The sequence below is a fragment of the Salvelinus fontinalis genome, chromosome 5, assembly GCF_029448725.1.
Source record: "Salvelinus fontinalis isolate EN_2023a chromosome 5, ASM2944872v1, whole genome shotgun sequence".
Classification (NCBI taxonomy): domain Eukaryota; kingdom Metazoa; phylum Chordata; class Actinopteri; order Salmoniformes; family Salmonidae; genus Salvelinus; species Salvelinus fontinalis.
Genome location: NC_074669.1, coordinates 36037389 through 36305866, shown reverse-complemented (window position 1 = coordinate 36305866; position 268478 = coordinate 36037389). Strand labels below are relative to the sequence as shown.

The window sequence follows — 268478 nt, the reverse complement described above, 5'->3', positions numbered from 1 at the left end:
GCGAGTATGCCGTGGTGAAAGTAGGTCTACAAGATGTTGTCATTCGCCCTGGTCAGGTTGCCTGTAGCAAGTGTAAGGTGCCAGCTATAGCTTTGACACCTCCAATCCGGTGGTGTTATGCGAACCCAGTGAAGAGAACTTGAAATTGGAGATGTTTGACATTGGCGAGGGACGAATGGAGATCTGCCAGACAGAATGACCTTACGTTGAAGTGCCAATAGGGAATCATACCAAACATGACGTGACTCTACCTACTGTAGAAGAACAGCTCTAGGCAGTATCCAGCCAGTAGCAACAATTGTGCAGACAGACCAACTGGACTGCCACGAGCAAACTGCCATTGAAGTTAACAGCCTTGGCTCATCATCCAACCCCAAAGGTGACAGAGATGAGACAGCAACATTCTGGCACCCACCAGTTTTTTAAAAATTTATTTATTTTACCCTTATTTTACCAGGTAAATTGACTGAGAACACATTCTCATTTAATGTTAGTCATCTTGAGATGAGAGTAACAAAAGATTGTCAAGCAGATGCCATGTTAAGAATCATGTGCATTCTCCCGCGACAATACTGATACAGGATGCATCCCCAGCCTCCAGATGGCATTCAACTTATAGGATGATATCCCAGTTATAAGCCCTCTTACAAGGAGGTTAAAGACTATGTATAAGACCTGCTAGCTAATGTCACGACTTCTGCCGAAGTTCCTCTCCTTGTTCGGGCGGTGTTCGGCGGTCGATGTCACCGGCTTTCTAGCCATCGCCGCTCCATTTTTCATTGATCCATTTGTTCCCCCTCATGTCTTTGTGTGATATTGTTTGTGTTACTTGTCAATTTTGACGCGCCAGACTGGTGTTCGTATTATTCTGTGTTTTGTCACAAGGTACGTTTATTTGTTTGAACATAATTATTGTGACTGTTTGCGCTATTTGCACTTTTGCCAATTGGATGGAGGTTTTGACGCAATGGCGTCCGTCCGTCTGTTGGTTTTTCCTGCCTCAATAAAGTGTGCGCCTGTTCACAACTCTCTGCTCTCCTGCACCTGACTCCGCTACCAGTACGCACACCCTTGACACTTTTATATTTTTGTTCAGTATATTTGTAATTATGTTCCGTCCCCCCGACCATCCGCTCAAGAATAAATCGTACTGCGGTGGAATTTAGGTGATGATACCTGGGATAGAGGATGTGAAGAATCAGGGAAAGACACGTACATCTCTATCTATAGCTAAGTGGGGAAGAAGAAGGGCTATAGTTGTCAGGTTTTGGCCAGGACTGTTCAGGTTTTGGTCACTAGATGTCCCCATTGCACCTTTTTTGTACCTTTTGTTTTTCCTTGCTCTAATTATTGTTTGCACCTGTGTGTCGTTCCCTTGTTAGTATTTAAACCCTGTGTGTTCCTCAGTTCCTTGCTCAGTGTTTGTATGTTAGCACCCAGCCCCAGCATAGTTCTGAACATATGATTCTCTTATTGGATTTTCCAGAGGTTCTCTGGTTTAGTTCTTGTGTATTTTTGAGTAGTCTTTTGAGGTTTGTTTTTTCCCTGCTGTTTTTACCACTTTGTGGAGTTTCTTTGTATTTTGGAGGATATCCATTTTGTGCTTCTTGGCTTTATGTTTGGACATTGTGGATTTAGATTCTTTGCCTGAATATTTTGTTCTTTAATTAAACCACCATCTCTAGTACTGCTGTGTCTGCCTCATCTTCTGGGTTCTGACGATTATTAGTGACTGTTTCTCGCACCGGGTCCTGACAATAGTATGCCCCATTTTTACAAAAAAGTGAAAGACAGAGGTTCCATTTCCTCAGGCATAGCCTACAGTACATTGTAGTCAAATAGAAAGGAAACAGGTTTTGTCATTGTTAGTTGTAAGTTGACCATGTTAATATACTATAGTTGGCTCCTAAACAAAGTGTTTTTTTTCTGTTCTTTTGGAGTCTGACCTCTTAAGACCCACACAATGATGAATATGAACCTCGTTTTATTTTTATGAAGCCATTTAGAAAACAATATTTGAGCCTAAACTTGTTCTTCCACTGATTCTGAAATATGTCATTAAAAAAATCTTTCTTTCTAGCTATAAAATGACTAATGGCCACTTAAAGATATTTATTGATCAATTTCCCTTTCATTCACTCTGCAAGGTCATTATGTTAATGCCTCATGCCCTAGTCCGGCTCCTTTTATGGCCTTGGCCACTCCCACCCTCGCCACCCCACGTGTCCACCCTGTTTGTAGGGCTAAAACGCTGTAAAAGTGAAATACAGGACATACTGAGAAGCTATAATTGGACTATTATACCATAGGGTTTCCTCATTCTCTTATTTAAAGTCAAACTGGACTGTGTCTGTTATAGCAGAAGATTTAAGGCAAATCTTTATTTAATGACTTCTGAAAGATTCTTTGTTCTAAGAGTCTTGGGTCTGGAGAATGTGGTTCAATGTCACATTTAAGCTGACAGCCAGAACACTGGTACCATTTGCTGTAACTTTAGTCCTTCTTGTACTGAATGTAGCCTACATTTAGTTTTCTGATGATTTTGGTAAATTTGCGTAACATACTTTAACAAGGCACATTAAATAAATGATCTGATCATTAAAAGTTTCCTTTAATAGCAGTGTTCAACTAACAAATTGGAAAATATATATTAGGTGTTAAAAAACTTGATCGTCCTTTGTCTGTGTTCCTTAGACTGGTTGGAGGCGTTGACCCTCCAGCCTCTAAACACAGAGACCTGAACTACCAGTGCAGCCAAGCGTCTGGTGGCTAGCCTGGAGGCCTCGTTGCAGTGGGAGAGGCCCTTGGACGCAGGGCTGATGCTCCATTCTCTGGGGGCTCCTGGAGTAGTGGAGGAGGATGACACCCACCTGAGGGAGGTCTACCACCGCACCCTGGTGTCCTGGCTGGGGGACTTAAGTTACAAAAATTAAATTGATTCTGCAATGTTAAAAATCGAGTGCTACTACACCGGTAGGCCATGGAGCAAGGAGGGAGAGGGGGGGGGGGGGGGGGGGGATACTGCCCCCGGGCACTTCAATCCGGCTTGTGAGACATAAAAAAGAAAATACATATATTTTTCTTCCTCCGCTCCCCCTGGAGCCCCCCAAAATACAAATGGCATGGACAAAATTATTGGCACCCCGGAGCTAGTATTTGGTTGAATACAGTGCTTGACTTGGGCCCAAGCTGTCCAGAGCGCTGTACAGGTGTTGTACCGCAAATCTCCCCCCTGCCAGAATTACCCCCCCCTCTCATTCTTCATTGCTGTGACTTGCTTGCTAGTCTAGATTTCTGCTCTTCACTCGGTTGTCAGTTTAGCCTACATTTCACTGATCTTAGTAGCAGAAAGCATTTTTGTCTGCAGTTTTCGGTTTGGCTATTTGTTTCAACCCTGGGTCCGCTACTGATTTGCATTAGTATATAAATAAATCTCTTTGCCAAAATTTGTCTTCTCTCCCATGTCTTATTCGACAAGTATTTTTGAAAGCGTATGGTTAATTCAGCCATAATTGTTCTGAAACGTTTATTGCTTGCCAACATTTTACTCCCTCTATGTTTAATACACTGCTCAAAAAAATAAAGGGAACACTTAAACAACACAATGTAACTCCAAGTCAATCACACTTCTGTGAAATCAAACTGTCCACTTAGGAAGCAACACTGATTGACAATAAATTTCACATGCTGTTGTGCAAATGGAATAGACAAAAGGTGGAAATTATAGGCAATTAGCAAGACACCCCCAATAAAGGAATGGTTCTGCAGGTGGTGACCACAGACCACTTCTCAGGTCCTATGCTTCCTGGCTGATGTTTTGGTCACTTTTGAATGCTGGCGGTGCTTTCACTGTAGTGGTAGCATGAGACGGAGTCTACAACCCACACAAGTGGCTCAGGTAGTGCAGCTCATCCAGGATGGCACATCAATGCGAGCTGTGGCAAGAAGGTTTGCTGTGTCTGTCAGCGAAGTGTCCAGAGCATGGAGGCGCTACCAGGAGACAGGCCAGTACATCAGTAGACGTGGAGGAGGCCGTAGGAGGGCAACAACCCAGCAGCAGGACCGCTACCTCCGCCTTTGTGCAAGGAGGTGCACTGCCAGCGCCCTTCAAAATGACCTCCAGCAGGCCACAAATGTGCATGTGTCTGCTCAAACGGTCAGAAACAGACTCCATGAGGGTGGAATGAGGGTCCGACGTCCACAGGTGGGGGAATTATTAATTTCGGTTGAATATCCTGACGTGAAGTTTGTTCTCTAGAAAGTATTTGACTCTGATGTGTGCCACAGAAAGTATTTGACAAAACTAAGGAAATTAGAATGGGGGGGGATTCTGTACCAGCTTCTCTATAAAACAAAGTAGCCTATTGCTGGCCCAGATTCACACACTGAGGCCAAAACGTTTGATCAAAGGGGGATGAAGGGGGGATCTGCATTGAATAGCAGTGTAGAGAGGGCATTCATTTCCTGATTTTGGTTTGTTCAAGTGTATTTGCCGCAAGTCTGTGAATCTGTGTGTGACAGCATGCTGTTCGAGATTTCGCAGATTGAAAATGCGCCAGCCTGAATGCTCACGATGTGCTTTTCCAAGTTGTCAAATTAGAGTTTGTAAGGTCATGAAATGTAAAGGAAATTAGTTTTATAATTTCAATGTATTTCATGAAGGCGCACTTTTAAATATCATCAATTACTTAATAATCTACATATCAGCCATTATCGGAATGACTCAGTGCGTGTCTGTGTGTGCTGAGTTTGTGCCAGTGTAAGTGGGCTGTTGCCACAGGGGAGAGAGTGTGACATTTCAGCAGCAGGTATAAAATAATGACAGACAACAGGCTAGCTAGATAGCCAATTCAAAACATAACTAACGAAATAACTGCTATAAGTTAACTATAGCTAAGTAGACATTAATGTCATTGTCGCTTTCCACGGGTACTGTAGATAGCCTAAATAAATCTGGACCGTTGGAAAACTGGGATTCCCCTCTATTAAACAGTAGCCATGTAGGCTAATTGCAACAATGTTAGAAATATTCTAATAGACTAATTGACAAAACTTTGTGCATAGATCTCCCCTGAAACATGAATATTTAAGCCTTTTTTGTCACGTTCCTGACCTGTTTTCCTTTATCATGTATTTGTTTTAGTTGGTCAGGGTGTGAGTTGGGTGGGTTTGTCTAGCTTTGATTTTCTATGTTGGGATTTTGTGTTCGGCCTGGTATGATTCTCAATCAGACAGCTGTGAATCGTTGTCCCTGATTGAGAGTCATACTAAGGCAGCCAGGGTTTCACTTGTGTTTTGTGGGTGTTTGTTCCTGTGTCAGTGTTTGGGCCACACAGGACTGTTTCAGGTTAGTCACGATTGTTGGTTGTTGTGTTTGTTGTTTTCTTATTAAAACATGAATACTTACCAATCCGCATCTTGGTCCGATCCATGCTCCTCCTCGTCTGAGGAGGAGAACGACTACGACAGCCGTTACATTATACAGTGGGGCAAAAAAGTACAATATTGTTTCTGGTGTCCTTTGACAGCTCTTTGGTCTTGGCCATAGTGGAGTTTGGAGTGTGACTGTTTGAGGTTGTGGACAGGTGTCTTTTATACTGATAACAAGTTCAAACAGGTGCCATTAATACAGGTCACGAGGAGCCTCTTACAGGTCTGTGAGAGCAAGAAATCTTGCTTGTTTGTAGGTGACCAAATACTTATTTTTACCATCATTTGTAAAGAATTCATAAAAAATCCTACAATGTGATTTTCTGGATTTTTCTGGATGAGGCCTCTCATCTTTTTAAGTGGGAGAACTTGCACAATTGGTGGCTGACTAAATACTTTTTTGCCCCACTGTATAAACATGTCTAGTTAGATACCTTGCTTTGAAGTAGTAGTACCTTCCCCATTTGATCCCTGATTAATTGAATGAGGGAATTATTTTCTAAAGACAAAGGTATTTGGTTGAAGGCCTAATGTTGCAATATTTTCTATCCAGGATATCTACTGGATGTGCAGGCTTTTGTTCAAGCCCTGGTCGAACCACATTGTTGTCAAGGCTGTGGGTAACTGGTGAAAGGAGTCAGGTGCAAGAGAGCTGAGATGCGTGGACAAGGTATTTAATTCAAGAAAACACCATTAAAACCCAATACTATGGTGCTGGAAAAATACCGGAACCACGAAATAAACGGGCGTAAATAGCTAAACCCGGCAACAATATACCAGCTGTCAGATACAGCCTTTACAATAAAACAAACACGCACACAAACATGGGGGAAGCCAGAGGGTTAAATAATGAACATGTAATGGGGGAATTGAAACCAGGTGTGTAAAAAAACAAAGACAAAACAATTGGAAAATGAAAAGTGGATCGGTGATGGCTAGAAGGCCGGTGACGTCGATCGCCAAACGCCGCTCGAACAAGAAGAGGAACCGACTCCGGCGGAAGTCATGGCAATTTTAGTCTAAACAGCTGCTCAACAGGACCTTGATAAGTAGACCTGGGTGTTTCAGGGCTGGATCAAAAGCCAATCCCGCACACCCTGGAGGGAGGGTTGACCACATGTTGATAACATGTGACTAACAGTGCAGTTCTACTTTGTAGGGGGTTAACGGCAGGAGACGGTAGGCCTACATGGGATGAGACATAGCAGTCTTCCAGTGTCAATCATGCTTATGTAGGCTATAATAATAGTCATGAAAATGTTGTTAAAAGTCATGGAGAAATCATGGAAAATGTGTACAAACCCTTAATAACAGTGAATAATCAGGAGATCTCTATAGACGGGTTGGTTATTTTAGCAACAACACTGATGCGTGGGCAACTGTGGAACAAAACAGACAGGGTTGGCTTAGATTGTTTACAACATGTAAACTATATTTTGTCTCCGATGTTTATTGAAAAGAAATACATTTGCACAATGAGTACTTGTTGTCTCTCTGTCACGACTTCGACTGTCGGGTCCTCTCCTTGTTCGGGCGGCGTTCGGCGGTCGGCATAACCGGTCTTCTAGCCATCGTCGATCCACTTTTCATTTTCCATTTGTTTTGTCTTGTTTTCCTACACACCTGGTTGTCATTTACCTCATTAATTGTTATATATTTAACCCTCTGTTCCCCCCATGTCTTTGTGGGTGATTGTTTGTTGTAAGTGCTTGTGTACATGTTTACTGGTGCGCGTCGGGTTTTGGACCCATGTTGATTATTTCTTTATGCCGTTGATTTTGTAGTTAACCTGTCTAGGACTTGGTATAGAATCAATCTTTAGGATGTTTTTAACATAAATCTTCAATAATGTTCCAACCTGAAAATTCCTTTGTCTTCAGAAAAGCAAATGGAACAGAGCTCGCTCTCACGTGAACGAGTGTCACGAGCTCAAAGCATTCTGCCAGACCTCTGACTCATTCCCCTCTCATTCGGCCCCACTTCACATTAGAAGCATCAAACAAGGTTCTATAGACTGTTGACATTTGGTGGAAGCCTTAGGAAGTGCAACATGACCCATATCCCGCTGTATCTTCGATAGGGAATGAGTTGAAAAATGACCAACCTCAGATTTCCCACTACCTGGTTGGATTTTTTCTCAGGTTTTTGCCAGCTATATGAGTTATGTTATACTCACGGACATCACTCAAACAGTTTTAGAAATTTCAGAGTGTTTTCTATCCAAATCTACTAATAATATGCACATATTAGCAACTGGGGCTGAGTAGCAGGCAGTTTACTCTGGGCAGCTTATTCATCCAAGCTACTCAAGAAGTTGGTGACAGGACACTAACAGCTTACAGACGGTAGGCAATTAAGGTCAAAGTTATGAAAACTTAGGAACTTTCAGAGTCTACTGACTCTGGCTAACCGGCTCAGCCCGGTTAGACAATGTGCGGGAGCACTGGTTGGTCGGCCCAATTGAGGTAGTATGTACATGAATGTATAGTTAAAGTGACTACGCATATATGATAAACAGAGAGTAGCAACAATGCAAATAGTCTGGGTAGCCAAATAGTCCGGGTAGCCATAATCATCAGATGGAGGTGGGGGAGAGGAGGAAAAGGGCCCATGTGGGTAACCGGGGGCCCTGCCTTGATTGGGTAACTGATTAATAAAATAAATAGCATAATAAATAAATGTGACTGGTCAATTGTGTGATTCAGGGGCTGGACCCAAGACTATGAATTGCGTTACTTTTTAAATTATAATTTCACATCCAACCACAGGAGCCGACTCTCAATGTTAAAAATACACCAGAGAGCATAATTTAGCCACAGAGGATCAATAGTTTATTAAAAAAAATACTGGATTAAGTTATCACAAGTACAAACAGGTATCTGCCAAAATAAAGGAAACACCAGCAAAAAGTCTATTAAAAGGGTGTTGGGCTATCACGAGCTGCCAGAACCGCTTCAATGCGCCTCGGCATAGATTCTACAAGTGGACCTAAACGATGCCAGCAAAATGCACACCATACTGTAACATGTACTTTGTATTGATAAGCTCCTTTCCTGAGGACGGCTCACCTCTCACAGTTCTGGGTGACTTTAACCTCCCCACGTCTACCTTTGACTCATTCCTCTCTGCCTCCTTCTTTCCACTCCTCTCCTCTTTTGACCTCACCCTCTCACCTTCCCCCCCTACTCACAAGGCAGGCAATACGCTTGACCTCATCTTTACTAGATGCTGTTCTTCCACTAACCTCATTGCAACTCCCCTCCAAGTCTCCGACCACTACCTTGTATCCTTTTCCCTCTCGCTCTCATCCAACACTTCCCACACTGCCCCTACTCGGATGGTATCGCGCCGTCCCAACCTTCGCTCTCTCTCCCCCGCTACTCTCTCCTCTTCCATCCTATCATCTCTTCCCTCTGCTCAAACCTTCTCCAACCTATCTCCTGATTCTGCCTCCTCAACCCTCCTCTCCTCCCTTTCTGCATCCTTTGACTCTCTATGTCCCCTATCCTCCAGGCCGGCTCGGTCCTCCCCTCCCGCTCCGTGGCTCGACGACTCATTGCGAGCTCACAGAACAGGGCTCCGGGCAGCCGAGCGGAAATGGAGGAAAACTCGCCTCCCTGCGGACCTGGCATCCTTTCACTCCCTCCTCTCTACATTTTCCTCTTCTGTCTCTGCTGCTAAAGCCACTTTCTACCACTCTAAATTCCAAGCATCTGCCTCTAACCCTAGGAAGCTCTTTGCCACCTTCTCCTCCCTCCTGAATCCTCCTCCCCCTCCCCCCCCCCCTCCTCCCTCTCTGCAGACGACTTCGTCAACCATTTCGAAAAGAAGGTCGACGACATCCGATCCTCGTTTGCTATGTCTAACGACACCGCTGGTTCTGCTCACACTGCCCTACCCTGTGCTCTGACCTCTTTCTCCCCTCTCTCTCCAGATGAAATCTCGCGTCTTGTGACGGCCGGCCGCCCAACAACCTGCCCGCTTGACCCTATCCCCTCCTCTCTTCTCCAGACCATTTCCGGAGACCTTCTCCCTTACCTCACCTCGCTCATCAACTCATCCTTGACCGCTGGCTACGTCCCTTCCGTCTTCAAGAGAGCGAGAGTTGCACCCCTTCTGAAAAAACCTACACTCGATCCCTCCGATGTCAACAACTACAGACCAGTATCCCTTCTTTCTTTTCTCTCCAAAACTCTTGAACGTGCCGTCCTTGGCCAGCTCTCCTGCTATCTCTCTCAGAATGACCTTCTTGATCCAAATCAGTCAGGTTTCAAGACTAGTCACTCAACTGAGACTGCTCTTCTCTGTATCACGGAGGCGCTCCGCACTGCTAAAGCTAACTCTCTCTCCTCTGCTCTCATCCTTCTAGACCTATCGGCTGCCTTCGATACTGTGAACCATCAGATCCTCCTCTCCACCCTCTCCGAGCTGGGCATCTCCGGCGCGGCCCACGCTTGGATTGCGTCCTACCTGACAGGTCGCTCCTACCAGGTGGCGTGGCGAGAATCTGTCTCCTCACCACGCGCTCTCACCACTGGTGTCCCCCAGGGCTCTGTTCTAGGCCCTCTCCTATTCTCGCTATACACCAAGTCACTTGGCTCTGTCATAACCTCACATGGTCTCTCCTATCATTGCTATGCAGACGACACACAATTAATCTTCTCCTTTCCCCCTTCTGATGACCAGGTGGCGAATCGCATCTCTGCATGTCTGGCAGACATATCAGTGTGGATGACGGATCACCACCTCAAGCTGAACCTCGGCAAGACGGAGCTGCTCTTCCTCCCGGGGAAGGACTGCCCGTTCCATGATCTCGCCATCACGGTTGACAACTCCATTGTGTCCTCCTCCCAGAGCGCTAAGAACCTTGGCGTGATCCTGGACAACACCCTGTCGTTCTCAACTAACATCAAGGCGGTGGCCCGTTCCTGTAGGTTCATGCTCTACAACATCCGCAGTGTACGACCCTGCCTCACACAGGAAGCGGCGCAGGTCCTAATCCAGGCACTTGTCATCTCCCGTCTGGATTACTGCAACTCGCTGTTGGCTGGGCTCCCTGCCTGTGCCATTAAACCCCTACAACTCATCCAGAACGCCGCAGCCCGTCTGGTGTTCAACCTTCCCAAGTTCTCTCACGTCACCCCGCTCCTCCGCTCTCTCCACTGGCTTCCAGTTGAAGCTCGCATCCGCTACAAGACCATGGTGCTTGCCTACGGAGCTGTGAGGGGAACGGCACCTCAGTACCTTCAGGCTCTGATCAGGCCCTACACCCAAACAAGGGCACTGCGTTCATCCACCTCTGGCCTGCTCGCCTCCCTACCACTGAGGAAGTACAGTTCCCGCTCAGCCCAGTCAAAACTGTTCGCTGCTCTGGCACCCCAATGGTGGAACAAACTCCCTCACGACGCCAGGACAGCGGAGTCAATCACCACCTTCCGGAGACACCTGAAACCCCACCTCTTAAAGGAATACCTAGGATAGGATAAAGCAATCCTTCTGACCCCCCCCCCCCCCTTAAAAGATTTAGATGCACTATTGTAAAGTGGCTGTTCCACTGGATGTCATAAGGTGAATGCACCAATTTGTAAGTCGCTCTGGATAAGAGCGTCTGCTAAATGACTTAAATGTAATGTAACTGTATTCCTCATTTACTCAAGTTTCCTTTATTTGTTGCATTGTGAACATAGATATATAATCCATAGAAGGGTTTTGTAACATCTTACCCTGGCAATATGACAATTAAATTCGTTGGTACACTAGCAGTGGATGCCATTCCAGACTTGAATGGGAATAGCCATCTATGGATTATATTTCTATGGTTTGTTGCGGCTGTTGGCCTGACTTTTGCAGATTTCGAAATGCAATCACGTGAAAAACATACAATTTGGAAAGCAAATGCTTACTGCTGAAAAGAGAACACTAATCTGTCTGTAGAGCCAATATATTTGTTTTTCCTCAACAACTCTTAGCTTACTGCAGCAGCACTGTTTCTCTAAGTAGCTCATCTTGAGGTAGGCTAATGCCATGACGAGCGCATAGGCCATCACGTGAGTAGCCATTGGCTCCATCTTCATTATTAGGTGACTCGTAGTGCTACTGGAAATTATATTTAGTAGCCTACTGTAGCCCATGATATACAGTGCCTTCAGAAAGTATTCATACCCCTTGACTTCTTTCACATTTTGTTGTGTTGCGGTCTGATTTCAAAATTGATTTTTCTCTCGCCCATCTACACACAACATAATGACAAAGTGAAAACATGTTTTTAGATTTTTTTTTGCACATTTATTGAAGTTTCTCATTTACAAATGTATTCACACCCATGTGTCAATACTTTGTAGAAGCACCTTTGGCAGCCTTTTAGCTGTGAGTCTTTTTTCTTATCAAAATTCCTCAAGCTCTGTCAAAGAGTCCTCAATGATTACAAGCATAACCATAACATGATGTAGCCACCACTATGCTTGAAAATATGAAGAGTTGTTGTAATGGAATATGTTGTATTGGATTTGCCCCAAACATAACACGTTCTACATTTTTGCGTTATTAATTTAGTGCCTTATTGCAACAGGATGCATGTTTTGGAATATTTGTATTCTGTTACAGGATTCCTTCTTTACACTTTGTCATTTAGGTTAGTATTGTGGAGTACCTACAATGTTGTTGATCTATCCTCAGTGTTCTACTATTACAGCCATCAAACTGTAACTGTTTTGAAGTCACCATTGGCCTCATGTTGAAATCCCTGAGCGGTTTAATTTCTCTCTGGCAGCTGAGTTAGTAGGAAGGAAGTATGTATTTTTGTAGTGACCGGATGTATTGATACACCATCCAAAGTGTAATGAATAACTTCATGCTCAAATGGATATTCAATGTCTGCGTTTTTATTTTTACCCAAAATAACTTCATGCTCAAATGAATATTCAATGTCTGCTTTTTTATTTTTCCCAACTACCAACTGGTTCTTTGCAAGGCTTTGGAAAACTTCCCTGGTCTTGAGGAGTATTTCTGAGAAGTATTTATTTCTGTCTGTAGTAAAGCCCTTTCGTGAGGAAAAACGAATTCTGATTGGCTGGACCTGGCTCCCCAGTGGGTGGGCCTGGCTCACAAGTGGATGGGCCTATGCCCACCCATGGCTGCGCCCCTGCCCATTCATGTGAAATCCATAGATTAGGGCCTAATGAATTTATTTCAATTGACTGATTTCCTTACATGAACTGTAAAATGGTTGAAATTGTTGCATGTTGTGTTTATATTTTTGTTCAGTATATATATATTTCCTCCTAATATTGTACATTCTGGCCTGGTCTGTTGTTTGTTTGAATTCAAGACCAGATTGACTTGTCAGTCAGAGTAGACACTCATTTTGGTCATTTATGTGTTATTAAAAAAGATTCAGCTAATGTCTTATTACTTTTCTTTTTACCACTTTTTCTCCCCCATTTCGTGGTATCCACTCCCTGACCTTAGAGAGCCTTTTTATTCTCTATTTTGGTTAGGTCAGGGTGTGACTAGGGTGGGTACTCTAGTTTTGTATTTCTATGTTGGCCTGGTATGGTTCCCAATCAGAGGCAGCTGTCTATCGTTGTCTCTGATTGGGGATCATTATTTAGGCAGCCTTTTCCTACTTGGGAGGCCCAGCTAATGTCTTCTGTCATGTAAATTATGTAGAATTGCATTAAATGTGCTTTTAAAAGGCTATGATTTCTTAATCCGGCCCTTGGGACAGATTATAGATGACGGGGTTATAGAACTGTTGTGGGATCTGCTCCCATGCTGGCACATCCCTATCCCTCACTCCCCTTCATTGTCGAGGTGGATACCTCCGAAGTAGAAGTCGGGGCAGTGCTGTCCCAGCGCACCGGAACCCCTCCAAAGCTGCGGCCCTGCACCTTCTATTGCAAGCAGCTGAGCCCCGCCCAGAGAAACTACGACGTAGGGGACCGGGAACTCTTGGCGGTCAAAAAGGAGGGGTCCAAACACCCTTTCCTGGTGTGGACGGACCACCTCAACCTGGAGTACATCAGGACAGCGAAGAAACTAAACCCTAGACAGGCCAGGTGGGCTCTATTCTTCGCCAGGTTTCAATTCACGCTTTCCTATAGGCCAGACTCGAAGAACGTGAAGGCGGACACCCTGTCTCGCCTCTATGACGTAGAGGAGAGGCAGGGAGAGAAGACACCTATCATCCCTCCGTTCCGCATCGTCGCGCCAGTGGTGTGGGACGTGGACACCGACATATGACAGGCCCTGCATATGGAACCTGCACAGTGCCCAGAGAACCGCGCCTATGTGCCCACAGGTGTGCGGGACCGCTGCGCCTGTGTCAGGTCATCCTGGGATAGTCCGTACCATCACCTGCCTGACTGAGATGTACTGGTGGCCCACCTTGGCTAGGGATGTCCGGGTTTACATCTCTTCCTGCTCCATCTGTGCCCAATCTAAGACACCCAGACACAACCCTTATGGAAAGCTCCTTCCCCTGCTGGTTCCACCACGACCCTGGTCTCACCTCTCGGTGGGCTTTCTCACTGAACTTCCCCCCTCCCAGGGGAACACCACCGTTCTCTTCGTTAATGGACCGGTTTTCCAAAGTTTGTCATCTCCTTCCTCTGCCTGGACTCCCATCGGCCATGCAAACCGCCGATTCTCTTTTTACGCACGGCTTCCGGCACTACGGATCCCGGAGGACATTGTGTTAGATCGTGGCCCTCAGTTCACCTCACGCGTATGGAAGGCGCTCATGGAACGCCTGGGGGTCACGGTCAGTCTCACCTCCTGGTACCGTTCTCAAGCTAATGGGCAGGTGGAGACTGTCAATCAGGAAGTAGGCAGGTTCATGAGGTGTTACTGTCAGAGTGGACGGATTTTCTACCTTGGGCTGAGTACGTGCAGAATTCCCTTCACCACTCCTCTACTAACCTCGCTCCTTTCCAGTGTGTTGGGGTATCAGCCGGCCCTGGCACCTTGGCATCTGAGCCAGACCGAGCACATACTCATCTCCAGCGGGCCGTGCGTCGTCACAAAGGAACAGACCGACCGCCACCGTAGTGAGGTGCCTGTTTTCTTTCCAGGCGACCGGGTCTGGCTCTCCACCCGGAACCTGCCCCTCCACCTGCCTTGCTGGAAGCTGAGCCCGCGGTTTGTGGGGCCGTTTTAAAGAGGGTTAATGTGGTAATGTACAGTTTGCAACTCCCTGCTGATTACCGCATTAACCCAACTTTTCATGTCCGTTGGTCTTGTTCTGTGCTGTGTTGTATCGGCTTTCGTGTTACTTTAGTGTGGACTTGTTATTACGGGAGTCGTCCCGTGTATTTATTAGAGATTTACGCCTTGCGCTTTGTTTGGATTACTGCCCTGTGATATAGATGCGTATATTTGTTTTGGGCTTCATCCCCATCATGTTCATGACATACTCTATTTTGAAAAAAAAAAAAAAATCCTGTTTCGTATTGTTGCGCCTGTCTCCTATTCAACGTGACACTTGTCACAGTCAACCCTGTTATAGTCAATCCTGTTACTTTATTGGACACTTACTGTAGTACTTTATTTTGTGAGATGGGAAAACTTTTTGGGGGGACAAAATTGTAAAATTAGGTGAAGTCAAACATTTTTATCTAAAAAAAACAAAAATTAAGTCACACTTCTCAGAAGGCACCCAGGTGGTGGAACGACCCATTTGACTGTTTGTCCCCTGGTCTCCATCCTCTTCAGTGCATATTGAGTTTGGAGCACTGTATCGGGCATCATCAAGGGGAAGTCCAAACACGCCTGCTACTTTGTGGGCTTTCAAGGTTAGTGTTTCACCCAGCAACCAAGCAAAGGACTAGAGAGAGGGAAGTGGAGATAATTTAGCATAATGTCCTTTCTCCTCTCTGTATAAAGAGGCATAGTAAGTTCATGCATTTGTGTACGTGAGGAGAAGACCGTAGAGGACTGGATATGAGAGGAGTGAGTGTGAAACGGCGCTTATTTTCTTTTTCTCTGACCATCAAAGTCTGGCTCATTTATCATGAGGGGTTAACCTCCCAAGTTGTGTTCGTAATTGATTTCCATAGGAGGCATTATGCATATCATCTCATCCTCATCTATCCAGTGGGGCCCAAAGTGAGCGACTCTCCATCACCTTCAGCAGCCAGGAGGAACCTTCAGTTGTACATTTTGGCAGTCAATATTTATGCATTTACATTTTACCAATTTGAAATACAGTGCCCGGATTATGTCTAAATGACAAGCAATACATTCTCGCTGCCAAAACGCAACTCCAGCCCACATACATCATATGCAAATACCTGAATATAATTGTGTGTTTGTAAAAGTAATTGCCCTACACAAAAATTCAATGACAGCCTCCTTTCCGTGGCCGGGGGTAAAAAATGTGCTTGCACAACGACATTTGATTATGCAGAGTTTAATCCACCCTGGTCGATATTAAAAAACAAGAGGCGTATTTGACTGTAAGAAGGCTAACAGTAGCCTAGCGGAATGACTTTGAGCTACTCTGCATAGAAAGTGGAGGGAAGTAATGTGTCGTTGGCGTGGTAGTGTTTGTAATAATCAGATGTTTTTTTGAATAACTTGTCTTTTGTTTTGTCCTTGTAGATGACAGCTTGATTTACATGGACCCTCATTACTGTCAGTCTTTTGTGGATGTCAGCACGAGCCATTTCCCTCTGCAGGTAATGGGAAATTACACTGAGCTGACTGGGACTCAGTAATGTGAAGTTAATAGTTTCTGTTAGTACTTAAGGATATGAATCCTAAAGCAGCCTATGCGCAATTACTGAGTCTGGTTGCTGATTTATTTGCTGTTCAGACATGTGAGGCTGCTGCTGTGGAGAAATACAGCATGTGGAATATAAGGAGCTCAGCTACTATGATCCTGAATATTTCAGCACTGGTACACATAAAACCTGCATTTATCATAGTGTATTAGACTACTGCATTGGAACTTCTACTGATGCTTGGTCAAAGGGTGCAGCACACAATGTGACAAGAGATCAGACACAGCTAGACTTTTATTTTAACCAGTCTGTGAGTTTGACAAGATTAATTAGAACTGCATTGCATTCATAAAACATAACATTTTATCTTCATAATATGTCCTTTTAGTTTCGCACTTATATCTTTGATACTTTACTGTACTAACAAGCAATTCAATCATTTATTTTTAATATTACTGGCAATTTGACACAGGATTTTTTTGGTCATTTTGTGTTTCTAGTCGTATCATCGCCCGTCGCCAAAGAAGATGCCTTTCAGTAAGTGCCCAGGACTATGAGAGAATCAGCCAAGAACTGTCCAAGGTGGGTTAACTAAAGGCTTTACTATTTGGTCAAAATCCTATTCGTTTTGAATAAAATCAAATAAAATGGATATCCCATTGAAAGCATAGTTAGGGAGTGAGATGAGAGAATGGCTGTAAGTGTGACAGAACTTTTATCATAGAGTCAAGACAGTAAATAGCGCAATTGGATTTTTGGCATACCGCCATGATTTTTGGCATGTCTGCACAGGGTCACACATGGTGAGTACAGGTGTTAACTGTTGATAAAATCTGCTCTGTGACCACATTGCTTCTGTACATAAAATTAACTCGACACCAGGTGGCACCATTTAGCTGTGAATCTGAGGCAGGTTTCCGTTTCCTCTCCCTGCTCTCCTGCTCTCAGGTGGGCTTCTTTGGATACTTCATGAAACTTTCCTGACTTTCGTGTGCCATTATCGTATGCTGTGTTTTTGTTTATGAATCAGGTGTTTCAGCCATCGGTGAAGGACAAATACCCAGCATTCACTTCCATGCAAGGTCACGGAAGAGATTACGATCTTTCGGCAGCATTAACCCCGGAGAAAAGGGAATGGCCCTTCATCCCACAACCCACGGACAGCGGCTGCCACTGCTGGAGACTTTGTGCTGTTCTGAAGGCCGACGCCCAGGGCAAAGGTCATGATCAGAGACTTTCAATGGCCGGCGAAGTGACTTTACCAGACAGACTGAAACAGGCTTATCCAAGGCCAGGACTCGTCAAACTGGACCTCTCAAGCGCCCATCTCAGACACTCCCTATACCCTATGGATCTGCTTGGCTATTCCACACTTATTTCAGACACTTAAATGTATTTATTTATTTTCTCACACCAGCATTCATGGCTTAATTAGCTAAACATAAAAACATTCAAAGTGTTATCCTGTACCTGTAGATAGTTGCTGTTAGTTTTGACTGCTCAAATGTAATCAGTAACATTAGAAAAATAATCAAACATACCAGTAGTCTGTATTATGGATATGAAATTGTACTGGGGGTTATGCGCTGTACTGAATCTTATACATTGTACATTATTGATACTGATGGAGAATCGGGTGCCTTGTCTTATTGGAAGAGTGACTCTCAGCCAAATATAACACACATTTACCTTTTAAGGAAATCAGCGTTGCACTACAGAAGCTGCCAACGGGGATCATCAGAGGACGTGTATGAGGAAAGATATCTCTGTGGTTCTGTAGCTGGGTCTTATAACCCGGTGAAGTGCTTGTATAGGAGAGTGCCATTCATATACTATAGTTCGGTTTTTAGCAATACTTCGAAAGTACTGAGAGGTTTGGATTGGTAAAATATGTTCTAGGTTGTTATCACATTTACCTTAAGAGATGTTTTTGCATTTTCTGATGGAGGTTATTTGAGCATTTCTGATTATTGTCCTTGAAAAGGTACTTTGGTTCATGACTTTTCAAAAAATAAAATAATTTCAAAGCAAATTAAATTAGTCTAAATGGAAGGTTTGTCAATGTCACAGTCAAACACATCTATAGAGGTGACGGGTACAATGCCTTGCTTCTCCTTGCACTTTCATTACAATCGCACTAGTCACAAACTTCAAATAGACTATTAACTGCATGGTAATAATTGAATCATCTTGTTTAAATGGTGACAGACGTTTGTAGAACACACCATTTTTTTGATGTGGGTTGAAGATAAGGTTGAATATAATTGAAATGTTGTACGATAATGTTTGGCTGTTTCAAGATCAGCCCCTCAACTGTAAATCTATAAAGACAGCTACATTCTACCAGTGTTGCCAAACGTTTACAAAATGTGTCTCTTTATCACGATATTGATTCTCACACTGCTGTGCAGCAAAGTAGAATAAAATCATACAATCTTTTTAGAATTTCTCATCTGATCGCTGCACCTCTTTACAGGTTTTAAAAGCATTAAAGAGAGATTTTTGGGGGTTTTGTCTCATCTTTGCAATGAAAAATACAAAACTTGACATGTGTTGAAATGTATTCAACCCTGTTTGTTACCCAGTCAAATGTACTAGATTAAAACTAATCGTACGTGTTAACCATCTCTACAGCCCATTAACCAGCCGGCGGGAAATTGTGACCCTGTGACACAGGCTGGGATTGTGTCCGCCTGTAGAGGAAAATAAAATATTGCTGTGTGCAACGACGCACTGTTGCCATGGGTAATATTTCTGTTGCCCCCATCGTTTGAGCTATGCTCTACATATTGTCACGCACAATACAAACTCTTGTATTATGAGGAGCTTGGCATTGGGCTCGGGGGTCCCAGTTCAGGGATCTGTTCACATGTCCATTCACTGAGAAACCAGAGAGCCCCAGCACATCCACCCGGTACTGGTACCCCGTGTGTATATAGCCAAGTTATCGTTACTTATTGCGTATTTATTCATTGTGTTATTATTTTTCTATTATTTCGATTGTTTTCCCTCTGCATTGTTGGGAAGGGTCCATAAGTAAGCACTTCACTGTTAGTCTACACCTGTTGTTTGCGAAGCATGTGACAAATACATGTGATTGGATTTGTATTATTTAAAACATTTTAATTGAACTAGGCAAGTCAGTTAAGAACAAATTATTTTTTACAATGACGGCCTACCCCGGCCAAACCCGGACGACGCTGGGCCAATTTTGCGCCGCCCTATGGGACTCCGAATCACGGCCGGATGTGATACAGCCTTATTTGAGCTGGTAGAGGACATAATGGCATCATTCACAGGAAGTGTCAGATCAGTACATTCATACATAACAAGGCTGTTTTTAAGGCCAACCGGCCGACTCTGTGGACAGAGAACTGTATATCAAGCCATTAAATATGCAGCAATGTTTCTGTATTTTGGTGCGGTGGATAGTCTGTGGATGGGGGGGTTGCTGTGGAGAGGAATGTGATGGGAGGGGGAATGTTATGGGGGATCAGGATTTGGGGATTTTTGTCAGGCCCCAAGTGAACATGAAAGAGTGTGTTGTGCGAGGAGGCACAGGGATGGCTGCTGTGTGCTGTAAGGGTCTACTATGTTCACCTTGTACTTACAGGGATGTAGGAATATTTGATTAGTGAGTCATGGATGGGCTCAGGGGAAATGCTCTGTACAAAGCCGCACACATAAGCACACGCTAACCCCCCCCCCCCCCCCCCCAACCACACTAACACATATCACACACACACACACACTCTAACTATCCTAACCATGCCCTCCTGTTTAATTAACACAGACACAGCTGCCAATAGTGTCATTGACATTGTGGATTCTTGAAAATCTAATTTGCCCAGCCGAGCACATTCCTCACATGAAAGGGAAGGGAATCCATGAGGCCTCCTTCTGTCCCAGAGTTTGGAGCTCACAGATGGACACTCAATAAAGATTTTATTTTGGTGTCATTCATGGGAGGAAATGGCTTGTGTTGCTGGTCACACAGCCCTTGGGTGACGCATCTTCCAGTGCCCAGGATTACAATGAAGCAGGATTTTGGCGGAATCGGCAGTACCCAAATTCTTGGGACTACAGCTGTGATGGTGTCTCTGTAAGCTAGAGCTAGACCTTTCATAGTGAAGGGTGAAGATGTGTTTTAAAAAAAAACATGAAAAAATTGAAGCCAAAACATAATTGAAAATCCAACCATGTTACATTCCACTGTACTGTAGATGTTTGAGACTAGCCTTCTTCAACCCCCAGATCCTTACAGTGCAGCCTAGCAATTGATCTTACAGTGCAATTAAACATTGCATTTATAATGTGGAGATGTTTAATTACGGTATTGTACTTTTTACTCCATACATTTTCCTTGACACTCAAAAGTACTCGTTACATTTTGAATGCTTAGCATGACTGGAAAGTTGTCTAATTCACACACTTATCAAGAGAACGTCCCTGGTCACCCCTACTGCCTCTGATCTGGCAGACTCACTAAACACAAATGCTTCGTTTGTAAAGTGTTGGAGCATGCCCCTGGCTATCCGTACATTTTGAAAACAAGAAAATGATGTCGTCTGGTTTGCTTAATACATGGAATACATGGAGTACTTTTAATACTTAAGTATATTTAAAACCAAATACTTTTAGAATTTTACTCAGGCAGTATTTTACTGGGTGACTTTCACTTTTACTTTAGTCATTTTATATTAAGGTATCTTTACTTTTACCAAAGTATGACAACAGGGTACTTTTTTCACCACTGCATATATGTATGACCAACACACTAACATGTAGTGTAAGTGTGAAGTCCTGTCCTCTTCTAAGGTGTCGGACCTATCCCCTCCCAAACCGTCCCTGTCCCCACGCCAGGTGCAGCAGTGCTAGATTTACGCCCGGTCCTTCCTCACCCCTCTGTCGCCCACCGCTGTGGAATGGTATGCAGTGCATCGTCAAACAAGCACCTCCACCACTTTGAAATCTCAACACTTTGTGATAGGTCTAAAAGAGTAAATATGTGTCCTAGCAGTCGTCAGAACATAAATACTGCCTGACGCACTGACGCTTACGTTTCAAGTCTGTCCATACATCTGTCCCTTCCTCTCACCCCTGTCTTGTCTTGTCCTGCTTTACCCTGTCCTATCCTGCCCTGTCCTGTTCTACCCATCCTGTCCTGTCCTATCCTGCCCTGTCCTATCCTACCCTGTCCTATCCTGCCCTGTCCTGCCCAGTCCTGTCCTTCCCTGACCTGCCCTGTCTTGTCCTCCTATCCTGTCCTGTCCTGGTCCTGGCCCTGCCCCATTCTGCCCTGTCCAGCCCTCTTCATCCTGTCCTATCCACTTTCCTCCTGTCCTGTCTCGTCTTATCCTCTTTCGCCCTGTCCCATTGAGTCCTGTCCCATCCTTTCCGGTCCCGGACCTATCCTGCCCTGTCCTATTCTGTCCCATCCTGTCCTATCCTGTCCAGCCCTGTCCCATCCTGTCCTCTCCCATCCTGTCCTGTCTTGTCTAGTCCCATCCTATCCCCTTCCAGCCTGTCATGTTCCGTCTTATCCTCTCCCGTCCTGTCCATTCCGTCCCATCCTGTCCTGTTCCTGTCCCTTCCTTGCCCTGCCTCGGTTCTTTGGGCTCCTGAGGAGTGCTGAGACGTTGCATGCCTCACGTGTCTCAGAATGTCTCCAGTGGCCCACTGCCAGACAGCTGTCATGATGCAGCAATATTTTTTATTCTGTACGGGCTTCCTTCTTCTCCATCTGTCATTTAGGATGGTATAGTGGAGTAACTACAATGTTGTTGATCCATCTTCAGTTTTCTGCTAACACAGCCATTAAACTCTGTAACTGTTTTAAAGTCACCATTGGCCTCATGGTGATATCCCTGAGCGGTTTCCTTCCTCTCCGGCAACTGAGTTAGGAAGGACACCTGTATCTTTGTAGTGACTGGATGTTTTGATACACCTCCCAAAGTGTAATGAATAACTTTACCAGGCTCAAAGGGATAATCAATTTCCACTTTTTTTTTTTTTTACCCATCTACCAACAGTTGCCCTTCTTTGCGAGGCATTGGAAAACCTTCCTGGCTATTGTGGTTGAATCTGTGTTTGAAATTCACTGCTCGACTGAGGGACCTTACAGATAATTATATGTGTAGGGTACATAGATGAGGTAGTCATAAAAAAATCATGTTAAACACAATTATTGCAAACAGAGTGAGTCCATGCAACTTATTATGTGACTTGTTAAGCACATTTTTACTCCTGAACTTATTTAGGCTTGCCATAACAACGCGGTTGAAGACTCAAGGCATTTCAGCTTTTAATCATAAAATCATAAAATCATAAAATCTAAAATCATAATTCCACTTTGACAATATGGGGCATTCTATGTAGGCCAGTGACACAAAATCTCAATTGAATCCATTTTAAATTCAGGCTGTAACACAACAACATGTGGAAAAAGTCAAGGTGTGTGAATACTTTCTGAAGGCACTGTATCTAGATCAAATACCTCATACCCCTGATCATTATTCTGGCACTGGTACTTCCTGTATATAGCATGTGACAAATACATTTGATTTGATTTGCTCCTCTCTCTGTTAAACGTTGCCATGGCAGGTGCCCAAAGAAAAGCCTCCTAGCCGGTGTTGGCTAACCTTGCCTGGCTGTGACAACATGGAGGGCACTGCAGTTAACATTTAGACAACAGATGTGTGTGCTGGTTTTGATTTCTATTCCCGGTGACAGGGAATCTCAGGCAAATGGTCTCCGGGGTGATGTGGAGGAACACCGAAATTCCTCATTCCCCTCTCCTCTCAGGCATGGCCGGCCCTCTGTCAGCTTTTACTAACCAGATGCATCCGCAGCCTGAGAAGGAAGGATCCTGCGCCTCAACGGGGCTGAAGGCACAGGATATTGCCTGCTGTGTAGCTGTCGACTCAGTTCTCCTCCTACTCCTGTGTCGAGAGGGGTGGCAAGTGTGTGTGTGTGTGTGTGTGTGTGTGTGTGTGTGTGTGTGTGTGTGTGTGTGTGTGTGTGTGTGTGTGTGTGTGTGTGTGTGTGTGTGTGTGTGTGTGTGTGTGTGTGTGTGTGTGTGTGTGTGTGTGTGTGATAACATACTTTGTGCACCTGTGCATTGTGCTTGAAAGAGAGTATATTGCACACTAACACAATTCCCTCTACCACTAGCCTTACCTCCCCCTGTCATTGCTGTGCATGAGTCTCTGCCACACTGAGGTTTCATAGCCCTGCTCACTCCACACCTAAGTCCGTTAGCATTCTACCGCGTCTCCTTATAGCCAGCGCACTGTATGAGTGTGTACCTGTTTGTTTGTTTGAGAGTATATTTGTGTAAATCTATTCTGTCGAGCATGTCTATGGCATGTGTATGTTTGAGAATGTGTGTCCGTGTGCACATTTGTGTGTGCGTGTTTGTGCATACGAGAGTGCGTGATTGCATGCTTAAGTACTTGCTGTGTGTGGTTGCCTATGCGCTTGCGGATCTGCAACACACACACACACACACTACTATTCTCCTGCGGCTGCAGGGCCCTAGCTAGCTTCTCCGTGATCCTAGTGCTGCAGAGAGACACCATAAAGCCAGAGTAATTAAAGGGGATCCGGATGTAATTGCCTCAGTGAATCAAATTAATCAGCACCTGCACCTGTTAAAGACTCAACATGATGGTGCAATCTAACCTTTTTTAATCCCCTAGAAATTAGAATTATCAAAAATGACATGCCTAGTAATCATTTGGTTTTCAAACACTTCTACCAATGAGTGGACCATTGTCCAAGGCAAATATTAAAAGATGAGGTTGGAGAAGTGGAGTGAGTTAGACTGGAGGTCAGGGGAGAAAATGTCAGGACAGTGAAACGTCTCCGGTGGCTATTGGTGTGCATCCGCCCGTGGAGTTAGGGCCAAAGAGCTAGTTATTTACACAGCGTAGTGATACGATCTCTGCAGCCTGGCTGACACATAAAACCACTCTGATGTAGAGGTGAGAGAACTGTCACAACAACTCTCTCTGTCTGTCTGTGTGTGTGTGTGTGTGTGTGTGTGTGTGTGTGTGTGTGTGTGCGTGCGTGCGTGCGTGCGTGCGTGCGTGCGTGCGTGCGTGCGTACGTACGATCTCTAAAATAATACCAGAACAACTGCAAAACACAAACACCACAGAGGATAAAATCATGAATGTATTAATGTGCCCATTATTATAATACTAGGTCTCCACACTCCGTTGAAATATAGGTCTTCTCAACACATATACCTAATATACTAAAAAATAACATTTAAAATGATTCAGTGGAACGTGTGAACACATACATTTTCACTACAAAAAAAAAAATCTATTTTTAAGCAGGTCTCAGGCCATACTTTTTCTTTCGCTGAAATGCATAATGGATTCCCATCTAATCCATTACAGCAGGAGAGGGAGGTAGAGCCTTCATCCCTCCTCCACCCGGGGTTGTTCTTCTTTAAATGAAGTTTTAATATATCACGACAGAGGGTGTCCAAGGTCAATTACAAGACTCTGTCCATCCCACCGTCCAAACCCTACATGGTGCTTAGTTAACCATAATATATGTCAGTCATACACCACTGGTCCACTCGCAACATGTATAAATGTCAGCTATGCAGACTACACACACGAAGGCTGAACCTATCCAACAACTCGGTGTACGTTTACTGTTGACTATTTGTCCACCTGATTGGCAGCTAAGGTCGCCACCGTCAGTGACAAGCGAATCAGAGAGCTCACTGTCGCCAACGTTCATTTGTCATGGCTCGAGGTGGAGGGATATCTCTTTATGCATCAAGAATACGGTAAAAGTCACTAGGTTTAGATATTAATTTAATCTGTCCATGGTGTTTGGCAGGCCGGATAGGCGCGAGGGGGGGGGGGGGGTGAAAACCATGGTCCACCCTATTTTAAAGAGTAAGGAGGATTTAATGTAAAGGTGCTTATGAACACACTTATGTATTCATTTGAGCAATAAACGACAGGCCGAGTCAGCACAGAAAAACAAACTGCCTCTCTTCCGGGGGCCATTTTAATTAAATGCCATAGATTGTCAAATTTATCGAACCTTCAGCCTGAAAGATGTCTTGAACCATTTCCATATTTTTACTGAGGTGAGGGAGATGGAGGAAGGCTCTGCTGGCTGAATAGGCCCGGCTGTTATGGGCATGGGAGGAGGAAGGGGGGGTATGTCCTGAAGCAATAGGCCCAGTGTTATGGGGTTAGGCCCGCTCCCCTCTCTCTCTTCTCTCTCCCCTCTACCCTTTTGCTCCACTCTCTCCCTCTCTCTCCCCCGTCTCTGTCCCCTCGCCCCCTCTCCTCTCTCCCTCTCTCTACCCGCTCTCTATCCACCCCCATCTTTTTCTCCCCCTCTCTCCCTTCTCTCTCTGAGCTGTATACAGATGGGCCTCTGACAGCCCTACAGCTGTTCCGCTAATTGTTCATTAAGTGTTCTATTGATTCCCTGATTCTGAGTACATGTGTTTTTCAGACGCCGCTCTCGTGTGATGTATCAGGTGCTAACACACACACACACACGCACGCACGTGCGCACGCACGCACGCACACGCACACACACACACACACACACACACACACACACACACACACACACACACACACACACACACACACACACACACACACACACACACACACCCACACACACACACACACACACACACACACACACACACACACACACACACACACACACACACACACACACATCCCAGGCCAGATGACAGTGCCGGCTGATGCAGAGAACGCGAGCTGCCACTTCCAATCGAGGGCCCCTCTGTCTGAGGGAAGCAGCTCTACCGTGCTAGCCGAGCAGGCAGGGTTTTATTTTCTAAACTTTTAGCATCAATCTATTAAAGTGCCAGCGGCAGCATGGATTTTTTTTCAATTTTATTCTTTGTTAAGCGGGCAGCCCCAGATTGCACCTGGCTGATAAGAGAAGCTGTTGTGTGAGTCTATTAGAGCTCTGATACCCTCACTGATTACCAAGTTAGTCCTATCTACGAAGAGCACAGCTTGACCGGAAAATAATACGTAGGGAGATGAAAGAGGGAGGGATAACAGGAGGGATGGTAAGAGAGGGAGGAGGAGAAGAGGAGAGGGAGGTGGAGAAGGGGAGAGAGAGAGAAAGGAGGGAGGGAGAGATAAAGTAGCAGAAAAAAAGGACGCTTTCATTCAGGCCTTCAACGGGATCACTGGGATCTACTGGCAGACGGGTCCATGTTTAATCTACAGACAGAGCTGATAAAACCATGCAGAAGCATAAATCTACCTTTCAAAACAAATAGACTGGGGTAAAACTGTAAAAGTTATTTAAATGGCCATAACGGACAAATGTGTCCATCTGCTGGTTTACTGTAAGTGAAGCAGAGACGCTGACTTGGATTGTTATCTGAAGGCTCAATACAATCCCTTTGACAGAATTGTCCTTAACCATTCTATCCACTGTCGTGATAAAATAGATTAAAACACTGGACGTAGGAATAAGATTAAAACTGATGTCACATAGTAGCCTAGTATTTATTTCGGTGTTTTTTTCCCCCGATTATGAAATGCAGAACACGTTCAGTACAGTGTAATTTGATTCAGTACTGTTATGAATTTATAGAAGAAAATGCAATGGATAGAAATAGTAATAGTATTGTAAATCTGTCCAAGACCAGACCAAAGAGAGAAAAATCACCCGACAATCTGTAACCGTCTCTTTTTGTTCTAAAGCACCACAATTTGGCTTTCAAATTGGACTGAGTGCTTCACTGAGTCAAGTCATATACTCCCTCCCGCCGTGGCTGGTGGTCTCTCCATTTCCTGGCCGGGCCTCTCTCTCTTTCGCCACTCTCTCATTCGGTGGAGTGATAATGTTCTCTGTAAAACACAATCACTCAGCTCCCTGCTATCCTTTGTATAAGGCTCCCAGAGCCCAATCAATATGGCCAGGCTAGGTGACTTATCATCTAGTGTTGCGAGGGCAGGCGGGCGGTGTTGGGACAGAGCGGACAGGGGACTGCATTCTGATGCATACCTGAGGCCTGTCGCCTGCCCAGCCTTTCTCGGCTCTCTATGGCAGGACTCTGCTGAATGGGAAAGGAAACAGAATTTTCCTGAATACATTTTTGACAGCACTTTAAGTTGCTCTTATGACTGTGTAGTAACACCGTAGTTACACGAGTGAAAACATTGTTATGACGTGTTGTTACATAGTACTTTTTAAATGTCGTAATAATGGCGTTCTGCGTGCTTTGCGACACTGTACTGTCACGCTCTTCGAATGGAGTGGACCAAGATGCAACGTGGTATGTTTCCATCCTTTTATTAGGAAGAGAAAACTTCAAAGAAAAAAACAACAAAACGAACAAACGAAACGTGAAGCTAAATACTCCTCACAGGCAACTATACATAGACAAGATCTCACGAAGCACAAAGGGGAAATGGCTGCCTAAATATGATCCCCAATCAGAGACAACGATAAACAGCTGCCTCTGATTGGGAACCATAACAGGCCAACATAGACATATAAACCCCTGTAGCCCTGTTCAGAATGAGGGTCGAGTGAAGTGTACTGTTGTGGTTGGGTCGCGTGACCTGAAAGCTCGCTCCACTTTGTTTTTCTCCGGTATTGAACACATTTTATTCCATCTTACATTTTATTGATTATTTACGTTTAAAAATACCTCAAGTTGGATTAGGAAAGTTGTTTGAAATGTTTGGATCAAGTTTACAGGTAACTAATTTGATAATGTGTAGTCATGTTGCGCGAGTTGGAACCGGTGTATTTTCTGAATCATACGTGCCAAATAAATGAACATTTTGGATATATAACGACAGAATTTATCGATCAAAAGGACCCTTTGTGATGTTTAGTGGACATATTGGAGTGCCAACAGAAGAAGATCTTCAAAGGTAAGGCATGCATTATATGTTATTTCTGACTTTTGTGTTGTGCCTGGCGGGTTGAATTCTGATTTTCATGTGCATGTATGCTGGGGTGCTGTCCTCAGATAATAGCATGGATTGCTTTCGCGGGTAAAGCCTTTTTGAAATCTGACACTGTGGCTGGATTAATAAGAAGTTCATCTTTAAACCCATGTATAACACTTGTGTGATTAATTAATTATTATTATGAGTATTTCTGTTTTTGAATTTGGCACACTGCTATTTCACTGGGTGTTGTCAAATCCATCCCGTTAACGGGATTGGCGCGCAAAGGGATCACTAAGAAGTTAAATGACTACCCACCCGTAGCACTCACGTCTGTAGCCATGAAGTGCCTTGAAAGGCTGGTCAAGGCTCACATCAACACCATCATCCCAGAAACCCTAGACCCCCTCCAATTTGCATACCGCCCCAACAGATCCAGAGATGATGCAGTCTCTATTGCACTCCACACTGTCCTTTCCCACCTGGACAAAAGTAAAACCTATGTGAGAATGCTATTCATTGACTACAGCTCAGTGTTCAACATCATAGTTCCCTCAAAGCTCATCAATAAGCTAAGGACCCTGGGACTACACACCTCCCTCTGCAACTGGATCCTGGACTTCCTGACGTGCCGCCCCCAGCTGGTAAGGGTAGGTAACAACACATCTGACACGCTGATCCTCAACACAGGGGCCCCTCAGGGGTGCGTGCTCAGTCCCCTCCTGTTCTCCCTGTTCACTCATGACTGCATGAACAGGCACGACTCCAACACCATCATTACATTCGCTGATGACAAAGCAGTGGTTGGCCTGATCACCAACAACGACGAGACAGCCTATAGGGAGGAGGTCAGAGACCTGGCTCTGTGGTGCCAGGACAACAAGCTCTCCCTCAACGTGACAAAGGAGATGGTTGTGGACTACAGGAAAAAGAGGCCTGAGCACGCCCCCATTCTCATCGACAGGGCTTCAGTGGAACAGGTTGAGAGTTTCAAGTTCCTTGGTATCCACATCACCAACAAACTAACATGGTCGAAGCACACCAAGACAGTCGTGAAGAGAGCATGACAAAACCTATTCCCCCTCAGGAGACTGAAAAGATTTGGCATGGGTCCTCAGATCCTCAAAATGTTCTACAGCTGCACTATCGAGAGCATCCTGACTGTTTGCATCACTGCCTGGTATGGCAACTGCTTGGCCTCCGACCGCAAGGCACTACAGAGGGTAGTGCGTACGGCTCAGTACATCACTGGGGCCAAGCTTCCTGCCACCCAGGACCTCTATACCAGGCGGTGTCAGAGGAAGAACCTAAAAATTGTCAAAGACTCCAGCCACCCTAGTCATAGACTGTTCTCTCTGCTACCGCACGGCAAGCAGTACCGGAGCGCCAAGTCTAGGTAAAAGAGGCTTCTAAACAGCGTCTACCCCCAAGCCATAAGACTCCTGAACATTTAGTCAAATGGCTACCCAGACTATTTGCAGTGACTCCCCCCACCCCCTCTTTACACCACTGCTACTCTCTGTTGTCATCTATATATAGTCACTTTAATAACTCTCTCTACATACTACCTCAAATAACCGGTGTCCCCACACATTGACTCTGCATCGGTACCCCCCCTGTATATAGTCTCGCTGTCCTTATTTCACTGCTGCTCTTAAATTACTTGTTACTTTTATCTCTTATTTTTATCTGTAATTTTTGAAACTGCCTTGTTGGTTAGAGGCTCAAAAGTAAGCATTTCACTGTAAGGTCTACTAAGGTTGTTGTATTCGGTGCATGTGACTAATACAATTTGATTTGATTTGAACATCTATGTGGTCCATGTGGTAACCAGTGGTGTGGAAGTGTTGTCTGGCTTGTCCTTTTGTTTAAATGGTTTACTCTGCATCTGAAATGGCACCGTATCTCCTATACTCCACTACCAGAGCCCTACCCCCTATTAGAGCCTATAGGGCTAGTCAAAAGTAGTAAACTACATAGGGGTGCCATTTTGGACGCCCCCTTAGTCTAAACGTTCTGTATTTGACCAGCTCACTGAGCATCCGTCTGGCCAGTTAAAACCACAGTAGTAGAAATAGACCTGGTCATTTACCATGGAGCGCTGAAAAAGGCGGGCTGATTTTGCGTTGAACCTGGAAGAAACCCTGCGAATGTTTCTGTTTACAAACATGTCCATGGGCCCATCTATTAGAGACAAGGGGTAAACAAAAAACAGCAATTGGAGGGATCTTGTGGATCTTGACTTTAACCTATTTAACCTGTTGGGGATGGGGGCGCTGTTTAGACTATTTATGCTAATTTGGCTAATTTTTGAAACGGCTTCCCACAAAATCCTTGATCGTACAATATGCATATTATTATTATTATTGGATAGAAAACAGTCTATAGTTTCTATAGGAGTTGAAATTTTGTCTCTAAGTGGAACAGAGCCCATTCTACAGCAATTTCCCTGACATGGATTCAGATTTCAGAAATGTTGGCCACTGTTCTGAAGTCAGTTAAAACGGCACTGATATTGCTATGACTATACGGACACTTCTTACGTCTTCCCCTGGATGCCTTTACGTGATGACGATTCCAATGGGGTCGATTGCGCGTTCACAGGCCCTATAAATCAAAAAACCCTGTAGCTAGCAAGTCTTTCCTTGCTGCGTAACGCGCGTGCTGGACACCGACCCGCTCCTGTTCCAAGCGTTAGTTTAGCCTGTTATATTTCTCCGGTCATCTTTTCACTCGTTATAGGAGTTAAAAACATCATAAGGTAGTTAATTTAAAGCGTTTTATAGCAATTTATATCCGTTTAGTGCGATTTTGGGACATTTATTTCTTTAACGCTGTGAATAGGTGGGCACGCTTTCAGTTCATCCCGAACGCAGTTGGCATTTTCACATGGCAAGAGGACAGCTTTCCACCAAAAGACGATTCCTCCCAAGAAAGGATCCTTTGCCCAAGATACTGATGGAAGAACAGCTCAAGGTAGGACATTTTTATTATGATAAATCGTGTTTCTGTCGAAACATTTTAGTGGCTTAGGACGCCATGTTTTTTGACGTAGCTTCGCTTGGCGCAAACTGTATTGAAAAGTAAGGATAAATTAAAAAATGTAATAACGCAATTGTATTAAGAATTAAATTGTCTATCAATCCCTGTCCACCCTATATTTTTTAGTCACGTTTATGAGTATTTATGTATAAGAGTAGATCACTGTCTAAGTGGCGCAAGGACTTTTTCTTTACCAGCTTGTCTACATTTCACATTGTCTAACCATGATTTTGGTGGCTAAATATAAACATTTTCGATCAAACTGTATATGCATGTTGTAATGTGATGTTACAGGAGTGTCATCGGAAGAATTCTGAGAAGGTTAGTGAAAAAATTAATATCTTTTGGCGATGTTGACTTTTATCGCTCACTTTGGCTAGAATCAATGCTGGGCTGCTAATTGCTATGTGCTAAGCTAATATAACGATTTATTGTGTTTTCGCTGTAAGACACTTAGAAAATCTGAAATATTGTCTGTATTCACAGGATCTGTGTCTTTCGATTCGTGTATGCTGTGTATTTTTACGAAATGTTTGATGATTAGTAAGTAGGTAAACACGTTGCTCTAAGTAGTTTTTCTATTCCATTTGTGACGGTGGGTGCAATTGTAACCTATGCCATCTACCTGAAATATGCACATTTTTCTAACAAAACCTATCCCATACCATAAATATGTTATCAGACTGTCATCTGATGAGTTTTTTTCTTGGTTAGGGGCTATAAATATCTTAGTTTAGCCGAATTGGTGATAGCTACTGGTGTTGGTGGACAAATAAAAGATGGTGGATTATGCTAATGTGTTTTTAGGTAATAGATGTACATCTTTACATATTGTGTCTTCCCTGTAAAACATTTTAAAAATCGGACAAGTTGACTGGATTCACAAGATCTGTGTCTTTCATTAGCTGTATTAGACTTTAACCTGTCTAGGATCAGCGTGCCGCTAGCGGCACTCCCCCCCCCCCCCCCACTGAAAAACCAGTGCCGCGAAATTCAAAAAAAATATTTTTTTAAAATATTTAACTTTCACACATTAAAGTCCAATACAGCTAATGAAAGACACAGATCTTATGAATCCAGTCAACATTTCCGATTTTTAAAATGTTTTACAGGGAAGACACAATATGTAAAGATGTACATCTATTACCTAAAAACACATTAGCATATTCCACCATCTTTTATTTGTCCACCAACACCAGTAGCCATCACCAATTCGGCTAAACTAAGATATTTATAGCCCCTAACCAACAAAAAAACTCATTAGATGACAGTCTGATAACATATTTATGGTATGGGATAGGTTTTGTTAGAAAAAAGTGCATATTTCAGGTAGATGGCATAGTTTACAATTGCACCCACCATCACAAATGGACTAGAATAATTACAATGAGCAACGTGTTTACCTAACTACTAATCATCAAACATTTCGTAAAAATACACAGCATACACGAATCGAAAGACACAGATCCTGTGAATACAGACAATATTTCAGATTTTCTAAGTGTCTTACAGCGAAAACACAATAAATCGTTATATTAGCTTAGCACATAGCAATTAGCAGCCCAGCATTGATTCTAGCCAAAGTGAGCGATAAAAGTCAACATCGCCAAAAGATATTAATTTTTTCACTAACCTTCTCAGAATTCTTCCGATGACACTCCTGTAACATCACATTACAACATGCATATACAGTTTGATCGAAAATGTTTATATTTAGCCACCAAAATCATGGTTAGACAATGTGAAATGTAGACAAGCTGGTAAAGAAAACGTCCTTGCGCCACTTAGACAGTGATCTACTCTTATACATAAATACTCATAAACGTGACTAAAAAATATAGGGTGGACAGGGATTGATAGACAATTTAATTCTTAATACAATTGCGTTATTACATTTTTTAATTTATCCTTACTTTTCAATACAGTTTGCGCCAAGCGAAGCTACGTCAAAAAACATGGCGTCCTAAGCCACTAAAATGTTTCGACAGAAACACGATTTATCATAATAAAAATGTCCTACCTTGAGCTGTTCTTCCATCAGTATCTTGGGCAAAGGATCCTTTCTTGGGAGAAATCGTCTTTTGGTGGAAAGCTGTCCTCTTGCCATGTGGAAATGTCAACTACGTTCGGGATGAACTGAAAAGCGTGACCAACTTTTCACATCGTTGCAAAAATAAATGTCCCAAAATCGCACTAAACGGATATAAATTGCTATAAAACGCTTTAAATTAACTACTTTGTGATGTTTGTAACTCCTATAACGAGTGAAAAGATGACCGGAGAAATATAACAGGCTAAACTAATGCTTGGAACAGGAGAGGGTCGGTGTCTTCCACGCGCGTTACGCAGCAAGAAAAGACTTGCTAGCTAAAGGTTTTTTTCATTTGTAGGGCCTGTGAACGAGCAATCGAGCCCGTTGGAATCGTCATCACGTAAAGGCATCCAGGGGAAGACGTAAGAAGTGTCCGTATAGTCATAGCAACGACAGTGCCCGTTTAAATGACTTCAGAAAAGTGGCCAACGTTTCTCAAATCTGACTCCATGTCAGGGAAATTGCTGTAGAATGGGCTCTGTTCCACTTAGAGACAAAATTTCAACTCCTATAGAAACTATAGACTGTTTTCTATCCAATAATAATAATAATATGCATATTGTACGATCAAGGATTTTGTGGGAAGCCGTTTAAAAAATTAGCCACATTAGCATAAATAGTCTAAACAGCGCCCCCATCCCCAACAGGTTAATGTGTGAAAGTTAAATATTTAAAAAAAATATTTTTTTTTGAATTTCGCGGCACTGGTTTTTCAGTGGGGGGGGGGGGGGGGGGGGTGCCGCTAGCGCCACGCTGATCCTAGACAGGTTAATCCCATCGGTCACAATAGTGACCGTAACAAACGTTTTCAGTTATAAGGCTCTAAACACGTTACTGAATGATGTATCAATGCATTTCCAGCAAATATTGAAATAATAAAGGGTCTCAATGAAAGATGTACAGTGTCACATGTTTAGTGTAAATTGTCACATGACCAGAGCTGTTTACTTCCTGGTTGCTCCATGAGAAGAGGATGGCTGCATCAAATCTCCCAAACAAAAGGTTAGTAAAGTATGTTAACATAAAGTTAGGACAAAGATTTTTGGTACACATAATCTTTAAGGTGTCTAGTATTGATATATGCATTTGCAATTACTCAACTTTGTTCAGTGTGGTCATAGAATGAGTAAACATGTTGACGGCAACAATAGTGACCGGCGGGATAACACAGTGCATCTAGGTATACACATAGTTATACACATACATAGTTCTGGTTTTACCTAACTTTATACTCTGTTCTTTCTTTAAGTTTCACTTTGAGTCAAGTTCTGGATATGTTGGATCTAGGTGACCACCCAGACAAGCCATGCAACATTGTAGTTATCCCTCAAAATGAGAAAGATGCTGTCCTCAGTGATTGTGATAGTGATGGGTCAGATATGGACTATGAGGGGGAGACAGGCCATTGCCAGCCAGGCTGTTGAATGCATATGCTGAACCTATGCAAACAGATCATGACAGGAACAACGTTATCAGTGATGATGACCTACCCCTCACAACCCCCACTCACCACAATCCCCCCTCCCCCACCACCCTCCACCGTTGATAATGAAGAGCCAACGGCCTCTACTCGCCAGAGGGTCCAGTCAGAAGAGCCAAGGGCAAAGCTGCAGGTCGTCAAAATTAAGGATCGAGTGTTCAAACGATCGAAGAGGCCTGCCACCGCTGTGATTCCAAAACACATTGTATACAGCCCAAATGCTGCAGAATGTGTCAAACAAAGCTGTCCCAACCCAATGGATGTTTTCCTACTAATGTATCCACCCACCCTAAGAGAGATCACCATTGAAATGTCCAACCTCTACTCCACCCAGACCAAGGACGAGCAACTGTATCTGAGTATGGATGAGCTCCTTACATTCTATGGGATCCTTATCACATCTGGGTACAGCTCTGTTCCAAGAAGACACATGTACTGGTCACTTGACAGTGATGTACACAATGAAAGCATTTCAGATTCAATGCGGAGAAATCGCTTTGATGAAATAATGGCCTCAGTTCATGTGGTTGACAACACAAAGATCACTGACGACCCATTTTTTAAGGTTAGGCCCATCTTCTCTGAGCTCAATCAGTCATACAAAGTCATGCCATTTCAGGAATGGCTGTCAGTGGATGAGAGCATGATCCGATACTATGGCCGACATGGATGTAAGCAATTCATTAGAGGTAAACCAATCCGTTTTGGTCACAAGCTATGGAGCCTTGCCTCACCCAGTGGTTACATGTATCACATGGAGCCATATGGTGGATCCCACACACTCCTCCCTGAGACTGGGCTGGGTCAGGGACCCAGTGTCGTTCTCGGTCTTGCAGAGCAATCTCAGGTGCCTCAAGGTTGCAAGTTCCTTCATGACAACCTCTTCACTTCGCTTGCACTCCTCGATGAAATGACAAAAAGAGGATATGGGAGCTCTGGAACGATGAGGCAGAATCGTCTGTTTGATGTCCCATTCAAGCCTCAGAAGGACTTCATGAAGTTACCCCGGGGAACCTCTGAGGTTCTGACCCAAGGAGACAAGTTGCTGGTCCGTTGGAAAGACAATAACATTGTCACAGTGGCAACAAACATGGAGGAGAAATACAGTGAGACCTCTGTCAAAAGATGTAACAAGGAGCGACGTGCCTTTGACAAAGTCCCACAACCAAAATGCATCAACCAATACAATGAGCACATGGGTGGTGTTGACCTTCATGACCTACAGGTTTCAAGATACCATATCTCCATCAGGTCTAAGAAGTGGTGGTGGCCCATCTTTGCATGGTCTCTCAACAGTGCACTCGTAAACAGCCATTTCTTTTACAGAGACGTTATGGGAGGGACCATCGACCTGCTCACCTTCTCACGGATAGTGGCACAGTCTCTTATGCAAAAGTTTGGCATGAAACCACTGAGCCAAGGAAGGAGATCTTTACTGGCTGCTACTGTTGAAGATCAGGCAAGATATGACAAAGCTTCTCACTGGCCAATCAACACGATGCACCGGTTCCAGAGATGTCGTCATTGTGACAAACGCACTACCTATGCATGTGAGAAATGCAAAGTGCCACTGCACATTGAGTGCTTCAAGATATACCATGGACAGTAGAAAAGGAGATAAGAGTGAATGAAAAAGCCAATAAAAGAAAAATAGAAAAGTCGATAAAGGGTGAGGTGAAGCAGTACAACGGACTCTAGGAAGAAAAGAAAAGTAGACGAAAAAGACAACCAAAATGACTGAAATGTTTTTGGAAAAAAAGGTCAATTAGGTCTGACTGATCACAGTTCAAAATAGTGATGCACAAACTAATCGTGCACTTGGTTCTGAAGCCTACCTCTATGATATATATTATTTTGTCCAGTGTAGGCTTCTACTTGAATGCATATTCTACAGGTTACCTCTATCCTAAATGTTACCTTTATGTTCAGTGTAGGCCTCTACTTGAATGCATATTCTACAGGTTACCTCTATTCTAAATGTTACCTTTATGTTCAGTGTAGACCTCTACTTGAATGCATATTCTACAGGCTACCTCTATCCTAAATGTTACCTTTATGTTCAGTGTAGGCCTCTACTTGAATGCATATTCTACAGGTTACCTCTATTCTAAATGTTACCTTTATGTTCAGTGTAGGCCTCTACCTGAATGCATATTCTACAGGCTACCTCTATCCTAAATGTTACCTTTATGTTCAGTGTAGGCCTCTACCTGAATGCATATTCTACAGGCTACCTCTATCCTAAATGTTACCTTTATGTTCAGTGTAGACCTCTACTTGAATGCATATTCTACAGGCTGCCTCTATCCTAAATGTTACCTTTATGTTCAGTGTAGACCTCTACTTGAATGCATATTCTACAGGCTACCTCTATTCTAAATGTTACCTTTATGTTCAGTGTAGGCCTCTACCTGAATGCATATTCTACAGGCTACCTCTATCCTAAATGTTACCTTTATGTTCAGTGTAGGCCTCTACCTGAATGCATATTCTACAGGCTGCCTCTATCCTAAATGTTACCTTTATGTTCAATGTGAATGAATAACAACTGCTATACAGTTGTTAGTGAATGTTGCACTAAAATGTCACAATGACAATGTTACAATGAGTATTGCACTAAAGTACAAGTTCAAATGTTACAATAAAGTTAATGTTAATGTTTCAATACATGTTACAATAAAGTAACAATGTTACAATGTATGTTACGATAAAGTAACAATGTTGAAATACGTCGATGGTTGTTGATTTTTGTCTTTGCTCTCAGTATTCGTATCGGTGTTGCATAAGGGTTTTTCTTATGTAAAATAGTCACACTAGAATGTGATGGGGCATTTTAGTAGCAATGCTGGGGACTGGCAGTGACAGTTTTACATGTGTTAATAACTGGGCTGGGTTATAAAGAATTTTGATGACTGCATAGAAGAAATATGTTAATTCAGTATATACATCACATTTTCCCACCGGTCACAATTGTGACCGACCATAAAACACACTTTTTCACCTGCTTTTCCATGAAAATTAAAAAAAATGATGATCGATTATTTCAAAAGGTTACTAATGACACATGATTTAGATATTTTCATGTATGGGAAAAATTCGGGATTAAATGGGTTAACCTTGATGATGTTTCCAGCCAAGCCTGCCGTAGTAGTGGTCTCTAATTACCTTCGTGAAGAGAACATGTTGACATTTCTTTTTTGCTTGTAGCCAAAGCCTTGTTTGAACCATTATACTAATCCAACCATTATATATCTGTGGGTATTTATGGGACTGACACCAGTGATGTTACAGGTAAAGGCCTGTGAAATGGTCTATAAACACACAGAATTGATTCCAGGCGGCTGAGGGAGGAGGCGGCGGCAGGATGGGAAAGTCAGTGGTGCTGAGCTGTGCTGAGCTGCACACACACACACACACACACACACACACACACACACACACACACACACACACACACACACACACACACACACACACACACACACACACACACACACACACACACACACACACACACACACACACACACACACACACACACACACACACAACCTGCTCCCCTTCCCTTCCCCCTTGCTCCCCTCGTTCATTCCCCCCAGCCTCGTCCAGCCTCGTCCAGCCTGTCAAATTGTCACAGACAGCATCAACAGCCCTGTCAGGGGCCATCAAAAAAGGTGACCAAACAAAGTGTGAAACGCTGGCCGCTTACAAAAATGAAACAGGATCAGAATCAATACAGTTTGGTGTGTTTCTCCCAACACCAGAGGTGCAGGGCACATCCTCCACCACCCCTCACCTCATCATTGTTCCCTGCCTTAGTATCAGCCACACTGGGCTCCTCGAACCTCTGTCTCTCAAATCTGAACAATGGAGAAATCCCAACATAGTAGCTATATAAGGTGCAGGGAAATACAGAGTTTCCTTTTCCTAAGACACGTCTGAACTGTACCATTAAACACAAGTATTTTTGTGGTACTACTGCTGAAGAAGTTTTAAACGTTTTACTTAAGTGAAGCAGTGAACTAAAGTCAATGTTAAATACATAAAAATATCTGATCAGATTACTTTGATACAGTACTATAACACTACTATATCAACCTTATTACTTTGGAGTGTAGGGCAGTTAGATCACATATTCCATCACAAATAACTACACTCAGACTACTCCACTTTTACTCATAAGGAATTAGAAACGTTCTTGGCTAAAAGCCACATTGTACCAACAGGAGCAGAGTAGCAAACTCAGTCATGTTAATTTAGCCTGGTTTCGCTCTCTTCACGGCTCTGGGAGGAGACTATAAAACCAGGGCCTGTGCTGGCAGCCTGGAATTGAATCACTCTAGCGTCCACCCCTGTATTAATTTCCTGTTCGTCAATCTCCTAATAACTGGCAAATGGGATGTGTTTGATTTCGGCCCCTCATCCTACAATAAAATTCTACACCTGAAAATGAGCTAGTCTCTTCTAACAACAGTTTGGCGAGAGAGACTGTTATTAGGCCTTTTTGCTTGTATTGTCTTGGAATGGTTTTGCATTGGCAATCTACATAGAGCATTCCAATCGTTAGGATATGTTGAACACAGTGGCTGTGTGAGTTTACATCCTGTCAATCTATAGGACTCACTACTAACTTAAATGGCTAATATCGTATACCCGTACGTAATACCCTACTCAACACAACTGTCAAGCCACACAGGGCTAATAATAATTACCTGGCTATAGCTATACGTCTGGCTGCATAATAAATCAGCTGTATTCATCCAGAGAAAATTCACTTTTTTTTCATCCCCCAACGAGATGGAATTTAAATACGAAGCACGGGCTAATAAAAGATAGGCCTGTCATAATGAATCAGCTGGACCTGTGTCAGGCTTTGAATGTGAGTCTATCCTCTCACATATCCATCTCTAGTACCATATTATGAGCCACGGTGTGTTGGAACAGGGGATAGAGGACAGAGAGGCCTAGCCTGAACCTTATTTTCTACTTCCCTCTCTGAAATTAACTTTGGTCCCAGAGAGAGAGGAGACACAGTGTTTGGTGCAGCACAGTTTCATTTTCTCTCCCTGTGCTCTCCTCTGCCTTGGCCCCAGAGGGACACCAAGATAGATTTGCATGCTGCTCGCTATCCTCTGCTACCTGCTGCAATGTATTATTGTGGCATGCCAGATTCCCAAACAGCAACTGGGAGGACTCTTAAAACTAAATGGTATCTGTGGGCGGTCTGGATTCACAACAGACACGCACATGAACACACGTCCACACGCAAGGATGCAGACACACACACACACACACACACACACACACACACACACACACACACACACACACACACACACACACACACACACACACACACACACACACACACACACACACACACACACACAGACGCACGCACGCATGCACACACACACACACACACAGACGCACGCACGCACGCACACACACACACACACACGCACGCACGCATGCACACACAGACGCACGCATGCATGCACACACATACACAGATGTACGCACGCAAACACACACACAAATGTGAAAACTGCACCAAAAGTGTAGTCTTTGAAGTGAAGTTCTCAGGTTAAATACAATATGGCTGTCGATACTTGCAAATAAAGTGTTATGATTCACCTAAGGTGTGAAAAGTCCAAATATAGGTATCTGTTTTTCAAAGTTTGTTGTGCCCAGTTTTCTTCATTGACTCACCTGTAAACTGCTGGCGATAGTGTGTACAAAAGGTAATGTGCATCGGCATATAATGTGTTTTCCTACCTTTGACAATAAGGTATGGTCTACTACTCTTTATTAAAACTGTATATTTTGATATACACTGAGTTCACCAAACATTAGTAACACCTTCCTAATTTTGAGTTGTACACCCCCCCCCCTCCCATTTGATCCCTGAACAGCCTCAATTCTCTACAAGGTGTCAAAAGTGTTCCACAGTAATGCTGGCCCTTGTTGATTCCAATGCTTCCCACAGTTGTGTCAAGTTGGCTTGACGTCCTTTGGGTGGTGGACCATTTTTGATACACACGGGAAACTGTTGAGCATGAAAATCCGGCAGCGTTGCAGTTCTTGACACAAATCGGTGCGCCTGGCATCTACTACCATACCCCGTTCAATGGCACTTAAATGTTTTGTCTCGCCCATTCACCCTCTGAATGACACACACACACACAATCCATGTCTCAATTGTTTCAAGGTTTAAAAATCCTTCTTTAACAGGTCTCCCGTTCATCTACACTGATTGAAGTGGATTTAACAGTTTACATCAATACGGGATCATATCTTTCACCTGGATTCACCTGGTCAGTTTATGTCATGGAAAGAGCAGGTGTTCCTAATGTCAAAGCTCATAATTCTGAATGAATCATTAAACTGTATGGAATGTTGATTGCAATTGGTATAAATGTATTATCAATGTTATAGGGGTGTAGTGTAGTGAACAAGTTTGAATGATACCCTGAGACATAGCTGTCTATCAGGCCACATACGTTTATCCGGCAATAGGACGAGACATTCTCTACAGGCTTGATGTGGCAATAGGACAGGCCGTTCTACTCTACACAAGCCTGGTGTATTAGAGAGGTGATTACTGAGCTATAGATGTATCTAGACCGACACTAAGTTGAATTCAATGTTTATTTACTGTGTGTAGGTTAGTCTCATTATTGGCCCATTTGACCTCTCTTCCTCTCCTCTACCTCTGCTCCCAAGGTAATTGTTGTGTTGTTGTCATAGTTGTGTTACGTACTGTTCTTCACTGAATGTAATGCACGTACTATTCTTAATATTTTGTATACTCAGTGTACATGTGATGTATTTGTAATATCACAGTGTCATCAACACCAGTTTTAATCTGATATCCATTTGAACATGTGAAGTAGCATTCCATGGGAATATAATAGTAATAGTAATATAATAGTAATAGTAATATAATAGTAATAGTAATATAAGTAATAGTAATATAATAGTAATAGTAATATAATAGTAATAGTTATATGGTATGATACTGAAAACTGACAGAGGGCAGACAGGTATTTTGTCCATGTTGAACATGTTGTCCATCCCTTTCTGGGGTGATGGGAACAGCCAAGGTCATGAACCTGTTGAGATAGAGGTCATCAGTCGGGGTTTGGAGGGGTGTGAAGGGGAGTTAGGATGAGGTCACCGCAGGTAACACTCATTAACCTTTGTCCCCTACTTTGACAGGCAGAATTATGCTGATTATCTATTATCATGTTATTGAACATCAATTTAAAAAGCTGTTATGAGCTGCTGGGAAATCAATACCTTTTAAATGCTGTTTATATGTGATTAACGGTTAATATCCTCACAAATGATTTAATATAATAAGGTCATTTGTCTTTCACAGGAGCCCGGTACCCTGCAAAGAATAATAGAATAATAAATGAGGACACTAGTAAAGAGGAGATTTCTGATGCTTTCCCCGGCTCTAGTTTTATCACCCACGTCCTCTTTACAGCCACAAAGCTGCACTATGGTTATTTTATGCAAGTCGTAAAATTAGCCTGAGATGGAATTAGCAGACTCGCGGCTCTTTATAGGTCAAGCCGGTAGTTTATGAGCCCGCGACTCCCTAGCACTATTGTCAGGAGCCTAGTTAGAGGGGTCTTTAAGCATGATTTAATATGTCCATGCCTCGGAAAATAGTTAAATAGCTAATTAAATGGAGGAGTTAATTTACATATTAATTGACCTTCCAGTAATATTTATATTGATACCTACATGAGGATCCCTTGTCTTCATTGCCTTTCATCATAGTTAGTCTGAGCAAATATGGTGTAACTTTTTTTGTTTAATCTCAAGTTTCTTTTTATTGTCAGTGGAGAGCACCAGTGTAGGGCAATGGTGGTAGCTAGGCAGGCAGCCAGGCATGCAGGCAGGCAGGCAGGCAGCTGGCTGGGGTTTGTGTGGCGAAGCTCCCTTTTGTTGTGGGATAATAGGGTGAAGAGCCATAAACACAGATGAGAAGTGGCCTTGAGGGCTCTTAGGGGAGGTGGGGGACACGGGGGAGACTGGGGGAGGATGAGGGGGGAGGAAGGGGGGAGGGGCCATGTCAAAGCTGCTCTTAATTATATCTCTAATCACCAATCAGCTCCTCTCTGTCCCCCAGGGCCCAACATTATCCCAACCTGTACAGAATAATCACAACAGTGTACCTGCAAGGTTACCCAGACACCACCACCATCTCCCTCATCACCAACACTCAGTGCCATTTTCCACAAACGCCATTTTTGTTCTAGCCCTCCAGATGACATGAGGATGATGACACAATCCGTTTATTATTTTGTGTCCATTACCATTTAGAAATTGAAATATGCTCTAGTCTATCTCTCAGTGGATTTGCGATGCACCATGTTGAATTGTCATGTTGGTGTCCGCCGGGAGGTCTGGGTAGCCATTCATTGAGGGATAATGATGACACGTATCAACGATGATTAATAGGAAGCACATTGTTTGTTTTCAACGGGGGTTGGGGTCCATTTTGCCCACCATGTTGTTAGCATGGTAAGCGTGTCTTATGGGCTACCATGGGCTGGATCATTTGTCACTAGCTGTCTTCCTTTTGTCTCTGACGTTCTCCTTGGATAATGGCCCTTCAAATTGATCTGCATTGAGGGCCACGTTCAACAATGGCCGCGCTAAATGAGCTCTTTTAGCCCGTGTAAACAGAAAACGTGGCAACAACTAGCATAGCAGAGGGTGGTCGCTTAGTGTCCCTTGTTAGAGTCTATAGTGCTGGGTTCATCCCAAAAGGGATGATTCATAGGCTTTATTGTGGCTTATTTCCCTCTTTCTGGATATCTGCATTGTCTTTTCCCTGTACTCATAAACCAAAATGTTCAAGCGAACTAATAATCATAGGTGAAATACTGTTAAGGACGCAGTGATTGATTTGTGGGAAAACTATCCGGTGCGCCACACCATCGTCCATCTCTCAGTGGTCGTCTCTCCCGCTGGTCCTCACAACACTCAGCCAGTCCTGATCCCCTATTTCACCACCAAGCGACCAGCTGCCCGGCACTCCATCTCCTACCCCAGCCTATCAGCCCATCAGCCCATAAGCTACACCATAGGCCATGGCCAGCCAGCCATCATCACTCACTATGGTTAAGTAGGTGACAATAAGCGTGTGATAAACGAGTGTTGGAGCAAATTTCATATTGTTATGTCCCATTGTTTTTCACATGATCATGTGTGATCCCGCTTTAGCGAGGATGTTCAGAACGTAGAAATAGATCATCTAAATCAGTGATTCTCAATTTGGTTTGGGTCTCGGGAGATTTTGAATGGGTTGAGTATCTGAGTAAAGAAAAATTAAATCAAATAAAAAATGTCCGAACTTAACCGAATAAAACCAGATAGAAAGTGTGTAAAAATGACAACTAATCTATATATTTTTTAAATAATTTTACCTCTTCAAAAATGTTCTTCAATCACAGTTTTTCCCATAGGAGTTATTAGCAGTGCAGCTATTTAGTGGATTTGATTGATTTTGTGGTCTTCATCAAGAATATAGGCAAATGGAATTATTGACAATGGGAAAGATGGGACTGCTTTCCCTTCTCATATAATTGGTACATTTACTATCAATCTAAGATGAAACATTTTTCCAGATTGCAATTTGGCAAAAATAATATTGTGATGCGGATATTGCATCGCGACAGACAACCTGGTTTCATTTGCGTCCCGAGGCAAAACCACTTGACAACCACTGATCTAAATAATCTAGTATCTCTGTGGTTCAGACTTTGTCATCATTGGTAATTTAACCAGGTGTATCAGGACACTGCTAGATGATGTGGTCAGCAAATTGATTCAGGGGAAAACATCATATGTTTTTTACATGAGGCTTGTCTAAAATGGGCAGCCCTGTAGACACAGACCAGACCGGGACACAGTGACCAAAAGCTGAAGCCCCTGTTATTTTTCTCTGGGTGTCGTTTAACCAACCAAAGTGCTCCAGCCCAGCCTAGGATGCTAGTCAGGCCAGGCTCCCCTGTCCACAGCTGGTTCGTTATCACCTCAGACACTATAAGTCTGCTAGCGCACTTGGCTAGCTGCATCTCAGAGACTAGCCGTTATCATGTTAGCGTGTCAGGTTGGTTATCACCTCAGAGACTATCCGTTAGCCTGTTAGCGTTTGGTGTACTAGACTACTGCACTGCAGTGGTGCTGAGTTGGCCAGAGGTCCAGCGGGGCAGGTGTGGAACAGGGCCAGGGTCTGGGAGATATCAGCTGTGCAATAACAATAATGTAACCAGGCTCCCTCCACCCTCCATGGCCCAGCCAACGTCCAGTGTCCACTCCAGCAGCATTTCCGAGTGAATAACTCTATAAAATGGACACCTGCCACCTTGCCGCATGTATCACCGCGGCCCACGCCTCCGTGGCAAGCAGCACAATCGCCCGGCAGTCACGGTCAGTTGCCCACTAATATATCAGATGCGATCCTGAAGCAAGGGTTTAGCGCCCCAGCCAAATGTTCACGTTATTTGTGCTTGTCATTAAACTGAACTTTATTGTGACTCTCTGGCTGTTATTGCACCGGTAGCGCTTCTCCTGGACCGGACTTTATCATTTCAACTGTCTATGAATCTCCCGGGCTTTGCCACCGCACTTCACTGAGCTATAATTCCTGCTGTGTGCCCTCATGCTAGGGGAGGCCAGGGGATAGATGGGGGAAGAGGGGGTGAAGGGTGGGATTGATGGGGGAAAATCTATATGACAAGAGCAAGGGCTTTTCAATTTGCCGCCCTGATTTGCAATTTAATAAACACTCTCACAGCATGCCCACACTCACATGATGTCAGCCATTTTTGTGGCTCAGTGTGTGAGTGTGTTATGTGTGTTTCTATATAACCAGCTGTAGAATGGTCAATAACGTGGGTACGGTTCAAATGACCAACATGTTGAGCATACTGTTTGTGCAGTTATTGCATGGCATACACTACCGGTGTTGCTATCCAGCGGTATCCTTTTTTATAATAACATACAATTCTAAATATTTCTTCTGAGGCCTACAGACAAGCCTAATCTGAACCCACCTTTACAGGACCACCAGGTCATTGGCTGCTGCTGCCTCCACTCTCATCCATCCAGTCCCATCTAAGATCCGAACCATTAACCTGTGGCCATGGTGAAAACCATTATTATTCTTTTTATTATGGAACTTTACATCAAAGATTTTGTTGAGGTGAAAAATAGAATGTGCGGTGCCTGTTAAACTGTAATGAAAAGGGTTGTGATCCATGGGTGTTGATTTGCCTCGATGTGCTTTACGGCGGACGAAGAGAGGGCATCCCTCGATCCGTTTTTGTCATTCACCCCGCGTCCTTCCATCTTTTCTATATGCTCCTATCTTTCCACGTGGATTCCACTCTCTCTGAGTGTTGTCTGTGTTATTAAATAAATATTTATTTAAATAGGAATAAAAAAATGAAGTGTGTCTGAGATGTGTGTGTGGATCATTATGACGCCGTGACTGTTTGAAAAACATGAGCATTTCCTAGTTACGCCACGGGACAAGAGGTGGCTGCTTGTACAGCGTGTATGTTTTCCAAAGGTTCTTGAAAGAGACAATGCGGTCATAGAAAATATAAACTGCAGAGAAATGACATGACATAAAACTGCAGTCCGTGTCCTGACAAGCTTGGGTGGCTTCCAGGCGGAAACTGCCTTAATTTTCACCTCCTGTGAATAGATAGTGCTAACATTCTTTTCTCCTCTGGGTGGAATGAAAAAAATATATATTTTGATGTGCTTTAATAAGATGGTTGGATGGCTGGATTATGCCATTTTACATCTTTATACTTATGTGTGCGTATCCGATGACACACTCCGACAGCAAAGCAATGGAATTAATTTCAGTGGCAATGGGAAGCCTGTGCCTGTGCCTGTATGGGCATCCGTGTTTGACTCGTATTGTCACAGGGTCGATGAAATGATCGTAGCATTATCTATGAGTCTACAATATGTACGCAGCTACAATATTGACATTTTCTATCATAGATTCATGTCTGATCTCACATAATCAACACACCAGAGGATCATTTTGTCTAACATTTAAAGACTGAAAATCGTTCTAGTTTGCGAGAGATACATCCAAGTCACGTCCATTGTTGGTCAAGCATAAGATCTGGTGCTGGTCTAGGAACCCTCAAAAACCACCATAACATGTCCAGCATCTCTTCTTCCCAATGAGGTAAAAAGGGCAAGTTTTTGTTCTTTAAGATGGCGGGACATAACCCGTCCATGGAACATAAACGTGTCTGCTAGTTGGTGGAAGATGGATAGAGGCCCACATGCCTGCCTTCATAAAAAGGTCTTTAAACCCTCGTCCAGATCTCCTTCGCATTCCCAAGGAAGCATGAGATTAAAGGAAGAAGCAAGGGGAGCCGTGCACACGCCTGGGAAGGCTGCTTGGTAAATGTAATAGATCGCCAGGAACATTTAAAAGCACTGAGGGGGAGGCAGTTATGCAGAACAGGGTTGGCCGATAGTAATCTGCACCCTGTCTCTCAGCCGCCAAAGACAAAGAACACACTCCGAGGCCCTGATTGCTTCTTAAGGAGCCTTTCCTCGTACGCCGCCATGATGGATTCCCGTATTTTGACTGTTAATATGTTTGAATTCAAATTATTTATACATTTTGGTGAGGTTGAGCGCCTCTCGCTGTGATTACTGCCACGGAGAACGAGAAAGGAAGCAGGAAATGTCCATGTCAGAGCCTGATGTATACCCAGATTATAAGCTGATTGCAGCTCAGATGAGCGCCGGTGGAGAATCATTTGCCTGCGCCTGTGACAACTCCCCGTCCCTGACAAGGCCTTTTAGTTTTTCCGGTTATTGATGCATTCTGCATAAATGCAATCCGTCGGTGGCATTGGTTGGGGGGATGGTTGGTGAGATGGAGGGATGGGGCGATCAGAGGTGTGAGGGAGAGTATTTAATACACTCTTAGGCAGGGAGGCGAGCGGCAGAGAGGGAGAGAATCCGGAGGGTTTTCTATCCGCCGCTGCGCCCTGGCGCGCTGGCCGGGGAGCTGATCAAATGTGAACCACATGTGCAGGGAAATCTGCATATGTGATGATGCGATTTACTTTTGATCAGTTCCCTGGTCGACGCGCCACGGCGCAGCAGCGGACGAGGAACACTCGAGATTCTCTCGCTCTCTGCCGCTCACCTCCCTGCCTCAGAGTGTATTAAATTCCTGCACACCTCTGTATCCCTCCATCGCCCCATCTCTCCATCTCGCTAAACATCCCGCCAACCAACGCCACCGACGGATTGCATTTATGCAGAATGCATCAATAACTGGAAAAGCTAAATGTCAGCCTATGTTGCTCTTCAGTTACTACACATTTTGGCCTTTACGGAGACATGGATTAACCCAGAAAACACTGCTACTCCAGCTGCTCTCTCATCCTCTGACTACGTATTTTCTCATAGTCCGAGAGCATCTGGTCATCGCAGTGGTGGCACAGGGCTAGGGATGTGACAAATGGACAATTTTTCTTAATGTTTAAAGAGCCATTTCTTTATCGATTTTACTTTAAAACAATAATAAAAATTAAGAAAATGTCATGGTATTTCACAGTGCTGCTGCCAGTAACGGTTTGGGTCTCATGGTGTGTCCTTTTCAGATGGTTAAGCATTGCACCTATAATACCTTTACTGTACCTCAATTACACCTCTGAGTGTCAAGATTCGATTCTACTAAGAATACACTCAGTCTTTTTTTGCAATTCTTCCAAGAACACAAACACTTGCATCTTTCATAGCTAGCTAGCAAGGGAGGGAGAGAGAGGAGAGGGGCACAGTATAGCCAGGTTGGCCACCGGGCAGACAGTCAGAACTGTGCACCAGTCCTATCTACAACTAAAACACGAGTGTCTATTGGACAAATTCAGGTAGGTCCCTCCCCGTTTTGTTCCATTTGCTTCCATTTATGAAAAGTTTAGCAACAGAATCAGTGTAATGAATATGACAGAGGCGAGCCAACGTGAGGGAAGGAGAGGAGGGGACAGGAAGAAAAAATGTGGTGCGCATATGTTTTAGTAATCTATTTTGCATGCTTCGCAAATTCACCAAAGTGGCCTAAAGTTTACCTCTTATAGCCTATAATCTAGTTATGCTATAACATTGAAAATAATATATTTGTGGTAACTGCACTGCGATTAGAATTTTGTCGGGGGAAAAAAACAAAAAACATTGTTTTTCAGTTTGGGATTATTCTTATTTTGTTTAAATGTTCACACTACTAATTTCTCCTAAATGGAGATTTTCTATTTTCCCCCTCTCTCACCTATCCAACTTCTAATTTCAATTCCATGCTGTCACTGTCACTTGTCCACTCAAGCTTTACATTGTTGTCATATATCGCCCACCAGGTGCCCTTGGAAAATTCTGCAATGAGCTTGACACCTTGATAAGCTAATTTACTGACGATGGATCACCTCTCATCGTACTGGGTGACTTCAACCTCCCGACGCCTGACTTTGATTAATTTCTTTCCACCTCTTTCTTCCCACTCCTTTCCTCTTTTGACCTCACTCTTTCCCAGTCCTGTTCACCTACTAATCTGGCTGCAACCTCCTCAATGTCTCTAATCACCACGTTATTTCCTTTTCTCTCTCTCTCGCATTCAACCCTACCCACTCAGCTCCTACTAAGCCCCTACGCACTACTTTCTCCTATTATAATTTCTACCTTCTGCTAAATCGTTCTCTCTCCTGTCTCTTGATTCTGCCTCTTCGACCCTACTCTCCTCCCATTCCACATCCTATGACTCTCACTGTCCCCTTTCCTCCCGGCTGGCTCGGCCCTACCTTTCTGCTACTGGCTGTGTCCACTCTGACTTCAAAATAGACAGTCGCTCCCCTCCTCAAGAAACCAACAATCGACCCCGCTGACGTCAACAAATACAGACGGCTATCCCCTCTTTCTTTTCTTTCCAAAACACTTGATCTTCTTAACCCTAAACTGTTAGGCTTCAAAACAGCTCACTCAACTGAGACCGGCTCTCCTCTGTATCACCGAGGCTCTCCGCACTGCCAAAGCTGACTCTCTCTCTCCTCTGTTCTCATCCTCCTAGATCTATCCGCTGCCTCGAAGGCACCGTGAACCATCAGATCCTCCTCGCCACCCTCTCAGGGCTGGGCGTCTCAGGCTCTACACACTCTTGGATTGCATCCTACCTGGCAGGACGCTCCTACCAGGTGACGTGGATAGAATCTGAGTCTGCACCACATGCTCTCACTACCGGCCACAGTGTCCCCCTCCCAGAGTGCAAAGAACCTTGATGTGACCATGGACAACACCCTCGCATTCTCTGCAAACATCAAATCAGTGACTCACTCCTGCAGGTTCATGCTCTACAACATCTGTTAGAGAATGATACTTCCTCACACAGGAAGTGGAGCAGGTCCTAATCCAGGCTCTTGTCACCTCTCGTCTCTCGACTACTGCAACTCTCTGTTGGGTGGGCTTCGTGTTTGTGCCATCAAACCCCTGCAACTTATCCAGAACGCCGCAGCCCGCCTGGTGGTTCTCCCATGTCAAGTTCTCCCGTTACCACACTCCTCCGCCCACTCCATTGGCTTCCTTTCGAAGCTCACATCCACTACAAGACCATGGTGCTTGGCTACGGAGCAACACGGGGAACTGCCCCTCCCTACCTTCAGGCTATGCTCAAACCCTAGAACCCAACCCGAACACTCTGTTCTGCCACCTCTGGTCTCTTGGCCGTCCCACCTCTATAGGTCAGCTCCCGCTCAGCCCACTCAAAGCTCTTCTCTGTCCTGGCACCGCAATGGGGGAATCAGCTTCCCCTTGACTCTAGGACATCTTCCGACAACGTCTGGACCCCTACCTCTTCAAAGAGTATGTTAAATTAATCCCAAGTTGTATTTTCCTACTAACACTGACTTTGCTGATAACTACTTTATTGAGGGAAAATGTACTTGCTATGACTGTGATATGTGGTTGTCTCACCCAGCTATCTTAAGAAGAATGCATTAATTGTAAGTCGCTCTGGATAAGAGTGTCTGCTAAATGACTAAAATGTAATGTAAATGTAAAACCACCTCCAAGACCTCCTCCAAGCCTCCAAAGTCTTATTCATAATTAAATAATTTCTCCTCTCTCTAGTTTTATATCTTTGCAATATGATGATTTCTCTTCATACCTAAAGGTGACCTCTGGCACAGAAAAGGCAAATTTACACCATGTGCTATGGGACCAACTGAAATATTTGGAACTCAGCAACCTGCACCCAAGCCACTTTACAATAAAATGGAATAAGCAATAAACAAGAAACAAATCTTCACACCTCCCAACCCTACCCTCCACCCCTCCCTCTCCTGTATCCCCAACTCCACCTTCAGACCCCTTTGTGTCACCCACATGAGTAACAGTACCCGGACAGGCAAGCAGACGGTATCTCGGTCTCTGTTTTGGGGCCTGATTTGAATTCAAGCCTTGTTTTATGGAGCTGTGTAATTGGAAGGCAGTGATTTACTGCAGTGTATACAGGGACTGCATCCAACAAAATATCTGGAAGCAGGGAATAATCACTTCCCGGCCAGTCAACGCATCTATCTGGACACAGGTATATTTTAACCACCCTGTGTTGACAGTGTTGGCTATTAGCCGGCAAATAAATTATTCAGTACTTACAAGGAAGGAAAACATTTGAAAAATCTCCTTTCCCCCCCCAACTAGCCTATAACAGGACAAAGCCAAGTTGGCGAGGATAGGAGGGTAGACAAAAGAGGCAGTCGTTTTTTTGCTCAATTACAAAATATGTATTATTTATAAGTACATTCCTTGTATGGGCTTAAATGTTATTTATGGACCTGTTGCATAGTGATATACCATGTAACTCATTATTTTTAGCCAGAGAGTGTTGTAAAGGAGCAAGGATATACTTAATGACACTCTGCTAGTTGGCACAATTACAGTGTAATCATTATGTAAAATGTACTATTAATTAAAGACATTTCTAGGTAAGGGAACATCATTTTCTTCAGTGCTCTTCTCTGCTCTTCGTCCTTTCGAAATCATCCAGCCAGCCATCTGTTTTTCACTAAAAACCTCTATTATGTTGTGACTTGGCTGCATACATATTTATAAAAGAGATTTTCATTATGCACAGATTTCAACCACGGGTAGATTATTAATGTGGGGGACGTCCCACCGAAGGTTTGAAAGGAAATTAGGTTTCTTTCCAATCTTATCTTTGTTTCACCTTTCGGTGGTGATAACTATATTACAAAGCTCAATGCATTTAGAAACCTTAATTTTGCTACATATTTTTTATTTAGAATGTAGTCATTTGGTTTTGAAATGTAAAGAGCTTATACCTATTCCCACTTTATTCTGCATCTACAATATGAAGTTCAGTAACATACAAAGTTGTATCTCAATGGTATATTGTCTATATTTAGTTTTAAACAATGAGATTACAGAACGTAGGCATATCTGAGGTGAAGATTCACTCCACTGGACATTATCAAGTATTTCTTTCAAATTCCAGAATCCAATTGTCTTGCTCATCAGAAAGCAAATGTTGATGTTAGCAAGCACCTAGAGATAATGTGATTGACCCTGTGTTTGCTATGCTGCCAGGCGCTAATGTTGCTGCTGAGCCAAGGGGTCATTAACACTTCCAATGCTCTTTAGACAGAATCTGTTTTCTTTACTTCATGGCACAAAGGAAATGATTAAGAAAACAATTCAATATAGAGAAGAATACACCCATTTACATTGCAAATGCACCTCTTTGCTATTCAGAGAGCATAGGGCGGTAGACGTAAATGTGTTAAGCGAGTCAGTCCACCAGAGGACTGCATAATGTCTATAAGTTTATTCCTCCCCCTGTTAGAGAGACACACGATCTTGTGATCAGCAATATACTGCTACAAGCTTCCCTTGTTTTTGAGATACATGTAGGCCTAAGTTAAGACAATTTGGGCAGATATGTGGTACAGTGGAACAGAGTACACGAAGGCACTGCTACAGTGCAGCACATACTGTGTTTGGCTTCATATCATTTATGTCATTATTTCACTTAGAACATAAATATAGGGTAGGAAGCATGCTTCATTTCAGGAAAAGGTCATAGATTTATGATAGCCAATGTGTTCTGATTTATGTGGAGCAGGACAAGAAAAGTGCCACGTTCGCTACAATGTCATCGGGAAACTCAACCCCAGCTGACCCATAGACCATATTGCGTGGTCAGACATTGGATTAGACATTGCACGGATCCTCCCTGAGCCCTCCCAGAATCCTCCTTCTCCATGAAGTGTGTCCATTCATTCATAAACCTGTAGATCAATATCTCTGGCTCTAAACCATCTCTGGTGACAACATCAGCTGGCTCCGACCACAAGGCTTTGCTCTTATCAGGAGTTAAGCTGCTTGGCACGTGGCACTGTGGCTAATCTAGTGAACGTCTGACTGGGACTGTCACTGTAACTGTGACACCTGCTCCTGGAAAGAGTGTCACTGTCATCTCACTAACCTCATGCTGAATAGGTGTGTGTGTGTGTGTGTGTGTGGGGGGGGGGGGTGATGATGATGACCACGTGATCATCTTACATGTACACACATGCAAGCACACCATGACATTTGCATACACACACCTGGGGCTGGATTCACAAACCACTACTTACGAAAAAAAATTACGTAAGACGTTTCTTATTAAGGAAGAAAAAGTTTGTAAGTGCAATTCCTCAACATGTTCTCAGGAATTCATAGTTTTCTTAGGAACTTTGTAAATATATTTCCGAAGAACGTAAATATCTTCTCGTGTGGTATTGACATTAGGGACGTTATTGCAACCAATAAATAAGCCTATGTGACAGGGATTATAGGATTTGGCCCACTATAGTAACGTGTTCATATTTCCATTTTATTCCATTTATTTATCTACTTTATGTCTCGAGAATATTTTTTCTGTGAACCCTTTATACACAAAAGGATACGTTATTTTTCACACATTATAGCCATCAGACGAGCTATATCAAAAACAAAAATGGATAACCAAGGAAAGCGCAATAAAAATTTCAGCCAAACTGTGCAATTGGGGGAGAAGGGCATTGGTCAGGGAGGTGCCCAAAAAAACTGATGGTCACTCTGACAGAGCTCCAGAGTTTCTCTGTGGAGATGGGAGAACCTTCCAGAAAGGCAACCATCTCTGCAGCACTCCAATCAGGCCTTTATGGTAGAGTGGCCAGACGGAAGCCACTCCTCAGTAAAAGGCACATGGCAGCTCACTTGGAGTTTGCCAAAAGGCACCTAAAGGACTCTCGGACCATGAGAAATAAGATTCTCTGGTCTGATGAAACCAAGATTGAATGCCAAGTGTAACGTCTGGAAGAAACCTGGCACCATCCCTACAGTGAAGCAAGTGGTGGCAGCATCATGCTGTGGGATGTTTTTCAGCGGCAGGGACTGGGAGACTAGTAAGGATCGAGGGAAAGATGAACGGAGCAAAGAACAGTGAGATCCTTGAGAAAACCTGTTCCAGAGCGCTCAGGATCTCAGACTGGGGCAAAGGTTCACCTTCCAACAGGACAACAACACTAAGCACACAGCCATGACAACCCAGGAGTGGCTTCGGGACAAGTCTCTGAATATCCTTGAGTGGCCCAGCCAGAGCCCTGACTTGAACCCAAACATCTCTGGAGAGACCAGATAATAGCTGTCCAGTGACGCTCCCCATCCAACCTGACAGAGCTTGAGAGAATCTGAAGAGAAGAATGGGGGAATCTCCCCAAATACAGGTGTGCCAAGCTTGTAGCATCATAAAAAGACTTGAGGCTGTAATCATTGCCAAAGGTGCTTCAACAATGTACTGAGTAAAGGGTCTGAATACTGAATCATTTTTAATAAATTTGCCAAACAATCTAACAACCTGTTTTTGCGTTGTGATTATGGGGTATTGTGTGTAGATTGATGAGGGGAGGGGGGGGGGTTATTTAATCCATTTAGAATAAGGCTGTAACGTAACAAAATGTGGAAAATGTCAACGGGTGTAAATACTTTCCAAATGCACTGTAGATCCTTAGTTATGTGGACATCTAGGAACTTGAAGCTCTTGACCCACTCCACCACAGTCCTGTCGATGTGCTCGTCCCTCCGTTTCCTGTAGTCCACGATCAGCTCCTATCTCTTGCTGATGTTTAGGGAGAGGTTGTTGTCCTGGCCCCACACTGCCTGGTCTCTGACCTCCTCCCTATAGGTTGTCTCATCGTCATCGGTGATCAGGCCTACCGCCGTCGTGTCGTCAACAAAATGAATGATGGTGTTGGAGTCGTGCGCGGCCACGCAGTCATGAGTGAACAGGGAGTAGAGGAGGGGACTAAGCATGCGCCCCTGAGGGGCCCCCGTGTGGTGTCAGTCTGGCATGCACCCCTGAGTGTCAGACTGGTGGATGTGTTGTTGCCTACCTTCACCACCTGGAGGCGTTCCGTCAAGAAGTCCAGGATCCAGTTGCAGAGGGAGGTGTTCAGTCCCAGGGTCCTTAGTTTAGTGATGAGCTCGGAGGGCACTATGGTGTCAAAGGCCGAGCTCTAGTCAATAAACAGAATTCTCACATATAGGTGTTGCTTTTGTCCAAGTGGGAAAGGGCAGTGTAGAGTGCAATAGAGATTGTGTCAACTGCGGATCTGCTGGGGCGGTAAGCGAATCCTTCCTCCCCCTTCCCCTCTTTGCTCATCGTCAGATTTTTTTAATCTGCGAGGCATCAACAGGCTAAGATTATTATCATCTGAGCGAGAGGCGGTATGAATTACAATATTTACACCGAACGGTTTATTTGTGCCGGCCAGACGGATGGCGGCACGGCTTTTTAATCCATTACACCACGCTGAGGTGTCAAATTAGGCTGCTTCATTAATACACTATCCACAAGCACATTATGACTGGAGAGGAGACAGAGGGGGATGGGGGGGGGGGGGGTGGCACACAGAGAGAATTTAAGTGAGTAAGCTCCCAATGAGAGAGCAACGTGGAGAGAGAGAATGAGAGAGAGAGAAACAGAGAGAAACAGAGAGAAACAGAGCGATAGAGAGTAGGAGGAGGGAGCCACTGACTGTACATCAAGTAGAGATTATTATTATTCCTTCTCCTAGAGATGAGCAAATTATAAGAGCATACACCTTCTTTATCTGTTTGGATAAGAGGGGGGCTGCCATGTGGGCCGGGTGATGGATGACTGTGTTTACAGATGAGGGTGATAATGTTAAGCAGAGCAGCATTGAGCAGCAATGAGCCACAGAGCCAAGCCTGGGCTCCAGGCCGGGTCGGTCAGACACTCAATGTGGCCCGAGAGTGATGAGGCTTCCCTGGGCACCAAATCAGGCAATCTTACCCTACTCCTCCAGATTGATAGAGTCACTGCTCAGGACAGAGATTGCAATGGGAGGACTAAAGTTGACTCTCTCTGTGTTATCTGGGGTTATTGTAGAGCAGGGTAAGGCCAGGGTAGTGGTCATCTAGGTGGAAGAATAACCTCACCTGAGGGAATCTGTAGAATAGAGGTCCCAAAGTGAAATAATAATGACATGAAAATGATGATTTCTAGGATTTTTGGTGAGTTCCTAAAAATACATTTTTTTCCCAGTTCTGCCCCTCTGTAGGACGTGTACGTTGCTGTTTTTACTTGTTGACAATGTCTGCTGTGTGTGCGTACGTGGCATGGTGTTATTGTGAAGATTGGCAGCGTATTGTCTGTTATCATTGAATTCTGTCCGAGAAGGTCAACCAGGGATATCTGCGTTGTCTGGTCTCATTGTCGTGATACTGTACCTCCAGAGAAATGTTAGGGTGAAATATAGGCCTCATTTTTTCCCCTTTATCATTATCCAAGATAATGAGAAAATGTATAGGTTGCTGTGTGTGATTTTGTGTTTTAAATCAAGCTTCTATAAACCTTTGTTGTCTTAATACTAATACAAAGTCCCATGCATAATACTTTGTTTTTTGTATTGGGCACTCTCATATTGATTTTACAGTACGAATGATTACTCAGTTACGTTTAAGTGCAACTGTTACAGGTAGTATCCTTGGTCACAGTTTGAGGTCAACTTTGCTATCTCTTTGCTATAACTTTGCTACATCTGTAAGGTAGGCACCATTGTTTTAGGCGTTTTGTACCCCTTTCAAACAAAAGGCTTTCCCTCTAAAGCACCTTCATTACGCAGGTTCAGATTGTCTGTATGAAAGGGGTAGGGGGTGAAAAAAACTTGACCATCAATTTATTATATCGCCAAGCATTAACCAAAGATGTGCCTTGGCCTTCACTGGAGTAAACAACACAGGGAACACCCATTCAAGCACTGTGCACCCAATGTGAGTTTAATCAACAGCAGAAGCTTCTGTTTATTCCAAGTCAAAATACATCAATCTACCCTGTCTCAAAGAACAGAAAGAAAAATGGTTGAAGGTAGGAAGGTTAAATGTCTGCATTAGAATGTGTGTCCCCGAGCATGTTAAAGAGCTTGGTATCGGAGGGGGCCCCAGTCCCTCATGATTCCACTACGCCTTGTTATCCTTCTCCACGTGTCACAGGTAATAGAGTGATGGATCACTTCCTGGTGTCACGGCTGTGGACTGGTGACAATCAGCCAAATGATAGTGTCTGCCTGCCTACACATACTGTATCTGTAATTGATAGCCTAAACCCCAAACACTATCTCTTCCGGTTGCTATGATGAAACATTGCATTGAAATCACTCCCGATGAGGTGGAGCCCAGAACATTTGTTATTTACTTCCCTCCCTACCTGCGCTCCGCACCGCACCCCCCCATCCGTGTCCCCCTGCTGACCGCCCCTCTCCCTCACTTCACCCCGATCCCGGCTCCCTCCACCCCCAAGTCCGTTCCCCCGCCCCTGCCAGAATTTTTGCCACAAGAACACATTATGGTAATCCAACAGTGTGTGTATAAGAATCAATCAAGGGAAAAGCCATCGTAGAGTTACGACACGGCAAAGTCTCTTTGTAACTTTTGATTCATGAGGGATTTTTGGTTTTCTAAATTGAGAACGAGGCAAACTGTGGAATGGGGGGGGGGGGGGGGGGGTGCGGGATGGATTTGAACCCGCCCGGCATTTCCATTTAGATGCGGGAGAAGTGGGGGGGACACGCACAATGATCGCGGGGCCCTCCGGGCCACCCGAGACAAGCCCATTTCCCTGACGACGTATGGATGGCGTCGCTGTAACGATGGATGCCCACTTCCTTCAGCCTCTCATCAGCACCAGCACCTTGTAGCCGCGGCAACGAGAGCCTGGGACGACTGATTTATAAAGTTGTTTTGGCAATTTGCTGTTATGTTATTTCCCTGCCACATGAATACATATATCTATCTCAGTATGCAGGTATCATCAGGGCTATAATATAGGAGCATCAGAAGGGTTGTTACGGGAATACTTTGGGTTATTTGTGGATATGCACAGGTGCTTTAACAATAGCTAACATGAACATTAATCCTGGTGGTATGAGTGGGAAAGTCAGAGGAAGGGTTTTGCACTGACCATTAGATGTTCCTGTATGTATGATCTGTACACAACGAGTTTGATTCCAAAAATGTGATATACGCCAATTTTTACATTTGCATTTTTTTCCATCTAAAATGCTCATAGGTCCCTTTATATGTGTATGAATTATGGCTGTTCTCATACTTTAAATGTACATTCTCATTGGTTAATCAATATGGGCGGGGTTTAAGTGATGAGGTGTAACTGCTGTCCTTTTCTCTCAGCTGGGGATTGTACACTATTTTACAACTGTCTCCAAAGTAGTTTGTTTGTTGCTTCCTGTATGAACAACAGATGATGCTGGTGGGAGGAGCTATAGGAGGACGGGCTCATTGTAATGGCTGGAATGGAATTAATGGAACGGAGTCAAACGTGGTTTCCATTCAGTGGGGCAAAAAAAGTATTTAGTCAGCCACCAATTGTGCAAGTTCTCACACTTAAAAAGATGAGAGAGGCCTGGAATTTTCATCATAGGTACACTTCAGCTATGACAGACAAAATTAGAAAAAAAATCCAGAAAATCACATTGTAGGATTTTTAATGAATTTATTTGCAAATTATGGTGGAAAATAAGTATAGCTCCTCCCACCAGCCTCCTCTGACGTATAGTTAGTTTATATTAGCTGTCCTCGTTGATGCTCCTTAAAGCCAATTTCTGCTTGATCCGAAAATGTGGTCATAGGCTTCGTATGGAGGGTGTGATGCAATCGAGGAGCCTCCGGAGGCATGCAGAGGCCAAATCAAGCTCTGTACCGCATCGCAGTGTGCACCGCAAATGTTGTAACAATGCTTAGGGCTCGTTATAGCTCCTCATTGACATAAAAAAATGAATTAAACAATCAAATACTTGATTAACTTCAAGTGCTAAAGGTAGTAGCCTGCAATTAGGGGGGGAAAAATGAACACAAACACATGAAGGTAAAAACAATATCTAGACCTAGGCCTATATTATACGATCCTTTGAGTAACTTTGGTTCGGGGCCATGTTATAATATGAACGAAGGCATCTAGCCTGAGAGCATATTTCTGTCTTGTCCTTTGGAGCGGGAAATGTAATGTCCATGGCAGTAAGCTCAAAGTACAAAGACAAAATACCTCAAGTGTTGCTTGTTCACCCTTGGTCATCTCCTTGTACTGGTGGCGGAGAACAGGTTTATGCTGAAAGACACATTTTGAAAATTTGGTTAAAACATGAATTCATGAATGTCCTATACTGTACAGTAGCTTGTTATTGCCTGTTGACTGCTACAGCTGTGCTAAAACGGCCTGAACACACTTCACCTGCTTCCAGCCCAACAATGGCAATGCGGACACAAGATAACTAGCTAGATTTAGCAAACATTTAGCCTTATAATTACCAGCTGGCTAGATGTAAATGGTATTCATCTAACTAGCCAGCTAGTTGAACACGCAAAAAAAAAAAACCTTGAAATCTATAATCCAATAGCTAGCTAGCTATTTAGCTATCATTTTATTGTGGCTAGCTAGCTAGGCAACTTAGCATGTGTCCCTATATTATTTGTACAATATTGTTGAAACAAATTGCTTAGTTTAATATTCATGTATTGATACTTTATTACATGTAACTGTTAAGAACCCAATTGGGATACTTTTCTATTGGAGTTACGTTGGTTGAAGTGGAGTGTACAAAACATTAGGAACACCTTCCTAATATTGAGTTGGCACCCCCTTTTGCCCTCAAAACAGCCTCAATTCCGCAGGGCATGGACTCCACAAGGTGTTGAATGCGTTCCACAGGGATGCTGGCCCATGTTCATTCCAATGCTTTCCACAGCTGTGTCAAGTTGGCTGGCAGTGGATCTATACTCCGAATAGGTCATTCCATCTCATTTCAATTGAGATCCAAAGACAGTGCAGGCCACCGCAGTAAGCTAAATTCACTGTCATGTTCGTGGAACCATTCCTGGACAATCCTAGCCTTTATGACATGAGGCATTTTCCTGCTGGAAAAAAATATATTCACAGATGCACACACTGCTGCTATGAAAGGATCCAGCTGATCGGCGATGACGTTCAGATATCCTGCGACATTCAAACGATTGCTCCATTTGTATCAATGTGCCCAACGTGTGCCATGAAATACACCCCGCACCATCCCACCACCACAGCCTGCAGTTTTGACATGTGTCATGACGGATGCATGTACTCACATGGCTTTCTCCAATCCCTATCAGACCAGGCAATGTTTTTCCAACTCTCCAGTGTCCAGTGTTTTCCTTCCTTAGCCCACCGCAATAGCAGTTTCTTGTTGTTTTGCTGAAAGAAGTGGAACTCCGTAAGGTCGTCGGCTGCCATACCCCATTCGGGTCAAGGTACGGCGAGTTGTGCATTCTTTTATAGGTCTTCGGGCACCAATGTTGCACTGGACTGTCAGTTGACTAACTGGAGCCCGTCTGTTATGCTGCACAATTTGCATCAGCCTCCTTTGTCTCCTTTCATCAATGACCCGTTTTCGACCACTGGCCTGCCGTTGGCTGGATGTTCTTTGGGTGGTGGACCATTCTTTATACAAACGGGAAACTGTTGTGCATAAAAAACCCAGTAGCGTTGCGGTTCTTGACACACTCAAACCGGTGCGCCTGGCACCTACTACCATACCCTGTTCAAAGGCACTTCAACTTTTTGTCTTGCCCACTTACCCCCTGAATGGCACACAATCCGTCTCTATTATCTCAAGGCTTAAAAATCCTTCTTTTACCTGTCTCCTCCCCTTCATCTACACTGGTTGAAGTGGATTTAACAGGTGACATCAATAAGGGATCATAGCTTTCATGCTTTCACTTGGATTCGCCTGGTCAGTCTGTCATGGAAAGAGCAGTTGTTCTTAATGTTTTGTACACTCAGTGTATATCGTTTTACCACAAAACGTGAATGTCTCAAATGTTGTCTGAAATAAAATGACCTTGAAATATATTTCAAACAAAATCATGTCTGTCTTTTCACTAGCCCATGTCATGGTAAGATAAAAAAATTATAGCTCTATCTCTTTCATAAGATGTTTATTTTATTCGTGTATTGTGTATATATTGTGTTTTGTAATGAAACTCGTCACATGCTTCATTATCAAAGAGAACTCATCAAAGATAATTTCTGTTGATACAAAATCTTTTATGTATCTGTATGACTCTCATTACAGATAAAAAACGGTTTGCTCCTTCTTTAATAATTCAATTATTATGTTTCCAAGTAAAAACTGCTTCAAGTCTCAAGGCCTATAGAGGGACATTTTAGGTCTGCGAATTGTGTTGGTTTAACGACATCATTACTTTCCATGCCGCTTAAACATAACAACACACACAGATCCCAGAGTCATCACCCGCCTTGGAACCTCTGCAGATATTTAGGTTGGCAAATTCGAGGCGCACATTGTTTGTGGAATCTCCATTATGCCCTTTCTAATGTTGTCATTAGTAATCAGCTCACTGTGAAAACAGGGCGGCGGGAGGGGAGGAAAATCATTTGAACCCGTGGCTCTCACATAGATTGGCCGATGCTGTGGGGGGTCAGGGGCTGGCAGGGGTGACAGCTAGGGTCAATACCGCGAACCAGGAGGGCACGTAGCAGGACCCACGGGGGTTTGGGGTGGGGTTGCCAAGGATCAGCCATCATTACCATGGAGTCAGCAGAATTCTGAAGTTCGGGTGGGGGGGCAAGGGGGCTGAGGTAAGGTGGTGGGTTGGGATAGTAGATAGTTGCTGACAGTGCCGGCCCCAGCTCCTGGGCCATACAGTATATGGTCATTGTTGTCATCTTCTCCCACTCCCCATCGCTCCTCCACTGCCTGTCTGTCCCCTCAGAGAAGGACGATGTGACAGGGGGGCTGAGGTACATCGCTGTCCTCCTGTCCTTTCCTGCCAGCCTGCACCCTCCGTCTACGCCGCTCACTCAGAGGGCACGGCACAACACTGCGTCGTGGGCCTGATGCAAGGGATATCGAGTTATTGATTCGGTGTCTCTGTCTGAGAAGTGTGTTGTGTCTTCGTATGTGTGAGTGAGTTATCGATACAGTGGACTTAGAGTCCAACAGCCCACCATTGATCCCCAAACAACACCACGCATACAAGTCGGGTAAAAAGACACACTTCAAAACATAACACAGGTAGAGGTTTGTTCCCAGGAAGTTTTCTCAAGTTTCCTACAGCATACGGACTACTCCATCAGCCGATGTGTTGACATTATGAGCACATTAACACGTGCAAACGAGCGAGGTGATTTGATGATAATGTTATGGTTCTCTGTCCAGACAAAAATAAAAAGATCTAGCGAGTAATGAAAAATATAGATGGATTTAAAAGACTGTTATAGATGTGAAGGCATTTCATATCAAGACATTTCTGCCAGGCACATTCGATACAGGCAGGGGCCATTTGGAATGGAAAAGAGGTAATAACCTCCATTTTTTTTCACCCCCGTGTCCCCATCTCTTGACAAACAGCTTTTACAACTTGCTTTGCCTTAACTGGTTTCCAGAGGGATTTAGAAGTTTCGCAACTTGTCAATCAGATGGAATAGGCAGAGATATGAAGTTCAGGTCATCGTTCTCTCTCATAGTTCAATATGTTGCTAGTGATTCAGACATGGCTGATGGAGGGGATTTGGGCTATTACACCTCTGGCTGAGACCCTAGGTGTTCTTATAGGTCTGGGGCTGAAAGTGGATAACTGGTGATAGGATAGTGTGTGTGTGTGTGTGTGTGTGTGTGTGTGTGTGTGTGTGTGTGTGTGTGTGTGTGTGTGTGTGTGTGTGTGTGTGTGTGTGTGTGTGTGTGTGTGTGTGTGTGTGCGTGTGTGCGTGTGCGTGTGCGTGTGCGTGCGCGTGCGTGTGCGTGTGCGTGTGTGTGCGTGTGCGTGTGCGTGTGCGTGTGTTCTTTGTGTGTTATTCCACATTCTGTCCGTTGCTCGGGGGGGGCTGAGAGAGCATCAGGTCTCAGCTCCCTGAGAGCCTCGCTCACCCTGACTCCATCGCTATCAATTGTCTTTGAACAGCTCCGATCATCACCTCAATTATCTGCTGTCCAGCCCACATGATAGGTTTCCAGCCAAATATAACTTCTCTGTTGATGAACATGAAATAATGACAGCTGAGGCTGGACGGCTCAGACAGATGGAATACAAAGAGAGAAGGAATGGCAGTGGACATGCCTATATGCCAAACACACACAAGCACATGCACACGCACGCACAAAATCACATGCATTAACACGCATTCACACGCAGGCACACACACACACACACACCCTCCACTGTGGAAAAGCCATTTACGGACCGCCAAGATGTCAAGTTCTCAAGAGCAGCAGATCGAGAGAGAGAGAGAGAGACAGAGAGAGAGACAGAGAGAGCGAGAGAGAGTGAGAGAGAGAGAGAGAGGGAGAGAGAGAGAGAGGGAGAGAGAGAGAGAGAGAGAGAGAGAGAGAGAGAGAGAGAGAGAGAGAGAGAGAGAGAGAGAGAAGATGTGACGTGATGTGGAGAAACGAATTCACTCTGCAAACCCAAATTCATAGGCAGAGTAGGAAAACATATTTATACTACAGGTGATCTTATTACTGGTCCGGTAAACCGAACCACGAGAACGTCATCCTCTGCAAATGCCACTCAGAAACACAGTCAAAAAGACTGGAGAAACGGGCATAGGTGAACCATCCTACGGAAAATAAAACAAATAGAAATATTCAATCGATATGCAATCTACGTATGTGTGGTTAAACAATTCCAGTTTAAGGGATTGAGAACAAGTCCTACTGTGCAACTGCGGGTGGGCGCGTAAGGCCGTTGAGAAGCCAGGGTCTTCATACGTTTAGAATGCCATTCTGTGTAGTGACACTCTTCTATCTGACGAACCAGCTGAGATATTCTAGAATCATAGTTCATATTCAACTCGTCCACAAGGATCCCTACTCAGTGCTATACTCATCCACCCAGATGACCGTCCGGCCTCCACCTGCACCGTCAGATCGTTTGTATTAGGTCAAGGATAAGATCTCTTCCACACGGAATTCTTCTCTGTGTTAGATATCTTCCGACAGCCCTATTAGCATTTCCCTCTCTGTTCCCATCTATAAACATTTTGGTTTGCTGAAGGGTCATCTCTGTATCGCATTGTCTCTGGCCTTGGTAATGAATGAGTGTAATTACCAGGCTTGATTGGTTGGAAGGTCATTGGGAATCCTGTAATTTTTCACTTATGTTAAGCTGCTGTTTGTGATGAATGTAGCCAACCTTTCTGCATCGCTCCTTAGATTACTCTGGGCATAAAAATGCAACGGCAAATTAAGCTGTTCATTGAACACTGTGAGGCCAGACCTGTGGGCTCGTTTATACAGATTAGCAAATGGAAAGATGCGTTGTGGTAAAAAAAAAATACTCCTTTTCCTACCAATTTTCTGGTAGAATATTAATAGTTTTATATGCGTTAATAGGTAACTTCCATTATTTTATGCTTTTCAATATTTACTCAATTAAATCATAGATACTTTGAATAGATGAAGTCTATTTCAAAATGCCATCAGTTACAACTTGTGAATTTCATCTCAGAAATTTCTTCTTCAGCTGAAATAGGGCGATTCCACTCAAGTTGGAGCAGAACATATTTTTGGTCTCTCAGATTGTTCTGGCAATTTTCAATAGAAACTTAATGTTTGACATGTTTTATTAATTTGTATCACAAACCTTTTTCTGGAAAATCAGGATGAAAGTGGACATTTCAGTCCCTTTGTAGACATATACAGTACATGTCTCCTGTAAGACCTTGTGAACTGTGAACCGTACATGATACAGACACCATATTGGTGTCATTATACTCCTAATCTACATTCAGAAATGCAGATTTTCACATGAATTATTCAGCATATTAATATGAATATCTCATATCCTTTTTGATTTTGGTTCATTTTAAGACATTGTTTGTAACAATATACTCTACAAGTGTAACGTTCGTCGTATGGAGGAAGAGAGGAGGACCAAGGCGCAGCGTGAAAAGTATCCATTTGAATAGAACACGTAAAACAAACAAACAAAATAACGATAAACGAGAATAACACGAAACGAAACAGTTCTGTCTGTTGCAGACACACAAAGACTGAAAATAACCACCCACAAAACCCAACACAAAACAGGCTACCTAAATATGGTTCCCAATCTGAGACAATGACTAACACCTGCCTCTGATTGAGAACCATATCAGGTCAAACACAGAAATAGAAAAACATAGATAAACAAACATAGACTGCCCACCCCAACTCACGCCCTGACCATACTAAATAAAGACAAAAACAAAGGAAATAAAGGTCAGAACGTGACAACAAGTACATCACAAATCGAGAGTGGGTTCTTTTAGGACGCATGTCTCAGTCTAAAAAGGGCCTAAAATGGTCACTTTCATTGTGATACATTTTTTTTTTTAAATGGTGAATCAAATGTAAAAAGCATTTGAAACATTCTTCCTCCCAATTAAGTTTCTATGTGAGAACTGCTAGAACAATCTGAGATACCAAAAATATTTTCCACTCCCACTGGCGTGGAATCGCCCAAAACAGCTGGGTCGTTCCACCAGTTCGGCGCATTTTGAGAAGTGTAACTTCGTAAAAAAAAAAGTTTGATTTCACCTAATTTTTTACATTCTGTCATAAAGAGCACATCCTCAACTTCATAAAAACATATTTTCCCATTTCAAGAAGTAAAATTTTTAAAAAGGAAGTAAGTGCCTATTAAGTGCTAAATAAAGTGACAGGGTTGACCGTTACAGGGTTAAAAATGTCATCTTAAATCAGCCAAAAATCCCCTGGTGAGGGAATGGAATCTTGGATGTAGCAGGAAGTGGCAATTGAATATAAGCTTCACAAAAAAAGTAATTGCTACAACATTTTTAGCCTGTCTAGCTAAGGGTATGCTCGACTCGCTCAGTTTTCCACAACAGAACACCATCAAATTGCCAAAAAGAGTCGAATCTGCCCACCTGCATTTACATTATGATTTGACTAGTAGATATTTTAAAAGGAACAGTTTCATCATATTAATATGAGAGGTCAGTTCACGTAACAGAGTTGACCTTAACATGAGGGACAGACGTAAATTAACCACTAACCACATGAAATAAATAATAATCCTCAGACGTGACTTTGTCAAAGCAACAAAATAACTAGGGCTTTACAATGATGGTGAAACTTGGACACATTTTTGTGTTAAACAGGTTGACTTTTTCCCAGAAGTGACATATGGTTGATGGAGAGACATGTCAAAATGTAGAATTTAGGCACTTTATCAAGCTTTTATTCATATTAAAAAAACTGATTGATTTATTTCTCCATGTGGTCTTCACTTAATATAAGATGCTTTTAAAATGCAACATTGGTGCACAATTTCTACTTAAAATAGGAATATCAAAAGGCCCTCTTTTTTGGAACAACCCAGCTATACTAAATCCTATTTGCAGAGGTCTCACCCTGTAAAAACTTTACACATCACCTTGATTTAAACATGCTCTGCTTTGAGCATTGTCTTCCTCTAATCATCAGACCCATGAACTGATAACAGCTTATTAAAAAGAACTTGACTGTTCCCCCTCTACCTCATTTAAAAAATATTGTTTATTTTTATTTATTTCACCTTTATTTAACCAGGTAAGCTAGTTGAGAACAAGTTCTTATTTACAACTGCAACCTGGCCAAGATAAAGCAAAGCAACAACAACACAGAGTTACACATGGAATAAACAAGCTTACAGTCAATAACCCAATAGAAAAAAAAGAATGTCTATATCAAGTGTGTGCAAATGGCGTGAGGAGGTATGGCAAAAAATAGGCCATAGTAGCAAGTAATTACAATTTAGCAGATTAACACTGGAGTGATAGATGAGCAGATGATGATGAGCAGATGATGGTGTGTAAGTAGTGATACTGGTGTGCAAACGAGCAGCAAAGTAAATAAAAACAATATGGGGATGAGGTAGGTAGATTGGGTGGGCTATTTACAGATGGACTATGTACAGCTGCAGCGATCGGTTAGCTGCTCAGATAGCTGAGGTTTAAAGTTAGTGAGGGAAATGTAAGTCTCTATTTCACTCTCTCTCACCCTGTTCTTCTCTTTCTATTTGTCTGTCTCTCTTTCTCTCTGAACCTCTCTTCTTCTCACTCTGCTCTAAAGAGTTGCTTTTTCTAAACCCAAACTTTCTCTCTGTCTGTCTGTCTGTCTGTCTGTCTGTCTGTCGCGCTCTCGCTCTCTCTCTCGCTTGCTCTCTCTCGCTCTCTCTCTCGCACTCTCTCGCTCTCTCTCTCGCGCTCTCTCTCTCGCTCTCTCTCTCTCAGTCTCGCTTTCACTCTCTCACACTCTCTCTTTCTCTCTCTCTCTCTCTCGCTCAACTTCTCTCTCTTCTCTCTTGGACACACTGTCTCCTGTGTGGTTCATAGGGTTGGTGTTCTGTAGGTTGAATTAGGGTTCTGTCAGGGTTGTTACACTGCAGGGGATTGGCAGGTGCCCCCCTCCAACTCCACCGCCTATCAGCTACACGTCCATCTGGCCAGTGTGGAGGGATGGAAGGGTGGATGGATGGGGTGCAGGAGTGGAGGGGTGGAGAGCTGGAGGGATAGAGGAGGATATAAGGGTGGAGGGATGGAGGGGCGCAGGGTTTGAGGAGATGGACGAAGGAGAGATAGGGAGATTTGGGTTGGGGGGCTGAAAGGGTGGTGGGTGGAGGATGAAGGGGCAGAGAGGTGGAGTGGAGAGGTGAAGGGGTGTGTGGTCAGCGACTCTGTGGTCGGTAGTAAGTCAGGTGGTCAGTGAGTGGATGGATGCCAAGAAGCCTCTGCCTCACTCTATCACTCCCTCGCTCTCTTCCGCTCTCTTTCTCTCTCTCCCTTCCTCTCCTTCCCTCTCTCCCTCTCACTATCGTTCTCTGACAGGTGGAGTGGGGCTGTGATGGATGATGCCCTCTCGAAGTCGGACAACATTTTCTCTCAGTCCCAGTGCAGGCTCCAGCAGCATCAGACCTGGCCTCTTCAGTGTTAGCAAGGTCCTCTAGCTGGAGGAGCTGTGTTCAGTCACCCCTCTCACCACCCCGAGTGCATCCCAAACGGCACCACACTCCCTGTATAGTGCACTACTTCAGCACTACTTTTTTACCAGGCCCTATGGACCCTGGTAAAAAAGTAATGCACTTGGTAGGGAATAGGGTGCCATTTGGGACATAACCCTTCACATAACCACCACTAGGCTACGCAAACTGGAGATTACCACAAGGCCTCAGACTATATAGTAACTCTGGCTATGCTGGTAAAGTACAGGAGTTCTGTCAGGGTTGTTCCGCTTGGCAGGGGCCCCACTCTAACTCCCCGGCATTTAACTATGTCAGAGGTCCATGTTTAACTCAGCAACGCCGTGTGCCACTGTCTACAAGTCAAAAGGAATTAAGACTTTGCAATGGATTTCCAAACAACTTGTTCTACATTTCAAATCGGTGTATTATTTGATTATGATATATTTACAATAGGTTCGTTATTACGCATGCCAATGGGCACATGCGTTATGCCTCAGACATATAATGCAATTAAAATGTCGATCCTCTTTGCTTCTGAAACATACAAAGTGTCTATCCTCTCTATTTGTAAAACAACGAAAAATGTGGACAACTAAACTGGTTGTTGCAGGCGTTGGAAAACTAGAGCCACCGCTTGCTTAATTCAATCTCATTTATTTGATCGTGCCTAATCAATTGCCACGCTGAAAGGTCTAGTTCAATCATTGATTACCATGTTTCAATTCTTCCCCAACAACAAGAGCTTCATCACCAGCCTTTTGGTTCTTTAATCGGTTTCCTCAGGTTGCAATGTCTCTGGTATATTGGGTGGAATACTGTCGTTTTACTGTGGTGTACAGGGGTGGCCCACATATAGCCTTGGGACCACCCTTCCCACCACCACTACCCTGCCCTCCCCCAGCCCGCTGGCCCCTGTCCCCTGTCTTCACCCTGCACAAAATTAAAGCCACGCTCCCACAAAAACACCCCACATTTCCAAGGTATTGACTGCTCTGCTAGACTAGAAACTTCATTTATTCTGGCTAACTTCTCAATTATCTAGCCAGTAGTGGAGACGTGTAAAAAGTACAAAAATCAATACCATTCCATTTCCCCCGTATTGGAAAGGGGAAAATTAATGAGATAGGACACTCTTAATCAGAAATAAATGTTTTAATTTGGATAATGACATAGTTTTCCCTTGCAGAAGGATGACAAGTGCTGTGTGCTGCAGCCCCTCACAAGAAGCCGTTCCAATTTTATTGTAAATATAAAAGGTATTGATCTGGGAGATGTACAAACCCTATTGCTTACAAAAGCCATTCAGGGAGGGCTGGGAAAACTATTAAGAGCCGGGTCAGAAATCAATAAACCACACTGAGATGTGGCCGCGCTTGGCCTTTCTGGCACCTTGGAAAGCAGAACGGCAGAGTTAGTGACAGACGCGTCTCTGGTGAAGCAATGTTAGGAATGAAAGGGTCAGGTGGTTCATCTCTCCTGGGGGCCCTGACAGGTCTGAGGTGGCTGCAGACCCAGGCCTGACAGCCTGCCATTTAAACAGACACTGACTCATCAGCCTGCCACTACAGTTATTGTTCCTCTGTGGAGGTCCTCTGCTGACAGATTCCGCATTCCCCTTTCTCATTCTATCTCTCCTCCTATCTCTGCTCTCTCTCTCTCGGTCGCCTGTCTCTCTCCTCACGGTTCTCAACCTACTTAATACAGGCTGTCCGAGGTTGTTTTGCATCCGACTTGGTATTACGTAGTAGCCAGCAAGTCACATATGCGTGGGCCCTGTGTGTTTAGCAGTCGGAATAAACCTTTCAGAGTAGACAAGGTGTTTGTGTTTAAATCCCTCTAGTTTGAATGCAAATAACAAAAAGGCCTGCACGTGTTCACTTGTTAGAGCCTGTGTCGTATATATCAGCATCCTCTTGAGTCTGATGGGAGCCCGTTTCTTCTCATCATACACCGCTGGGTGTTTAAACATGCAGTAGACACTACGCAACCGTAACAGATGCCCAGGTTCCTATTATTAACAGTAACCTGCTTCTCACAATACCTACACAATCATTTAATATGCTCATGTATGACAGAGTCCCGTCAATATAATCGCTTCGGTGACTCATCGGCTCATGGGTCTATGAGCAGAGGTTGTGCGAGAACCTGAGGGCAGCAAGGGAACGTCATCCCGGATGGATTTACGTTGATCTGTGAGGAAGAGAGAAAGTAAAGTTGAGGCTGTCTGTCCAGTAATTATGGTGTGGAGGAGAGCGAGCAGGCTGGGCCAGGCCAGATGACTTAACCCCAGATCTATGGACTCCATTGGCCAGCCTGGAGGTCAGGACCCCCTGGCCGCTCCATAGTCCATATCCCTGAGCTCCACTGATGAGGCCTGGGGATCCAACATGATCCGATGCCTCTGTGGAACAGGTATAGCAGAGCAGGCAGGGGTAGACATCGCTAGCCGAATTAGAGAGCAAAGCCATCTTAACAAACATGGCAAATTGATAAATCATTGGGATGCGCAGAGGGACTGTGTCGGCTGGGGATCCAAGGGGCTTAGGAGGGATCAAGCAGTGAGTATTGCCATCTTCAGCGACATCCCATCCGATCCGGGCCGGTAGATAGATAAATAAATAAATGGATAGTCATATGCGTCTGTATACAAATGAGAGAATGAACACGTCTTGGTGGAGAAAAGGGACTGAGAGGCCGGAGGGGACATGGCCGTTACAGAAAATCCCACGCCGTCTCCCCCGCCGTCGATCCGCGATGATGAGATTTAGGAAGGGTCAACGGCACCTATCAGCAGGTGAAGTGTTTAAGCAGGGGTGAAAGAAGGGGGGGTCCCGAGGATCCTGAGGATTTGGATCCCTACTACTCTTCTACCCCCGCCCCCCCCTTTAGGTGTCTTCCTGTGTCACTCTCATCTCCCAGGATGATGATGAGAGGGCCAGGTCCCAAGGTGGCGGTGCCCCCCCCCCCCCCCCCCCCCCCTCCACCCCCCTTCTCGGTCACTTGACCCCACTGTGTAATTCCTGCCTAATGCCCTCGTTGCGAACAAAGCCCCCGTATCCGTGGCATATCCATTGCGTTTCCGTGGTACCCTTCGACCCCACTTGACCCTCGGAGGTCCAACACAATGCAATTGGCCGTGTCATTATATCTGGCTGGCCCTCCGTCCCATCTCCAACCCCGTCTCGCTCCCGAACGTCCCTACATGCACAGGGAGGACTGTATAAATTGATTTCCAGGCAGCTGTCTGTGTGGTGAGGCACCTCGGCCCTGGATGCAGCCTAGCGCCATGAAAATGAGAAAAAAAGGGCTGCCAGAAAGGTCATCTGATATTGTAGATGATATCCAGGGGGAAAATGGGCCTAAACAGACAGGGAAAAAATATTTATCTACACGAACGTCTGAATTTCCATTTACCACCGGGGCCGAACAGGGGAGCAGGGTTTTTTACTCTACAGTCAGAGTGAGATGGTATTTATCTACAAAGGCTTTGGCCGTCTGATGTGATGCAAAGTGGGAATTGTAAACTGCAAATAGGTTCATAAGCTGTTTTGAATTCATTTGAATAAATTGTTTACATAACCACTTTTAAAATATTCCTTCTTTACTATAAGTTGCGAAGTTACTACTTATTGTTGTTTTTTGTGAGATAAATTGAGTAGAATTGTACTCATGGTCAAAAAGAGAATATACAAATACGTACTAATCTAAACATGTGATCTAAATTGTAAATAAATAAAAAAAACAGAATAAATACTAGCGATGAATTTAAAAATATCAAATTATGGAATCTCCAACACAAAGTGTCGAGTCTTGTTAGGCTCTCCACATAAAGTGTGACATTCATATCTACCGTATCTAATATTTATTTAATACGACATGGTCCTCCCTCACCATACAAACGTTTTACCCTGGGACCTGTGCAGGCGCTTGCTTCACCTTTAGTTTTACAGCAGAACAAACTGTCAATTTCTCACAGGCTGGTGTATATGGTAACTGTGACTCGTCCATAATTCAGCCTAAAGAATACAGCCACTTTTCCCCACTTTCTTGTCTCACCACAGAGCAGACCTTGCGCTGTAAGGCGGTGGTGAGCAGCGGTTGGTGCTGTGCGGCGAGGAGCAGAGCGGCGAGCGAGAAGCACAGGGAGAGAGAGACAATTTATGATCCAGTGACACCGGCAGAGAGGGTGATTTATAGTTTAATTTGCTGTCGTAATGGACAGAGGATAATAACATGTAAAATATTAATCAATGTGTAGCAACAGCAGACATCATTTGCTAAGCTTGTTATCCGCTGCTCTGGCCCCTGACAGTGAACAATTAAATTGACACGGGGAAAACAAGGATCCGTATACACGGGGGGGCCAGGGGGTACAAGCACAGGAACCCCCTATTCACCCCTCCTCTTGGCCCCTTTTAGCCCCCCATTTGGGTTAGGGCGCACGGAGGGCCAAATAAGGGGGGCATGTATCGCGCCTAGAGGAGCCAACTGTCTGTGACATAATTTCCTCCCATTAGCCCTTGTTTTTTGTAAGCCACGCATAACAGAAAACAGATAAATTAGCCTCCTAGAAGCCAATCAGTGAGGGATAAGCAGATTGTTGTGATGTGAGGGATGTGTAGGCGTACACACTGTAATGAATGTGTGAACAATGTGTGAACAATGTGTATGATTAGGCCTGTTACAAGTGGGATTTAATGACTTTAATCCTGTAAAATTAAACAGTGATAGTGTGAGTTCAATAATCTCACTTAGCACGGTCATTATTTTGAGTAAACATGAAAACACACAAAATCAGGAATGTTAATAATTATTATAATTGACATAATCAATGTAAATTGAGATACTTTACATACAAAATATTGTTTATATTTTTTCTAGTTATTTTACTTTCATTAGAACTCGAGATGTGAATTGATATAAATGATTATTGTTGTAACTGTGTTACGGAACCTTATAACTGTTGAGAGATTCCATATCACTACTTTAAAGGAAACCCTCTTTTTTTTTTATCTCAACCCCATTTTGTCATTTAATAATTGTTATATAATTCATAAAATCATACTGTCATTTAAATCAATAATTAATTAGATATATAATCAATACTATGTGTTTGCAAATATGTCATCAAATAGTTATTACAATACAAATATGTTATTGATTTGAATACAGTAATTATAGTGGAGACTGTGCTGTAGGGAAAATAGACAATATTATTTTGGGCTAACAAAAAAAAGCGGGATGCATTTTCATCACTGGCTCCAATGGCTTTTGAAATGGAGTTGTTGTCCTAGTTTTGAATAGAGGACCAGCTATAGGAACTCTTCCATTCTATGTCAAGGCTAGGTTCACATCCTGCTATGGGCAACACAGATGGCTTTTTAACCTCCTGTCTGAATTTCTCTTTCACCTTGCTTTTACTGTAGACATGTTTTGTCCCCACCCCATCACACCCCATCACCCCCTCCTTAGTGGAGCCGATCTGTGTGTCGGTTGGGTGGGGATCGAAGGGAGTCGGAGGGGGTACCTCTGGCGGTAGAATTATGGAAGGTCATCCTCAAAGATGAGCCCCTACGATGAGCTTTTAACGAGAAACCCTTTCAAAAATTCAATTATAGCCGCAGAAATGAATAAATCCTTTCTGTTGGTAAGGGGGGGGAGAAATGTGTCAACCTGTCCATTTTCCCGCATCTCCCCCTGACCCCGGTCAATTACATTGCTTGTAAATAGTTTTTATACATGTTCAAATAATTGCTCATCCTAATGTGCAGTGATCTGTATTCGTCATGCTCCAGTAGTACAGACCCCATCACTACCACACCAGCCCGCTACGAGCCACCAGGAGCCATTTGCTGTGGAGGGCGGGCGGGCGGGCGGGCGGCTGTAAGTGAAATTGAAATTGAAGTTATAATTGATATCGGGACCCATCACCATAATGGGTTCATCATAGCGCCATCTAAAATATTAATTTTCTAATTATGGATAAATGATCAGACAAGCTGAGCCAGCGCTGGCTGTGGAGCCCCTGGGAGCCCGAGCGATGCGGATGGGAGGACAGGGCCTTGTAAAGCCCACAAATCTTCTCTAATCCTCTACTCTCTATCTGCCGCTCTGCTCCGCTCCTCGCCGCCCAGCGCCCCGGCTCCCTCCATTCCCCACTAGAACGGATAAATAATAGTTAAGAATCAGCCTGTTAAGCTCAATTGTCTCTCCTTCAGCCTCTTCCTTCGTCTCTTTTTTATGTTTAGGTTGGGGTGTATTGTTAAGAGGATTGTGTGACTTTCTTGTCTTCTGTCATCTCTCTCTTTTTCTCTCTCTTTAACCAAATGCTACCACAGCCACGGTTAGTGTGTCTGAGGGGGGGGGGGGGGGGGGGGGCTACAACACTATATAATTGCTATCACTTACGGAGCTGACGAGGCTACTTAGCAATACATCTATTTGCACAGTGTAGACCCAGGATTGCCCTGCATAAAGACCGACTTTATTATACACACAGACATACAGTATTGTGTGTAATGGATTCAGAACAGAAATACACAATCATTTTCACAGTATCATTTTAACATTTCTAATTCCTCATTCATATTCAGTTTGTATAGCCGGCCCATTAAAATGAACTTTTTCACTCAGGAGGTAAAAGGCAAGGGAAATGTCATTTTTTATGTGGTTATTTAGGAAGGACAGCAGATCACACACGACGTCCAGGAATTAAACATGCTGTGGCAGAACGTAAATTTCCGTTTTATGTGGCAATACTTTCTGCTAATTGTTTCCCTGCACCTTGATCCCATAATTAGGACTTTACTAATTACCTAATTACCACCGAGCAGAAGGGCAGGTTGTCGGCAACATTTCAGCCATCGTTCAAACGCTCATTATCCTGCTGAAAGTCACTCTCTACCCCTCTCCTCTTCTCTTCTCTCCTCTCCTCTCCCTCTCTCTTTTCTCTCCTCTCATCTCCGTGGGCTGGAGGGCGGTAGGTAGTGAGGTAGTCAGCACCACGAAGTTCTGCCACCCTCCTGCATTTGTCAAGCTATCCGTTACAATGGCAAGTTAGCCACATTGCAACTGCCCTTCTGACAGGCTAGTTTAAATTGCAATGGGAACCCACAGGTTGAGGGGAAGTATAGGGAGGGGAAGGAAAGAGTGGAGGAAGGTTATAGAACGAGGGGAGGGTGGATGGAGAAAGGGACGAGAGAGAGAGTTTAAAGAGGGAATGAAAGTGATAATTTATAGGTGGAGGGTTTGATTCGCACTGGCGCTCTTGTCTCCCAGCGAGATATATGTTAGAGGAGCATGGAGGATGGGGTAGCCGGGGGAGAGATGGAGGACAGCAGGGGAGCCAGGCTCCTCTCGTACCCACACTCCCCCACCGCCCCAGGCTTCTCCTAGGCTTAGCTCAGGTGCATGGAACCCTTCTCATTTCACTGCACAGTGGGGCCTCCAGACGTGACAACTGCTAGGAGCCCTGGGGACACCCCTCTAACCCTCCTCCCTCCTCTCCCCTCCTCCCCTCTCCCACCTCCTCCTAGGGAATCCTCCACCAGCAGGGATCTCAACCTGCAGGCTGGGATTGGACAGGGACAGTGCAGCTTTGTGACTCCAGTCTCCACGGCCATTTGACTCAATCTGGGACAACAGGGTGGTTAATCACTAATCCAATTCTGGGCTCTATGTGTCGGTCTGTGTTGGCGGGGAATGCTCTGTATTGCTGTCACAGATCATTAGTGTCATGACCAGACATTACCTTTTGTTTCCGGGTTAATGTTCTCACTGACACCACCGCGGGCAGGGAGAGGGGTAGTGGAGTGGAGAGGAGGGCAGGTAGGACTGGCCAGTAGGGGAGTCTGCTGAGGAGGAAGGGGTAAAAATCTACCTTCATGATAGAGAACATAAAGGTCACAGAAATGCATACTGTATACATAACATGACATCAGTTGTTTAACAGTAAGTAAATATATTTTCAATAGTATCTATATATCTATACATATATATCTATACATGTACAGTTGAAGTCAGAAGTTTACATACACTTAGGTTGGAGTCATTAAAAGTCGTTTTTCAACCACTCCTTAAATTTCTTGTTAACAAACTATATTTTTTCCAAGTCGGTTAGGACATCTACTTTGTGCATGACACAAGTAATTTTTACAACTATTGTTTAATGACAGATTATTTCACTTATCACTTTCACTGTCTCACAATTCCAGTGGGTCAGAAGTTTACATACACTAAGTTGACTGTGCCTTTAAACAGCTTGGGAAATTCCAGAAAATTATGTCATGGCTTTAGAAGCTTCTGATAGGCTAATTGACATCATTTGAGACAATTTAATGTGTACCTGTGGATGTATTTCAAGGCTTATTTCAAGGCTTACCTCTTTGCTTGACATCATGGGAAAATCAAAAGAAATCAGCCAAGACCTCAGAAAAAAAATTGTAGACCTGCACAAGTCTAGTTCATCCTTGGTAGCAATTTCCAAACGCCTGAAGGTACCACGTGCATCTGTACAAACAATAGTACGCAAGTATAAACCCCATGGCACCACGCAGCCGTCATACCGCCTATAGATGAACGTACGTTGGTGCGAAAAGTGCAAATCAATCCCAGAACAACAGCAAAGGACCTTTTAAAGATGCTGGAGGAAACAGGCATAAAAGTATCTATATCCACAATAAAACTAATCCTGTATCGACATAACCTGAAAGGCCACTCAGCAAGGAAGAAGCCACTGCTCCAAAACCGCCATAAAAAAAGCCAGACTACGGATTGCAACTGCACATGGGGACAAAGATCATACTTTTTGGAGAAATGTCTTCTGGTCTGATGAAACAAAAATAGAACTGTTTGAACCAGTTCTAATAGAACCATAATGACCATCGTTATGTTTGGAGGAAAAAAGGGGTCGCTTGCAAGCCGAAGAACACCATCCCAACCGTGAAGCACAGGGGTGGCAGCATCATGTTGTGGGGGTTCTTTGCTACAGGAGGGACTGGTGCACTTCACAAAATAGTAGGCATCATGAGGGTGGTAAATTATGTGGATAAATTGAAGCAACATCTCAAGACATCAGTCAGGAAGTTAAAGCTTGGTTGCAAATGGGTCTTCCAAATGGACAATGACCCCAAGCATACTTACAAAGTTGTGGCAAAATGCCTTAAGGACAACAAAGTCAAGTTATTGGGGTGGCCATCACAAAGCCCTGACCTCAATCCTATAGAAAATTTGTGGGCAGAACTGAAAAAGCGTGTGCGAGCATGGGGGCCTACAAACCTGACTCGGTTACACCAGCTCTGTCAGGAGGAACGGGCCAAAATTCAACCAACTTATTGTGGGAAGCCTGTGGAAAGCTACCCGAACTGTTTGACCCAAATTAAACAATTTAAAGGCAATGCTACCAAATACTAATTGAGTGTATGTAAACTTCTGACCCACTGGGAATGTGATGAAAGAAATAAAAGCTGAAATAAATCATTCTCTCTACTATTATTCTGACATTTCACATTCTTAAAAGAAAGTGGTGATCCTAACTGACCTAAGACAGGGAATTTATACTTAGGTTAATGTCAGGAATTGTGAAAAATTTAGTTTAACTGTATTTGGCTGAGGTGTACGTAAACTTCTGACTTCGTATATAATGTATTATTATTCCTTTTTTTATATATATATATATATATATATATATATATATATATATATATATATATATACAGCTCTGGAAGAAATTAAGAGACCACTGCAAAATTATCAGTTTCTCTGTTTCTACTATTTATAGGTGTGTGTTTGGGTAAAATGAAAATTGTTGTTTTATTCTATAAACTACTGACAACATGCCTCCCAAATTCCAAATAAACATATTGTCATTTAGAGCATTTCTTTGTTGAAAATGACAACTGGTCAAATAACAACAAAAAAATGCAGTGCTGTCAGACCTCGAATAATGCAAAGAAAATAAGCTAATTTTCATTTTTAAACAACACAAAACTAATGTTTTAACTTAGGAAGAGTTCAGAAATCAATATTTGGAGGAATATCCCTGCTTTCAATCACAGCTTTAATGCGTCTTGGCATGCTCTCCACCCGTCATTCACACTGATGTTGGGTGACTTTATGCCACTCCTGGCGCAAGAATTCAAGCATCTCGGCTTTGTTTGATGGCTTGTGACCATCCATCTTCCTCTTGTGGCATGGAGCATTGTCCTGCTGGAAAAAAACAATCCTCAGAGTTGGGGAACATTGCCAGAACAGAAGGAAGCAAGTTTTCTTCCAGGACACCCTTGTACGTGGCTTGATTCATGCGTCCTTCACAAAGACAAATCTGCCCGATTCCATCCTTGCTGAAGCACCCCCAGATCATCACCAATTATCCACCAAATTTCACAATGGGTGCGAGACACTGTGGCTTGTAGGCCTCTCCAGGTCTCGCACCCACTGTGAAATTTGGACCCAGAGTTACCTCTGTGGCAGAGGATAAGTTCATAAGAGTTACCAGCTTCAGAAATTGCAACCCAAATAAATGCTTTACGGAGTTCAAGTAACAGACACATCTCAACATCAACTGTTCAGAGGAGACTGCGTGAATCAGGTCTTCATGGTCGAATTGCTGCAAAGAAACCATTACTAAAGGACACCAATAAGAAGAAGAGACTTGCTTTGGCCAAGAAACATGAGCAATGGACATTAGACCGGTGGAAATGTGTTCTTTGGTCTGAGTCCAAATTTGCGATTTTTGGTTCCAACCTCCGTGTCTTTGTGAGGCGTAGGAACTGAGAAGTGGTCTGTGGTCATTGATTTCACAGAAGTGTGATTGACTTGGAGTTACATTGTGTTGTTTAAGTGTTCCCTTTATTTTTTTGAGCAGTGTACTTTGATTTGCTTAACACTTTTTTGGTTACTGCATGATTCCATATTTCATAGTTTTGATGATTATTCTACCATGTTGAAAATAGTAAAAATAAAGAAAAACCATTGAATGAGTAGGTATGTCCAAACGTATGACTGATACAGATCTGTATATATAGATATATATTTTTTTTAAATCAAATTATTTGTTTCTCAGTCTTATAAATCTTGATACTTTTAATATTTTTTTTGCTCTATAAACCTTTTTTACCTCTCCTGCTCACAATATTTTTGTTTGCCTTTCAAACTATTATCATATTGCTTTGTGTTTCTTGTGTGAAAATAAATACATGTAGATATTTATGTTTAGATCATAGAATGTGGGCTAGTAAGTAGTTGTTTTTGTTAGCGACAACTAAATGGCATATTTTGTAACTATAGAAGCCTTCGTGGTCATAATTCAAAAACAAATACAGGTACACTCTATATCCACTGTGTGAGTAAGACCTAACTCCCCATGTATCCATCCCCATTCCCCCTGTCTGACCCAACCTTCATGTTGAGAGGCTGGGGCCAGGGTCCTGATCAGACGGGGATGTATCCTGAAGGCAGCTAGTCTAGCCCAGCCGAGCTAGCCTTGGTGCATCTGCTGCTGTGACTATATCGCAGAGTCTAATTGGCATGAAAAGAGCCACACAGCGTGCCAGAGGAGCACCAGACGAGAGCCAGTGGGGCTTCCTATTATCCCCATGGACATCTCATTTAGCTGGGCTCATAGAGGGAGACTGAGCTGGGGATGGGATGGGATGCATGGTTTAACAGCTATGACAGGAACATGGAGACATGTCTCACACCAAAGCTGCTTTAGTGACACTGATTCAAAGGGGGCGCTCAACCCCATCGTGGATTATTTAGATGGACAGACAGTAGTGGTGAGTGTGTGTGTTTGTTTAGAGATTCAATTCATAGTGTGCATGTCGTATACTGCACAGTATGTACGAGTATATGCATAAAATAATGACACCTCGTATCTACACCGACGCCTACTAACGTCAAGCGAAAAGCCTTCAAGTAATATTCTCAATAGTATTTTCCTTTTCTCCTTAGTCGTAAAACCCAGCCCTCCTCTTGTTGTAATTGAGTTTTGGGAGTATCAGGAGTGTGAGTTGTGAAAATCATCCATCTAACTCAGTGAGATCAATAGGAGCCAGTGGGGTATCTATCTGAACCATTGATCTGTACCTATCCCTGCAGCCTGGTAGTTTAAAGCAGAGCTGTTTGTGTGTGTGTGTGTGTGTGTGTGTGTGTGTGTGTGTGTGTGTGCGTGCGTGCGTGCGTGCGTGCGCGCGTGCGCGCGTGCGTGTGTGTGTGTGTGTAGGCAGCCTAGCGCCCGCCTATAAGCCTGCCGCTAGGCTGGAACTAGGCCTCCCACTCTAACCACAGCATCAGATGAACACGAGCCCTCATTACCGCATGTGTAAATAAAGACGGATGGCCGGCGATATTCCCACAGATTTGTTTCACATTACGGGCCTGCGGGGGTGGCGTGCAGCGGTGGGTAATTGCGGCCTGTGCCCAACTCCCCTGAGTGTGCGTACAGTTACATTCATATTACTGTTAATCAGCCCTCTAACAAATTGGCCTGTATCCCCCTGTTGGGAGTTGACATTCATCCTTGGCGGTCAGCGGTTCTCTCTTGGCACTGAATCACTCAGCTGAGCGAGAGGGGCGCAGGGCCTAGTTATATACCACCTCACTGCCTGGGAGCCTAAGAGGGAAGGGAGGGTTGGGGTGCATATGTGAGTGAGGGAGAGGGGGGCATATGTGTACATAAATTGTGTTGTACATGTGAGCGGACTTGAGTGTGTTTTTGTGTTTTCACGGATGAACGTGTGTGTGCATGCGCTTGCATGTGTATTGTGTGTGTGTGTGTGTGTGTGTGTGTGTGTGTGTGTGTGTGTGTGTGTGTGTGTGTGTGTGTGTGTGTGTGTGTGTGTGTGTGTGTGTGTGTGTGTGTGTGTGTGTGTGTGTGTGTGTGTGTGTGTGTGTGTGTGTGTGTGTGTGACAGGCAGATGGTCTTAAGGATCTTTAAGCACCTCTTAAGTACAGCCATATCATGAGTATTTTGAGTGGTGAGATATGTCACACTGGTACACCCATTGTCACACCTGCTGAAGGGAATTGTGACGCCTGGTTTTTGTACATTACACTGTTGTCTATAACGTTGCAGAAAATCAAAACTGTAAAACACTACTGATGAAATTAAGCCATCATAGTAAATAGGACTTCGTTCTTAATTGACCTGCCTGGTAAAATAAAGTTGAGTGAAAAAAAATGATACCAAAAAAAGACAGTTACAGTATAAAGAGTCTAGAGTCATAAGCAGAACAATTGGCAAACGTGAGACTGAAAATGTAGGCATATTGCAAACAAATTTAGTTAGCCATGAATTGATATATCCTTAAGATCACCTTCATTTAAATAAGTATAACTCTACTACATGGTGAAATTAAAACACTGCATACAAAACTGTCAACAATCAAAACATCAAACCTTAAATTAAATCACAAACATTATGAGACATGATTCAAATAAACCCTCGCGCTCTAGTTTTTCTTATCTGTCAGAAATTCAACCTGACAATTACAAAGCTGCAGTTGGACTCCCCTTTTCTTCGTTATCATAACGAGGCATTTCATTTTGAATCCTCCATTATATTTCATTGTTACATATTATACCATACATTACCATACATACACTTTTTCATATTTTTGATTGAGAGAACGTTTCGCATCCTTGCTCAAAAAAATCCCAATTGAAATGCCTTTTTTTTTGGTTTGCTGCCAAGGAAAAGCAGTAAGAAAAGGTCAAATAAAACATATTGAAATACCTGATCACAGCCCGATGCTTCAACAATAGATTGGAGAGTTGTCTCTCTCTCTGTATCTGTATGCTCCCTCTCTCCTCCTGGGATACATGAAGAGAAGAAGAAAGGAGGAAAATGAATGGAGTGTTGCGCCCTGAGAAAGAGAGAGAGAGAGAGAGAGAGAGAGCAGCAATAGCTTCTTCAGTTCCCACCTTATCGATTTCTCCAGGAAATATGGAACTGTGGACTGCCGTGGTGGAGAGGGAGGGCCGCACAGCTATTGAGTCGTTTTCCCATCTTTTCCAAAAAATCTTTAATCAGAGTTAAAGTGAAATACTAACATGCCACCTGACGTGACCTTTCAGCCTGTTACAAATGACCTGTTTCTGAAATGTGCCGGTGTCGCGGCGTGTTATCGCTCTCCTGTCCAGTAATAGATGTTTCCTAATCATGGGGTTGGGAAGGAGAAAAGAACAAGTTCAATGGCCGAGTCTTAAATGACCACCAAAGGGCCTGTTCACTGTTGACCTTTGACAAATGCTGGACAACAAATCTATGTTTAAGCACTGCCCTACCGGATTCCTCTATGCTACTGCTATATCTACTATACACCACAGGCGCTGGACAACAAAAGGCATGAAAAGTGACTAACTCAAAGCCACAAAATGTTGCCACCCCCGAAGACACACGAGAAAGATACAACGCAGTACCTGCACAACTATGGCTTTATAAAAGACTGATATACAGCGAGACAGATGATACATATCTCCAGGGTCATAGCTGAACAGAGCAGGAGGACTTGTGAGCGTACGATCTAAAGGCTTCTAATGACAGATATGAAATCAATAGGCTGACTTTCATTTGCCCAAAGCATAACTGTGATGTAGTACGTGCAAGTACGCAGTGTTTTCGATTAAGCAGGGGAATAAAAGACTGTGTCTCCGTGTCGAGAGGGCGTGCCCTTTTGATCCCTGGCGCTCTGAGAGATTGTGTCGAGGCCATAAAGGAACAAAGGGGACGTTTGGTCATTGAATAGGCTCCTTATGGCTCATTGGTAATAATGTCACACGCTGAGGCGTGTTTTAAGAAAGAGCAGATGATGGCATAATAGCTAGCAATGTGTTCCACTACACTGACAACATTATGGCAGTAAAAGGGAGAAAATAGAGCAGCTGGATGATATGCGATGAATAACAAAACCTGTCACTATTCACCTCTAGGAAAGAAATGCTGATATAATGCATCTTTTCATGTAACTAGGCAAGTCAGTTAAAAACACATTTTTATTTACAATGACGGCCTAACCCAGCCAAACCCTAACCTGGACGACACTGGGACAATTGTGCACCACCCTATGGGACTCCCATGTCAGCCTGTTGTGATACAGCCTTGAATCGAACTAGGGTCTGTAGTGACACCTCCAGCACTCAGATGTAGTGCACTTAGACCACTGCGCCACTCAGGCCACTGTGTGTCTGTGTGAATGAGAGAATGAACAAGTTAAGTTAGGGATCGGAGTTCCGTCAATGGGACAGTTGTGTCATGATCGAAGATTTTAGAGAAACAACAAATGTCGGTACATATATGTGTCTTATATCGGCTGAAAGCTTAAACTCTTGTTAATATAACAGCACTGTCCAATTTACAGTAGCTATTACTGAGAAAAAATTCCATGCTATTGTTTGAGGAGAGCTCCTAACAACAAAACACTTTTTTCACCGCGATAGGTTTGATAAATTCATCTCTGAAGGTGAAATGTGTACTTACATTCTGAAATCTTGCTCTGATTTATCATCCAAAGGGTCCCAGAGCTAACATGAAATGTCGTTTTGTTAGATAAAATCCTTTTTCATATCCTAAAAAGGTCCATATAGCATGCACGATCGATTTATTTCCACTCGTTCAATTTGCAAAGAAAGGAATCGGTGAAAATCTAACCCTAAACGTTGTTTCAACCAGTCAAATCAAGTTTGTATGTATTCCTCAGAGATCCTAGAATGTAACCAGACTTCACTATATCATTAGGGGTGTAGTATATCATATAGGACACCATATTTGGTCAGAGAGCTACGTCTTCATGGCACGCCAATGACGCGGGCGGTCTTCACTTGAATGACTCTAACTTTGTCAAATAAGCACCAATCGGGGTCAAACAAGCTAGCTAGATAGCCAATGAGCTGGGCTTTACGGGAGTATCCGGAAACCCTCATAAAATGTAGCTACTAACCTTGTGCGACAGCATGCCTTTTCCTTTTGGACAAAAATTATAAGAATATTCACAGCTATGAAGTTATGAAAACTAGTTGTTTTGCAAATGTTGAACTTATAATATGGCTACTAATACTGGAAAAGCGAAATCAAAGTCCAAGTATACAGATTTGACGATATTCTTGCAGAAAAATGTAATATGAATACAAATGTCTCCTTCACGATTTGCCCAAATGTACCTGGGTGACTTCACACTAAATGTCATGTAGTTCGCTCATACTTCAAGGTATCCATCTGAAACGTTGCAAATACACTGCTGCCATCTGGTTGACACCATCGGAATAACAACCAGAGTGATGGCTAGAACTCAGACCTTTCTCTTGCATTTCAAAGGTGTTGGTAAAAAAAACGTTGTTTTTTTCTTTGTATTTTCTTCGACCAAATCTATTGTGTTATATTCTCCTACATTCACATTTCCACAAACGTAAAAGTGTTTTCTTTCAAGTGGTACCAAGAATATGCATATCCTTGCTTCAGGCCTGAGCTACAGGCAGTTAGATTTGGAATGCCATTTTAGGCGAGAATTGAAAAAATGGGCCTCTCCCTAAGAAGTTTTTTAAAGACTACAAGGTCCATATAACCAATACATCCTCTAAATGAGTCCAGGAGCCCTGGGCTGCTAGCAGCTGAGGGCAGTATGGCCCAGACAATGGGCTCATTGACCCAGGCTTAGCCTTAAAACAACATGCAGCTCAGTGATCTCCTCAGAGACAATGCTGCTCACATGACCCAGCATGGTGTGGGACGGACAGGTAGGGGGGGGGGGCACAATGAGGGACAGTGATTTCCCCACCATGCTGTCCCATTGGGAGGACATTTGTCCTGACTGTTCTTTTCTATGCCTGGCTCTGGGAGCAAGCAGCAGGGTGACGGTGGATGAGAGGAAGAGGGGCGAGGGGGTGGGTGACCCCAGCTAACCAGGGTCTAAGACCTCCAGCACTCCAGCAGGGTTAGAATGAGCGAAGCCTCCAGGCAGCACATCTCCCAGTGCCAGACCAATCTCCACTCATTACTGCTCCACGCTACTCCACACTTCATAATGAACTCACATTCCACACGTTAAACCCACACACCCACACCCAGACACTGACGGCACGGGGAGACAGACAGCTCCACTTAGCCCCTCTCTTTCTCCTCCTCCACCTCCTCCTCCTCCTCCTCCTCCTTCATATCTCTTTTCTCCACCATCTTCACTCTTAATCTCGCCATTCATTCCCCTCTTTCTCTCGGCCTCCCTCCCTCCCTCCCTCCCTCTCTATTCGTTTAACCCTTGGTCAACCCTCATATTTGTCCAAAAAGTGAGTGTGTGACACCTATCAAAAACACTATAAATACCTCTCCTCCCCTCTCCTTAGTTTCCAAATGTAGACCTGGAAAACAGTTAGCTTCTCCAGCTCTAGGCTTTGGTCTGTCTGCTGACATGTAATAGAGTGGTAAAACATGGCTGCCACAGATCCCGAGGAAACAGTTTGTCCAACGAATTGGATGTAGTAAATGTTGTTCATATTTCACCCGCCAATTAAACTGGATTGAATTAGCATTATGAAATGAAACACTACATTACAATACTGTTAGATAAGCACCCAGGGAGTTTTTCTAGATGGAAACCATGATACACGGTGACCTAAGAGATAAATACACAGGACGAGGAAATGAAATTATAATAATACAATTAATAATGTCCTCGGCATCTCTATCTATCAGTCTCTAAGTGCCCATCCATCTAATAACCTGCAGGCTCACTAAATATTGGCATCCCAAATAGCATTGTATTACCCAAAGGGCTCTGGTCAAAAGTAGTGCACTATGTAGGGAATAGGGTGCATTGGGGAGACAGCCATTGTATACCGTTACAGAGGGAGCTGTGCAGCTAAAGTAAATGATTCCCAGTTATATGAAAGCCACTTATGTGGATCAGATGACTCAGGTTTTGATAGGGTTGTAATGGACTTTTCCCGTTCATTAACTGAGTTATAGCGCCTGGATTTTATGCTTTGCCGTTATAAATTGAATTATGAAGTTAAAGTAATATTAATATTTTCAAAATCAATGTTGGTAAAATTTTATGTACACAGTAGTATGTGTTGATGGCTGGTATCTGCAAATAAAGGGAAAGATTTATGGATGCTCTGCCCTGTTTTTCCTTACTATTATCACAAGTGAAACGCAGACCATAAAAAACTTTAATTAAAATTTTAATTAACACCGGTAATCAATAGGGTGTAACATAACATCTCACATATTTTCAATGACACGGAGGGAAATGCAATCAAACAAATACAGAGGGCCCAAATATGATGATTTTATTGGGTAATAAGCGTAAGGTAAATGTGGCAGGACGAGAGGTAATGCTCAGTGCTCTCTCTCTCTCTCTCTCTCTCTCTCTCTCTCTCTCTCTCTCTCTCTCTCTCTCTCTCTCTCTCTCTCTCTCTCTCTCTCTCTCTCTCTCTCTCTCTCTCTCTCTCTCTCTCTCTCTCTCTCTCTCTCTCTCTCTCTCTGCTGCTCTGTCTATTTTGTTCTCTCCACTGTTAGTCTGCAAATGTCCTTCTTGCTTCTCTGAGCTGAGCTTGTTTCTTTTCAAAGTGACCACTGATGCACTGTGAGTTGGCAGGAAGTTAATGACTGAACCATTTAGGCCAGGGATGGGCAACTTTGATGGGGGTGGGCCGCAGTGGCTCATGGGTCTGCGTTCCCATCCCTGATCTAGGCCTATATTTAAGTAATTAAGCTGCAGCTAAATTGAGTGTAATAAAATATTACTGCTTCAGCATGAACGTGTAACAACAGTGCTATTGCGGTTTAATAACATGATCCTCTTTTTTAGTCGTCTACAGAGCACATAAATAAATCGATCCGCCAAAATTCAGTCGTATGTATATATGCTCTAGTTTAGCTTTCTCTGTACCGTTGCTTTCCTAGAATGCTTTAGGCCTGAAGGTGTGGGGTCAGCCTCCACCCGGTGAGGTGAAACGGGAGCTGCATTTTCCTGCGAAGCAGCATTACCAACTAGAGCCCTCCTCCTCTCCCTCCTCCTCCTCTCCCTCCCCTCCCCTCCTTATTCCGGCATTCCATTCACATTCCTGCCAAAATGCAACCCCCCCCCCCACCCGCCAGTCCCCGCTCGTCCCTGTCCCCCCTCCATCTCCCCCGTTTCACTCTCTCCCCTCTCCTACCTCAACTCCTCAGTCACAGTATTCAAAGTGCACCTTGAGAAAGAGGGCTTTCAATTAATGCTCAGTGATGAAGAAGAATGTCACATAAAAATGACCTCCTGGCCCCTAAGTGGTAGAGAGTAAAGCAATATTAGTACAGCGTATTAGTACAGCGAGAGGGGGGGGGGGCGGAGAGGAAGAGAGTCTCTTGAAGGGGAGAGTGAGAAAGAGAGAGGGAGAAAGTGAGAGAGCGAGAGAGAGAGAGAGAGAGATAGAGAGAGAGAGAGGAAGGAAGAGAAGAGAAGAGAGAGAGAGAGAGGGAGGGAGGGAGAAAGAGAGAGGGAGAAGGCGAGAGAGAGAGAGAGAGAGAGGAAGAGCGAGAGAGAGGAAGAGGGAGAGAGAGGAAGAGGGAGAGAAGAGAGAGAGGAAGAGGGAGAGAGAGGAAGAGGGAGAGAAGAGAGAGACTATCAGGGTAATAGTCCCCAGAGATTGTCTTTATTTCTACTTCTCTCTCCTTCTTTCTTTTTTTCAAAAGTAATCTCCACCCGCTCTAAGCAGGTGCACCACAGAACTGCCACACGATAAATGAATTGGATTGGCAACAAAATAGGAGTCGCATATAAAGCAATAAAGCAATTTTCAATCATGCTCACTCTGGGGCCGCACCTCGCACTGGCAGGGCAGGTACACTTGTCTGTCCCAAGGTTATGGAAACAGTTGGTGGGGAAGGGGGGGGCAGTGTTCCCCCCCCTCCCTAAAGCAGTCTTCTGGAGCTCTGCCACCAGGCTGCCAGCTCACACCCAGGAGAGAGCACCGCCAGCCAGGCTATCACTTCCAACTAATGCCCACCCCCCCCCGCTCTGGAATGGATTGGACGGGCTTTACCTTGAGATAGGATTTTAACTCTCCTAATCATAACCTCTAGATTTCAATTATACAGTAATAAATCATTTGTAAATAATACATGAATTAGTTTTTCATGGACTCTTAAGTGATGCCAGTTAATGCATACTCAGCCCATCTCCATTCTATAAACTGTATTTCTATGTTAACTCCAGCCTCTGGTCCAGCTGTGTCGATTCAGTATGTGTAAGTAGATACACAGTACGTGTGTAGGGTAGCTGTTTAAAGGTACGTGTCTAGGTATGAGTGTGTGTAGACAGTACAGGCATGGATATGTGGTGTGTGTGTGTGTGCGCGCGTGCATGCGTGTGTGTGTGCGTGCGTGTGTGTGTGTGTCTGTAAGACTCACCCAGACAGTGATGAAAGGCCTTGCTCCCAGGACCCCTGAGTAAACCAGTGATGACGAATAGTTTCCTTCTCACTCCTCTTGTCATTGGACTTGACCCTGCCTGTGAATTTCTTCTGCAAACAGCTCGATTGGATGGGCAAACGTTTGCCCAGCTTCGAAAAGGGTGTTCAGCCTGAATATTTGAAAGTATGTTCGAGCATTTGTCACTACGTCTCAGTTGTAGTCTCCCCCTCACATCATCCTGTACTATTTCTTGAAGGGAAAAGTCTCACCTGGCAGCAGGGTTCGAGGAGATGTGCACACAGAATATAACCTCTAGCCGTTTACAGTTTCTAGCACGTTTTTAGCCATTCTATTTTTCTGCAGTTTTTGCTGGTGCCTTAGCTTCCTGTGCTGTTGTCAGAGCACAGACGGCCATATCCCGCTGTCGGCAAACAGGACTATTCATGACACATCTCCTGTGTCGAATCCACCAGCACGCATTCAGCTGAACAGATTTTTTACTGCTCTCAGCTAATACATATTTAGGGTTAACTCAATGAAATGATGCAAACACAAATGGAATGCATTTAATGGGCATCCAATCATACGCATGAACTCACACACATGCACACACCCACTCCCTCACAGACACACAAACAGTGACACTCAGAAAAAGCACTTCGCATATATTCTGTCAACAAGGTTGTTTGTTCAACAACCTTCAAATAATTTACAACCAGTGGAACATGGACTGTTAGGAGCGAGACTGTCTTTAAATCTTGGCCCTCAAAGTCAAACGTCAGATAAACCGGAGCGAAATAATGTTTATTTTCTCTCTCAGGTCTGAGTCTATTTTTAACCACCACAACACAACCTCCAATATCCCATAAGTCACCTGTTCGCTTGACATATTCATGATTTCTGGGGTTTAAAAATGACAAAGATAGAGATATTACAAACATACATTTAGCTCAACATATATATAAAAAAATTGTTAAACACATTTTACTACTACTGTAATTACTATGTTCCTACTGTTTATAGGACAGCATTTGGTCTGTATTTCAACTCATTCCAGTTTGTAGAATAGTCCAATACCAATACCAAGTTCTGATCTTCTTCCATCTTGATTTGATTGGTTGCCGTGCTTCCCTCCCACAGTGTCCTGCGTATAGCTCTCTGTCACCATGACAGCACCTCAGTGTGTGTGAGGCACATTGAAGAGAACGCCTCTCTCTCCATCATCACACCTCCCTTTCTTTCACTCCGTCTCCATCATAGTTCCCTTTAATCTCCCTCGGTCTGCTCTTACCCTCTCCAACCCCTTTGAACTTTCACTGCAGCGGGCTAAATCAGGGTCACAACACAGAGTGTTTCTTGGTAGTCGTCAACAAAAGTATACACCTCACCACACATGGTTATGGGCTTTAAAAAAAGAAGACACCTGTACCATGTCAGGTATAGAGTTGAAATGCATATTCAAATGTTGAGTTTGCATCCCAACAGTACACTGTATATACATCACAGAAGACTGAAATTAAACAAAACTGAGAGAGAGAGAGAGGTCAGAGAGAGAGAGAGAGAGAGAGAGAGAGAGAGAGAGAGGTCAGAGAGAGAGAGAGAGAGAGAGAGAGAGAGAGAGAGAGAGAGAGGTCAGAGAGAGAGAGAGAGAGAGGTCAGAGAGAGAGAGAGGTCAGAGAAAGAGAGAGAGAGAGAGAGCGAGAGAGAGAGAGAGAGAGAGAGAGAGGTCAGAGAGAGAGAGAGAGAGGTCAGAGAGAGAGAGAGAGAGAGAGAGAGAGAGAGAGAGGTCAGAGAGAGAGAGAGGTCAGAGAGAGAGAGAGAGAGAGAGAGGTCAGAGAGAGGTCAGAGAGAGAGAGAGAGAGAGAGAGACACGCGCCCGAGCCTCCTCTTCTTCTTCTTCTTCTTCTTCCTCATACATATTTGTTTCAAAAGATTCACAATGGGTGTTTTCTAATAGCAAATCATTTATTTTTGTCTGGGCTTTAATCTGGCTGTGTCTGACAAGGCCCATCCTTTCCGCTGAAGGGTAAGACCACTTAGAGAGAGGCCAATAAAGCCCTGCACACTATGCCGGCCTGACTGGGGTAATTTGTCAGTGTGCTGCGCCGGTGGTCACACCAATGGATTTATCCCAAGGTAAATGGAGATACGGCTCCCTCCTCCACGCGGAGCCCAGGACTCTGATTACGGCCCTCTTTCTATCTGTGTTGATAGATGTTGCTTGTGTTTATCTATTTGAAATGCCACTAAATCTGTGAATACAATGTAGGGGAAAAGGGGACTGGGGAGAGCCGGCAGAAGAAAAACCTAGTTTGATTTATGTCACGCTATGCAGAGCAATAGAGAGACAGGGACCAGGGACAGGGGTCCAGCAATGCCTTTTGAAACAGAGGGGGGTGCGGAGGGGATAGAGGGTATTGGGGGGCAATCTCATGCACTTCTCACCTGGTCCAGCCTTGATGCCATAAGAAAGACAAACATGGGGGAAAGCGGGTGAGAATGTTCCCAAGCACTCCGACGGAAGACAGAATCCTCTTCCGAGGGGAGGTCAGAGGTCAGAGATGGGATGCACGGTGAACATTGTGACTCGCGCTCCCACATCGAGGGCGGAGAGCAATTCCACACATGGACTGGGACAGCTATGGCTGGGACAACCTCCTCCATCTCTCTCTCTTCTTCCTCCTCCGCTATCTCCTCCTCCATGTCACAGTCTCGGAGTAGGGGGGGGGGGGGGGGCTGTTCTAGAATCAGTTTGGCCTTTTAGATCCCAATGAATACGATTTACGATTATGGATAGGGAGAACCTGATTCTAGATCGACACGTTTTTTTTGTAGATGGGCCCAGGGCACCCTCTCTGAGCTCTGCTCCACAACCGCCTAAAGAGGCCCTTACGTCAGGTACAATCCCCTGAGTTAACCCCCATCCATCTCCATCACATTCCGAATCAGATATATATATACCCCGTTGGAGTTTGAAGCGAATAGTCTAATCTTCCAGGAACCGTTCATTCATGTGACGTTATATCTAGATCTGATTTGCATAAGGTTAAATCAAGCCAATTACTAGAAATACTAGAATAACTAGATAAAACTAAATGTAGATTGTTTATTGAAACATTCAATTAGCTCATAGGTCAATGGTAATGCTCTGTCCCTGGGAAATTCCCTGGGAAGAATTACGTATGTTTACAGCAGTATACTTCTTTCCCGTTACCGGGTAAGCTGAACCAAATTGTAATTAATACATGTGGTTATTGGTCTCCCCGTGGGGTAATTCTGTCTTGTATCTCAACACAAACAAGTACGTGCATTACATTCAGTGAAGAACAGTACGTAACACAACTATGACAACAACACAACAATTACCTTGGGAGCGGAGGTAGAGGAGAGGAAGAGAGGTCAAATGGGCCAATAATGAGACTAACCTACACACAGTAAATAAACATTGAATTCAACTTAGTGTCGGTCTAGATACATCTATAGCTCAGTAATCACCTCTCTAATACACCAGGCCTGTGTAGAGTAGAATGGCCTGTCCTATTGCCACATCAAGCCTGTAGAGAATGTCTCGTCCTATTGCCGGATAAACGTATGTGGCCTGATAGACAGCTATGTCACAGGGTATCATTCAAACTTGTTTACTACACTACACCCCTATAACATTGATAATACATTTATACCAATTGCAATCAACATTCCATATAGTTTAATGATTCATTCAGTATTCTGAGCTTCGATATGGCACTGAGTGTGTACAAAACATTAGGAACACCTGCTCTTTCCATGACATAGACCGACCAGGTGAATCCAGGTAAAAAGCTATGATCCCTAATTGATGTAAATTGTTAAATCCACTTCAATCAGTGTAAATGAAGGGGAGAAAACAGGTTAAAGACGGATTTAAAATCCTTGAAACAATTGAGAAATGGATTGTGTGTGTGTGCCATTCAGAGAGTAGATGGGCAAGACAAAATATTGAAGTGCCTTTGAACGGGGTATGGTAGTAGGTGTCGGGCGCACCGGCTGAAGAGTGTCAAGAACGGCAACGCTTCTGGGTTTTTCACGCTCAACAGTTTCCCTTGTGTATCAAGAATGGTCGGTCCACCACCCAAAGAACATCCAGCCAACTTGACACAACTGTGGGAAGCATTGAAGTCAACATGGACCAGCATCCCTGTTGCAACGCTTTTGACACCTTGAGTCTGTTCTGAGGGCAAAAGAGGGTGCAACTGAATATTAGGAACGTGTTCCTAATGTTTTGTACACCAGTAGAGGCTCCTCAGAGGAGGAAGGGGAGGACCATCCTTCTCAGTGAATTTCATGAAAATAAAAATGGTAAAACATTTGAAAAATCATCCTTTTTAGATAAAACTATACCAAATATAATCACGTCACCAAATATCTGATTAAAACACACTATTTTGCAAAGAAGGTCTACAGTAGCCTCAAAGCACTCTGTAGGGTAGAACCATGATGTAGCCGGAGGACAGCTAGCTTCTGTCCTCCTCTGGGTACATTGACTTCAATACAAAACCTAGGAGGCTCCTGGTTCTCACCCCTTTCCATAGACTGACACATTAATTATGACAACTTTCGGAGGACGTCCTCCAGCCTATCAGAGCTCTTGCAGCATGAACTGACATGTTGTCCACCTAATCAAAGGATCAGCTACAGCTAGCTAGAACTGCAGTATATACAATGTGGTGAGTAGTTGACTCAAAGAGAGAGATAGACAATAGTTGAACAGTTTTGAACAAGTTCATTTATTCCAAAATGAAGGAGAAGCAAGAGGAAAATAGAGAGATTGTCATTTTTTTTCAGTTTCACTTAGTTAGCTAGCAAATGCAGCTAGCTAGTTCCAAGTCATGGTAAGCTTTTGGTATTACTAATTTATTGCCACCGGGGCTCACCGGTGTAACTGCTTACTGACTGTACACTAAAGTTACTGCATGACTGTAGCGTGTTTACTAATGCGTTAGTTCTATTAGCTATTCTGACTATGACGTTACTTTAGTTAATATGGTGACAACGATGTAGGTTGTGTGCAGCGGTTTGGTTTGGAAAGGTTTTTTCGCCTGGTCACATAAAGCTGATGTGATGTGCATTGAAGTCCACAAGCGAAGGGAGAGGAGGAGAGGGCATAGATGCGAGAAGGAATATAACGTGGCTGCTATGAAAGGGAACTGTGTTTACGGGTGATCAGGGGTGTATTCATTCTGCTGATTCTGTTGAAAAACCTTTCTTAAATGGAAGCATAGAGAAACAAAATGGGAATAAATGTACCTGAATTTGTCCAATAGAAACTCTCGTTTGCAACTGTTGGACTAATGATTACACCCAATATCAGCTAGATGCAGCCAAGAGTGTGCAAGGCAGCATTGAATGTCACTGCCTGTCCATGTGTCACTGTCTATCGCCTCAAATTTGTCTCTCGACCTGTGTGCACTTACGTTGTAAACTTTCATTCATAGGCTAGGTTGTAGCAACCTCACGATGGGTATAGGGACAATTAGAGTATCATGTAGTAGCCTAAACCTATCACTCTTACATTGAACTGAGTAAATGGAATATGAATGAATCATCCAATATGCTGTAGTGGAAATAAGAACATGATTGTCCTCCTTCATCTTAAACGGGTTCTGACCGCCGCTGTTGTACACTCGGTGTAATATGCCACAGACAGAACAGAGAACATGGCATGATATGCATCAACACACTAATAGAAGGGGTGAATATCAACAATATCACATTAGAAGTTACTGAGCGTGACTACAGTGTGACCCGGTGCAACAACAAAGAGCAAGGAATGAAAGGAATTTTATTAGGTACTTCTGATTGATTTATGTTCAGATGAAGGGATATACATTTGTGCATGTTTGTGTGTGCGCGCGTTGTGTGTACTGCACGTCTGTGTGTGTACACGTGCACTGTACACACTACCCGTGCCCTTTACACACATTAGCAAAGCAATGTCGACGGAAATCCCGCTTTCTCTAACCTTTCCAGAGCTTATGTTTGGCTGGCCATTGTTTCCTTGGCCTATTGAGGTAAGATAACTGTGGCGCAAAGAGAGCTAAGAGATTATACATCAGTAAAATCACAGGGGGCATACATCACTGACTCTGAGACACACCCACCGAAATGAATTGGGTCAAATGAAAGCAGTGCATCGGGGCAGGGCTCTCTGACAGCCCCTAGGAGTGTACAAATGGCCACAGGTTTGTACACTTTGCCTATTCCAGGTAGGAGACGGTGGGCGCGCTGTGAGCACTAACTAAATCAACGCTTCAGCGCCTCTCTGAGATGTAAACTCCAGACTATATTCCAACAGGACAGGAGCCACGCCTTCCAGAAACACACACACTACACTGAGTGGGACAGGACAGGAGCCACGCCTTCCAGAAACACACACACTACACTGAGTGGGACAGGACAGGAGCCACGCCTTCCAGAAACACACACACTACACTGAGTGGGACAGGACAGGCGTGTAGGGCAGGAGAGCTGGCAGTGAAGAAGAGGAGGTAGAGGAGGAGGGGAGGTAGACTGTCCTGACTGGGCTGGGCTGGTGTGTAGATCTACACTAGGACTGGTCTCTACTAGGGACATTAAGGAGGAGTGTGTGTGGGTGTGTAGATCTACACTAGGACTGGTCTCTACTAGGGACATTAAGGAGGAGTGTGTGTGGGTGTGTAGATCTACACTAGGACTGGTCTCTACTAGGGACATTAAGGAGGAGTGTGTGTGGGTGTGTAGATCTACACTAGGACTGGTCTCTACTAGGGACATTAAGGAGGAGTGTGTGTGGGTGTGTAGATCTACACTAGGACTGGTCTCTACTAGGGACATTAAGGAGGAGTGTGTGTGGGTGTGTAGATCTACACTAGGACTGGTCTCTACTAGGGACATTAAGGAGGAGTGTGTGTGGGTGTGTAGATCTACACTAGGACTGGTCTCTACTAGGGACATTAAGGAGGAGTGTGTGTGGGTGTGTAGATCTACACTAGGACTGGTCTCTACTAGGGACATTAAGGAGGAGTGTGTGTGGGTGTGTAGATCTACACTAGGACTGGTCTCTACTAGGGACATTAAGGAGGAGTGTGTGTGGGTGTGTAGATCTACACTAGGACTGGTCTCTACTAGGGACATTAAGGAGGAGTGTGTGTGGGTGTGTAGAAGTGGTCTACATAAACACCTGTAAACATCACGTTATCTTAGGGGACATACAGGTACATTTCCTGTATGTCAATATTTTGACATAGTCCAATGAAACCATGTTCTCTTTCTTTATTCATTCACGGGTGTGTGTCTCATCCCCAGTAGTAATACTAATCGGTCTCTCCTACTGTACTGTATCACAACAGTATGAGAGATTAGTGGGGTCAGCATTGGAAGTACATGGCATGGCCAGCAGAGTCAACTATATATCCAGGAGAGACAACTCTAGCGTTGTGTAGGAATGTTACATCCTGCTCTGTGATTCTCCCTCTGCTCCGTTCATCCTGTCACCGTCAGGTTGCTGTTTTGTCCCACCAAAACGCCGGAGCACACTAAACATGCCGTAGCTACGTACCTCGCTTTGGCTAGAGCCTTGGCTGGGGCCGGGATTTAGAGCTGATATTTGCCGTTTTTTTCAATCACTTTGATACAATTTTCACAAGTACAGTATGTGGAACATTTTCACAATACAAAAAATCGAAACAGATCATGAGAATGGCCCGTGTTTCAAAACTCTAAGCACATTTTCAGCTGACTGAGTAAAATAAATACATTTACAAAGATACTTGTTCACTGCACCAAGTCACTCGTTCAATTTGGATACATATTCAATCTAAGTGTCTGTTTTTTCAGGAATAATGGAATAATCACTTCACTTTTGATATGATTTTCTTGGTGTTTGTCCCCAACACAATTAACAATCACTTACATTATTTTCAATCACTTTGGCAAATTTTTCAGATGTGCAAAACTCTAAACTGATAACACTTGCAATGCCCCCGTATCTTACGATCAGAACCCTTTGATTGTGTATTCATTGGGATTTCACACATCCTTCACTGCAGAGTCACTCGTGCAAAATCAACCTTTTCCCTGAAATACCATGAACACATTTCGTTCAGTCACCCAATGTTTCAGATAATGATAGGCTCACCATTTAGTCATTTTTGGTTGATTTTGCATGAATGACCCAGGAGTGAAAGATGTGTGAAAACCCCAATGAATGCACATTTAAAGGTTCTGAACATAAGACGGGTGGCCAGTACAAGTGTTATCAGTTTAGAGTTTTGAAAATATACCACTGACAATTGAAAAAAACCTGTAAAGTGTAATACATAGTGTGTGTGTGTGTGTGTCCATGTTTCTATGTGTTTATGTGTCCATGTGTGTCTATGTGTGTGTTGTTCTCTTCAACCGAACGGTGCGCAGACTCACACCTGCCCTGACGCAGTATGCATTGGGGCGAGGTGCGGTACAATAGGCTGGCTACGCCTGCGGGCCGGTAGGGACTGGTGCACCTGGGGATAGGGCCTAGTGGGGCTGAGCAGGGCAGAGAGGGCCTCAGATATGTACCAGTATGGTGAGACTCAGCCTGCGGCTTGGCAGTGGACTGACAGTCAGATGCTTAGAGCTCAGATGTGGAGAACAGCTGCGTCCATCAGTCCACTGGAATGGCCACAGGTCTGACCCCTATCCGCTCCACAGACACACACATACACACACACACACACACACACATGTTATGTTCTTCTATCCTTGTGGGGACCTAAAAATGCATATCAATTCAAAATATCTTAAGCCTAAGCCCAACCATCACCCTAACTTTAACGCAGAACCTTAAACCAAACCATAAACCTAAATCTAACCTCTACCCTAAACCTAACCTTAAACCTAACCACTAAACCCTTCCATTAACCTAACCCTAATTCTAAACCTAACCCCTAAGCTTAAAATAGCCTTTTGTCCTCATGGGGACGTGGGAAATGTCCCCACGATGGAGAATTGTCCTTGTTCTTCTATCCTTGTGGGGACTTTTGGGGATTTTAGGTCCCCACAAGGATAGAAGAACCAACCCACCCACCCCCTCACACACACACACACACCTCTGCAGGATTATGACATGTTATTAATTGCCACCATTATCTGCGACAGCTTGCCTGAAAACTGTTCCTCTCTCTGGAGGCTGAAGGCCCAGTGTAGCTGAATACAAAAAAGAAAAGAGATGGAGAGAGAGAGAGGGGGGAAGAGGAAGGGAGAGGGGGGAAGAGGAAGGAGAGAGAGGAAAAAGTAGCAGAGGAGAGAAGTGGATGAGAGAGGAAGAAAGAGAAAGTGAAAGAGGGAGGGTGTAATGTGTCATGCGGCGCAATGCAACACTCTGCCCAAAAGGGATTGTGGGCTAGTGAATAATTTATCAGAAAACATTTTTCTTGGTCCTTCCCGCAAACCCACAAATCCTCCTTGAGCTCTCTTTAGCCGGCGTGGAGATAATGTACTTCAGCCGGACAAATAGACTAGGGGGATCTGGAAGGGCCTGGAGGGAGGAAGGCTGGCCAGCTACCTTCATCTACTCAGGGAGGGGTTGGTTAAGAAGGGCAGACCTCTGGATCACAGCCACAGAGACCAGACCACTACTGAACATACTATGGCTGAACCTAGGAAATCCACATACAGAAATATGAACAAAATGTTTTTAAAAAATCAGGGTTTGGTTTTAGAAGTGGGGGAGACATAACCTGGCAGTGGGTCTGGGGGTCCTCCTTTTTGGGGGGGTATCGAAAGCTAATTTCCTGCATTTTTACACAATCCATTATGCTGTCTCTATTTAAAACAAAAAGTAAGCAACAATTCCCACAGTCATCAAGCCAGGTAAGAGATCATTATTAAATATGTTTAAGTGATTAATAAGACTGAACTATCTCAAAGCTAATTCAATAATAAATATTGTGTTGCACCTTTAACCAATAGTCTGACAAATTAACAACTTTTGATTGGCTTTATTAAGACATCCTCTATATAAAATTTCAGCCAGACCAACCAGCCAGCTCGAAGCCGCCTGCACTCCCGACCCCCACCAGTCTAGTGAATAACTCAACTCTCACCCAACACACATTTCCTTACCAGTTCACACCTTACTTTTTTTTAAAATTTCCACGGTAAAGGTTTGGAAACAAACAAAAAAAACACTTACACCTCAAATGTGACTAGTTTCAGGAAACTAGGCATTTGTCATGCATCACAACTTCACAGGAGCGCCATTTGAACATCATTTTATAATATATTTTTTAATGAATTTTTCTGGCAGAAATTCCTTCTGGAACATGTGAACTTCCATGTGCCTTAATAACAAACTTGTATGCCTTCTGTAAATACAAATACAATTGTTAGATTATGAGCCTAATTGGTTTATCCATGGAAAAAGGCAGGCAACCTTCCCACTAGCCATGATTGGCTGAGATAAGGATTTGGCTGGACATGCCGAGAGATGAGTTCAGATTGGACTGCCATGTAGCACGCTTCTTTCTATAATATGAGCTGGTCAGTATGTGTTGGTAATTCTTTCTAACGTGGATTTTTTAAAAAGATATCACGTAGTAGAACTGTAAAAGTGTTGCTCTCCACTTTCTGGAGGACCGAGTTTGAAATCAGTGCAATTAGAGTATGATAGCTAAGGGGATGGAGACAATTCTGGCGTTTGATTGCAAATATGCAGACGGAGTCAAAAAGATAACACAGAAGGCTGTTGTATAAAACACCTGTCTCCGGATTACATCTTCAAACTAAGGGCAACCATGGCATCCGTGACAGAGAGGGAGAAGCTTCCATCCATGTATATGGGTAAGAGAGTCCAGCTAGCTACATTTTCAGATATTACACATTTCAAATTTTGTCAGAAAGTAATTTTCATTTCAAGTTGAAGTGTACTGTTTTCTAGCTAGCTAGCTAACGTTACCTGTATGATCTGTGTGGTAATATTATGCGTATCTCAGAGCCATATGCATTGCTAGTTATAGCAAGTTATAGCATAATGTTAGCTAGCTAATATTGAACCTGGTTGGTTAGCTACCTGCAGATTCCTGGAGGGTAGTAACGATATGAGTTGGGCTTATGGTTCATTGTTTAGCTAGCTAGCTATATGTCTAAACAAAAGACTCCACAATGTAAGTAACTATTTCAACAGAATGTTTATGATGTCACTGCGACAACAGTCGATAGACGTAGCTGATAAATTCGCAGAAGAACTGAAGAATGCTCAACACCCGTTGACTATGGCCGGTGTGAGTAAACGTTGGCAAAAATGCATAATTAAATTGTTGCCAGCAGCACAGTTGCAGTCACCAACGCTCTGGGATAACATGAAAACAGCCTAACCAGCTCTACTAGGGCGAGTAAAATGGTCAGAGTGAGCTGTTCTCTCATTTGTGTCTGGAAGTTGCTAGCTTAACTTCTTGAGAATACAGGGGGTGCTGTTTTCGCATTAGCATAATTTCCTCTACAGATTAAACTGCCTCTTATTCAATTATTGCTCTTACTATATGCATATAATTAATACCATTGGATAGAAAACAATCTATAGTTTCTAAAACCGTTTCAATTTTGGTTCTGAGTGAAACAGAAGTCATTTGACAGCACTTTCCCTGACCAAGAAGAAGAATGCAAGATGTGTATGCTCGCTTCAACGCTCTGCCTATATATGGTCACGCCACCTATGACCCGAAACACACTTCATTCGTCTTCCTCTGGGTGTCAAGAGGACGTCAGAGGATAATTTTTTTGTTTATCTTGTACTGACGTTAAATAAGACCTATTTCTTTGGCGTGACCGACAACTTCCGGTTCTCTGAATCGCGCGATTTTGAGGTGCGATTGTCTACTGTTATGCTGCCGTTACGGATGAAAACTATCTCCGTCTCGAAGTTTGTTTGATACATGTGACCATATCATCTTAATGTATGTTTTTTCAATATAGTTTAATCAGATTATTTGAATTTTTTCGGGAGTTTTGCCGTGTTCCGTTCTGTGAGTTTTTTTTACTTTGGACAGAACCGTGCCAGTCGACCAGTACCTATGCTAAATGAAGAGGGAAAGTTGCCATTATGAATGGATTGAACGACTCATCAGGACTAAGGACACCTTGATCAACATTCTGATGAAAGATCAGCAATAGTAAGACCCAATTTACGATGTTATTTCATATATCTGTCGTGCATGTGAACTGGTCGGGGACGCCCAGCTGGTTCTGGCTGGCGTGGCTATGCTAATTTAGCGCTACATTTTGTTTTCGCTATAAAACATTTAATAAATCTGAAATATTGTTTGGATTTACCAGATGTTGGGCTTTCAATATCTGTACGCTGTGTATTTTTTCTGAAATGTTTTAAGACAAGTAATTAGTTATATGACGTTGGTCTCTGTAATTGTTCTGGCTGCATCGGCACTATTTCAGATTGCAGCTGCAATGTAGAACTGTGATTTATACCTGAAAAATGCACATTTTTCAAAAAAAACTATGCTATACCATAAATATGTTATCAGACTGTCATCTTATGAAGTTGTTTCTTGGTTAGTGGCTATATATTTTTTTATTTAGTCGAATTAGTGATAGCTACTGACGCAGGAAAAAACTGTTGGAGTAAAAAAATGGTGTCCTTTGCTATTGTGTTTAGCTAACATATTGTGTCTTCCCTGTAAAACATTATAAAAATCTGAAATGGTGGCTTTATTCACAGGATCTGTATCTTTCATTAGGTGTCTTGGACTTGTGATTTAATGATATTTAGATGCTACTATTTAATTGTGACGCTATGCTAGCGATGCTAATCAGTGTGGGGGGGTGGGGGGTGCTCCCGGACCCGGGGTAGGTGCTCGGTAGAGGTTAACTTGGGTGCTTGACTGCCATTGTTAGGTCAGAACGCTTGGATCAACCCTAGAGCGTCCACTGTGTGCTCTGAAAGCTCCGAGAGCGAAACACTCGCAATTTACAAACGGCCAATCTGACACCGCTCTGAGTTTACGAACGCCCAGAGCACACTCTGGCACTCCAGATTAAATTTACGAATACAGCTGCGGTTTAGTACATAGCCTCACATGATAATCCTTAAAAAGATGGGTGGGGCTAAAGCTTAAGAGGGTGTGAACGATGCTGAATGTGTGTAGACAAAGAAGAGCTCTCCAGTAGGTACCAATACATTTAAGGGCCATTTTCTCAAAAGTGAGGTTACAAGTTTATCAACTTTCAAAGCAGAATTACTTTCCCATTGTTCCTCCACTGTCGTGTATTATATACAATTTTCTAGCTCTGAGTCTCTACTTTTATCCAATGTAAAAAACATAATTTCAAATTTTGCTACATAAGATCGAGTCGGTCGGTCACAAATATACATTAACACACAGAAATAGCAAATCCTCCATATAATTCATCTCATAGTACTAATAGTAAGGTAGATCTCTTTTTACTTGAACGCAATATAGATGGGTCGCCCTGTCCTGTCCCTAGGGGTCCACCACCCTGCAGCCCCAAACCCAACACATCCCACTCAGCTTTGGGATCTTATTGAAACATTCAGTATTGGTTTCAGGTGTGTTAGGCCAAGGCCAGAGTGACAACCCACAGGACGGCAGACGCCCAGGGCCAGGACTGAGCAGCCCAGTAGCTAGGGATTGCCTAAATACGTATCTCCCCTTAGGTGGGCATGTTTTCAATACAGATTCCTGTATTCAAACTGTATTCAATATAAGGCATCCAAACCTTATGAAAGTTGCCCAGTATACCCTTAATCTTGTAATGAATCAAATCTAGTGAAACAAAACATGACATTGTGAGAGGATAACCAACCTTCCAATTAATGCCAATGCATTTCTTAGCCCGGTATAAATGCTAGGTTACACAGTTTCTTCAGATAACAGTCTCCAGTATCAACATTTCCAAGCAAACAAAAATAAGGAGAAGGGAGAATCTGTAGACATGCTGAGATAAAAAAAAATAACATACTCATACTCAAATTCAGTCAGCCTTCACAAGACCATAACATATGTAAATATGTCCTCTTTTGTGTTTTACACCTCCAGCAGAGGAATAACATTTCTGAGTGCATGATATTCAGTTACACTGGCATATAGTACATTCTATGAATGGTCTTAAACTGAGATGAACATGACTGGGCATTCAAACACATCTGTATCCGTTCATCGTCATCGATAGCTTCTACCAGGTCTGCCTCACATTTTGTTTGACATGTTTTGTGTCATCGGGAAAAGCCTCTATCAACCCTTGATACAGTTTGGAAATCATCTTTGGAGGTTTGTCGGACTGCCTTAAAATAGCATCTGGCTTGTCCAGTGTTTGCTGGACAGAGAGAATAAAGTGTTGCATCTGCAAAAAAAATCACCACACCTCCAAAGACTGGTCTTCCCTGGCAGCCCGACCCTGTGGAGACCGCTGTCACCATCTGACACCTTTAAAATGAGGCACGACAAGGAATTTCCTTGGTGTACATTTATCCATTATAATATCCAAGACCAAAATCAATGGTGCAATGAATGGCCATTGTTTCCAGATCCCAGACTGCTGTCCTGTAGCTACTGTAGGTCCACCCATCAATTCAAGATGGAACTTTGTGTCATTCACTGATATTGTGCTGGGATCCTCATCTGATTCTTCTAAGAAATGATGAGCGTAGTGATGTGCATTGACTGCACTAGAGGGCTGCATTCCCGCGGGACCTGTGGGTCCCGAACAGAGATCACAAAGATCATTGAGGCGCGGTCTGGATGTTTCACGCTGGAGGCGATCGGTCAGACAGACTACTTTGGGATTCAAATATTTTAGTTGGCCCATTATTTGGAAACAGTCCTCTTTCTGCTTTGTGTGTGTTAGCCTACCTATTGTATTTTTTTTTTTTATCCCATTTTCTCCCCAATTTTTCGTGGTGTCCAATCGCTAGTAATTACTACCTTGTCTCATCGCTACAACTCCCGTACGGGCTCGGGAGAGACGAAGGTCGAAAGCCATGCGTCCTCCGAAGCACAACCCAACCAGCCGTACTGCTTCTTAACACAGCGCGCCTCCAACCCGGAAGCCAGCCGCACCAATGTGTGGGAGGAAACACCGTGTACCTGGCCCCCTTGGCTGGCGCGCACTGCGCCCGGCCCGCCACAGGAGTCGCTGGAGCGCGATGAGACAAGGATATCCCTACCGGCCAAACCCTCCCTACCCCGGACGACGCTATGCCAATTGTGCGTCGCCCCACGGACCTCCCGGTCGCGGCCGGCTGCGACAGAGCCTGGGCGCGAACCCAGAGACTCCGGTGGCGCAGTTAGCACTGCGATGCAGTGCCCTAGACCACTGCGCCACCCGGGAGGCCTCCTATTGTATTAAAAGCACACATTTGTTCACATTATTCACACACTCAGAATTCGCTGCTTCAACTTCAGTAGCCTACCTCTCCTAGATGGGCGTGAGAGTTCAAGTGTGCCTAGTGTGTGTTGTCTCACTGAAATAGAGGAGGCTGCCTACATGGGCGCAGAATCACGTGGCAGTTAACTTGAATATGAAATTAACATAAATATGATTATACTGTAGTTTACTAGTCTGTAAATATATATTGATAATGGAAAGAAGTGGAGGGCATTTAAACAACGTGAGTCGAAGTACAATCAAAACATGTAATTATCATTGAAAATGAAAAGGCACAACAAACGCACATAGGTTAGGCTACTAGGGTGACCATAGGCTAGGCTACTAGGGTGACCATAGGTTAGGCTACTAGGGTGACCATAGGTTAGGCTACTAGGGTGACCATAGGTTAGGCTACTAGGGTGACCATAGGTTAGGCTACTAGGGTGACCATAGGTTAGACTACTAGGGTGACCATAGGTTAGGCTACTAGGGTGAGCAAGCTTTGTGCCTTTTCATTTTCAATAAGTATCGATTACCCATTTATTTGTCTCTGCCTGGAAATAGTCCTCCTAAAAGGTAGGCTATATCCTATAGGACTATGCAAAACGTAGCAAGTGTCACTGTCATAATTCTTGCTGTTTACAGTTCAGGAGCCATACCTGTGAGATCAGGTGTGCATGTGGTCTCAGTTAAATAGAGTAGGCTATAGCCTATGTAGAGAAGCATGGGACACTTATCTTTGAAAGGAAATGGACTTCCTAAATAGGCCTATGATTAGACTATAGTTTACTACATTGCCTAGAAATAGGCCTAAATATTGGTCACCCATATTTCTCCATCTGAAAATCTTCCCACTCCTAAAAGGTAGGCTATAAAAATAGCTCAAGAGAAAGTGCAAGTTTCTCCAACTCTGCTCTCTTCAAACATTCAGCATATTGGCTGATATAGACCAGTAATACAATATTAGGGCCATGTGAGAATCTCTGGTAATTGAACCTATTTCTTAAGTTATTTTTGCACATTTGATATTGTCTATAGGGTGCAAAATTGCTGGGACCATGGCTGGCAAGTGAGCTGCCTCACATAAGCCGAAAATAACATTAGGAGAATGCGGTTGGGGTTGGTACAGTTCTTGTGGTAGCGGGTGGGACTCAGACAGAATGCCAGCGGGTGCGGGCGGGAGCAGGATGAAGAAATTGGTCCTGTGCAGACCTCTACTGTGCACCGTGATAGTGAAACCAGCAACGTTAGAGCTGTTTATTACTGTGTCACTGTGAAAAGTAGGGAATTAGCTAGGGAAACTGACAGATCAATAACGTTACATTGACATACTGACTAGTAAAATTCACATTGCACTGAAAAAACGTCAGAATATCAATATTCAATCGTATGGCCGATGGTTTCATCATTTGTTTCAGGTTTAGTGTGATTGAGGCAAAAATAATGGCTAACGTTAGCCAACTTTTGGCAAGCTCTCTCTCTAACGGTACATCAAGTAAATTTACTTCTGAAAAGGAACAAAACAAACGCTGTTGGATAGTAATATAGATAGTAATATTGTCACCTCATATCGCTAACTGACAGATAACTAGAGGCTATAACTGACCTGGCTGTGGTAGCTACCAGCTAGGGTAGCTTATCCATTCAGCTTAGTCGAGAGGAGATTAAACATTAGCTAACGTTACGTGTCAGGTGCAATACTAGCTCAACACTGCAAATAAATCAAATCAAATCACATTTTATTGGTCACATACAGTGGCTTGAGAAAGTATTCAACCCCCTTGGCATTTTTCCTATTTTGTTGCCTTACAACCTGGAATTAAAATTGATTTTAGGGGGAGTTGTATCATCTGATTTACACAACATGCCTACCAATATGAAGATCAAAATATTTTTTATTGGGAAGCAAACAATCATTTTTTTTCTTTTCTTTTTTGTTTTACCTTTATTTAACCAGGTAGGCCAGTTGAGATCAAGTTCTCATTTACAACTGCGACCTGACCAAGATAAAGCAAAGCAGTGCGACACAAACAACAACACAGAGTTACACATGGGATAAACAAGCGTACAGTCAATAACACAATAGAAAAATCTATATACAGTGTGTGCAAATGTAGTAAGATTAGGGAGGTAAGGCAAAAAATAGGCCATAGTGGTGAAATAATTACAATTTAGCAATTAAACACTGGAGTGATACATATGCAGAAGATGAATGTGCAAGTAGAGATACTGGGGTGCAAATGAGCAAAAAAATAAATGAGGTAGTTGGGTGGGTTATTTACAGATGTGCAGTGTACAGGTGCAATGATCGGTAAGCTGCTCGTTCCAGTCATTTGCAGCAGAGAACTGGAAAGAAAGGCGGCCAAAGAGGAGTTGGTTTTGGGTATGACCAGTGAAATATACCTGCTGGAGCGCGTGCTACGGGTGGGTGCTGCTATTGTGACCAGTGAGCTGAGATAAGGAAGGGCTTTATCTAGCAAAGATGACCTGGAGCCAGTGGGTTTGGCAACGAATATGAAGCGAGGGCCAGCCAACGAGAGCATACAGGTCGCAGTGGTGGGTAGTAAATGGGGCTTTGGTAACAAAACGGATGGCACTGTGATAGACTGCATCCAATTTGCTGAGTAGAGTGTTGGAGGCTATTTTGTAAATGACATCGCCAAAGTCAAGGATCGGTAGGATAGTCAGTTTTACGAGGGTATGTTTGGCCGCATGAGTGAAGGATGCTTTGATGTGAAATAGGAAGCCGATTCTAGATTTAATTTTGGATTGGAGATGCTTAATGTGAGTCTGGAAGAAGAGTTTACAGTCTAACCAGACACCTAGGTATTTGTAGTTGTCCACATATTGTAGGTTAGAACCGTCCAGAGTAGTGATGCTAGACAGGCGGGTGGGTGCGGGTAGCAATCGGTTGAAGAGCATGCATTTAGTTTTACTTGCATTTAAGAGCAGTTCGAGGCCATGGAAGGAGTGTTGTATGGCATTGAAGCTCGTTTGGAGGTTTGTTAGCACAGTGTCCAAAGAAGGGCCAGATGTATACAGAATGGTGTTGTCTGCATAGAGGTGGATCAGAGAATCACCAGCAGCAAGAGCGACATCATTGATGTATACAGAGAAGAGCGTTGGCCTGAGAATTGAACCCTGTGGCACCCCAATAGAGACTGCCAGAGGTCCGGACAACAGGCCCTCCGATTTGACACACTGAACTCTGTCTGAGAAGTAGTTGGTGAACCAGTCTGCCGATAAGAATTCAGTGATTGACAGTCAAAATATTCAGAATGTGGGATGGGGGGGACACGACCCCCACTGTCCCCAGTAAAAGTTGCACCCTTGCAGTAAATATACAGGAGCCAGTTGATGCTGAATTATGATTGAAGAGAAGGTCTATAAGCAGAATATTGAATCATCCCCCATACATTTATCAACCATATATTTATATTTAGCTCATTGAAGTCTGACATGGCTGTTTGTCCACAGCATCTGCGTAACCAGCGATGAGGACAGTACGCAGTAAAGATGTGAGGGAATAATAAACAAAGATATCAACAAATCAAATCTTAAAACACAATCTGTCGTGCTGTTCAATGCAGTGACCCTGAAACCTGCTGGGCCAGAACTATTTCACTGACCCTGTTCGTTACACAAACGCACACGCATGCATGCACAGATGGAGAGAGAAAGAGAGGTCAAATTGGTTAGGATACTATAAGTCGACAATCCTATTGTTATCAGCATCCTGGGTTTGCAACAACTCCCCCAACCCGTTCATCTGGATCGGCAGAAAAAACAGTCAGGTGAACTGTCACACCAAACTCTACTGTTAATTTAAAGTAATTAGCTTCAGAGTGATTCCCAATACATCATGGAGCTACTGGCAGACTCCACAATATTTCACAGACAATCCTTCTTTCTGAACTCCACCTCTCTCTTCACTCTCTCTCCTCTCTCTCTCTCTCTCTCTCTCTCTCTCTCTCTCTCTCTCTCTCTCTCTCTCTCTCTCTCTCTCTCTCTCTCTCTCTCTCTCTCTCTCTCTCTCTCTCTCTCTCTCTCTCTCTCTCTCTTTACTTCTCCCTTTCTCTTTCCCTCTCTCTCTCTCTCTCTCTCTCTCGCTCTCTCTTTACTTCTCCCTTTCTCTCTCTCTTTCTCTCTCTCTCTCTTCACTTCTCCCTTTCTCTTTCCCCCTCTCTCTATTTCTCTCTCTCTCTCTCTGTCTCTCTCTCTCTCTCTCTATTTCTCTTTCTCACTCTGCAGTGTAATATAGGTTGCGAAAGTAAAAGATTGAAAGTAAAGTGAGTCTTATGAAGTACATTTAGTTATTGCTTGCTTTCGAAATTCTACCAACCTTGCCAGCAGGCATGTCGGCTTAGATAATTATGCAAGCTAGCTACTCTAACTGAATTCATAGTCTGAAATGGCTTCTTGGTAGCTAAATATGAGGTTGTGAGATTGGGAACCTATGTTGGCTAGTAAAAGTCAACTTCAGAAAATTGCTAAGTGGCTAGTGGTATTACATAGAAAAAACAAACAAACAACAAAAATGTATAAAGAAAATTATATTCTGAGGGGGCACGTGCCCTTGTGCCCACTACTGTACAGTATGTGCATGACGCCTCTGCACAGCATTATCTTACTGTAAAGCAAAGGTTGCACTTTTGGCTGGATAAGTAACACTGCATTTCAGTGGATTTTGAATGAACCACAAGCATGTATGTTGTGTACACACTAAAACACCCATCAGCAAACGTGCAGACACAAAGCCAAACAGGCACAATCATAAAAAATCTCAAACACATATGAGAATCTTTGAAGTCCCGAGTTAAAAGACTCTGAGGGCAAATAGTGTCACCTTTAGTACACATGTGAGTTCTGTTTTTTTTTCAGATATGAATGGGACACTTGTGTGCATGCAGACAATATTTTGATGGCTTTTCTCTGTCTGTCTACCCACTCTCTCTCTCAGTGCTCTCTCTCTCTCCCTTCTCTCTCTCTCTCTCTCTCTCTCTCTCTCTCTCTGTGCTCTGTCTCTCTCTCTCTCTCTCTCAGTGCTCTCTCTCTCTCTCTCTCATCAGCCCACAGTACTGCATGTCTGTGTAATATCGTTCCTGTCCTACAGGTGATGCTGTTCTGATTGCAGGTCCTCACTGATGTGCCTGTGGTGTTTTAGCAGATATGTGAGTTATGGCACAGACAAACTGGGAATGATAATGCAGGGACAACCTACATGGCATGTTTGCCATTTATGGGCATTTATGTTCGATGTTCATACTGAGCCTGGGGTGGACATAGAACTACAAAGAGGATACAGGAGAAACAAGAGAGGATAGGCCTATACCCAACACACTATCACAGCTTATTGAGAATTAGACACAAACTACTTCATAACAGGCACACGGAAAATGACATAATTTCTATCACAACGCATTTTGTGTTTATTACATGATTTTCTTTCTTCATAACGCATTACACAAGTAAATTTTTGGGGGGTGGCTAAAGTCAGCTAGGCTAGGGGTTAAGGGTAAGGTTAGGTAACATGCTACGTAGCTAAGGTTAGGTAACATGCTACGTAGCTAAGTAGTTAAAGGGTTAAGGTTAGGGTTACGGTTAAAGGATTAGGACTAGGGGAAAGGTTAGCTAACATGCTAAGTAGTTGCAAAGTAGCTAAAAAGCAGTAAGTAGTTGTAACGTCTCTCCCTCCTTCTCTCCCTCTCTACCGCACCTGCTTTCTCGACCTCTGAATGCTGGGCTATGAAAAGCCAAGTGACATTTATTTCTGAGGTGCTGACCTGTTGTGCCCTCTAAAACCACTGTGATTATTATTTGACTCTGTTGGTCATCTATGAACGTCAGAACATCTTGAAGAACAAAGAACTTAACGGCCACGTACTCTTCTAATCTTCACCAGGCACAGTCAGAAGAGGACTGGTCACCTCTCAGAGCCTGGTTCCTCTCTAGGTTTCTTCCTACAGTAGGTTCCTGCCTTTCTATGGAGTTTTTCCTATCCGCCATGCGTCTATATCTGCATTGCTTGCCGTTTGGCATTTTATGCTGGGTTTCCGTATAAGCAATTTGTGACATCTGCTGATGTAAAAAGAGCTTTAGAAATACATTTCATTGATAATTAGCTAAAGTTGTCCGTGATGAGATTCAAAACAGGCAACCTTCAGGTTGCTAGACAATTACGTTATACTCCGAACCCCCGCCTATCATTTTTGTCTTAAGCAACGACCTGTCTTTATGTTTGATTGAAATGCAATGTATACAAAATCGTGTACTGTACATGAAAACATTTACTTTTCTGTGTGCCTGTCACAAATTCCAATAAGCAATTAATGTCTATTTCACAATAATCTGTGATACTGGTTTGCTATACCACAGATAAGACACTGAAGATAGGTACTTGTCGTACACTATTTGCTCCTCACACAATTCATTGGCAATTTAGCTATGAGTGATACAATGGTGTAATTTGTTATTTCTCTAGCTAATTATTACTCTGAAGAGTTCTTGTGTCATGCGTGGATGTGTGTAAACCTCTCGGTTATCATACACTGGCACAGTGCCTTGCTCTACCAGACGCACTCAGTGAACCTGCAGCCCTTTGTCATGGAGCACCAGCTGGGGGTGTGTGGGGGTACTTTATCTCGCTGCACCAAATCAATCCTCAATCTCCTCCTCTGTGTCACTCTTACAGACTCTCTCTCTCTCTCTCTCACACACACACACATACACAGGCACGTGAGCACACACACACACACAACCACAGGCACGTGAGTGCACACACACACAAACACACACAAAGACACCAACAGTATCTACATCAGGAAGGCTCAAGTGCCCCCGACTCTTGCTCACATTTACAATTATTTTTAGGTAAAAACATGACATTTTGAAACCTGGAGAGGACAAGACCTGGGTGGCACCAGGCAGACTGGAGGGCCTCTCCGGGTGCCCCTGAAGTCTGACGTGGCACAGCCTTTTAGTCCCTGCTTTAAACAAAACATTTTCACAGAAACGGCTTGGTGAAGCCTCTATTATTTTTTTTCTAACTCTAGTTCTTTACATCTTGTGTTCATTTTCCCTTTTTAGGTATGGTGACTGTCATCATCTGTGGGGCCCCAGGAGTGTGATTGTCCACCCCCCCCCCCCCCCCGCCTCCCAGCCTCTTCTCCCCAGCCAGGGTGACACAGGCCGGGATGGTAGGTAACCTAATGGTTAAGAGTGTTAGGCTAAGAACTGAAAGGTTGCTTGTTCAAACCACTGAGCTGAAAGGGAACATTCTGTTGATGTGCCCTTGGGCAAGACACTTAAGAGTAGTTGCTGTGGATAAGAGTGTCTGCTAATTGACTCAAATGTAAGAGCCTAACTCGGAGGTTCCCTGAGGCATTGTTGTGGAGTCTAGAGCTCCTCCCTCTCTGGATGGTGTCACCCCACTCTCCCTGATGTGCACCTAGTGCTCAACCAACCCAGTTTTTCCATGGATGCAATCTTACTATATCCTTCCTTTTAATGTATCTCAGTCTAATTCCATTACCTGTTGGCACACTACGGCAACTCAAGCAATGATTCTGGCTGCTTACGCACAACCATACAAATACATTTGCCTTTTTTAAACCATCATTTTATCAAAGTAAATCTAAAGCAGCCAGTGTGGGTTCACTGTTATCTAGTGTAGGTATTTTAAGGGCATCGAATTACCTGCTGTCGCCAACTCGGTGGTTTAAACTTAGCGGGAAGACCAAGGCAGATCATAAAAGCTGCAAAGAGCAGGTTGATGTTTATTGTCATGAGTATTGTCCTTGGGGCAGAACTGAGTGATTTTCCCTTAGACAGGCCAGCTGCAAAGTCCAAATTGGTTACATTGTAAAAATTTATAAAATACAAAATGTGCTTTTTGGTCTTAATTTAAGGTAAGGGTTATGCATTAGGGTTAGCAGTGTGGTTAAGGTTAGGGTTAGGTTTAAAATCAGATTTTATGACTTTGTAGCTATGCTAGCTAATGACCACTCTGTAGACCTGCCTCCAGTACAAGATTCATGACGAAAGACGCTAACCTGGTAAAAAAAAATTGACATTAGGATTACTATAGAATCTCAAATTCAAGTAAGTCCTAGTCATTCTGTTTGTATGGGTACAACTTATAGAGGAAGAGCTAGGAAGCAGACCATATATATGGTTACTAAGACAATCTCTCCAAACCAAGTGCTTTGCATCTTCAGACTAGCCCCTTCGGTGCTCAATGTGTTTGGAAAATGTGAGATGATTGCATTCAGAGGTTTTCATCACCGTTGTCTCAGGGGAGACGGTCACGGCTGATATGGGCAACAAGACAGAGGGAGAGAGAGAGAGATAGAGCGGGGCAGTCTGTAACAATCCTCATCTGATTTGTTTTTACTCCTCTCCCCACACTGGCTCCTCAATCTCTCTCCCCCTCGTTCCCTCGCTCTCTGAGTGAGAATGAGAGAGGAGAGGACTCAGGTGCTGTTGCTAGGTAACGCCAGGGCTGCGTGCGGATGGAGGCATGCAGGGGTCCGGGGCCTAGTGGTAGTGTGCCGCGGCTAGCTGGCTGGGTGCTCGGGGGGCTGGCTTGCTCTCTATCTTGCTTTCACCTCCTCTCTCTCTCCCTCTCTCACTGTGCTTTAGAGGTGGTGGTGATGCTAGCTGTCTCTCTCTCTCTTCTTGTCTCTCTCTCCCTACCCTCTTCCTGTGCCTTGGCGTTGGTGCAGGGCAGTCTCTATCTCTCCTTCCGTCTCTCTCTCTCTCTCTCTCTCTCTCTCTCTCTCTCTCTCTCTCTCTCTCTCTCTCTCTCTCTCTCTCTCTCTCTCTCTCTCCGTCTATCCATTCTAACTCCCTGTGTGGGGCTGGTCTGTAGGGCTGCACTGAGCGGTGCGCTGAGCAGAGCAGCCGTGGGCATTTGTCAAAGCCTCGGCTTGTAATGACCACTCAGCAGTGGGGAAATTGAGCTGACCCAGGGGCCAAAGCTGTTAGGGGGACTGGTGGGGAGGGCACTGGGGTCAGGCCATCCTTGTCCCACCCACTATGTGGGCAGTTAGCACTAAAACATTAGTTTACTGTTTAGCCCTTTATATCCTCCAAGCTTAATCCTAAACACTTAAATGTTTACCTGACACAAGTTGTAAGAGAACCAGGAGGGGTAATCTGTAAAGGTGGGAGGCCAGTGAATAGTATTATTCTTACTTGTTGTTTAAGGAACAATAGTGTATTCTTGTACTAAAGAAAGTGTGGATTTAGCTAAATACAAAGTATATTCATCAGTTCTTTTCTTATTGCTTATTTCAATAATATAGTACAGATGTCGATATTGCGTGTATTTTTCTAGCTGTGTTAGTTTCACCTTTGTCCTTGGAGACTGTGAACTTTAAATGATGATATCTCTGTTTCCAGGAGCTCAACTTTGGTGTTAGAAGTGGGGGGACATAACCTGGTGGGAGGTCTGGGGATCCTCCCTCAGATTTTTTTTGTCCGTGTGAAGCTCATTTCCTGGGTTTCTACACAAACGAATATGACCCATTTATTGTAAATAAGAATATTATATTTTTCTAAACACTTCTACATGAAGGTGGACATTAATCATGATTAGTGAGAAAGTTATAGGAGCACAAATATCATACCCCACCCAAAAAATGCTAACCTGTTATTTTTATGGTGAGAGGTTAGCATGTCTTGGGGGTATGATATGTGTGCATCTGATATGTATGCGTTTCACTCATCATTACTCACAATTAATTCAGGATTTTCTATAGTCATGGTTGCATCCACATTAATGTAGAAGTGTTTATAAACATATTATATTCTTATTAACAATAAAAATGATTCCAAAATGACACAATACAATGCATTTTTACTATATCCTTCCTTTTAATGTATATCAGTCTAATTCCATTACCTGTTGGCACAATACGGCAACTCAAGCCCTATTGTTAACCATTAATTATTTACCATTCATTTCTATTGGGCACAAAATGATCTGAAACACAACCAAAACAAACAGCAAGTGCATCCAACAAATGTGTAGAGTCACAAGTTTGATGTAGTCATTGAGTGTGATGATTGTGGGACCAAATATCAAAAATGTTATTACTTTAATACACATACAAGTGAATTTGTCCCAATACTTTTTTCTTCTTTTGATTTGAAATCAAACAATGGCTATGAAGTACAGACAGTCAGCTTTCATTCGAGTGTATTTTCATCCATATCGGGTGAACAGGAATTACAGCACTTTTTTGTACAAATATCATATCTACATAAAGTGCTGCAATTGCTGTAAATTAAACGAAAGCTGACAGTCTGCACTGTAACGTCATAGCCATAGTTTGATTTCAAATCAAAAGAAGAAAACAGTCTTCACTGTCCCAATAATTACAGAGGGCATTGCAATTCATATCATGAGCCTAATTGTACTGTAGATCTATTTTTACTTGCACACAATATAGCTGGATTTCCCCATCCTGCCCCTAGGGGTCCATGGCCCTGCAGAGACCCAAAACACCCCACTCAGCTTTATGATCTTAGTGAAACATTCATTATTGGTTTCATGTGTGTTAGCTGAAGGCCAGAATGACAACCAACAGTATGGTTGTGACCCCCAGGGCCAGGACTGAGCAGCCCAGCAGCTAAAGATTGCCTAAATAGGTATCTCCCCTGACATGGGCATGTTTTCAATACTCCTTTTGTCGTACATTATTCCATATAAGGCATCCAGACCTTATGAAAGTTGCACAGTATACCTTTAATCTTGTAATAGCCGGCTGCTGTACATAGACATGGAATCACTGGTCACTTTAATGATGGAACACTAGTCACTTTAATAATGTTTACATACTGCTTTATTCATTTCATATGTATATACTGTATTCTATTCTACTGTATTTTAGTCAATGCCACTCCGACATTGCTCGTCCTCATATTTATATATTTCTTAATTATGTTATTTTACTTTTAGATTTGTGTGTATTGCTGTGAATTGTTAGATATACTGCACTGGTTGAGCTAGGAACACAAGCATTTCGCTACACCCGCAATAACATCTGCTAAATATGTCTGTGACCAATACATTTTGATTTGTTTTGATTTGAATCAAATCTAGTGATACTTATCTTGACATTTGTGCCATCAAATGTGACATTGTGGGAGGAAAACCAACCTTCCAATTAATGGCAATGCATTTCTTAGCCACTATAAATACTGGGTTAAACGGTTTCCTCTGACAACAGTCTCCAGTATCAACATTTCCAAGCAAACAAAAACAGGGAAGAAGGGAGAATCTGTAGACATGCTGAGATAAAAGAACATACTCTTAGCTAAGATTCAGCCAGCCTTCACAAGAGCATAACATTTTGAAATATGTCCCCTTCTGTGTTTTACACCTCCAGCAGAGAAATGACATATCTGAGTGAATGATATTCAGTTTCACTGGCATATAGTACGTTCTTTGAATACTCTTAAACGGCAATAATTTATGTCTGAGATTCTATGAAAATGGCTGGGTATTCAAACATATCTGTACCCATTCATCATCATCAGTATTGTCTCCCAGGTCTTCCTCACATTTTTTTGTTTGAAATGTTTTGTGTTATCGGGAATAGCCTCTATCAACCTTTGATACCGTTTGGAAATCAACTTCAGAGGTTTGTCAGACTGCCTTGAAATAGTTTCAATCTTTGAAGCTGCACGCTTGTCCAGTGTTTACTGCACAGAGAGAATAAAGTGTTGCATCTGCAAAAGTTCACCTCAGCGCCGTCACAGACTGGTCTTCTCCAGTTGTCTGACCCTGCTGAGACCCCTGTCACCATCTCATCCTGCCCAGATGAGGCATGCCAAAGATTTACCTTGGTGTACATTTATACATTATATTATCCAAGAAGAGAATCAATGGTTCAATAATTGAAATTACCATTATCCCCAGATACCAGACTGTATCCTAACCATCAAGTAAGATGGAACTTTGTATCCATTAACTGATTGTTATAATATACTTCAAAATTCACCTGAGCTCTGTATATGGGTCTTCCCTGGCTGTCTGACCCAGCTGGGACACCTGTCACCATCTGATCCTGCTAAGACATGATGAGCATAGTGTTGTTCACTGACTGTTTACCATGACAGTGAAGCCTGTAGAGATGTTTACACAGTGTCAGTGTGAAAAGTAGGGAATTAGCTAGGGAAACTGAAAGATCAATAACGTTACATTTCTATACCGACTGTGAATGAGGCAAAAATAATTTCTAACGTTAGCCAACTTTTTGCTTGCTCTGTGGTACATCAACTGGCGAAAATGAACCAAGTTAATGCACTTCTGTTGAAACGGGACAAAACAAAGGCTAAAAACATTTCCATACACACAACAGCTGTTAGATACTGCTACCTGACAGATAGCTAGAGGCTAGAGCTGAACTGGCTGTAGTAGCTACTAGGTAGCTAGCTAGCTAGTTCATTCACTTCAAACAGAACTTCAGTCGAGAGAGGATGAAACATTCGCTAAAGTTATATGTCAGTTAGACTACTCGACTCAGCACTGGGAATAGAGCAGTTACCTTGCCAACTACATAAGTCAAATAAAGAGTGGCCAGTTTCTGCTCTGCTTGCTTTTACAACTCGGAGAAAAAGCTAAACACACACAGACAACAGCTACCTCTGTTCGCATGCTCTGAAACCCCCAAACAGCCTACCTGACCGCTCTGAGGCGTCCGCATGGTCCTAAAGCACACCGTTGCCTAATTTTGTATCACAATTATTAAACTGGGGGGGAACAAAACTGCAATTTCAGAATGTGGGGGGTCATGTCCCCCCGGTAAAAGTTGCACCCCGTCTGTGTCTATCTCTGTCTATCTCTGTGTATCTCTGTGGGACTGTGCGTGTATCTCCATGCAGCCCTGGCCCTGGCCCTGGTGTGATGTATGAAACGGGGGGACATTGAGACACTGCTCTTCCTGAGTCTCAATCCCCACTGCTTTCTACCTCTCCCCCATCTCCCCCCAGAGTGAATCCCCAGTGACAGACAGGCAGACTCTGATGGAGCACAGGGTGGCGTGTGCTGTGCTCCCTAACCTTGTCACTGGCTGATTGAATTCAGAACCCCTTTTCACCGGGGCGGCAATCATAGAAACACACGCACGCACGCACGCACGCACGCACGCACGCACGCACGCACACACACACACACACACACACACACACACACACACACACACACACACACACACACACACACACATATATTCAAGATAATGGCAAATTAAGAGCAATTGCATTGGAAGTCGTCCCCACCAGACAGGTGTCATCGTCAAGATACTTCATATGTATCCTCTCTTCATTATCAAGACCTTTCACTCCATCCCTATGCTATACTACTTCTCCACCACATGAATTCCAATTATGCAATCGCTACACTGGCAGAATACAATACTGCAGGTCAGGGTGGAAATCGTCCCTTATCAAATCAAAATCACATTTGTCACATGCTTCATAAACAACAGGTGTAGACTAACACTGAAATTCGTACATACAGGCCCTTCTCAACAATGCAGAGAGACAAAAATACAAAAAGCGGTTAAGAGCGTTGGGCCAGGCACTTAACCCTAATTGCACCTGTAAGTTGCTCTGGATAAGAACATCTGCTAAAGGACAAAAATGTAAACAATAGAAAATAAGCAGTAGCAGCAGTGTACGTGATTAGTCAAAATTATTCGATTTATTGCCTACCTCCTCATGCCTTTTGCACACATTGTATATAGATTCTCTTTTTTTCTACCATGTTATTGACTTGTTTATTGTTTACTCCATGTGTAACTCTGTGTTGTTGTCTGTTCACACTGCTATGCTTTATCTTGGCCAGGTCGCAGTTGCAAATGAGAACTTGTTCTCAACTAGCCTACCTGGTTAAATAAAGGTGAAATACATTTTTAAAAAGAGTTAGCGCAAAAGGGGGTCAATGCAGATAGTCTGGCTAGCTATTTGGTTAACTATTTAGCAGTCTTATGGCTTGGGGGTAGAAGCTGTTCAGGGTCCTGTTGGTTCCACTTCAGCATCGGTACCACTTGCCGTGCGGTAGCAGAGAGAACAGTCTATGACTTTGGTGGCTGGAGTTCTACAATTCTTAGGGCCTTCCTTTGACACCGCCTGGTATAGAGGTCCTGGAAAGCAGGGAGCTCGGCCCCAGTAATGTATAAAGCTATACACTTTACCCTCTGACGTGCCTTGTGGTCGGATGCCAAGCAGTTGACATTCCAAGCAGTTGCCATACCAAGCGGTGACGCAGCCAGTCAATATGTTCTCAATGGTGCAGCTGTATAACTTTTTGAGGATCTGGGGGCCCATGACAAATCTTTTCAGCCTCCTGAGGGGGAAGAGGTTTTATCATACCTTCTTCAAGACTGTGTTGGTGTGTGTGGGCCATGTTAATTCCTTAGTGATGTGGAAATCGAGGAACTGGAAGCTCTCGACCCGCTCCACTACAGCCCCATCGATGTGGATGGGGGCATGCTCGGCCCTGACACCACACTGCCAGGTCACTGACCTCCTTCCTATAGGCTGTCTCATCGTCGTCTGTGATCAGCCTTACCATATACAGTACACTATATACATGTTGTTGAGGTGGGATAGATGTGGGGTGTGGGGGGTCTGTGGGTGGCTTTTTACAATTTCTTTGGATTTCTTTGCAGTTGTTAATGAAGCCGGTGAGTGATCAAAACTCCTCAATGTCAACTTTCTTATAATATCTTTACTGTTATTGCTGTTGACAGACACCAAAGTATTTTGCATGTTTGCTCTATTGGTCTAGACTCTAGCAAGAAGAATGATTTATGCACTGTACATTTGTATAATTTCTTTATATATCATGTTAGTTTTAGGGTATAGAGTCCACTAGGGCAAACACATTGACAATATGAATCAATGAAGCAAACATCCTGCTGATATCACTGGTCAGGAAGTCTAAATAAATGAGCAGATTGGATTAAAAGTGAACATTGGCTCAACTCGTCCCAAAAATAGAGAGTATACGATCAACCTTTCTCCTGAGTGTCTCGTTCTCTCTTTCCTGTAGCTGACCTTTCTGCCTCTCTCCCCTCCACCACCGCCACCACTACCTCTGCTGCTGCTGCCACATGACCGTTATCAGACCTAGTTAACAGAGAAGAGACACATGGAGACAGATCACCGGCTCTAGTAAGCATTATTTAACTCAACTATGTCTTCAGGGCACTAAGCTAGCTAGCCAGCAGGCAACAGGCCCCGAGGCCCCCGCAGGGGAGTGAGAGAAAGAGAGAGAGAAAGAGAGAGAGAAAGAGAGAGAGAGAGAGAGGGAGAGGGAGAGAGAGAGAAACGATCAATAGAACAGCAGATGAAAGACAAAAAAAAAGGCAGAATAGTTATTTTCGCTTTAGCGACATTCCCCTGTAGAGTCGTGAAATCAAAATCTGAACTTTAAAATGTATAAGGATTGATTTCGCTGACACAGGATCATAACATATAGCCATTCTGAGACCGGGGGCGTGGGGCTATAGATGCAGAGACACATAAAGGAGAGGAGAGGAGCTGTAAATTTGACTCTAACACACCAATTAGCCTGTGACTGGTTTAGGATATGTAATGGGAAATCTTTAGCGTTTCATCAAACAGTCTTAGACACTACCGTTAGACCTGGAGCTAAAACCAAGAAGATGGATGCTAAAATAAACTTGTTTGGACAGATGGATTGGAGGGAATTCTTAACAACATTAGCTATTTTTTTCTAGCTGATCCGTTTTACAACCAAGTACTGGTTGTTTGATAATTATGTGGCTTTTTTCAATGTTAATAAGTAATTATATTTAGACAGTAGACACCTTAAATAGGTCTTAGGTCAGCTTAAAAAGACTAATGTCACGTTATCCACTGGCCAAATGTTGTGGTGTTTTATATCATGTTATGTGTGACCATATATTGCATTATTATTACACACCATATATATATATATACAGTGGGGAGAACAAGTATTTGATACACTTCCGATTTTGCAGGTTTTCCTACATACAAAGCATGTAGAGGTCTGTAATTTTTATCATAGGTACACTTCAACTGTGAGAGACGGAATATAAAACAAAAATCCAGAAAATCAGATTGTATGATTTTTAAGTAATTCATTTGCATTTTAAAAATCGGCAGTGTATCAAATACTTGTTCTCCCCACTGTATATATATATATATATATATATATATATATATATATATATATATATATATATATATGTATATATGTATGTATATATGTATATATATATGTATATATATGTATATATGTATATATATATATATATATATGTATATATATATGTATATATATATATATATGTATATATATATATATATATATATGTATATATGTATATATGTATATATATATATATATGTATATGTATATATGTATATATGTATATATGTATATATATATATATATATGTATATATGTATATATGTATATATGTATATATATATATATATATATATATATATATATATATATATATATATATATATATATATATATATGTGTGTATGTATATATACTGGGCCAGTCAAAAGTGTGGACACACCTACTCATTCAAGGGTTTTTCTTTATTTTGTCTATTTTCTACATTGTAGAATAATAGCGAAAACATCAAAACAATGAAATAACACATATGGAATCATGTAGTAACCAAAAAAGTGTTAAACAAATCAAAATATATTTTCTTCAAAGTAGCCACCCTTTGCCTTGATGACAGCTTTGCACCTTCTTGGCATTCTCTCAACCAACTTCACCTGGAATGCTTTTAAAACAGTCTTGAAGGAGTTCCCAAATATGCTGAGCACTTGTTTGTTGCTTTTCCTTCGCTCTGCGGTCCAACTCATCCCATACATCTATATTGGGTTGATGTCGGGGTATTGTGGAGGCCAGGGCATCTGATGCAGCACTCCATCACTCTACTTCTTGGTCAAATAGCCCTTACACAGCCTGGAGGTGTGTTGGGTCATTGTCCTGTTGAAAAACAAATGATAGTCCCACTAAGCCCAAACCAGATGGGATGGCGTATCGCTGCAGAATACTGTGGTAGCCATGCTGGTTTAGTGTTCCTTGAATTCTAAATAAATCACCTACAGTGTCACCAGCAAAGCACCCCCACACAATCACACCTCCTCCTTCATGCTTCACGGTGGGAACCACACATGTGGAGATCATCCGTTCACCTACTCTGCGTCTCACAAAGACACGGTGATTGGAACCAAAAATCTAAAAAGGACAGATTTTCACCGGTTTATTGTCCATTGCTAATTTTTCTTCGTCCGGGCAAGATGTCAGAAAATGATGCACGTGATGTCGGATATGTAATTATTATGCAACAGGACAATTAACACGCGCTGCCTGCTAATTATCTATAGGCTATGTTTCAACTTGTCAATTTCAAATGATTTTCTAACAAGTTGTATTTTCTAACAACAGTTTGAATTGAGATGTGTTTCCGCCTCCTCATTAATTCACGTAGAAGTAGCCCATTTCAGCGTTGCGCACAATTTATGTTGGAGGCTTTACTGAGCCGGACAAACTTCTCTCTTCACGTCTCTCTTCGAGGAGAGCCCAAGCACTTCCCCAATGTTTGCACAGACTAAGTATGCAGATATTTGTGCAGTCGTGCACGAATTGGAACATGTTCTGGCTGGCGCTCGCATTGCCTTGTTGTTTCCCTTACAAATAATTACTTTGGACGTGTGTGCGTTCCTATCAAAGTAAGTTCCTTATTTTCTGTATATCGTGTTGTCATTTCTACTGTAGGCTCATACTGTATGTATGTATGTATGGAGCATAATGTATTTACAGTTTTATTCACATGTTTTCAAGTACTAGAGACAAATAATGCATTCCGATTATTGCATAGATTGTAATGGACACCTATGATGTGTGTACACTTTTTTGAAGGTTGTACTGATTATAATGATCTAATGCTAAGCTATTTGCCAGCTGTGTGTATGTGTGGCGCTATGTTTGTTGACATTATACAATGCATTCTGGGTGTCACGTAAACATCTGTCAGACCAGAGATGGTGAAGGAATGGTTCACTCATCTTTCAGGTAAACGTCCGGAAGTGAATGAAAGAAAGTGAATGATCGTAGATGACACACCCCCTTGAACATGCATACTATAAACAGACCAAACTCATCTTGTCTCCTCTTATTATCTTTGGTTCATGCGAGAGAAAAAAACATGGTGGCACGCACAAACTACCATCATCGGATTACTTTCGATTTCTAGAAAGTGTTTTACTCAATTATTTTGATCAATGGTGAATTCTCACCCATGATGTGATTAATTATAACTAGTAATTGCTATTAGCTAATTCATATTGTAGTTTCTGTCAGCCAAGAGTTATAAAAATATGACCGCTTGTGCTATGTCAATCTTTCCTCAGTTAGCGCTAGGACAAATGTAGCCTACATCTTCCGGTTTGGATGATTGTGTTATGCTGTAGATACTTCTGTGAAAGTCTGAACATTGCATCCAAAAATAAACTGGGCATATTCAGGACAAAACTTTGTAAGGACTGTGTTTGTGCAAAATGTTTCTGTGAAAAAAACAGTGTGGCTATCTCAAATGCTGATTGTTGCGTCAATCGAAACTGGACGTTCTAAATAAGTGTTCTAATCACACCAGTTTGAGCGTACGCTGAAGAAACCGCTGTAGAATAATCACACCCGTTTGTTGGTACATGTGAAAAGGTTAAAGTAATGATGGACTGTCATTTCTCTTTGCTTATTTGAGCTGTTCTTGTCATGATATGGACTTGGTCTTACCAAATAGTGCTATCTTTTGTATACCACCCCTACCTTGTCACAACATAACTGATTGGCTCAAACTCATTAATTAAGAAGGAAAGAAATTCCACATATTAACTTGTTAACAAGGCACACCTCTTAATTGAAATGCATTCCATTTGACTACCTCATGAAGCTAGTTGAGAGAATGCCAAGAGTGTGCAAAGCTGTCATCAAGGCAAACTTTGAACTTTGGCTACTTTGAAGAATCTTAAATATAAAACATATTTTAATTTGTTTAACACTTTTTTGGTTATTACAGGATTTCAAATGTGTTATTTCATAGTTTTGATGTCTTCACTATTATTCAACAATGTAGAAAGTAGTAAAAATAAAGAAAAACCCTTGAATCAATAGGTGTGTCCAAACTTTTGACTGGTACTGTGTGTATACATATACACATTATCATCACTGTACGTCTCATAAATCACTGTGTGTACTTATTTCATGTAAATAACTGAAAATATATTGTTTTTCATTTATTTCCCTGAGCCTCCTTTTGGCATTGAATTGCTCAGACTGATCGTGTGGGTGTGTTGATATACATTTAAATATATTTACATACACAGCCCTGATTGGAGGATAGCATTGTCTAGACTCTAGAGCCTACCCAGCTTACCCTTTCAAAGTAGGAAGATACATATGCAAGCAAAAGATGACTGGTCATTGGTCAGAATAATCAGATCAGATTGTGATGTCATGATCTGGGACAAATACTCCATCCCACCTTAACAAGCTGAAATTTCAGATAATTTTTTCAAACAGCTCTTAAACAAAAAGTGCATTATCTAAATATGTGAAAACCTCATTAAAAGAATCTAAATTTGACTTCACTGCTCCTTAACATAAATATTCACTACTGTAACATATTAGAATATGTAAGTAAATGTAAACTTGCAAACTTGTCACATCTTGACCGCTACCTCCGAAAGTCGCGCACGACACTCGCCCGATAGTTGCCACCCTCCAAGCAAGGCAGTGTAAACAGAATTGTCTTGTGGAACCCAGCACTCCAACAGCAATGTTTTGAAACAGCTGAAATGTATAGACATTGTAATTATATTTCAGACTTGTTGTATTGAGTTTTTCTACCTGAAATTACAGTAAAAGTTGGTTAGATTGAAATTGATGCCAAGGGAATCTCTGAACACCGTCAGTTGTTTCAATGCAAAAGTGAGCAGGAACACAAGCAGCAACTCCCCAGTGAAATAACAACTTTTTCAGTCACTATTTGCTTTTTTTTAATGTGATAATTTGCATGATATTGATGAAAGCTTGGTTTGTTAATGTAGGACAAAAAGCAATCCAGCTATGGTTCATCTAATGTTGGCTGATGTTAGCCTTCTTCTCACTAGCTAGCTGAACTTAGCTAGCAATTTAGTATATGAAGAGGATGCAGACATTTTGTTTAGCTTGCTAATTAGCTCTGTATAATATGAATGACACTGTATGATAACGTTACTGGACTTTCATATTCGTATGAGATGGGTAAACGTTCATTTTTACTGTGCTGAAGTTACGTGATGAAGCAAATGTTGTTAGCTAGCTAGCTAGCAGCTGTGCCACTTTGGCTTTGTTATTGTCTTGCAGCTAAATTAATGTGTGTGGGCCTAGCTAGATGAATAGTTTGCATGCTTACTGGCTAGTGGCTACTGTGATATTTACGGTACATTTGAGCTGTGAAGCAAGAACGTCACCCGAACCCTCTCTTGGCATGGGACATTTCATTGCTAATGTCAATGTAAAGTTTATGTGCATATTATGTAAATTGAAATTTTGTCTAGATGCCTCTCTTCCAACTTTCGTCAATAAGCTCTAATTTCCGGGCAACAGGTGACATATTATGAATCAGATAATGACTGTTGTTTCTAATTGTACATTCATGTATGTGTTAACATACATATTCAGTACTACCGGAATGTAAATTAATTACAATCCTATTCAAATGAGTGTGGAGCTACAGTGAAAAACATGATTAGGCTAAACGGAACTCACAGCTAATTCCTCCCTGTATAGGGTGATGAGTGATTGGGGGGAATGAACAGGGAGGTCCTGATCAAAGCTAACATTGTAAGCTAACATTGTACTGTATGCTTTAGGAGCCAGATGGTAGCTCATAAATCCAACACCAGGCTCTGACACATATTAGCATTTAGTTAGCAGCCCCAGCTTGTACAGCCATTTAGGTAATATCTCTATCAGATCACTTTGGAAATGGTGATTGAGTGAGTTTGGGTTGTTAACCCTTTGTGTTACACTACTGTGTGTGTGTGTGTGTGGTGTGTGGTGTGTGGTGTGTGGTGTGTGGTGTGTGTGTGTGTGTGTGTGTGTGTGTGTGTGTGTGTGTGTGTGTGTGTGTGTGTGTGTGTGTGTGTGTGTGTGTGTGTGTGTGTGTGTCAGTGTGTGTGAACTTTTTTATGCCACTTTGATCTTTAGATTTTATTCAACCTTTATTTAGTGAAGTTAATCCCAGAGAATATATTCCTCTTTTCCAACAAGTCCATAGTGGGGAGTTGAGTAAAAGGTAGTAGAGTAGAGGTACACTGCCATGGGGGACCGATAGGGACTACTGCAGCTCAGAGACCAACAGTTCCCCTAACGGCAGGGGAAGATGCCACTTCGATTGATTTCATGTTACACCTTGTCTCATGTAGTTCAATCTTCACAGTAAACTCTTTTCCGTTTGGGAGAGCGAGTCGAACTGCGAGCTGACTGATTTTTCTTTTTTCTTTCTCCATCAGAGTTTTGGCCCCCGCCGATGGAGTGTTTGATGTGGAGGCACCAGACGTAAGAGCCAAGGTTGAGATGTTCTATTACACAGGATAACCTACTGCGCAAGAGGCTCTTCTCTGCCTGGCCATCAGTTTAAACTTTAAAGGGACAAATCAGCACTGTCTCTCTAGCCTGTCTGGGGTTATTTGATCACATTACAATAAGTTGGAGTAACTTAAGCATATACATTTTGAATGCTTAAGGCACAACATGAAAGCAAAATATCAATACGTTTTCTAAATTGTGATACATTCGTTCCTTAAATATGAATATAAAGCTTTCACTAAGAACTGCTGTACTCAGTGACACTTAGACATACACTGTGTGTGTGGCCGTACACCACACACATATTAGGTTGCAATGGATGAGCTGACGGTGAAAGGGCAGTAGTGGAGAGAGTGAAGGGTCATGGTGTGTGTGTTTAGTTTTACTGTAATTTTGCCTGTCCCGACAAGGAAAAAGGCAGCTGTAGGCTGAAGGGTTATGCTTAGGGTTAGGGTTACAATTAGGGTTAGATTTAGGTTTTGGGTTAGGAGTTAGGGTTAGAATAGGTTCAGGGTTAGGGGTTAACGTTAACATTAAGATTAAGGTTAGGGTTAGGTTTAGGGGTTAGGGAAAATAGGTGTGTGCGTGTGTGTGTGTGTGTGTGTGTGTGTGTGTGTGTGTGTGTGTGTGTGTGTGTGTGTGTGTGTGTGTGTGTGTGTGTGTGTGTGTGTGTGTGTGTGTGTGTGTGTGTGTGTGTGTGTGTGTGTGTGTGTGTGTGTGTGCATATGTGCGCGGGTGTGTGTGTGTTAATTGTGGCGAACAGCTGAGGAACACTCGCTCAGCTCTTATATGGTAGAAAGAGACTAGCTGCTGCCACACAACCTGCCAAGCTAGGCTGTTTTATGATAACGAATGTGTGTCAGTCTGTGTTTATGTGTGTGTGCGCCGCGCGCGTGTGTGTGCGCACGCGCATGTGAGTGTGTAAACAGAGAGAAAAAGTCAAAGGGAGAAAGTGTGTGTGTTACCGGGTGGGACAGGTGACCAAGTCGAGCATGTGTGTGTGTTCATGAATGGAGAGAGAGCTGACCGGACATAAACTAACTTCAGTCCAGAGCAGGTTCACGCACCACTTTAAGGAATGGCATTAGTTCCAGTAAGCAATTTGTACTGGGAACACCGTGGTGAGCATGGGGGAATTGTGTGACACCCTGTGACATATGCACAACAGGAAGGATCTCAGATGGATCATACTTGCTGTTTCCTGTTACTGAGGTGGCTGAAGAGACTCACGTGTGGTATATGTTACAACAGTGCTTTCAAAAACAGGCCTTAGTACACTGTGTGTTGTCTGTGTGTTTGTGTGTGCGTGTGTGTGCGTGTGTGTGTGTGCGTGTTCTGTCATCAAAGCCCCAGTGTGAGGATCAGCTTTCACTGGACAGATAAAGGTTAGACTTATGTGTTGCTACTTACAGTAACACACTGAAACACTCCTAAATGGTAACATTACCATGACACAATTTATCTATCCATCAATCAACTCATCTGCGACAACATTTCACTCTCTAGCGGTTCTCATTTTACATCTGAGTAGGAAAATAAATTGTGAAACACAAGCATTTGAAATAGCTGCACTAGTTGCTGTCCTTTCTGTCCATACGTCACCCCCCTGCCCAAACCCCTCCACCACAAGTGGTCAGATATATTGGTGTGTGTGTGTGTGTGTTTGTGTGTGCGGGGTTTAGAGGCTTGGTCCATGTCTTCCGTTGGGCTCTGACTTCCAGCCTGAGGAGTGTTCAACTGAAGGAATCTGTTCCTCCATGTTAGTGTGCTTTGATGCTCCTACCGCGGTTACATAGCCCCACTCTGGGTGTATCGAGTGTGTCAGCACGGCCACACTAATCAGATAAGTGGGCTAATGCTAGCCTTGGAGTTTCGTTGTGCATCTTAATCTGTTGTGTTTAACACTCTCAAAGGAATACCTCAAATCTAAAAGCTCACCGGCTGCTGATGGAAGGGTTAGGTTGAAGAGGGGTAGTGGAGATGGGTGAGGAGGGGTTGAGGAGGAGTGGGGAGGGGTGAGGAGGGGGTGCTATGCTATGTAAGACTCTGGCTAAGTCTTACGGAACATCAGTTGGCACTCGAAAAATACAGCCGCCAATAGATCTCTGGTAACAGCCCCGGATTCAAGTTTCCTTCCGTGATATATAGGAGTAGGTCATTTACACAGCTTACTTTTAAATGTTAATACAACTGGAAGCACAAATGTGGACTGAGAGAAGGGACCCTGGCCTTTCTCGGATGATACCCAGTTGGATATAATTTATCTTTTCAACAGCCGCCTGCTCTTATTTCTTCCTCTCCCAAAGATTGTCGGAAATAATCAATGGCACAGCCCCTGATGTTTATATTTAGCCAGTGATGCACCCAACAGTTGCTCCGAAAATGTCAACTGTCTCTTTGACCGTCGGGCTTAATTGGAATGTGTGTGTTTTAAAGGGAAATCAATTACTCTCATTCAGTTTCTATTGATCTAGGGGAATTGTGGCTGGAGAAATGTGCAATGTGTTTGTCGGAATCAAATTAGAATGAAACCTCAAAAATGTACAATTTTCAGTTTTTTTTACACAGAAAGAATGTATAAACATATTATGCATGTGTAGCCTATAACATTCACTGTAAGCGAACAGTACTTTTGAGCTCGTGAGCAAGTAGGAAAAACAGGGCAGCCACATATTATGTTCCCCATGTAACCTTTAGGGGGCTCTGTATTCGACCTTAAGCTGCTGCAGCCAGATTTGTTTGCAGATGATCACGTGGCCCCGAAATAACCTGGAAAACAGGGCCCTACAGGAATCTAGCACTCCACACTAGGAGTGCTAACATCTCTCTATCTCTCTGGGATTGATGCAATTTTTATTTGAGGTGCTTAGAGTCACGTCGGTTTTTCTGATCAGTGAAGCCTCAGGTTGGACGGGAGTAGAGAGAGAGAGCGGGCGAGACAGCGAGAGAGAGAGAGGGAGAAAGGGAGGGAGAAAGAGGGAGAGAGATGGAGAATGGTGGGGGAGATAGAGAGTGGTGGGGGACACAGACAGCTCAGCTAAGAGAAAGGGGGGACAGGGTGTGTTCCTTACCTGAAACCCAAGACCCCCCTTACCCCATTCCTTCTTCGCCCTGCCTACAAGATCTGTCCCCTTTCAGGTTAGTTTCTCCCTGCCGCACTGCAGTATGTCAGCCCCCCATAACCTTAAGAAACCAATCGACTCAAATTCAGCCACTAAAATAATTAAGGGGGGTGGATGCCAAAAAAAAGGGGTGTATTTTGAGTGGAGGGGACATGTGTCTCAAAATGCCTGGGAGCCTCCGGCCGGGTTCACTTGTTAGGAAAACTAGGTATAGCTTTACACTTTCGTTGACATGACTGCGGTATTAGTGGGTTGGGTAGGCCACCCCTTGGCTGACCCCCCCCTAGGATGGTCATGTTTACAGAGGTGTTCTCACAAACATTTGCCCAGTGCAGTGCGACGCCTTGTCAGCCCGACTGATGGCCCCACAGGCTCCCATTGGGGTTTACAGCCTCTGAGCTTTTACCATACACAGTAAACCACCAAAGCTACAATACACTGCCACCGTGCACACACACACACGCACACACACACACACACACACACATACTGTTGCACGTCGACACACACCTCACACACACCATGTCACAAATGTTCAAATACCGTACACAACCACACTCAGAAAGGTCAACTAGGCATAAACATACACGGATAAACATGCTTCCGAGAACACACTGAATGCACATAAAGAGATGTGTACACATATAGACACACATATACATCTGTATGCATTGACACACACACACACACACCTTTCCCCTCATAAGCATGCACCTTGAGCTGAGATGCTCCAGCCACATCCTTTTAATTTAACAGAGAGAATGGGAAGTGTGACGGACATGACAAGGAATGTGCAGTAAGTGTCCTCTAGGACCGTGAGGTTAACCTAATGGGGTCATACATCACCCCTGGGAAAGACATGCACAGCAAAGTTGTAAATGCATGAATGCCGCTCTATTACCATCACCCATTTTAATCATGGTACCTGTCATTCTGCTAATCAACATCATAACTTCACACACAAAATCTCTCGCTCAACTCACGGTACAGCTACTTACCTGCGCTTCTATACAGAACTAAAGGCGCAAAGCAGCAACTTGAAGAGAGAGGGACCCTGGCTACGGGGCTTTTTAAGAGGTTGACGTTGTAGTGCATCATTGCCTTTTCACAGTAGCTCCCTCTTTATAAACTGTCGTTGTGACAATGCTAAATGTGGCTTTTTATGAATGTGCTAAAACAGCTTCCCCTGGCGTGGGCTCTCGCACCCGCACTGACGCAGGGTGACAACACACACACGCGCAGGGTGACAACAAACACAGCGGGAGGACAAACAGAAGTCAGCGGTCCCTGGCCATTTCCTGTTGTAGCCTCACAATTTGCCCAATGAGCGCCCCTCGGCATGGGGCTGTGAGTTTCCACAGGTTCCCTTGACAACCCCCCTTACCCCCCATTCTCCCTCACCCCAGTCCCATGTTCCTTCTCCAATCCCAATTCTCTATTGCCATGTACCCCCTAGATAACAAGGTGAGGACACCGTAAGTGCCCTGAGAGGTGGGGAGGTGTAGGAAGTTCTCACCTCTTTGGGTGTTACCAGTGCTGTTTCTATGGGAGTGAGCCCCTAATATCTGGACCTAGTATCTTACTTTGATCACCCTGTTGCAGGAGAATATTCCTGCAATGCAGGAAATGTATAACCTGACGTGTATATGAGGTTTTAAAAGGCTTCTGAAGTTTGTAATTTCCACTCTGAAATTTCAAACTTGATTTTCCCTTATGAAAAATGTATCAACTCCGACACAAAATGTCCATTAAACCTCTACGGGATCGGTGTCCCTATACCGGGATGGTTGAGTTAACGTGCTCTAAGGTGTTTAGCATGACGTTGTAAGTAAGAGCAAACTTTCCAGGACATAAACATGTCTTATAAGGGCAGAAAGCTTAAATTCTTGTTAATCTAACTTCACGGTCCAATTTACAGTAGCTATTACAGTGAAAAATACCATGCTATTGTTTGAGGAGAGTGCACAACAACAAAAAACTTTTATCACGGCAACTGGTTTGATACATTCACCTCTGAAGGTAAATAATGTGCTTACACTCAGAAACCTTGTTCTGATTTGTCATCCTGAGGGTCCCAGAGATAAAAATGTAGCATAGTTTTGTTTGATAAAATACATTTTTATATTCAAATGTACGAACTGGGTTCTACAGTTTGACCCCACTGCTGTCTCTGGCTCCACACCCACCCCGCTCGGCCATCTAGATGTGTGAAAGATAATGATAATGATCCATTATGTGTGACATTCCTGGGAGTGTGTAAACTTAAACGTTGTATTACCATATACTTTTGTATGTTCTCTATATTTATGTACTTGAAAATGGATCAATTGACCAATTCGGCACATTTCGGCAGACTTGATACAAAATATTGTCTAGTATTGCAATGCTTCACTGGATCAATCTGAAACTTTGCACACACACTGCTGCAATCTAGTGGCCAAAATCTAAATTGTGCCTAAACTGACTGCAATATTATATTATGGCCTTTCTCTTGCATGTCAAATATGATGGAACAAAAAAAATCTAATAAAATACATGTTTCTTGTTTGTATTATCTTTTACCAGATCGAATGTGTTATGTTCTCCTACATTCATTTCACTTTTCCACAAACTTCAAAGTGTTTTCTTTCAAATGGTATGAAGAACATGCATATCCTAGCTTCAGGTCCTGAGCTATAGGCAGTTAGATTTGGGTATGTCATTTTAGGCAAAAATTGGAAAAAAGGTTCTGACACTTATAATCCACAAAATAATTCAAATTTCCTCTTGCTGCAGGATTATTTTCCTGTTGTAGCAAACTGTCTCAAATGAAGATCCTAAATCTGTACTCCACCCCTCTCTAGCCCTCCACCCGACACTACTATCTCTCCAACCCACCCTACTACCCCCCTCTACCCCTCTTTATGTGGGGGTATGTTGGAGCTCCGTTTAGGAGGGTGTTAAGGATTCTTCCTCCGACTGAAACTGGGGTTCGGTGTTTGCCACCTTTTTGTGCGTTGTGAAATGTAGATTCTTCATCAATAGTCAACCTTCAAACCAAAGGCAGCTCATTTATGAAAGTGTTCTGAAATTCCAGTGAATTTATTTTGGATATAAAATCTACTTTATCCCAATTGACCATATCTTCGAATAATACGTCATATTGGTTATTTTCTCGTATTGAAAATAACCAATGTTACTGTCTATCCCTGAGATAAAACCACTGAAAAATGTCTCTGAATGGTTTGCTCCGTAGCAGCAAGAGCCTAATGTTGTTAACAAAATGGCGTCAGAAATGGAAAGTCATATGATTGATAGGTGCCTACTGCTGCTTCTCCTATAGCAACGATCAGCAGCTCCACACCGACTGAGGCCTGGCTGCCGTATCGCCTTTCAGACAAAAACACTGTGTAAAGACCCCAAAATAAAACAGATCCACATTGCTCAAGATCCACCAAAGCTATGAGTTATGGGTGCAGCTGGAGCGGGTTGCTAAAATATGGAGGATTTCTAACTATAAATACACTGATATCTCAACAACATGACGGAAACATTCACGCCTTGTCGGGTGTTGGTTTCACTGAGCTGACCTGGGGAGGGCCCGGGAAAGGGAGGGAGGGCTAGGGAGGAGGGCTGGGTAGGGCCAGGGAGAGCTAGGGGAGCTGGGAGTGGCTGGGGAGGGCAGGGTCAGCCATGGTGGGCTGGGGGTGGGGGACCGAAGCCGGGCTGTTTAGGTAACACTGGAGGGAAGCAGAGTCAGGCTGCAAACTATTAGCATTCCTCCAGATCACAGCGTGATACAGGCTGGCAGAGGCCCCAGCGCCTTACCCTTTACATGGCCAACGCAACGGCAGACAGGATGAGAAAGAGGAGAGGGGGAAGAAGGAGGGTGAAGGGAAAGGCTTTTCCTGAGGCCCTTGCGTCAGCTCTTGCTAATGTGTCAGCACTGACACTCACCGTCCACTGAGGTGCCTCTAGTCTGTAAAGAGAGCTATGGTCCGGTGGGGATGACATTACTGACAGTTGTAGTAACAGTTAGTTGAGTGGTGGTAGTAGCACTTGTCTTTTGGATGTAATGTGACTGTATCGTTACGATGAAACCTATTTCAACTAACGACAGACACTATCGTTAATCACCTACAGTACTCATTAGGGAAGTCATGTGGAAGAGGAGCACTGATCATGAATGCGCACACACTAACACACACACACACACACACACACACACACACACACACACACACACACACACACACACACACACACACACACACACACACACACACACACACACACACACACACACACACATACACACACACACAGGACCCCACAATCTTCTCCATCCCCAATGGCTCCCAGGCTAGCAGCTCAATGGTCTCCTTTCCGCCCAGGGGAATGGCCCTCACCTAGGTAAAGGATACCTCGCTCCCTGGGCCTGGCTAATGATGCCCCAGCCTCTCTGGCTCCTTTAGGTCCCATGTTAAAGGAGAGTGATGGGATGGATGGGGGAGCAGGGGAAAGCAGAGTGATCTGGACTGCACCCCACATGGCACCCTATTCCCTATATAGTGCACTACTTTTAACCAGAGCCCTATGGGCCATATGAGTGCCATTTGGTTCACAGAATATGGAGCAGGGTGCCATTTGAGATGCAGCCCTGGTCTGTCTTTTAATAGACCCTGGGAGGGAAAGTGTTGGCTCAGCTTCTTCTAGTCCTCTTTATGCTTTCCAGCCCATCAGTAGCCAATCAGGAGCATCAGTTCCACAGGACTGACCATCCTGACCGTCACCTCCGAGACCGTCCTCCTCCTTCCTGAGAGATGGGGGAAAAGGGGGTTAAGAGAAATGATAGATGGAAAATGGCTGCCCCCCAGAACTGCAACGAGAACCATGTTCTTGTTCGTCCAGCCCTGAAGAGTAATATCTAATATTTCAGTGAGCTATAGATGCCCCCCAGTCCTTTAAAACACTCCTAAAATATGATCTTTAACCAGTAGAATGATATCATAAATACCCCAATATCACCAGTCCATCTCCTGGAGTGTGCAATATTTCATGAGTAATATTATAAGCGTTTCTTTGGTACAGATTGCACCCCAGTGTGTGGCCCAAAGCCTGGCCCTTGCACACTGCAGTGCTCCCAATGTTTTACTGGTCTCCATAAACTAAGCCCCTGGTATTTTGAATAGAGGTATGGAGAATGGGTGGAGTATGAGTTATCGACATATCTAAACGTGTTACAATATTACACAATGCATTGTAAGTTACTCCACAACTCAAACCCCAAGCCTGTCTGTCTTTTCAGAGTAGAGTTGGCCTGAAACTTTTTGCACTAAGCTAACTGAAAAATGAGAAGTTTGACTTCCCATTAATCTTTTTTTCCACAATATTAGTCGGAAAAGGAAGACAGAACAGATGTTTTTAAGTAATTTGATGATAATAATGACAAGGCTAAGAAGTAACATTTAGTCATTTATGTCAGGGAGGATATATATCAGAGATGTATATATTAGCATTAAGAGAAGCACATTAGTAACGTAGCTCATCCTTCGCGGTAACTGCAAATGAGTGATAATCTTATGCAAATATATTCTGCAAGATAGAGGACTATCAGCTGATTACATGCAGCACATCCAGCCCAGGCTTCTACCACCTAGTCTAATTCAGGGAAAAATATAACATTATAATCTGTACTATAGATTAAGTAGCAATACAGAGGCATGGATTGCGCTGTATACAGATGCCAGATCTTAACTTGATCACTCTTAGCTTAATAACACAAGATATTGGCAGAGGCGTCATGCCCATAGGGGGCAAAGAGACCCGTGCCCCCTCAGATTTGTGCTGTTTAAATTATTACTATTATGTTTTAACATAATATTTTGATGTTGTTGCTATTGTTTCTCTGTAATACTAGTAGCCATCTATTCATTTTATGAAGTTGGCTTTAGCTAGCCCAGATAGGTTCCCAATCGCCCAACCTCATAACTAGCTACAAAGCAATTTCAGGATATCAATCAAGTTAGAGTAGCTTCCTTGCTAAACTATCTTAGCTAGCAAGCCTGCTAGCACGGCTGGTAGACTTTAGAAAAGCAAGCAATAACAAAATGTACTGAAAAAGACTCGCATTCCTTTTAATCTTTTACCCAGATTTTTTAGTAGCAATGCAGAGGTTGCAGGAGGATACAGACAGCTCAATATGTATCCTTAGACATGCAGAACAATATCCATATTTTTTACGTAGAATTAAGCATGACGATTATGGCGCTAGATTGCAGGAAAAATACATTTTTATATGTTTTGAAAAATGCTAAATTCACCCATTTCTTTACCACCCCACAGCCATCCTTACGTACTTTGTGCCCACTGCGATATTTGGGGTGCATGACTCCCTGGATATTGGTCTCCACTAGGCTATGACATACAATTGTCAAGTGCATCCTAAGGTTGAAATTTACTTCAGTCGTGGCCTTGGGTGATCTAGCAGGTAGGACCGTTGCTTTCAGCACGCACATAAGCCTCGATTACGGCCCACATCCTTCTGGCACAAACAACTCTTACACATTTCAAATATGGACAGTCCAGGGATAGTCATATGAAGTGTTGGGTAGATTTGCTGTGATTACCAATGAAAAACGTTATTTCTATTGTACCGAATGCTTGTCAAATTGATAAATCACCCTTAGTCTAATCAAAAAGGACCAAGTTGTTCTGATTACAATACCAACCAGAGGGCAAACATACTGTATCTTGAAATACTTTGGTTCCAAGCAGGCCTAATGGTAACACCTTTATCATCTTTTCGCGAGCGGTAGTGAGGTGAACAATAATGGTTGCAATTGGGGTCAGCTGTGCGGGTGAATTTAGCGTGTATTGATGGTTCAATGAGACATCAGCAGGTGAAAATCTACTGCCCCTTGTTATTTTATTATATTCCAATAGGCTACGTTCTGTAGGCTACCCGTTAGCCTGTCCATTGTCACGTGATGAAAACCAATAATTTAACTGGCTGTGCTAATGAGCTGATTTGGGCCATCAGTTGAGTATGTATAACTTGTCAATATAGTTCTGGTCTTTAGTGTGAATTGGAAAGCCTGTATTGTGAGGCATTTAATATTTCACTTCATGAAGTTGTCAAGATGTTTTGCATTTGAGACTACTGAGCTGAGACACTGTTCTTTGATGTGCAAAAGATCAAACTATTCATTTTACATCTTGAAAACATTGAAATAAATGCAATAAACTTGTGGGCCTAATATAAACTCAGGCAGATCACTACATCGCCCAGTATTGGGCGTGAGCTCATGAGGTCAGAGACCTGGCTGTGTGGTGCCAGGATAACAACCCCTCTCTCAACGTGATCAAGACTAAGGAGATGATTTTGGACTAGAGGGAAAAGAGGACCGAGCACGCCACCATTCTCATCGATGGGGCTGTAGTAGAGCAGGTTGAGAGCTTCAAGTTCCTTGGTGTCCACATCACCAGCAAACTAACATGGTCCAAGCACACCAAGACAATCGTGAACACGACGAAATCTCTTCCCCCTCAGGAGACTGAAAAGATTTGGCATAGGTCCTCAGATCCTCAAAAGGTTCTACAGCTGCACCATCGAGAGCATCCTGACTGGTTGCATCACCGCCTGGTATGGCAACTGCTCGGCCTCCCAAGGCACTACAGAGGGTAGTGCGTACAGCCCAGTATGTCACTGGGGCCAAGCTTCCTGCCACCCAGGACCTCTATACCAGGCGGTGTCAGAGGAAGGCCCTAAAAATTGTCGAAGACTCCAGCCACCCTAATCATAGACTGTTCTCTCTGCTACCGCACAGCAAGCGGTACCTTAGCACCAAGTCTAGGTCCTAGAGGCTTCCAAGCAGCTTCTACCCCCAAGCCATAAGACTACTGAACATCTAATCAAATGGCTACCCAGACTACGTGCCCCCCCCCCCCCCCCCCCCCGTTTTACGCTGCCGTTATTATCTATGCATAAGTCACTTTAATAACTCTACCCACATGTATATATTACCTCAATTACCTCGACTAACCGGTGCCCCCACACATTGACTCTGCACCAGCACCTCTTGTATATAGCCTCACTATTGTTATTTTACTGCTGCTCTTTGGGCCGGATTCCAACACATACCGACTCTGGCATAATATGTGACCAACCTGCTCGATTCGGTCTTATGTAGCATAATTTGAAATTGCGTTTTTTTTTTACATTGGATAAAATAGAGACTCAGAGCTAGAAAATTGTATATCTACTGGTATATATCTAATGGTATATATACTGCAGTTGAGGAACAAAAGTAATTCTGCTTTGAAAGTTGATAAAATTGTAACACCACTTTTGAAAAAATGGCCCTTGAATGTTTTGGGACAGCTACTGGAGAGATCTTCTTTGTCTACACCCATTCAGCATTGTTCACACACTCTTAAGCCTCAGCCCACCTCGTTAAGGATTCACATGATATCATGCGCTAAGCAGTAAGTATAATAGTGTACAACCAAAGATTTCAAGACTAAAGACGGGTTTATGTTAATTATATCAACATGTCTGTATACAGTAGTCGCAGTCACATCATGAACATTCTATTTGTAGAAAACTTGTAATTGTCGATATGAAAAAGTATAAGCACCAAAATGACATGCTGCATGACATCAGCAGCCTGGGGGTTTAAAATAGCATAACTGGTGCAGTTGAACACCAATAAACCCATCCGTTTAAATGAATTTAGTGTATGTCAATCCAGCAAACCAGGCCACTAAAAGCAACTTTCTGAACAATGTTTTTGATTCATTTCTAGCTTGTTAGAAGTTGTAAACGGTACAGTGAAATGGTTACTTGCATAGTGGTGTCTTTTGTTTAGACATGTAGCTAGCTAGCTAAACAATTAACCATAATCCCAACTCATACCGTTACTAGCCTGCATGAATCTACAGGTTGCTAAAGCTAACCAACTAGCTAGGTTCAATGTTCGCTAGCTAGCTAACATTAGGCTATAACTAACAATGCAAATCAAAGTAAAGGTAATGGCGGACTGAACGAAGTTATGTAGAGCACCTCAAGATAAAACATAATATTCGAAATATCTGCTAAATAGACTAAAATATTAGCACTACATAATCTGGTGAGTGATAAACCTTCAATCTGGATAATAACACAAAACAAATCCTAAGACTAGAGACATTTATCGACAAATATTACGAACACAGACAACAACCAAACATGACGGAGAATAAGACAGGGGAACCGTTTACAAAACGCAAGCGAGATTCTTCGACAGATACTGACGATTTAATATTCTCACCACCGGGAATGGTAAAGGTCGAAACTGATCTGTTAAAATCAATAAATGACAAACTGGGTTTACTTGAATTACTTAGTAAGGATATAAAAGAGTTAAAGGCAAGCCTAGAGATGAGTGATGAAAAAGCTGCGACATTGGAGAAGGAAACACACGCGCTAAAAGGGACAGTCAATAAGATTCAAACCGAAATGAATGGAATTAAAAAAGAGAACATCGTTCTGAAGGAAGCCTTACTGGAGATTCAAACTAGATCCATGAGAGAGAATTTGGTACTTACAGGTATCCAAGAAAAAGAAGGAGAAGTTCCTGAATCTATAGTTAGAGAGTTCCTCCGTACAGCGCTTCAGATTCCATGCGAAGTTGTCGACAAAATCCAACTTGAACGTGTTCACCGCTTCGGACAGAGAGGGCAGAGGTACGAACGCCCAATCGTTGCAAAATTTGCTTCATTTAAAGATAAAATAATGGTTAAAAGCCTAGGTAAAAGACTTGCTGGGACCAAAATTGGCATGAATGATCAGTTTCCGAAAGAAATTGCAGAACGGCGCAAAGTTCTGTATCCAATTTTCAAAGAAAACAGATTAAAAGCGAAACGAGTAGCTCTCGTCGTTGATAAACTATATATTGATAACCAGTTGTTCAGAGACACAAAGACTACTCCATGGTTATTTTAAAATTTACAAAATTCTCATAGACGAGGAAAATAAACACAATTCAAGCCCGGTTACTGATTGTAACAATACAACAAAAAATATAGCTTTTTTATAAATCTTCACATATAACTAATTGAACACACAAGCACTAATTCAACATAGTGAAGATAAAAACTAAGTAAACAGAAGGCACAGTATGTGTGGATGGTATGGTTTGTGTTTATTTTATTTTTTATCTTATTTGTTATGTTTGGAAAGTTGAGTGAGTGAGTAATGAAATGGTTGCATATCCCAGAGCCAATGTATTGCTGTGAGCCGGGTATGAGAGGGCTTTCAATGTTGTTCAGATGATGGATATACTTTTATAATGAATTATACGTCTTATTTATTTATTGTCCTATCATGGAAAACTACATTTTTTTTATCTTAATAAATTATATCTAATTATTATCCTATTTAATGGTACTGTCTATGGCCCTATACCCTAGACACCCACCTGAATGACCCAGATATTAAGGAGAAGTCCCTAACTGTTTTATGTGCTCGCTGTAAGCGGTCTATATGCAGCTAAAATGAGGTCAGAGACCAAGAGCAGCACTGCCCCCTCAAGATTCTGAGCCTGCTTGGCAGGGTTGGTCCTGCAAAGCCAAAGCCCCCTAAAGGGAGAGGAAAATATACAAGGAATTTCTCAAAGCTGCTAATGAGAACCTTGACGACCTTGTACCTAGCCGGTGGGGATTCCGGTGGGGTACCCCCACCCAGGCAGTGGCAGTGCTGGCAACACTAGCTGCAGTAACCCATGGGGAGGGGGTCACACTCGGACATTCAGAGAGGGGGTATATTATTGTGGCCCTGGTGGCACAGAATCAAGGTCGGACTGCATGGAGATGCGTGGGGACATGGTCATGACTGGTGGCCGTATTGTGGGTGTTTTTTTTCAGGAATAGGGTGTACATTTGACGGCCATTATCTAGGATATGACAATGGTAAATAAATTTCAATTTTTGCTTATTTTTTTGCGCGGTCTTGCAGGCCTTCTCATGCAGCTGCAACTGCAATGGCATTTGGAAATCATGACCCATCTTGAGTTGGGCTCTGGGATGGTGCAACTGTTGAGAAAGTGAGCTTATGGTTGTGTGGGGGTAAGGGCTGAGTGTGTATGTGTGTATCCCACAACTGTTGCGAAAGAAGAAGTAAAAGATGTAAGGTACAATAGAGGATGATCCACAGCTATATATAATACAAATCGAGGTGACGGCAATGGAAATGCATATGGCAATTGATTTACTTCAATTCGGTAAATGGAACTGTATGCTCTTTTCAAAGAATGGATCCCAGTCGGTTCAGGGCTATGGGATACAGGGGGTCGAGGGTGGTCTGCCGGGCATTGGGATGACAAGCCATCTCGAGATGAGGCCTTTTAGCGGGTGGAATAGTAGGGACCAATTGGAGGTTTACTTAGTAGAAATGCAAATATCATGGTACAACTATATAGACACTCAATCATTATGTTACGTTTTAATAGTACGTTTACAAAAATATATTCTGATTAAAAGAATGAAAGGTGTGTCTCATGGTAAGTGGTGAAATAAGTATAGCCAGTTACAATTGTAATGGCTTAGCAGATAATAAGAAAAGACGATCAGTATTTACCTGGCTAAAAGAGAAGGATTATAATATTTATTGTTTACAGGAAACCCATTCAACAGTTTTAGATGAAGTTTTGTGGAAAAAGAACTGGGTGGGCAAAATATATTTCTCCCATGGGCAAAGAAATTCAAAAGGGGTGATGATCTTAATTAACAATAATTTTGATCCAAATGTGCAAATTGTCCAAACAGATCCTCAAGGTAGATGGATTATTTTAAATATGTTATTGGACAATAAACAAATATGGCTTGTTAACCTATACGGTCCGAATAATGATGATCCAAGCTTCTTTGAAAATATATATAAGAACTTATCAACTCTACAAGCAACACTAGACTCTATTATTATAATGGGAGATTTTAATACGGTCTTAAATAGCTCTATAGACCGGAAAGGAAATCACACTACAAATTATCACCCTCAGGCACTTAAGGAAATCATGAATGTCATGGATATATTGGAATTAGTGGATATATGGAGACTTAAATACCCTGATTTAGTGAGATATACATGGCGGAGGCTGAATCAAGCTAGTCGTCTTGACTACTTTCTTATTCCATTCTCTCTGGCACCAAAAGTTAAAAAAGTGTTGATAGGGGATAGAATGCGGTCGGATCATCACATAATTGGCATATATATTTCTCTTACAGAATTTCCACGTGGGCGAGGATATTGGAAATTTAATCAAAGTCTACTAGATGATAAATTGTTTAGAACTAGGACAGAAGATTTTATAACTGACTTTTTCAGACATAACATAGGTACAGCAGATCCCCTTATTGTATGGGACACTTTTAAGTGTGCCTTTAGAGGCCATGCAATTCAGTACTCATCTATAAAACAAAAGCAATTTAGATCAAAAGAGTCCATATTAACAAAGGAAATTGAAGGACTAACAGTACAGTTAGATAGCAATAAAAACGGTACCATAGAGGCACAGAATAATTTAGAGGAAAAACAAAAAGAAATGGAAGAACTTATTCAAGAAAGATCCAGTGTAATATATTATAAAAATAAAGCGAACTGGATGGAATATGGGGAAAAATGCACCAAATTCTTTTTCAATCTTCAATATAGAAATGCTACCAAAAAAAATGTATTAAAACTTGTGACAAATGATGGAGTCACGCATGATTCACCAAATGATATTTTGAAAGAGGAAGTAAAGTACTTTAAGAATATGTTTTCGTTTCAGGCTCCTCCATCTCCACTAACTGAAACTAATTGTATGGATTTTTTTCCTATTAATAATGTAAAATTAACATCTTGAACAGAAAGACTCATGTGAAGGCCAAATTACAGAGGAGGAACTGCTTGTTGCAATTGGGGCCTTTAAAGATGGGAAAACTCCAGGGCTGGATGGCATACCAGTGGAAGTATACAAAACGTTTTTTGATATACTCAAAGGACCTTTATTAACTTGTTTTAACCACTCCTATATAAATGGTAGATTATCAGACACACAACAAGAAGGTCTGATATCGTTATTACTGAAACAGGACCCAAGTGGTATATATAAAGATCCAGTCCAATTAAAAAATTGGAGACCTCTTACACTTCAGTGTTGTGATGCAAAAATCCTAGCAAAATGCTTGGCGCATAGAATAAAAAAAGTTTTGTCAGATATTATTCATCCTAATCAGACAGGTTTTTTACATGGACGATACATTGGAGATAATATAAGGCAAGTACTGGAAACAATAGAACACTATGAGATATCGGGGACACCAGGCCTGGTTTTCATAGCTGATTTTGAAAAGGCTTTTGATAAAGTACGACTGGAGTTTATATATAAATGCCTAGAATATTTCAATTTTGGGGAATCTCTTATAAAATGGGTTAAAATTATGTATAGTAACCCTAGGTGTAAAATAGTAAATAATGGCTACATCTCAGAAAGTTTTAAACTATCTAGAGGAGTAAAACAAGGTTGTCCACTATCGGCATATCTATTTATTATTGCCATCGAAATGTTAGCTGTTAAAATTAGATCAAACATTAATATTAAAGGATTAGAAATCCATGGCTTAAAAACTAAGGTGTCATTGTACGCTGATGATTCATGTTTTCTTTTAAAACCACAACTAGAGTCTCTCCAGGGCCTCATAGAGGATCTAGATACCTTTGCTATCCTCTCTGGATTAAAACCAAATTATGATAAATGTACCATATTACGTATTGGATCACTAAAAAATACACATTTTATATTGCCATGTAGTTTACCAATTAAATGGTCTGACGGAGATGTGGACATACTCGGTATAAAAATCCCAAAAGAAAGAAATGATCTCACTCCAATAAATTTTTATAGAAAGTTAGCAAAAATAGATAAGATCTTGCTACCATGGAAAGGAAAATACCTGTCTATTTGTGGAAAAATCACCCTAATTAACTCTTTAGTCATATCACAGTTTACCTATTTGCTTATGGTTTTGCCTACACCTAGTGACCTGTTTTTTAAATTATATGAACAAAAAATATTCAATTTTATTTGGAACGGCAAGCCAGATAAAATTAAAAGGGCCTATTTATATAACGAATATGAATTCGGAGGGCAGAAATTATTAAATATTAAAGCATTAGACCTCTCACTAAAGGCATCGGTCATACAAAAGTTATACTTAAATCCAAACTGGTTCTCTAGTAAACTGGTACGAATGTCTCATCCTATGTTCAAGAAGGGCCTTTTTCCCTTTATTCAGATTACACCTGCTCATTTTCGGTTGTTTGAAAAGGAAATGATCTCCAAAATATCCTTATTCTTTAAACAAGCCTTAGAAAGTTGGTTGCAATTTCAGTTTAATCCACCTGAAAGGACGGAACAAATAGTACAACAAATATTGTGGTTAAATTCAAATATAATAATTGATAAAAAAACTGTATTTATCGAAGAAATGTTTAAAAAAGGTATAATTTTTGTGAATGATATCATAAATAGGACTGGTGGAGTTATGTCACACATGCAGCTAACACAGACATATGGAAAAGTCTGCTCTACCCAAAATTACAACCAATTAATTGCAGCATTACCACAAAAATGGAAGAGGCAAGTAGAAGGGGAAAAAAGTAAGGAACTTGTATGTCGGCCCTGTATTAAAGAACAAAAATGGTTAAAGAAAAGTGTGATAAATAAAAACATATACCAATTTCATTTAAGGACCAAAAAACTAACAGCTGTGCCATACAAATTGCAAAATAGTTGGGAAGAGATTTTCGATGTACCCATTCCATGGCACATGGTTTATGAATTGATACGCAAAACAACGCCGGATTCAAAACTTCGAATTTTTCAATATAAATTACTGTACAAAATTCTTGCAACTAATAGAATGTTATATATATGGGGTATACAATCTTCCCAGCTCTGCAGATTCTGTTGTGAGGAGGCAGAGTCATTAGATCATTTATTTTGGTATTGTCCATATGTAGCTCGTTTTTGGTCACAGGTCCAGGAATGGCTGAAGAATTGCAACATTTGCCTAAAACTAACGCTACAGATAGCAATACTGGGGGATTTGAAAAGCCATAGTCAATCAATCAATAATATAATAATTATTTTGGCAAAGATGTTTATTTTTAATTTACAATCTGTAGAAGCTATGAGAATAGGAAGGTTCAGGTCTTTTGTGAAGCATCACAGCACAGTTGAGAAATGTATGGCAAATAGAAATCCGAAATGGATGATGTTGGAAGATAGATGGGAGGGGTTGGGTGGAGCTGAAGGGTGGGACTAATAACAAGATAAACAATATAGGGCATACGGGATCTGTGAAATGTGTATAGGTGCGGAGCTTTTGTGAAATAGCACAGTTACAAGTGGAAATAAAATTGGATGGACAACAGAAATAGAGGAAGGACTAAGAACAAATAAGAGAGAACTATTGTAAAGTGGACTGTGTCTGTAAGATAGGTATAAGATGTAGAAATTGAAGGTAAAAGCAGAAGTGTTTATAAGTTTACTCCAATTGGGGGATTGGTGGTAGGGTCGCGGGGAATAATAATAAAGGCATATTCTTTAAAAAAGTATGTATGTCTATATAGGTATGTGTATGTATATATGTGTATATGTATGCATACGTATATGGATATATATATTTACCCCAAAAAATATGGGGGAATGGAAATGATGCAGACAATTACATTGGAAGCAACATTCTTTCCGCAATACTAAGCTGATCCACCCCCAAAAAAAAAAAAAAAAAAAAAAAAAAAAAAAAAAAAACAATGCAAATGGCTCTGAGATACGAATAACATTACTACACAGATCATACACTTAACGTTAGCTAACGAGCCAGCCAGCCAGCTAATGTTAGCTAGCTAGCTAACAGTACGCTTTAATTTTAATTAGAATAGTATAATATCCGAAAATGTGGCTAGCTAGACTCTTACCCGTAGACATGTTTGAATGCTTCTCCCTCTCTGTCACGAATGTCATTGTTGCCCTTAGTTTGAAGATGTAATTCAGACAAGTGTTTTATACAACAGCCTTCTGTGTTCTCTTTTCGACTCCCTCCGCATTTGCAATCAAACACCTGAATTTTCCCCATCTCCTTAGCTAGCATACTTTACTTCCGCCGGGCATTTCACTGATTTAAAAACTCAACCCTCCAGAAAGTGGAGAGCCTAATCAACACGTGTGCACTTCTTTGTGTTAGCTGCTTTAGAAAGGATTACCTATACATACTTAGCAGCTCATGTTTTCGTCAGAAGCGTGCTACATGGCCGACCAATCCAAACTCATCACTCGGCATGTCCGGAAGGTTCCTGTTTTTTTCTGTGGCTAAACCAACCTGGACTCGTAATTTAACAATTTTATTCTTATTTACAGATGGCATATGTGTTTGTTATTAAGGCACATGAAAGTTCACATGTTCGAGAAGGCATTTCTAACCCAAAACACATTTTAATTTTTAAAAATGTGGTTTTAAGTTCAAATGCCTCTCCTGTAAAGTAGTGACATGCGACATACACCTAGTTTTCTGAAACAAGTCACAATATGTGTGCAAGGATCAGTGGCTATAACCATTGGACCACACAGGCACTGAGGAAACCTTGCTTGCTTTCAACATACAATAAAACAATTGATCAAATAAAATAAAATCCCTAACGAAAAATGCATCTACCCCCTACAAATATGTCAATGTATTTTATAATCCACCGCTTCCAGCTTCCACCGGGCGGAGATTACAAATATTTATTCAGCTATTCAAATCCTCCTGCTGCAGGACCATATTCTCCCTGCGACAAAAGGGGTCAAATTAAGATCCAACATCTGTATTGTGTTTTAAATTAATTCTCAACCATGTCTTTTTTCTAAGTGTGTATAGGGCAAAGGGAGAGTTCAAGTACATATACAGATACAGTACTTGGAAATATGGAGACAGCTACTGTACCAACCACAGTTACTTTTCCTTCCAAAGGAAAATATCATACATGGATTCCCATGATGATGAATGTTACAGATGCTTTCAAGGAGTTTTATTACGGTTAAATAGTCAGCTACTTCATTCATCAACACATCTCTGTAGGTCACTGTGCTTCCCTGGTGCTGTACATCAATGGAGAGGAGACATCGATCACGTCCGCCTCCCCTCACCCTGACCAGGTCATTAACTGGAGATACCACGGACACAGACATACTCCTGTGTCACTCACAGACCCTTCCTAAAGATCAAGTCTCTTCCTGTATGCTGCATACATACAGTATTCTCTGCAAACGCATATTTGTTTTCAGTACGGTAATAATTTCTTTCTGACCTATTGGGTGTATAGTTGTGGACCCTGGCAAATACCCCTAAAGACTGAAACGCACAATATTTTTAGGAGTTAAATCAACCCTTGCGATAAAACCACATTAATTTCTTATTTATGTGAAGTTAATGTGATAACATGTGATAACATGTAAAAGCAACATGTGATAACATGGAACTACACGTGAAAACATTTGAATGTTTTTCACATTTGAAAATGCAATTCCAGACCACATAATTTCACATGTGAAACCAAAATGTTTCTCCTTTTTTTTTTAACATGTGCAAATGAAATCATGTGATTTTTCACATATAATCACTCTAGACCAAACCAACCCCGGCTGAATCACGTCCCTGTCGGACCATGACCACGACCCAGCCCACAGACCAGGGTCACATGTCACATTCGTCGTAGTGAGGCGACCAAGGCGCAGCGTGATGTTTATTACACGAAGAACACTAAACAAACTAACAAAATAACAAAACGAATGTGAAGCTATAAACACTGAGTACAGACATGCAACTACATATAGACAATAACCCACAAAACCTAAATGGTAAATGGCAACCTAAATAGGATCCCCAATCAGAGACAACGATAAACAGCTGTCTCTTATTGGGAACCAATTCAGGCCACCATAGACCTATAATATGCCTAGACTAACCAAAACCCCAAGACATACAAAAAAAACCTAGACAATACAAAAACTAAACAAACCACCCTTGTCACACCCTGACTGAACCAAAATATAAAGAAAACTAACATAACTAAGGTCAGGGCGTGACAACATAGGGATATTGTTTTGTTAACTGGTGACTCTCTCCAGAGAGGGGAAAAGGTCAACTTGTGTAAGCAAGCCAGTCTTTACCATCTCAATGGCCCCACATGGGTGTCTCTTGGCATTGGACTGTGGGATGGCACTGGTGGGATGGGCTGTGGCTGCGCGTGCTTCTAGGAAGCCAGGCCTTACACAGTACAGACAAGCTGGGTCTACAGTGCTACGTCACCGTTTCTCTCCTTTAGTCGTAGGCCATGTTACAGGAATCAGAATGTTGTTCTTCCCAACAGAAGCTTTGAGAGGCACACACGACATATGAGAAGCAATAGATGAAGAGAAAACACATTAACCCAAGCAGAACTGTGACTTCTACACAGCTTTACAGTCGTTCTCTGTTAATGAGGTCTGGCCATAGAAAGGCCCAAAACAGACCAGGATATGAATGCACACACGCACGCACGTGCACAACACACACACTAACACACACACACACAGTCCTGCCCTCTATATCTATCCCATCTCTCTATCGGTCTGTCCGGTCGATATTTAAGAGGGACAGAACTCTCTTCTCTTCTCTCCCTTAATTACAGGCTGAGAACATTCCTTTATTAGTGTCTAGTTTTGTAGCGCTGCCAAATAACACTTTATTGCCCTTTAATTAAATATTAATGGCGGTGTCATTACATCTTCATTTATAATTAACGGGCTACTAACGACTGATATTGCACATGAATGTAATTAAGCATTGGTAAAGCAGAGCTGGGGTGTGTAATCGGTGCATAACCGCTGTGTGTGTGTGTGTGTGTGTGTGTGTGTGTGTGTGTGTGTGTGTGTGTGTGTGTGTGTGCGTGTGTGTGTGTGTGCGTGCGTGCGTGCGTGCGTGCGTGTGTGTGTGTGTGTGCGTGTGTGTGTGTGCGTGTGTGTGCGTGTGTGTGTGTGCGTGGGTGCGTGTGTGCGTGTGTGTGTGTGTGTGCGCGTGTGTGCGTGCGTGTGTGTCTGTGTGTGTGTGTGTGTGTGTGTGTGTGTGTGTGTGTGTGTGTGTGTGTGTGTGTGTGTGTGTGTGTGTGTGTGTGTGTGTGTGTGTGTGTGTGTGTGTGTGTGTGTGTGTGTGTGTGTGTGTGTGCGTGTGTGTGTGCATGCGTGCGCGCTTGAAGATAAGGAGTGGATTGTGAAAAGGATCTGTTCCACCTAAATCGGGGCCGTGGATTAGGACACCGCTCGAGGGCCATCTCCTTGTCCTACCCCCTTCGTCCAATCCGACCCCCAATTCGACCCCCTCCCTGACTCATCCCTCCCCTCCAGATGTGTGGAAACAGTGGTAACAATGCATCCTGTGGTACAAGGCAGCTTTTGATGACAGTTACAATACTGAGAAGGGCCTGCCCTGAAGCACTGGTGAGGACCGGGCATCCCCGGCGGCAATGTTGAAAATCCCCTTTAGTGATATAACCTTTGACATTGCCTCTGAGAGTGTCAGGCAAAACTTGTCTACCAGTGGATAAACTATTGCCTTTAATTAAGTAAGCATTTAAATTTCCTGTACGTTTTTAATAAGTTGATGTTAAATAAAGCACATTTTAGATTGCTTGGCAGAATATATGTATCTACATGTGATGAAGCCATATGATCTATCTCATCTGCTCAGACATGGTCCAATCCAAAAGATTCCTAAAACAGATAGCCATCCCTGCCACATCCTCTCATATCTCCTCACACAACGAACGAGAAAAAGAAAGGAAGGAGGAGAGACACGAGGGATGAGCAAACATTTTCCGAAAGGTGATAAAAATAAACTTTTCACCGGGCACCGGTAAGCACCGCACAGGCCTGGGCCATTAAAAGGCAATCGGTGCTTCTCCTGCGCAAACAAATACCCATGATTATTCCACCCAGCCTTCCTGTGATGGCATTAAGGCTTCCTGCAACTCACTACGACCAGCTAAACAAGCTCTCTCTTTCTCCTCTCTATTTCTCTGTTTTTATTAAACACTCATCATGCTACATCAACTGTTTGTAGGAGAGAGAGACAGAGAGAGAGAGAGAGAGAGAGGGCGAGGCATCCAGGCTTGCTTTGATCCAGATGTAGCAGGGTAAGTAGTAATGGTGCATTAGGGTGCCACACAGCCCTCATTGTTTGCAGGTTGGTTTGTAACTAGAAAATGAGATCCTTAAGGGCTCGCTCAAGACCCAGGGAAGGAACCACTGGCTGGGGTAGACTCAGAGCACAGACCCCTCCAGCACTGGAGGTCAGAGAGGGCACCACCTCTTGCGCAAACAGATCTTTTTCTTTTTAACTCTGAAAAATGGAAAGAAGCACTTCCGCCACTGGCCAAAGGACACGTCGGACGGCCATTAGGTTTTGGCTGGGTGACCCCTAACACAGTGGTGAGGGGTGTATTGTCTTCCTCTGTCCTCCTCTGTCACCCACAGCCACTAGCCCCAGCCCTAACTTCAGCCCCACCCTCAGCCCCACCCTCAGCCCCAGCCATAGCCCCAGCCATAGCCCCAGCCATAGCCCCAGCCCCAACCTCAACCCCAACCACAACCCCAGCCCCAGTCTCAACCCCAGCCCCAACCTCAACCCCAGCCCCAGTCTCAACCCCAGCCCCAACCTCAACCACAACCACAACCTCAGCCCCAGCCCCAGCCCCAGCCTCAACCCCAACCACAACCCCAGCCCTAGCCTCAGCTGGACAATGGCCACTGAAAGAGCTGTTTGTTTAGAGGCCTGTTTCGCGTCTCTGATGAAAGATAAAGTCATGCCTCTTGTTATTAGGACATAAGGCTTTGGACAAGAGAGACTGTGGGGCTGCATTATGACTAGATTCATGCCTGTAGAGGAACATAATTGTTTGATAAGGGGAAATTGGTCAGATGTATGAACGATAAGTGGGAACATTGATAGAACAATAAGCATATGTTATATACAGATGAATCTCTCTCTTTCTATGACATGTAACTGTGACCCTGTTAGGTCAGCCATCGTAGTAATGGGCTGATTATACGAGCTCAGAAGACACTTTAATTTGCAGCTGTCCGGAAAGAAGAGAAATTGAATGTAAATAATAAAAAACATTGCTGAAGTTGTTCTGTCTTGCCAACACATAATGTCATAAAGGCAAACAGATCTGGGACCAGGCTAGATCTCCACACCTATGGAACTGAGTGTTGAGGGTCCATGAGCATTACAGTTGAGGATTGTTAAAAGTGAATTTATTGATTAATTTATTTTGTGGAGTTCATCAGGGTTCTATTCTTGGTCCTTTACTCTACTTGATCTACTGTATGTGCAGTACCAGTCAAAAGTTTGGACACACCTACTCATTCAAGTGTTTTTCTAAATTTGTACTATTTTCTACGTTGTAGAATAATAGCGAAGACATCAAATCTACATAATAATACACATGGAATCATGTAGTAACCAAAAATGCGTTAAACAAATCAAAATATATTTTATATTTTTGATTCTTCAAGGTAGCCACCCTTTGCCTTGATGATAGCTTTGCACACTCTTGGCATTCTCTCAACCAGCTTAATGAGGAATGCTTTTCCAACAGTCTTGAAGGAGTTCTCACATATGCTGAGCACTTGTTGGCTGCTTTTCCTTCACTCTGCGGTCCAACTCATCCCAAACCATATCAATTGGGTATGACGTCGGGTGATTGTGGAGGCCAGGTCATCTGATGTAGCACTCCATCACTCTCCTTCTTGGTCAAATAGCCCTTACACAGCCTGGAGGTATGTTGGGTCATTGTCCTGTTGAAAAATAAATGATAGTCCCACTAAGCGCAAAACAGATTGAATGGTGTATCGCTGCAGAATGCTGTAGTAGCCATGCTGGTTAAGTGTGCCTTGAATTCTAAATAAATCACTGACACCAGCAAAGCAAAGCACCCCAAAACCATCACACCTCCTCCTCCATGCTTCACGGTGGGAACAACACATGCCGAGATCATCTGTTCACCTACTCTGCGTCTCACAAAGACATGGTGTTTGGAACCAAAAATTCCAATTTGAACTCATCAGACCTAAAGACAGATGCCCACCAGTCTAATGTCCATTACTTGTGTTTCTTGGCCCAAGCATGTCTCTTTTTCTTATCGGTGTCCTTGGGTTGTGGTTTCTATGCAGCAATTCGACCATGAAGGCCTGTAGTAACCACAAGGTCTCCTCTGAACAGTTGATGTTGAGATGTGTCTGTTACTTGAACGCTGTAAAGCATTTATTTGGTCTGTGATTTCTGAGGCTGGTAACTCTGATGAACGTATCCTCTGCAGCAGAGGTAACTCTGGGTCTTCCTTTCCTGTGCCGGTCCTCATGCGAGCCAGTAGCGCTTGATGGTTTTTGCGGCTGCACTTGAAGACACTTTCAAAGTTCTTGAAATGTTCCACATTGACTGACTTTCATGACTTAAAGTAATGATGGACTGCTGTTTCTCTTCGCTTATTTGAGCTGTTCTTGCCATAATATGGACTAGGTCTTTTACCAAATAGGCCTATCTTCTGTATACCAACCCTACCTTGTCACAACACAACTGATTGGCTCAAATGCATTAAGACGGAAAGAAATTCCACAAATGAACTTTTAACAAGGCACACCTGTTAAATTGAAATGTATTACAGGTGACTACCTTATGAAGCTGGTTGAGAGAATGCCAAGAGTGTGCCAAGCTGTCAGCAAGGCAAAGGGTGGCTACTTTTAAGTATCTCATATATAATATATTTTGATTTGTTTAACACTTTTTTGTTTACCACATGGTTTTATATGTGTTATTTCATTGTTCTGACGTCTTCACTATTACTCTACAATATAGAAAATAGAAAAAATAAAGAAAAACCCAGGAATAGTAGGTGTGTCCAAACTTTTGACTGGTACTGTATATAGACCTACAGCATACAGCCAGTAATAATGGGTGACATTAATAGCTAGTAAATGTCACATTGGTTCATCAAATCCTGTCCTTCATTTCTGCCCACCTTTCTTACACAAAAGCATCCTGATGGGTAGTCAGGCTGGTTTGAAAGCGTTGCTTTGTCGTGACATTCAGACACCGCCAGCTAACGACTTTACTGTTGCTCTCTGATCAAATTAGCTGTTCAGAGTCATCTTCTTGGCCCAAGTCAACAAGGCTGTCCTGTCTAGGGCCTTTATCAACCCCTAAACTAAAACATCTGCAATGTAAAACACAATTTTTTTACAGAGAAACATGGTCAGCTATCATTTCATCTCCTGCTCAAAAGAAGACTAATTGTTCCTCTGATGCTTTTGGTTTCTAAGAAATGCCATCCTGAGATGTTCATTGAATTAGGGATCTGTTCAAAAATTGGGAGTCACACCTTCACTTAACTGTCTATGCACTGTAAAAACAGTTCTGGCTACTCAAACATTTCGAGGAAACCAATTGCCCCCAATAAAACGTGTTAAGAAACTTAAATAGCTGAAGTGTGCAGAACTACGTTCATATGAGTAAAACAAATGCAGTTTTTTGAGTAAAATATACTTAAATTTAACGCCCCCACTAAGCCACTCCTACAATAATTTCCCAGTGTTGCCTTGCCTTTTCGATTGAATTGTAGTTACCACCTATGATTGTATTTGTTTGTGACAGAGGCATGGTTGTTGAATTAGTTCCTTTTCAGTCCTGTGGCCTTCACCAAGTGAGTTCGTAGGCTAATTTTATCATTATTATTGAACCATCACATGTATCAAGGCCTTATACAGTGGCCTGAAATTCATGTTTTACAGGCCACATCTGGCCTGCAAGTAGGGTTGCAAAATCCCACATTTCTTTCCAATAATCTTCCAAACAGGATTTCTGGAAAACCTTGAACAATTACCAGAATTCTGTAACTCTAACTGTAAATCACATTATGCAGGCTTGCAAAGTGATGTGTAATTCCTATTGGAATCTAGCCAGCCTTACAACCTAAGCCATTTAAACTCGAACAACCATTTCAGTAACGGGTGCAAAAATTCAATGATTGGAATAGTTTAGAAAAAAATATCTTTATCTTTATGTAGAATAACATTTAATCAATCAATGACTGAATGTACATGCACAAACACAGATATTAAAAACGACCTGCAGTAGAGCATGCTGGGAAAAAAGTTAATTTGTCATCATATCTTTAAAAATGTAGTTGGTGTGACTTCTCATTTAGTTTTTGAGTCAGTACCACATAAACATTTGAAGTAATAATGACTTTTCACTGACTTTGAGTACAACTTACTAGAAGTATTTCAGTTAAAATGCCTTAGGGTTTACAGTGGGGACAGGAGTGTTTGCTCTTAACGTAACCCTCAACTTTTCACGCTCCACTTTTCAAACTTGCACTTAGACAAACGTTACATTCTAATCACAAATTTGTGCATGACAGCAAGGCCTGGACCGTTATTAAAGAAAATGATCACTGTAGATCATCACTGTATGATGCATTTTGCATCATATGATGCAAAACACAGCGTCATATGATGCAAAATGCATAATACAGGGGTGATTTCTGTATTTTGAAAGTTACATATCTTGAAAACTTGATTGCTGACAGGCAAGACATTTTGGGACAATCTCAACACAGGACGTATGAAACAAATAGCAATAGATTGTGGGTGGAGTTTTTCTTTAAGTGCCCAGCCCTCAGTGCCCCATCCCTGGGCATGATTCATCAACATCCCCATGGATGGAAGCTTCATATTGGATGCCCCGTCAGCCAGGCCAAGGCTCTCCAGTCCATACCCAGCCCCCGGTCACCCATCCCTAGGCAGCCTGGCCTGGCATTGGGCCTCTCTCTCTTCTGTCAGCACCACAGTAGAGACTAAACATTTCCTCTCTTTCTCTAAGACCCACTTTATTTAATTGATTACCATTAGTGAGTGTTCTGTTCACGTTGCTTTTTTAAATCAGAAAGAGAAATATAATATACTTAGGGATATTCTCAAGAGACAAAGCCTGCATGCTGTACCTTCCTCTATCTTCTTACAAATCTCAGTGCCAGTCCAGTGGCTGGTAGACTAGATAGGCCCATAGCGCCAGTCATATCTCTCAGCCTCTTTAAGAGCAGATATTGTGCTGCCTTACAGGCAGATGCTGCCGGGTCATTTAGAAAAGGAAAAAACATGGAATGCCAGATAATTGGAGGGAGTAATCCAAAGCAAGCTGCTTTGAAAATATTCAATTTACTCGCACATTCCGGAGTGGAAAGCAGTACACTTCTTAGATATTCATACTAAATATCACAAGCAACTTGTTGTTGTAGTCCAACTCTAAAACTTCTATTCCGGACTGGTATGCGAACGCAGCGTTTGTGGGCCGCTGTATGTGGAGAGATAGGTGATGGGTATTTAACGGTCCCACAGATGCTTTAAAAGACACCATCCGAAGGCCTCCCGAGTGGCGCAGCGGTCTAAGGCACTGCATCGTAGGTTCGATCCCAGGCTGTGTCACAAGCGGCACATAATTGGCCCAGTGTTGTCAGGGGAGGGTTTGGCGGGGGAGGCTTTTTCTTGGCTCATCGTACTCTAGTGACTCCTTGTGGTGGGCTGGGCACCTGAAGGCTGACTTTGGTTGTCAGTTGAACAGTGTTTCCTCCGACACATTGGTGCAGCTGGCTTCCGGGTTAAGCGGGTGGGTGTTGCAGCGATGAGACAAGATCGTAATTGATCAAATGTTTCATATATATTTTTTAAGACGCAATCCGAAGACAAGACTTTGATTTATAGATGGAAGTGAGGGCCGAGACAATAAAATGGAGAAACATTTTTGCTGAAGTGTCTCTGGTATTTTCCTTTCATTACGGATACCATTATGAGTTGGGATTGGAGGGACACTGGTGGACTTGGAGCAGGCCCATAATTCCAAAGCTTTACGACCCTGCTCTGGAGAACAGACACTCTTCTGTGTTGATTTCCTGTCCAGGCAGGAACTGCAGAATATTCCGTTCAATACAGTGTGTGGGCGTTATTATGACTTCATTCACCACACAAACACTGCCCAGGAATTAACTACAAAGGAACAAAACTATGTTCTAAAATGTTGCCTGTAGGTTAGGGTTAGGGTTAGGGTTAGGGTTAAGGTTAGGGTTAGGGTTAGGCCTCGGGTTAGGGTTAGGGTTAGGGTTAGGGTTAGGCCTAGGGTAGAGGTTATGTAGGAGTTCCCATGTCGGAGTTCATCATGCTCTTGTATAAATGATGACAATACAATCTTGCTTGAAGAGACGCTTCAGGCTTGGGTTTCATGCCTGAGAGAGGATGCAAGCAGATGGCCAACGTACTAGTATGAAACCCTAAACTAAACATTTTACATTGTCACTGGTATTATTACTGTCACATGTGCAGAGAGTTTAAGTCCTCTCTCTTTTCATAACGATCCAAAACATGCCTCTAAATCATGTAACTAAGTAACACAATAAGTCATCTGAAATGGAGGAGCGAGAGGAAGCGTAATCAGACATGTGATACATCCACATGTTTCCCATCCATATGTAATCTAGTAATTAGCCATTCACCCCAGCACAGAATTATAGCTGTGATTATGGTTGTACATTGAGGGTGATGTACTGTGTTTAACAACCAGTTGGTTATCTGGCGATTCATTTCACGCCTCTGGGAGAATGTTAAAGCTAGATCAGATCCATGACTTTGTGTCCGTACACACACACACATACACATACACACACACGCGCACACACACACACACATCCTCTTTTTTTATTATAATCGTCATGTTTCAATGGCTGAACAACCCAGCCAAGTCATGCATCTGTTTGTGTGTGTGTGTGTGCGTGCGTGCGCCAGTGCGCGCATGTGTTTATGTGCATGTTTATGTGTGTGGGGTTGATGCTTCTCAGCTGTGACTGAAAAGAACCACTTCACGAATCCAAGAGAGACACTTTAGAGTCATTTTCTCAGAAACAGCTGAGTGTTTTCGTGTTGGTCGAAAGATTAATGTTACATAAATACCTTATTTAAACACTCTATTAGATAACAAATCACCATGGTGCAATAGGAGCTAGGCATTCATTTTCTGAGGTGGTCCATGGCAGAAAGAATCGAAACATTTCACATTGGAGGAGAGATGCCAAGTCTGTTGTGACAGGGATCACTATGTTTTGCTTTTGAGTGCCATTGTGATCTTATACACACAGATGAAACACACACACACGCACGTGCAGGCGCACACAAACACAAAAACAATCACACACAACACACAACACACACACCTTAGTGGATATTCTGTAATCCCAGTCTCATCTTTCCCTCACCTCTCTTTGTCTGGAGATATTATTGCAGAGCAGACAATGAAAAATTGTAGGTGTTCGAAGTAATATTAAATTAAGCTAATCGAATTAGAGGAAAGATTGTTACAGAATGTCATGGGAAAACACATCTATTATGGAGCCGTATTAACAGTGCAATTTGTCTGAGCTTTACCCAATGTTTCAAATGCAATTTGTCTGATTCACTGTTTCTCTTTTTTCTCTGTTTTGTATTCAATGAGCTTTTATTATCTGAACATTATAATGTTCTACAACCAAAACACACAGCACACAATACATATAGCAACACAGCATTTTAATGACTGGCTGTACTGCACTACAGTGCGCGCGCGCGCGCACACACACACACACACACACACACACACACACACACACACACACACACACACACACACACACACACACACACACACACACACACACACACACACACACACACACACACACACACAAATCACAAGGCTGTAGTTATTGAATAAGTAAACAACAAGCCCCGCCCCCACTGAAGGCCAAATACTTATTTTGATTGACAGCTAAGTTGTCGTCCCCCCTTCCATTTCTCACCACCTGATTGGTTATTGACTCGTTCAGTTGCTAACAGGTGGGTCGGGGTGGGTAGATCAGGAAGTCAATTAGCAGCCAATGATTGGCTCGGCAGCATAACTGATAGATTCATAATAGTAGCTTCTAAAGCTTCTCATTTAAGACTAATGAGTTGAGTTGAGATTAAATAGACCTCGTCTACGTCCCAAATGGCATCCTATTTCCCATAGTGCACTACTTTTGATCAGGGCCCTGGTCAAATGTAGTGCACGGCATAGGGATTAGGCACTGGCGTAGTGCAGTTTCTCTCCCGCCCTAAAAATATGGTCCTCCCACGACGACTGTGTGGTCCTCCCACTATGACTCAGGAAAGCGTGCAGTTTATTAGGCTACATATTAAATAAGTTACGATGAACTTCACAGGGTGGTGAAAGTGCAAGGCGATGAGCTTGATGCTCCTTTCCAATAAATCTTCTTAATCTGGTGACATGATGATCAATTATTGGCTGCCGTTTGACAAATAAAAATAATCTAGCTCTTTTGTCCATAATAATCTCATCATGCAGGCTATACCCGTACTGTATGTGCGAGCTGTTGGCTAGAGCGCACGGGCCAATAACAGAGTGGGCACATTCACTATATAATGCAATTTTCTTTATGACAAAACCATAGAGTTGAAAATGCAATGGATTTTTTTTATTCGGTACATGGGAATTTAACAGCAGAATATATTTTTATTTGTCCTACAGTACGTCAGCAAGCACAGCCTTTTATCTGCAACAAGTCAATTTGATGGAAAGACGTCTTTGGTGGGAAAATGTGCATCGTTTTTATGCAGATTTTTGAATATTTGCTCAAAAATTTGTCACCAATTAGATGGAAACCTAATTGGTGACAAACAGCAAATTTATCAGTGTTGATTTTTCAGTGTAACCTTTATAGGGTTGATTCGTCAGTTAAAGCCACTCTGTAAGAGTGAAATTAAGACTCGGTGTTGTAAAATGACTGCAGGTTGTAGGTGAGTGTAAACTCCATCTGTTGGATATCTTAACTCTGGCTGGATTCCAATAGGCCTTACACACCACTATGAAAACTAGAATAATTTGACTTGCAGGCTGTGGGTGACCTGATAACCAGCGGTTTCCTAACACCCCTGTTTACAGGTAAAGCTATCAAAGTACAGCCTTACTGCATATATTATTATAGTTTACTTTAAATGACAGCATTCATCTAGGTACTCACTTGGTGACAGCCACAGGCATCTGAAAGGAAAGAATTCAATAAGCATGTCTCTGTTATTAACAAACACAGTCATGGGTAGTAACTCTATAATTCACTCAAAAAGAAAAGGCACCCTGGGAAATATACAAATTAGTCTTATACCATACAGCATTAAAACAACAGCCCGAAATGATTTACTGTAACAGTACAGAGGTTATTTTCTTACAGTAAGAAAGTGTAACAGCGTCAGCACTAAGCAAAGTGAGTCCAGTTTACTGTAAATCAAGTGATATGTTTTACAATGTCAGTGTACAATGTATTACTCTACAGTTGAGAGCTATGCAAACACCACAATCAAGTTCATTTGAACACTAGTTAAATGTACACCATTGCTTTGGCTGTGTAGTCTCAGACCCAGACCTTGCCTGTCGTATTGGTACCAACAGAATAGTCCCAAACATGCAAATCCCACCCACCTGGCACTCCAGGCAGGCTACAGCAAACACTTAAAGAATTTGAAAGATTTCAAATAGTATTTGAACCCAGGTTTTGTAGATAGTGTAATTCCTGACAGGCCTTGTCCTGTACAGTTTACCTTTGTCTATAGTCTGAGTGTCAGAATAGTGTACATTTTACATTACGCTTCGCCCAACCGGACAAGGCCTGCATTTCAACTAGTCTGATTAACACATAAGTGGGCTCAAATTGAGCTGTAATACTGCTAATCTATGCAAACTTTCTTTAGCCTGTTGCAACTCCAAATGTCTCGCTGGTCGTGCAAAGGCGTACGGTAAAAAAATACTCCATAAAACATCACAAAGGGACACTTCTTCTTGCGGCCTACAAAGGATTCCAAGTTTCTGCGCCCTGTACAGCTGCCTAGAATAGACAACACAGAGTCCTTTTGTGGGATGACTGAGTCAATTTGAGTGGGTGTGAATATGTTAGTCCTTCACAACAGAAGTATTCCCTTCTCTTTCTCTCTCCCTCTTTCTCAATTCGTTTTTTCTTCAAATATTCCTCTGATAGGTTTGTGACTGTGGTCATGTTTGGATCACTTCCGGAGCTGAATTGCCACAATAAGGCAGGATGAATGGGCATCATTGAGACACTAAATAATTATACTGTGAGACCTGCGACTTCTAGAATGGAGGAACACACAGCACCCACTCAGAGGAACGGCATCACATATTTTGGGGGGTTTGCTGAGTCTGACAAAGAGGTTGTTAATTGTGACAGGTCATGTTGGATAGATGAGTCATTTTCCCAGGGTTATCAATGTGGTGGGCCTTCAGACATTGTGTTGGTCCATTTGAAATTAAATCTTGACTATGGATAGGGGGAGCCTTAGAAATGAATGAGACGCCATACTTTCACAGTGTTGTGATGTGAAGTCATCTTTTCCAACAGAGTAAAGACCACTGTTTAGTATCACACACATATTGCCAGACACACACACACACACACACACACACACACACACACACACACACACACACACACACACACACACACACACACACACACACACACACACACACACACACACACATTTCCTTTTGTGCTGCCATATTGAAATATGCATGGTTTTAAAAGAGCATCCCTCTGAGTCTATGGCACATAAAGGCCACCAGATTATTAAGGGGCAGTACTGTGTGAATTGTAGAGAGGACCAGACCAGCTGTCCCATAATGCTGTGATTGTGCATCCTAACATAGGTATGTGGAAGTGGACATCAGCCAGAAGCCTAACAGACATGACTTTCATTGAGCCAAACACAATATCCAGTCATACCATGCATTTTTCCGAGGTCAAAAAAAATCAAACCAGAGCCCCCCCTCTCTTATACTAACATGCATCCTTGGTCGTGTTCTTGTCCACATTCTGATTGTGCCCAACATTTTTAGATATGCGTCTACCCATGGTATTAAAATGTGTCTCTTATCCCTCCACTGTGATTTCCAGGTCGCTCCCTGTATGCAAATCCTTTCACAGGTATTCTTTTTATTTATTTATTTTAAGACACATATTGATGTCATACGTTAATGGTGCCACCTGTCAATGATTTTAGAAGGTGGCATACACCATCTACACATGAGATATCCAGACACAATATGTGCCTGACTACCTCTGAAGGTGATCATAATCAGATCGCAATGTGTCTTTTGATCGTCTACACCTGTCTACAAAAGTGAGCACAATTAGGATTTGGCCACAATCAGGACAAAGGGCGCATGTTAGCACCGGAGATAAACAAGGCTTCTCTCTCTCTCTCTCTCTCTCTCAATTCAATTTCCTTTATTGGCATGACGTAACAATGTACATATTGCCAGAGCTTACTTTGGATATTTACAATATTTAAATATTAAGAATCAAAATTGTCAACTGGACAACAGTAACAACAATAACCAAGGGTCAAAATAACCATAAATTGAACAATAAGCATAGAGGACATGTGCAGGTTGGTTGGTCTGTCAGACACTGTCCCTCATCTTATGGCAGGCAGCAATGTAGTGTTCTGCCAACCCACAGCACTCTGCGTCCTCCCACAACAGGACGGGTAGCCTCTCCTCATCAGAGAGATCTTTGAATAAGGGTTTCAAATTTGGGGAAATGACACTCTCTAATTGTTTAATATTTTGACATTTTGTCAGGAAATACAGCTCTTTCTCACAGGTTCTGCTGTTTTGCAGTGGTTGCACAGTCTTTCCTCTACAGGGAGCCAGGTTTTCCTGTGTCTACCCTTCTCAATGGCAAGGATGTGCTCACTGAGCCTGTACTTTGCCAAGGTTTTTCTAAGGTTTTGATCAGTAACCATGGTCAAATAGTTAGCCACATTTTACTGTCGATTTAGGGCCAGATAGCACTGCAATTTGCTTTTTGCTTGTGTTTCCAAATAAGCAATGTAGTTTTGTTTTGACTGTGTTGTAATTTGGTTTATTCTGATTGATTGGATGTTCTGGTCCTGAGGATTCAGTGTGTTAGTAGAACAGGTTTGTGGACTCAGCCCCAGGACTAGCTGGATGAGGGGACTCTTTTCTTTGCTCAGCTCTTGGCATTGCAGGGCTTGGTAATGATATGAGAGGGGGTAACTCTATTTTACGTAGATGTTTCCAAAACTTATTTGCTTTTTTTTAGTTTTTATTATTAGTGGATATTGGCCTAATTCTGCCCTGCATGCATTGTTCGTAGTTTTCCTCTGGACAAAGAATCTTACAAAACTCTGCATGCAGGTTTTCAATGGGGTGTTTGTCCCATTTGGTGAAATCTTGTTTTGCAAGATTTATAGCACTGCCATGAAGTGCAATTGGTTCAATGACACATTCAATGAGTTTTAGACACATTTTAATAGGTATTTCAATTTGAATGCCATGCGTGCTTTCTCTTTCAGTTCATTCACTGCCTCATTAAGGTGTCCAGTTGAACTTATTTTTAAACCTAAGTAATTTTAGTGTGTGCAGTACTCCATATATTTTGTACCAATGAAAAACTTTGTTACCTGAGATCTGGATCTTCTCTGGAAAATCATTATTTTAGTCTTTTTGGGGTTTACTGCCACGGCCCAGGTCTGGCAGTAGTGCTCTAGCAGGTCCAGGCTCTGCTGTAGGCCGTGTGCTGTGGGTGACAGCAGGCATAGGTCATCTGCGAAGAGCAGGCATTTAACCTCTGAATTGTGGAGATTAACACCAGGGGCTGAGGATTTTTCTACAATAGTGGCCAATTTGTTGATGTAAATATTGAAGAGTGCAGGGCTCAGATTGCAACCCCAGTATACATTGATTTAATTATGTCATGTGTTTTACCCCCTACACCACTTTCAATAACTTTGTAGAACAGTCCTGTATGCCAAATATAATCAAATTGTAACGGCTTTCGTTGGTGGAAGGAGAGGAGGACCAAAATGCAGCGTGTTACGTATCCATAATATATTTTAATAAGAATGAATACAAACTAACAAGAGAATAAATTAAAACCGAAACAGTACCGTATGGTACCAACACGGGAAACAATCACCCACAAAACACAATGAAAAACAGGCTACCTAAATATGGCTCCCAATCAGAGACAATGACTGACACCTGCCTCTGAGAACCATACTAGGCCAAACACATAGAAATAGAAATACAGAACAAAACATAGAAAAACAACATAGAATGCCCACCCCAACTCACGCCCTGACCAAACTAAAATAAAGACATGAAAAGGGAACTAAGGTCAGAACGTGACACAAATGTTTTTTGGAAGTCAATAAAGCAAGCGTACATTTTGGTATTATTTTGGTGGACATGTTAATCTATCAGGGTGTGTAGGGGGTGTAAATATGATCGGTCGTGCGATGTTTTGGTATAAATCCAATTTGGCTTTTACTCAATACATTGTGCTTATTAAGGAAGTTTAGATCTCTTACATTTATAATACTACAGAAAACCTTCCCCAGGTTACTGTCACACAAATGCCTCTGTAATTGTTAGGGTAAAATTAGTCTCCGTTCTTAATGATTGGGGTTATGAGTCCTTGATTCCAGATGTCAGGGAAATAACCTACACTCAGGATCAAATTAAACAGTTTTAATATAGCCAATTTACATTTTGCACTAGTGAGTTTGAGCATCTCATTTAGGATGCCATCAGGCCCGCCTGCGCTCTCTCTCTCTCTCTCTCTCTCTCTCTCTCTCTCCTCTCTCTCTCTCTCTCTCTCTCTCCTCTCTCTCTCCTCTCTCTCTCCTCTCTCTCTCCTCTCTCTCTCTCTCCTCTCTCTCTCTCTCCTCTCTCTCTCTCATCTCTCCTCTCTCTCTCTCTCTCTCTCCTCTCTCTCTCTCTCTCTCTCTCTCTCTCTCCTCTCTCTCTCTCTCTCTCTCTCATCATCTTCTCTCTCTCTCTCTCTCTCTCTCTCTCATTCATTCATTCATTCATTCATTCATTCATTCATTGAGGAGCACCAGGAGGCAATTTGGCTCCCATCCCACTGGATGAAATTGAGCAACAGACCACCAACATACACACGCACACGTGCGCACACTCACAAAGCCAAACACACACACACACACAGACACACACACTAATCCCTTCTCCGGCAAACACACACACACACCAACACCCCCTCCCACAAACACACACACACCTCGCCCCATTAGCGATGACATGTGACGTTGCGACAGGCCAAATGAAGCTCAACAATTGATGTCAGAGCCTTTCAAATTAAACAAATGGGGGAGCACCATGGTGTACTGGGCACTCCAAACCCCCTGATGAACAGTCACACAGCAAAGGCACAGGCACACGGCAGCAGGACAACATTGTCCTCCTGTGTCCCAAATGTTCCCCTATACCTTATATTGGCCCTTGTCAAAAGTAGTGCACTATTTAAGGAATAGCGTGCCATTTGAGATGCAGCCCCTGCCTGCACCCTCCATGAATAGAGCTCATTGCACAAAGACACAATACTGTCTGGCAGACCGAGAAGGCCAGGAATTAATGGGCAGAGGAAAGATATCTATACATTGATTGCCAATGTGTAGTCTTGAGAATTAAATAAACTGTACCAACTCTCTGGACCGATTTGATTTAAGCATGGACATTTTGGTTCAATTTTGGTTCAAACTAACCGACCCTCATTAACCGGTCAACAAACAGTTCTAATTTTTCCAAACAGTAAAACGATGTGACCTACAGAAAATACTACGCATGCATACAAGGAATGGACATTTTGTCATTATTAAGAGCTTAATGAAAACCTGCCACAATAGCAAGCCTAGTATTGAACATGCAACTGCTGTAATAACGCAGCTAATAAAACAACATTTTTAAACATTTGTCAAATTGCAATTCGCAGGAAAACTCTAAACAGCACACCTAATGGGAGCGGTTCCATTTGTGACAGAGATTAAAATCTACGGGGGTATCTAACAGCAACAACTAGGATGGGTTGCTAATATGACTAGGATTGTGCCTTGGGCTTCTGGACAACGAAAGAAAGTTGATATGAAAACCAATACAACAGGAGAGCAGTGCTTGTTAATTGGCATGAGGAAGACTTTATAAAAGAATTGCTTCCACATTTCTATGGTTGGATATTGGCTAGGCTACTTTGAAGCAAGATATTCCTCTTTGTTTGAAGTTAAGTAAAACGGTTAGGTTTCAAACTATTTTACTGCCTCAAGCTCACATTGTAAAGTGTTGGGTGACATGCTGCCTACCTTTTGACTATAGCTTATCCACACGAATGGCGAATGGGAGGCACACTTTAATAACAAGTTGAGATTGAGAGATAAAAATAGTAGCTATTTTTAATCGTGGCCATTAAAATAGTTTTTAAAACACTATTTTATTTAGAATGATTTTTTTTTGCGCAAAGACTGGGCTTATAAAACCACGTTTCACTCCAGTACTAGCTTTCCGATGAGCTGCTTTCGCGCTGTCTGACAGGTAATAGGCCCTTCCTCTCCTCACTCTCTGTATGCTGTGCTCATGTGATAAATAAGATACGGAAAAATGTAATTCCACTAAATTATGCAAATGTGCCTATAGACCGACAAGCATGACCGGTCAAATGCATTTTCAACGCTATCTGTAATCGTTATCATCCCTAATTTGATTGATAAATCATTCTGTTATGGTTGCTGTTTCTGCCATTGAAGTGGTTCATTTTAAGCACAGCTCGGGAAGCTAACTCATGTCTTCAAATCTCAGGCAAGGTTAGTCATTACGCAAGCATGGTTCATTGACTCAACCACCTCCGTTACACTGGTGACATTGATCCTGTCTCAGTGCCCATGGTACAGGGATAGGAAACAGGGGAGGGCTCCAGGTGTCACAGCCAATCAATGTGTCAGAACTGAGGGCTCAGTCAACCATGCTGTCTGCCTGTGTCGTCATGCACCTACCGCACACACACACACACACACACACACACACACACACACACACACACACACACACACACACACACACACACACACACACACACACACACACACACACACACACACACACACACACACACACACACACACACACACACACACACACACACACACACACACACACACACACACACACACACACACAGACCAGGGCTGAGAGGGGAAGATGAAACAGCCTGGTTGCGGATCCATGTCTCTGAGTGTTGGCAATCCATTTGCAAACACATTGTCCATCGACGGGCTGGCTGAGAGGTGAAACATCCTGGGAGCAAGAGAAGATGAGTCCCGCAGCCAGGGGCTTTATACGATTCACAGCACCTGCACACACTCGATGCCAGACACAATCACATCCAATCAGACTCTCAATATCACACACACACACACACACTCTGACGCACACACACAAAGGGACATAGAAAATACACACCTAGACAAAAATCATACCACACACACAGTGGCGCATGTCTCCACTGCAAGCTCTTTCAAATCTCCACATCCAAGCTACACACACACAGACGTTGCTATGTGGAAGGTCCATTTTGTTTTCAATAACTCCAACCCTTTGCCTCGATGCTACAGCAAATAGACCGGGTGTGTTGTTGGGCAGATATAGGTGTACCATCTCTTGTTTTTGTTTTCTGAAAACATGGCATAATAGGTGTGGAATTGTGTTGGGAATAAATGCATCACATCCCTGCTATGCGAAATCCCTAATCATAACCCTATCCTGAGCCTGCCCGTGTCTGTCTGTTTCTCTGTGTGTGTGGTGAAGAAACGGGAAAGAGATGGAATATCTAAAAGGGGTTAAGTGCCGGGGTTACCCATCCAAGGAGCATTATATGAAGGCTCTCACTTTGATGGACACCAGCACCGGGCTCCCTGATGTCCCAAAATATTAGGTTTCTCTTCTAATAATGTTGGAAATATTGCCTAGTGTCATGATTAATCTGGGCGGCTGCTATAGCTGATTGCAGGCGACGCGGTCACAGCACAGTGGCTGTGTTAGTTTCCACACTCCGTCAGCTTCACTCCACACACACCACGCTGCCAGTAGCAGCCCCGATAGCAGCTCCACAGCACACTAACTAGTAGTGACAGCGGAGAAGGAAACCTTTATTTTAATTCAAACAACAAAAGACCAAATAGTAAAATTATGGCTTTGTCCGTGCCTAACTTTTTTACCCTTTTTTCCCCAAACACATATTTCTTCATTCTTTTCATGTCGTTTTTTCCCACTCTTTCAGAAAACGTAGGTTGTGTAAACAGCTTGCTTGCTTGTATCAGTAGAGGGAGGCAATAAGACACAGTGCTTGGCAAAGGAAGAGAATGAAGGAAAGGGAAAGGTGGATACCTCAGTTGTATCAGTTGTACGACTGAATGCACTCAACTGAAATGAGGGATACAGAGAGAGAGAGAGCGAGAGCGAGAGAAAGAAAGAAACTGAGAGGAGAGAGAGAGAAAAAGAGTGGAGGTATTTGCAGATGTGGAGGAAGGTGCAAAAAAAATTGTCAAATAAACGGCTTGAATTCGCCCAGTTAGAAGCCCTACTTTCCCTAGTTGGAACAGGACCCCTTTTCTTCCGAGGGGTGAAAATCAAGTATAGCCCTTCTCATAAACAAGTCTGTATGTTCAAACGGAGCGGCGGCTCCGACGTTCTGAATTTTTGTTGCATTGGCCTTGGTCAGAACGCACTGTTTGGCCCAACAATGGCAACATAGATTTTAGCCACGATGAGAATTTGGGTTGAGTTGTGAGAACTGGATGATGAAGGAAATGCAGATTTTTGCCATTCCAATGAGGGGGGGGGGGGGGGGGGGTGCATCATCCCTCCCCTGACAGTAGCCAGTAGCCTCCCAAACCCCTGACTTCTGACCTTTGATCTCAGCCTTGATTCAATCATCTCTAGTCATCTCCAGCCCAGCCATCATTACCCCATCATCATCAGAATCCTTTCTCCCACGACATTCATGCATGCAGATTTTTCCGTGCCATGACAGCGTGGAAAGCCCCCCTCCCAACCCAAAACACTCACTTCCTGTCCCTCTGTTGTCTTGTCTGACTACGCCGCCACAATCAGTGCTGATATAATTTGCACTGTTGTCTCGGCTACAATCGTACCCTTGTTTACCGCACAGCATTTACAGCCAGACTCAGAGCCGGTGTTTGGGGGAAACTGATGCTACATTGATGTCCGGTTGCCATGGGGCTGGGTTGCCGCAGCATAAAGTCATGACCTTCCTGTTTAGCAGCATAGTAACTTATTGAGTTAATACAAATTACCCTGATGCTCTATCTACCCAATTTAGCTGCTGCTTAGTGGGCAGGGGTCAAACTAGCCCTTTCATGGGAAAGCTTTTAATAAAGTCACTGCTAGCTGCTACCACTGTGAGACTTAGCACTGTGTAGGACCCATGGAGAGGGAGGGAATGTGGGGGGTGGGGGTCTGTAGGACAATGGCCCCCCTCAGAAGGAGCCTGACTCTTGGGGATAACTTCAAAAGAGCCCCTGTGGCTGGAACTTTCCCCTGGATATAAATGTTTTATTAAAGGAAACACCTCCAGATCTAAGTGAATCTGAACAACCCAATGATGGTAATCTTGTATGTCCAAACATGAATATTCAATTATATTGAAATGAATGTGTTTTCAGGTGGTGTACAGTGCAATACCCCACAAAATGTTTTTCTTAAATTTCAAATGATCCCGGTTCTTAAAATTCTTAAAATTTGTCGCACATTTTGAGAAAATATATGACAGTGCAGTTGTGTATTAATACTATAAACATTATTTTATGGGCAACCTTAAAGACGTCAAGTAATTTTTTTATGTTCACTCTTGAAAAACGATATATTCCAAGTACATATACACTACCATTCAAAAGTTTGGGGTCACTTAGAAATGTCCTTGTTTTTGAAAGAAAAGCACATTTTTTGTCCATTACAATAACATCAAATTGATCAGAAATACAGTGTAGACATTGTTAATGTTGTGAATGACTATTGTAGCTGGAAACGGCAGATTTTTAATGGAATATCTACATAGGCGTACAGAGGCCCATTATCAGCAACCATCACTCTTGTGTTCCAATGGCACGTTGTGTTAGCTAATCCAAGTTTATCATTTTAAAAGGCAAATTGATCATTAGAAAACCCTTTTACAATTATATTAGCACAGCTGAAAACTGTTGTTCTAATTAAAGAAGCAATAAAACTGTCCTTCTTTAGATTAGTTGAGTATCTGGAGCATCAGCATTTGTGGGTTCAATTACAGGCTCAAAATGGCCAGAAACAAAGCACTTTCTTCTGAAACTCGTCAGCCATTCTTGTTCTGAGAAATGAAAGCTAATCCATGCAAGGAATTTCCAAGAAACTGAAGATCTCATACAACGCTGTGTAATACTCTCTTCACAGAACAGCACAAACTGACTCTAACCAGAAAATAAAGAGGAGTGGGAGGCCCCGGTGCACAACTGAGCAAGAGGACAAGTACATTAGAGTGTCTAGTTTGAGAAACAGATGCCTCACACGTTCTCAACTGGCAGCTTCATTAAATAGCAATTGCAAAACACCAGTCTCAACGTCAACAGTGAAGAGGCAACTCCGTGATGCTGGCCTTCTAGGCAGAGTTGCAAAGAAAAAGGCATATCTCAGACTGGCCAATAAAAATAAAAGATTAAGATGGGCAAAATAACACAGACACTGGACAGAGGAACTTTACCTAGAAGGCCAGCATCCCGGAGTCGCCTCTTCACTGTTGACATTGACACTGGTGTTTTGCGGGTACTATTTAATGAAGCTACCATGAATATTAAGAATTGGTATACTTTACAGTACCTGTAATACTGGGAACACTGATATATACACACAGATAAACTCACAAATACAGTATACACATATGAAAACACATACATCAACACATGCAACTACGCATCTGTTTAAAAACTTCTCTAAATTTGAAGGTGGGATCGTGATCAAACATAAAAGTTAATCCAGGGCCATACTAATGGTACAAATACACAAAATCTATTCATATAAAAAATATAAAAACTTAATCACTTGCCACATGTTCACAGCCTAGACAAGACGTACAATATTCAGAATCACATCGTCAGACAAATATAATGATTTACTAATGCTATCCATAATTTATTGCCAATCAGTCTTATTGCCAGAAAGCCCTGGTTGGTTCTCTCTCCGAGAGAGGCTCCTCTAGTGTTGTCCCAGGCAGTAAGATAGATGTGTGAGATCCCTTATGAGAGCCAGATGGTATGTTCCCAACAATAAGGTTTGGGCTTCCTTTGGAAAATCATAATCTTCCTGTATGACACTAACGCATCATCATTCTCAACCCTTGATGAAATCAAATCCCAAATAATGCTCTCACAAATATGATATTTCCTTTCACTCTTAAGTAATATCTTTCATCTTACTTGATTTCATACTCCTGTCTAGATTAAACACTTACAATCAATGCCCCAAATTCTCAATTTAAACTTAAATATATTTTGTTGACTGTCAACAATAGCTTCCATCTCTTACAACATCAAGACTACTATATCTGATACACAGGGTTAAACAGTTATGTAACAAACTAGCCAGCATTTAACTCTTTGTATGCAGAGGAGAAACAACCAACTGTTCCTAATCGGTTTCTTCGCGCAAGTGTGGTATATACAGTCGGAAGTCGGAAGTTTACATACACTTATGTTGGAGTCATTAAAACTAGTTTTTCAACCACTCCACAAATTCCGTGTTAACAAACTATAGTTTTGGCAAGTCGGTTAGGACATCTACTTTGTGCATGACACAAGTACTTTTTTCCAACAATTGCTTACAGACAGATTTCACTTATAATTCACTGTATCACAATTCCAGCGGGTCAGAAGTTTACATGCACTACGTTGACTGTGCCTTTAAACAGCTTGGAAAATTCCAGAACATTTGAGTCAATTGGAGGTGTACCTGTGGATGCATTTCAAGGCCTATCTTCAAACTCAGTGGCTCTTTGGTTGACATCATGGGAAAATCAAAAGAAATCAGCAAAGACCTCAGAGAAAAGGATGAACCGGATACAAAAGTATCTACAATTTATTTTCTGATGTCTTTGCTGATTTCGTTTGATTTTCCCATGCTGTCAAGAAAAGAGGCAGTGAGTTTGAAGATAGGCCTTGAAATGCATCCACAGGTACACCTCCAATTGACTCAAATTATGTCAATAAGCATATCAGAATCTTCTAAAGCCATGACATAATTTTCTGGAATTTTCCAAGCTGTTTAAAGGCACAGTCAACATAGTGTATGTAAACTTCTGACCCACTGGAATTGTGATACAGTGAAATAATCTCTCTGTAAACAATTGTTGTAAAAATTACTTGTGTCATGCACAAAGTAGATGTCCTAACCGACTTGCCAAAACTATAGTTTGTTAACAAGAAATGTGTGGAGTGGTTGAAAGTGAGTTTTAATGACTCCAACCTAAGTGTATGTAAACTTCCCGACTTCAACTGTAAGTAGGGATAAAGTGACAAGGTATCGGGATAGATAATGAACAGTAACAGCAGTGTATGGGATGAGTGAAAAGAGATGAGTGCAATAAGGGTCAATACAGATATTCTGGGTAGCTATTGAACTAATTATTTAGCAGTCTTATAGCTTGGGGGTAGAAGCTTTTCAGAGTCCTCTTGGTTCCAGAACATAAGCGTCGGTACAGCTTGCCTTACGGAACAGTCTATGACTTGTGTGGCTGGAGTCTTTGACAATTTTTATGGCCTTCCTCTGACACCACCTGGTATAGAGGTCCTGGATGGGAAGGAGCTAGGCACCAATGATGTACTGGGCCATATGCAGTACCTTCTGTAATGCCTCGGGGTCCAATGCTGAACAATTGCCATACCAAGCGGTGATGCAGCCAGTTTAAGATCCTCTCAATGTTGCAGCTATAGAATTTTTGAGGATTTGAAGGAATCTTTTCAGCCTCCTGCAGGGCAAGAGGCATTGTCGTGCCCTCTTCAAGTCTGTGTTGATGTGTGTGGACCATAATAGTTCCTTCATGATGAGGACACCAGTGGCGGTCAGTGCCGTTTAAGATGAGGGAGGACGAATGTTTTTTTTTACAATCATGTTCTTATTTCTACGACAGCATATTGGATGACTCTCACTCATATTCCATTCACCCAGTTCAATGTAACAGTGATAGGTTTCGGCTACTACATGATACTCAAATTTTCCCAATATCCATCATGAGGTTGCTACAACCTAGCCTATGAATGAAAGTTTACAACGTAGGTGCACACAGGTCGAGAGACAAATTTGAGGCAACAGACCGCAACAGATGAACAGACAGTGTATTCAATATTGTCTTGTACACTCTTGCCTGCATCTAACTAATATAGGGTGTAATCATTAGTCCAACAATTGCAAACATTAATTTCTATTGGACAAATTCAGGTATGTCTATCCCCGTTTTGTTCCACTGGCTTCTGTTTATGAAACATTTTTTTCAACAGAATCGGTGGAATGAATACACCCCTGATCACGCGTAAACACAGTTCACTTTCATAGCAGCCACGTTGTATTCCTTCTATGCGCTCTCCTCCTCTCACCTTGTCCCTTCGCTTGTGGACTTCAATGCACAACACTTCAGCTGTATGTGACCAGGCAAAAAAAACTTTCCAAGCTAAACCGGTACACACAGCCTACATCAGTGTCACCTTATTAGCTAAAGTAACGTCATAGTCAGCATAGCTAATAGAACTAACATGTTAGTAAACCAGCTAACGTTGTAATCATGCAGTAACGTTAGTGTACAGTGAGTTAGCAGTTACACCGGCGGGCCCCGGTGTCAATAAATTAGTAATACCAAAAGCTTACCTTGACTTGGAATAGTTCCAGTGTTGTGTTGAATAGTCATAGCCAGCTAACTAACATAGCATCCCTCTGTTTTAGCATGGTGTTTCAGTAGCTTAAACTAGCTAGCTGCATTTGCTAGCTGAGTAAGTGAAATTGAAAGTGAAAAAATGACAATCTCTCTCTCTCAATTTCTTTTTTGCTTCTCCTTCATTTTGAAAGAAATTATATTGTTCAAAACTGTTCAACTATTGTCTTTCTCTCTCTTTGAGTCAACTACTCAACACATTTTAATCACTGCTGTAGCTTATGCTTTCAGTAGTATATTATTTCTTTAATCCTTTGATTGGGTGGACAACATGTCAGTTTATGCTGCAAGAGCTGTAATAGGCTGGATAATATCCTCTGGAAGTTGTCATAATTGCTGTGTAAGTCTATGGAAGGGGGTGAGAAACATAAGCCTCCTAGGTTTTGTATTGAAGTCATTGTACCCAGAGGAGGACAGAAAATAGCTATCCTCTGTCTACACAATGGAGCTGCCCTACAGAGTGCTTTTGAGGCTACTGTAGATCTTCTTTGCAAAATAGTGTTTTAATCAATTGTTTGGTGAAGTGATTATATTTTTATATTTTTATCTATAAAGGATCACTTTTTAAATGTTTTACAATTTACATTTTTATTAAATTCGCTGAGGAGGATGGTACTCCCCTTCCTCCTCTGAGGAGCCTCCACTGGTGGACACCGAAGAACTTTAAGCACTCGATCTGTTCCAACACAGACGGGTCGATATGGATGGGGGAGTGTTCGGCCCTCCGTTTCCTGTAGTCCACAATCTTGCTGACGTTGATGGAGAGGTTGTTGTCCCAGAACCACACTGCCACGTCTTTGACCTCCTCCTTGTAGGCTGCCACATTGTCATCAATGATCAGGCCTACCACCATTGTGACATTTACAAACTCAATGATGGTGTTGGAGTCATGTGCAGCCATGCAGTCATCAGTGAACAGGGAGTACAGAAGGGGACTAAGCACACACCATTGAGGGGCCAAATGTTGAGGGTCAGCGTGGCGGATGTGTTGTTGCCTACCCTCGCCCCTTGGGGGCGGCCTGTCAGGAAGTCCAGGATCCAGCTGCAGAGGGAGGTGTTTAATCCCAGGCGTAGTGATGAGCTTGGAGGGCACAATGAGCTGTATTCTCACATAGGTGTTCCTTTTTTCCAGGTGGGTAAGAGAAGTGATGTGTTGGGGCGGAATGCGAATTGCAGTGGGTTCGGGGTGTCTGGGATGATGGTATTGATGTGAGCCATGACCAGCCTTTGATGGCTACAGATGTGAGTGCTACAGGGCGATAGTAATTTAAAAAGGTTACCTTGGAATTCTTGGGCACAGGGACTATGGTGGTCTGCTTAAAACATGTTGGTATTACAGACTGGGTCAGGAAGAGGTTGAAATATTCAGTGAAGATAATTGCCAGCTGCTTAGCACATGCTCTCAGTATGCTTCCGGGTAATCCGCCTGGCCCTGCGGTCTTATGAATGTTAACCTGTTTAAAGGTCTTACTCACATCGGCTATGGAGAGCGTGATCACACGGTCATCTGGAATAGCTGGTGCTCTCATGCATAGTTCAGGGTTGCTAGCCTCGAGGCGTGCATATAAGGTATTTAGCTCACATTGGTAGTCTTGCGTCACTGGACAGCTCACGGCTGGGTTTCCCTTTGTAATCCATGAAAGTTTGCAAGCTCTGCCACATCCGGCTAATGTCAGAACCAGTGTAGTAGGATTCGATCTTGGTCCTCTATTGACACTTTGCCTGTTTGATGGTTCATCTGAGGGCATAGCGGGATTTCTCATAAACTTCCGGATTAGAGTCCAGCTCATTGAAAGCGGCAGCTCTGGCCTATCGCTCAGTGCAGATGTTGCTTGTAATTCATGGCTTCTGGTTGAGATATGTACGTACGGTCACTGTGGGGACGACGTTGTCGATGCACTTATTAATGAAGCCGGTGACTGTGATAAATTCCTCAATGCCATCGGATGAATCCCGGAACATATTCCAGTCTGTGCTAGTGAAACTGGAGCTTAGCATCCGCTTCATCGGACCACTTCTGTATTGAGCGAGTCACTGGTACTTCCTGTTTGAGTTTTGCTTGTAAGCAGGAATCAGGAGGATAGAGTTATGGTCAGATTTTCCAAATGGAGGGCAAGGGAGAGCTTTGTATGCGTCTGTGTGTGTGGAGCACTACCGATCGCCTTTAAACGTCTTTTAATTGATAACGGCGAGGGAGTGTTGAACTTTAAATAGACATTCTAATTATCGGCTTTAAGAAGCAGGGACTTTTTGGGAAATGTTATGGCATTTGGAAAAGGATTAATGGCTGAGCGAGGCGCCCGCCACACTGCAGCTAAATGACATTAAAGAGATAGGGAGATGAGTGGTGGGGATGAAGGCAGGGAGCAAACCCACTAGTCACTGGAGCCAGGCCAGCCAGGGAGCCCACAGCCCAGGGCACATTGTGGGGTGATAACGGGGGGAGGTAGGGGAGGTGGGGGGATCAAATTACCTAACCATAGGCATACAGAGGTATATAAGAGATGGACAGATACCTGTGATAAAACCCTGCTGATGAAATGTAGCTGTGATACAGAAACCTCCACTAAAGACATTTTCTTTGCATTACAAGTAGGGGAGAGTGGGGTAAGTTGAGCCAAAGGGGTTAGTTGATTGAGCCACCCTTGTTTCTAGGAAACCATACACAAAATTAAGAATTTGACCAAATATTTAGGAAGAGTTCCTCATGTCATAGAGTCTGTGAAGGAAGAAATCACATGGAAAAAGTGGTAAGCAGGTTAAATCCAATACATTTATTGTGTTAGAGGTTTCATGGTGATTCTATCTAAGTAGATAAGTAGATCATTTTAAGATGGTTCTATACATCAGTTGGGGTCTCTATAAGCTTCAATATGAGGTCCTGAACCTAGCATGAAAGTGCATCCTTGTATCTGTGTGGTCTAATATAGTCAAATGTTTTGCCTTGGGGTAAGTTGAGCCAATGGCAAGTTGAGAAAATGTAAGCGCTTTCTTCCCAAGCATAATGCAAAGCATTATCGCTGGGATATGAGGTAACAACAGGGCCTGACCTATGTTAAAAGTACTTTCAAAGTTTTTTAAATGTGTTAAGTCTGTGTTCAAATATGCTTTAAATTATTAATAGAAAAAAGGCAATTGTGATTGTGTTGAATTGTGTTTGGGAAATAAAGATAGACATGGTTTTAAAAAGGTAGTGGTAATATTTCATTCAGTACAGACAGTTGTAGGCGGTTTAACTTAACCTGACCATTTTCTTTGGACAAGCTATGTTTCAAAACAGTATATATCCTGAAATACATGTAGATATCTGTGTTAGAAAAAATACCATATTTTCCTTGACGGAGTGATTCTGACTGTAAAAAATGGCTCAACTCACCCCACTCTCGCCTACACAAGACTCAGCGAGTGGCACTCTGTAGTAGTCCATCCATAGCTGCCTAGCATGAGCTGCCTAGCCACTCCTAATGAAGTCCTAATAGGGGTCTTAAGCTCTATAGGCATGTCTAATTAATCAAAACCCTATCTCAGTGGCCCCCAGTCGGCACGCTGGGTGTTCCAGACGGTGTCCCCTGGCCCCTGAAGGCAGCCCTTCTGGTTCCCGCTGGATCATGTGGCTCCCCCAGCAGCCCCTCCAGTCCTGATCAGGGGGCCCCTGGGAGCTCCAGCCTGGTGGCCTGATGGGTCACAAGTTATTAAGGTAGACTGGAGGGGGTGAGTTACACATTGGCCCAAGGGTGCGTTACACGCTGCACCCTGGCAGGGCTCAGGCCAGGCCTGGGGGTGGGGTGTAACGGAGAGAGAAGGGGTATTGGAGAAAGAGAAAGGACAGGGGGGTAAATGAAGCCCTCATCACCTCAGGGAGGATGAACACCGAGATTACTGTTTTACTATCTGGGTCTCTACCCTCAGGACAGGATGTTTCACAACCAGGTCAGGCCCTGTGGAGAATGAATCCATTACCTGGGGCTCTGTAGAGAATGAATGAGAGGATGAGAGGAGGTTAGGCCCTGTGTATAAGCTCTAGCCTGAGGCTGTGAGGGTGAAAGGAGGAGAGGATGGACCTGGGGAGGGTAGAGACGAGGCTGTCACACAGAGAAGAGATCAGTCATCAGTAATTCAGTCAGGATCTGCGGAGGTCTATTAATCTATGACCGTCATGAAGGAACTAAATGAGAGGAGACTTGGTTAAAGTAGGTGTGTGTGGCTGTCGGTGGGGGTTGAGGTGTGTGTAGGAGAGAAAAAGACAGAGAGAGAGAGTGAGACATGCAATACTTGGACAGAGAGAAACAGGGAGCGACAGATAGACAGACACACAGACAGAGTCACATCATGAGAGATGTGAATGGCGCCAGAGGAGATGACTGCCGTTTTACCGGCTCCTAACCAATTGTGTTATTGTGTGTGTTTTTTCTGCATTATTTGTCATTTATTTTGTACATACTGTTTCTGCCACCATCTCTTATGACTGAAAAGAGCTTCTGGATATCAGGACAGCAGTTACTCACCTCGACAAAGATTTTATTCTTCAACGAGTCTGACAGAAAGGATTCACTTCAGACACCGGACAAGGCCCAAATCGCCGTCATTCGCATGAAGAAGAGACGTAGATATTGGGGGCGTAGGTTCGGGGTGCCTTGTAAGGATCCGACGGCGAGTGGGTAATCCGCTTCTACCACCAGTCCTATTAGCCAACGCGCAGTCATTGGATAATAAACTGGATGAGCTCCGATCAAGACTACGACGCTTGTCGGATGTGGCAGGGCTTGAAAACTATTACAGACTACAAAGGGAAGCACAGCCACACGCTGCCCAGTAAGATGAGCCTACCAGACGAGCTAAATGACTTCTATGCTCGCTTCGAGGCAAGCAACACTGAAGCATGCATGAGAGCACCAGCTGTTTCGGACGACTGTGTGTTCATGCTCTCCGTAGCCAATCTTTAAAAAGGTCAACATTCACAAGGCCGCAGGGCCAGGCGGATTACCAGGACGTGTACTCCGAGGACGCGTTGACCAACTGGAAAGTATCTTCACTGACATTTTCAACCAGTCCCTGACCGAGTCTGTAATACCAACATGTTTCAAGCAGACCACCATAGTCCCTGTGCCCAATAACACCAAGGCAACCTGCCTAAATGACCACCAACCCTTAGCACTCACATCTGTAGCCATGCAGTGCTTTGAAAGGCTGGTCATGGCTCACATCAATACCATCATCACAGAAACCTTAATTTGCATACCACCCCAACAGATCCACAGATGATGCAATCTCTATTGCACTCCACACTTTCCCACCTGGACAATAGGAACACCTACGTGAGAATCCTATTCATTGACTGCAGCTCAGTGTTCAACACCATAGTACCCTCAAAGCTCATCACTAAGCTAAGGACCCTGGGACTAAACACCTCCCTCTGCAACTGGACCCTGGACTTCCTGACTTCCTGAGGGTAGGTAACAACACGTCTGCCACACTGATCCTCAAAAGGGGGAGGCCCTCAGGGGTGCGTGCTCAGTCCCCTCCTGCAATCCCTGTTTACCCATGACTGCATGGCCAAGCACGACTCCAACACCATCATTAAGTTTGCCGACGACACAACAGTGTAGGCCTGATCACCGACATCAATGAGACAGCCTATAGGGAGGAGGTCCGAGACCTGGCAGTGTGGTGCCAGGATAATAACCTCTTCCTCAACATGATCAAGACAAAGGAGATGATCGTGGACTACAGAAAAAGATGGGGCTGTAGTAGAGCAGGTTGAGAGCTTCAAGTTCCTTGGTGTTCACATCACCAACAAATTAACATGGTCCAAGCACACCAAGACAGTCGTGAAGAGGGCACGACAAAACCTATTCCCCCTCAGGAGACTGAAAAGATTTGGCATGGGTCCTCAGATCCTCAAAAGATTCTCCAGCTGCACCATCAAGAGCATCCTGACTGGTTGCATCACCGCCTGGTATGGCAACTGCTCGGCCTCAGACCGCAAGGCCCTACAGAGGGTAGTGTGTACGGCCCAGTATATAACTGGAGCCAAGCTTCCTGCAATCCAGGACCTCTATACCAGGCGGTGTCAGAGGAAAGACTCCAGCCACCCTAGTCATAGACTGTTCTCTCTGCTACCGCACACCAAGCAGTACCGGAGCACCAAGTCTAGGTCCAAGAGGCTTTTTAAAAGCTTATTTCCCCAAGCCATAAGACTCCTGCACAGCTAATCAAATGGCTACGCAGATTATTTGCATTGACTCCCTCCCCTTTTTACGCTGCTGCTACTCTCTGTTTATTATCTATGCATAGTCACTTTACCTCTACCTACATGTCCTGTACATATTACCTTAATTACCTCCACTAACCTGTGCCCACGCACATTGACTCTGTATCGTTACCCCCTGTATAGAGCCTCGCTACTGTTATTTTATTGTTGCTCTTTTTCTTATTTATATATTTTTTTATTACAGTTTATTTTAGTAAACAAGTTCTTAACACTTAGTTTTCTTAAAACTGCATTGTTGGTTAAGGGCTTGTAAGTGAGCATTTCACCTGTTGAATTCGGCGAATGTGACAAATAAAATTGGATTTGATTTGACATACAGCACCTGTACCTTATTGACCCTATTGTGTGTCAAGTCTCCCAGCTGAGTGGCTGCCTGTCCATCTGTCCGTCTGTCATTAGGGCTGCTGTTGGGAGTCCGACTCCCGACTGACTCACATTATCACATAAAAACTGCTGCCTGTGCTGCACCGAGCGAGCATGTTTATCACTCCGCTTCGCCACACGTAAACAAAAGCCAGAGTTGTGCTTGTTCACAATGGCTCTTTAATTCGCCCCAGTCCTACCAGGGAACAGACACACGTAGGCTGCATGTTTTCCCCAGCTAATTGCAATACCGGGATAAACATTATTCTCCTCTTTACGTTTCTCCGTTATGTGCCGGTTCCAACCAAAGCACCGCCAGGCCGTGTGAACTGGCTGTCGTGCTTGGTTGTGAAACATAAATCAATTATTTATGCCTATGAAGCGTCAAAATATTTATCCAACTATATTGCATCCGGGATGGGAGGCCTGGCAGAAAACAAACACCAGTTGGTATCAAAGCCGAGCGTGTCTAAACAGTGGGTCTGGAAACGCGCTCTCTCTCTCTCTCTGTCTGCCCGACCACCACAGGAGGTGCTGAAAGGAGGTTGGGAAAGAAGAGGGCTGTCATTGATTGCAGGCACACATCAAACAGGGAACACGTTGGATAATCCCTTACAGACCCACCAGGCCCTGTACTGTCATGAGGAGCGAGCTAAGAGGCGTCCTACAGCAGAAGAGCTGGATCTGCTGAAGACATCAACAGTGAGGATGCTGATGGCTCAGGAATCATAGTCGCTATCTTGTTAAACTGAGAGATTATAAGGCGTGACACACTGAGAGATCACGGAGATTGACACACACACGCACAAAGCACACCTGCAGGTAAGCATTTCGTTGGATGGTGTATACCATTCATGGGACTAAGAAAACTTGAAACACATACACTCCCACTCCTACTCCCACACCCTCACTCAGGGCTTAAGGACCTGTTAGTATGTATATGTATATATATATATATATATATATATATATATATATATATATATATATATATATATATATATATATATATATATATATATATATATATATATATATACTCCTGAGAGAGAGAGAGTGTGTGTGTGTGTGTGTGTGCGTGTGTGTGTGTGTGTGTGTGTGTGTGTGTGTGTGTGTGTGTGTGTGTGTGTGTGTGTGTGTGTGTGTGTGTGTGTGTGTGTGTGTGTGTGTGTGTGTGTGTGGAGGTTAGAGCAGGGTAATGTTATCTTGTACCCTTCAAGTGAGCATGTGGGATAGACGATAAGTAAACAGACAACAGAGAGAGTCTATGGGGAGGAGTGTTGTTGTCTTGATAATGAGCTTCCTCTAGTCTCCTCCAGTCTGTCTCACTAATCCAGGCTAACACTGGGGATCAAATCCACGCAGACTCCCCTGTCCCCATACACACCGACAAACCGACACACACACGACACACACACACACACACACATACACTCATATTGACACAGACACACATCCACACAAAGATTGCAGGTCTGTATAATTGTATAATGATTGAAACAGTTTTTGATACAAAATAGGGTTTGACAAGTCTATTTTTCAGAGGGTTAATTTATCAACAATGTTGCATTTGTAGAAAACTTTTCAATTTCAGCGATTGTTTGCTTGTGTGTTCGTGGAATATTTTCAATTTAAACACCACTTAAGCTGTTTGTTCCATTCCAAATTATGATTAAGTAGCTGAAACTTAATTTATCATACTGCATCAACATTGCATCCCCACAGGATAAGATACCTGTATCAGCATGATATCTACAGTAAACTACAGTTATTAAAATGTTCACACTTGCTCATGTCCCTGTGTATGCCCATTGGCCGGAGTGTGTGTGTGTGTGTGTGTGTGTGTGTGTGTGTGTGTGTGTGTGTGTGTGTGTGTGTGTGTGTGTGTGTGTGTGTGTGTGTGTGTGTCTGACCCTGTTAGTGTGTCTGTCAGTGTACCTACCTCCTGCCAGCCCGCCAACCCAACACACACACACATAATGTCAACCGAAGGGGAACGAGATTTCCTCTCATCTCCTCTTCCTAAGTGTTTACAAATTATTTTCCCAGGACTGGGGCTGTGGGGCTGCCATACAAAGGCTGTTGGTCCCAGTGACACACACCCTTATGGTGTTGCCATTAATAAACAAATGAGGGCTCACCCCACGGGTCAGGGTGCTCAGCTGGCCCATTTGTGTCGGGTCATGACTGGGCTCGACAGGCCCGCCACGTCTGCCGTCATGTCAGACGCCCCTAACTTTGTCTTTGTAGAGAGGTGGGGGTTGGGGGAGAGAAAGAGAGACACGGGGGGGAGACAGAGGGAGGGAGACCCACACCCACCACATACAAAACGGGAGGTGAGCCAGCCACAGTGCCCTTCCTCCCTCCGTTGTGTGCAGCCTTTAGCCTGCTGATTAGTCTGAGTGACAAAGTGGCGTGCCGAGTGCACTCAGGCCTTCATAATAAATCTATCAGGGTGTAATAGAATTCCATCAATCCTCCCTTCTCTCTTTCTCCCCTCAGGGGTCACTGTGTCAGGGATGAAGGCCCCTCCCACTGCCCCCCCCCCCGGCCCCCTCCCCCAGTGGTACAACTGTTATTATTCAATTACCCTCTTTTCTTCCCAGTTAAAAGACCATGATATCATTATCACTTAATGAATATATATAATTGGATCTTGGCCGCAGCGTCTCCTCGCCTGCCTGATGAATACCATTCACTATTAATTCGTCCCGCACTCGTCTTCCCCGGACGCATTTATTATGGACTCTGAGCTGAGCTGGAGAGACATCATGGTGATGATGATGACAGAGGGAATTTGGAATTAGCTCAGTGTTCATTCGATGCTTAGTTAAACACAAAGAAAGGATAATAAAAATGAAACTCTAGTCTGGGTCGAGGGTGCGAGGAGCCATGTGTCCTACCGCCAGGGTTTCTGTAAGTCTAAGATGGAGATAAAGGAGATAGGAGAGATAGGACATAGATCACAATCGAGATAAAAGACTAAAGAAATAAAACAAAAAAATTGTGACATGCGTCGCCTAACTGTGATTGCGGGGGGGGGGGGGGGGGGGGGGGGGGTTGCCTTATAAAATATCAGTGTTGGTGTGCCTGGGGAGGACGAAAGTGGTGAATGTGTCCTTCAGTCCAAATTCAAGTGTTGTGCCTAATTGTAAGTAGCTTATGTTGTTAGCGAGTGTGTGCCCTTCAGCCAGGATGTGCTCTCCTTTTCCCTGCGGAACAACTCAACAATGCCCTTTGTTTGTATACTCTTGTCTTGTTAGTAATATAAGCTAAAAATGGTGCCAGAGCGGTTGTATGAGCGACAGGGCCGAAGATGGTGGTATATTTCTATGCGGAGCGCTCCGATGTTGATTATTATGTGTGACCATACAAATCTACTGAAACTATATTACTTGTTGCTGCAGGAAATAAAAAAGCGTCAACTTCATTCTCTGCGTGTTATTTCCATGTTCCACCCCTGTTGGTAAAGAACCTGTGTTATTATAGATTGTTGATGTAGTGTTTGGTATTTTTCAGAGGACCTCATCTCCATAAAACGGTGACGTAGCGGCTTCCAACCTTCTCCTTGTCACACATTGTATCTGTGGAATGTCTCGATAATGGTTCTACAACATCGTTGTGCATTTTCTATATAAAATCCCAATTGGAATCTGTAGCATAGTATCTCCTAATATGCTCTGATCTCGTGCTCGATCAAACTCCCAGCGGTATTAAGACTAGGGGTAAACCCCTGATAGCCATAGTCATGGCTATCAATAATCTCTCAATCTGCCACAAATCATTGAGAGGGGGGTAAAGAGGGTGATGAGCACCACTAAAAACATTGATTTAGCATTCATCCACTTCATTAGAAGTGAGGCGAGGGTGGTCTGAGGGGGTGGGGGTGGACGGTCTGTGAAAAGGCATGCGTTTAGCCACCCCCATTCAGGTTTTTGATCTCATTGGAAACCAAAAGCAACCTTCCCTCCCCTCCACATTGTCAGGGGTAAACGTGGCATGGCAGGGGTGTGTGTGTGTGTGTGTGTGTGTGTGTGTGTGTGTGTGTGTGTGTGTGTGTGTGTGTGTGTGTGTGTGTGTGTGTGTGTGTGTGTGTGTGTGTGTGTGTGTGTGTGTGTGTGTGTGTGTGTGTGTGTGTGTGTGTGTGTGTGAGAGAGAGTGTAGGGGTACAGGGGGCGGGCACTGGGACACCGTCATTAATCCTGGTTAAGCAGACAGGATTGTTGGCAGAGTGTCAGATCCCCAATCCAGCTGCTCCCCCCGTGGAGACACTTCACAGAGACGTCCCCCTCTAACTCCCCCCGTCCCCCTCTACCTCCTCTCCTGTCCCCCGTCCCTCCGTTACCTCTCCCCTCGTCGCCCCCAACCCTTCAGCCCTTCAGCCCCTACCCCCCACACCACCCCTTTTTCACTCACACCCCCCACTCACATCCCTACCATACATCAGTCCAAATTAAATTTACATTAGGCCCTCCTCTATCAGAGAACCAGGCGGCGCTGGGCTGCAGAGGGCTGACATCATTACTGAACACATGACCGTCATCCATTACATCCTATTATACACATGTCTCTGGATTGTACCAAAGTTCATGCATACCTAAGTGCAAGTTTGCGTTAAAAATTAAAGACTCTTTTAGGAGGACAAAGGACTTTCTGAACTGTTGACTTTGAGAGGGTCTTTATTACCCCAACCAGGATGTCTCACATCACTGGAGAGCAGACAAGGACTTTCTCCCCTTCCTTTCTTCTCTCTCCCTGCCTCCCCCTGTCTCTCTCCCCTTCCAATCACCCATGCCTCCTTCCACCTCCCTTATCCTGTTCCTCTTTACCCTCCTCTTTCCATTCCTTTCCTCCCCTAACCGGGTTAGCATAGAGAGGGTGAACCTAGGTATTATCATTCTCGGGTAAGAAGACACACATTTCAGCAATTCCTCTTGCAGACAAAATGTTACAGGAGCAGCATGATATTTGTGGTGTGTTTTGTTGCCTCTTCTCCTCTCCTCCTCCCTCCCTTTATGAGTGATACATTACTGTTGCCTCCCTTCACCAATGGGGATATATTTGCGTTAGAGCGCTCTGAAAGCAGCTGGAGTAGGAGCGGCTGCCTGGGTAAAGGCACCTGAGTGCTCAGCGCTTCCCTTTAATTGCTTCATTATCGTCCACGCTAATCCCTCTCCAATTTCCACACTCTCATTTTCAGCAGTCATTTGTCCAGGTTCCTCTCCTCTCTTTTAACACAGAGTCTTCCTCCCAAATGGCACCCTACTCCTTATGTAGTGCACTACTTTTGACCAGAGCTCTATTGGTCCTGGTTTTAAAAAAGTAGCACACTACATAGGGAATAAGGTGCGATTTGAGACGCAGCCTATTTGCTTTCCAAGGCAATGATAACAATTAATGCCCCACTCGGTTCCAATGCTTGTTTCATAAACCTGTTTTAGCCAGCTTAACAAGGGGAGGCTGAGAGACAGAGTAGAGTAAGAGGCGCCGAGGTAGCGAGGCTCTGAGCTTCACAGCACCATTTGCTTCTGTAATTATGTTCTAATTACGGCTGTGTATGCTAATACCCTAAACATTTTCATAGAACATAACATACATAACTTCCTGTATCTCTTTATAGGAAGTGCTACAGGCATAAGGGAGGAGAGTTTCAGGTGCGTTATTGTAATGGGCCTATACATTCTGTTTCATTGCATTGGGGAATTGTTTAGAATTAAAAACCAAGGGCATTTTTTGTTTTGTTCTGCATGGGTTTCTTATTTTGTTAGGTAATCATGTAGCAATGTTCTAACGTCATGGCAAATCTCTTATTCCTTTTTTTCAGAATAACCAATAGCTAAAACAGACATATACTGATAAAACACAGAATACTACGACTTTTAGGATTGGCAACAGTACGTGAACAAACGATCAGGTCACTGGACACTTGCAAATCACCCATCACAGTGTTAAAACACTGTTACTTGTTGTCCTACCTATCTCGGTGACCGTGTCTAACGTCACGCCTTTGTCAGCCCTCGTCGACAGCGCTGCTGCCGCTCCACTGAGGCGTTGAGACATTCACATACCTTATCTACATGCCAACGAGCCATTAACATACAAATGACCTGCACTTAACCCATGATACAGATACCAGCAAATGCCACCAAATGCTAAGGATCCGCCATTCACGGATACATAACCAGAAAAAGAGAGATGCAACGCATGCAGAGACTCCTTCAAGTGTCGTTTTGGCTCCGACCAAAGTCATTTAATTGGCTATTATCTGATGGAGATCTTGGAGAGAGGGTGGTGGTAATGAGGATGATGGGGGGTGAACGGGTGTAAAATGTAAAATAAGGGTTTTCCATGCAAGGGAATCCACACTCTCACACAGGCTGATAAGACCTACAAGTGTGGTGGGTGACACACAGCCCCCTTAACTCCCTCTCCGCATTGTATGTAGGGGAGTCACTCACTCACTGCTATAATTCTATAGCATGACATCTTATGCCTGTGAGTCAGTCATCGCTCACCGCAACAACACTTCTGTCACATGAGACTTCGGACCACTGTTACTGAGACTTCTGGGAACAACAACACAAATACAGTCATCGAAGCAAAACAGGACACTTTTCTGACCAAGACAGAGCTTTTTTCTGGAAACTAGATGATTGGTGTTGTAAAGCAAGCTCTCTGGAGGACATCATCTAGAAAAAAAAGTTCAATCTTGAATCTCTATTCAATAGAAATTGTATTCTGCATTGTATAGGTTTATGGAGTAGCCTGATCTGGATATTTAAATGAGGGGCTATTTGCACACTTACATTTAATTTCACAGCTGACTGATTATCAAATTGAATGTGGATTGGTCATATTTAGCGCTCTCTAAGACATGGCGTCTTCATTTCCCTCTCTTTACTGATTGGAATGATTGGAAATTATGCTTTGGTTCGTTCAACCTATTCTATTAAATTTGTCTGAAATCAAGTAACAAATTTGACAGATCAATGTGAACTACCTAATACACACAGATCTAAGTAAAGGGATGGAAAATACATATAAATATATGGATGAGCGATGACCGAGCGGCATAGGCAAGATGTAATAGATGTTATAAATATACAGTATATACATATGAGATGAGTAATGCAAGATATGTAAACATTATTAAAGTGGCATTATTAAAGTGATCCATTTATTAAAGTGGCTAATGATTTCAAGTCTGTGTGTAGGCAGCAACCTCTCTGGGTTAGTGATGGCTGTTTAACAGTCTGATGGATTTGAGATAGAATCTGTTTTTCAGTCTCTCGGTCCCAGCTTTGATGCACCTGTACTGACCTCGCCTTCTGGATGGTAGCGGGTTGAAGAGGCAGTGGCTCGGGTGGTTGCTGTCCTTGATAATCTTTTTGGCCTTCCTGTGACACCGGGTGCTGTAGGTGTCCTGGAGGGCAGGAAGTTTGTCCCCAGTGATGCATTGTGCAGACTACATTCTGGAGAGACTTGCTGTTGTGGGCGGTGCAGTTGCCGTACCAGGCTGTGATTCATCCCAACAGGATGCTCTCAATTGTGCATCTGTAAAAGTTTGAGTGTTTTCGGTGACAAGCCACATTTCTGTTGTGCCTTCTTCACCAAACTGTCTGTGTGTTGCGCCTTCTTCACCACACTGTCTGTGTGGGTTGACCATTCCAGTTTGTCCGTGATGTATACGCAGAGGAACTTAAAACTTTCCACCTCCTCCACTGCTGTCCCATCGATGTGGATAGGGGGATGCTCCCTCTGCTGTTTTCTGAAGTCCACAATCATCTCCTTTGTTTTGTGACATTGAGTGAGAGGTTGTTCTCCTGACACCACACTCAGTGTGTCCTCACCTCCTCCCTGTAGGCTGTCTTGTCATTGTTGGTAATCAAGCCCACTACTGTTGTGTCGTCTGCAAACTTGATGATTGAGTTGGAGGCGTGCATGGCCACGCAGTCATGGATGAACAGGAAGTACAGGAGGGGGCTGAGTATGCACCCTTGTGGGGCCCCAATGTTGAGGATTAGCGAAGTGGAGATGTTATATCCTACCTTCACCACCTGGGGTCGGCGCGTCAGGAAGTCCATGACCCACTTGCTCAACCCCGGGTCTCAAGCTTAATTATGAGCTTGGACGGTACTATGGTGTTGAATGCTGAGCTGTAGTCAATGAACAGCATTCTTACATAGGTATTCCTCTTGTCCAGATGGGATAGGGCAGTGTGCATTGTGATGGCGATTGCATCGTCTGTGGACCTATTGGGGCGGTATGCTAATTGAGGTGGGTCTAGCGTGGCAGGAAAGGTGGAGATGATATGATCCTTGACTAGTCTCTGAAAGGACTTCATGATGACAGAAGTGAGTACTACGGGGCGATAGTCATTTAGTTCAGTTACCTTTGCCTTCTTGGGTACAGGAACAATGGTGGCCATCTTGAAGCATGTGGGGACAGCAGACTGGGATAGGGAGAGATTGAATATGTCTGTAAACACACCAGCCAGTTGGTCTGCGCATGATCTGAGGACGCGGCTAGGGATGCCGTCTGGGCCGACAGCCTTGCGAGGGTTAACACGTTTAAATGTCTTACTCACGTTGGCCATGGAGAAGGAGAGGGAGGGCCCGCAGTCCTTGGTAGCGGGCCGCATCGGTGGCACTGTATTATCCTTAAACCGGGCAAAGAAGGTGTTTCGTTTGTCTGGAAGCAAGACATCGGTGTCCGTGACATGGCTGGTTTTCTTTTTGTAGACCGTGATTGCATGTTGACCCTCCCACATATGTCTCCTGTCTGAGCCATTGAATTGCGCAAATGCCGCCATCTATCCACGGTTTCTGGTTAGGGTAGGTGTTAATAGTCACAGTGGGTACATATCCAATGAACTTCCTTATAAACTCACTCAGCGAATCAGTGTATAAATCGATATTATTCTCTGAGGAAGCCCGGAACATTTCCCAGTCCACGTGATCAAAACAATCTTGAAGCGTGGATTCCGATTGGTCAGACCAGCGTTGAATAGTTCTCGTCAGAGGTGCATCCTGTTTGAGTTTCTGCCTATAGGACGGGAGGAGCAAAATGGAGTCATGGTCAGATTTACCGAAGGGAGGGCGGGGGAGGGCCTTGTATGCAACACGGATGTTAGAGTAGCAGTGATCCAGTGTATTGCCCTCATGAGTGCTACAATCAATATGCTGATAGAATTTGGGGTAGCCTTGTTCTCTAATTTGCTTTGTTAAAATCCCCAGCTACAATAAATACAGCCTCAGGATATATGGTTTCCAGTTTGCATAGAGTCCAGTGAAGTTCCTTGAGGGCCGTCGTGGTATCGGCTTGAGGGGGAATATACACTTCTGTGACAATAACCTACGAGAATTCTGTTGGGAGATAATATGGTCGGCATTTGATTGTGTGGAATTCTAGGTCAGGTGAAAAAAAGGACTTGAGTTCCTGTATGTTGTTATGATTGCACCATGAGTCATTAATCATGAAGCATACACCCCCACCCTTCTTCTTCCCAGAGAGATGTTTATTTCTGTCGGCGCGATGCATAAAGAATCCCGGTGGCTGTACCGACTCCGACAACATGTCCCGAGAGCCATGTTTCCATGAAACAGAGTATGTTGCTATCCCTAATGTCTCTCTGGAAAGCAACCCTTGCCCTAATTTTGACTACCTTGTTATCTAGAGACTGGACAATGGCGAGTAATATACTCAGAAGCGGTGGGTGGTATATGCACGCCTCCGAAGTCTGACCAGGAGGCCGCTCCATCTAGCTCTTCTGCGGCGACGTTGTTTTTGGTCGGCCTCAGGGATCCACCCTGGGTGGTGCGAACAAAGGACCCGCTCCGGGAAAGTCGTATTCCTGGTCGTAATGTTGGTAAGTTGACATCGCTTTGATATCCAATAGTTCTTCCCGGGTGTATGTAATAACACTTAAGATTTTCTGGGCTGTCCACTGCTCGGGCCCCAGCTGCGATCTTATAGGCTCCTCAGGGCATCCAGCTCCATCACAGCCAGTAAACACAGGCAGGAAGTTGTTCCACACTTGTCACAATGTTGGTGGCAACTGATGCCTACTACCGTTCTCTCTTCTTCTTATCTGTCTCTCTGCATAAACGTTCTCTAATTCTTCTCTCTCTCTTCCTCTGTCCCTCTCTGTCTCTTTCAAAGTGAAATACTTACTTACGAGCCCCGAACCAACAATGCAGTTTAAAAAAATAGGAATAAGAATAAGAAATAAAAGTAACAAGTAATTAAAGAGCGGCAGTAAAATAACAATAACGAGACTATATACAGGGGGGTACCGGTACAGAGTCAATGTGTGGGGGCACCGGTTAGTCGAGGTAATTGAGGTAATATGTACATGTAGGTAGAGTTAATAAAATGACTATGCATAGATGATAACAACAGAGAGTTGCAGCGGTGTAAAAGAGGGGGGGGGGGGTGCAAATAGTCTGGGTAGCCATTTGATTAGATGTTCAGGAGTCTTATGGCTTGGGGGTGGAAGCTGTTTAGAAGCCTCTTGGACCTAGAATTGGCGCTCTTGTACCGCTTGCCGTGTGGTAGCAGAGAGAACAGTCTTGGACTAGGGTGGCTGGAGTCTTTGACTATTTTTAGGGCCTTCCTCTGACACCGCCTGGTATAGAGGTCCTGGCAGGAAGCTAGGCCCCAGTGATGTACTGGGCCATACGCACTACCCTCTGTAGTGCCGTGCGTTCGGAAACCGAGCAGTTGCGATACCAGGCAGTGATGCAATCAGTCAGGATGCTCTCGATGGTGCAGCTGTAGAATCTTTTGAGGATCTGAGGACCCATGCCAAATCTTTTCAGTCTCCTGAGGGGGGGATAGGTTTTGTCGTGCCCTCTTCACGACTGTCTTGGTGTGCTTGGACTATGTTAATTTGTTGGTGATGTGGATACCAAGGAACTTGAAGCTCTCAACCTGCTCCACTACATACTAAGGATATTCTGAATCTATTAAATATATTTCAAAGCACAGTTTACTGGCATTTCCAAGTATTTCACTAACAAGTAACCTTTTTCTGCCTTTCCTGATGTGTAGTGTCAAAGGAAATTGAAATAACAACACCTAGGAGGAAAAAACTAAACAAACAAGGAAGAAAAACAAATAATATTTTCCTCTGGGCTCATCTGTCTGACATCCTGCAGTTAAAGAAACAATGGAAAGAAAGAAGAAGAGAAAAACTGGAAAAATCTGGCCTGTCCTCCAATCCCTCATTTGCCCTACACTCATCCATCCTGAGTGTACCTCTTAATTTGGTCCTGCCAGAGACCGGGAAACAAGAGACCTTCACCATCGGTAACAAATGATTCTACCAGGGAGAGGCCAAAACTCACCGCCAGCGCCAACAGTCTCCAATGCTACACAACTCAACCTCAGCCGTACTCTGTTCTGTTGTCCTGTAGTTCCTGCTTGTGTTTTGGTTGACCAATAGTATAACAGTTTTGATGCAGTAATGGTGGCTCTGATTGGCCTTCTGCTAGGAAATATAACAGCATCAATTATGCATCATCTTGATCTCCATCAGGGCTGGTATTCATAAAGTGTCTCTAGTAAAGGTCATCGAAATTGCTTAAAGGTTTTAAAAACAATTCTAATAAATGCATCAGTTGAACAACGGATGAAGACACTCCAAACTTTAGAATTTTTATAGTTCAGGGATTCTGCTGGGAATTCAGGTATTACATTTATTGTAAAATGTCACCTTCATTTATGCACTTACATATACATTTTCTTGTTGTATCGGGTATTCTTGTCAGATGTTGTGTTCAAATACAGGACATTATGTGTGCCTCTGTATAAACACTGTGAGGTGTATTTGCACATTTTAATAAAACATACAGGGCTACAACCACCAAAGACTTGCTCTGTCTACCCTACCCGCACTCACCTGCGCTGTCTAGACTGCCTCATGAATTACTGTTGTTGTCACGTTCTCTTCCATAATTAAACAAGTGTGTCAATAGCAGGATACCCTCGGATGAAAAACCAACAGGCTTGGCTCTAGATTAAACCTATCTAAACATACTTTACATTGTTTGTGAGATCAGACATAACATCACTATAATCCGAGTGTTCATTTTCGGGAAGTTGCTTTAATTTCAGCACATCTAATTTGAAAACATTTGAACTGTATTAAATCACTTTTTTCAAATCCACAAAAAAATGCACAACCGTCAAAATAAAGATATCTTTCTTCTCTTTCTTGTGATGTAACCGTGGAGACGGTGAGTTAAATCCCCAACGAAGCTTTCGCATTTTTATAGATTAAACGGGAAGCCAATGTATCCTACTGAGCCCAATTCAGCCATTACCGGGGTGTGTTTGACAGGTCATTACAAACATTTCTGTAGTCGTAGCGTTAACGGGGAAAACCAACAGGCACAAGCAAGAGCATGGAAAAGGCGCAGGAGTCAAATAAAAGCAATGAATCCAGCGATATCGACACTTCTAATCTAACACGCTCTATGAATAAGATCCACATGCTGCAGTGTGTATTGTGGGGACAGTGGGGACAGTTAGGGCGTGGTGCGGTGACCTTTGTGACTCGACCGATGTCATCCTAATTTTACTGTGAAACCAGAAGCCTGTCATCCTCCTGACGTGGGGGGTGAGTAAGGAGCCTAGAATACACTGGCGAGCTGCCTGTCCTGCCTGTCCTGCCTGTCCTGCCTGTCTGCCTGTCCTGCCTGTCCTGCCTGTCTGCGTGTCTGCTTCTGTCTCTTCTGTCTGCTTCTGCAGGTTGGGCAGGCTACACATGGAGAGAGAAAAAGGCGGGGTACAGTAGCAGCCAGGACCCCTGGGGTGCAGTGGTAGAGCAGGCCATGACACCAAGCATACGGAAAGACAGCAATCCAACCTAGCAGACGCAGTAAACCACTCAGGAGGCAGGGTGAACTTTAGACTCTGGTTGACTCTGTGTGACTCTGTGTGGCTGCCAAACAGATGCTAGGCCAAGGACACGCAGGCTGGGCAGACAAGAGCTACGAGATGGGGTCGGAGGATTACGCTTAGAGAGAGGCTGTACGACTGTCTCTTGGGATGCGTCCCAAATCACACCCTATTCCCTATGTAGTGCACTACTAGGTTATGGTCCAAAGTAGTGCACTATAAAGGGAGTAGGGTGCCATTTGTGATGCTGCCGTGGAACAAGAGATGCGTCCCCTTCATTATTTACTGAGGCTATCATTACTTTTGATGACTGCATTGGATATCTATTAGATATCTGTTGCCTCTCTGGTTTCTTGACCTTGCTGTACGGTTGGAGATTTACTGTAACATTGAAAATTGGCCCAAAAACTGGCCCCTAAACCTACGTAAACTTCCAATGGGGTTTCTGATTGGGATTACTCACGTAAATGTCCTTGGAGCAGTATCCTCTGATGGACTCCATTGAGTTACGTGGAGTTACTCAGAGCTAACTTCAGTTGGGCTTTATGAAGTTATGATTGGTTGGCTAGTGATAAAAAGTGCGGGCTCCCGAGTCGCACAGCGGTCTAAAGGCACTGCATCGCAGCACTAGAGGCGTCACTACAGACCCTGGTTCGATTCCAGGCCGTATCACATCTGGCCTAACCCGCACAATTGGCCCAGCGCTGTTAAGGTTTGGCCGGGGTAGGCCGCCATTGCAAATAAGAATTTGTTCTTAAATGACATGCCTAGTTAAATAAAGGTTAAATAAATGAAAAGGGTCTCGTGTTAGAATCCTTAGTTGCTACATACATTTTTTGCACTGATTTGTTATTGTTTCAATTAAGGACTCTGGCTTTAATAGGCCTATGTCAGGAGAAAAGGCAATGACTTGTTAGGCCTACATCTAAACATAACAGTTGACCATTATCAGAGGATATTTTGTTATGGCAAAAACAAATAAAAACAACTCACCTCTCAGCTATCTTCCCATCGGAATAACCAAATTAGATTGTATCAGAAGAATTGTTCTTGGACAACAATCTATCCTGGGGATTAACCGAAAGAATTCCTGTCAGATGACTATGGTTTCAATAAATGCAATTTGAGACAACTGGACCCTTCTTTAAAATAAATCAAATGTTTACAGAGTGCCTAATGTGCTAAATCAGGGACGAGGACTCTTCTTGTTCTTGACAATAACTGTGGGTCATAGATGAAAGGGAAATAAGTTAACAGCTACTATAGAATTGTTGTGGGGACCCAAAGAATTAGGCTGTCATTTTGCAAATAGGTCAAAATTAAAGGGGCAGTTCACCAAAATGACATGTTGGTTTCCTTACCCTGTAAGCAGTCTAAGAACAAGGTAAGACATAATCCATGCTTTGGTTTTATTTATCTGGCCACTGTATTCAAATATTTCTCTGAATAATAAGTTAGCATCAATATAAGAGACAAAACGGTGCGATCAGTGAATGGCTGGACTCATGGTGAGTTTTTAAAAATGGGTTTTCTTATTCATTGTTAATTGTTACAGTGGATATAAAAGCCTCTTGGTTTCCGCTCCATTCAATTGACATTCCTGATGGAAAAGCCCCGAATTCCTAATGAGCTTCAAAACATTACAGACACTGGCAGAAATCCAGATATCGCTCGGAGCAAATGTCCCAAACATTCCCTTTCTCTCTCTTCAAGAATCCCTATCAACATCCCCATCACAACACCAAGGCCTAAATAAGAGAAGAGGAATGACATTGGCTACCAAACTTGAAATGTATGTGAACTTCCTCAATGTTATCCTTCACTGGCTTGCTCTGTCTCAGATGTGTATCCAAACCATGTACATAGATGAATGACCCAGCTAAGAATTCCAGCAGCACAGCTAAGTGAAATGGCTTATGCCGAGCAAATGTAATATGTGTTTTTTCTCAGACAATACAGGGGTTTGAGGGCTCTGCCGGGCCCTGAGGCTGGGTGATAAAGAAAAGCAACACGGAGAAGAATGGAGCCTTTGTGAGATTCCTAAAGTTTGGAGGCCCCTTGCAGGAGGATGCAGTGAAACACGGGCCTAATAGACGTGCAACTGTAGGACATTGTAAAAAACTGAAGTTCATACCAGGTAGACACGAACACAAAAGTAGGAAGATGTCATATGTGGAGCGGAATTGTGGAAAAGTATGAGAGAAAGGTCTCGCATCTTCATGTGCATCTACACTGAGTGTACAACACATTAGGAACCCCTTCCCCCTTTGCCCTCAGAACAGCCTCAATTCGTAGGGGCATTGACTCCACAAGGTGTCAAAGGCGATCCACAGGGATGCTGGCCCATGTTGACTCCAATCCTTCCCACAGTTGTGAAAATTTTCTGGATGTCCTTTGGGTGGTAGACCATTCTTGATACGAACGAGGAAATGTTGAGCGTGTAAAACCTAACAGCGTTGCAGTTCTAGACACTCACAAACCGGTACGCATGGCACATACTACCATACCTAGTTCAAAGGCACTTAAATCTTTTGTCTTGCCCATTCACCCTCTGTATGACACACATACACAATCCATGTCTTAATTGTCTCAAGGCTTAAACATCCTTCTTAACCGGTCTCCCCCCCTTCATCTACACTGATTGAAGTGGATTTAACAAGGTACATCAATAAGGTATCATAGCTTTAACCTGGATTCACCTGGTCAGTCTATGTCATAGAAAGAGTAGGTGTTCTTAATGTTTTGTGCCCTCAGTGTATATTGTAATTATGCTCATTATTATTAGTTCCTGCTTATGACAAAAATAATGTATATAATGCATCTTGATGATAAGTCCCCACACTAATGTCTGGGATTTAGGTCATTGGGTTAAAACAGTCTTGTGGCACATAGGTGTACCCGGATTCAAACCCTGGTCTGTCACACAAGTAAATTGTTTAGGCTCGTATTCAATCCCCAGTAACATCAAGGCACCCGAGGGTACAACACTGGGTGCTGCATGATGCCCGGGCGGACACACAATTTTTCTGATTGAATTTAGACACATAAAGCACTTTGTAAACATTTGATAACATTCAAAGAAGGGGGTCAGTTGTTCCAAATGAGATTACCCCACTAACGCAAGTCATCTGACAGGAATACCTCTAATTTCTCGTATAGATTGTTTTCATGGAGAATTCTTACATGGTAATTGAATTTGCTGTTCTGGGATCCCTCTCTCAAGTCCCATCACATGGACACAGTTGGTTGGCAGGTTCACTCTGTTGAGTTGTAAGAGATTACAGGGATAGGGGGAAAGAGGCTGCCAATTGACAATTTGACACCGCGCTTTGATGATTTTGTCATGTGTTTAAATAAGACAAATTCTGATTCTGATTCTGCCGTTTGACCAGAGGCCTCTTACTTGGTGAAAACAGCACAGCTACTAACATGTTTATTTACAGACTGTCATCATTTACAAAGTTGCACTGAACAAACTTTTGACACAACAGGGACAAATATAGCGGTCAAAGAGATGCGCATTTGGACAGATTTGATATGTATAGGCTCAGCTGCATATGTTTGAGTTCCTTGCAATCTTACACAATTCCTTAGCAGTATGCCACCTGATAAATAGCCATCTGATAACCAAATTCGACACAGGATATCCTCATTGGTGGACATTCCATGGACATCCTTTGTGTTGTCAGTGTGTTAATACTGTATCTATTACCTGAAGTAACCAACAGACGGCACATGACAATGAACGTTGTGCAAATGGAGGTTCATTACAGAACCGAAGCTCTGATATGTATACAGGGAAACACTACCCATAGTATTTCAAACTTACAAACCTCTAGCATTATCAGAGATACGCTTGCATGTTGCCCCACATCAAAAAATACTACAGTTTACTATAAAATACTATAGTACTTACTATAGTAAGTAGTAAACGGTAGTATACTATACTCCACACTGTAGTATCCCTTGATCATGTGTAGTACTAATTACAGAATGGTGTAGAATCCTGTACTCCACACTGTAGTATCCCTCGATCATGTGCCTACTTTAGAATTTTGTAGTATACTGGAGAATACTTTACTACATATTGTAGTATCCCTCGATTATGTAGTGCTTACTTTAGAATTGTGTAGTATATGGAGAGTACTATACTACACACTGTAGTATCACTCAATCGTGTAGTGCGTACTATAGAATGTTGGAGTATACTGTCAAATACTATAATACACACTGTAGTATCCCTTGATCATGTAGTGCTTAATATTGAATATTGTAGTATACTGTGTACAATACTATACTACACACTGTAGTATCCTTCGATCACGTAGTGCTTACGTTAGAATTTCTAGATCGATTGGACTGCTATCTAGCTTTACTGCTAGCTGTTAGCTTTGTCGATGTTGTTTTGATTTGAACAGGCTGTCCTTGGGAAGCTACTGCTAGCTGTTAGCTTTGTTGATGTTGTTTTGATTTGAACATGCTGTCCTTGGGAAGCTACTGCTAGCTGTTAGCTTTGTCGATGCTGTTTTGATTTGAACATGCTGTCCTTGGGAAGCTTATGTTGGGTATTTCCTCTGAGGTCCCCCCTCGATCGTGAAGCACTTACTATAGATTTTTGCAGTATACTGTAGAACACTATAATCCACACTGTAGTATCCCTTGATTGATTGATTTTGGCTATTTAAAAACACAATACAACCACAAATGTGGATACATTGCATTTAGAAATCAAACATGTTACACATTTACAGCTATCCCACATGAAAAAATACTATAGTATATTATGGTCTAAATACTGTAGCATTAACATATTTCTATACTATATTATTCACTGTATTTTTGCAGACTTTACTATAGCATTCATTGTAGTGTTTTTGAGGACATGCCTGTAGTATACTATAGTATTGACTGTAGTGATTTTGAGGACATGACTGTAGTATACTATAGTATTGACTGTAGTGATTTTGAGGACATGACTGTAGTACACTATAGTATCGAGTGTGTTTTTGAGGATATGACTGTAGTATATTATAGTATTGAGTGTGTTTTTGAGGACATGACTGTAGTATACTATAGTATTGACTGTAGTGTTTTTGTGGACATGACTGTAGTATTCTATAGCATTCACTGTAGTGCGTTTGAGGGCATGCCTGTAGTGTAGTATACTATAGTATTCACTGTAGTGTTTTTGCTGACAATCGCTTTACTTATACAGGGTGGGTCACCATTGAGACCAGGGTCTAATTTTCCCTGTGAACATTAACATACAATAAATAATTTCCATAAAATAAATACAAGATCAAAAATGAACTCTTACATATCACCCTTATACTTGACCTAAACTTTTCAATGGAGACCAGCAAGTCTAATTTCAAGGTGGCCTGAAGACTATTCCATGAGCTGGAGACATAAAAACAGCATTGTTCCCCCAGGTCAGTGGAGAACCGCGGGACGTCCAGAACCATCCAGTCCAGTGAGCGGGTCTGAAAATGGCTGGATCTCCAGTTGTGTGAGCCAAGGTAGTGGGGGAGCCTGAAGAACCGCTTTAAATACAAAAAGTAGCCAATGCTGGACCCTTCTGGTAGTCAGAACCTCCCAGCCAACAGAACTACACAAAATGCAGTGATGTGTATGAAAATTGTCCCCAGTAATAAAACAGTGCTGAGTGATGAAACTGAATGTAAATGTTTTAAAGCAGAGGCTGCTGCATGTATGTAGATCATAATCAAGTACTGGGAGAACTGTTGCTTGAACAATCTTCCTTCTACATGACTAATATACTGTAGTATTTTCTGCAGTGTTTTTGCAGACATGACTTTAATATATTGTAGTAACACCAGCTGTAGTAACACCGCCAGTTACTGTTTAATGAGGGGAACACCTAAACTAAGACAGGTTTGTGACAGGCCACCTATTGAGTTGGGTCAACAGTTTTGAGTAATGCAATGGACTAGACAAAAATATAAAATGTTTGATTATAATTGTAACATCTAAAACATTGTACTGTTTCCATTTAATGGGATCAGAACCTGAGGCAGAACAACAACCAACGTTTAAAGCTCAGAGGATTAGGTTTGCTTGGTTGACACATTAACAAGAGTACATTAAATGATTAAAACACATCTAAACCTTTTATTTAACAATGCAAGTCAGTTAAGAACAAATTCTTATTTACAATGACGGCTTGTTACTTCCACTAGATAGCTTTCTGAAATAGAACAGTGATTTCACAGAGATTCAGTTGGCCAAGTTCACAAGATGACCAAAAACAGTGACAATCAACATTACTTCTGATGGTAGAAAATAAACAGTTAACCACTGCTTTTACATAAACATTGGATATTTTAGAAATACAAAATGACTTTACTTAGACAGTCAACTTACTGGAGGGTACTGCTAATAAACTGCCTGGATCTCAAACCAGCAAAGCCTCTCCAAACAAAACTGAAAACAAAATGACATTGCAGTGGCTTTACATAAATGAGCATCTTAAATATTGTCAAATTAATTAACTCAATGATGGTCAAACTCAACACATACCATTCAGAACAAAATCGACCACACCCCAAACATTTCTTCAAGACAGCAAGGTTGCTCACAGAAGTAAACCAACAGCAACACCAACGATAGCTTATACACAAAGGACCTTCCAGGTACAAAGCTCTCACCTGAACATGACTATATACATTTCCTGCATGTCTTCCCCTAATAAGGGTGCCCAGGGAAACAGTGACCACAACTTTGGTTCCTAGCCTGTTGCAATCTTGTAACTGAACAATATTGTGTAACTGATTGAGGTTTAGGTGAGGGTTATGGTGATGCCCAGTTAAAAGAGCAGGCGGAGGCAGCGATGCAGTTCAGTTTAAGAGTCTATATAGATTCAGGTAATGATATCTGTCAGGGAATGATGGACAGTTGACATGTGGCTCATCTTGAACTGAGACTTGGTTGGCTTTGTATGGAAATTCTGAAAGGAGACACAGAACGGTGCAAATAATAACGGGCAATAACAGCAATGAACATGCATTAACCGGCTGTAAGTGGAAATAATCAATGACAATATGCAAATGCAATACGCATATAAATGGGTAAAGTAAAGCCTAAATATAGCAGTTAACAATTAATGGCCAGAAAGGGGGTGCAATAGAGTGGTATGTTGAAGCTATAGTAGGCTAATTTAGCAATGGTAGCATGGCAAGCAAACAATCAATACAAAGCTAACAATTGTAGTAAGCACAGCCATAAAGCAGGCCTAGTTATTATAACAAAGGCAATGCACAAAAAGTTCTACAATTATTAACGTGTCCATTAACACCTCAAGTACATAAGTGAACAGATCGATAGACTCAAAAAGGCTGTTTGACTAAGCCATTAGTGGCCGATCTCAACCATACAAAACACAAACAATGGAGTCCTATTCTTATCCTCTAAAATTAGATAAAACACTTGTAATCACATTTCAATAATGTATACAGGTTGTAATTTGTCGTGCTCAACTACTCAGCTCTGTCTGGGTGAAGGATCTGGATTTAAATGAGATATCCTCGAACCTACCAATATAAATACCTTTCCATAGAGTTATATAGAGGGCACACCTGCCACGAGTGCCCCCCCCCCTCCTTAGGTGACCATAGAGATGGGTGGAGGGCATACCTTCCACGAATACCCTCCCCCTGCATCCACGTCACCGAGCAGGGAATTAAAAACCAACTGGCAGACAACCAATTATACCGACCCAGATAGTAGCTTGCTCTAATCATAAATACTTAGAACTTGAAGTCGAATATCATATCATCAAAGAGGATCATTTCATATGCCTGGCATATTTATGATTGTCCGAGAAGAGCAAGCCACTATATGGATATGTATTATTGGTTGTCTGATGATTGTTGATGAATTCTACTGGTAAAGCCAAAAGATACTGACAGTTGGTGTCAAGGCTCAGGAGAAGACCCAGATGCAAACAGTTTCGAAGTAACAAAAGTTTATTACAAAACAAGGGGGCAGGCAGAGGTCAGTAGTCCAGAGCAGAGTCCAAAGGGTACAGAATGGCAGGCAGGCTCAGGGCAGGCAGAGGGCAGTAATTCAGGGTGGTGTGACAAGGTACAGAACGACAGGTAGGATCAGGGCAGGCAGAATTATCAAAAACCGGGAAAGCTAGAAACCAGGAACTAGAGACAGAAAGGAGCACGGAGAAAAACGCTGGTAGGCTCAACAAAACAAAACGAACTGGCAACAGACAAACAGAAAACACAGGTATATATACACTGGGGATAATGAGGAAGATGTGTGAATCTCCTGGAGGGGGGTGGAGACAAGCAAAGACAGGTGAAACAGATCAGGGTGTGACAGTTGTTTTTTAATCTGTACAGAATTCCCTGTTCGGTGAAAAGAGGAGGGTCCTGAGGGAAAGATGGCTCATAATAATGGTCGCAATGGAGTGGATGGAATGGTATCAAATAGATGGTTTTCATGTATTTGATACCATTCTAGTCATGCCAGCCATTACACTCCGTTCCCACCATTATTATGAGCCATCCGCCCCTCACCAGCCTCCACTATCGGTGACGTGGATGCGGGGGAGGGCATGTGGCAGGTGTCCCCTCTACCCATCTCTATGTTGACGTGAGGAAGGAGAGCACTTCTGCCCGCAATATAACTTTATGGCAAGGTATTTAAACGGGCAGGTTCGAGGGCGCCTCCTTTAAATCCGGGTCCTTCACCCAGACAAAGCTGAGCACAACAACTCTCACAAACGAGTGATGGAAAACCAAGCCTTTCTGAAGGCTTCTGCGCTTTCACTAAATTGTGCCGGAAAACGGTTCATTACTCAGAGCTTCATTATCTGTTCACAATGCACATTAGTGACATCTGCTGGTCAACAATAAATAGCAGTGTGTGATTATCAGCAAAACTCTGTGGCAAAGGTAAGTCGTTAGCTTTAGTAGCCTATAATCAAATAGAACATCAGGCTGACATCATGCTTTGCTTTTTGCCTTCAAGTTGACTATTTTTGAAAAACTGAATCTAGTACATTATTTAGGATGTTAAGACAGAAGCTTATACTATACTAAATAAACTGAATTCATACCCTCACGTCCTTGAATGTTCCACGGAACCACGGCGAAATCAGTGGGATCTCGCATTTTGCAACACACGGTGTGAAAAACCAAGTGATCAAACAAAAGTTCGGACATCATTGACATACCTCTTATAAAGTGATTACATGCATCAGCACACTGCTTCAAAGTCAGCTGCTTAGCGATTTCGATACATGCCTCGGAGCTCCGCTATCAAACGTAACATCACTATCACAAATAACCACTATGCGTCATTAAAAATGTGAATACAAGCCTTTTATCTTATAAAAGAGGAGAAGGAGAGAACTCCGTCACCATTATTTCTGTAGGCTATAGTTGATAATCGGCCACTAATGGCTGTGAAATACACAGCTCAAAAAAATAAAGGGAACACTAAAATAACACATCCTAGATCTGAATGAATGAACTATTCTTATTAAATACTTTTTTTCTTTACATAGTTGAATGTGCTGACAACAAAATCACACAAAAAATATCAATGGAAATCCAATTTATCAAACCATGGAGGTCTGGATTTGGAGTCACACTCAAAATTAAAGTGGAAAACCACACTACAGGCTGATCCAACTTTGATGTAATGTCCTTAAAACAAGTCAAAATGAGGCTCAGTGGTGTGTGTGGCCTCCACGTGCCTGTATGACCTCCCTACAACGCCTGGGCATGTTCCTGATGAGGTGGCGGATGGTCTCCTGAGGGATCTCCTCCCAGACCTGGACTAAAGCATCCGCCAACTCCTGGACAGTCTGTGGTGCAACGTGGCGTTGGTGGATGGAGCGAGACATGATGTCCCAGATGTGCTCAATTGGATTCAGGTCTGGGGAACGGGCGGGCCAGTCCATAGCATCAATGCCTTCCTCTTGCAGGAACTGCTGACACACTCCAGCCACATGAGGTCGAGCATTGTCTTGCATTAGGAGGAACCCAGGGCCAACCGCACCAGCATATGGTCTCATAAGGGGTCTGAGGATCTTATCTCGGTACCTAATGGCAGTCAGGCTACCTCTGGCGAGCCCATGGAGGGCTGTGCGGCCCCCCAAAGAAATGCCACCCCACAACATGACTGACCCACCGTCAAACCGGTCATGCTGGAGGATGTTGCAGGCAGCAGAATGTTCTCCACGGCGTCTCCAGACTCTGTCACGTCTGTCACATGTGCTCAGTGTGAACCTGCTTTCATCTGTGAAGAGCACAGGGCGCCAGTGGCGAATTTGCCAATCTTGGTGTTCTCTGGCAAATGCCAAACATCCTGCACAGTGTTGGGCTGTAAGCACAACCCCCACCTGTGGACGTCGGGCCCTCATACCACCCTCATGGAGTCTGTTTCTGACCGTTTGAGCAGACACATGCACATTTGTGGCCTGCTGGAGGTCATTTGCAGGGCTCGGGCAGTGCTCCTCCTGCTCCTTCTTGCACAAAGGCGGAGGTAGTGGTCCTGCTGCTGGGTTGTTGCCCTCCTACGGCCTCCTCCACGTCTCCTGATGTACTGGCCTGTCTCCTGGTAGCGCCTCCATGCTCTGGACACTACGCTGACAGACACAGCAAACGTTCTTGCCACAGCTCGCATTGATGTGCCATCCTGGATGAGCTGCACTACAGTTGTATAAATTCACTAAACTGTGGATTTATACAACTGAAGAATTTCTGCACTGTCAGAAAAAATTCTCAGGGAAGATCATTTGTGTGCTTGTCGTCCTCACCAGGGTCTTGACCTGACCTCAGTTCGTGTAACGCTCGTTGTTGGAATTAATGGACCAAGGTGCAGCGTGGAAGGCGTTCATAATTTTTAATAATGTGAACCAGCAACAAAACAATAAAGAGTAACAAAACGAAACGTTCAGCTTTGAAGGGCTAAAGTAACAATACAAAATCAAGATCCCACACACAACAGGTGGAAAAAAAGGCTGCCTAAATATTATCCCCAATCAGAGCCAACGATAGACAGCTGCCTCTGATTGGGAACCATACCAGGCCAACATAGAAATACAAAAACTAGAGTACCCACCCTAGTCACACCCTGACCTAACCAAAATAGAGAATAAAAAAGGATGCATAGTAGTCTAGTCTAGGTAGCCATTTGATTACATGTTCAGGAGTCTTATGGCTTGGGGGTAGAAGCTGTTTAGAAGAACCTCTTGGACTTGGCGCTCCGGTACTGCTTGCCATGCGGTAGCAGAGAGAACAGTCTATGACTAGGGTGGCTGGAGTTTTTGGCAATTTTTAGAGCTTTCCTCTGACACCGCCTGGTATGGATGTCCTGGATGGCAGGAAGCTTGGCCCCAGTGATGTAGTGGGCCCTACGCACTACCCTCTGTAGTGCCTTGCAGTCTGAGGCCGAGCAGTTGCCATAACAGGCAGTGATGCAACCCGTCAGGATGCTCTCGATGGTGCAGAATCCTGAGACTTCCTTAGATATCGTGCACCAACTATTGTTACAAATATGCATAGGCCCCCACCCCGTGTCTTACCAGAGGCTGCTGTTCTGTCCTGCCAATAGTGTATAACCCGCCGTCTGTGTCTTCTTAATGTCTTCGTTCAGTCACGACTCTGTGAAACATAAGATATTACAGTGTTAAATGTCCTGTTGGTAGGATATACATGCTTTCAGTTCGTCCCATTTATTTTCCAGCGATTGAACGTCAGCTAGCAGAATGGAAGGCAAGGGCAGATTAGCCACTTGTCGCCTGATCACAAGGATAATGGCAATAATGCAACGAACACAATTGCATTTCATCAATGGAAATGTGAATGCGCAGAGATACCATGACGAGATCCTGGGGCCCTTTGTCGTGCCATTCATCCGCCGCCATCACCTCATGTTTCAGCATGATAATGCATGGCCCCATGTTGCGAGGATCTGTACACAATTCCTGAAAGCTGAACATGTTTTTAAGGTATCTGTGACCAACAGATGCATATCTGTATTCCGAGTCATGTGAAATCCATAGATTAAGGCCTAATGCATTTATTTCAATTGACTGATTTCCTAATGAACTGTAACTTGTAAATTGTTGCTTTTATATTTTTTGTTCAGTGTATATGCTTATTGCTTTTGTCATTGATTATGTCCATTAACAGCCGATTATGTATGTTATTTGCTTTTATTGCCAGTTATCTCCTTTTAGATAAGCCGTACTCCATACAAAGCCTACCAAGTCTCAATTCAAGACGAGTCTCAAGTCAACAACTGTCAATCATTCTCTGCTATGTATCGTCTCCATTACCTGAATCTATAAAGAAAAATGAACTACATCTTTGCCTCCGTCAGCTCTTTAACTGGAGTCCCACAGTAGATCGGCATCACCACAACCCTCACCTAACCTCAATCAATTACAATCTTGTAACTGAATAATATTGTGTGACAGGCTAGGGAAGAGGAGGGGCGGGGGAGTGCTACTCAATATTAGGAAGGTGTTCTTAACGTTTTGAATATCTCAATATGTGCATGAAAGCATGAACACATATGTTCATGTAACAATATAACTCTCCCGCTGCCTCCTCTCTCGCTGAATAAAGTCATAGATCTTATTCCACTGATCACGTCTAGAGAGAGAGCGCAACTCTGCTGGAGAAATCGATCTCAGGCTGCCAATTATCAAATGAAAATATCTTTAAAAAGGAATCTATACTAAGTTAGCTTCATTGTCCTACCTGGCGAATTATGTAAAGCTGCGAGTGGTATTTAATCTGCGTCTCTTTCTATTCTCTCACTCTCCTTTTGCTCTCATTCTGCAGTGCTGCTGATGTTGAGTTTGCTAGGTGAGCGGCAGAACTAGATCCAATGTGAGACTGTCAGATACTATTACTCTTTAAGCACAGAGAGCAGAGCCATCATATTTGTGGCCATATGCCTTGATAACATACAGGCTGAGAGGCTTCAGTGTGCTTTATGTTTACAAAAAAAAAAGAATTTGAACAAAAAATGGATATACAAAATTGCTAACATATCTAAGACAACCAGGAATTATTAGAAAGGTAATTATTGTATCATGATATCCTTTAAGAACAAAAACAGTTTAGCTTGTCCTTGGCCTATAGCATGCCTATAAATGCAAAGATAGAGTTCTTTCCTGAGTAATGTGAAACTACTGGAAAACCTGACGGGAAAGATGCATACATTGACACTGTCATATTGTGTGAGCTAGAAGAAGGCAATGACTAGAACACCATTTGAAAAGATTTGGCAAAACAATGAAAGCCATAGATATGCCCATGCAGTAGGCTAACAGTACATCTTGAAACCCATTCATATGCAAAAAAGGAAAAATTGTATTTTGGTCCAAAAACTCAAACACTGAACATTGTAGTCACTCTGTAACATATTCATAATTGAAAAACAACCAACCGCCTCTCACTTTCATGCAGACTGACTCATTCAAATTTAACCATCCATGTAACCTCCTCTATTAAACAGACAACATCTGCTATGATCTTGTGGTGGACAAGTACACAGTCCACATAGTCTCAGAGAGAGACCATTTTTAAATACACCCTCAGTGCTGAAACCCCTTATTGTGTTGGTGAGACACTGGACTAAACCAGGGTGCTCACCCACTCCGTGGAATCAAAGGCAGTCCTCCGGACGGCACACTGACTGGTGAAACCACTAGGGTGCGTCCAAAATGGCGCCCTATTTCCTACACTTAAAAATATAGGTTGAAGAGGGGAAACAAATAAGGTTCTTCAGAGCGATACCATAGGGGAACAATTCTAGGTTCTTTGAAGAACCTTAAATGGGATGGTTCTTTGAAGAATCACACACACTCAACACCGTATTTTATGCAAATAAGGTGTTGAGCCTTATTTGCATATTTCTCTGGGTGCCTTTCCAGTGAAGAGCTAGCAGTAGAGTAGAGCTACCAGTTCCACCCATGACTGTTTGTGTAACCATTTTTCTTCCATCCCTCTCCTCGAACCAGGGACCCTCTGCACACATCAACAACTGCCTCCCACGAAGCATCGTTACCTATCGCTCCACAAAAGCCGCGGCCCTTGCAGCGCAAGGGAAACAACTACTTCAAGGTCTCAGAGCGAGTGGCGTCACCGATTTGAAACGCTATTAGCGCGCACCCCTAACTAGCTAGCCATTTCACACCGGTCACATTTGCTAGTGATAGAGACATGATTGTTGTATTCATTAAAAGGGCGACTGCACTTCCTGATTAGGCCTCATTTTTCATCTATGTTCATTAAGAAATGCTAGCAGCCATGACTTAAGGTAAACAAGAGTTGTCTTGGGGGGGGGTTTGATGCGGGTGTGTCTTTGCCATTCAATCACAACAAACAAGGGCAGTATTGAGAACAGTGAAGTAAGCTAAGCTAGCTTTGCTATGGAGAGAACAACGTTGTGAAGATGTGGACTTCTCTCCCGACTGATTCGCCATCTAAAAGATGGTCAGCGAATTCTTTGTGTAGGCTAAAGCCTGCGCTGACTTTGTGTTTAGTCAAGCTGACAGCAGCTAGCTAGCAAAGCTTGGTGATAACTGCAGCTGGCTATCCTATCTAGCTGATATTTATCTGTCAAATCAGTTATGGCAAGAGAGCAAGAGCCAGTGTCCAGAATGTGTTTCGTAAGACAGTCATTCTACAACACATTGCTACGAAAGTAGCTTGCAACTCAGTTTCAACGTTTAACTGTGATTTGAATGCTCGGTCTTGAGTCACTCAACTGCACTACAACACAATATTCTATCTATTGTCTCGTCTCTTCTTATGTCCGTTGTTAGATCTGCCCATGGAGACAAGTCACAGAACTATTGTGGGCTACATGTGAACATTGCACAAACATCGCCCAGCTTAAGTGTAGATACAGTCGAAAGTCGGAAGTTTACATACACTTAGGTTGGAGTCATTAAAACTAATTTTTCAACCACTCCACAAATTTCTTGTTAACAAACTGTAGGTTTGGCAAGTTGGTTAGGACATCTACTTTGTGCGTGGCACAAGTAATTTTTCCAGCAATCTTTTACAGATTATTTCACTTATAATTTACTGTATCACAATTCCAGCGGGTCAGAAGTTCTCATACACTAAGTTGACTGTGCCTTTAAACAGCTTGGAAAATTCCAGAAAATTATGTCATGGCTTTAGAAACTCCTGATAGGCTAATTGACATAAATTAAGTCAATTGGAGGTTTACCTGTGGATGTATTTCAAGGCCTACCTTCAAACTCAGTGCCTCTTTGCTTGACATCAGGGGAAAATCAAAAGAAATCAGCCAAGACCACAGAAAAAATATTGTAGACCTCCACAAGTCTGGTTCATCCTTGTGAGTAATTTCCAAATGCCTGAAGGTACCACGTTCATCTGTACAAACAATAGTATGCAAGTATAAACACCATGGGACCACGCAGCCGTCATACCGCTCAGGAAGGAGACGCGTTCTGTCGCCTATAGCGGAACGTACTTTGGTGAGAAAAGTACAAATCAATCCCAGAACAACAGCAAAGGACCTTGTGAAGATGCTGGAGGAAACAGATAAAGTATCTATATCCACAGTAAAACGAGTCCTATATCGACATAACCTGAAAGGCCACTCAGCAAGGAAGAAGCCATTGCTCCAAAACCGCCATAAAAAAAGCCAGACTACGGTTTGCAACTGCATTTTGGGACAAAGATCATACTTTTTGGAGAAATGTCCTCTGGTCTGATGAAACAAAAAATAGAACTGTTTGGCCATAATGACCATCGTTATGTTTGGAGGAAAAAGGGGGAGGCTTGCGAGCCAAAGAACACCATCCCAACCGTGAAGCACGGGGGTGGCAGCATCATGTTGTGGGGTGCTTTGCTGCAAGAGGGACTGGTGCACTTCATAAAATAGATGGCGTCAGAGGAAGGAAAATTATGTGGATATATTGAAGCAACATCTCAAAACATCAGTCAGGAAGTTAAAGCTTGGTCGGAAATGGGTCTCCCAGTGGACAATGACCCCAAGCATACTTCCAAAGTTGTGGCAAAATGGCGGCAAAATGGCTTAAGGACAACAAAGTCAATGTATTGGAGTGGCCATCACAAAGCTCTGACCTCAATCCTATAGAAAATTTGTGGGCAGAACCTGAAAAGTGTGTGCAAGCAAGGAGACCTACAAACCTGACTCAGTTACAACTGTACATCAGCAAAATAAAATCTGTGGATGTGTTCATGTTACAAAAGACAAACTGTTGATGTGCTTATGAACACAGCATGCCTACACTTTACCTACCAAATCAGAAGCAGTTGTGTGTACAACTTCAGCTGTCTAACCAGAACTAACATAGAACGGCAGTTCTATTTATATGGTCGATTTACCCAACTCTTAAGATTTTGCTGTCTAACACACTGACATGCACAGCTTTCTGTAGATGCAGGTGGGTGGCACCAATGATTTAAATATACAATAGATGACTGATAGGGGGGGTGCTGTGTTAAAGCCACCATGCCTCCATCTTGGCATTTATTGTCTACAATTATTTTTTGCCACGTTCTATTACAGACACGTTAATGCATACTTTTATATTATATGAGCTAAACATAAAAATACAGACAATTTTTGGGGATAAAATGTCACCTAATATATATTTTTTTGAGATTACTATTGTTTGGGTAACATGGGGTAATTAGCCCCCCAGGGTAACTTAAACTGACAGCATTTTAGCAACAGGAAATCGTATTAGAATCTTTTCACATACACCCCCAGGAAGAATGACACCTTTTGTTAAACATTTTCTGACAACCAAGCATTTACATATGGTCATTCTTATGTTTTCATAGAATGTGTGGGAATGACGTAGAGTAAGGCATTTGTGAAAATTCTATAGCAATATAGAGTGGGAAAAAGGTCTTGCATTCGGACAATTAATAGACACTGCAGTAAATAAAACCGAATAAAAACAACTCTTGTCAAGGACCAGAGTCTACGCAGACCGGTGCGCTGTAGCCAATCAGAGCTAGAGTAGGCCTTTATGCAAATAAGCCATTTGCCAAACGGCCCTGCCACCATTCACTTAACTGGACTGTGTTTACAGGCACTAGCAACAGTGCAACTTTAGATCATTTGAACGCATTCCCCAAAAGCCACAAAATACACCAGAATGGATTTCTGCAAATATTTAAATGCCACAGGAGTCCTCTTACATTTGGGAACTTTAGTCCTTTGATCAAACAACCATGAAAAGGTAGGCTCTCTCCCTCAGTTATACACATCAACAACTAATGCTACGCAGATGAGCTAAAAATCTAATGAGGGAACATTAGATAAACCCTCTCAAACTTTTTCAGCTAGTTGGCCGTCAAAATTGCACTGTTAAACGATGGGGAATATTGTGGCCTGCTCGTCCTGTAGCTTGCCTGCCAATGCATGCTTGTTCCAAACAACGTTTTGACAACTGAATGGGAACTTTCCTGCCCGCCTATTTGATCGATGCCAAATACATTTGATTGACAACTAAGGGGTGCCTCCAGTTTGTCAGTGCACTCTGGGTCGTTCGTAAATTCAATGCGTTTCGCTCGCCGAGCACACATTGCACTATTGACACTGGACGCTCTGGCCGAGGAGCATGGTTGATCTGAGCATTCCTCACAGCGGCAGTCAAGAACCCAAGCTAACTGGCTGAAGTTGGCTAGCTTTCTAGCTACTTCCAGACACAAATGAGAGAACAACTCATTCTGATAATTTTACTCACCGTAGCAGGTTTTTTAAATCTTTTTTTTTTTAAACCTTTATTTAACCAGGTAAACTAGTTAAGAACAAGTTCTCATTTACAACTGCGACCTGGCCAAGATAAAGCAAAGCAGTGCGACACAAACAACACAATATTAAAAAAAGAAAGTCTATATACAGTGTGTGCAAATGGCGGGAGAAGGCAATAAATAGGCCATAGTAGCGAAGTAATTACAATTTAGCAGATTAACACTGGAGTGATAGATGAGCAGATGATGATGTGCAAGTAGTGATACTGGTGTGCAAAAGAGCAGAAAAGTTTTTAAAAAACAATACGGGGAGAAGGTAGGTAGATTGGGTGGGCTATTTACAGCTGCAGCGATCGGTTAGCTGCTCAAATAGCTGATGTTGAAGTTAGTGAGGGAAATATGTCTCCAGCTTCAGCGATTTTTGCAATTCGTTCCAGTCACTGACAGCAGAGAACTGGAAGGAAAGGCGGCCAAAGGAGGTGTTGGCTTTGGGGTTATGCTATTTGAGGTTATGCTATTTACATGTTATCTTGAGTGTTATTCACTAACTGTGCTGCTGGCAACAATTGAATTAATTTTTTTGCTGACACCGGTCATATTCAGAGGGTGTTGTGCGTTTGTAAATTCATCAATTATTCTGTGCTCTGCCACACAGACGAGAGTGCTCTGAAATCGGTGTAAATGGGAATTTTAATGTTTGTGCTTTTCTTATAACTAATGCCTGTGTTCTATTCATGTGCTGTTCTATAAACCAATTTCTGTGTTCATGCAAGTGGCTGACTGTACAAATCACCTATCACAGTAGCTGCAATTTGGCAGTACGCCCAGACCGTGTTTTGAAAATGAACTAAAGATGTCTCCGTTTCAAGGTCTCAGCTTAGCGAGAAAGAAGCCTTGTGAGGTGTTGGTCTGTCACATGTTATTGAACAGTATTGGTCGGTCACATGAATGAAACAAAATGGTAATGATTAATTCATTATGCTAAATCATGCAAATATAACTTGTCTGTGTATAGCAGTATAAAAGACAACTGCTGGGTCTGCCCAGGAAGAGCTCCTGACTGGCATGTGGGTATGGTGCATTACGTTTGTTGGAACCTCTTCAGCATGCTGACAATATACAAGTATTAATTTAAGATTGACTTTGAGTGTCCCTGTGTAAGAATTTTTACACAAAATTGGAGTAGATAGCCAGAGTGAATTTTCGAACGCAAGAGATATGCTAACTGAATAAGCAATTCACATTTCTTGCTAGCTAACCGAATGACACCTGCATCACTAGTTATAGACACTGAAATACGATATGAGGGGGAAAAGTCCTGACATCCTCCCAGCAGCTAGCTAGCTGATGTTAGGCTCCGTGTTCTTAGCTTGCTAAATAAGTAGCTACATAAAAAGGTATGCTAGCCTATTAGCCATACTACTAGCTAGCAAAGCGATTCACATTTCTTGCTAGCTAACCAAACGATACCTGCATCTCTAGCTGTAGCCACCGAAAAAAGATATGAGTGGAAAGTCAGGCATTCAACCACTCCTTCAATGACATGTCATCCTCCCAGCAGCCAGCTAGCTAACGTTAGGCCAAATAGTTTTATAACTAAACCAAGATAGACCACTGTCATTTCAAATGGGAACAAATTAGTCATAGTGGGCAGAACAAGCAAGGAGTTGGGCAGAGGCAAATACAAGCTAGCGAGATCCTATTGGCGCGTTCTTACCTACATTTGCATATATTTCCATTAGGAAACGCCAACTATGAAGTGCGCTTGTGCATTAACTCAATTCACCTTTGCACTCCTTCTAAACAACGCAATTTTTTTTAACTTTTGGCAAAGGGCAGTCTACAACACTTAGTCCACTCTGTAACAGATTCTAGTATTGGGAACAGAAAAAATAAAATGTTGTTGCTTGGCCCTCACCTTTCAGTCTGCTGACTCTGCTACCGACTACCCAGGCCTGCTCTCCCGTCTGGTACACGTACCCCGCCAATTTCCCCCTTCTTCCCAGAGCTTTGCTCAAATCCAGCACACTTAGGTACTGTAGCTTAGGCCTATTGTAAATGTGATTTCAGTTTGTTTAATAACTTAGCAAACATTTCTGAACACCTGTTTTCTGCTTTGCCATTATTATGTACTGTGTGTAGATTGATGAGGGGAAAAAACGATTTAATACATTTTAGAATAAGGCTGTAACGTAACAAAATGTGGAAAAAGTCAAGGGGTCTGACTAATTTCCTAATATACTGTACCATGAGGGCATCATTAAGATTATCCCCTTGTTTAGAAATAAAAACTGATCCATTTTTTTATTAACCAGTAACATTTAAGGTGAGTGTGTTGGGGGCAACTGACCTCCCAGCAATCCAACACATGTCAATAGTATTGTCACGCCCTGGCCTTATTATTCTTTGTTTTCTTTATTATTTTAGTTAGGTCAGGGTGTGACATGGGGAATGTTTATGTTTTGTTGGTTTTGGGTGTTTATTTGGTAAAGGGGTTATGGGGTGTAGTAGATGGTTTTGTGTTGAGTGTATATGTCTAGCGTTGTCTATGTAAGAACGTTAGTAGCCTGTATGTTTGTGCACAACGTTTGTAGCTTCACGGTCGTTTTGTTGTTTTGTTGTTTTGTTAAAGTGTTTTTGTGTCGTGTTCATCTTCGTGTTGTTTAATAAAAGAAGATGGCTTATTTTCCAACTGCTGCGTTTTGGTCCGTAAATCCCCCACACGATCGTGACAGAATTACCCACCATAGGACCAAGCGGCATGGAAGGCGGCAACAGGACCTACTCACAAAGGATTTCTGGACATGGGAGGAGATACTGGATGGTAAGGGGCCTTGGGATCAACCTGGAGAATATCGCCTCTCTCGTGAAGAGCTGGAGGCAGCGAAAGCCGAGAGGAGGCGATATGAGGAGGCAGCACGGAGACAAGGCTGGAGACCCGTGAGTACAACCCAAAAATTTCTTGGGGGGGGCCTTAAAGGGAGTGTGGCGAAGTCAGGTAGGAAACCTGCGCCTACTCCCTGTACTTACCGTGGAGAGCGGGAGTACGGGCAGACACCGTGTTACGCAGTAGAGCGCACGGTGTCTCCTGTACGCGTGCATAGCCCGGTTCGGTACATTTCAGCTCCACGTATCGGCCGGGCTAGACTGAGCGTTGAGCCGTATGTCATGAAGCCGGCCCAACGCATCTGGTCACCAGTGCGTCTCCTCGGGCCGGCGTACATGGCACCAGCCTTACGCATGGTGTCCCCGGTTCGCCTACATAGGCCGGTGCGGGTCATTCCACCTCCACGCACTGGTCAGGCGACGGGGAGCATACAACCAGGTAAGGTTGGGCAGGCTCGGCGTTCAAGGGAGCCAGTACGCCTGCACGGTCCGGTATTTCCGGCGCCACCTCCCCGCCCCAATCCAGTACCACCAGTGCCTCCTCCACGCACTAGCTATATGGTGCGTGTCTCCAGCCCTTTACCACCAGTGTCTAAACCACGCACCAAGCCTCCTGTGTGTCCCCAGAGTCCTGTGCGTCCTGTTGCTGCTCCCCGCACTAGCCCTGAGATGCGTGTCCCCAGCCCGGTGCCACCAGTCCCGGCACCAGCTGCCATTCCTCAGTCCGGAGCTGCCCCTTACCCTGGAGCTGCCCCTTACCCTGGTGCTGCCCCTTACCCTGGTGCTGCCCCTTACCCTGGTGCTGCCCCTTACCCTGGTACTGCCCCTGACCCTGGTACTGCCCCTGACCCTGGTACTGCCCCTTACCCTGGTACTGGTCCTTAGTCCGGAGCTGTCCCTTAGTCCGGAACTCCCCCTTAATGCAATGGGGTTAATGTGGAGGGGGGTCGTTTGGAGGAGGCCTAGGAGGTGGTTAGGTACTGTGGTGACGTGGGGACTACGACCAGAGCCGGAGCCGCCACCGTGGAGGGGAGCCCACCCAGACCCTCCCCTAGACTGTGTATGGTGCGCCCGGAGTTCGCGCCTCAAGGGGGGGGTTATGTCACGCCCTGGCCTTATTATTCTTTGTTTTCTTTATTATTTTAGTTAGGTCAGGGTGTGACATGGGGAATGTTTATGTTTTGTTGGTTTTGGGTGTTTATTTGGTAAAGGGGTTATGGGGTGTAGTAGATGGTTTTGTGTTGAGTGTATATGTCTAGCGTTGTCTATGTAAGAACGTTAGTAGCCTGTATGTTTGTGCACAACGTTTGTAGCTTCACGGTCGTTTTGTTGTTTTGTTGTTTTGTTAAAGTGTTTTTGTGTCGTGTTCATCTTCGTGTTGTTTAATAAAAGAAGATGGCTTATTTTCCAACTGCTGCGTTTTGGTCCGTAAATCCCCCACACGATCGTGACAAGTATCTAAATGAGCATTTCCAAAATCATCTAAAATGGACTTCACTGAGCTACACATTGTTCTTTATTGGAGGGGGGTAGTTACCCCAGGTTATCCTACTGTCCCCACTAGGACGGCAACTGAACCCATGTGACTCGTGCGCTTCTATTTGCGAGTGTTTTTTATTGTTATAATAAATTCCAAATACAACAGTCATTTTTTGTTGTTAATATAGTCAACAAGATACTTGGCTATATAAAAGATAGTCCATCTTTTCACTTATCGAAGAAAGCAAACAGAAAATCGCGCCGCTCTGGTGCCAATGCTGAAAGCTCCTCCACCTGTGTGGTTGAAAGCCATCCTCTCATACACAGCTTCCCGACACAAGCCTCTCCCAAGCGGGTGTGATGCCTAGGCTACTACGGTGACATGCTGCACTGCTTGGCCCGCACCTTTCAGTCTGCTGACTCTGCTACCGACTACCCAGGCCTGCTCCCCCGTCTGGTACACGTACCCCGCCAATTGCCCCCTTCTTCCCAGAGCTTCACTCAACTCCAGCACACTTATGTACTGTAGCTTAGGCCTATATACATTATACATATATATATATACATTTTATACAATATACATTTTGGGGAATATTCAGAGGAGGAAACTTTCCGTAGGAATTAACAGGAATAGATGGGAACTAACGGAAATATATGCAAATTAATATTAACACCATTTAAATGTACAGTCGTGGCTAAAAGTTTTGAGAATGACACAAATATTAATTTCCACAAAGTTTGCTGCTTCAGTGTCTTTAGATATTTTTGCCAGATGTTATTATGGAATACTGAAGTATGATTACAAGCATTTCATAAGTGTCAAAGGCTTTTATTGACAATTACATGAAGTTGATGCAAAGAGTCAATATTTGCAGTGTTGACCCTTCTTTTTCAAGACCTCTGCAATCCGCCCTGGCATGCTGTCAATTAACTTCTGGGCCACATCCTGAATGATGACAGACCATTATTACATAATCAATGCTTGGAGTTTGTCAGAATTTGTGGGGTTTTGTTTGTCCACCCGTCTCTTGAGGATTGACCACAAGTTCTCCATGGGATTAAGGTTTGTGGAGTTTCCTGGCCATGGACCCAAAATATCGATGTTTTGTTCCCCGAGCCACTTAGTTATCACTATTCCCTTATGGTAAGGTGCTCCATCATGCTGGAAAAGGCATTGTTCGTCATCAAACTGTTCCTGGCAGGTTGGGAGAAGTTGCTCTCAGAAGATGTGTTGGTACCGTTCTTTATTCATGGCTGTGTTCTTAGGCAAAATTGTGAGTGAGCCCACTCCCTTGGCTGAGAAGCTACCCCACACATGAATGGTCTCAGGATGCTTTACTGTTGGCATGACACAGGACTGATGGTAGCGCTCACCTTGTCTTCTCTGGACAAGCTTTCTTCCGGATGCCCAAAACAATCGGAAAGGGGATTCATCAGAGAAAATGACTTTACCCCAGTCCTCAGCAGTCCAATCCCTGTACCTTTTGCAGAATATCAGCCTGTCCTGGAGAGAAGTGGCTTCTTTGCTGCCCTTCTTGATACCAGGCCATCCTCCAAAAGTCTTCGCCTCACTGTGCGTGCAGATGCACTCACACCTGCCTGCTGCCATTCCTGAGCAAGCTCTGTACTGGTGATGACCCGATCTCGCAGCTGAATCAACTTTAGGAGACGGTCCTGGCGCTTGCTGGACTTTCTTGGGCGCCCTGAAGCCTTCTTCACAACAATTGAACTGCTCTCCTCTCTCTCTTCAGTTCATTTGCATGGCAAAGAGGGACTTTACAATTAATTGCAATTCATCTGATCACTCTTCATAACATTCTGGAGTATATGCAAATTGCCATCATACAAACTGAGGCAGCAGACATTGTGAAAATTAATATTTGTGTCATTCACAAAACTTTTGGACACGACTAGATGTTTTTTGCATTGGATATATTTACGATATCATATGGACACAGAAACAAAAACCTTTACCTCATCATAAGTAGACATAATTGCAAATTATTAAATCTTCCAATATATATTTTTTAACAATTTAGTTACGAATTGAACTTTAATTAAAGGAGTTGCCTCTTCACATGGGATGATTTCACTTAACAAATATTGAATGATACCCAATGATCCATCGCATCTCCCAAAAACGTTTTCAACATACATCTGTACAATTATTTGGTTGTCTTCATCTCAGGCTTCCATGTCTTGTCCCTGGACCTCCTCAATGTCCATCTCTTGAACATCAGACTCTGAGGCCTCATCTTAACTTGTCAGGCTCAAAAGCCTCAAATTTACCCAGATGGCCACCAATTCTTCAACCCTTGTATTGGTCAGTCTGTTGCATGCTTTGGTGTGTGTGTTCCCAAACAAGGACCAGTTGCGCTCTGAGGTGGCTGATGTTGGTGGGATTTGGAGGATGGAGGAGGCAACAGGGGAAAGAGCCTCAGATCCACAAAGTCTCTTCCACCAGGTGGCTGATGAGATATGTTGGCACAACTGCCATATTGCATCTCCATCCCAAAGCCCTTGCTTTAAGTGTACTTCACCAGACTGCCAAGAACCTTGCCCTCATCCAGGCCAAGGTGGCGAGACACAGTAGTGATGACACCATAGGCTTTGTTAATCTCTGCACCAGACAGGATGCTCTTGCCAGCATACTTGGAGTCCAACATGTACACTGCGGCATGTCTGGGCTTCAGGCAGAAGTCTTCACACTTTTTGATGCATTTCAGAACTGCAGTTTCCTCTGCTTGGAGCAACAGTGAAGTGGGCAGGCCAGTACAGATTTCCTCTCTTACATCTGCAAATCAGAGTCTGAACATCAGACAGGATGGCATTGTCTCCCTCAATCCGTGCAATGGCTACTGCTATAGGTTTCAGGAGTTTCAGGCTTCTTACCACTCTCTACCAAAATACATAATCCAGGAGGATCCTCTTGATGGGGCTGTCCATATCGGCAGACTATGATATGGCCATTTCTTGGAGAGACTCCTTCCCCTCCAGGAAACATGACAACACCACCCCAACGGGTGTTGCTGGGCAGCTTCAACGTGGTGCTCTTATTCTTCTCACTTTGCTTGGCAAGGTAGATTGCTGCTATAACTTGATGACCCTTCACATACCTAACCATTTCCTTGGCTCTCTTGTAGAGTGTATCTATTGTTTTTAGTGAAGGATGTCCTTGAGGAGCAGATTCAATGCATGAGCAGCACAGCCAATGGGTGTGATATGAGGGTAGGACTCCTCCACTTTAGACCAAGCAGCCTTCATGTTCGCAGCATTGTCTGTCACCAGTGCAAATACCTTATGTAGTCCAAGGTCATTGATGACTGCCTTCAGCTCATCTGCAATGTAGAGACCGGTGTGTCTGTAGTCCCTTGCGTCTCTGCTCTTGTAGAATACTGGTTGAGGGGCGGAGATGATGTAGTTAATTATTCCTTGCCCACGAACATTTGACCACTCATCAGAGATTGCAATACAGTTTGCTTTCTTTATGATTTGCATGACCTTCACTTGAACTCTGTTGAACTCTGCATCCATAAAATGAGTAGATAAAGCATTGTCTGGTTGGAGGGGTGTATGCTGGGCGAAGAACATTCAGAAATATCTTCCAATACACATTGCCTGTGAGCATCAGAGGTGAACCAGCTGCATACATGGCTCGAGCAAGACATTCATCAGCATTTCTCTGACTACGTTCCTCCACTGAGTCAAAAAACCTTCTGATTCCAGGAGGACCATGAGCTGTTGCTATCGATAAGGTGTCTGATTCATCATTTTCACCTCAAATAGAAGTAGAGGAACTTATCAGAGTTTGCTTGTTGTGAGTGCTGAGGGAACTTTATGCACTTGGCCAGATGATTCTGCATCTGTTGCATTCATCACATATGATTTGGCACAGTATTTACAAATGTACACAGATTGTCCTTCTACATTAGCTGCAGGGAAATGTCTCCACACATCAGATGCCACACATCGTGGCATTTTCCTGTAAAGATTGGGGGGGGGGATTTTTTTTTTAAATAAATAAATACAATTCCATGTACAGATAAATAGTTAGATTAAACAAATCCTTTGTAAGATTTTTTTTTTAATGAAACATGTATGGAAATTAACACTCCTCAGTTAGCAGGCTCAAGTAAGCTAAAACCCACATGGTAGCAAAAACTAACTAGCAGAAACTGTTAAGTTAGAAATGATTTAAACACTTTACTGTCGGCTACTATTTACTAGTTAACAAAAAATGATGTATGATCATGTATGTCATATACAATATATTCACCCCACCCAGTTTTGTAATCAAAACTTACCAGAAACCATGTAGTCCTTGGCTCAGACAGTGTAGTGTGGGCTCAATAGCATCTCAGAGGGTTCCACAATACCTAGAATTGCCATGTGTATCCCACAAAAAAGTTTTTGTTTTTGATGAATTTAAGCAAAATTCCCCAAATTCCAGGGCTTAACTTCCCATGGAAAATTTCCAGAAATTTACCGGAAAGTTTCCGACCCGTTGCAACCGTAGTAGCCAATAGGCAGAGGGTAGCATCATTTGTTGGACTCTGTAATAATGGTATGGGAATAATAATGCATTTTATTTTGTAAAATGGTTTCTTGCGTCAAACACCACAACATTTTCAGTCATCTCCTTGTCTGAAGGACAAGTAGATAAACAGGTTACAGTTTTTTCCAACTGCTTATGTAACGGATGTGAAATGGCTATCTAGTTAGCGGTGGTGCGCGCTAATAGCCTTTCAATCGGTGACGTCACTTGCTCTGAGACCTTGAAGTAGTGGTTCCCCTTGCTCTGCTAGGGCCGCGGCTTTTGTGGAGCGATGGGTAACGATGCTTCGTTGGGTGACTGTTGTTGATGTGTGCAGAGGGTCCCTGGGTCGGGGCGAGGGTACGGACTAAAGTTAAACTGTTACAGTTACACACAAATCTTTTCATGTCACACGATTTTTGAAACCTCTCACTCAAAGTGCAAAACTACACACCAAATATACAAAACCATAAGCTATTTCTCAGCCTTTGACTCAGTTGTCAATTGCATAAAACACTTTTTTCAAAACACTACACACAATTCTCTACCTAAAACACAAAAATCTAACAGGAAGTGACTTGCTTTCCTTTTCCAAACACAACCAATCAAAATGCTACACTTATTCACCAGGTCACACACACACACTCCTCACATGTGCAAACACTAATAGTTTAACTGATCACTAACCAATCACTGCTTTACTGTAGTATAGGCCTATAAATAGGTCAAAGGTCAGATTACCTGTTTTGAACAATGAATGCCAACAATGGACAGAGAGCAAGAGGAGTAGGAGGGAGAGGAAGAAGAGGACGAGGGCAAAGAAGAGAAGGAAGGAGAGCCATCTCTGATGAGATTAGGGTAACACTTGTTGATCAACCACGGTTTGACCATGAGAGAGGCTGGACTGAGAGTCCAGCCCAATTTGAGTTGATTTACAGTGGCGTCCATAATTCAAACCTTCAGAAATGAGAACAGGTATACAACTATCAAATTACTATTTTAGCATTACAGTAATGTACTGTAAAATACGTATGACTGCATAGTATTGCATAAACATTTGTAACTAAGCCATCCATTTACTGCACTGCATTGAATGAATGAGGTTGGTTATCATGCTGTACTTCATTTTTTTGTACATTGTTTACAGTTCCTATGCTGAACACATACTGTGTTTGAATTCTGTACAGAGTGGAAAGGCAAAGACATCATGGAGGACGAGGACGCTTGTTTACAGATGTACAAGAGACTGCAATTATAAATATGTTTTTGGCCAACAATGCAATTAGGATTCGAGAGATAAGAGAGCATATCTTGAATAATGGCACCATATTAACAACATCAATGCTGTAAGCCTGTCGACCATACAACGCATCCTCCAACGGAGTAACGATGAAACAACTTTACAAGGTGCCATTTGAGAGAAACTCTGACAGAGTAAAAGAATATGCGACATGACTTTGTAGAGGTATGTATGCAACACTACTTCCAGTACTTCAGACATACCATATTTACTCATCTATATATCCTTTTGTCTGTTACAGAGAGTATTGGAGCTGGATGCCCATGTAATTCGCCATGAAATTATTTATGTGGATGAGGTTGGCTTCAACCTCACCAAAACCAGGCGCCACGGAAGAAATGTAATAGGACAGAGGGCAATTACCAATGTCCCTGGACAGCGTGGGGGTAATATAACTATGTGTGCTGCCATCACTCAAAACGGGGTCCTCCATCACAATGCCACACTGGGTCCGTACAACACCGGCCATATGCTCACTTTTCTGGATGCAATTTACACAATGCTTGTCCCTGATACAGATCAGGAGCCTGCTAGATTTGTGGTTTTATGGGACAATGTTAGTTTTCATCGGGCTGTTCTGGTCCAAAACTGGTTTGCCACCCATCCACAATTTGTAGTTTTGTACCTACCCCCATATTCACCTTTTCTAAATCCCATAGAGGAATTCTTCTCAGCCTGGCGCTGGAAAGTGTATGATCGCCAACCCTATGCCCGCATGCCGCTTCTCCAGGCAATGGAGGACGCATGTGGAGACATAGAGGTTGCCTCTGTTCAAGGTTGGATACGCCATGCTAGGAGATACTTCCCTCGATGTTTGGCAAGAGAAAACGTATCTTGTGATGTGAACGAAGTATTGTGGCCAGACCCAGGCCGGAGAAGAGATGAAGCATAGCTTAGCATTGGTGACTGCCCCCCCCTACCAATTCCTGGACTGCCCCCCTGGGACCCCACACATACAATTGTGTTCTTTACTGTATTCTAAAGAATATACTTTTGGTTTACATATGTTTATGGTTTTGTTGTATGCTACTGTATACAACAGTAATGTTTCGCCTAATAAATATTTTCTGTTTTTACATTACATTGGTGTATACAGTGTACTTGTTACCCCTCTCAGCAGATTTATTTCACTGTAGAACTCACTGTAGAACATTGTATTGAAATGTAGATATAAGCCTAAGAAAGACCATAGAGCTTTAGATTTAGAACAACAGTGTTTATATGGTATATCCAAAAATGTACTAGGTCACAATGTATTATTCCAGGTTCGGTGCAATTTCGATTTTGGCCACTAGACGGCAGCAGTGTATGTACAACATTTTAGACTGATCCAATGAATCACTGCATTTCTGTTCAATGTATCAAGTCTGGCCAAATGTGCCTAATTGGTTTATTGATACATTTTCAAAACTGCGCACTCTCCTCAAACAATAGCATGGTATTCTTTCACTGTAATAGCTACTGTAAATTGGACAGTGTAGTTAGATTAACAAGAATTTAAGCTTTCTACCCATATCAGAAATGTCTACGTCCTGAGAAATTTGTGTTACTCACAACCTCATGCTTATCACATTAGCCTACGTTAGCTCAACCGTCAGGTCATCAACCTGCATGTTTTCTTTTAAGTCTCATGGAATATAGTCCTACATTGAACACCACACATTGGCTGCTACTGTAGGGAGAATGACAGAACAGCCATTTCCATGTTAAAATGTTATGGGATGCTTTTTATCCATTGTTTTTATGATAGGCCTACATTATAATCAAATAGCCAAAGTAGCCTACTTGGCCAAAGTCAAAAATGTAACTTAAAACAGGTACAGCCTCAGTGTTCACAGTAAACATGCACTGTAAGTTGCACAGAATTTTCACAATGTTCAACTTTGCACTCAGCAGACCTGAAATTTGCACAGTGGCAAAAAATTTGAGGGAACATTGCTGCCAACACTGCTCCACATAGTTCGAGCCAGGGTATAGTAGGCTCAGACTGAGGGGTTAGAATGAATAGAATTTCCCTAGAATGAAGACCACAACTTTGTCCTTCTTTGTCAGTGGCTCTGAGGCAAGCTACTGCGGCGATAGCTTTGTTGGAAGCGTCTAAAAAAACACATACAGCTCTGTATGTTTTGCCTTCGAGAGGGAGTTTGTGGTAAAGGCGTGTGATATATGAAGCAGCTTCAGAACCTGTAGTGAATTCCTCCATGCTTCCCATTCTTTCAGCTTTTCTTTGGGGAATGGTGAAACCCAATCGCAAGTGTCTGAGGAGAGTTCCCGCGGTATGGCTCTGTCTTGTGGTTATCGGAGCTACCAAGCCGAGAAGTTCGAAAAGGCTATTGACTGTTGACAGGACTTCCGCGAAGCTTGAATGGTTTTTCACTGACTGATACTCTGAAGGAAAATGTGTCCTTTGTTATTTCCCAGCATAATCCAAGACTGTTGCCTGGTTTCTCGTCCGATACGATCTTGTGCAGTCGTAGGTGTGACACCTCGCAATGTTTGTTCTTCGTAGCAGGTCGATTGCCTCCGTCTGTGGGTAGAGACTTGAGCCCATCATCTACGCAGAAGTGTCTCTCCGCAAACTGTCGGGTCTCTGCCCCATGGTCCTGCTCACCTTGTGCAACTCGCCTGAGCCCGTATATGGCGATGGTAGGAGATGGGCTGTTGCCGAAGACGTGGACCTTTATCCTGTACTCGATATTATCTTTTGTGACGTTGTCTCGGTACCAGAGGAATCTTGGGTAGTTTGTGATCTTCTCTCACGATTAAACAATGAAACGTCTGCTGTTATTCCTACAGGTTATTTTCTGAAGCGCATAAGAACTCCCAGGAGGCTTTTGTTTACGTCTGGACCTGTGAGCAGCACGTTGTTAAGGGAGAGATCGTACTGCTCTGCGTTGGGGTCAAAAAACACCCTGATCTGGCTTAAACTTTGTGGATGGTAGACCCCGAAGGTCAACAGATACCAACACTCCTCTCCGTCTTTCAGTGGGGGCGCTGGCTTAGCATGGTTGTTTTAAAATACCTTATCCATGAAGGTGAAATATGTTCTCTTTCATGTCAGGCTTCCTCTTTCATGTCAGGCTTGTTTGCGCTTGTTTGGAAGAGGAGGTCTGGGTGTTCCGAAGGGGAGAGGAGCTACCAAGCTGTGTTTAGTCTTTGTAAAACTCTTTGTCCATAGTCTTTAAAAAAAACTGTTTTCGATGGATAGAGCGGTCTTATTGTCATTCTCTGTCCTGTCAAACACTGTGTCCGAGATTGTCTTCAGCTGCTTTGTCAACAGGGCTTCATTTGAATGTATGGGAGAAACCATCCTGCTGCTCCCCGCCGTAGCTCACTTTTTCTCTGAGGCGAAAGTAGCTCTGGTACAGAGTGAGGAAAAAGGGCCCTCCGTTCTCCAATACGTTCGTTTTGAAGCTGCTCGCGCTCAGCTTGTGTGCGTTTCCCAGGCATATTTCGCCCAATAGTACCCAGCCCAAGTCGAATCTCTGAGCAAAGGGGGCATTGTGTGGTTGTCTCACTTTATGCACTATAACAATGTCTCTTCCCAGCAACAGAATCTGGGCACTTTGATCCAGCTCTGGGATGTGGGCAGCCACAGACTTAAAGTGAGCATGGTGAAGGGCTACCTCTGGGGTTGGTATTTATGATCTGTTATTGAGGATCTCGATGCACTCGATGAGCGAAGGAAGGGCAAGGCTTACCTACATTTACTGCCTCGATCTGGAAAACATTGGCTTTTCTTCCTGCTGTTTCTATGACTCCAGTGCAGGTCCTCAGGGAGTAGGGGGATGGGCTGTCCTGAATACTGAGCAGGTAAGCGGTTCCTCTGGTCGTCGAGTATAGCATACATCTTGACTACCTTTTCACGCTGTCCCTGGGGGTATACTCTCACCAGACATATCTTCAAGCATGAACGTGCCGTAAGACTCTTACTGCATACCTTGGTACATAGGGAGCTGACTGTAGGTGTAGTGGTAGGGTTTCCTACTCCTTCCTCCCCACCATTCTCTGATATAAGGGTGGAGACCTGTGTGGTCCAGGGAACAGGGCCTGGATACATAGCTGTACTGTGGTGGTTGCTTTCACACTCTTAGCATTTCAAAGCTATGGTACAATCTTTTGCGAGGTCAGAAGATGAAGTGCAGCACTTGAATCATATTCCTTCACTCTGAGAAAAGCCTTGCGCTCGTCGATGGTTTTAGCGCCGAATTCTCTGCATTTTCTGAGCGTATGTGGTAGATTGTGAACGGGGCAGCTTTTACCTGGGCCATCCTCTGACTCTGGTGGTTTCTGCATTGTGGTCGTCAGCCGTGGATACATCTGTTATGTGGACAGATATGGGGGTTCTCGTGCTTGAGTTTCTCATGGTAATATTCTTACTTCTCATGGGGCCACTGCAATCGGCTGGAGACAAGGAATCTTGGGTCATTCCTAGATCTGGCTTCACAGCAGATGAACCCTGTGAAGTAAGAATGAGGGAAAGCCATCATTGTGTTGGTCTGCATACTTTGTTTCCTGAAGGACCCACTTTTCCTGGAGGCCATATGGTAGCTTCTCCACTATAGGCATGACACCGTGGGGGGTGTTCCAGGTCGGCCAGACCAGGTAGGGATCCGTCTTCTTTTGCAGCCTGTACTTCTGTCAGAAGATCTCCAAGTTCTCATAGTTTGTAATAATCTTTGCTGGAGATTCTGGGAAAGGTGTCTAATCTTTTGAAGAGTGAACTCTCAATGACTTGATGACCCGTAGCACCTGTTCAGTCTGTCCCAGGCTAACTTTAGTGCTGCATTGGGGTTATTGATATGGACTGCACGGATCCATTTTACGTGTTTTCGCTGACTCCAGCTCCTCCCTCGGAGCGAGGTCGAGTCCTTGTATTGCACCAATGAATGATCAATGCCATGCCCTAAAGTTCTCAGGCCAGACGTCAAACTGTGTGAGTCTTGTGTTCACTAGCTCACAACGTGCTAGGTACTTGGCAAAGTCTACCATTTTAGGTTGGGTTTGGTCTGCAGGAGCTGGGTTGTGTTGGGGGCAGTAAGGTTGAGCTAGGGGGTCAAATGGATGGTCGTGAGCAATGCTATCTGACCAAAGTTCTCTCTCACTATGTGGGGCTTTAGCAGTCTACATTCCTGTCTGATTGGGGAGCAATGAGTTAGGCTTGGACAGTGCTGCATGTTTCCCTATGGAATGTCCCTTTCTTTGCTTATCAGGGTGAATCTGCGGTTGTAGTCACGTGGGGTCGCCCAATGTAGCTAGAGTGTTGTCTGAGTGGGTAGGTGAGGGTGACCTGATGTCATCATGTGCTGGTCCTAGGTCTGGTAGGAAATTGTTGTGTTGCTCAGCTTGCTCCCTGACATATTCACCTGTATATTCAGCTACATCTTTTCTTGATAGTGGTCTGCTAATTTTGTTTCTGAATACCTCAACTTCAAGTTCTGCAGCTGCTTCAAGTATTTCAGCCTCAACCATTGCTGCAGCTGCTTGTTTTTTAAGTTTCAGTGCTTCTAGTTCTCCATCTAGTCTAACTCATTTAATATCCATGTTTGCCTCTCTCTTTTCCGTTTTTATCATTGTCTCTCTCTCTGTCTGTGAAGGATGCTCGTGTTCACGCTGCTTCTCCTCTGGCGCCAGCACTGGCTGCTGCTGCACCAGCTAATAACTTGGATGTACGTACGGGTGCTGGTTGAACTGGTCATAGAAGCGAGGTTGTCCACTCTGGCCTCCACCATGTTGAAGGGTCCGCTGTGGGTGTGGATCCCTTCCAGTAGTAGTTGTGCCAGCTGGTCACTTGCTTTTTCACTATACTGTCCTCAAGGTGTGTGTAACCATGATTTGACAGCCAGACAAACTCCATTCAAAAAGAAAAACCGAACCAGAGTCAGGGATAGGCTTCCAAAAACCTCCAGTGTTTTATTGACGAAACGGTGTGAAACTGAAACATATAAAGGAATGTAATTACTGACGCAGCTTAAGCCTAATGTATAAATACACAATACAATACTTAGCCAACAACTGTGAAAATAACTGATTCTAAACGCCAATAGTGCACAAAATTCACCTGTACGCTACCTAAAGACATGAAAGGAATTTACATAAGTAAAGCTAGCTACTACATCAATTAACAGACATGCTAGGCTAGCAGGGTGATACGCTTGACATAAAACCTGAATTACTAACCATCTAGTACAAATACTCTCTGATACAACAAGATAAACATCTTAGAAAATTATTTGTACTTACAAGCAATGCTTTTGAAGGCTTTAACAACAAGGATGGCAGGAGACAACCAGCAGGGCAGCAACCGTTCTCAACAATGAATCTCAATTAAATGACTTCCTGGTTCCCTTTTCAGTGCCAAAGAAAAACAACAAGCTAGATGCAGTTAAATAGAAAGGCCACCGGGTGGCACATATCAAAGAATATATAAACCCTGAATGAGGCAGAACATTGCTATGTACAAGTACTTAAAAGACAAGTTCTCCATGACCATTCTGACTTCTGTTACAAAGCCCAAGCAATTTGAATATGTCTTTGAATATAAATCTCTGTGCATCTTTGGAATCTGGCTGTCTCCTGTTGCCCCTATCTGCTGTTGCTGGCTCTCTGGATTGTATATATTTTTTTTCTTCACATAATGTAAAATCTAAATTTGTGCTTATGGGTGACCTGAACCTAGCCTGGTTGACATCCAACTCAGATCAGCTCAAGAATCTATGTAACACCTATAATCTTACTCAGATTTTCAACATCGTAACAAGGTTGAATGCAAAGTGCCCTCTGAAATCCTCTTTGATTGATCTTATTTTAACCAACACTCCTCATCGTTTTAATGCTTCTGGTGTTTTTACAACTGATATAAGGGATCGCTGTGCGGTCGCTGTGCGGTTGCCTGTGTAAGGGATGGTAAAAATCCTAAGTTACCTCCACATATCATCATGAAAAGAAACTGGAAGCAGTTTGATATTCAGGGTTTTTTACGTGATGTTGTTAACATTGCCTGGAATACAGTTGAATTCATCCCTGACGTTGAATTAGCCTTTTCTTACGTCCACAAAGCATTCCAGGATATATGCAAGAAGCATGCCCCTTTCAAACAATACAGAATTAAGGGCAGAGACAACCCTTGGTTCTCAGATGAACAAGCTGAAGCATAAAGGAAACCGAATGCTGTGTGGGCTAAAGCAAGAAGGTCTGTTTCGAGTGATGATTGGATGGCTTTTAAACGCCTTCGGAATCAGGGTGTGGATTGAGGCAGCTGATGATTGGATGGCTCTGAATCAGGGTGTGGCTCTGACCCGAAAGCTGAAAGCAGACCACTTCCTCAAATCTACTGCTGATAATCTGAATAATCCTTCCACATTTTGGTGAGTAGTGTAAGGTTTAGAGTGCAAAAAAGATGCACAGCTTCCCAAGCAACTGCTGGTAGACTGAGAACCTCTATTCTGAACTCTTTTAATCAGCATTTTCCTGATGCAGGCAGATTACTTTCATAGGGTTAAAGGTAAAAATTAGCCCCCTGTGAAATTATCTGATACCCCTGTCCACTCCTTCTCCTTCTTACCCTTCTCTGTCTCAGAGGTGCGTTGAGCCCTGAAAGCAATTGATGTTAAAAAAAATACCCTCGTCCTGATGGTCTAGGCCCCCGTCTATTACAATTAGCATAAAATTAATTATACCACAGCATTGGTGAATACTCGTTTCTGATTGGCTAGAAGGGCATTCTAGAATGGATATTGGAAAAAATATCGGGACACTTTGCAATCATGACGCAATAACCTACAGAAAAGCTAAACCGACAGCCACACAAACCGAAATTGGATACAATGTAAACTCAGGTCCAACGAGGGAATTGTAGCTAGCTAGCATTTACATGATACGCACAAAAGTATGTGGACATGCCTTCAAATTAGTGGATTGGGCTATTTCAGCCACACCTGTTGCTGACAGGTGTATAAAATCGAGCACACGGCCATGTAATCTCCATACACAAACATTTGCAGAAGAATGGCCTTACTAAAGAGCTCAGTGACTTTCAACGTGGCACCGTTATAGGATGCCACCTTTCCAACAAGTCAGTTCGTCAAATTTCTGCCATGCTAGAGCTGCCCCGGTCAACTGTAAGTGCTGTTATTGTGAAGTGAAAACGTCTAGGAGCAACAACTGCTCAGCCGCGAAGTGCTACGCCACACAAACTCACAGAACGGGACCGGCGAGTGCTGAAACGTGTAGCACAGGGATTCTTAAACTTTTTCAGCCAGAGACCCAAATTACAAATGTTGTGTTTCCCTGACACCCAAGCGATTGAAAATATGCAACTATTCGTAAATATTGGTACATTTCATTTCCCTTATGCCTAAAACAAATGCAATATAGACAAGAACAAATAACGAGATGAAATACCCATATAAATAGCTGTTCATGTTTATTTTTCCCATTTAAAACCCTCTTACATATCTGTCTAGGTTGGAACCTTGTTGCTGTTAAAATACAATACATTTTCATTTTGAACTGGAATAAACTGATTGATCACATCACACAGATTTAGAACAGAAAACACACACACAGGCTCAGTTTTTGATGTTGCAACCCTAAGTAACAGTACAGATTAAACATGATCAGGCCTACTGTACTGTAGAAAGTATTGTGAAAAAACAGTCTAAGTTGGAACTGTTGCTGTTCAAATACAATAAATGTGTATTTTCTGAACTGGAATAAACGGATTGATATAAATCACACAGGTTGAAGTTTTCAACAAGCATGCTTATTCTGGGCTCAGGTTTTGACAGTGCAACATGGTCAGCATGGAGTCTGTTTCTGTACTTGTTTTTGAATTATGCCAGAGTTGAGAACCCTGACTCGGCATAGGTACAGTTGAACTCGTAAGTTTACATACACCTTAGCCAAATACATATAAACTCAGTTTTTCACAATTCCTGACATTTAATCCTAGTAAAAACTCCCTGTCTTAGGTCAGTTAGGATCACCAATTTATTTTAAGAATGTCAAATGTCAGAATAGTAGTAGAGAGAATTATTTATTTCAGCTTTTATTTCATCACATTCCCAGTGGGTCAGAAGTTTACATACACTCAATTAGTATTTGGTAGCATTTCCTTTAAATTGTTTAACTTCGGTCAAACGTTTCGGGTAGCCTTCCACAAGCTTCCCACAATAAGTTGGTTGAATTTTGGCCCATTCCTCCTGACAGAGCTGGTGTAACTGAGTCAGATTTGTAGGCCTCCTTGCTCGCACACACTTTTTCAGTTCTGACCATACATTTTCTATAGGATTGAGGTCAGGGCTTTGTGATGGCCACTCCAATACCTTTACTTAGTTGTCCTTAAGCCATTTTGCCACAACTTTGGAAGTATGCTTGGGGTCATTGTCCATCTGGAAGACCCATTTGTGACCAAGCTTTAACTTCCTGACTGATGTCTTGAGATGTTGCTTCAATATTTACACGCAATTTTGCTCCCTCATGACGGCATCTATTTAGTGAAGTGAACCAGTTCCTCCTGCAGCAAAGCACCCCCACAACATGATGCTGCCACCCCCGTGCTTCACGGTTGGGATGGTGTTCTTCGGCTTGCAAGCCTCCCCCTTTTTCCTCCAAACATAATGATGGCCACTATGGCCAAACAGTTCTATTTTTGTTTCATCAGACCAGAGGACATTTCTCCAAAAAGTATAATCTTTGTCCGAATGTGCAGTTGTAAACCGTAGAATGGCTTTTTTGTGGCGGTTTTGGAACAGTGGCTTCTTGCTTGCTGAGCGGCCTTTCAGGTTATGTCTATATAGGACTCATTTTACTGTGGAAATAGATACTTTTGTACCTGTTTCCTCCAACATCTTATCTTCACAAGGTCCTTTGTTGTTGTTCTGGGATTGATGTGCACTTTTCGCACCAAAGTACATTCATCTCTAGGAGACAGAACGTGTCTCCTTCCTGAGCGGTATGACGGCTGCGTGGTTCCATGGTGTTTATACTTGTGTACTATTGTTTGTATAGATGAGCGTGGTACCTTCAGGCGTTTGGAAATTTCTCCCAAGTATGAACCAGATTTGTGGAGGTCTATAATCTTTTTTCTGAGGTCTTGGCTGATTTCTTTTGATTTTCCCATGATGTCAAGCAAAGCGGCACTGAGTTTGAAGGTAGGCCTTGAAATACATCCACAGGTACACCTCCAATTGACTCAAATTATGTCAATTAGCCTATCAGAAGCTTCTAAAGTCATGACATAATTTTCTTGAATTTTCCGAGCTGTTTAAAGGCACAGTCAACGTAGTGTATGTAAACTTCTGACCCACTGGAATTGTGATACAGTGAATTATAAGTGAAATAATCTGTCTGTAAACAATTTTGGGAAAAATTACTTGTGTCGTGCACAAAGTACATGTCCTAACCGACTTGCCAAAACTATAGTGTGTTAACAAGAAATTTGTAGAGTGGTTGAAAAACTAGTCTTAATGACTCCTGTGTATGTAAACTTCTGACTTCAACTGTATGTGGTGCCAAACTGGATCAGAACATCTACTTCTTTCTCAGTCAGGCAGGAGACCACTTCCTGCTGTAGATGAGCAACCCAGAACTATGTGTGTGTGACGTAGAAGTCCGTACTCTAACGCACGCACACATTCATCACTCCTCCCTGCTTCGTTATCAGATAAGTTTTAACAATGTGGGTCGACACACAAGTTAACTTCTCTATCTTAGTACATACATTTCACACTTACTTCAGTAACCGGTTATGGGATAAAGAAATAAACAGACAAGTGTTCATATTTAATATGAATGAGCGCATTGTTTGTTTGTTTATTTGTTCTTCTCTCTATCCATCTCTGTAGCTTCCGGGTATGCTGGATAAGGACCCAAGCTAAGGGAATGGGCTGACTTTGTAGTGCCTGTCCCGAATGGCTCATTAATGTAAATGGGCATGTTGAAAGACAAAATGTAGGTTTGTATAGGTAATTGCTCAATTTATTAGGGTTAATTGTTCTGAGGGGAGGGGCTTTCAGTTCATGGAGACATTTTGGATTGAGCTGTGGATGTTTTTGTTCCGGAATCACTATGTAAATAAACACCCTTGCACAGAAGAACTTTTGCGGCTCCGCCATCTTTTTATTTTGATAGAGGTTAGGTTTTCCAGTTGAGCCTTCTGGCCTACTCTACGTGACAGTGTGTTTGCCTCAAAAAGCATCTCGCTTCAATCAATTTATTCAAGTTCAGAATAAAAATTATTACTTGTATTTTAACAGCAACAGTTTCAATCTAGATTTGTTTTCTACAGTAAGATGTACAGTGAGCCTGATCATTTTTCATCTTCATCTGTATTTACCGTAATTTACAGTTGCACTCAGTAGCTAGCTAGCTTACTTGCTTTGGCTAACGTTAGCTATTAGCTGTGTACTAGGCCACAGGATTGTTTGAAAGAGTAACTCACATCTACTACTATGAGAGATAGTACTCCCTTATTTCTGCTTATCATCACCTGTTCTAAAATGACATCAATGCCTTGCTAGCTGACTTAGCTACTTTTCCACTGTAAAAGCAGTGTTTCCTGAAGCATTCTGCCCTGTTCTGAAAGAAGTCCCTGGGTTTACCATCATGCTGAGGAGGTTTTGTAAGGACGCGTCGCTATATTAATTTGTTAGTTTGAGACTCATTTCCAGTGGAGATTTGAGCATGTAAATCTTGGTGGGGCATAAAAGAAAGGTGGAATGCAGGCCAGTAAAGCCACTGCACTGCACAACACGACACTAAACAATACATGAATTGTACTCAAACGGTGACAAACGGTGCACACAAACTGTTAGGGCCTACATAAAGCTGTACCAACAGCAGAGTCCCAACATCTTACCACTGCTACACCTGGCAATCAGCGTAGCCTTGTCTGGCAGTGAAACACTTCATTCAGCCTAATTTACTGCCTTTTAAAAAACATAGCTGATATGGCTGACTTGCTTCAACAAATGTGGTTTGTAAATGAGATGTACAAACTATGGCATACGGGTACGACAAGCTGATAAGAGGCAATCCGTAATTTCGATTAAGACATTAATGAGCGAGCTAAGACGGACGTAGTCTATAAAGCTATTTGTTTAGCACTTTTGAAATGTACAGGGACAGAATTCAGAACATAAGCCGTTCATACAGTGCTCTCCCTGTACACCAAGTTAGAACGGTAGGATAAATAAAGTGGGCATATAAGCAGACAATGAAAGCTCTTACAATATTTGATGATTACATTTCTCTAAAACAAGTTATAGGTTACAGTAGAACAGTCAGAACAGTAGGCAAAATTAAGAGGGGTAAATAGACCAAATTATAAGGGTGAGGCACATGGGCTACTAACATCTTACTACACAACATACACATAGTATTACTTTCTTAGCTACAGTATACATTTCTCCCTGGCATATTACTGTCACGCCCTGACCTTAGATATCTCTGTTTTTCTATTTATTTTGGTTAGGTCAGGGTGTGACTAGGGTGGGTACGCTAGTTTTGTATGTCTAGGGTTTTTGTATGTCTAGGGTTTTTGTATGTCTAGGGGTTTTGTATGTCTATGTTGGCCTGATATGGTTCCCAATCAGAGACAGCTGTTTATCGTTGTCTCTGATTGGGGATCATATTTAGGTAGCCATTTTCATTTACATTTACATTTACATTTAAGTCATTTAGCAGACGCTCTTATCCAGAGCGACTTACAAATTGGTGCATTCACCTTATGATATCCAGTGGAACAACCACTTTACAATAGTGCATCTAACTCTTTTAAGGGGGGGGGGGGGGGGGGGTTAGAAGGATTACTTTATCCTATCCTAGGTATTCCTTAAAGAGGTGGGGTTTCAGGTGTCTCCGGAAGGTGGTGATTGACTCCGCTGACCTGGCGTCGTGAGGGAGTTTGTTCCACCATTGGGGTGCCAGAGCAGCGAACAGTTTTGACTGGGCTGAGCAGGAACTGTACTTCCTCAGAGGTAGGGAGGCGAGCAGGCCAGAGGAGGATGAACGCAGTGCCCTTGTTTGGGTGTAGGGCCTGATCAGAGCCTGAAGGTACGGAGGTGCCGTTCCCCTCACAGCTCCGTAGGCAAGCACAATTTTTCCTCATTTGTGTTGTGGGATCTTGTCTACATTGAGTTGCCTGAGTGCATAACAGTAGCGCCACGTTTCGGTTGTTCTTTCTTTCTTTCTTTCTTTCTTTCTTTCTTTGTTTTGTGAGTTTCGATTTATTAAAATTATGTGTAACTCTACTCACGCTGCGCCTTGGTCTCATCCTTACGACGAACGTGACAATTACATAATTTATGACGCAGCATACAATACATTTTTGGACTCCCATTGTTGTGCTCGGCTCACTTGAACAGGAAGGTGGCGCGGCGGTCCTCAGAGTAAACACTTGTTTTGAGTGCGGCACAAATAATGCTTCATTGACATCATGAAACTTGGAAAAGAACACCTTAATCCCAGATTTGGGACCGCACAGCCACTGTCACTTATTCCTTCCAAACCACTCATTGAATTTGCGATTTCCAACTTGTTGTGTAATGTTTATGTCCAATGGCCGATAAGCACCGATACGTTTTATGTATAATTTATCTTCATTATTTCTCTTTAAATGACAAGGATTAAAAAGGATTTGCCAGTAGATTGTCGACTTGATTCATGATGATGACTGCTAGCTAAGATTGTAAAAGTATGATATTGACATGATCAGTCCAATCAAAGCTACTGTACATGTAACGTGATTTGGCATCATTTTATCTGTGGCCAATGACCTTGAGCCTTCTTGGATGGGCACTTCTATGGCAGCATCCGAAGGGCTAGAATTTTCATTGTCTCCTCTTACACTTGGCAGTGACATAGTGTCCCTATGAGTGACAGAATATTGAGCCAATCACGGCGGAACGCTCCATATTTTCTGCAGGCTTGCACCACCACAGAAAGCACTGAGCTAGGCTGAAACACCTGCATGTTGGAGCTGCCTTAATCAAGAAAACAAAAGAGACCATGTTTGTATGCAGCTTTATTAACTCAATGATATATATATATATTTTTTACATTGTTAGCAAACTGATATGTGACACGTATTTATGCCAAAATAACATGCAAAACAGGCAAGTCTCCCCCAAAAAAATTATTGCTAAAAATGTGGGTCTCAAAACGCTCTGAATGACGGGTCGCCACTGCTCATTACTAAGCACTTCACCACATAAAACACATTGTGAGTGCTCTTCGTTATTTCTCAATGTTTGACAGTGCTGAAGTGTGTGGGTCACAGATGCAGAAAAAATCTGCTGAACTGAGCAGAGAGCGCACTGAACAGAGAGCGCACTGAACAGTCAGCGCAGTTGCACTTGGCCAAATCAATTCCAATAATCAATTCAATAATTATACATTTACTCTAACAAGTTGCGACCCACTTTGGGTCACGACCCATACTTTCAGAAAGGCTGGTGTAGCGCATAACATTTTTATTTCCAAGATGGCGTAGCAGTCAGATGATGTTTTGTTTGTCTTGTCCCTTCACGCGAATATATCGTTTTTCTTCGTATATATTTCGCATACATTTTTTATATTTTTAATCTCAATTTCCATCTACGGACTGAACATACTCTCCTGCAACCCGCCTCACCCAATGTGGTACGGAACTGCTATTATTTTACACTTCAGAACCGGAACCCCCTTCAGAAGCTAGCCAGCTAATTAGCTACTAGCTAGTAGTAGTAGCTTTTTCTCTACCACATCTCCGGATTCCTACCGCAAGCTCTGAACCTTTACTCCGGATCATCGAAGCTAGCTAGCTGCTATCCGAGAGGTTACTCCTGGCTAACGTCTCTGTCCCGAAGCAAGCACCAGTTAGCCTGGAGCTAGGCCCATCTCCCGGCTAGCCGAAGAGATCCATCAGCCAATTCCTGGGCTTCAATACCTCTTTTGCCAATTGGCTGCCGACACGGAGTTGCTGCCGACACGGAGTCCCCGCCGATCCATCACGACTGGTCTGCCAACGTAAACGTCCGAGGGGGTTTCAACAGGCTCTCCCGTTGCGACGTCCCCCTGAGGCCCATCTGCTAGCCTGCTATCCCTGGCCTGCTAGCTATCTGAATCGCCGTGCCTCCAGCTCGCCTAGCTACTCACTGAACACTATGATCACTCGGCTACACATGCCTCTCCCTAATGTTAATATGCCTTGTCTATTGCTGTTTTGGTTAGTGATTTTTGTCTTTTTCACTGTAGAGCCTCCAGCCCTGCTCCATATGCCTTAGCTAGCCCTTTTGTTCCACCCCCCCACACATGCGGTGACCTCACCTGGCCTCACTTGTACCTCTCTCATCGTCACTCAATGCCTAGCCTTACCTCCACTGTACTCACATCCTACCATACCCTTGTCTGTACATTATGCCTTCAGTCTATTCTTCCGCGCCTAAAAATCTGCTCCTTTTACTCTCTGTTCCCGAACGCACTAGATGACCAGTTCTTTTAGCCTTTAGCCGTGCTCTTATCCTACTCCTCCTCTGTTCCTCTGGTGATGTAGAGGTTAATCCAGGCCCTGCAGCCCCCAGCATCACTCCAATTCCCCAGGCGCTCTCATTTGTTTACTTCTGTAACCGTAAATGCATTGGTTTCATGCATGTTAACATTAGAACCCTCCTCCCTAAGTTTGTTTTATTCACTGCTTTAGCACACTCCGCCAACCCGGATGTCTTAGCCGTGTCTGAATCTCTAACTATAAAATTTTCCGACAAGATAGAACTGCAAAAGGGGGTGTAGTTGCAATCTACTGCAGAGATACCCTGCAGAGTTCTGTCATACTATCCAGGTCTGTGCCCAAACAATTCGAGCTTCCACTTTTAAAAATCCACCTTTCCAGAAACAAGTCTCTCACCGTTGCCGCTTGTTATAGACCCCCTTCAGCCCCCAGCTGTGCCCTGGACACCATATGTGAATTGATTGCCCCCCATCTATCTTCAGAGTTCGTACTGTTAGGTGACCTAAACTGGGACATGCTTAACACCCCGGCCATCCTACAATCTAAGCTAGATGCCCTCAATCTCACACATATTATCAAGGAACCTGCCAGGTACAACCCTAAATCCGTAACTATGGGACCCCTCTTAGATATCATCCTGACCAACTTGCCCTCTAAATACACCTATGCTGTCTTCAACCAGGATCTCAGCGATCACTGCCTCATTGCCTGCATGCGTAATGGGTCCGCGGTCAAACGACCACCCCTCATAACTGTCAAACGCTCCCAAAAACGCTTCAGCGAGCAGGCCTTTCTAATTGACCTGGCCCGGGTATCCTGGAATGTTGACATGTCAGTAGAGGATGCCTGGTTGCTCTTCAAACGTGTTTTCCTCTCCATCTTAAATAAGCATGCCCCATTCAAAAAATATTGAACTAAGGCCAGATATAGCCCTTGGTTCACCCCAGACTTGACTGCCCTTCACCAGCACAAAAACATCCTGTGGCGTTCTGCATTAACATCGAATAGCCCCCGCGATATTAAACTTTTCAGGGAAGTCAGGAACCAATATACTCAGTCAGTTTGGAAAGCTAAGGCTAGCTTTTTCAAACAGAAATTTGCTTCCTGTAGCACTAATTTCAAAAATATTTGGGACACTGTAAAGTCCATGGAGAATAAGAGCACCCCCTCCCAGCTGCCCACTGCACTAAGAATAGGAAACACTTTCACCACCAACAAATCCACGATGATCGATAATTTCAATAAGTATTTTTCTACGGCTGGCCATGCTTTCCACCTGGCTACCCCTATCCCTGCCCACATCTCAGCACCCCCTGCAGCAACTGGATCCCTACAAATCAGCTGGGCTAGACAATCTGGACCCTCTCTTAATAAAATTATCTGCCGAAATTGTTGCAACCCCTATTACTAGTCTATTCAACCTCTCTTTCCTATCGTCTGAGATCTCAAAAGATTGGAAAGCTGCCGCGGTCATCCCCCTCTTCAAAGGGAGAGACAGTCTAGACCTAAACTGTTATAGACCTATATCCATCCTGCCCTGCCTTTCTAAAATCATCGAAAGCCAAGTTAACAAACAGATCACCGACCATTTCGAATCCCACCATACCTTCTCCACTATGCAATCTGGTTTCCGAGCTGGTCATGGGTGCACCTCAGCCACGCTCAAGGTCCTAAACGATATCAGAACCACCATCAATTAAAGACAGTACTGTGCAGCCGTCTTCACTGACCTGGCCAAGGCTTTCGACTCTGTCAATCACCGCATTCTTATCGGCAGACTCAATAGCCTTGGCTTCTCAAATGACTGCCTCGCCTGGATCACCGACTACTTCTCAGATAGAGTTCAGTGTGTCAAATTGGAGGGCCTGTTGTCCGGACCTCTGTCCTCTGTCCGGCTTGTTGTCCGGACCCCTTAGGGTCTTGCCCAATGTTACAGCATTCTACAGCATACAAAGAAATTCTAGACGATTCTGTGTTTCCAACTTTGTGTCATCAGTTTGGGAACGGCCCTTTCCTGTTTCAGCATGACAATGCCCCCGTGCACAAAACGAGGTCCATTCTCTTTTGGGATGAATTGGAACGCCGACTGCGAGTCAGGCCAAATCACCCAAAATCAGTGCCCGACCTCACTAATGCTCTTGTGACTGAATGGAAATAAGTGTTCCAAAATCTAGTGGATCGCCTTACCAGAAGAGTAAGGGCTGTTATAGCGGCAAAGGGGGAACCAACTCCATATTAATGGCCATGATTTTTAATGTAGAAGAAAAATAAATCTATTTAGGCGAGGTGCTGGCTAGCGGAGTAGAAAACTTGAAAATAAAGGAGAGCCGCACGTGATTTTTAATGGCCATGATGTTCGACAAGCAGATGTCCACATACTTTTGGTCATGTAGTGTATTTGTCTTTTCAGAAAAGAATTTGGGAGCATCTGATGATCTAACGTTGTGAGTGATGAAAATACATTTCGCTGGTCTCTACTGTTGCAGTCATGATGCAAGTGGTGCTATGCTCTCAAATCCACCCATGTTTCTAGTTTGACCAGCAGTTTTCAGCAACTGGTATTTTTTTATTTGGTTATCATATTAGCAGGTTTGCTAGCAACACACTATACTGAACAAAAATATAAATGCAACATGGAACAATTTCAACGATTTTACTAAGTTCCAGTTCATATAAGTGTAACGGATGTGAAATGGCTAGCTAGTTAGCGGGTACGCGCTAGTAGCATTTCAATCAGTTACGTCACTTGCTCTGAGACTTAAGTAGGGTTTCCCCTTGCTCTGCAAGGGCCGTGGCCTTTGTGGAGCGATGGGTAGCGATGCTTCGTGGGCGACTGTTGTTGATGTGTGCAGAGGGTCCCTGGTTTGCGCCCGTGTCGGGGCGAGGGGACGGTTTAAAGTTATACTGTTACATTGATGCTGTTGACCCGGATCACTGGTTGCTGCGGAAAAGGAGGATGTTGAAAGGGGGGTGAGTGTAACGGATGTGAAATGGCTAGCTAGTTAGCGGGTACGCGCCAGTAGCATTTCAATCAGTTACGTCACTTGCTCTGAGACTTAAGTAGGGTTTCCCCTTGCTCTGCAAGGGCCGTGGCCTTTGTGGAGCGATGGGTAGCGATGCTTCGTGGGCGACTGTTGTTGATGTGTGCAGAGGTTCCCTGGTTCGCGCCCGTGTCGGGGCGAGGGGACGGTTTAAAGTTATACTGTTACATAAGGAAATCAGTCATTTGAAATAAATGAATTATGCACTAATCTATGGATTTAACATGACTGGGCAGGGGTGCAACCATGGGTGGGCCTGAGAGGGCATAGGCCCACCCACTGGGGAGCCAGTTCCAGACAATCAGAATTAGTTTTTCACCACAAAAGGGCTTTATTACAGACATAAATACTCCTCAGTTTCATCAACTGTCCGGGTAGCTGATCTCAGACGATCCCGCAGGTGAAGAAGCTGTCACACCCTGATCTGTTTCACCTGTCTTTGTGCTTGTCTCCACCCCCTTCCAGCTGTCGCTCATCTTTCCCATTATCCCCTGTGTATTTAGACCTGTGTTCTGTTTGTCTGTTGCCAGTTTGTTTTGTTCGTGAAACCTACAAGTGTTTGTTCCCCTGCTCCTGTCTGTTTCTTGCTCCTGTTTCTGAGTCCTTCACGGTTTTGACCATTCTGCCCGACCTGAGCCTGCCTGCCATTCTATACCTTGCCCCACCTCACTGGATTATTGACCCCTGCCTGCCCTGACCCAGAGACTGCCTGCCGTTCTGGACCCTTTGCATCCTCTCTGGATTACTGACCCCTGCCTGACTTTGACCTGTCGTTTGCCTGCCCCTGTATAAAAAATACTTTTGTTTCTTCGACACTGTCTGCATCTGGGTCATACCTGAAACGTGATAGAAGCTGGATGTGGAGGTCCTGGGCTGGCATGCTTACATGTGGTCTGCCGTTGTGAGGCCGGTTGGACATACTGCCAAATTCTCTAAAACTACGTTGGAGGTGGCTTACGGTAGATAAATTTATATTAAATTCTCTGGCAACAGCTCTGGTGGACATTCCTGCAGTCAGCATGCCAATTGCACACTCCCTCAACTTGAGACATCTGTGGCATTGTGTTGTGTGAAACTGCACATTTAGAATGGCCTTTTGTCCCCAGCTCAAGGTACACCTGTGTAATGATCATGCTGTTTAATTAGCTTATTGATATGCCAGGTGGATGGATTATATTGGCAAAGGAGAAATGCTCACTAACATGAATGTAAAGAACTTTGTGCACAAAATTTGAGAATACCTTTTTTGTGTTCTGGCTGCAGAGGTTGCGACAGTGTAGCCGTAACATTAGCTAGTTGGCTAGCAAGGGATAAAAACATTGCCACTGAGCATGGCAACGGAACATAAACAACAAATGACTGGGTCGCGTCCATAAATATCGATCGAACAACTGGATTGTGTCTCTGGCAACCAAAAGATGAGAAAGTATGAATTCGCTTTTAACAATTTTGCTTATATTTCTATCAGTAAATGTGTGCTTTAGTATTGTTTTCTTAGGCAACAGTGTTTTTTTAACCTTTATTTAACCAGGCAAGTCCGTTAAGAACAACTTATTTTTTACAATGACGGCCTACCCCAGACGATGCTGAGCCAATTGTGCATCGCCCTATGGGACTCCCAATCACGGCCAGATGTGATGCAGCCTGGATTCGAACCAGGGACTGCGGTGACGCCTCTTGCACTGAGATGCAGTGCCTTAGACCGCTGCACCACTCCGGAGTATAAGTGGGATAAATGCCCCCGTTCTGTACAAAAATGAACTCGGGTCCTCCTCGCCCCGCTGCGTCGTCTTTTATTTCCAAGGTAATGTACAGAACGTCGGCGTTTTCCCTTACTTAATCTATTTGCCAACAATGAAATGCTTACTTACTGGGCCTTCCCAACAATGCAGAGAATTTAAAAATAAAATAATAACACAAGGAATAAATACACAATGAGCAACGATAACTTGGCTACTGTATATACAAGGGTACCGGTACTGAGTAGATGTGCAGAGGTACGAGGTAATTGAGATAGATATGTACATACACATTGCATTCGGAAAGTATTCAGAACCCTTTACTTTTTCCACATTTTGTTACGTTACAGCCTTATTTTAAAATTAATCTACACACAATACCCCATAATGTCAAAGCGACTGGAGCAAATGTATAAATTTGAATTTAGAATAGGGCCCATAGCAGAAAGTAAGCTTACTGCACTGAGGCTGCAGATGTTTCCCTTTCATAACACTAAGCACATTGGCCAGTGTTAATTAGTGTTGCTTTTTCAGTGTAACATTTCTAGTGTTGATTCAGGTGTCAAATTATCACTGTGGTGTAAAATAACCGCAGTGTTGGTGTTAATAACCAGAGTTGAATCAAAACCACACCCATCATTGTCATATTCTCAGCGTGCTCTATTGTAGGTTGATTTAAAAAAAAATGTTTGTTACTGTCTACCCTGCTGCCTAGTCACTTTATCCCTACCTACAGTGCATTTGGAACATATTCAGACACCTCAACTTATTCCACATTTTGTTACTTTAAAGCCTTATTCTAAAATGGATTAGATTGATGAGGGGAAAAAAGCAATCTACACACAATACACCATAATGACAAAGCAAAAACAGGTTTTTAGAAATGTTACCAAATGTATAAACAAAAAAACGGAAATATGACATTTACGCAAGTACTGAGACCCTTTATTCAGTACTTTGTTGAAGCACCTTTGGCCGCGATTACAGCCTTGAGTCTTCTTGGGTATGACGCTACAAAGCTTGGCACACCTGTATTTGGGGAGTTTCTCACATTCTTCTCTGCAGATCCTCCAAAGCTCTGTCAGGTTGGAGATGTTAGATCGGGTTCAAGTCCAGCATCTGGCTGGGCCACTCAAGGACATTCAGAGACTTGTCCCAAGCCACTCCTGCGTTGTCTTGGCTGTGTGCTTAGGGTCGTTGTCTTGTTGGAAGGTGAACCGTGGTCCCAGTCTGAGGTCCTGAGTGCTCTGGAGCAAGTTTTCATCAAGGATCTTTCTGTACTTTGCTTCGTTCATCCTTCCCTTTCCTGACTATTCTCCCAGTCCACGCTGCTGAAAAACATCCCCACAGCATGATGCTGTCACCACCATGCTTCACCGTAGGGATGGTGCCAGGTTTTCTCTAGACATGATGCTTGGCATTCAGGTCAAAGTTTGAGAGTTCTGAGAGTCTTTAGGTGCCTTCTGGCAAACTCCCAGCGGGCTGTCATGTGCCATTTTACTGAGGAGTGGCTTCCGTCTGGCCACTCTACCATAAAAGACAGATTTGTGGAGTGCTGCAGAGAGGATTGTCCTTCTGGAAGGTTTGCCCATCTCCACAGAGGAACTGGAGGTCTGTCAAAGTGACCATCGGGTTCTTGGTCACCTCCTGAAAAAGGCCCTTCTCCCCCGATTGCGCAGTTTAGCCTGGCGGACAGCTCTAGGAGGAGTCTTGGTGGTTCCAAACTTCTTCCATTTAAGAATGGAGGCCACTGTTCTTGGGGACCTTCTATGCTGCAGAAATGTTTTGGTACCCTTCCCCAGGTCTGTGCCTCGGCACAATCCTGTTTTGGAGCTCTACGGACAATTCCTTAGACCTCATTGCTTGGTTTTTGCTCTGACATGCACTGTCAACTGTGGGACCTTATATTTACAGGTGTATGCCTTTCCAAATCATGCCCAATCAATTTAATTTACCTACACTCAAGTTGTAGAAACATCTCAAGGATGATCAATGGAAGCAGGATGTACCTGAGCTCAAGTTCTAGTTTCATAGCAAAGGGTCTAAATACTTATGTAAACTAGTGCACTAAATAGGGAATATGGTGCCATTTGGGACTTATGAATAATTACATGCGAGGGGGGACTTGTGATCTTTTTAATTATTCTGTACATCATTTTCCATCCCACCATTCAAAACGCAACATGAATATGGATTGCTATGAAGATCCATCTTTAAAAAATCTCCCAGGCCCATAAATTATCCAACTTTGGTCCATATAGGGGATGAGGCGTGGATGGGGAGGCACACGTGGATCTCTTTCATTGCCTCTACCCTCCGTCAGCAGCCCCAGGCTTGACCCTGGCTGTGAAGTGTCGGGGCTAATTGAATCGACTGCTCTTTGGAGCTGAAAATGGGGGAGAAAGAAGAAAAAGAAGCAGGCCTCCACTTGTTATCTTGTGAACCCCTCAAACATGTAAAAGATAGGAATCTCTTGCATGTCAGCAGTATGAGATGGAATTAACAATAGATTTTTTTTTTTTATTGTTGCAGAAGGTCGTTAGGGCTGATAGACAGGTGTAATTATGGAAATGATCTCCCCGGTTCTGCAGAATGTTTTCCCGCTTCCATACGGACTGGAGAGCCATTCAATCAGCCGCTCTCGTGGGAAAGTTCAGCCATAACTGCAAGTGTACCAGCAAAATCTAATTAAGCAAAGAGATTTCATTAGTATTTATAGCCTAAAGGAATTTGTAAAAGTACAGAGCCAGTGAAGTTATATGGGACTGAATAGAGTATAATTATTGGTTAATGACAAAGGCCATAGAAGACATACACACGGGTGTTGAATGGATCATTGAATGGTGTTAAGAATTAACAAAAATTCAGGAGGGCCAGACTTGAAAGCAACACTTAAACTAGTTGCCTTGAATGCAGCTCGATAGCAACTCAACAAGCACCAGCTGCTACTAATTGCCAATCAGCCTCCATGCCTGTTTGCAACACTTTAACTAGTTTACTTGAACAGAGCTCCTCTACAAGCATCAGCTCATTGCTAATCAGCCTCCACACCTGTCCTCACTCTCCTTAATCACAACTACCACCTTACTTAAACCTGGGGCGGCAGGTAGCCAGCCTAGTGGTTAAGAACAATGGATCAGTAACTGATTCAACTAGGTGAAAAATCTGTTGCTGCCCTTGAGCAAACCCTAATTGGTCCTGTAAGGCATTCTGGATAAGAGCATCTGCTAAATGATTTAAATTTTAAATATAATCATTATTTCAAACAGTTGCTACTCACGTTTCTGTTGGAGAGATTTGAGGTAGGTCCCTCCCTGTTTGCTCAACCTGTCCAATAGAAACACCCGTTTTTTCGTTGCGAAATGGAACTGTTTGGCGTTAAGATTACACCCCTGACCAAACTAACAGTCCTCTCTTTTGCATTGCAGGACACTGCATTACTGGCCTTAGGCTCTGCATGGTCAATCTGACATTGCAGTGGCTGTACAGATGTCGAAGAGCTCATACTTCTTGTGCTTAGGAGCGCTGTCCTACACCTCCAATAAATGAGTCTGCACCGCACCACTCGTAGTGATTCAGGGCTAATCTTGATAGCCATCCAGCTAATTGCAAACAACTAGCTAAAGGAAAATACAAGATCTTACCTCTTCTGAGATGTGGAGTCCGTTTCCTGGGGCTTGACGTAAGAGCTCACCCGAAATAGCATGAGTGGAAAGTGGAAAGACTGCACTGTTTTCCCACCTGCATCCAATTGCAAATTTAACCATCGCTCCACAGAAAAATGTGCCTACATTTAGGCTGTTTATATGTGTATTTCACATGTTGAGGTAGAAATAGGAGTATAATGCTTATACGGATGTCAACCCCAATACATGTTCATGTCATCAATCAGCTGCATTACAGTTAAAAACTACTTTGACTACCCACACCTATTTCTGTATGCTAGCTATGCTACCAGCTTATATGAATGGGAGTTAGCATTTAGTAGTCACTTTTAAATCTGGAAAAACTTCTAAATGTTACTCATCAAAAACAGCCAAATATATCCAAATCGGATTTTAGTGATGTCATTGTGGGCCTGTTACAATGACGGATTTGACAAATATCCGCTGTTAGATGAAATTTATTGAATGTGAGCCAATCCAGCATCTTTCTATCCCATGGTCTGCATTCTTTTTTAATTTAAATTTAATTTAACGTTTATTTAACTCCATTGATTTCTTTATCGCCATTTACCTTCCCGATCTCTTTCCAGGAGTTCAAACAAATATTTGTCTTTCAAATTCCTACACAAGGTATCATAAAGATGTTCTTTGTTCTGATCGCCTTTCCTCAAAATGATCAATTTAAGGAAGTGAGTTTCTGTTTATACAGGAGTTTGTTTGTTTATAAAGCATTTATCACCATTACGTCCCCGATCTCTTTCAGGAGTTCAGACACATTTTTGTGTCTTTGAAATGCCTACACAAGGTATCATAAATTATGGTTTTTGTAAACTTGTTCTGATAGCCTTTCCACAAAATTATCCATGTTTGTTGTCATGGAAGTGAGTTTGTGTTTATACAGGATGTAACCCCCCCCCCCCCCCCCCCCCCCCATCTGCCTTCAACCTATCATGTCAATGCGGAGCTATACAGAGCTATATGGAGCCCTCCGCATTGTTACAAAATTTGGAAGGCGCACAGCAATGCTGTATGGAGCTTGATTTGGCCACCGCAAGCCTCAGGAGACTTCGAGATTGCATCACACCCTCCATATGGAGCCTCGGTACCACTTTTCCAGCTCGAGCATAAATTGGCTTTTAATCTGCAACCCTCTGCTTCATCCGGTCCATTCTCATTCCCCTCCTGAATCCTCATTTTCACATCCATTCAATTTCTTCAGTAAATATTCTAAACCCATTTCAATGTCTGGTCCTTGAAGTGGTGAATTGCAACTTTAAAGAGAACGCTGGGGTGAAGTAAAATGCTGATGTACTTATGAGTGACTTTGGACTCTATATGAAACTGTTTAGGTAATGCCGTTTGTTACTCAACATGTGGTGTTGCTTTAGGAGAGTATAAGCCTGTAACACACACAAATTATATGCCAATATGGATAATAACATGCATGTAAATATAGCTCAACATTCCATTAATATATATATATATATATATGGGCATTTATTAGTCTTTATTTGAAGACATTTGAATCAAACATGCATAATATGCTAAGCCTATATGTTTTCACCTTGATGTTCATCCATATTTTTGCCAAAATGCAGATCAGTATCTCAAGCTCAGCAAACGCTGAAAATAATACTAAGTTGATTTACATTGAAACGTGCAGCCTTGAAAATGAAAATGTTAGCCATGTTTGACTTTTAGTGGCGATCTGTCATTCACCTGTTTTCAGCCCCACATTTCCTTAAAAAAAAAAAATCTCATCAAAAATGTGGGGGGAGGGGCTCGCCTGTTTTGCATATTATTTTGGCATTAATGCGTGTCACATCAGTTTGCTAACAATGTAAAAAAATATATATACACTACCGTTCAAAAGTTCGGGGTCACTTAGAAATGTCCTTGTTTTTTAAAGAAAAGCAAATAAAAATGTGTCCATCAAAATAACATCAAATTGATCAGAAACACAGTGTAGACATTGTTCATGTTGTGAATGACTATTGTAGCTGGAAACGCCAGATTTTTTATGGAATATCTACATAGGAATACTGAGGCCCATTCTCAGCAACCATCACTCCTGTGTTCCAATGGCATGTTATGTTAGCTAATCCAAGTTTATCATTTTAAAAGGCTAATTAATCATTAGAAAACCCTTTTGCAATTATGTTATCACAGCTGAAAACTGTTGTTCTAATTAAAGAAGCAATAAAACTGTCCTTCTTTAGATTAGTTGAGTATCTGGAGCATCAGCATTTGTGGGTTCAATTACAGGCTCAAAATGTCCAGAAACAAAGCACTTTCTTCTGAAACTCGTCAGTCTATTCTTGTTCTAAGAAACGAAGGCTATTCCATGCGAGAAATTGCCAAGAAACTGAAAATCTCGTACAACGCTGTGTACTACTCCCTTCACAGAAGAGCGCAAATTGGCTCTAACCAGAGTAGAAAGACGATTGGGAGGCCCTGGTGCACAACTGAGCAAGAGGACAAGTACATTAGAGTGTCTAGTTTAAGAAACACACCTTACAAGTCCTCAACTGGCAGCTTCATTAAATAGTACCCACAAAACACCAGTCTTAACGTCAACAGTGAAGAGGCGACTCCGGGATGCTGGCCTTCTACGTTTCGAACGGTCATCCAACTCGGAATTGTAAATCCGGCCTCTTTCAAGAGCTACGACCTGAAGATAAATGACATCATCATGATTTGACCTTGTTTTTTTCAGAGTTCCCAGTTATTTTGAAAGCACCATAAATCCAGAGAATGACAGAAGTTGATGACAAAATTAGCCTACGAAGGACCGCCACGCCACCTTCCTGTTCAAGTGAGCACAGCACAACAATGTGAGTCCAAAAATGTATTGTATGCTGCTGCATAAATTATGTAATATGCCAGGAAGATATGTATACTGTAGCCAGGAAAGTAATACTATGTGTATGTTGTGTAGTAAGATGTTAGTGTGCTTCACCCTAATAATTTGGTCTATTTACCCCTCTTAATTTCGCCTACTGTTCTGACTATTCTACTGTAGCCTATAACCTGTTATAGAGAAATGTCATCATCGAGTAATGTAAGAGCTTTCATTGTCTACTTATATGTCCCCTTTATTTATCCTACGGTTCTGACTTGGTGTACAGGGAGAACACTGAAAGAATGGCCCATGTTCTGAATTCTATCTCGGTCTCTGTTTATTTTGTATTTTTTTTGTCTCTGTTAATTTCAAAAGTGCTGAACAAATAGTTATATTGACTATGTCCGTCTTAGCTCGCTCATTAAAGTCTTAATCGAAATTATGGATTGCCTTGCCTTATCCACTTGTCGTACCCTTATGCCATAGTTTGTACAGCTCAATTAGAAACCACATTTGTTTAAGCAAGTCAGCCATATCAGCTCTGTTTTTTAAAAGGCAGTAAATTAGGCTGAATGAACTGTTTTGCTGCCAGACAAGGCTCCGCTGATAGCCAGGTGTAGCAGTGGTAAGATGTTGGGACTGCTGTTGGGACAGCTTTATGTAGGCCGTTTGTGGGCACCGTCTGTCACCATTATAGTGCAATTAATGTATTGTGTTGTGTAGTGGCTTTGCTGGCATACATCGCACTTATTTTATGTTTTTGCCTCACCATGATTTACATGCTGAAATCGCACTGCTGACTTTACAATAATATTTTATCTAATTTTACAATTTTGGGCCTCTACAGTCATTATTAACTGCGTTAGTTCATAAAAACAATGGTGATCTAACATCACCATGCACCTAAAACAAAACTACACATGATATTTCTGTCTAGGCATTTTCCAGGTAAGGAATACTAGGCTCATCATATTTTTTATAAAGCAACAACAAATTGTTGGCAACAGTACAGTATGGAAATGTGATTGAAATGTTGCCGGATTGTTTCCATAATTGCAACAGCATCAGAAGTCTAACTAACTCATCGTCAGAAGGGATGTAGCTCCTTCTATTTTCTGAGGCTTTAGTGGCTGTTTCATGCAGGCCCCCTTGACACCATGTACCCTTCAACAGTCGATCACGGCGCACACCTTCAGATCCAAAGATTTTCCCTCATCGTCCCCAATTATCCGGGTAAAATATGGCATATGTATGCATCAATAGACAAGAGGAGACTGAGTTCAAGGGTCAGTAAAAGTCTAATGACGAATATGCTAAATTCATGCTAAAGAATGACAGTTTCCTTTAAACGGATCCTTCGGGATTTTGGTAATGGGACCCTCTATCCACTTCACCAGAGTTAGATGAACTTGTGGATACCATGTCTCTGTGTCCAGTATGAAGGAAGTTAGAGGTCGTTTCAAGAGCTAATGCTAGTAGATAACCATAGAATTCCAGTCATTGCGCTAACGCTAGTTAGCATTGGCCCGCAAAACTACCTATAACTTCGTTCTTTCTGGACATAGAGACATAAACATAGATGAAATTGTGGATACTATCTGACTATGGGGAAGTAGATAAAGGGCCTCATTGTCAAAATCCCAAAGTATCCCTTTGACATAAATTACAGATAATATGTTGTTTTGTCTTTGTCTCTACAATCACTATTAGGCCACCATTGTCTCAAATGCAAACATTAAAATGGGCTGGACATAGGCTACCCTATTGCATGCTGTCCATCTCATTCGATATAAATATCCAAGTGGGGTTATGGATTTGTGTTGGTATATTCCATTTCTCATGTTGCGATCACCCCATGTATAAATGTAATCCGATTAGTATAGCCCTATTCACTGCAATGGGATAGCCAAAAATGTTATATCAAAACGACACCACTAACCCAATAACTACCAAACTTCCACATAAACCTAAAAATGTGTGACCATGGCCAACTTGTATTTTATTTCCATGATTAAATTATTATTTTGACCTTTTTTATACAATTTTAAGAAATAGGCTATTTGTTGCCAAGAGGATTTTGTATTTGGTAATAATTTATGTTGCATGGGAAATATTATTGGTCATTTTCAATGAATGGTTTTCTCCCAAAGATCACACTGTCCAAAACGGCATGCCTGCATTTCAATATTAGATACATGGCTGGCTGTCTTTTACTTTTATGCAAATAATTGTCTGTTGAAAACTTTGATTTCAATGTAGTGTTTTTGAGTTACAATATCCATCTACAGATCTGTTCTAGGTAGCTGCGCTCCTATCCAAGGTGGTGCGAAATGTGATTGATCATATTGCGTAGCCTATTAGGCTTACACGGGTAATTTGTGGTGTTTACAACCTAAACCATGGCACTCAACTAACACGTTCTGGTCGTGCTAATGTGCAACTTCAGCCCTTATCTAAATGGCAATAAAACCTAGAAACCGGGTGCGCATTGCACATACTTAATAAGACACATTGGCATGTTAATCCAGCTCACATTTAGCAGGAGGTGTCAATTTCCCACCGAGCCTCAATGGGGAACTCCGAGGGCACCCGCACAGAGCACTTTCGAGGACAGTGAGACTGGAAACATTCCGTTGGTTGTATTCTATTATAAACTGGGTGGTTTGAGACCTGAATGCTCATTGGCTGTATACCGTGGGTACGACAAAACATTTATTTGAACTGCTCTAATTATGTTGGTAACCAGTTTATAATAGCAATAAGGCACCTCGGGGGTTTGTGATATATGGCCAATATACCACGGCTAAGGGCTGTGTCCAGGCACTCCGCTTTGCGTCGTGCATAAGAAGAGCCCTTAGCCGTGGTACATTGGCCATATACTACACCCCCCTCAGCCTTATTGCTTAAGTAGCTATTTTGGAAATGTGCAGATAAAAACAAAAGCTAATGCGTTATGAAAACAAAACAACAAGATTTCAATTATTTAAGCTATTTTTGGGGGGTTGAACACATTATTTAGATACAAGATGGTCCTAACTGTAATAGAATAGCCTAATGTCGATGCAAAGTTATTTCTAATGGTTGTAATGCGTGAATTGCATGGCTTATCATAGGCCTACTGTTTTTCTCAAAATATGCCTACTAATGAATAACAACCTCACTTGAAATATCAAAACAGATTTCACTGAAATATGTCATGCATAGGCTTCAGTTACTGTATTGTTTTTAGCCTAATTGTTTCTATGAGTTAGCTAGCTAGTCTGTCTGGACGCAGACACTGTTACTTTAGGTAGCTAGCTAGATGCATAGTGAATTGAAAGGAGAGTCTCAGGTTGACATTTATTGTCATGATCCTGGAGGCAGAACTGAGCGATGCCCCCCTTAGATAGGCCAGCTGCAAAGTCAGAATTGTCTATATTGTACACATTTATGAAAACAAAAATTAGCTTGTTTTGTCATAATTTAAGGTTAGGGTTATTAGTGTGGTTAAGGTAAGATTTCAAATCTGATTTTGACTATAGTTATGCCAGTTAGTGGCCAGTCTGCAGAGCAGCCTCCAGAAAGAGATTCATGACGAAAAACACTAACCTGCGTCTCAATTGTGCATCCAAGTTTAGGCTATCCATTTTGACTTTCCACTTAAACATTGTGTCTTTGTCCACCAGATATTAGCCCCAGATAGCCTACTAAATGCGGCATGAGAGTGCTTCTCCCACCACTAGTGTACCAAGTGCAGGTAGGACATATTGAAATGAAAGTAGTCTCTCAAATGTTTATGAATTTTGACTGTCCCCTAAAACCTTGTTACATTTTTTAAAAATGTTCTGACAACAGAAGTGAGAATGTCGCCTGTCCCTGGGAGAGTTTATTTTTAAGTTGTAGGGAGGTTCTTTATTTTTTGTTTAAAAAATAAAAATAAAAATATATATTTAAGCGTCAATTTACAGTACAGTAATTCTTCATAGTGGCGATTTTAGCATGTAAATCTTGGTGGGGCACACTCAACATTCTTTTTTTACATGCATGCCAGCAAAGACACAACACTAAACAATACATTAGTTGCACTATAAAGGTGACAAACGGTGCCCGCAAACTGTTAGGGCCGACATAAAGCTGTCCCAACAGCAGAGCTTTCTTTTCAGCAAAATGGGGTGAATCCTTACCACCGCTACACCTGGCGATCAGCGGAGCCTTGTCTGGCAGCAAAACAATTAATTCAACCTCGTTTACTGGCTTTGTAAAAAAACATAGCTGATATGGCTGACCATATCTCTCTGGCATATTGCATCATTTATGCAGCAGCATATAAGACATTTTTGGACTCACCTTGTTTTGAGCAGCGGGCCTTCGTTGACAAAGTATGTAATCAAAGCAAAAGATTTACAATTCCGAGTTGTAAAAACGTAAAAACGTATTTTCCCAGTCTGACTTCCCAGTTGAAATGCTTGCGGTTAGCCACTGTCACGATTTCCAATTTGTTTTGTTATGTTTATGTAAATGGCCGATAAACACCGATACATTTTATCTATAATTTATCTTCATTATTTCTCTTCATATGACAAGGATTAAAAATGATTTGCCAGTAGATTTACTTGGTTTATGATGATGACTGCTAACTAATATTTTGAAAGATAGATGTTGACATCAGTCCAATCAAAGCTACTGTAGATATAATGTGATTTGACGTAATTTTATCTGTGGCCAATGACCTTGAGCCTTCTTGGAAAGGAACTTCTAATGTAACTCTATGGCAGCACCCAAAGGGCTCACATTCTTGATGTCTACCCTTACTAAAGGTGGGTGACGTAGTGTCCCCATGAGTGACAGAATACTGAGCCAATCACGGTGCAATGCTCCTATTTTCTGCTGGCTTGCCCAACCACAACAGAAAGCGCTGAGCTAGGCTGAAACACCTACATTTTGGAGCTGCCTGTTTGTATGAGGCTTTATTAACTCAATTATAAATATATATTTTTTTACATTGTTCACAAACTGATATGTGACATGTATTAATGCCAAAATAACAAGCAAAATAGGCAAGCCCCCTCCCCCCCAAAAATTGGGGTTGATATATTTATTTATTTATTGAAAAATAATTATCTCTGCCCCACTTGAACAGGAAGGTGGCGCGGCTGTGCTTCTTGTGGGTACATTTTGTCATCAAACTTTGTCATCAAAGTCTGGCTTTCTCTGAATTTATGGTGCATTCAAGACAACTGGGAACTCTTCAAAAAACAAGGTCGAACCATGACGTGATCTTCAGGTCGGAGCTCTAGAAAGAGGCCCGAGTTCCCGACTTGGAATTCAGAGTTGGATGACTGTTCAAAATGTATTTTCCCAGTCGGAGCTCAATTTTTGGGGAGTTCCCAGTTGTCTCACTGAAGTCTGAGATTTCCCAGTTCCGAGATTCCAGTTGTTTTGAACACGGCAGAAGTCATGTTGGATTGACAGCATGCCCAATGTATTCAACCTTTTCTGGCCCATGGTGTTGCGTGTGAATGTTTATCCTTTTAAGCTTGGGAAAGAGACCCTTAAAACCAGACTTGAACCACAACCCCCTCCACCGAATACCAGGGGAAGCAAAATAGTGATTGTTTTGCAAAAATAGTGATTGCTTTGCAATGCTTAAAGTTAGCCACTGATTCCTTCCAAACCACTCATTGTTGAATTTGTGATTTCCAACTTGTTGTGTTATGTACAATGGCTGATGAGCACGAATAACGTTTGATCTATCATTTCTCTTCACATGACAAGGATTGAAAAGGAATTGCCAGTAGATTGTCGACATGATTCACGATGACTGCTTGTCTAGCTGGCTAGCTGAGATTTTGAAAGTATGATGTTGACATCAGTCCAATCAAAGCTGCGGTAGATATAACTTGATTTGACGTCATTTTATCTGTGGCCAATGACCTTGAGCCTTCTTGGATGGGCACGTCTAATGTAAATCTATGGCAGCACCCAAGGGGGTTTGAACTTCCTAGCTCTCCCTGTAGATTTTGCAGTAACGTAATGTCCCCATGAGGGACAGAACACTGAGCCATTCACGGCGCAACTAGAGATGACCAACCCCTACGCTCTGTGTTTTCTGCTCGCTGCCCCTCCACCACAGAAACCACTGAGCTAGGCTGAAACACCTGCATTTTGGAGCTGCCTTACTCAAGAAAGCAAAAAAGAGATTGTTTGCAAACTGACAAGTGACCCCGTATTAATGCCAAATTAACATCCAAAACATGTTGGGCTTAAAAACAGGTGGGGCTCTGTCCCATCTGTCCTGAGTGACGGGTCGCCAGTGCATAGAGATAGTGGAAACATCCTTATTAGTATCATCATTATTATTGTCCAGTTCGCCTACCCATTCCCCAAACTACCTTGAGTCAGTATGTGTGATCTCCAACAGCAGTGGGTCTGTTCAAACCCCCCCCTGCAGTGAGGTTCTGAGAACGTTTTACTCTGGCTCCTTTAAAGTTTTCCTGTAAGGTTTTATTAATGCTATGAGAATGGAAATTAGGTTTTTATTTTGAGGTGTTTTTTTAATAACTTCCTTAACTTTCCCTCACTGTTTCAATAAAACGTTTTATTAACACTGCTATCTTATTTGGGGTTAACTTTTTTTTTTAACTCCAAGCACAGATAGGACACATGGAAATTAATTTCATTAAGCATTACTCATGCAAACACTTTTTTTATTTTTTATTGTGACATGTCATCAGTGAGATTCGACCCTATAATCTTTTGCTGTAATTAAGCCACCAAGATGATGCTAGCATGCCATGTTTTTTTTTACACATACAAAGCTGTTAATTTTAGTCTATTCAAACAGATCCCATTTCAAAGGAAACAAGTACTCATTAAGATCAGGTGTGGTCAATTAGTGGGCGCGGCCAACACACCTGAACACACTTAACAAGATAGAGGATAGAGAGAGTTTTGTTGATGAGAACGGAATGTATATGTTTTAAAAAAACATTCTTAGATGTTCTCTGAATGTTACCAAAGTTTTCTAGTGTTTTTTTATGGAAGGTTTTCTTAAAATATTCGGGACAATTTGGGAATATGATCCTATAGGACCATCGCATGTTCAGGGCCTCGTTTCACAGAGCCTTCGTAGCGTTAAGACCTCACCCGTTAAGAATGTCATTAGAATCTTCGGCAACACTTTACTTGACATAACACGTTATGACATATTCATAACCATGTCATAATAGGTCATAACAGCTGACATAACTTCTCATAATATGGTCATAACATTTTCATGACCCATATATTTACAACTGTTGCGACATATATTGCGTTGTTTCATGGCTGGTTATGACACCTATGTAAGTATCAAAACCCACATTTATTCAAATTAGTTTTGTCCCTGCCAAGAAGTTTCCTATTGTTTAAAAGTTTGTTTCTTAAATCCTTTGATGTTTTAATTAATTCTTTACAGTCATGTTTTTTCATCATATTTTAAATAACTTGTAGAAAATATACTTTACGCCACTGTCATGAAGCATTATTACCATCCTGTTTCACTTTACTTGGACTAAGAAAATACATTTTAAGACACTGTCAAGAAGCATTATAAATGTCATAATAGGGGCCTCCCGGGTGGCGCAGTGGTCTAGAGCACTGCATCGCAGTGCTAACTGCGCCACCAGAGTCTCTGGGTTCGCCCTCAGGCTCTGTCGCAGCCGGCCGCGACCGGGAGGTCCGTGGGGCGACGCACAATTGGGCTAGCGTCGTCCGGGTAAGGGAGGGTTTGGCCGGTAGGGATTTCCTTGTCTCATCGCGCTCCAGCGACTCCTGTGGCGGGCTGGGCGCAGTGCCGCCAACCAAGGGGGCCAGGTACACGGTGTTTCCTCCGACACATTGGTGCGGCTGGCTTCCGGGTTGGAGGCGCGCTGTGTTAAAGAAGCAGTGCGGCTTGGTTGGGTTGTGCTTCGGAGGACGCATGACTTTCGACCTTCGTCTCTCCCGAGCCCGTACGGGAGTTGTAGCGATGAGACAAGATAGTAATTACTAGCGATTGGATACCACGAAAATTGGGGAGAAAAGGGGATAAAAAATGTTTTTTTTAAAATGTCATAATCATATAAGCCAGATAGGCCTATCACGTACATGCCCATAAATCAGTCATCTGTCAAAAATAGGGTGTCTTGTCCTGAAATGTGCTCGTGCATTCATCCCAGTCATCAGCAACAGAGCATCGGAGTAGGTACATGTCTGACATTGTGTGCGCAACTACAATGATCATTTATTAAGGTCAATTAAATATATACAGTGCATTCAGAAAGTATTCAGACCCATTCATCTTTTCCACATTTTGTTACGTTACAGCCTTATCCTAAAATGGATTAAATCAAAAATGGTCCTCATCAATCTACACACAGTACCCTATAATGACAAAGTGAAAACAGGTTTTTAGAAATGTTTCCAAATCTGTTAAAAATAAAAAACAGAAATACCTTATTTACATAAGTATTAAGAACCTTTGCTATGAGACTCAAAAAATTAGCTCAGGTGCATCCTGTTTCCATTGATCATCCTTGAGATGTTTCTACAACTTGATTGGAGTCCACCTGTGATAAATTCATTTAATTGGACATGATTTGGAAAGGCACACACCTGTCTAAATAAGGTCTCACAGTTGACAGTGCATGTCAGAGCAAAAACCAAGCCTGAAGTCGAAGGAATTGTCCATAGAGCCCCGAGACAGGATTGTGTCGAGGCACAGATCTGGGGAAGGGTACCAAAACATTTCTGAAGCATTGAATGTCCCCAAGAATACAGTGGCCTCCATCATTCTTAAATGGTAAAGTTTGGAACCACCAAGACTCTTCCTAGAGCATAATGCACTCCGCCAGACCAAACTGAGCAATCAGGGGAAAAGGGCCTTGGTCAGGGAGTTGACCAAGAACCCGATTGTCACTCTGACAGAGGTCCAGAGTTCCTCTGTGGAGATGCGAGAACCTTCCAGAAGGACAAGTATCTCTGCAGAACTCCACCCATTAGGCCTTTATGGTAGAGTGGCCAGACAGAAGCCACTCCTCAGTAAAAGGCACTCCTCAGTAAAAGGCACATGACAGCCAGCTTGGAGTTTGCCATGTAACCAAGATTGAACTCTTTCGCCTGAATGCCAAGCGTCACGTCTGGAGGAAATCTTGCACCATCCCCCTACGGTGAAGCATGGTGGTGGCAGCATCATTCTGGGGGATGTTTTTCAGAGGCAGGGACTGGGAGACTAGTCAGGATCGAGGGAAAGATGAATGTAGCAAAGTACAGAAAGATCCTTGATGAAAACCTGCACCAGAGCGCTCAGCACCTCAGACTGGGGGCGAAGGTTCACCTTTCAACAGGACAATGACCCTAAGCACACAGCCAAGACAATGCAGGAGTGGCTTCGGGACAAGTCTCTGAATATCCTTGAGTGGCCCAGCCAGAGCAAGGACTTGAACCCGATCTAACATCTCTGGAGAGACCTGAAAATAGCTGTGCAGCGACCCATCTAACCTGATAGAGCTTGAGAGGATCTGCAGAGAAGAATGGGAGAAACTCCCCAAACATAGGTGTGCCAAGCTTGTAGCGTCATACCCAAGAAGACTTGAGGCTGAATTCGCAGCCCAAAGGTGCTTCAACAAAGTACTGAGTAAAGGATCTGAATACTTATGTAAATATACTATTTCAGTTTATTATTTTTGATACATTTGCAAACATTTTTTTTTTTTTTCTTTTTGCTTTGTCTATACTTTCCAAATGCACTGTATATATACAGTACCAGTCAAAAGTTTTGGCACACCTACTCATTCCAGGGTTTCCTTAAGTTTTACTATTTTCTACATTGTAGAATAATAGTGAAGACATCAAAACTATGAAATAACACATTGGTCTTTTACCAAATAGGGCTATCTTCTGTATACCACCCTTACCTTGTCACAACATAACTGATTGGCTTAAACACATTATGAATGAGATAAATTCCACAAATGAACTTTGAGCAAGGCACACCTGTTAATTGAAATGCATTCCAGGTGACTATCTCATGAAGCTGGTTGAGAGAATGCCAAGAATGTGCAAAGCTGTCATCAAGGCAAAGGGTGGCAACTTTTCAGAATCTAACATCTAAAATATATTTTGATTTGTTGAACACTTTTCTGGTTATTACATGATTCGATGTGTTATTTCATAGTTTTGATGTCTTCACTATTATTCTGCAATGTCGAAAATAGTACAAATAAAGAAAAACCCTGGGATGAATAGGTGTGGCCAAACGTTTGACTGGTACTGTATATAAAACATAAACATACTGTTGACACCTTTAGACTATGGTGTAATGGAATGTGTTGCCTTGTGTGGTAGGTTCTGTTGGTTTTGGCGCTCTTATGTAGGTGTCATAACCAGCTATAAAATAACTACCTGGTAGGTTGTTTGGTATTTTACGCTCTTATGTAGCTGTCATAACAAGCCATAAAGTATTGCAATATATGTCACAACAGATGCTGAATGTCAAGTAAAGTGTTACCGAATCTTATTTTGATGTATTTTTAGTAGCCGAGGTGTTTCCCAGAGTCTTCCTTAGTAACGTGTATGCCTCTTAAAAACCTTTGCACGTCTATGAGTGATCCAGACCACTCCCAGAGCAGCCGAAGTGCAGAACCTCAGGACATGCTTTTTTGCCTTCATTCATAGATGATCTCTCAGCTTAAAACATAGAATCAAGATGTTTAGGTTATCGGTCTGATTTGTGACTGCCGATCATTTCAGAACGAAGTTGCCTACAGATACAAAGTTGCCAAAGTATTTGCAACTGTTACAAACAAGTCAAGGGTAAAATTATGCTTCAAATGAAACCCGAAATGACTACATTAAAAGATACATAGGCTACATGGGCATGTATAGGCTATTTCAATCATATTGAAGTCAATTTCATGTTCAATCAATTGAGTTGCATTGTGTAACTAGGCTACTGTCTGTAATTTTTGCCTCAATGTGTTTCATGATGTCTGATAAAATGTGCGCAATGATGTGCCCAATCTGTGATTTAGTGCGTTATTATTGGGTGAGCATAATAATCAGCCTCAATAGCCTATTTGTAGTCATATGTGGTAGGCCTAATATCTCTCTAGGAGCTGATCCGTCGACAGTAGGCTTGTTGTGGAATAATTCTAGGTAAGATTTGAATGGAGACAGCTGATCTGAGAGCAGCGCTGTTTTCCTTTTGATCATATAAATATCGACACATGGTATTAACGACGCACCTAGCGAATGTTCACTCTACTTGCTTGTTTGGGAAACAAAGTTGGCTTGTAAATAACGATGCACCTGATACGATTATCATAATGCTTAAGTTACAATGACCCTGGGAAAAGAGGCCCTGAGCAGTAGGAAAGGCCACAATTTGTGTGAGTGCGTGCGCGCAGGCTTGCGCAAAAGTGTTGTGTGTCTTGATTATTGTTCAACATGCTGTAATCATATTCTCTAATCGCTGGTTTGAAACCAACATGGCTGAATATCTCCACCAGGCGACCAGCAAAATTAGAGACCAGAACTAGAGGTCTTCTCAGGTCCAAAAAATTGTACCTGGACCAGAACGGATCAGGACCCGAAGATCAGATCAGGACCCGAATATCAGATCAGGACCCGAACAGACCTGATATTTTTTTTAAAGGGGGACCTGAATCCAAACGGACCCGAGAACAATCAGACCCAAACCCAAATGGACCCATGGACGACCCGACCTGTACCCTAACAGTTCCGGGTCTAGACCAGACCCGATGGGAACCGAGTGAATTATCTTTATGAGCCAAGTTGCTCTTCTGGTTAACGACTAGGTCTTTATGTGTTGGCTAGGTCTTCTATAAGTGAATAAATGCACCTTATTAGTGTAAAATAAATATGATATCGGCTATGCAGAGCCATGGTCGGGGCCATTAGGGTCCACTCAGGTTGATCAGCTGTTGTTAAATAGACCCATGACCCCATGACAATCAAACAGGACACGACCCACCCCTGAGGGACAGGTTTTAATTTTGGACCCAGACCGGCTCAGGTCCCAGGTCGGTTTTCGGGTATTCGGGTTCGGGTGTACCCGTGAAGACCTCTAACCCCAACCCTTCATTCTGACTCCCGGGGACAACCGCTACTACTCCCTGGCATTCACCATCATGAATGGGCAGGCGCTGGAGCAGAAGACCTTATGTTTCTTTGTTGTTTTACATAAATGAAAGTGTTTACTTTTCTTCAGCCCCATTCCTCAGCTTTAATTGGCAGGGCTACTGTGATTTTAAATGATGAATTGTGCTTCTACATTTTTTGTTAATTTGTGCGTTCCTTATTTGTTGTTTATCTTTTGCATGACTTCAGTTTGTAGCTGGAAATGTATAACTGAAAATGTAAATGTTTGTGTTTTAGCTACAATTTGTCATGATTGGTCATATGTCATTAGAAGAAATTCATAGACTGTGTAGTAACGTTGCAACATTGTTATTGCTAGAAGTAGTTGTACTTTTACAAATGATCAGGTTCTGTAATAGAGAGAAGGTAGAAAAATATAACCCAGCAAGAGAGTAAGAAATTACCCACTGCTGGGTAAATAAAAATAAAATAATGATTACCCAGCAATGAAGTCAAAAATAACCAACTGCTGCGTCAAAAATGAATAATAATAACCTTGAGTACACTGAGTGTACAAAACATCAGGAACACCTGATTTCAATGACGGACTGACCAGGTGAATCCAGGTGAAAGCTGGGATCCCTTATTAATGTCCCCTGTTAAATCCACTTCAATCAGTGTAGATGAAGGGGAGGAGACAGAATATAGGATTTTATGCCTCGAGACAATTGAGACATGGATTGTGTGTGTGTGTGCCATTCAGAGGGTGAATGGGCAAGACAAAAGATTTAAGTGCCTTTGAACGTGGTATGGTTTGTGTCAAGAACTTCAACGCTGCTGGGTTTTTCACGCTCAATAGTTTCCCGTGTGAATCAAGAATGGTCCACCACCCAAAAGGATATCCAGCCAACATGACATAACTGTGGGAAGGATTGGAGTGAAGACGGGGCATTATCCCTGGGGAACGCTTTCAATACCTTGTAGAGTTCACGCACCGATGAATTGAGGATGTTCTGAGGGCAAAAGGGGGTGCAACTCAATATTAGGAAGGTGCTCCTAATGTTTTGTACACTCAGTGTATATTTCGTTACAAAAATCTGTCAATGGATTTGTCAAATGTTGAGGATAAAACGAAAAACGACACTCAAATGTCCTATTTCAATGCACACAAATTGAGTGAAATTAACTTAAATTTCAGACAATATTGAATAAATAACTGAAAATATGATGCAACTTAAAAAATATATTTTAGGGACCAGGAGGACATTATCTATCAAACGGTATGGAAGAAGAGCAATATGAAGCAAATTCATGCATCGAAAGTGAAGGCTTAGAATCATATTGTTATGTGTGATATTATCATGATCAATTGATCACGTGTCCATAGCAAATCCATTTCATATCCATCACCAGTGCTGCCAGTTTTACATTTAAGGTGTTCAAACTCAGGTGTCCATTCGATAAATCAGCCATAGACCAGTTTACAGGCCGTGATATTACAGATTGTCCATGTTGTTTCCTCTTGGCTTTTAACAGTATCATCCTGTCATTTTGTATTTTGTATAGGCCTACCAAAGCAATTTTGTCGTTATCATTCCGGCGCATCTGCAGAGCCCGACACACATTCTCTGTTTTGGCCACTTTAATGCATTGTTATGACGGTGCGAGGCTCTGCGATGATTCTACAGAAGGGACGGTTAAAAATGGGCTACATCATATTGTTTGACAGAAAGTTGCAGCTTGATAGAGTGGATTCTTCAAGGGGGTGAAAATGGCGAATTCCCCCCAAAAAAGGAACGGCTGAGATCCTGCCTTCTGGTGGGTAGCCTATAGCCTTGAGGGAATCACGGTGTCTACCGTGACAAATCTAATTTGAGATTGCATTTAAATTAAAAGTATTTTTTTTTCTCACTCAAGTAGCCTATAACATGACACCTCCCATAGCACCTTCCTTTTTCCTTTTCCTAGATGAAAAGAACAGATTTCCAGAGAATGGCACGTGACGAACTGATCATTCGGCAGTGATGTAAAATAATTAACATAATAGCCGTAATTAAAAGCCCGCTAACAATGGCATTAATTTATCATACCGTTTTACTCGCTTGCTGCCCCCAACTGCTCTCCGATAATTAATTAAATCAGTTGCCTTTCAAAAATCTGTTTTTCAGGAGCAGCTCTTTGCACACTTGAACAAATTCTAACTTCGCATTTTTTTACTGCCATCTTCCTCATTATAAAAATGGTTATTTCCTGCACCTTTTTGTTTACCCATTGAACACCTACCTACATCCTTGTGGTATCACACTCTGACAAAAGGCCCCTCATGTTATTAGCGAAATGGACCCATTTTTATAAATTTAAGATCAGTGGCCTAGTCAAGTTGCACAAATCGTTAAATGAACCTTATCGACAATACACTGCTATATCAACCAGAACACCAACTGGAAATATTTTCGAACGAGTCGTTGGGCCAAACCAACATTTTCACGTCAGATTGATGTATAAAACCATCAATAATCTCAACCTTACAATAATCTCAACCGTAGATTAAAAAAAAATCTCAAAATACAGTCTAAAACGCTGAAACGAAACGTGCTGAACGACAAACAGACTCACAAGCATCGGGCTAATACCAGGAGCCATAGCCATTAATCTGCGGCAGCTCCAGCTCCACATTTTACTGGAAGCGAAGGCGTTTAAACAGAGGAGAGAGCATCCTTTGATTCTGCAGCCACCACTAAAGCGATTATGCACAGCTCACCAAGAACGCGCGGAGTTTTCGGATTATTTTTCCTCTGCAGACAATAACACATTATTCGATGTTTAGGATGTTTTAATTGTGTATGATATTAATTAATAGTGGAAATAATGTGGCATTATGGCGTATGCAAGTACAGTGCAGGAATATATGGCTGTGCGTAATTAAATATGTAGCCGTGCGTAACTGTTACGCGCCGTTCTTGCTTCAAGTGCAGCCTTCTACATCCCTTCCCGTTTCCATTCTAGGAATGTATTTTTCTTCAGAGCACACATTCTCTCGCTCTCTCCCTCTCTCTGCCACACCTTTCAATTTCATCCTTATCTTTTTTATTTAAGCAATTTAATTAGGCAGAAATTCTATACGATTTTGCCGTATAGGGTGGTATTTGTTTCTGACCTTGCTTGGTAATCACATTGCAACGCAGCGACGCGGCGACTGTACACGGTCTGTCAACTGCTATCTGCTATCGCTGCTGCGTCCTCTAATGGTTCATAGTGAGAGAGTTAGCGTATTATTCTAAAAGGTTTTGTTGGGCTAAGCCGTGCATGTGCTTAAATGTAGGCTACATTTTATTATTAAACTGCGAAGGTATAAAAGCGGATTTATGAGGCTTCGAAAGATCACAGCGAGGAGGGGTTTGAACCCCTTTTGGTGTAATATCGTAATAACCCATTTACGCTGCCTGTCTTTCACAACATGCTGCACCTCGGATTTTAGAAAAGGAGACATTTAGGATAGCCTATACCTGTCTCTAAATGTTTCTGAGATGCCCAAATCTAGTCAATAATGCACAAATAAAAAGAAAAGCACCCCCCCAAAAAGAAACAATATGATATAAACATAAAAACGACCTAGTGAAAAGGGAAACAAACATGTTACGCAAATAGTTGTGTGGTGTCATTGTTACTAGATAGGCTATAGAAATGAGTTGGTGTGCTGTAGTAGCTCAGTATTGATAGACTACACATCACACAGGTCACCGGATGCTTGCAAGAGCAAGAGATTAGCTGAATGCATGTCTAATCGGAAGGCCTTGTCCCTTTTCACTATGACACAATTATTAACGATATGATTGAATTAATCCGACTTTTATTCAACAAAAGGAGCAGCCGCGTCATAGGTGCAGCACTAGGCACGAGCCCCACGTGCCACGGAGAATGCCAGGGAGAATTAAAGGATAGAGAGAAGACCGAGGTCGCGGCAGCGAGGCGCCTGTTTTCAAGATTAAATATCATCCAAACCCTCGATAACAAAATACAGGCTCGGGAATGAGGAATCTAATGATGCCAGAAATTATGTAGCCTAATATTAGATCCTCAAATTGTAGAATAGGTTTCCTTTATGCCTTGGTATAGGTCTATTTTCGATTTACGTATAGCCTATAAGAGGATATTGTTTGAAATAAAATTATTTGGACGGTTTCTCGACAAAAATGTCAAATATAGCCTATAAATATAATGGTTATAATATTGTAATAATATTGCAAAATTATAACGTTAAAATAATAATTAGGTATATTATTATTAACAATAGGCCTAATTGAGTATTAATAATAGTTTCATTTTAAGAGCTAAATAAAGATGATGTACTCTACATAATAATAGTGTTTTATAAGCAAATAATCAAAGTATTAGGGTTATGTGCTGTCTGAGGGAGTTGCAACGCCAATGTGCACCGATTGCTGTTTAGCTTTTCAATGGAGGCCAGACGAGGGGCTTTGAACTGAGCGAAATAGACATTGTCATGGTTAACTGCTACTCCGTTCCCATCGTAAAGTAATTTACACATTTTTGTTAGTTCTAATGGAGGGGTGGTAAGAATAATTGATTCCGTTGTCAATTAAATATATTTTCATTAAGGCAGGAGGTGGGTTCCAGACCGAATCAATAGAACTTTATATTGCTTGTGCACATAGAACATGTAAAATAGGAAGAAGACTCTCCTTTTTAAATTTCTTCTAAACAAACCATGCAACGGCAGACCTACTAATAAATGAGCAATGGACCGTTCCTCTTTTGAATAGATTAACAGTGCTATTTGTCCGACCATCATCAGGCTGTTTGCACGCTATTATCAGAACATGGATGGTAATGATACAGACTTCTCCTGATCAGCCCCATCCGCTCGCTACAATGACATAGGGCAATATTTTCCTCATAAGACGCCGGAAACTTCTCTATTCGTTTCTACATTCTTTCATGAGAACAGCCCACATATATGGCGCATCTTCATGGTTGTAAATGGAACTTTTGCGTTCACCCGGTCCCGTATTTCCTACTTATTCATATGCTTATACTTACAATGATTAGGTCGTTAACACCTCTGGCAAAATCTGCTAACAATTCTTTATTTATTGTTTTCCATTGTTGTTGCCTAATACCCTTCTCACCTTTGAAAAATCCACTGAATTAATCGACTGAATATTTGCCATACATTATCTGGTTCTATTTGCAAAATCCAGCGTGAAAGTGGAACTTGATATTTTTTGTAGGCCTATAATAGTTTTTCTTATAGACAGTAAAATAAGTATGTATTTGACCAAATGAGTCTTATGCCTAAAGTAATATTTATGCGTAAAGTAATGTAAGTACTGAGCAAGAAATGATAGACCATGATAGACTATTTCCCAATGAAATAACATTATTATATTCAATACAGACACAACAATAACTAGAAGAGATTCAATTAACTTAGCTGTCGACGTTTTCATTCAGCAGCTTTCAACACAAGCTATTTGTTTTAAGCAAAGTTAAGATTTGGATTTAGCGCAGCCCGGAGTTAATGCGCATCAGATTTTCAATCACGCAGGCCAATTTTATTTTTTTCTTCCCCCAGCTACGGTAAATTGTCTATGACGGACGAACACAGCCAGAAAGTGGAAAGCACCATTACTGTTGTCCCTTTGTTGACAAATCCATGAAACAACTTCAGTTTGCATGGCTTAGCAGGGGGACGTCTGACGTCACCCAATCACGTGGCAGGACTGATAGTATATCTTAAACTGAAAAAGTAATCTTTCAGACAGTCCTTAACATAGGCTTTAAAAGCACTTGTCATCTAAACTTCGCACTCAAAAAAATCACTCTTACTATGAAATAGCGGTTGAAGGACTTCGTGGCGTGAAGCGCACCGACACCAAAACCCTAAAGAAGACGCTTCGTAGCCTAGTAGACTGGATAAATATTTTCAGAAGTTTAAGTTTCTCTGGCAGGCCGGTCTGACCTGCATTTAGAATCCGGCGACATCTGATCTAACCGCTACGTGCCGCGTGCGCACCCACGCACCTAGATCCCTGGTTGTTTCTCCGTAAAGTAAGTTGTGATGACCCTGTCTGGTGGCAACAGTGCCAACGACATGTCCGGTCAGACAGTGCTCACTGCCGAGGATGTGGATATCGACGTGGTCGGCGAATGCGATGAGGGAATGGAGCGGGACAGCGACTGCGACAGCCAGGGGGGCATGCACGACCGCTCGGAGGAGGTGGAGGAGATAGAAGTGAAGGAGAGGTCCGGGAGTCCATGCGAGAGCGCCGGGGAGGGAGAGACCAAAGCAGACAGCACGGAAAGCGCGTCAGGTTCCATAAGCAGCAAGCCAAAAAACAGCCTGGTGAAGCCACCCTACTCCTACATCGCGCTCATCACCATGTCTATACTCCAGAGCCCGCAGAAAAAACTCACACTCAGCGGGATCTGCGAGTTTATCAGTAGCCGGTTCCCGTATTACCGGGAGAAGTTTCCAGCCTGGCAGAACTCCATCCGCCACAACCTGTCGCTGAACGACTGTTTCGTGAAAATCCCCCGGGAGCCGGGCAACCCTGGCAAAGGCAACTACTGGACCCTGGACCCACAATCGGAAGATATGTTTGACAACGGCAGCTTCCTCCGGAGGAGGAAACGTTTCAAAAGGCACCAGCCAGATATTCTCAGGGACCAGACAGCCCTCATGATGCAAAGTTTTGGGGCTTACAGTATTGGGAATCCTTACGGACGTCACTATGGAATTCACCCAGCCTACACCCATCCAGCAGGGATGTACCCGTACATGCACCCGGTAGGTCCCATGCTCCCCCCGACTGTCCCTCTTTTGTCCTCCGCTGAGCTGAACAGAAAAGCCTTCAACTCCCAGCTCAGCCCCAGCCTTCAGATGCAGCTTAACAGCCTTAGCACAGCGTCTATGATCAAGTCCGAGCCCTCCCTTAGACCGTCTTTCAGTATAGAAAACATCATCGGGGTATCCACTTCCTCGAGTGCACAGACTTTCATGCGGCCTCCGGTGACTGTTCAGTCTGCGTTGTTGAGCGCACATGGCCTAACCAGGACAACAGCAGCTATTGCACCGATTCTTAGCATGCCATCTAATATCATGTCGGGACAGTTTTTACCCTCAGTAACGTCAGCAGTGTCCAAATGGCCTTCTCAATAAAATACTTATATTTTTCTAGAGACTTGGAGGGACTGTACGCAGCACGAAATAAGCTGACTCTGGACTCTGACGTCCGCCAGTCTGTAGCCATGTAAAAACAACAAAAAAAGAGAGAAAAGGAATGCTTTTTGTACAGGTAATATTTGTACATATTTGTAAAAAATAAAGAATTTGACTTGTTTGATCTTTACCTATTTTATCTTTGGTGTTTGAACTGTACAACAGTTGTAGTTATACGAGTTTTCCTGATATTATTTTCTATTTTCTTTTGTATGGGAGCTCACTGTTAGTTAAAAAGAATCAACTATTTTGCTTTGATTTTTCATACAAGATACAACATGCTCTTATTCTAAGTCTGGACAAATAGTCTGTTTATAAATTCAAATATATGTATTCTATGTAGCTCTATTGTGTTGTAAAATGGATTCATTTGTTAATAAATCCCCCAAAAAAGAAGCATTAGCAGTATTCATTTTCTTTATGTAGTTTTTGAATTATCTGATATAAATCTGCTGTGTGACAATTACTATTGAAACGTCTCTAATTGAAACCATTTTAATAGTTGGAAATAATCTGAAAGTAGACTTGGATATGAAGAACTATCAGTATGGATTTGTAAGCAAATAGCCTAGATAGAAATGTAAACATATTTAACAATTAAAACAGATTGGAAACCGGTGCATTTAATTTAAGGCCAATAATTAAGGTAGGCCTCTAATCCTTTCAATATTTCTATTGGCATGCTTATGATAATTAGGTGAGAGTGTAGTGACGTGTTTATTACCTCGAGCAAGTAATAAATTAGTAACTTAAAACACAGGTAATTTCCTAAAGTTAAAATGTAATATCGATATAAAATATGCCTATTGATATTACAAATTAGGAAATCTTTCATTTAATTTAATATCCCTTCATTATCAATATCAATTTACAGTTAGGCCTAAATTCATCTGTCTTTAAAAGTAGTTTGTGGTTTGTTATTATGATATCATCTTATAATTTGGCATGACAATAACTATATCATTATAGCCTATTTGTGCTAGTGCCTTATGATGCTTATTTACAGATGTGAAAACAATTAAATATATTTGAACAGGAATAGAATATAGGCCTCAACACAAATCAGAAATTAGGCTACTCTGATGTCTTGAAATTATAAGTCCCTAGAACGCTCGATTCAACATTCTGCCTCCTTGTTATTTTACTACCTGGGGCGGCAGGTAGCCTAGTGGTTAGAGCGTTGGACTAGTAACCGAGCTGACAAGGAAAAAAACCTGTCCTTCTGCCCCTGAACAAAGCAGTTAACCCACTGTTTCTAGGCCGTCATTGAAAATAATATTTTGTTCTTAACTGACTTGCATAGTTAAATAAAAATAAAACTTGAAACAAACATATAAGCATTAGGATCGGTATGCAAATAATTTTGGTGGCTCAAAAATAGTAAAATACTTTATTATCAAATAAGTTGTTTCTAATGTTTTCACTAACATGAAAATGAAACTGGATTTCATAATGAGGAAGCTTATGCAGTGCAGATGCTCTAGCCTAAACAGGTAGCCCAGACGCCGAGACATTAAGGTGTCCTGTTACAAGAGAAACTAAGAAGATATAAACATGTTAGCATGTTGCTACTATAAAAGTAACACTTATTTTCACAGTTGTGTCTGGCTAATCAGTTTTACACAAACAGCAAATGGTGGATGGTGTGTGTGGCCGGTGCAGTGGACAAGGGTTAGGGGGGCTATTTTGAACTGATACTCGTGTGAACAGAGAAAGGGCTATCTGTTTGAATTCACTTTCAGTCTGAAGAAGCTGCTGAGGCAGAGCTTCTCAATGACACTGGATAACGGGGCGCCCATTCCACGACTGACTTCTTAGTCATTCAGATGAGACTACATTGTCATGCGCATTGCTCCGATTTGATATCACATACCACCGATGATTTACAGGACGTAGCGATGCAGAGGCGTCTCTTAGAAGACATATATCTAATATGATGCTATATAAGCCCAGGTCTACTGGCGTTCGAGGAAAAATACTGTAGTAAAATGTAGACCGTGGGACGTTCGTTGTGAGGGGAGATTTGTAAGGCCTACAATCACTTCGATAGACGATTGTTCATCGTATATTAGGCTATAATGTCATGTCTAACTGAAATTTGTGTATTAATAAACGAACTCTTATCAACCGACGGTTGTTCATTAAATTTTTAATTTTTAATTGGCAAGCTGGTTATTTCCCAAAAAACTCTGACTGACGCAATGTGGGTATGCGTCTGATAATTATTACCACTATTATGTCTTAAGTAAGAGTGATACATTTTAATTAAGCAGGCAGTATAACAATTCATCTCTAGCAAAACAAAAACATCAACAATTGAGAACACTTAAGCCTACATAGGTCTACAGTCTATATTGTCATGCAATACCGGTAGTCTATTAGTTTGATAAGAATATGGCTTTTATTCGATGGAGCCATTCCGCCCCTGTCTTTTTCGGGTTCTGCCTGGTCTGTATTCACCGTTAAGAATGTAACACACAATAACACACACATAACCGTGTAACAGCAATGACTGGTGAACATCGCTAGGTGGCGTTTATTGACACCTGTATTCTTGTGCAAAGCAATTTAAACACAGAGAAACACAAGGCAAGTCCTAAATATCTGCCCTGAATTGTGAATTATGGGTGACTTTCTTCAGGGGCTACTGTTCTGTTTGAATGAGTAGGTTCATATACTGGGGTGGTTTGGTAGATCTTATTTATCTTGGAATAGGGACACTGTGACATTGTTTAGATTCAACGGGATTTAATAGTGTGTCTATTTTAGGGGCAGCTGGTGGGAAAGAGTTGACTCTTTAACAAGTGCAAGGTTATAATAGATCCCATGCTTTTTATATACCTGGCGTCAAGTAGTAACCTTCGATGGGCATTGCAACCGGGGACCACCAGAGCTCCTTAAGCAGACTGACAGGGGCTGCCAACTCGTTTTGACAATCACAATC

The 268478-nt window shown here is 42.9% G+C and overlaps 2 protein-coding genes across 2 annotated transcripts; both read left to right on the top strand.

Moving 5' to 3' along the window:
• Positions 1 to 34708: 34708 nt before the first annotated feature.
• On the top strand, positions 34709 to 175592 carry LOC129856081 (piggyBac transposable element-derived protein 3-like). The gene is made up of 2 exons (XM_055924202.1): positions 34709 to 36166; positions 175443 to 175592. Exons 1-2 carry the CDS (start codon positions 34709 to 34711, stop codon positions 175590 to 175592), a joined length of 1608 nt encoding a protein of 535 aa, XP_055780177.1.
• An 88498-nt stretch (positions 175593 to 264090) lies between these two features.
• LOC129854776 (forkhead box protein D3-B-like) lies at positions 264091 to 265930 on the top strand. The gene has a single exon (XM_055921926.1). It carries the CDS (start codon positions 264374 to 264376, stop codon positions 265472 to 265474), a length of 1101 nt encoding a protein of 366 aa, XP_055777901.1. The 5' UTR covers positions 264091 to 264373; the 3' UTR covers positions 265475 to 265930.
• The last annotated feature ends 2548 nt before the right edge of the window (positions 265931 to 268478 follow it).

What these genes read in the sequence shown, in the direction of transcription:
- LOC129856081 (XM_055924202.1), top strand. Translation starts at nt 34,709, where the DNA reads ATGACCTACCCCTCACAACCCCCACTCACCACAATCCCCCCTCCCCCA. An exon ending in CTGCTACTGTTGAAGATCAG is followed by an intron (nt 36,167 to 175,442) that starts GCAAGATATGAC and finishes ACCCTATCTCAG; the next exon opens with TGGCCCCCAGTCGGCACGCT.
- LOC129854776 (XM_055921926.1), top strand. Translation starts at nt 264,374, where the DNA reads ATGACCCTGTCTGGTGGCAACAGTGCCAACGACATGTCCGGTCAGACA.